The following is a 288,358-nucleotide window of genomic DNA, read 5'->3' as shown; positions in this document are numbered from 1 at the left end:
AGCTCAGCTGCAGAGGCATGTGCCCGCAGCTCCGTGAGGGAGGGAGGAGGCCACAGTTTTCCCTAACTGCAGTACGATCTAGAAAGCATCTCTCTTACTTTGCGGTAGGGAGCGAGTATCCTGACCAGGCCTGAGTCAATAACCAGGGCATATAATGACAACCTATTTATAGACATTCTTCCATACATTCAAATAGCAAACACTTCCAACTTTAAAGTAAAGGGTTAATATAGGTCTTGGGTTACCCACCTAAGAGAAAGCACCTTGAAAAAAAATTAATTTACCAACCAAAGGCACTCTTATTAAAACATGTATTTTACGTGTGGAATAGGAAGAATTTAGCACTCAGTTCTAAACTTTGACTATCCGAACACTCCCCGTGAGGATGGATGCGGGACAAACAAGCATCCATCAGTTAAAAATGATTTCCCATCACCTATCTCATGTTCGATTTAGACTCTTCTTGCTGTCTTTATTTATTCCTGTTATTTTCAATATCCTGTGTTTCAAATCTCAACTTCTTCACTCTTTGGCTGTGTGACCATGGGAAGTTGCTAGACCTCTCTGAGCTTCTGTTTCCTTATCTGTAAAATGAGGTAAGAATCCCTACTTTAGATACAGTACCGCCCACAAAAACTAGTTTGCAATATACCCGTGATAATGTGGGTTTCAAGCTCCCCTTTTCCTTTGCTCCTCCACCTCTCCTATTCCTGGTCTGTGCTGTATCTCATTCCTGAACAACTCCTCTAACTTCCAATGCATTGTTTTACTTCTGTCTCTCACCTCTAGTTTAAAAAAAAAAAAAAGGAAGAATAATCATGTGAATTATGGGCTGCAGACTCTGTGGCTGACAACTCAAGACTCTCCAGGGACATTTCTGAATGGGAATCAGGTCCATGGTGAACTCTAAAATCCACTAGATGACAGCATTTCACATTCAAATGGTAACTTTTTTCTACTTCACCACACAAAAGAATGGGGTCATAGGAATTTGGAGATCTAGAGTGAATTTTCTCTCATTGTTGCCTCTGTGCAATTTCATCCACAGGAAAGAGAGAAAGAAATAAAAGTCTTTGCCACTTCAATTTCATAATATTTTCTTGTCCTTTCCTCCCTGGTAATTTTAAAAGCTTAAATAATACAGGCAGATATAAGGCAAGATGAAACTTAAAAAAATTTTTTTTCTTTATTAATTTTTAGAGAGAGAGGAAGGGAGAGGAAGGGAGAGAGAGAAACATCAATGAGAGAGAACATCGATTGGCCGCCTTCTGCATGCCTCCCTTTGGGGATCTGACCCACAACCTGGGAATGTGCCCTGACCAGGAATCGAACTGGTGACCTTTTGGTGCATGGGTCGATTCTCAACCACTGAGCCACACCAGCTGGGCAATGAAACTATTTTTAAAATAAGTTTAATTTGGGGTAAAACTCCTGCTTTGTTTTCCTAGAGGGAATGGTTTCATAAATGGTAACTTTCAATATGCCTAAAATTTAAAAATCGTTCAGTGATGGACTTTGTGTCTCCATTTGATGTTATTTATATATTTGATTTCTAAGTGCTATGGCATTTCATTTTTTTCAATGTGTCCACTTAAAAACTAAAGTAATGTAATTATGTGGTCTTAGGTAGATGAACTACTTTCTAGTTATGACATTAAAGGAATAAACCATCAGGGAAATATTGCTACAAATATATTTTTAATGTACACATTAAAATGTCTCATTTATAAAATTAGGAAGCAAATAGCTATTGAGTAGAAAGTAACTTCAAAATATTGAGAATCAAAAGTTTACTATCCTTAATTTAAAAGTGAGAACACTCACAAATCAAGAACATATAAATGAACAAAGAAGTAAAATGAGTCAAAGACATAAACAAATATTTCATAATAAAAGAAAATGAAAATATGTACAACTCCAGAAACATAAATTAATACTGTGAGACAGTGTTTTCAGCTACTTTTAATTGACAGAATGGTTTCTTTTTTTAGTTGTCAACTTAATATTGGTAAAGATGCAGAAAACAGGAATGTTCATACACACCACTACTGGGAATGATATTAATTTTCTCTAACCCATAATTCTGCATCTAATAATTTACCTTGAGGAAAGAGTTGCATAAATTTAACTGCAGTGATATTTATTATAGTGTTCTTTTTTTTTATCCTCACCCGAGGATATTTTTCCATTTTTTGTACAGATAGAATGGGAGGGAGAGAGAGAAAGAGAGAGAGAGAGAGAGAGAGAGAGAGAAACATCGACATGAAGGGACACATCTAGTGGCTGCCACCCTCACTACCAACCAGGGCCGGGGACAAACTGCAACCGAAGTACGTGCCCTTAGCGGGAACCGAACCCGGGTCTCTCCGGACCGCAGGCCTACGCTCTAACCGCTGAGCCAAACTGGCCAGGGCTATTATAGTGTTCTTTAGAATAGTTAAGAAATGGAAACAACTTAATATATAATGTCAACCAATGGTCTTTGGCTCCAATTCAACACCAACAGAAATCCCTGATTTGGGGTGTGGTGAAGACAACTCTATTCAATGCAAAACAGCTCAATTGTGATACAGCAGGGCTCGTAAAATAGCACAGCCATGGCACAGCTCAAGTGTGACACAGCTGGCTATGAAAACTGTCCAGCTGTAGAACAGCCCTGGGGCCAGGCCCCTCTCCAGCTAGACAGTTCTCTGCTCCTTGACTCTGCTCCGTGCCAGTCTGCTTTGCACAGCACTGGTCTACTCCACTCTGCTCTGCTGAGACACATGTTGTGTTTCAGCTCAGCCAGGGATCAGCTCATCTAGGAAGGCAGGCTTCAGACTTTGGTGGAAAGGGAGAGTGCTCTCAGAGTGGAGATGGCTTAAATGGACAGGAGTCCCCACCCCTGGTCCCTGATTGGTTCATTCTCATGCAAATGAAGTCGTCAAATCCTCACAGTTTGATTGGTGAGAAAAGAGTCACTCTGATTGGCCAGAACTGTGCAGCTCCTACTGAATGGAGAAAGTCTCAGTCTTATTGGTTGAAATAGGATTCCAGGAACTCCTTTATAAGGGCTGGGTCAGATGGCAGTAACAGTGCAGGCAGGCAGTTCAGTGCAGAGGCAGGCAGCCCAGCACAGGCTTCTTCATGAAATATAGTTTGTGTGAGAGGCCCTGGTGCAGAAATGGCTACCAGAAGCCCTTTTTAGTAGCTGTCTTCTTTTTCCTCAGAGTTCATAATAACCAACTACCTAACTGAACTATGTATTTATACAAGGAAAACTAGGCAACCATTAAAAATGACATTATAGATTGTCTTAGTTAATGCTTTTTAGTTAAAATCCACTTAAATAAGTAAAGTGAATGGAAAATATCAAAAGGTCAAAACAAGCAAACTTATGAACACCTATGGAAAATAATTCAGCTGGTCACATGGGAGCTGAAGTGGAAATCAGGTACCAAGACTACTCAATTTTTCACCCACTGACACCCTGTCTCTCTCCACAGGGCTACTCTGTTCTGTTTCTATTTGTAGATCAGCTTACTTGGTCTATTCATAATAATTCTGCTCCCTCATACCGTCCCTTTGCAGGTAGCATATTATTATTATTATTATTATTATTATTATTAATTATTGCTCCTAGAGAAAGAGGAAGCGAGAGGTGGAGAGAGAGTGAAACATGAATCAGTTGCCTCCCACATGCCACCTGACTAGCGATCGAACCCGAAACCTGGGTATGTGTCCTGACAGGGAATTGAACCTGAGACCTTTCAGTGCATGGGACAATGCTCCAATCAATTGAGCCACACTGGCCAGGGTTTTAGTAGCATACTAGTTTGATTTCAACAGGTCCAGCCAACTTTACAAAGCTCTCCATCATGGTCTGACTGACGCAGTCTTTCCTGGACCAATTTTAAATTACTGGGAGAGAAAATCTGATTGACCAGATCAGGAGTGTGGGGGGTGAGGGGGTTGGGAACACTGCCAATGGAGTGAGTGAAGAGGTATTCAGAGGTGTGATCCCATGGCACCCAAGGTCACCCCTTCCGGTTCTACACTGTGGGGAGAGGTTATACTTGGCATATCTATTATGTAGAATATTTAATGGCATAAGAAAACATTCACACTGTACTATATGTGAAATAATATTGCACTAAATATAGTATGATTCCAATTTTGAAAAATAAATATGCATAGAAAAAATTACTAGAAGAATCTCTGGTGGTGGAACTATAGAATATTTTTACTTTCTTTATTGAGATTTCCATTTTCTAAATTTTCTGTAATAAACCAGTATGATGTAAATAAAAAGAAAAATATATACATTTTAATAAACAAAAATAAATGCAGGAAGGCATACACATTTTAACCAAACAACAACAACACAAAGAGCTTAGGATCCTAAATGAACCCTTATGGAAAGATAATCATCCATTTTAATGGGACACTATTTAAAACCTGGAAGACAATAATATCATGATGGTTATCTCAAGCAAGAAGTCATTTGTCCTAAAAAAAAAAAATCATTACTTCTGCTTTGGTGGATGTGGGCAGTGAACTTTTCAGAATATATTTAATATATAGGAAAATTATCAGTACTGGTAAGTGGGGTTATTTTAGACTTTTTAAAAGAACACTTTTAGGTTCACAGCCAAACTGAGGGAATGTACAGAGAGTTCTCATATACCCTCTGCCCCACACAAGTACAGCCTCTGCCACTATCAACATCCCCCATAGACTACATTTGCTGCAATTGATGAACCTACCTACACTGACAGGTCATCATCGCCCAAAGTCTCTAGTTTACATTAGGGTCACTCTTGGTTTTGTATATTCTGTAGGTTTGGACAAATGTCTAATGACATGTATCCTTCATCATAGTACCATACAGTGTAGTTTTACTGCCCTAAAAACTCTGTGTTCTTGGGGATGGGGAGAAGGGTGTCTAAGGGGGAAAAAGGAGAAACATCTGTAACAAAAATAAATTAATAAAAATTGAGAAAAAAAACCCAAACTCTGGGTTCCACCTATTCATCTTTCCTGCCCTGACTTCTCCACCCCAATTCCTGGCAACCACTGATTTTTTTGTTGTCTCCCAAGTTTTGCCTTCTCCAGATAGTCATATAGCTGGAATCATACATATGTAGCCTTTTAAGATTGGCTCCTTTCAATTAGTTAATATGCACTTAAACTTCCTCCATGTCTTTTCGGCTCATTTCTTTTTAGCGCTGAATAATATTCCTCTGTCTGGCTGGACCACAGTTGATCCATTCACCTACCGAAGGACACCTTGGCTGCTTCCAAGTTTTGGCAACTATGCATAAAGCTGCTGTAAACATCTGTGTGCAGGTTTTTGTGTGGGTGCAGTTTTCAAGTCATTCGGGTAAATACTAAGGAGTGTGGTTGTTGGATGGAATGACGAGTAATGTTTCGTTTCATAGGAAGCTGCCGAGCTGTCTTCCAAAGTGACTATGCCATTTTGCATGTCCATTGTGGTACGTTTTTAGAACTTTTCTATACTTTAACTCGTTAAAGTTACTAAACCAGAAAACACTGAGAAAATGTGTTCTTTTAAAAGAGGGGAATTTAAAAATGTCTTAGTAGTTGTGACAAGACTCTCTCTTAGGAACTAATTATATTATTGTTTAAAAACACGCTTTTCTCTCCAACTCTCTCACTTGTCCCTTTGCTCACAAGCCTGTGATCGCCCATACTACCCTGAAGATCAGCTTTGTAAGAGCTCCCAATGCACATTTCACAGCTTGCCAGCAAGAATGGCCTTACTTTATAAGAATGTTTACTTCAAAATGAATTTTTAAGAGATGCCAAAAGCTCCTCCTTCCACCCCATTCTTCCTAGAATATAAATATCCATTAAAGATTCGCTTCTCTGGGGTAAGGCCAAGTCCAGAAGCTAGCATTTAAAATGCAAACATCCCTAGGAGGGGAATGCATTTAACCATAAACACTTTAGTGTGAAAACTGTTATCAGGATATGCCATCTAGTCCCCTTGCAGGGCCCTGAGGGAGGAGAGAGCCTGATGGGTCTTTGAAAGAAAAGAGGCAGAGATTTGAAAGGTTGCCAGGCTGCCTCTAGGAAGAAACAGCTGGGATCAGCAGGAAGGCACTAGACACTTGGCAGGAAACTACACTGGGCAAGAGCCTGGGGAGGAAAGGTCAGAGGCAAAATAGCAAAGCATTGACTTAACTGTGGGTTGGCCCTGGCTGTTCTCAAGAAGTGCCCCTCTTCTTCCCGGTTCATCTCTGGAGTTTCTGACCACCTCACTTGATACAAATCCAGATCAGGTGGAAGCCTGGGGCACTGTCCTCACAGTGGGCTGGGGGTGGGGGGCTGGGTTAGGGTGGGATCACCAAGGGGCTTCTTGGCTTTCACTGTGGTGTCCCCGGCACAGGGCCAGTTATTCCTGCCAAGAGTTATAAATCAGCAGTTTCAACCTGTTGCTTGGAAGGTAGAGTCCACAGCTATTTTTCCCGTATGCAGTGTCTTTAGCACCCAGCTGGGCTCTTGGCTAATTAGGCTCCGAGGAGCCAGGGAAGGGCAGTTAATGACCATGTTTGCTGAAACTCATCACGCTGCTCGGATTTGCATCTGAGACTCCATGTTTAATATTTTGGTGCTTAGTCTAAGACTACAGTATTTAAAAGGCGAAAGATTTATACGATCTGAAGAGAAGGCGAGTATGAGAGACTACAGTATTTAAAATGTATTCCTCTCACTTGACCTGGATTTGCAGGAAATGCCTTGCAAGGCATATTGGGTGCAATGGGTGCACCAAGATGCTTGTCTTCAAGCAGTTTCCTATCTAGTAGGAGTGATTTAACAAATGTAGAATCAATTCACCAATGTGAGACTGTTTATAATAAATACTCACTAAGAGAGATACAAACAACCATGGAGGGAGGAATGGAAGAGATGGAGAGCGGGTCGGAAGTATAGAGAGGTATAGGAGGGCAAGGAAATCTCAGGTTTCGTGGAGGTGTCATTTTAGTGCGAGCTTGAAGAATGCAGAGACCGCTAGGAGGCATCGGAGAAAAGGGAGATGCCTGGAGGCCAGAATGGTGCAGGCAGAGGCCAGAAGAAAAGGATCATGTTCATTCTGGTAGTGTTAACGGTCTGTCTGCTGGGTAGGTCAGACCACTGTCTGCGGGAGGTGGTAGGAAGTCCATTCTGATAAGTAGGCAGTAGAGATAATGAAGTACAATTAACAAAAGGCTAAGGAGGTTGGAATTTATGCGGCAGCCAAGGAGAAGCCAAGAGTTAAAAGTAGCTCCAGTCATATTTCTGCTATTGTGTCAAACCTGGTTCAAATTTCAGCTCAGTTGGATGATCCAAATCTGTTGAGATCTTTGTTTCCAGAGATTCATTCATGAAATAGCCCTTGAATTTTCCCAAAGAGCCTCTTGTAAGTCCCCAGAGAAGCTTGAGATGATCCAGAGACTGTTCAGCTTGCCTTCCACTGGGAAAGTCATTTTTTTTTACAGAGCTCAGCTTGTATGTTGCTTAGCAATACTATGTACGGTACTTAGTAAAGTATAAAGGAAAGCAAGTGAATAGTGAACACAGTCAAGACAGTGGTTATATCTAAGGTGGAGGAAGGGGGGGGTCTTCCATTTGGGAGAATTATAGGGATTCTTTTTTTTTTAATCCTCACCCGAGGACATTTTTCCATTTTTTGTACAGATAGAGTGGGAGGGAGAGAGAAGAAGAGAGAGAGAGGGAAACATCGATGTGAAAGGGACACATCGAGTGGCTGCCACCCGCACGACCAACCAGGGCCGGGGACAAACTGCAACCGAGGTACATGCCCTTAGCAGGAACCGAACCCGGGTCTCTCCGGACCGCAGGCAGACGCTCCAACCTCTGAGCCAAACCGGCCAGGGCTAGGGATTCTTATAATACAAACTATCATCTTCTTAATCTAGATGTGAGTATATAGGTGTTAATTATTTTTAACTGTCAATAAGTGTTTCTCTACTCTCCATTGTACATATGATCCATATGATCTATAAAACACTTTTGAAGCACATGTGTAAAGAAGAGTTAGTCTTAAGAAGAAGACTTTTTTCCCCTCCAAACCTTGAGTTTGTTGCATGAAGACAGGGTAGGAAAAGCTGAGAGCAATCCTGTAAAAATAAGTATTTTGAGAAATCTCAGTGTTATTTTCTAAGAATGAGGCTGTTATCAGAAGCTTGAAGATATTAGAAAATATTAGAATGGTCACCACAGGAAATGAGATAGGGAGTTAACCAGAGGTGAAGATAAGGACTGCTAAGCGGCATTAAGTATCCGATGGTGTAGGATACAAAATTATGAAAACCAAGTAGACACTTTTTTACATTAGCATTTGGAACATAGATAACATTCGACTTTGCCTCTCTTGAGCTGTGATGAAAATATGTATCAACTATCAGAGGATTAGAATAGAGAATTTTCAGTTTACCTCACATTATTAGTTGGCCAAGTTAAAAGAGATCTAAGTCTAAGGAAAGAGGAGTTATTGGGGCATCTTTTTCATTTGGGATACTTTGGCCTGCAAGTATCAGAAAATTTAGGTAACAGCGAACTACTAGAAGGGATTTACTTTTCTCACATGAAAATCAGCCCAGCAGTAGGCAGTCACAGGCTTAGTTAGGAGTGGGGTCTCTGCATTCTCTCTGACTTCCCCTCCTGCTATTGTGTCTGCTTTCAAGGCCGGGAGACTGAGAAAGGGGAGAGAGCCAGCTGGCCAAGTTTATCTATTTTATTTTATTATTACTTTTTTTATCCTCACCTGAGGACATTTTTCCATTTTTTGTTCAGGTAGAGTGGGAGGGAAAGAGAGGAAGAGAGAATAAGAGAAACATCGATGTGAAGGGACACATCGAGTGGCTGCCACCCGCACAACCGACCAGGGCCGGGGACAAACTGCAACCGAGGTATGTGCCCCTAGCGGGAACCGAACCCGGGTCTCTCTGGACCACAGGCCGATGCTCTAACTGCTGAGCCAAACCGGCCAGGGCGAGTTTATCTCTTTTAATAAAAAAGTCATTTGCAGCCCTGGCCAGTTTGGCTCAGCGGTTAAAGCGTCGGCCTGCGGTCCGGAGAGACCCGGGTTCGGTTCCCGCTAAGGGCACGTACTTCGGTTGCAGTTTGTCCCCGGCCCTGGTTGGTTGTGCGGGTGGCAGCCACTCGATGTGTCCCTTTCATGTCGATGTTTCTCTCTCTCTCTCCCTTCCTCTCTCTCCCTCCCACTCTGTCTGTACAAAAAAATGGAAAAATATCCTCGGGTGAGGATAAAAAATAAAAAAGAAAAAAGAAAAAAAAAAAAGTCATTTGCAATAATCTTCCACATTTATCGTGCCGATGAGGGCCTGGTCACGAGTCTCCCCAGCTGCAGGCAGAGCCTTCCTGTGGCAGGGAGCAGGAAGAAGACCGTTGGAGAGGGTTTAGTGATCTTTAAAATGTTTTTATTGACTTTTTGGAGAGAGGGGAAGGGAGAGAGAGAGGTAGAAACATTGATGTGAGAGAGAAACATCCATCGGCTGCCCCCTGCAGCCCCTTACTGGGGATGACCCCACCACCCAGGCAAGTCCCAGTGCGCCTCTCCATCCACGGGGTGACGCGAAATCAGTCCATTGAGCTCTGCTGGTGAGGCCTCTTTAGGCGATTTAACAGTGTCAGCCCTAGGGGTCTACAGAACTGTCAGGAAACCGGGCAGGCTGTGGGGAGACAACATTCCAATATTCTTACAACCAAGTCCAGTAAAAGGCATTATCAGTTCAATCAGGGCCGGGCGCTTCTGGGCACTCCAGCGAGGGCAGAGCAAGGGAGAGAGTGGAAGACAGGGTCTGTGGCAGAGTTTGGGGGGATAGAGGAAATACAGAGGAAAGGCCATCTTCTAAACCAGATCATTTTGAGGGTCCCTCTGAGTGGACTGGGGAAATGTAGGAGTGAGACTCAGTCCTGGGAGACTGAAGGCTGCTAAGAGGAACTCGGTTGGAGGGGCCGCAGGGCATAGCTGACTAGCTCTGATCACAGTCTTTAAGCTTCTGCCCCAGAAGAGGAGGAAAGAAAAGCCATTCAAGTTAGAGATGCCCTGAGCATATCAGGACCAGCCAACTATCACCTGCCCTATCTGTCTTAGGGCACCTTAGTTCTTAGGCCCAGCCAGAGACCTTAGGTTGAAAAGTTTTACCTCCCCTACAGTTCAGAGGAGGAATAGGGCGAAGGGCCATACCAGCTGCATTAGTCTCTTTTACCGGAAATAAACTTCCTCTAGACTTCCTCAGAAGACTTCCACTTATGTCTCCTTGGCTAACTCTACCACATGGCCACCCCTAGATGCAAGAGGAGCAGAGACATAGCACATTTGAGTTTTAATATTTCTAGCAGGAGAAACAGCAAGGGAGAGGAGGTTGGGAATAGCTACTCAGAAAGCCAACCAATGGACTTGGCCACAGTGAAGTATCTCACGTCTACTCGCTGAAAACAACGCCTAGTATGGTACGAGTCTGAACATGCAGGGCCAGATCTTATGAAGGCTCTTTAAATAGGGCAATTGCGTATGCTATTAGGTAAAAATATCTAGATTCCCAGCCTCAGAAACTTAGCAGGTGATGAGCTCATTAGTTTTTATTTTGCTTGGGATATTGTGATATAATAACCCCTCCAAAAATAATTTGCAGCAATATTTTCTAAACACAAGAAGAATGGGCAGCCATAATAAATGATCAACCCCTCTGAGATATGGGAGAATGTCCCAGGGCTATTTGGGACCACTGCCCTTTGTTAGGCAGCGTAGGTTAGATGATGCCATGGTAATAAACTACGCCCCAAATCTATGTGGCTTAAAACAGCAAGGGTTTCTCGACGGCCAGCACGGGTTAGCCAGGGAGCTCTGCTAAGGAAACCAGGCCTTCGATGGGCCAGAAACAGTGGGGACTCACGTAGCACCCCTTCAGATGACCTGGCTGCATGCCACTTCTAGTCACATTTCACTGGCCAAAGCATGTCCAGGGGTAAGACTGCAAATATTTTGGATATTGTGCCCTGTCCCTGGTTCCAGAAAAGGAATAGACCGAGAACAACAGCACGAGGACAAAGACAAGGACAAGGGTTGTGACCAGACCGGAACCACATGCTTCACAAGGTTTCCGCTATGTATTTATTTATTTTATTGAAATAAAATTTACATTTTAACCATTTTAAAACACACAGTTGAATGGTGTTTAGTATGTTCACAAAGTTGTACGACCGTCACCTCTATCTAATTCCAGGACATTCCATCAACCCCAGGGGTTCTGCTGTGTCACTCCTGGGCTGCAGCTCGGCCCAGTCCCCGGCCACCACCAGTCTGCTCTGCTTCTATGAATTTGCCTCTTCTGGACACGGCATATATAGAATCACACGGTATTTGGCCTCTTGGGCCTGACTTCTTTCTCTCTCTCTTTTTTTTTTTTTTTAATCCTCATCCGAGGACATTTTTCCATTTTTTGTACAGACAGAGTGGGAGGGAGAGAGAGGAAGAGAGAGAGAGGGAAACATCGACGTGAAAGGGACACATCGAGTGGCTGCCACCCGCACGACCAACCAGGGCCGGGGACAAACTGCAACTGAAGTACATGCCCCTAGCGGGAACCGAACCCGGGTCTCTCCGGACCGCAGGCGGACGCTCTAACCGCTGAGCCAAACCGGCCAGGGCTTGACTTCTTTCTCTTAACATGATGTAGTCAAAGTTCATCCATGTTGTAACATGTATCAATACTTCATTCTGTTTTATCGGTGAATAATGTTCCATTGCATGCATATGTCACATTTGTTTATCCATTCATCTGTTGATGGACATTTGGGTTACTCCACTTTTTGCCTCTTGTAGGTAATGCTGCTATGAACAATTATAAACAAGTTTTTGTATGAACACATATGTTTTCCATTCTCTTGGGTATATAAGGAGTGGAATTATTCGATCATAGCGTAACTCCATGCTTAACTCTTTGAGGAACTGCCAGACTGTTTTTCGAAAAGTGGCTATACTATTTGAGATTCCCATGAGCAATGTCTGAAGGTTCCAAAGTCTCCATATCCTCATCAACACTTATTCTCTGTTTCTTTTCCTTAATCCTCAGCTGAGGATATGTTTTTCTTGATTTTAGAAAGAGAGAAACATTGATAGGTTGTCTCCCATACGTGCCCCGACCAGGATCAAACCCACAAACTGGGTATGTACCCTGACCAGAAATTGAGCCTGCAACCATTTTTGATGTATAAGACAACACTGCAATTAACTTTCTGTTTCTTTAATGATAGTTTTGTGGATGTCATGGTAGGTTTGATATGCATTTCATTTATGAATACTAATGTTGAATATCTTTTTATCTGTTTATAAGCCATTTGTAAATAATTTTGGAGAAACATCCATTTAGATTCTTTGTCCATTTTAAAAATGGGATTGTATACAGCAATGTGAATATAGTTAATGCCACTGAATTATACACTTAAAAACAGTGAGGTGATTAGTTATATGTTACATGTGTTTTTACCACAATTACAAATAATAAAAAAAAATGAAAAAAATAATTTGATGTACAATTGTTCCTTTCTTCTTTTCTTTCATTTTTTAAAAAACTATATGATGCAGATAAATTTGTGGGCTTATTAGTTCCCCATTTATACTAGACAGAATAATGACCCTCCAAAGATGTCACATCCTAATCCCTGGAACCTATGACTATGTTACTGTACATGACAAAGGGACTTTCTCAGATGTGATTAAGAATCTGGAGATGGGAAGACTATCTTGGGTTATCCAGTGGATCCCATGTAATCACAAGGTCCTTATAAGAGGAAGGAAGGAGGCTCAGGATGAGAGAAGAGACATGACGATAAAAGCAGGGGTTGAGGAAGTGATGTATTTTGAAGATGGAAAAAGGGCCACATACCAAGAAATGCAGGTGGCTTCTAGAATCTGGAAAAGGTAAGGGACTGAACTCTGCCCCGAAGCCTCCAGAAGGAACTCAGCTCTGCCAGCGCTTGCGTTATAGTCCTTAAGACCCATTTCTGACTTATTTCCAAAAAAATATAAGACAATACATTTGAGTTGTTTTAAGTCACTACGTTTGTGGTAACTTGCTACAGTAGCAACTGGAAACAAATTCACTCAGAAATGGACAATTTCATTTTGCAGATTGTTTAATCTGGGAGTTTGGCCTAAGAAAATGATGGTTAAACACCCAGGCTCTGGAGTCAGATGGCCTGTGTCAAAACTCTAGAGGGTGTCTCTATGAATTGGGTACATTACCTAACCTCCTTGGGTCTAAATTTACATATTTTGGAAAAATGGATTTATCTCACATGAATCTATTTAGGATTAAATGAGTTAATATATTTAAAGATGAAATGAGTTAATATAGGTAACATTCCTGGAACAGTATCTGATCCATAGTAAACAACACATTTTAGCGCATTCATATGATACATTGTTGCACATAGAGCTGGAAATGTGTTGAGAACTCTAGGTTTCTGTTTGAGGATTGCTGCTGAAACAATCATATTAACTACTTAAAAATCCAGAGAGTGGTCTTTTTCAGCACTCAGCCCAACAGACACTGCCCAAATGTGAAGTGTTCCAGTGCTCAGGGAAAGTCCCAGCACTCCCCAACAGCTGCACACACTCCCCCGGGAAGGAGTCTCTCTCTTGTTCCTCTTTCAGGGTCTCTGGAGAGATGATCAGAACATCTGTGCCATCTGACCTGAGTAGTTCTTTAAATCCAGTTTCATTTCTGTTTATGAAGGTTAAAATACTCCAGGCTATATTTAAAGCAGTTTCGAAACCAGCGTGGCTAACCCAGGGAAATTGCCTTTCCCGGTGACTACCTGCTTCTCCTGCCTAAACCGAAGCAAGTGTCAGATTTTTTGTTTTTAAGGAGCCCCAACTTTGAAAACACGGATCAAAGCTTTGTGAGTGGCAATGAACAACTTTTCTGTGTGTTCAAAGGCAGTATCTGGAGCTCTAACTAGAACAAGAGGAATGGATGGACCTGGTAACAGTGCTCCGGAACTGTATGGAGCAGGATCGTTTACCATCAACTGTACTGTTCTGGGGGGAAGGAGGGGTGGGGGTGGAGAAACCATTGCCCAATTCCAGGTCATGAAGATACATGCCTGTGTTTCCTTCTGAGAGTTTTACAGTGTTAGCCCTTCCACTTAGGTCTTTGATTCTTTCTGAATTAATTTGTATGTATGATAGAAGACAGAGGCTCCAAGTCATTCTTTTGCACGTGAACATCCAGTTTTCCCAGCACCACTTACTGAAAAGACTATTCTTTCCCCCTTTGAATTGTCTTGGCGCACTTATTGAAAATCAGTTGATCACTAATGCTAGAGTTTAAATCAATTGATTGTTAATGCAAGGATTAATTCTGGACTCTTAATTCGATTTCACTGAACTACATACTTAGCCTTAGGGCAGTATCACACCATCTTGATTTCTGTAGCTTTGTAGCAATTTTTGAAATTGTGAAGCACGAGTCCTTCCCATTTTGTTCTTTTTTCAAGATTGCCATGGTTATTTTGTGTCCCCTGTATTTCTATATGAATTTTAGGATCAGTTTGTCAATTTCTGCAAAATGAAGGTGGCTTAGATTTTGTTAAATCTGAATATAAATTTGGGGCATATTGTTATCTTAACACTCTTCCAGTCCATGAACACACCCTTGACTCCTTTGACAACCTTGAATTCTGAAGCAATCTCTCCAGTATATGTCTGCTTAGCAAGGGTCAGGCAGGTAACTGACATGTCTTCTCAGAGTTCTGACCAGTGAATAAGTTGGGTTTGGGGTATTTGCTATATACATGCACCTTTCTGGGCTGCTTTATTTTCTAGGATAGAGCATGGCACCCAGAGATCACGAAAAGATGTAGTTCAGTGATCACAAATGTTCTCTCTAGCCTCAGTCAGATGTCACTCAAATTCTTGGTGTTCATATGATAAGATATAGTGAGCTCACTTTTCATCTTTGGGGTAATGAATTCCCCACTTGAGTGGTCTGCTGTTCCTTTGAAGTATAAGCTACTCTACACGAGCCCACCTCCTCATTTGCCAAAGGGTTTCTTCAAGTCTAGAGCTAGAGAGGGGTGTTCTTGGAGGAAGGGCCAATGGTCCAGCAGAGGTAGTTTCAGTAACAACATCAGTCTTTGAGCATAGAAGAATTAGGAAGACATGACATGTCGTTTAATAGGAACTGGAAGATCAGCACTTTCAAACTGTGGCATATGGATCATTAGTGAGGCTGTGAAATCAATGTAGTGATTCACAACTGGTATTCTTAAAAAATAAAACAACAAATAGAACAAGGTCACTGGAAAAGGTAAGAGTATTTTCTGTTTCCTGAAACTGTGCAAACCAACCTCAATGCTTTTGTGAGGTTTTGGAGCTTCTGTGGCTGCTCCGCATTTGTTGTGCTAGCTGCCCACTTCTCCTCTGCAGAGATGAGCAGAAGAGGCTTAAGAATAAGGGTTGGGCTTGGGCGTTGCACTCTAGAAACAGCAAAGTATAAGGGGGTTGAACTGAGGAGACAATAATTTCAACAGCAGTGGGTATTCTGGAAGGGAACAGGAAGCCAGCTGAACTACCGTGACCTTTGGAAATGAAGAAGAAAATCCATTGTTCTTTGACCATGCAGACCGGAATAATGCAGTAGTGGATACCACGAAAAAATGAAAGGCATCCAAAGGACTTCTGCAGTGGAAATTATTTTTATTTTATTTAGGCTGCCATATTTTGAGGGTTTTTTTTGCTATAGAAGTTTTATCTTTATTCTAACAAATATCCATATATATGTATATAAATACAAAAATATGAAGGGAATGATAAACGCCCAACTGAGGAGAGTGGCATTTAGGCGAAGATGGTTCTATAAGGAGAAAGCAGGAGGCTTCGGCTACATTTGTAAATGTTTTCGTCTTAAATTCAGTAGTGAGTTAACAGGTGTTTATTATATTACTCTCTTTCTGTTTTTTTAAATGTCTGAATTATTTTGTTAAAATCTGTACTGAAATTGGATAAGAAAATAGGAGTCATAGATGGGGTAAATGATAAAAATGACTTAGATGTAAAAAAGTCTAAAACCCAATATATGAATGTGATAAATAGTCATATATGAAAGGCTACTGAACTGCACTAAGCTTGTTCCGGAACACCTTTTGCCTGTGGGATAATGATCAGAATAATTCGTCCCTGTGAAATTTCTTTGCAAAGGATGAAGGGTAAGAATTTGACCCTCCGGGAATAATGTGCTCTAAATTTGTAATGTCGCCTATTTCCTGGGGTACTTGATAAAGGGCTTCAGGCAAAGAAACTCTTTCAAAATAAAGATCAGGAAGCCACACAGAGCACCCAGGAGCACATTCAGGATTTTCAAGTGTTTTTATTCACTTACTGAAACTTAACACTTTTGCTGAGCACGTTTGCAGTGGGTCAAGGTTAAGTGAGGAAAAGAAATAATGTTGAACTCCCATTAAAAAGAAGGAAGGTTCTGATAAAGGCTTCAAACTGTTGTTTGACAGAAGCAGGAATATGAAGTACATTGTACGCTGAAGAGATGTTCTAGGTCCAGCAAATCCCCACCACCCTCTCTGCTGCCACGGAGAGCTCGGCTGAAAGAGAAAAGTATTTCTCCTGCACGTGGGGAAGAGGGAAGAACTGGGCACCTTGCCAATGGAGCGGGGCTGAGGGAGGCCCTGAGATTTTTAGTTGTGGTGTACCTGGGAGATCAACACGTACCCTTCCTGTCAAGACACTTCGAGGCCCAAGAATACAAATGCCACCTCTGGAAATGTATTGATTCCATCCCTGGCATTTATATTGGTGCCTTTGCATTATTTTTAAGCACAAGTATGTGTTAAAAAAACACAAAACCCGCATGTCCTCATCCCCTCCTTTCTTTTCGAAATCGCCCTTCCCCCCATTTCTCCTCTCCACGTCTATTTTGCCATCCATCCTCTCTGTTCTCTCTTTCTACGTTTCCCACTCTTTTGCTTTGTTCGCTCTGCTTTGAAAACGCTTGCGACAGGGAATGGAAAGAGGAGATTCGAAAGTGAAAATGAGATGCTGAGGAACAATGGGAAGACATGGAGTAAATCGACTCCACTCTCCCCAACCTGGAGACCACAACACAGTCTCCACTTCAGCAATTTGCACCTCTTTTGCTGCCTCTTTGATACATTTTCAAGGATATTTTTTCAAGTCAAGGCTGAATCTTCCAAAGCATTGAAGCACAAAGGAATCTACTTCCAACAGATAATCTGTATAAAACTTTCTAATTTGTATCAGAATATCCTTGAAATGTGTATAGTCACTTTACCAACATTTTGGCTGATTACGGCAAGATGCCCTGGTTGTGTAAAGTTAAACAGGGTGTTTTAAATATAATGTCATTACATAAACAACACGTTCTTTACTCTGATAAATAACTTCAGAATTGTTATTTTACATTGGCACTTAATTCCCAATCCCTCCCACTAAACCTTCCTTTATATCAATTCTAATTTTAATTTTTAAAGTAAACTCAGTAAATGATCATATATTCAATGCCAGAGAGCAAGACCAGTCTAATGAAGTAGTTATTAAAGGAGAAACATGCCCAGCCAGTGTGGCTCAGTGGATTGAGCGTTGTCCCGTGCACTAAGAGGTCACCAGTTCGATTCCCCATCAGGGCCCATGCCTGGGTTGTGGGCATGCAGAAGGCAGCTGATCAATTGCTCTCACATCAATGTTCCTATCTCCCTTCCTTTCTCTCTAAATCTCAATAGAAAGCACACACACACACTCACTCTCTCTCACACACACACACACACACATAAATAAAGGAGAAATATGAAGCCCTGACTAGTTTGGCTCAGCAGTTAGAGCATTGGCACCTGAGGATCAAAAGATCACGGGTTCAATTCTCAGTCAAGGGCACATACCTGGGTTGCAGGTTCAATCCTCAGCCCCAGTTGGGGTCAAGAGGAAGGCAATCAATTGATGTGTCTCTCATATTGATGTTGCTCCTCCCTCTCTCTCTCTCTCTCTCTCTCTCTCTCTCTCTCTCTCTCCCTCCCTCCCTTCCACTCTCTCTCTAAAAAAAAAAAAAAAAAAAAAAAAAATCAATTAAAAAATATTCTCTGGTGAGGATTAACCGAAAACACAAAAAGGAGGGACATGAGAAATATGTTAGAATGTCTCCTAAATGCATATCTTAAAGTGATCATCTTATTTATCTAACTCATTTTATCCAGCAGTGTGGTAAAACTTTGCTCAAAGTTGCACATGAGTTGGGGGGATCTCCACTCTGGGCTTCTGTACATCTAGCACTTTCTTCTGGAAACTATTCAGAAGGGCAACTCTCATCCCCACTCCACCCCATACTCTATTTGTCCTTTTCAGAGTGGCCGTCCCTTCTCTTGGACTGATTTCTGTGACAAGCCTCCAAACCCATCAGCTTCCAGAGCACCCTCTGCTTAGATCTGTCTGCCACTTACCACCTGTTTGAAGGTCCTAGGCTTCCCTTTGGAAAGATAAAATCTCTGCTGTGATCCTCCCGACCCTTCGCTGAGAGAACTAGCCCAGATGTTGAGACAGCTGGCAGAGTTCAGGAGCACTTCCATGTGGCTCTGCGTTCACATACGACGTTACATGCCTCCGCTGACAGTCTGTCACCTAAAACTCTCTCACTGAGATATTTAGATGGAACTTTTCCCTATCCCTCTTTGTAGGGGAGCAGACCATAAATAATTTAAAACTGTTATTCCACTTTTTATTACACTAGAGATCATCTGTAATTTTCTGGCATTTCATTTATGTCAGCAATTTACCCCAAATTGCGACATAAATGTGAAAACAGTTTTGATGAAACGCGGTATTAAAAATGAACGTTTCCTCCATCTTTCCGCATCTTTAGCTGTCACTTTATGAATGAGGACAGTCGCTCCTCAGGGAGCGTGGGAAGCTCCGCCCACTGAACTTTCTGTTCCGCCTCTTTCTACGCCTTCCCTTTCTGCACTGTTTACTCAAACCAGGGGCTCTGTATTCCAGTTACTGCCAGTGAGTGGTCCTCCTAGAACATTCTACCCCACAATATAGACTAGCTCCTGTGTTAATTACTAAGCACATCTCATTTTCTGGCTAGGCTAGATAGAGAGTAATTACTATTACCTTCTTCAGGGTTGTAGTAGTGGGCTACATTTATTCAAAAACAGCCAAAAACCAACCACGAAGATACACCCATCAATCCATGGCTTATTCTCTTCAGTTCAATTTAATTCACTTTGAATGGCTACCCACCACACCCGCAGCCCTGCGATGCCCACCGTGCCTGCAGCCCTGTGATGCCCACCATACTCGTAGCTCTGCGATGCCCAGTGCGCTCACGGCCCTGCGATGCCCACTGCTCGCGGCTCTGCCATGCCCACCATGCTCTTAGCTCTGCAATGCCCAGTGCTCTGAGAATGCCCACTTCATTCACAGCTCTTGGAAATACAAGGTGGATGCAATGGAAATGATGTTATTGACAAGGCCACTGAGCTATTCTCCTTCTAAATGGTTCTCCTCTGCCATTCCCTATGAATTACACAGGGAAGTTCATGCCCTGAAGCTAATTTTTCAGGCTAGGAAACAGAAGATACCATCTAAAAATGGGACAGCCTATTGGAGCACAGCAAGGCTGCAATGAGGGCTGAGCAGGCCTCTGGCTCTGTTTCGCCCTCAGCCCAGAGGGATGGTGGGTCTGAAGTGCACCACTGGTGTGGCTTACTGCTCCCGGAGCCCGTGCCCCAGAGACGTCTACCGGCTTGGGCTCCAAGTTCAAGCACAGCCAGAGTACCTTTCAGGGTAGCATTTCCAATGTTACTCAACCAGGTGACCTCTGAAATCACCCCAAACTCTCATGGTGACAATGACCCTTCACTGGCATGGAGATAGGTCTCTAAGGCTACTTCACACCTGTGAAGGCTCTAAAAGTCCTCCAGAGGCAGGGACGTTAGTATAAATTATGAAGATCCTGTCTGGACAGGGAGAGAGCTCGGAGCCTGCCCGAGGTTGTTTGCAGTGCCTCTGACGGTCTCAGGATATTAAATGTCAGTGACACTTTTGGCCATAAGCTGTTTGACACAAGGTCCACGGCCCCTGTCGAACGGCAGGCATGCAGCCACGTTATTGAAGATTACAAATTGGCAACAGAGATCAAATCTAGTTTGGAGCATGGTAAAATGCTCTCAGTCATTTTCTCGACAAATGTAACTTTGTGTGAATGATTTAGGAGGAGGTGATACTGTAGAGAAGGGAAGGTTCTTGCAACAGGAAGGAGCTGTGTCCTGCCCATGGGAAACCTTACTCCTGCTCTGGGGCGTCCGGTGGTTTTAGAAAAGCGGGGTGTTGATGCAGGGAGAGACTGACATATGGATAAAAGAATACAGTAGATAAAATGAAATAAGCAATCATCCTAGAAGCCTGACAGTGATAAAGCCCTTGTTCTTCCAAGCTGCCTGTAGCCACACAATGACTGCAGTGGGCTTAATCCAATCAGGAAGGTGGTGTCGGACGCTGCGTGTATTCATTTCTTTCCTTAATAGGTATTTACAGAGAGTTCGTTGTGCCAAGCAGATTCTAGACTCCAGAGATAACAAAATGGAAAAAAGGAAAATCTCTGATCTCATGGAGAGTGTTAAGTAAATTTGAATTCTTTCTGATCTTTGCACATTTTTATTTAGTATGTAGAGTGGGCCTGGGATGGACGAAAATACGATGCTGGCACAATTGATCAGTTTGTATCCACAGACTAATGGCATTTATCCACTCCCAGAATTACCTGCGGTACCATGGAAGGCTGCACATCTGGTTTTCAATACCTGAGAAAAGCGAGTTGCAAAACTATTTATGCAATGTGATCCCATTTTGTTAAAATATCCATGCACAGAAAACAGTAACAAAAGGCTGCTGTACACCCAAGGTTTAAAAGCCACTATGGGATCACGGAGGCATTTTATTTTCCTCTTTAGGCTTTTCTGTATTTTTCAAATTTTATATACTGAGATGTGTTTCACTTTTGTAACCAAAAAACACTTTGCAAACTGTATATTTTGCTAATTACTTTAAAAGTAACCTTTAAACACCTACAAGTAAGTTCAGGACTGTTCATTATTCCTTATCATTTCCCTGAAGTATCAGATACTTAAGTTTATTCCAATTTCCTGGTTCATGCACTGGAATCATAGGCAGAAATAGAACTCGATCCTAAAAATATTAGACCACATATTTTATTCAGTCAACTGTATTCTTCTTACGAGGGACATGGTGCTAGTTGCCTTGTATTTGTTTGGCCTCACCCAAAGCAGGGCTCTCAGGCAAGGATCTGGAGGTCAGGTGTTTATTTAGGAAGTGATCCCAGAAGCGTGGTGAGGGTTTAGGGAAGTGAGATGGTAAGAAAGGGAAAACAATCAAACTTGTAATAGAGAGTGTTCCCACTGCGGACACCTAGCACTCAGCTGTGCAAGACGGCTGAGAGACGATGAAGAACAGACCTTGCCATGGTCTCCCCCAAAGACAAGAAAGCTAAGAGATCGATGCCCTTATTGGTTGAGGGTTGCTTCTGAAGACATTCACTTCCTGGCACTTCCTGCCTGTCCCATGCATAGGACAAGCAATCTCTTATGGCCAAAGAAAACCCTAAAGTAGAGAGACCCAGGTCCCTGAGTAAGGATGCTGCAGACTGAAGCATCAGGGGACCTCTGGGAGTGCGGGAGGGGCACTGACAAAGTTTGATACACTTCTGTAGTAATCAGCTCTGGAATCGCAGTGGCTTAACGCGATTTAATTTTCCTTTCTGCGCACGGACACTCTGCGAGCCAGGCAGCTTTCCCGGGCAGCTTTCCCGTCCACCGGCCGTCTCGCCTCAGGGCCACGCTCACAGCGACACAGGCAGGGAAGAGGGAGGCTGTGGACAACGACACAGGGTGTTGGAGGGTGTCCGATCTGCAAATATTCCATCTCCCCAAACCCAGTTGTGTGGTCCGCACCTAACTGCACAGGACGCTGGGCAATGTGGTCCTCCCCTGTGCCCGGCGAGCATAAAGGAGGGCGGGGGCATCTTCTCGTCTCCTTGCCCGAACTCGTCAGAGTTCTCTAATATCTGGTGCTTCACGGATGCTCTACCTTTCCTTTTGAAAGTGAGCTTGAGTTCTGTATACAGGATACTGCAGATGCAGAGGATTCCGTGGGACAGCCCTTGCTGAGGAGCAAAGAGCAGCCAGGGACCAGCGCGGCAAGAGTCAGGAGGTCTGAGAGCAAGTCTGGGCCCGCTCCTGGCTACGTGCGATTTTCAACATCGGTCTCCTGACCTGAAAAATATTAAAGTAGTTACAATGTTGTATGAGTGCTTAAGCTAAGTGGATGATTATATACGTTTTAAAGAACTTTTTCCATGTATATATGTATATATTTGTATCTATATGTATATACTATATTTGTATATAAATATATATAATATATATACACACACACATATGATACATACACATAAAAAGCTGCATATCTATGACGGTGCTTTTACGTGTTAACATGAGTGAGCCATGGGATGCCCAGATTAAACTTTATTTCTGGGTGTGTCTGGGAGTGTGTTTCAGGATGAGATTAGCATTTGAATCGGTGGAGTCAGGAAGGAAGATTGCCTTCTGTGCGTTGGCCTCATCCAATTCACCATTCAAACAAAAAAGTAGAAGGGTATCTGCTCCTTTTGCTTCCTGCCCGCCTGCTGAGCTGGGACTTTGGCTCCTGCCCTTGGACTAGGACTTATACCGGCAGTGTTCCTGCTTCTCAGGCCTTGGGACAGGCTGGACCCGCGCCACCGGCCTCCCTGCCACCCAGCCTGCAGACAGCAGACCGCGAGGCTCCTCGGCCTCCGCAGCCACGTGAGCCAGCTCCTCCAATACGTCTCTTCGTGTGTGCGGCTCCCTCTGTCTCCTATTGGTTTCATTCCCCTGCAGAGCCCTGGTTAACGTAAGGCCACGTGGGGTTAGCACCAAGAAGACAACGCCCGCTCTTGAACATTCTGTGTTTGTCGAACTCCCCTTTCTGCGTCACATCTTTTTATTATCTTGCTCTTCCCCCAGAAGAGGGGTGTTCACTGCCGGCGCCCAGCCAGCCAGGCAGGTGCGTGCCATCAGAGGTGCGCGAATGGGGCAGCAGCTGGGGGTTAAATCCCCGTTCTGGGCAGACTGTGGGAGAAGAAACACAGGTCCTCTTGTGAAACCCAAGGAAAGCACAGCCCTGTAGTCAATCTGCTCTCACCCGCAAGGCCATACATTTCTCAGCTCTAATGTTTCTAGGGTGAGAGGGGCTTTGGCTATTTATTATACACCAGGGGCCAGTAATCCGCATACCGATTAAAAGGCTACATTTTCTAACTAACAAAACGGTGCACGGTGCCAAGTGACAGGGAAGCCCCCCCCCCCCCCCCCTTTTTAAACCACGGTTTGTACAGTGAAAACCGTCTGGTGCAGGACCTTAACTTCAGGAAACTCAGCTAAGAGAATTTGACATTATATCTAGAGTTTATTTCAGAAAAAAAATACTGGGTGATGACTTTCCTATCGAGTGTGTGACACAATGGCAATATTAAACAGTTTCAGTGACTTTTTCGTTCTTCGTTCCTTTCTTTGTTTGTTCTTCAGAAATGTATCGGATGGCAGTCATAGACCAGGATCTGTGATAGATGCCAGGTCGCCTCTTGGCTGCTTCTGTCCGGTCAGAGGAAGCCCATTGGGCCCACCCAGAGCCGCAGAACAGAGTCCATGGGTTGACTTGGATTCTTTCCGGAGCAGCAGTTGATGGAACAATGACCCAACTGACTCCTGTCTCCAAATATATTGTGTAAATAAAGCAATAACAGTGAAAAGTAGATTTGTCTTTTCTGCATCACAAGTGATTGAAATACCTCTAGCCATAATTTCCTGCAACAGAGTATAACAGGATACAGGATTTAATGAGGAATAAATAGCTAATATACATGTAGTATGTGCTAAGTGTTGTCCTAAGCATTTTATATATATTAACCCATTTAATCCCCCCAACAACACTATGAGGTAAACACTGTTATCATTCTCATTGCATGGAAATGGAAGCAGGTAAGCATTCATGGTTTTTCTCCTAGAGGAACCGCTGATCTTCTTGTCTGTGGTACTGTTGCCATTTCATGTAATTCTGTTAGAAATAGTACTGCATAAAGGAGAACCACTTTCCTCCCAAAGGATTGAGAGTTCAGAGTCTTCAAATTTGATCCAAAGTAGAGAGAGAACTCTACAGAGATCACACTGTTTGATACTCAGGAAGACTATTCATTCATTTCCCCATTCAGCAAATAGAATCACCCACCCCGGACTGGCATCAGGGATCTAAAAATGAATGAGCCTTCAGGAGCATGTAGGTCAGTAGAGAAAAAAAATGTGTAAACAAATACTTACCATGAGATGTGATAAAGCCTACAAATAAAATATGTAAATAATAGGATGGGGGTAGATTGGAGAGTTATTAATAATAATAACTTACACTTACTGATAATTTATTCTGGGTTAGGAGCTGGTCTAAGAGCTGAATGTTTAACTCTTTTAACTCCTACAATGTCCCTATGATGCAGGTCCCATTATTTTCCCCACTTAAGAGACAAGGAAAGTGAGGTACTGAGAGGTTAACTAGTGTGTCCAAGGCTTTTGGGAGAGGCAGTTCACTATGGACCCTGAGCATTCCTGGATGATCTTGCTAGTGTGCCAAGAATTCAAGGCCCTGCCTGCTCTTTACCTGGACTGTTTCCCAAGGCAATGTTTCCAGTGAGTAGCCTTGACAGATGAGGTAACATCTCCCCCTGGACAGGGAGAAGACTTTTTATTCAACTTATTTTAGAGGTGATGACTCCCTAAGTGTTCCTCTCCTGTAATGCAACCCAGTGCATGTGCAAGCATCCATAACAAGCCCTTTGCATTACCACCATGGGACATGCAGGACATGGGGAACCGTCATAAACTAGCATGAAGCTCAGTCTACTGCTTATGTAGTAACAGAGTCCCTCGTCTCTGACCCAGGAATCTCATGTCTTTTACCAGCATCTGTGATGCACTCACAGGCAAGCTTGATAGTGTGTGAGTAGGATAAATTCTCAAATCCCACATAGTCACACAGTCAGTGTTGAAACCTGAATTTGAACCTGAATAGTTTGGCTCAGAAGTCCACAGTCTTTTTTTTTATTATTTGTTTTTTCTTTTATTGATTTTTAGAGAGAGAGGAAGGGAGAGGGAGAGAGAGATAGAAACATCAATGAGAGAGAACATCGACTGGCCGCCTCCTGCATGCCCCCCACTGGGGATTTGGCCCACAACCTGGGCATGTGCCCTGACTGGGAATTGAACCGGTGATCTCTTGGTTCATGGGTCAACTCTCAACCTCTGAGCCACACCAGCTGGGCCAGAAGTCCACAGTCTTAAACACTACAAATACTGAATCAAAAATAGGTAACTTACTTTTCTTAGTACAGGAAACCAGGTTTTTAAAGAGGATTTTTAAAATTAAATTTTGAAAGACGAGAATATAACAGAAGATAAAGGAGAAAAGACATTCCAGGCAGTGAGAGCAAATTGTGCAGGGACTAGAAAGCATAGCTGTGCCCAGTGGAATTTTGCTGGGGAATGGGGCAAGAGATGAGGTTGAAAATGTAGGTAGAAGCCGGAGCAGGAATAATCGTGTGTGCCCATTTATCTTTTCTTATGACTTGAATGTTTGTGTTTCCCATTTATTACCCCTCCCACCCCCCATAAAATTTATACGTTGAATTCCAACCCCCAGTGTGATTGTATTAGGAGATGGAGTCATGAGGGGTGATTAGGTCATAAGAGTCAAGCCCTCCTGATGGGATCAGTGACCTTTTAAAAGAGACCCCAGAGTGCTCCTGGTCCTTTCTACCATGTGAGGACACAAAGACAAGACAGCCATTTATGAACCAAGGAGCAGGGTTCCCCAGATACCTAACCCACTGGTGCCTTGATCTTAGGCATCCACCTTCCAGAGTTTTGAGAAATAAGCCACCCAGCCTATGGTATCCTGTTATAGCCACCCAAATGGGCTAAGACACCTGTGGAAATCATTTTAAGGATTTTACGCAGAAAAATAACATGACCAGATTAGTAATTTCTGAAGATCCATCTAGAACGATGTGCAAATTAGAGGAGTCAAAGAGATTTTTTTAAAAAAAAAAGGCAATTAGAATAATCTAAGTGAGATGTGATGAGGGCTTGAACTTTGTAGCATGTACAGCTTAAGTGGCAATATTTTAATTTAATGCCAAATGATAGTAGTAATGAACTTGGAATGACTCCAGCCAGAATAGCTGTAGTTGTAGTTCCTGAGACTTGATCTTTTTACTTTATAAAAGAAGGAGAAAAGGTCCCCTGAATAAACTGATCTTGTTTCTGCCGATTCCAGATGGAAGAGACTAATGAGCACAAGCTGGATCTCCACGCACTGAGAAGAAACTAAACACCTACGATGCTAAGAGACAAGCTCTATCTTCTTTCTTCATTGTGGCAAAGAAAACTAAGAAAGCTAACAGGAAATTTCTGCCCAAAGCAGAGATTCTCAAACCTTTCTGAGCAGGGCCCACTTAGGCACAATAATATGCCTCTAAGCACACACCACTCACGTTTTTCTTTTTTTATAGGAAAAATTCTAATAACAATGGTCACTGGAGAAGCAAGTTTGGGATATTGGTGATGGTGTCGGGGTTATGGAATTATCTGCTTTGGCAATGGCATGTGAATAGTTTATTCTTGGTATCTGAAGTTCTTTACAATTACTTATGGGAAAAAATTGCAGTCCAAAACATCGTTAATGAAGATATGCATTGCTATACGTTGGCAGCTTTGCAAAACAAGTCCTGACCAAATAAATTAATAATAACAAGACTTAAGAAACTGTAATTAGTGGTTAAAAGCAACAATGCCAGGAACTAAAAAAATATAACTTGGACACCTAACATTCATTCATCCTTCCTCCTTCCAAAAAGAGCCCATAATTTGTTAAGGACTATATTCTCCTTGACACAGCCAAGAGTGTAGATTCTAGATCGTCTACATAAGTGAAATTCTCCATGCTGGTGATTGCGTTAGCCAAGGGGCAGGTGACAAACCTCTTCCTCTGAACACTGCGGAGCCAACGCAATGCCTGGAAATGCTTTCACTAACTGCAACCTTGAGAGGCGTTAGCCTGGGGACAAAACGGGTGCACACAGGGAGGAGAGGCAAGGCAGACCCAAAGAAACAGCGCTACAACTTAAACATCTTGTTATGTAGAGCAGTAAATGTCCTCATTGTTGAAGCCATTTGAGTCACCTGTCTGTTATTTATTACCAAAACCTTCCTGATACAATGACACATTGAGAGTGATCACACACTGACCACGAAACCCCCTGAGGGAGGCTTTACGACATGAAGAAGCACTGAAACCCCCTGAGGGAGGCTTTGCGACATGAAGAAGCACTGAGTGGGGGGTCTGGCTTTTCAGAAAAATTCTGGACTAGAGTCTTTAATAAAGTGGTAGAAATTACTGATAGTAGTTTGTGAAGACCAAGTTTTAGTAATCCTACTAACTCCTTTATTATGTTACTAAATATACCAAGGAGCCCTTTCAAATGTCTGTGAAATGAAGGTTTAAGAGCCAAAAGAAGAATGTCCATTTTGGGACCAGCTCTTTGCACAGGGTAGAGTTCAAAGAATATTTTAAAAAGCTCTGCCCTACAAATATCTGGTGACATCCCACCATGGTGGAAGGATGGTGGGTGAAGTTTCCTACAATATGAGTACTCCCAGTAATAGCTAAACTGCTATTTGTCGATACAAGCTGTAGATCAAACACACTGCTGACACTGTCAGGGGACAGTTAATTACAATTATGGTAATTTAGAAAAGGCTCTCATAAACTCATTTAGCTTAGACTGTACACACCAGTGAAAAGTTCTTTACTGTTCCTTTCCTGAGAGTTAAATGTAGATTTTCCCCCAGACACTGGTCTACATTCTTCTTTAAAAATTTGGACTGTCTCGCCCTGGCTGGTTTGGCTCAGCAGTTAAAGCCTTGGCCTGTGGTCCCAAGAGACCCGGGTTTGGTTCCCGCTAAGGACACGTACCTCGGTTGCAGTGTGTTCCCGGCCCTGCTTGGGTCGTGCTGGTGGCAGCCACTCGATCTGTCCGATGTTTCTCTCTCCCCCTCTCTCCCTCCCACCCTATCTGAACAAAAAAATGGAAAAATGTCCTCGGGTGAGGATAAAAAAAAAAAAATCGAACTGTCTCATCAAAGTCAATAATCTGTTCACTTTGGTTTTTTTAGAAATCAATAGGTAGCATTTTATTCTCTCTGAAGAGAGTCTGAAAATTTGCATACTTTTAATTGAAAGATATTTAGTCCTCATGTGTAATAAGGTGACAGTTGCCTAGAGAGAATCTGGGACTCTGGAAAGTTAGCTGTCTTGTGCCTTTTTCCTCTGACATGCTGCCTTCTCTGCATTTTAATTTAAAATGTTTGTGGAATGTACCAAAAACTTAGATGAGAAACCATCTTGTCTTGAGGAATTATATTAATCTGCCTTTTCCAGGTTACAAGGAATTAGAAACTTTTTTTTACTTCAGATGATGACTTGTCATAGAAAGAAAAGGAAGGAAGGAAGGAAGGAAGGAAGGAAGGAAGGAAGGAAGGAAGGAAGGAAGGAAGGAAAGAAGGAAGGAAGGAAGGAAGGAAGATAGGAAGAGATGAATCAGGAAAATACATCAGTGACTGAACAGCCACTACTCAAGAGAAAAAAAAAAACACAAAACAATGGCTTCTTATCAATGAGGACACAGTACCAGAATTAACAAGAGCTCTTGGGACCAGACATCTTTCTATGCCCTCAGAATTGGACATCTGTCACTTCTTACTCATGATTGTCACACTTGTGACTTTGTGTCTTTTAAATCTGGTTTGTCCATCTGCTGCCTCTGAAAGACAGTTATTTCATTGTCTTCTAGCCTGCATTGTTTCTGATGAGAAGTCAGTCATTCTTATTTTTGACATTTCATTTAAAAAGCTCTTTTCTCTTTTTTTCTTCAATTTTTATTGATTTATTTTTACTACAGATGTTTCTCCCTTCTCCCTCTAGACACCCTCCTGCCCATCCTGCTAAAAAGCTCTTTTCAATCTCAGTCTCAATTTCATAATTTCTATCAACCTGTGTTCAAGTTAACTAATGTTTTCTTTTGAAGATTCAAACTGCTATTAATGTCATCTAGTAACCTTTTTATTTTAAGCATTGCATTTTATAGTCCTAGATTTTTTTTTGTCTTTTTGTAGAATTCTTTCCTCTCTTCTTAAATAGCTCTATCCCTCACCTATTATATTAACCTTTTGTAAATTCTTAAACATATTTATAATAGTTGTTTTTAGATTCTTGATGCTAATTCTGGGTTGGGGTTGACTGCAGGTCTGCTTCTATTGACTGTTTCTCTTGGTTATTGGTCAGTGACTCCTGTTTGTATGAATGCCTCATATTTTTTAAAATTATGTCTAAGGTATGTGTATACAAGGGCAGTGAAGATTGAAGCATAATAATGTTTGGGTTTTATTTCTCAGAGAATTCAGGCCCTTCCCTTCTGTCTGACAGGGTGAAGAGATGATTATTTAGATTCCTTCTAGAGTCAAATTGAGCTGGGGCCGGGTTGACATTCTAATTATATTAAGATGACCTGTGATTAGATTGACCCTGAAATTCCCACACTACTGCTGTCTTTTTGAAATTATCAAAATTCGTGTTGATGAGATTTTGTTTTAAATGTTTTTCATTTGCTTTGGATTTAACTCCACAGAGTTAAATTCAAGCACTGTGGGAATGCAGGGGTCTTTTGAGATTTTGCTCTGCATTTTCCTTTCCTTCACTGATTATTTTTTGTGAGATCCCGAAAGTAGGGATGGGGATGTGAGAGTTGTTGGGCCAATTTATTTTTGCAGTGGGGACATTTCTATATGCCAGTTCACCTCTCTAGTCTCCATTACCACCTGAAGCTCAGAAGATTTCTCCTTAATGCAAAGTCTCTCTAGAACAGCCCGTACATACCTAGACCAGAAACTCTTCCCAGGGGTAGAGACTGTCCTGACTCTCTCTTTGCCAGTGAAGGGCTCATTTCTCTGAAATTCAGTTCACTAAAACTTCCTTTGTCCCTATCTTTGTTAGCCCCTTGGGAAAGTATGATTTTTATATGTCTGGGGTTTTTCTTGGTGTTACCATGTGAACAAAGGTCTTTTATGTCCTTCTGCATATTAACCTGAAGTGGATGTCAGAATCAAACATTCAAATTAAAAAAAATAAAATGATAAAATCACCAAAAGAACACATGGGATAATTTATTGTATAATTTAAAGAGGAGAAAGTCCTGTCACAGCAAGCTCCAAACCTCAGAATCTCAGAAGTCATAAGGAAAATGATTTAATCTCTTTCTTTCTCTCTCTGTAAATATATGTTATATATACATAGATAGAGATATATAGATCTATATATCTCTTCAACCTTCGTATAGTAAAATATACCAAAAACAAATGACACACTGAGAAATATTTGCAACACATAAGATATTGATTGTTTAAAAATGTATATTAAGATATTTTATAAATAAATAATAAAAAATGGAAAAGGCAGATAACATAACATAAAAATCATCATAAATAGAGTATCAACATGAAAAGATACTCATACTCACTGAAAATGAAGAAATACAAATTGGACTGAGAGATTCTTTTTGCTTCTCATCTTGACAAAGCTAGGTGCTAGCCCGGTCTGGGGAACCAGCACTCACACACACTGTGGATGGGGGTGAATTAGCACAGCATCTTTAGATTTGTTTGTTTCATGTTATCTTAGAGTGTTATCTGGTTATATCTAACAAAAATAGAAAATTAATATACCCTTTGACTCAGTAATTTCAGTTCTAGGAATTTATTCTGCAAATATGCTGAAAATGCACTTGAGGATATATGCAAAAGTGTAACCATTGCTGCATTGTTTACCAGAGTAAAAATGGAAAATAACTTTAATATCCATAACAGGAGGCTGGTTAAAAATTTATAGGATGTCATTTTAGTGGAATACTCCATAGCTAGAAGGAAATTAATAGAGCGGTGTGCTGATATAGAAAGATTATCAAGGTATATTGCCAGATGTAAAAGCCAAAATACAAAATAATATACATTGTGTCCCTATTTTAAATAAAAGGAGACTTACGGATGTGTGTCTGCAGAACAATGTTCAGAAGGTGTACAAGAAATTGTTCAGTGGGAGTAGGGGTCTGGAATGATAGGGAGTTTGGTTTTCATTTTAAACCATATAATTATGTGAATTTCTTCAAATCAAGGGCCATGGTATTTTTTATTAAATAAAAGTGGTAAGTTATCATTAGGCTGTAAAATAGGCACTTAGCAATGTTTATTAACTTATATGAATGTTGTATCACAGATCATGTCATATTCTCTTTGGAATATTCTTAAAGTCCATCACAGAGCCTTTCACATAGACAAGGCAGTGTTTAAATGGCTCAACAAATGAAACTGTGTGCTTATTGACAGTTTGTGTGAGATATGCCAGTTTGCACGATCTACTGATAACCTCAAAGTGCTGATACAATTTAACAAAACTTCCGTGGTCCACATAATGACTTTTGCTGACCTAAAGTGAGAGCTACTAGTCATAAAGACTTTGAAAAAACATAAATGAACTTTTGCTCTTCGGTGGGGCCGAGCTATCATTCCAGTAGAAAAAAGGGTCTCTTGTCTTATTGGAACTGTAACAGCATTTTGGAAAGCAAGGAACGCTGGCCTGGGAATCCAGAGTCACGGTTGTGTTGCCTTTGCTTTACTACTAGCTAGTATCTAACCTTACATGACTTCTATTCCTACCTGGGTCTTCTTTGGGAAATGTTGGCTGATGACAAAGGTTGTTTATCCCCTTAAAATCATGTGATTAAAAAAAAAAAAAAAAGACAACCCAAAACAAAAAAATGTGTGAGCAACACATTCCACATTTATGTTTTCTAAAGTTTCTCTTTTTGTGTAACAAGACTCACACAAATTCATTTTCCCAGAGAGGCCCCACCCAGTCTGTACACTTCGCTCCTGTAAGTCTGAGTCTGGGTTTTAATTATCCGTGGAAATCTTGGCTCTCTAAATTTTGCTTACTGTGATTTCTGGGGTATATGAGCCCAGAGGCATGCATTAAATACATGCTTCGCTTTTCCCATGTTATCTATGGATACATAGAGGTTTTAGAATCCGAATTCCAGCAAGAAGCTAGAATAATGCCCGAGTTCTTTCTCTTAACCTTCAGACAAGGTTCTAAAGTGATTCTGGGGAAAAGACATTCTATATCTGGGTTTCTGATGTTCCAGCAAATAACTGCTGAATGCTGCCAATTTGCCGCGCAACCCTATCGACAGGCCTGCCTGACGCACTGGGGTCTGCGCCGGGGACACAGTTAAGATGAACAGTGGTTCATTTCAGGGGTTCGTTTAGCTCTAAAACTAGAAAAATGAAAGACTGTGATTTATCAGCAGCTGAAACAGGACTGTTCTGGGACAGAGCCAATGGCCGTTCAATTAGGCAGAGACAAATCGCGGGAAAGGGGGATGGCGTTCTGCATCGAAGCACAGGCAGCATCTCCGTAGCGATGGCTGGTGCAAAGCAACTGCGGGTGGTGCAGCGCCGAGCCTGTGTGCCCAACCCCATCCCAGAGAGAAGCACTGAGGACAAAACCTGTGCAAACCAAGGCAGCTTCTCTGCCAGAGAAAACGAACTTGTAGCAACACTGCAGGATTAAATATATTTTAGGATAAACGTGCCACGGCTGGCTTCTTAAGGAACGGTTCTGAGTTTTTTCAGTTCTTTATTTATTTGCAATAAGTACCATTGAAAAAGCCACTCCATTCATCACACATGTCTTTATTAAGTCACCTTTCCTCTTTACTAGATCAATGATTTCCCAAAATGGGGTGTTGGAGACAATCTAATGGTGTGTGGAAGGAAAACCGAGAACGTCTAATTAAGTTTATTTTTCTTTCCTCCCATGAATTCTTCTCCCCCCTTTTTGTTTATTTTTTTACACTGTATCTAATATATTAGTAAATAGTAATATCTTATTAGTAGTGATATATTATTAGTAGTAATATATTAGTACATGGTCATATTCTATTAATTAATAATTATGCATTTAACAAAGAGTTTAGGCTCAATTATTTATTTACTTTTTTACAAGTAGAAGTATGATGCAGTAACAATTTTGGAAGCGACTACTTTAGAATCTAGGGACTAAATCATGGCTTCTGCAACTTGCTCCTACTCACTTAAAAAGTGACATTGAGTTGCAAGGAAATGCTGGCTATTTTGAAAATCCGGTATCTCCATCACCTTCTGCAATGTTATGAAATGCTTTTATTGAGGAACAGAACAAGAAACACCAAGTACGGAGTCCGAGGGGCATAGAAAGGGAGAGTCAATGCAAGTCAATGCAGTATAAACATTTAAAGAGGAAGAATGAGAATGATACAATTTACATTCTAGGTTATGTAGCTGTGTAATCATTTATAAAACTTTTTTGAAAGTATCCTCTTTCTGGATTGACGAGGTCCCCAGTTGTGGTCTTGACTTCCCTCCCTCTTCTCTCCACCGCTGTGGAGCAGGGTCAGCTGAATGCTCGCAAGCCTGCAGAGGCTGAGTCTGTGGACTGTTGAATTTGCAAATAGTTCGTCCAACCCACGGGGTATGCCTGGGCCTTCATTTATCTTACTTAGAAGTCATTTGACTTGTTTGTTGAACAGGGTGTTTTAATACTGAATTCTCCCTCGGGCTAGGTGGGGAAAATAAATGATGAACTGTGGAGCTGTGGAACACGCACAGCGTGTGGATGGCCGCGCAGCCGAGCCGGCTGTCTGCAGGGCATGATTTATGCTTCACTGTAAGAGCACAGTTAGGCCCCAGATATTCCCTCCATTGTGTGTCGAGGCACTGAGCTCCTCTCCAGTCTGATCCTCATTATTTTGACTGGTTCAATTTCCCAGGACAAGTTTTGACTCTCAGACTGGACTCCCCATTACTTGATACCCTCAGCTGTTACCTTCCTGCTCCCCATAACCTCTCCTCCATCACCCCCTGAGTCCAGGTGCGGCCTGGCGCTGCACACTGATTCACTAGTTCAAGGAAAGCTTCACATCCCATAAGAAAGCAAAACACATGCGTGCAAAACGAAACATATGTTTCCTTTAGAGAGTCTGAGCCAATGGAACTCCTGTCACTGCCTGGGGTGGAGACTGGGGGGCAAAGCTGGATGGTAACATAATCACAAAAGTCACTTGAAGCCAGGCACGATTCAACCAGCTCCAATGTGGGGCAGAACCCAGATATGTGACACCAACTACGCTTAGTACCAATGAGACTGGAAAGAAGTGTCCTTACGCTTTCCTTGGACGGTTAGCCAGCCGGGGCCAGATCATGCATTCCGTTTTTAAGTCCCACTATAATCCTTCTTGATAAATCTCCCTGCAGCCTTGCCATTTGGGTACAATAGACTGTTTGATGGTCCCAAGATGCAGTTATATTTCATTTCCAGTATATGGAATATTAATATTTTACCTGTTACGCGGATTCCTGGAGAGAGTGCCCTTTTCGGAATGCTAGGAACCCGTGCTCGGTTTGTAGGAGATATTTGAGTGACTTTAGGATCCATTGGGTTCTACTACACTAAAGTGCTCAGAACAGTGGCAGGGGCTGTGCACAGAGGGACCCTACAGTTTCCTTTTCCCACTCTTGGTCCTAATTTCATTTTACTAATTCTTCCCTATCTTCCTAATCAGTTTCCTCTACAATTTCCAGGGATGCTTTGCCACTGCAAAGGCAAGCCAGGGAACTCGCTTCAGAGAACAGAGCAAAGATCTGCACAACGGAAAAAACAACAACCCAAGACCAAGGATTGTGTGTGTATGTATGTACAGTCATCTCCACTCCCAGCTGTTGCTTAAACAGCGACACAGCTCATAGGCCTACAGATGATTCATTATTGTTGCCATTGGTGTTTCTACTTAGGGGACTGCCATGCATCACCCCAACTGGGGCAGCACGCCGCTCTGAGAGACAGTGCAGTGCAGTGGGAAGAACACGGGCTTTCTTGTTTATCCACCTCAGCTTGGAATTCCAGGCTCTGTTACTTACCAGTTGCTGGGCTTCTCTGAGCTTTCATTTGCTGATCCCTAACATGAGGGTAAAAGTCCCCGCCTTGCTAGGTTGCTGTAAGGATGTGTGCAGGGTGCCAGGCATAGCTCAGAAAATGAGCTATTCCAGTGTTCAGAGGCTTCCACTGTGCTGGGTACAAATGTAGTGAATCAGATGCATTTTCTTTCCGGGGGAGCGCAAAACAAGAAGGAAGAGCCGATACATTTTTGGATTAATGATTTCAGGGTCTAGAATATCTGAATATGAGATCTGCACCTTAGCCGTGTCCTTGAAACCTAAGATGTGCTGCACATTTTATGAACGTCATTCTTCCTATCCTCAGTTGTTGCCCATCGGAGACAGAAAGGTCTATGTACTGACAAATCAACAAAGTCCCGTGTCCTCAGCTACTGTTATAGTCCTTGCCAATGTTTCAAGCCACAAGAAGTAAAAAAAAAAAAAAAAAAAAAAAAAAAAGCCTCCCACACCTTGCCAAGGCTTATAAAAACTGTACAGTAATTGCAGAAAGTTTCCAAGCAAGGAATTTCTCCATAACCTAAATTATTTGTGAGTTTCTTTCTTTCTTTCTTTTTTTTTTTTTTTTAATAGAAAATGTGTTCCTTGCTGGAACCAATTCCCATGTTAGACGTCTGCCTTCATCACTCATTTTATTACCAGTCTAAACACAGACTGTTTCAATGGAGGCCATTTACAGCGCACAATAAAAAGGATTCATTACTCATTTTCCTCTTATTATCTTTCAATTGCTCTAGCGTGAGACAGTGCTTAGAGTGGACATTAGGCCCCAGTAGCCAGTACTTTACAGGAATGCAATTAATGATAATACTACTTAATGCCTTCAAACACCCAGACAAGGGGATGTTCTCCCAATCCCTTAGCCCGGGCTGCTTTTCATCACAGCTATTCCACTCATTCATTATACTTCACATTTTTCACAGGGAGCTCCCTCCCCCTCTTCTATTCGGTATGACGTCTCTCTCTTGGTCTGCAATCGTCACCGACCCCATTCAATTAACTTAAGCTACTATTTCTTTAAAAAATACACACAAAGCACCTACCACATGACTCTCATAATTAACTATATTTCTCTAGAAACAACCTGTCAACAACCACTCAAAAGCTAGTGGGAGATTGAATTCAAGCGCTGCACGCGAGTAATAAGTGTTTTTGGATGATGGTCAATGGTTAATGGTCCGAATAGATCACAGCCCCAATGATTCCCCGGGCATTTATCTCATGTATTATTACCTCCTCTCCAAGACACCGCCACCTTCCTCTGGATGGATCCCACTCTACTCACTACACCTTATTTTGATACTTGAATAGACTTTACTAAAATTGGAATTAATAGATTTCAGAAAAATGGGTTCTGACATACTGCGCTAGCTTTTATATTTCATGTTAATGTCACTTGGCTCATATATAAAAATATTTACTCTTTTGTTAATAATAATCATATGACCGCTTTCTCCGTGAAGCTCTAAACCATTTACAAATCCCTTGGTTCTTCTGGGTTTACTCTTGATACATTTCACTAAAATGTGGCGGGCTTATACAAACCGGAATTTGCCCCCTCCATTCACCGCTTACCATCTGCGGGACCCCGAGTAAGCCCTGTAAGCTCTACACTTCCGTCTCCTTGTTAGTAAAATGAGTACAGTAGTACTTAGTTCTTAAGGTTGCTAAGGGGAACAGAAAGGATAGTGCCCATAAAATACTTATTGCAGTGCCTGGAGTATATTAAATGCTCCATAAATATTAGCTATTATGTCTGCACTCGCTAGTTATTAGGTAGCAATTATGTGACGGGCACTTTTATGTGCTATCTTAATTAATCCTTACAAAATTCTGTATAGTTATCATTATTATCCCCCTGTCACCAATGGAAAAACTAGCGAAATAAAGTAAGTTGTTGATACGTTTCAAAACCGGCCTTGGAACCCAGGGCTGTCCACCTCCAGCACCTTGGAGGTGTGTGTTGGGTTTGGAAGGAATGGGATTCACGCCAGAAACATCCGGTCATTTTCCATCTCTCCTGTCTCAGGCTTCTCTCGTGGCCGCCGGGAGGCGAGCCCCTCCCACCGAGGCTGCTCTCGTGGCAGCCGGGAGGCGAGCCCCTCCCACGGACGGGTGGAGCTTTCCCACGGGCGCCGCACTGCCTGGAGCCGCCGAAGAGGTTCATCCACTCCAGCACTGTTTACTGGTGATCAGATCAAAGAACCTTGGTGCTACCTTCTCAGAAATACAGTCTCTGGTCTTGGGTAGCGTATTGTAGTACTAGAGGAAGGAAGGAATGGCTTAATGGCAGCAGGCTTGTAGTATAACGTTGATAGAAAGGATTGCCTGTGAGTTAAAAATAGGGCAAAAAAGTATTGTTCAGGTCAACTTCCATTGTATGACATAATTCTGTCTTTTCCTGACAGAAGCTGAGCTTCAGAAAATGTGGTGGGGATTTAAAATCACTTAAACAGCCATCTTAAACAAGATAGGTTTCCTGAGTCAAAAAAGTCAACCAAACTTTGATTTCTATCCTTGAATAAATTATTGCGGGTGTGATCGCTTAAAAAAATTCAAAATGTACACAAATGAGCATCAATTCATTTTTGAATAGAAGAGACATCTGGCAGCGTTTGGATTTAGAGCATCTCCTTTAGAATGATCACTGACTTAGGTCTAATTGTTTGAAAGCACTGTAGTTGGATCAGATGGATTTTTAGCTGCTTTAGGATCTTCTTTATTTCATAGTAAGTGGGAAGGGAAGAAAAAAATGGAAGGAAGCATGGAGAGTCTATTATAAAGCTCCAGGCCAGGTTTCTTCACATTATCTTATTTAATTCTCCCAAGTGCTAGAGTCTGCTGACATCCCTTTATTTTTATTTATTTATTTATTTAAAAAATCCTCACCCAAGGATATTTTTCCACTTATCTTCAGGTAGAGTGGGAAGTAAAGAAAGAGATTGAGAGAAACATTGACATGAGAGACAAATCGAATGGTCACCTCCCCCACGATCCCAACCAGGGCTGGGGACCGAGCCACAACCGAGGCACGTGCCCTTGACTGGAATCAAACCTACAACTCTTTGGTCCATGGGCTGAGGGTCCAACCACTGAGCCAAACTGGCCAGGGCTGCTGACATCCCTATTAGACCACTGCACTGGTCCCAGCAACATCATTCCCTATTCTGTCTTTGTTTCTCTAGTTAAGCTCACTGTTTAGAGCATGCCTTGCCCATATGGATTTGACATACATTTCTGTCTTCCCAGCAACAAAATAGATTCTTCTCAGATGGTCTGGCGCACCCTTCCTTCATCTGAACTGCTATTCCTGATTTACCTGCCTCCCTCCCCATCTCCCACACTTCCTTCCAATCTACCTCCCCTACGCAGGAGCTATCCTTGAAATCATGATCTGAAAGACACCGCCACAACTCAGTAGGATGGGATATACTCTCCCAGTTTTATAAATGAGAAACAGAAGCTCAGGTTTAAAAAAAAGAAAGAAAGAAAGAAAATGAAGGTCAAGGAAACTTAGTTAATCTTAAAGCTAGAATCTGAATTTTGACTAATTACTTGATTGACATACAAATACAAGCCTTTCTGATTCCCAAATTCACGGCGTTAAAACTATACCCCACAGAGCACAGAAAACAAGATATACTGGTTGAATACTCCATGATAATTCTGACCGAGGGTCTTCACCTCATCAACTCTTCCTGGATGCTTGGGTCATGGCAGGTGTGGAGAAAAGTAACTCATATGGACGCAATCCCACTCATGGTAATAACTATTATGAGTTACAGTTTAAGAAAGAAACACTTCTATTAGCAAATGTATAATGGACCAAAATATATTAGCAATAAAAAATAGAGGGAAGCCCTGGCCAGTTTGGCTCGGCAGTTAGAGCGTCAGCCCGAGGACCAAAGAGTCTCAGGTTTGATTCCAGTCAAGGGCATGTACTGCGGTTTGGTCCCCGGCTCTGGTTGGGGTCCTGTGGAAGGCAACCGATCAATGTGTCTCTCTCACAGTGATGTTTCTCTCTCTCTCTCTCTCTCCCTCCCACTTTGTCTGAAAAATGAGTGGAAAATAAAAAATCCTTGGGTGAGGAATAAAAAAAAAAAAAGAGGAAATAAAAAAAAAAATAGAGGGAATATGTCTTATCTTTAAATTTAAAAAGTACATTTTGAATATCTGAAAAAGAGAAATAATTAGTATCAATCTCTTTATTCACTATTATTGTTACCCCAACCATTAAATCCACATTTTTATTTTTAAGTTAATCAACTTAGGCCCTTAAATTGAGACAGTTCTCTAGACACTTTCATTCAACCAGTTATCCCCCTGAAAATGGGAGGCCTTGGGGTGGTAGTAGTGCTGCCAATAAATACCAGATAAGGATCAGAACGGAATGTGGCGGGCATGGTGTGAGGGGGAGGAGGACTGCTCAGCAGGCTGACTCTGGCCACTGTTGGGCATGTCATCATCCAGCCTTCTCTCCCACCTCCTTCCCTCAAGGACCGAGGAAGAAAGTGGGTGGGCACAGAAGCTCAGAAATGCCCAGGGCTTGCCATCAAGAAGACTCAAGTTCACCTGGTGATGTCTTTTACTAGCTGTGTGGCCTCGAGTGAATTACTGAACCCCACTCAGTCTTGGTTTCTTGCACTGCACAAATCTAGACAATAACCACCTCACAGGGTTCGAGGGAGAATTCAAGAAAGAAATGATCGTGAAAACTTCTAGCTTTCACAAATAGAAAAGGAAGAGAGTAGATGTGAAACATGTGTTTGCTTTCTTCTTTCCTTCTTTCCAAATCCAACAGCAGGAAAAACAAACGTTTTCTAATCCCCAAATGAAAACACATGCTTGAAAATCGCAAAGCCACCTCAGATCATGGAGATAGAAGCATAATACCAAGTCATGGCCAGCGCAGTATCTTTTAATAATATATTTTATGCCTAACTCAGCAAGGGAGTCTTGGCGAGTGGATCAATTTCTCTCTCTGACACTCCTACTGAAGGAAAATAGGTTAATAGATTTTCCCGAATGTAACCAGAATGTGATAATAAAACTGGACTGTTATGGAGCAACATAAAGACTAAAACCAGCGAGTCTTACCTACAAAATTCAGGATTTTCAACTTTATTCACTGAGTCATTTGATTAAGGTCCCTCTTTAAATATGACATGGATAGGCTTGCGCACTCGGCCCGTGGGTCCGTTTGCATGCAGTCTGCTGGTTATTTCAGGGAAGGCATCGGTTCTTTTCAGACACAAATCTCGTGGCCCCTCTTCATTTGCTCCCCTCCTGGAGCACCACGGCCTCCAGGTCTTCAGTTCTCTCTTTGTTTATGCTAATGTCATAAAGTGTTCCCAGGGAGTTCTGGCTAAACATAATATTAAATAGTCAGCAACATAATCCATTATTTTACCAGCGGGAATGGCTTGTTTACTTAATCTCTCATTTAAAAACAGCCATTTCTGGAAAGGCGTTTGTACCTTACTATTTTGACAGCATCAGGAAGCTCCATTGTTAATCAGAAGCATGTTAAATCAAAAAGACATACATAAAGGTGACAGCCAAGATTTGTCAGCTGGATTGGCTTTTACAACGTAAAGCTGTAAAAACATTTATAGGAGGAAAAACCATCTAGCTGCTCTGTAGGCACACACTGTGTGACAAAGCTCAACCCTGATGAATCTGCAGACAGAGTCGTGTGTGAATTGCCCAATTTCATTTTAATATGCTATTTTTATAGAACCGGAATACCAAGAAATTAAACACTAATGATGGGAAAGAATATTAAGAATTAATGAGTGTATAGGAAAGATAAAGAGTCATGGATTCTGAGTCACAAAATGTATTGGTTGATTTATTTTGACAGGTGCAGTTTAGTTTTAATGATTTCAAATAACACTTTGTGGTAGGATACTAAAAGTCCTGCTGTGTGTGTATGTGTGTGTATGGTAATAAAATCTTGTAATATGAGTTTCACTCTAAGTAAGTCATAGCGGCTAAATCTTCATTAAAAGTAAGTTGTTCTTAAGGTTCGTATGTCAATGAGGTGAAATTATGCAGGCCTTTTCTAATTTATGATTTTTTTTTTTTGGTTAATCCTCACCAGAGGATATTTTTCCATTGATTTTTAGATAAAGTGGAAGGGAGGAAGGGAGAGAGAGAGAGAGAGAGAGAGAGAGAGAGAAAGAGAAAGAGAGAGAAACATCCACGTGAGAGAGACACATCAGTTGGTTGCCTCCTGCACAATCCGGACCAGGGCTTGGAATTGAACCTGCAACCCGGGTATGTGCCCTTGACTGGAATCAAACCTGTGACCTTTCGGTCCACAGGCTGACTCTCTAACCGCTGAGTCAAACCAGCCAGGGCTATGGTTTGATTTTTTGAAGATTGTTATTTATCTCAAGTTCAAATAAAAATTTCTTTCTGAAGAGGACCCTGAGACTTTGCCTGCTGGACTGTAATTTAAGCTCCAGTGTCAAGTTGTTACATGACTTCAGTATGTCACTTTCCTTTCTGCCTCAGTTTCCCCAAGACACCAAATAGGGAGAGTCATTTCCTGGTGAGGGAATGAATTAGCATTTGTAAAGAACTTTAAGATCTCTCTGTGAAAGGACTCTCCACAAAGGAAAATCTTATGCCTTAGGAGATAAAAGGGCAAAGACCATAGATCTCAAACACTGTGGACATTCTTGAAGAATAAAAAAATAGCAGAGGAATATAATTTTCTTCAGAAAGACATATATCACCAGACAGACTATAATACAGTGATGAAAGATATATTAAAAGGGAGTCTGATGAAGCCTTCGGGGAATTAGGCGCCATGTCATTGGCATGATGACTGAGATTCATATTGTAAAAACTCTAAATCAAATACTACCTGGAATGGAACGAGATCAGTTCAATTAAAATCCAAAGGGAAGGTTTCTAATAATCCCCCCCAAACTTTTCCATGACTTCTGTTTACTTCAAGTCTCTAAAGCTTCTTCTACGTACTATCATTGATGCTTCATTATTCATTGAGGCAACCCTTTCCCTCCTTTCTCAGACCTGAAGGGCCAGGTAATTGAGGAATACAGGTTGAATTCATCTCTCCCTCCCCCCCCCCTCCTTGTCTCCATGACTGAGGTTTGGGGGAGAGGGGTAAACGGCAGTAGAGGGGTAAGAGAAACAAGGCATATATATGGTTGTCTAGGTAACTTCAGTTTACACGGAACTTCTGTCCCTTCACTTCACCTTGTGTTGAGAGTACTCCCCCGCAAAAAGACCTTGGCATTTTTATTAATACACATTCCATTTTGCAAAGAGAGCATCAAACTTTCACGAAGTATCAGGAAATAAAACGTTTCATTTTGTCAAGGAAAAAAATAGCTGAAGCCCGAGGGTTCTTTCTGAAGAAACTATCTTTCTGATAGTGTGGCTCCTGGGTGATAATTCCAGCTCGGATGGTGATTTTCTCCAGGATGTCCACCATCTCTGCATGGAGAATTGCACTGTGAGCCACTAGGGAGACGGGTCTCATGGGACGAGGTGGTCCTAGAAGTACCTCAGGTCTTGCATTATTTTGTAGTAGTACTGATCATTTTTTAACCATAGGATATTAGGAATTCTCAAATTGTAAGTCACTTAAATGAGAAGAAAGAAGTTTCTCTGGTACAAATCCCAAATGAGGATCATCATTTTGGAAACCGGAACTTCATGGCCAATTTAAGAGATAAGCTCAGAATGAACAGTCATTGTGAAAATGTAAGCGGAAGTGCCCACTACAGTGCTGGATACATAGTAAGAGCTTAAAACATCCCAGCCGACCCTTTTGCACAAAAGAAAACGTGTTGAGAATCACATATTGCTACTATATTATACGCAGAATAATTCAATAAGAATCTCTTAGCAATCTGGATATGAATCCAGGCTACAAGAGCTGGATGTTGTTATGCACTGAGTGCTTGTGTCCATCCCCCCAAATTTCCATGTTGAAATCCTACCCTCCAAAGTGATAGCACCTGGAGTTGGGGCCTTTGGGAAATGCTGAGGTCATGAGGGTAGAGCCCTATGAACGGGGTTCGCTCACTCTGCTCTCTGGGCCATGTGAGGGCACCAGACAAAGGAGACAATCGACAAGCCACAGAACGAGGTCTCATCAGATACTGGATCTGCTGGCACCTTGATCTCAGACTATCAGCCACCAGAACTATGAGCAATAAATGTTTAAGCTACCCAGTCTGTGGCGATTTTGTTATGGCAGCCTGAACTAAGATGTGAACCACAATTATTTTATTCAGGCTTGTTAAAAAATAATGTGTCACATTTTTTTCAGACCAACCATTGTGCCCTGTTACTCTATCTAAGCATTCGGGAGCTATTTCAATTTTCAATCTGCTTCTAAATACTAATTAATCATTAACCCCTCCCAAGAAGTTATAATTGAGACCAAGCATGTTTCAATAATCTGTAATTGCTATCTCTCCCATGGATGAAAATATAAACGCTCCTTTCCTCCAAAAGGAAAAGAGAAAAGAATCTAATAAATACGTACCTGATTTGATACTATTCAAAAATCAATTAAGAAATTGAAATGATGGATAATCATACTGTACAGCTAAGAGGTTGCATTCAACATTCATATTTTTAGAAAATTACCTTTTAAATATGGCAGTAATTATCGCATCATGAAGGAGACATTCCTTAAAAAAATGCTTTTGCAGTTGCACCTGAGGACTGGGGGAGAAAAACTGATGGTAGGAAAGTCACCCTTATTAAGGAAATGCATTTTGCCAAAGAAATGATAAGAATTTGTACAGATAAGAGCGGCTAAGGGTATAATGATTCTGGAGTTCAACTGGCTACATAAAAAGTGAAGTTACTTCCCATTTCAGCATCACCTGTAACTCTGACTTGTAACCTCAAAAATGATGAATACATGTAGCAGTCAATTTGCAACTCAGTGTGTTGAAACAATTTGGTAGTAATCCCTTTACATTTTTCCATTTAGATTTTATTCTTGTCTATATCAAGAATGAACCATGTGAGTTAGGCTCCTTCGTAGCACTCAGTTTTTTCATCTATAAGATAATGAGATTAAATGAGAGCAGTGTGTCTTAAACTTTAATGTGCATTTGAACCATCTGAAGGTCTTGGCTAAAATTCGGATTTGAGTTCAGGAGGTTCCTGGGGTGGGCCTGAGAGTCTACGCTTCTACCGAGCTCCAAAGTGATGCTGGTCCAAGAACAATGTTTTGGGTAATAATGATAATTTCATATGTGTTCTTTCATCTCTGTAAGATATTTCTTTAGATAACCCAAGGATTCCTTTTTCTCATTGTTACATTACTTGAATTGCTTGTTAGGTTTCACGTACTAGCTATCTTGCCTTCTCTCGGCACCCTGAAAAAGGTCCGGCACAGGTTTTACCTCTAATTGCTTATAGTGTGTCTTTGAAGTCGGCCTCAGATGCTGGTCGCAGTCGTGTGTTAATAAAAACTACAGGCTGGGAAAAGACTAAATTCACTCCCCGAAGTTTAAGACCACAGACCCTTTGAGGTCCATTGATACAATGACCTCACTCTCCAGTCACCTCCCCTTTAATGCCTTTTAAGGTTCTTTGAATGCTCAATTAACACCTCATTAAATGACAAATATTCACTGTGCTTCCTTTCATTTTCTTGGACCCGGTCATCACCTGCACATGAGGCAATTCTTAGAGCGTTTTCAGGTGAGGGCGTGTGGTCTGGATGCCAGGGGAGAGGCTGAGATTCAGGTTCTCAGCTCTGTCAATGAAACTGAGATATTTATCCTTAGGCATAACAGCAAGCAACAACGTTTAAGTGCCTTATTAAAGCACTGGGTTTATTTCTAGTTATCTGCTATAAAATACTTTAAGAGGCTTAGTTGTAAAGTACTGGCTTACTAACCTAAGTGTCTCCCCACTCCCACCCTAGCCGATCTCGGGCGAGTTACTCATTCTTTCTGGGCCTTGTTTCCTCTATCTGTAAAATAGGGGGGAGTTTTTATAAGACTGTTAAGAAGATTAAGTGAGTTGATGCCTGTCAAATATTTAGAAGTATATTTGGCACATCCTAAGTACAACATATATATTTGCCAACATTGCCCCTCAAGATCAAACTGTTAAATCTTATTTCGGATCATTTGCATTCATGTATCTCTTAAGTAAATACGTATTTCCTGCGTGCTGTATACAAACTATTATTTAGCGGTCATGGTAATCCCTAGTATTCATAAAGCCTTATAACTTATAAAATCATGGTAAATTATAAATATTAAAATTAAATATTATTTTAATTAATTAATTTTATTGTGTGTAGGCACTGTGGAAGACATAAAAATTGCATTACACCAATTCTGCCCTAAAAAAATGTACAGTTTTATGGGGGAGAAAGACATGTACTAAAATAAATGTAATATAAAGGAAGGTCCATTATTATTTATCACAGAGTTGGAAAATAACGTTCAATATTTCCTGTCCACTTCTCTATTGCAAAACAAAGAAAATACAAGTAGTTATATTACTGCTTCGGTTCCTCCATTTCACTTAACTCCCAAAGACTTAATTTTAATCTTCATGAAATCATTTTCTCAAAATAGAACTAGCATTATTGTTTTTCTGATCATAAAAGCAATATATGGAAAAGCACAGACTCTCAGGAAGATTAGGGAAGACAGAGGTAACAGTAATTGCCATCTGGAAGGGAACATGAAAAAGAGGGAGCTTTAATTTTTATTGTTTACTCTTTTGTATCCTTTAAATTTTGTACCATGTGTAAATGTTATCTATTAAAATAAATATTTTTAAATGAATAGATGCATGTTGAAATATACATCATATGATATATAAAGTTATAAAATAAAATTACTCATAATGCCACCATGAACTTAACATTTTGACATCTGTGTTTCCAGATGGCTTTGGGCATGCATACATGCATTTTTTTTTTTTTTTTTTACAAAAGTGAGATCATGATATATATATATTTAAAAACACTTTCTATGCCAATAAATATAAATCTACAACATAACTTTTAATATCTATGTTATGTTTTACCTTAGCTGTTGATTCAATCAACCAACCCTCTACAGAGTAGTATTTTCAACAATCTTGTGATGAACATCTTTGTACATATATAACTGTGTGATTATTATTTTTTTCTTAGAATATACCTTTAGAAGTGCAAGTGCTTCGCAAAGGATTTGTATGTAAAATTGAGATTTAAAATAAACGGATATGTGCCCTGGCCAATTTGGCTCATCAGTTAGAGCATTGGCCTGTGGACCAGAGAATCCTAGGTTCGATTCCGGCCAAGGGCACGTACCTCGGTTTCGGTTCATCCCCAGATCTGGTTGGGGTTGTGCGTGTGGCAAGCAATCGATGTGTCTCTCTCACAGAAATGTTTCTCTTTCTCTTTCTCTCCTTCCCACTCTGTCTGAAGATAAATGTAAAAAATATCCTCAGGTGAGGATTAAAAAAAAAGAAAAAGAAATAAACTGATATGAATACAGAAGCGATCCATTTCTCCCTAGTCCTCCCTCCATGGGAGACAGGTGCATTGTGGTTCATATGCAGGAGCAAAGGAGATGGAACCCCTGTTGCCCCCCAGAGCTGGAAGGGTAGGGACTGTTTACCTCTAGTATCTAAAGCCCGAAGAAAGCGGTGTGTTCAGTCTGTCCAAGGAACAGCTGACTGAGTCCCACACAAAGCAAGGAAAGGGCACCGACTGGTCAGAACAGAGAGGGAGGCGGGAGTGGGAAGCAAACAGACTGTGTGAGGACTTTAGATGGGACACTAGTGGAGTCTCCAGCAGGGAACAGTGTGACTTGATTTACTCTTCAAGAGCTTACCTGGAGACCAGGTGAGCCCAGTGGCTCGGACCAGGGAGGGTGGAAGAAGGTGGTCAAACACAGAACACATTTTGAAGGTGGGGCCAAAGCACTTGCAGCATCTATGGACTAGGACACCGCTGTGTGTCTATGGAAACAAAAGTAAAATGCATTAGGCAAAGCATGACAGTGTCAGAAATTGTAACTAAACTATGGTTGTCAGTGACATAGCAGTTTATGTATACACTGATTGATTTTTTAAAATCCATCTGTCTTTAGTGATCAATAATAAGACTGTGGTATGACAAAATAATAGGAAGAAATAGAGCAGAAAACTGGATGCAGATGGGTCAAGGGATGGCCAGTCACGGCAGTGATAACCCCGTCAGGCTCATGTCACTGAAGCTGGTTTTTTTCACCGTCTTCTGATTTCTGCCTGGTTCCTGGCGTGCCTTCTGCTGTAAAGGAGGCCATTGCGCAGAGTAATGTGAGCCCAGAACAGGTGCATATAAATGGGGGCAGTGGATCGTGTTTATGGTCTTAAAACAACTAGAGGAAAGCGACATTATGACGCATCTCTTATAACCACCTGTATTAGTCTGGGTGCTCCGGAGAAACAGAATCAACAGGGGGTGTGTGCATGCGTGTGTTTTAAGAAATTGGCTCACGCAGTTGTGGAAGTTTGGCAAGTCCAAAATCTACAGAGTAGCTGGCAGATTGGAGACCCTGGGCAGAGTTGCAGATCAAGTCCAGAGGTTTTCCCTTGCAGAACTCCCCCTTACTTGGGGGAGGCCAGACTTTTGTTCTGTTAAGGCCCTCAACTGGATAGATGAGGTTCACTCACATTATGGAGGGTAAGTTTACTCAAAATCCACTAACTTCAATGTTAAGTTCGTTGAAAACACACATTCACAGAAGCATCCAAAATAATGTTTGATCAAATATCTGGGCACCAGCCAAGTTAACACATAAAATTAACTATCACAGCCCCACGTACACTTTTGCAGCGAAAGAGAGAGTGTTGAAGGTATAAGGATAGCAATGCTGGTGGCATTTATTTGCGCCCTGATTGTACCCCCAAGCTGGTAGTTTAATGATACACATTTTTTTCCCTAAATGAATACATGAGCGTGTGTATTTCTCCCATGATAAACCACAAAATTCAACTCCTCCTTCTCCCCACCATGACTGCCTACGACCTTTGTATCTTTAAAATTCCTGGCCCAGGGCCCTTACACTGAATGTCAGGTAAAAGTGAAAGAATGCCACCAGAGAAAACAAAAACAAGCAAATGAAAGTTTACTTCTTATCCGCTACCTCTAGGAAAAACAGAAATCCATTTCACATTTTGGGTCGGTAGGAAGGCCCATATCTCCAAATTATTTGCTGTTGTGAAGAGCGCCAGTCAAGGTGGACAACTTGCTTTTAAAAGCAGCACAATTAGGGTTGTGTTGAGATAAAGTAGCCAGTGAACTAGCAAGTTCTCTCCCCAAGAGTCCAGGACTGAGGCACAAGATAGAATAACACCAACATTATTAATGGTTCCAATCTGCATCATTCTTTGAAGCAGGCAAAGTGCTTCAGCAGCTGGGCTATGAGAAAGATGTTAAGGTCTTAAGTCCCACTTCTAGAGCGCTCTAGTTTGAGAGTCATATCATCAATATGTTTTTAAAAGTACCGTCCACACTGCAGGCCCCAGCATCCACGAATTGTTATGCCGCTAACATTCAGTTTAGAAAAAGAGCTTTCTTATTAAAAGCATCAGCAGCTGATTTCTGGGGCTTCTACCCAGCAGGATGTCTCCTCTTGTCCCAGAATGACAAAACACAAAATAAATAAACCCAAAGAGAGCAAACAGTGGGTCTGTGGAGCATGTCAGTCTCTCAGAAGCTAGGTAAACAACCTTTGTTTTCAAAAAACCAAAATTCATATTGTCCCTTTTCTTCTAAGAAGCTAAAAAACGGAAAAAACTGTAATGATTTACAGTCTTTCCAAAAGTGTATGCATGGTAATATCACCCTCACCGTCGTTTTACAGAAGGGGAAAAGGGAGCCCTTCCCGCCATAGTTTACATTCAGATCAACGGCAAAACCAAGACCAGCCACTGAGCTGCTTCTGTGTATAAATGGCCATGGTAAGTGTCAGATCCAGGTTCCGATCTCTAAATATGTATTTTTTCACCACTAAAATTTTGTCAAAAGCTTTCTTTTAGTTGACAACTGGAATGAAGACAAAAACCTGGTATTTTTTTAAACTAGACAATATTGGTTCTTTCAACGTGATTTATGCTACTTAGAGTCAGGAGAAAAAGATAGATATATTTCTGTCTTGAAGAGTTTCCTGGCTTTACAGATTTCCTTTATTTCTTTTCTTTTCTTTTTCTTTTTTTTTTAGCAGCTAAAGGCACACCAACAAAAGACTCTCAAGAAATACCAGCCATACATAAAATTTTTGTACCTCTGTTCTTTCTAAGAGCTCAAAGCAGTTTGAAATAAGAGTACAAATGTGAAAGCAAATAGTGCCTACCACAATGCCTAGCATAAAACAGACAATAACTCACAAGGACGTGGATTATAGCATTGCCTTACAGCATGTCTGCTTCTGTGGTTTTCTTTGACTCATGGTTTGGGCTAGAAAACTTAGTTTATTATTAGGCAAAAAAAAAAAAAAAAGACAATTGAAGGACATATTTATTTTAGCACTGAAGTCAAAGCTTTGCACCAGTCACCAGGTATATTGTGTCTCCCTAAATTCTCTCAGTCCTATGAGGTAAGAAGTTAAGATGTCCATTTCACAGATGGTAAATCTGAGGCTCAGATGAACATACTTACTTGTAAAGAATCTCTTAAGGGACATCATTGGGATTTAAACCCATGTCTCTTTCTTCCTTCTACCTTTTTTTCACTACTTTGGGTTGCAGTGTTATTCTATGACTACCCATCTCATGCAAATTTTAAACAATTTGTCTAGAAACAGGCTATCAGTGGCATTGTCTACTTTTCAAATTTGGCATTAATATTTGTTAGACTTTTAGAGATTGAAAAAGTTTCACATAAATAATATAGCCTTGATATATACAAAGTCTTTGTTTCCAATGAAAAGGATATAATTAAAGCCTTTTACTATCATATGACTCAGTTGCTAGCCACATTCTTTTTTAAATTTTATTTTAAATATGTTTATATTGATTTTTAGAGAGAGAAGAAGGGAGAGATAGAAACATCGATGAGAGAAAAACATTGATTGGCTGCCTCCTGCACACCCCCAATGGAGATCCAGCCTGCAACTTGGGCATGTGCCCTGACCGAGAATCGAACCAGCAACCTCCTGGTCCATGAGTCGTTGCTCAACCACTGAGACACATCGGCTAGGCAACTAGCCACATTCTTGTTCTGAAATATTTCATTCATATTTTAAGAAATATGAAACTATTGAGTAATGGAACAAGGATAAAGATAATAGAAGGTAGCAAGGAAGAGAGCTTCTAATTTGGGAGTACTAGTATTCCTTACTTAATTTAGAGATTACAAATTAATAGCTTATACTGTTAAATATCGTCAAACTTCAGCGTAATTTATTCTTCCTCTGAAATGGAGCCAAGACAACCGCAGGACCTTTGTACTTGCAGAACCTTTGTACTTACTATTCCCTATGCTTGGGGTACTCCACTCCCCTCATTCAAGACTGTGCTCAAATGTCATTTTATTGGAGAGGTTTTTCTTGACCCTCCCATGTAAAATGTCACCCCCTTGACCTTCTTGTTGTTACTTTCTGTATTGTCCCCTGCTGTGCTCTTTTCCACATGACATGTGATATTTTCATGTTCTTATTGCTAAGCTCTCCTTGATGAAAATAAGTACCATGGAGCAAAGCTTTGTTTGGTTCACTGTATTTTCAGATCCTTGAACAGAGCACATAGTAAGTACTCAATAAATATTTGTTGAACGAATAAATGTAAACAGAAGTTTGATTTTATTTAATAGTTCATTTATTTTCTAAATCTAACTTCTAAAGTGTTTACCTCTTCAAGAAATTGTTCTGGGAAACCTTGGAAAATCCTTGAGTTTTTTCTTCACAAGGTATGAAATTAAAATATACTCTCCCAAGAATTCATCAACTGTATCTGTTTCAGAAGCATTTATGAGTGTAAAAATCAATCTTTAGATTGAAAAAAGAAAAAAATTATAGCGCTCCATTAAAAAGCTACTTATAGTGACTGATTTTAAAAAATAGAGGATTTAATTTTCAAAGAAACATTCAAGTACTCTGTTACTCAAAGGATGAATGATTTGATATGAACGTATTTCAGTTTATTTAAAACTAGAGCTTTTAAGTCACTCTCTGTAATAAAATAAAGGACCTAATTCTTTCTTTACCTCTGACATCTGTATTCCCAACACACTCTAAGAACAAAACAAAACACCCCAAAACTCTACATACAAAATCTAAAGGCAAGTCAGTATTTGTTTCCAGTAGATGGCACTGCAAATCAAGTCTTTATAAGTCTAACTATTACTTCTTTGATCACAATAATAGTTATTTATTGTGTAGTAATACCATCTAAAGCGACTTACACAGTAGAAACAAAAAGATTAGAGTTTTGAAGCTACAATAAAGCTGGTCTGTACATCATCCCAGCACTGACATTTCTTCTCTACAGATCACAGCTGGGTGTTTATGAAGGGAGCTGGTGTGTATAGCAAAAAATGTTTGCTTGCTTATACGTGAAACCCACTTTTTGATATTGGATTTGGGTTGCCAGTTTTAATTTGTTTAGTCTATTTGATGTTATAAGTCTAGTGAGACTCTACATCCATGCACAGTGCCAAATTTACTCTCATTTAGGCCCGTTAATATACAGAGGCAAAACTGTTCCAGGTCATAAACCACATCCTTGACCTGCGCTGGTTTTTTGGTGTGTGTGTGTGTGTGTGTGTGTGTGTTGGTTAATAAATACCCTTGGCCATAGAGACTGTAATGATTCCAGACAACTTCAGCTCCACAACAAAAAACATGACCCACGCATATTTTTTAGTGACAGTGGATCCGGATCTAGCTTTGCATATAAAGGAGTATGTATTTAAAATGTATTTTAGAACCACATAAAAGAGACATTACACATGCTATAGACTAGAATATATTAAATTCTATCATGTAGGTAAAAACACCTAGAAGAGTGTCTGGCACAAAAAAGTTCTAAATAAACCCTCCCAGGCTTTCTCCTGGTAGAACAAGGGGCCAGTCCTTGAGAGCCAGGCCCCGCTCTGCAACTATGCATGAGACCTCTGTCATGTCTCCTCCTTGACTCCAATGTCTTTGCCTCTCAAGAGGGCTGGAAGTGAGGCTGTAAGATCTAAAATATTCTGCTTAATATAAAATAAGATTCACAAGTGACATAAGCGATACCAGGCACCCTCAGGGACTGGTGTGACTTGTCAGGGTGTTCATCTCCGTGGAGAAAACACCCATCAGTCAAAACCGGCACTTCCACAAGTAACCCATCTCCACTCCTTAAAGGAATGTCATGGAGTCCAGACATCACGCTTTTTTTTTTTTTTTTTTTAACATGCGCTGGGCAGTGTTTTTTTTTCTCCTGTTGTCAAGGAAGCCTGCAACTCCAACTTGTACAAGATGCAACAGTGGGTTCCTAAAATGTCTAGAAATGTAGAAGGAAGAAGGGGGAGGAGTGGGAACCCAGAGAAGCATTAAGTGTGTGAGAAAGATGCACAGATGTTTTTGTTGTTGTTGTTTTTAAATATAAGAATATAAGAATAGTCCTTTTTGATATTTAGAGAGAGAGAGGGAGAAAGAATAACAATCGATCGGCTACTTCCTGCACACCCTCCACCAGGGATCAAGCCGGAAACTGGGGCATGTGCTCTGACCTGGGATGAACCGTAACCTTCTGGTTCAGAGGATGACTCATCACGACACTCATTTAGTCCTCTTGACCCATTTAGACAGCGATCTTGATTACCCCAGTCTTTCCTCAGATCGACTGTGATAGGTAATCTCACCTCAGCTCCAGACACTTTTATGGGCAGTTTAAACCCATACCGTAAATACAGAAACACAACAGTCATCTAATTGAGGCAGGAATATGACTTGACCAACAGCTTCACTGCAGGGCGGTAGGGCAGAGAAGGTCCTTATGCTCTTCCCTACAGATCAGTTTGCTTCATTTTCCCCTCTTTGTAACCCTGGAGTTTACACTCTGCTGCTTCAAATTGGCAGAGATGCGTTAGAATATTATGGAAAGCAATTTGTGGCCTTGGGGTGGGGTAGATTGATAAATACTCTTTAGTGTTTGAAAAGACCTTACAGAACATCTCGTCCCATCCCCTCACTTTATCCATGAGATAAGACTGGCTCAGAGAAGTCACTTGACCTACACAGAAATTAGCCATGAAGCACTGATACGGTCATCTGACTCCCAATATACAAGCTAAGTGCTTGAACTGGCAATAGGGGAGAGGGTGAAAAAAATAAGGTAGGGTTTTTGGATTTTACTCTTAGTGACCTTACAAAGGTGATGGGAAACACTATCTCACGTGGCCCAAGAGACAACACCTTTAGATTTCAAACCTCTAGTACAGCGATTTTCAACCCTTTTCATCTCATGGCACACATAAACTAATTATTAAAATTCTGTGGCACGCCAAAAAATATATTGTATTTTTTGTCAATCTGAAAAAAAAAAGGTATAATTTTTATTTATTAAAAAAATAATAATAATTACCTATGCTTTGCTCCAAAGTGACTTTTTAAAAAAAAAAAAAGTCACTGGCCAGTGTTCATTTGGTTGGAGCATGTCTGGTACTTACCAAAAGGTTATGGGTTCAATTCCTGGTTAGGGCACATACCTAGGTTGTAGGTTCCTTCCCTGGTCAGGGCTCTTATGGAAGGCAACCAATCGACGTTCTCTCTCACCTCTCTCTCTCTCTTCCCCTATCTCTAAAATCAATAAGCATATCCTCAGGTGAGGATTAAAAAATGAATAAAAATTAAAAATTAAAAATCAGGTCGTATACTTGCATATAACGATTTCTGGTATCAAGAATTAATCAGATATAACCTTATTATGTCACATAACCAATAAGATACAACTCTATTATGGGACCTATATATTAATGGTTCAAAACAGGGAATTCATACAAATGGCCACTGTTGTGTTGGCTGTTGTCATTTTTTATTTGACAGCTTAAGGGAAAAGAGGTCAGTGCTCCTGACTAAATGGTCAGTTATTACACATTTAAAAAATTCAGTTGAAAATCGCTGTTCTAGTAAAAAGAAGACTGCAAAAATTCTTCAAATATTTGGGGACTTTTGTGGGGGCTTCTGGGGAAGTTTTTTCCCCTTTCTGCTTTTGTGTTGAGCAAGTTCAGTCTAATATTTCATTAGAAATTTTCTATATGAAGAAAACATAATGGTTCATCTTCTTTAGGACATTGCCTTTTCTCAGTGGGGAATAATAGTTTAAACATGGAATAATTATGAGCAAGTTGACCAACATTTTTCTTAGTATGAAGATCATTGTACCAAGATTTAAGTAATCATATGTTTTTACTAAAAAATGAATAATATGCATATCATTTTTTTTACTCATCTGCAATATTTTTTGTAAAGTAATACTTAGGAACACACAGAATATGAGAAAGCTTTCAAGTTACTTTTTTATTCCTAATTTGTGCTGTTTCATCAGACAAATAGAAGTAGCAGCTCAATATTTTCCAACTAACAGATATAATTTTAGTATTTTATATAATTTAGTCTCAGTCATATGAATTAATTTCAAGGTCCCTTTGAAGGCATAACTTAGATGTGTAGGTGCATTGTAAAAGTGATGAAATTTATTGTTTAACTATAGTTTAGAAATGACATAACAGTTACAGTCAGTTGGTGTGATCAAAGGGTTATTTTTACCAAGATTTTCAAGTATAGAGAAATCTTGTGGTGTCAGTCATGAGATGTACACAGTCCTTCTTTTCTTTGAACATTCAGTTTTACCAGGGCTTTATCCTTGGCTAATAGTACTGGGTTTTTTTTCTTTACCGTTAATTGATTTAGGGTGGATTCTACATCTGGATACCCATATCCCCAAAGTGTCTGGTTCTGAAATAAAAAGGAGAGTTGGAAAGTATTGGAGTGGGATGAAGGGGGTGCTTTAATTGCCTCAGAGAGTCTTCTAACCAATTTCATTTGCCTCATTGGTGTCTTTGGAAAAAGAAAGCTAAGAAACGTTTAAGAAGTTAGGTGGAAAAAGCAATACAAATGCAGATGGTTGACAAACTTTCGTCATAGACAAAGTTGAGATTCTTTGTGATAACAATACAGTAACAGTGTACTCTGGCTTTATGATTTTATTTTATTTATTTATTTTATTATAGTAGGTACAAAAAATCCAACTTCTCCACACTTTTCTAGACACATAAACAAAGTTACACAGGGGTCAGAGTACCAAAAACATAAAGAGACTCAATTACTTTGGAGGAATCAGAACATAATGTATACACAGTCATCAAGTTAGGGATTAGTGTTCCTTTGCATTTGTTTTTTATTTTGATGAAATAACCTTCTGTGCATAATAATAACAACTTAAAACTTGTAAACAAACCTGAGGACAGCGCCATGGCTGCCTCTCTCTTAGCCACAGCTGGCGGAGAGGGAATATACTTTCTTTCTCTAAGTGGGAGCCGCCCGCCCGGAAGTTCTGCGGGAGAAGCTGGTGTGAGGAGCAATCCTCTGTCCCTTCAGAGGGTATTGAGAGTGGCCGCAAGGTCTGGATCGCACGTGGAAGAGGTACAGCCGGCGCCGCCTGCAGCGTCACAGTCACCACCATGGGCGCAGCATGGGTCGTGGGGCGGGAGCCCGGCTAGTCGAGGAGGATCCGCACTCAGAGCCCTTGAGCTGACCGTGCTCTCAGCGCTTTGGCAGTGTTTGAGCTGGTGACCCGGGCGAGGGGAAGGGTGGGTGGGTTGGATCTCCGGCTCTGTAAGTCCTCTTGGGAAGGGACAGTCCCCCGCCCCCTCCCTCCTCCTCCTCCCTCCGGGCCTGACTGCGTGTTGAAGGAGCCAGAAGAGGAGACTTGGACCTACGAGACCCAGGGCAGAGCCATGGAATCTCTGGAGTCCACATTCTGGTTTCCTCCAAGCCGCAGTGCGTCCATCAGACTCGCTTTGGAGCAGTCCCATGACATAGAGGGGGCATTTCGGGGACGCAGGTGCAGGGACAGGACGCGGTTGGTTTGAGGAGTCTCTGCCTTCAGTGGCCTTCAAATGAAAGAGTGCGGGGCACCAGCATGGTGTCTTCGAGAGAAGGGGACTGGGGAGTTGGAGGAGAGGCAGACTTGGGCTAGAATCTGAACTGTGTGAGTAGCTGGACTTTTCTAAGTTTCGAGGTGGCACCTCAGATGAAGGTGTGACAGGAAGACCTTTTATATATCGTAAAGTGCTCTCCAAGACGTAAGGAAATACTATTTCCCCAGTGCGCAGAGCCTCACTGCCCCAGACGCCCGCCCAGGTCCTCCGATCTCGGTCCACGTCTGTGCGGAGGATCCCCAGACTTCGTGGCTTGGCGAGAGCGGCTTCCGGGCACGTCCCTCCCGCGGCTCTTCTGGATCAGCTGGGAGACCTCGGGGAATGAACCCACATGGCAGGACTCCCGCTGGTCCTGTGTGCAGTCAGACTTTCTTGCTGATTCCATCCTTGGGTCCCTGCCCTGTCCTTGGCCCTTCCGAGCGTCCTGCTGTCCTCCATGGATCTCCCTTGCTGGAGTTCCCTGGTCCGCGAGGGTGTGCTACGGTGCCAGGTGGGGCGGGGGGAGCTGCAAACGCACCAGAGCCCCGGGACGTGTGGTTCTCGAACCTACAGGGCCTGGGGAGGAGTACGGCGGGAGGGGTCCTTAGGAACGAGGTTGGCACAGAATTGGGAGACCACAGGGAAATTTTATCCCCTGTGGCAACAGAAAATAAACCCTGAAGGAACGTGTCCGTTTTCTATTTCCCGGGGAAAGAAATGACAGCCCCGAACCAGCATCTTCTCGCTCTTCAGTACAGCGAAGCCCACCTTCGGAAGTTCTCGTTCTTGCCCACTCGGCGTCACCATCTTTTCCGAATTGAGGATATTTCGTTCATTCTCTGCCCAGCCATCGTGCCTTAGGCCCTGGGAGCTCCTCTTTGTCCTCTTCCCGTGTCCGGGGTAAGGAGCCCGCGGACCCACACACGCCCGCTGGACTCCCTGCTTTGCTCCTGGCTGCGCTGACTCTTATTCATTCCAACAGTCACCGAAGGCCATGACAACTCTGGCAGGATTCTTTTCCCGCCCTACAATAGCCAACCCAGGTCAGGTGTCCTCTTTGGGCACCCAGGCCAGGTACTGTCTTCGTGCACCCAGGCCTGGGCATTGCTCCAGGAGACGCGGTGGCGACCCTTGTTACCTGCGTTCTGCACAGCCCCGCAGACTGCAGCAGCAAGCTCACCCAAGCAGCCCCAACTTAATTTTCTTCCCTCTGGGACTTGTTTCCCTGGAAAACCTCTCCCGCCCCTCTCCAGCCATCCCAGTGGGGCCAGGAAATATTTCATTTCCATAGAAAAGGCTCAATTTAAGTGCAGGGTGGGGCGCAGTGGGCGGGGCAAAGGTGGCTTATAGAGCATAGAATTTCTCTCCAGTCCAAACGAGTCTTCTGTGGTTAAAGCGCAAATCTGTGTGTGCCCTTGGGCGACAGAGAGACTGCAAACCGAGAAAACAAAGTGTCCAGTGAGATGCGGAGTGTGCCCAGATTTCCCTTCAGATGGTTTGCGGAAAAGCCTGTGATGTGAACTTTCTGCAGATTGTGTATGGAGGGAGCTAAAGGAAAGGAGGAAGGGGAGAGGGCTGGGGAGGGGGACGTGTGAGCGTGAAATGTGTGTGTGTGTGTGTGTGTGGTGTGTGCCCAGGCACAAGGGCCGAGGAAGGAGTCGAGAACGTCCCGCAGGCTAATTGGTTTAAGACATTCTGCAAGCGCTGGAAAAGGTCGTTGAAGGAGTTCGCTGCACACACACAAAATAATAATCTTAAAAAAGAGTGCCGGGCATGCGCACAGAGAGGATGCCATATTGGAATGAGGCTGTAGTGGGAGTCGGAGGACCGAAGCGGGCGCGCGAGGGAGGCGGCGGGCGGGGAGCGAGAGAGGCAGAGCGAGCGGGAGCCAGGCAGAGCCTGCGAGTGAGGCCGGTGTCCTCGCCAGCGGTGCCTGGGGCCTTGGTCCACGCGGAGGAGAGGACGAACTTCACCAGGTAGGACACTGCGCGGGCCCCTGTCCCTGCGCCCAGCCCGCCCCTCCAGAAGACCTCTGGCCCGCAGGTTGAGTCCTCCGGTCAGTTTTCTTTTCTTCTTCTTCTTTTTCTCTCTCTCTTTTTTTTTTTAGCTTAGAAAAAAGGGAAGCTGGAGCCAGCCTGGGGAAGGGGACTGGAGGAGGGGTGTTGAGGGAGAGGAGCAAAAGAGAAAGGCAGGAGGAGAAAGCGATAGCACTTGAGCAGAGCCCCAAACTCCGCTCTGTGCTTCGGGTTGTCATTTTTGCTTCCTCTGTCCTGTTGACCCTCGTCCCTCGGCTTTGAAGAGCCCGGCCTTCCGGGAGTCGGTCAGTAGTTGCAAAGTACCCTCCTCGAGGGGTGCAAACAGTCCCCTCCCGCCGCCCACCTTCCTCGTTTGCGCTCCTTTTAGCGACGCAGCCGCCCTTGCTACTCAGCGCTCCCCTGTCTCCTCCTCTCTGGGGTCCCTTTCTTCTTCTTCTTCTTTTTTTTTTTTTTTGGTGTGTGTGTGTGTGTGTGTGTGTGTGTGTGTGTGTTGAGGGAGTAGGAGGAGATGGTGGGGTGAGGACTGGAGACCAACCATCCAGGGGGTGAAAAAATCGGCACACATTCGGAATCGCCCCTTTGGAAACATTTGCCTGCAGCCGAAATGAAATTGTCAGTAGTAGTTTCGGAGCGTGCTCCAGCGTGAATGATCTTTTTGTTCTTTTTTTTCTTCTTTCTTTAAAGTAATATCCTGTCACTTGGGGCTTTCCTGTTGTCTACTTTCATATGACCTCCTTTCAAAATTACTAATATAATCTGGCTTTGGAGTTATTTTTTAGTGTGTGTGTGTGTGTGTGTGTAAAATCCGCCAAAAAAACCCACACCTAAACTGTAGGAACTGCTACATATATTTATTGATTTTGACCCAAGTTGGCGGGGGATTAATTAAGCCAGGGAAGAGGGAGCCTTGGGAATGGGAAGTGGTGGATTCGCTGGTGGCCGGACACAGTCAAGAGCTGGGTCTGTACTTGTGTTTTCTTGGAAGAGCTACAACTGCGGGGAAGGAGTATTTAGAAACCCTGCCAGTTCCAATATGGCGGGCTAAGGTGGCTTTTAAAAACTGAAAATAAAGGTTTTGAAGTGGGAAAAAACCCGACTGGAGTTGCCATCCCTTAGTTTCGACTCTCTTTGGCTACTCCAAGAGTTGCTTTAGCGAATTAAATGGGAAAAAGGAGAGGAAATGAGCTGCCTTCATTTTTTCCGTGGTTAAAGTCTGCGTGTCCAGTCCATTGCTAGAGGGGAAAAGGGTGTCGCTGACTGGGACTGGGGCATTCAAGCACAGTGGCTGTGTGCTTCTGGATCAGTGTGCCTACCTGTGTGTGCAGTGGTGGTGGTGGTGCGGGGGGGCTACCAAAGAGACCCGCCCCGAATATGTGTGTGCGTACATCTTGGAACCAGACCCTGCCATAATTTGACGTGACAAACTGCTGACACGTGGTGCAAAATACATGAGGGGAGAAGGAATGATTTATTTCGGCATTTTCTGAGACAAGCTCTCGCGCTCGCTTTCTCTCTCTGTATGCTGGATCCTGTGCGGTAAAGAGCGGAGTAGGTGGATCGAGGAGGTGCTATTTAAAACGACTTATTGAGGGTCCAGGGTATTGGGTGCAATTGGGCTGCAGACGCCTGTGGGGTTTTGTGTGTGCGTGCTTGGGGGCGCGCTGCACTTAGCGGTGGCTCCTGCTACCCTTCGCGCTGCAGTGGGGTGGGAGGTGAGGGACCCGCGGTCTGGGCATGCGGAGGGTGAAAGTGGAGCGGCAGACGAGAGAGGACACTGGGACCTCCGCCAAAAAATTGTATAGGGTCGAGGTGAGGAGTTGCTTTGGAGTTGCGCTCTAAGGAAGGTGGGGGATGGGGAAAGCTTTCTCTTGAGAAAGTGTCTCTTGCCTAGGTCCGGCTCCTCGAGGGCTCGATTGGAGAGAGGCGTCCTCCCAGTTAGCGGTTGGGGCTGTTGCCTTGGGGTTTGAGTGGCAGTGAGGTCCCTGGGAAAGACTGCCATCTGGGGCTGGAGAGGGCCTGGGACTGGAGTTTGGGGGCAAAGTTGGAGCCTATAAAGGGAGCCCGAGGGTAAGCAAGCAAAACCGAGCTCGCTTGGCTGTGAACCGGGGTCCCCAACAGGGGTCGCCAGTGGCCAGGACGCAGCCGCCCAGAGGAGGTTGCGCGGCAGCGGCAGCGAGAGGGACCCGGGAGACCCGGGCCATGCGGCTGCCGCACAAGGTCCCCGAGACCTGGCGATGGCATGTCCAGGGGACCTTCCCTGGATTGATGAACCTGCCAAGTGCACCGAGATGTTTTTAAATCATGGTGTTGGCTAGGATTGTAGTTAACCCAGTAACGTGGTCTTTGGGCATTTGCAGGGTCCTATGGGGGTAATCTATAGGATCTTTTGGTCCTCCCCACTTAGACGCCGCGCTGTCTGAGAGGTCTGTCCCTCGCGGTGTCCCATGGGTGGGGGTCAGGGGTAAGCATTACTAGGTTTAGAGCCCCTGCAGCAGATTTTCCCTCTCACATGGGAAGCGAGGATGAGCTATGGGCGACACTTCAGTGAAGACGCCTTCCACCTCCCGGGGCCGAGCGCGCGGAGCGTCCCGGAGCTTCCAGCCTGCGCTGGCGGTGCGTCCTCTCGGGGACAGCTCTCTCGTGGGCTTCGCTGAAGTGGAAACCAGCCTAAAATGGCTCTGTGCTTGTAAACTGCAGTTTCAGACGGGAACCCCTCCCCTCCTCCTCCTGACGTCGCCGCTGACAAGCACACAATTCCCTCCAGCGCCTCGAAACCCGCGATTTTGCACCGAGCTTTGCGGTGGAAGCGAATATACAGCTGATTACAAAGAACATTCTACAGGATATTCGAAGGGCCCAAGTTTCCTTTCATTGTGGGGAGGACCTAGAGGGGTCCGGCCGACCACCGCCCTATATCCCGGGGCAGGGAGGAAGACTCGGGGCGCTCAGGCGGCCCAAGGCTGGGAACCTTTACGATAAAAAACGTTGGAAAGTGCCCTGGGGACGTGGAGGGTGGCCTTGCAGGAGCGATTGTCACCCCCCAGGGTCGCCTGTCATGGACGGCATTTGTGGTGTGGAGAGTACAGAGACGATGCCGGGAAGCCTGGTAAACGGTTCCCAAACTTCTGGAGACCAGCTTGCAGTTTCGCTTTCAGAATTTTCGGGATCTGTGGGTTTCTAGAGTTGGGTGGGATTCCGGGAAGGGCAAGGCGCCAAGAGCTGGCTGTGCGGATACTCATTCCCCTTTCCGCGCAGTAATCAGACTTCTCACCCACCCAGGCGTCCTCTGCTTTGCCTCCTCGGACACGACCGGGTGGGTGCGTTTGAATAGCTCGGGCTCTCGGCCCCGCCCACGCGCCCCGGCTCCGGAGACCACTGTCCCTGTGCTACGTTTCTTGGGCTCCAGCGGCGCTGCTGCAGTGAATCTGAGCCCACTGGTGGGAAACAGCTTTCGACAAGGGGAGACCTTACCTGAATCCGCATCCATCGCCGCTGCCCCCCACTTTCTCTCACCTCTCCACTTTTGCGCCATAGCCAAGGGACCTGGGGAGTCTGTTGGCGTGTCTACACCAAGCAAATAGATCCATGTTTTACCAGGTCGGAGAACACGCAGAAACAGGCTTAAATTCGGCCTCATTTCCTGGGGAGGCGGTTGGGGGTGGTGAGAGAGATTGAGCGGGGAACGTGGGGGAGGGAAGAGGCTTTGATGGTTAGAAGGAATCGTCGGCCAGGCTCTCCTTTGAGATAGGAGACCTGCTACTTTCTCCAGGCTAAGCATTAAATTTGCAAACACTCTACTTCCTCCTTTCCATAAATAAATACTCTCAGATATTTACCTTTGCTAGTTGCTGGGACCAAGCCGCCTGCCAGAAAAGGGATAAGGGGACACATGGACACACATCCATGCACACCAGAAACCCGCTAGTCCCCTACCAAAGTTTGTACTGTGCGCAGAACCGCTTCCGGGGCCGGTGTAACCATTGCCCAGTGGCAGGGCGATTCAGGGCCCCTACCCTAGAGAAGAGTGCCACCAACCACCGTTTTGAAACGTGTTGTTCTAGAAGTAACAGCTGAGACCTGCTGGGGTGGGAAATGACGAATTTCCCAGTTCCCCTTACCGGCACCTTGAACCTCAAATAGGCTATCCTGCTGGGACAAGAATTTCCATAATGATGGGAGCCCCTTGTGAGGGAGCTTTTCCTCTTTATGCTTTCTTGCAGAAATTATGGACTAATTTTTTTAAAAAACCCGTTTTGGTATAAACAGCTATCTTCATGATTCTTGACTTAATAAAAAGCAGCCAGCATAAATTCCTGAAGAAAGCGGAAAGCCTTAGTGATCTCAGATTGGCCTCTCCTCCATTCTCTCTCATCAAGACCTTCCTTTTCCGCTCTGGGAGTATTGAAGCACTCTATCAAATCCCATTTCTGCCAGTCTAGTTGGGTGGCATTTTCTACCTTTCTCTATATGCCAGTGTTCCCAAAGGACTTGCCCAACCGGAGAAGAAATGATGGAAACATTGAGCATTGCTCTGAGCAGTAACTGAATGAAGGTTCCATTTAATTGATACTGTGCTTTTGGGATTTAAGAAGCCTGTGCAATGAACATGCGCACTCTGCTGGGCCTACACTTAAACGTAAAAGTTTTTGTCAAGATATCAAAGTAAACGAATTCATTTTTAAAAAAATAATTTGGAAACAATAATAGTCTATAGTAGGATTTGAATGACCTCCAGTTCTTGTATTCTATGTATTTTGCTATTTTAAATATTTGGAGTTCACTTAGCAGTGTGGTGATCATAAAGAATTTGTAAGAGGTTCTTGTACCAAAATGAAATTAGAATCCATAACTCAAGACACATTTTGTGCTTTTTGTCATTGTTCTTACATCTATATCACCCTGGTAGCAACTGTCAACTGATGTCATGTCATTGCCGATAATGGGAGTCCCCAATATGGGGTGCGGTGAAGAAGGAAACTTTATCCAATGCCAAACAACTCAATTGTGATACAGTGGGGCTGTTGGTGGAACAGTTCAATTGTGATTCAGCAGGCTGTGAAAAAAGCTGGGCTGGGCTGCAAGGCAACCCTGGGGCCAGGCCCCTCTGGCTAGACAGCTCTGCTCTGCCCTCCTTCTTGTTTGTCTGGTTAGCTTTGCTCTGAGTCAGCAAAACATCTTTGGTGTTTCAGCTCAGCAGGAAAACACAGTCTTAGGGGGGAATGGAAAGTGCAATCCCAGAGCCAGAAGAGAACTGACTTATATAGAAAAAAGTCCTCTGCCCCATCTTAATGCAAATGAAGACTCCAAATTCTCTAAGTTTGATTGGTGCAAAAGGCACTGCCCCAATTGGTCAGAACAGAGCTGCTTTGATTGGTCAGCGGAGAAACTGATGGGGAATAGAGCTGTGTAGCAAGAGTGCATGGGGAAAAAAACCTCAGTCCTACTGATTGAAATAGGAGTCTAGGAACTCCTTTAACAGGTCTGGCTCTGATGGCAGAAACAGTGTAGGGGGTAGTTCAATGCAGGCTTCTCCTTGAAGTGCAGTTTTTTTGTGAGAGGTTCCTATGTAGAAATAGCTGTTTTTTAAAATTTGAGCCCAGTTAGCTACCAGGAGCCCTTTTTAATAGGTATCTTCTTTTTCAGGGTCCACACAACTTATTGTCTCCATTCCACAAATAAAATTAAAAAAAAAAAAAAAAAGGGAAATTATGCTTGTTACAACACACCAGAAAGTCAATCTGTGCATTCAGTGTAGTGATCCAGGATTTAACAACTCTATTTGGAAGGAAGATTCCTGATAGAGGTGGAGAGAAGACAGAATCAGCAGGCATGGCTTCTGGTTTCAAAGATGTTTCTGTCTAGCTGTGTGATGTAGGACCAGTTATGTCAGCTTTCCGAGCCTTGTCTTCCTTACCTATAAAAGTACAGTAATGCACTGGACTGGAAGATCACCGAAAGACCTCCGTGCTTCTGTTGGGGGAAAAATCTGTGATTCAGCACATCTATGCAGGCATGGCCAAGTGATTTATCTTTTGGACTCATGTCCACAAAGTGTAGTGAAAATACTACTGACCTTGGTTGACAGTGGCTCGAGATGATATTTGTGAAATAGTAGGTTGTAGTTCACTGTACAGAAGTGCTGTTATTGTTAAGTGACAAAAGCTTCACGTGGGGTCATGTTTTTATTACTGCTCTGGAAAAGGAGAGGCATAGAAAGACTGAGGCATACACAAATATAGCCTTCACAAATAACCCCAGTAATGGCATAGACTGGGTTAGGTCAGCATGTCTTTGAATCTAAGCCATAAACAATACCTGATTGAGTTTGCTCTAATAATTCCTAGGACTAGAAGGGACCATTCCATGTAGCCCTCTGTACCCCAGCATCCCCAATAGGATGAGCAAGTGGACCTCATTCACTAATATTTGTATTGTGGGTGAATGACTGCAACCTCCTGGTTACCCCACGAGTGAAAGAATCAGGTCTGACCTTCCATTTTCCATACCCCCTCTTTATGTTGGGCTACTAGGCAGTATTTCCTCTCTTTGGACAGTGTTCTGGGACAATTCATGAGAAAAATGCTCTTGTTGACTAAAATAAGTGTTGAGGTTAGTGTAAACAAGATGGTTATGGACAGGACTGTATAATGTAAATAAGGGAAGATAGTCAATTTAGAGCTTGTAGTATAACAAGGAATATTATATGATTTATATGAAGTAACTAAATAATATTCTTAAGGATTGGCTTTGAATAACCAGTTAAGCAGTGTTCTGATTAGAAGATGCCATCACCATACTCCTCATCTGGTTAGCCCAGTTAATTTCAAAGAATGATAATACTTTACCATATGTTGAGAGATAGGATCCCTTGTGTTATTGATAAGACGACACTCACTAATCAAAAAGTTTTACTCTCTTGTCACTTAGGTTTCCATTCTTGTGATAAGATAGATGTCTTTGACACTGATTAAAGAAAGAATCCATTGTGCTTTTTGGTTTCATTCTTTTTGATTTTATTAAAAACAAAAATGACACATTTAGGTAGATACAGTTCTTGTTAAAGCATTTGATGAATTCTGTGAAGTAGGGCAAATGATGTCATCAGTTGTAACTAAGAAAGAGGGATTTGGAGCTGGTGGGATATGGAAAGATGGAACAGATTTTTATCCTGTGATTTTCTTTTTTTTGCTTTGAAGTTTTATTGGCTAAGAAAAGATCTTATAAAGACTTATTAAAATATACCCTCTATACTTTCTCCTAAATTTGGCATATTGCTGCTGCTGCTGTTGTTTTTTATTTCATGAAAAACTGAAGTATGAACAGTAGCACTTTCAGGTAGAAAACAAGAGCCTGAAATTCCAAGTGCAAGTTTCTGCAGTCTCATTGTCAATATAATTTAAATAGGTGCTCATTTAAAAACTGGACACTTGGATCTGTTGGTCCAGGGGTTAAGGGTGGAATTAATTGGATTTGGAATTACCTGTTTACTTTGAAAAATGTTAAAGTAAAAATAATTGCTTATTTAAATATCTACCGCTTGCCAGTCACTCTTATTGCTTTGAAATCTATTTACTTGGTTGGAGTGTTACCACTCCCGTTTTATAGATGGGGAGAATGAGGCTTTAGAGAGCCTGAGTAACTCTTAGTCTTATATTGTCTGGAAACTGTAGGTACGGTGTAGTGGTCATTCACTGTGTGTGAGACACTGCCTGCCACAGTGAGTGCATTCTCTTATTTCATCCTTGTAGGAGAGTGCTGTTATCTTTATTTTACTGATAAGGAGATTGAGTCTTTAGTGGTGTAATGCAAGATCATACAAATAGCCCTGGCCAGTTTGGCTCAGCGGTTGAAGCGTGGGCCTGCAGACCAGAGAGTCCTCGGTTTGGTTCCCGCTAGGGTCATGTACCCCCCCCCAATAAAAGATCATACAAATAGGGGTTTTCTTCCTATTCAGTTTGAAGTGAAGGCCAGAGTGTTTTCTTCTTGCGTTTAGTTCAGATGGTACTGGGAGAACAGAGCTTTTAGAAAGTTTAAATCACTGTTTTTAAACTTTAGAAGTGAAAATACTCAGTGTCCCAGAGTTGGGATAGAAAGTTGTTCACTGTCATGTAAATTGACCATTAAAGATTTGGGAAGTGTTGAATTTCTGAAATTTCATCTTCATTAAAGAATAGTTGATTTTCATATAAATCAATTTCCCTTTCCCCCTCCTCCGCAAGATGCTGCCACATCTGAAAATAAGTTTTAATTATTCTCAAGTGTGGAAGAAGGGGAGAGTGGAAAAAACAAAAAGACACTATGGAAAGCTGGGGAAGAGAGCTAGGATTTTCTGTTCTAAAAAGTTTTGGCTGCTGATTAGCATAGTCTTTTAGATTCACCTTAAGGTTTTGGCCTTTTATTAGATTATTTTCTTCTCCTGTAGAAAACCATAGACAGACTCCCCCCAAGCTGCCCTCTGTGAGAGACCTAACTAAGCACTGTCTTGTGCCCCACTTTGGGGTCATCAGCTGGTTGTAGACTCCTTCTCTGGTGAAGCTTGAAGCTTGAAGCTGGCAAGTCAGGTGTTCTTAACTATATATGAGCAGAAATTCATTTCACGTCTTTAAAGCACTGGGAAAGAAGTCAGGTTTTGCCAAATCAAAGCGGCTGATTTTTTAAAAAGAGCAATTGGCTTTGGCATTATTTTAGGAAGAGCACTAAGTATGTGGCAAATAAACTACAGTCTGATGGTTTGAGTGAACCTTGGCTCAGAGCGTTTCATGTGACCGTGGCTAAGTCACTTTCCTTCAGACTTCAACCTTCTATTCTTTTTTTTTTTTTTTCCCCTAGGAAGAATGGCAGGATAGAATTCTTGCTGGGTACAAATGTATCTTAAAAACCTGCTTTGAAAGGTGAAAGACATGCAGCTTGGTGACAGACGCTATCTTTTTGTTAGAGAAAAAAATCTCTATGACTTGTGTAAGATACAAGTTGCGAGGAAGCATTTGTACTTGCTGTCATTTTTCTTTTTTCCCATCTCCACATTGGAAAGGATGGTTCCCTCTGGGTCCTTTTTTTTTTTTTTTTTTTAAAATGTTATATACTCAGTATTAGTCATTTTGTCTATTTACTAAGCAAAACCCTCACCAGGCATGCTTCAGAAAAGGGGATCTGTCATTTGATATAAATGGACTCCTCTTGGTGCATGGCGTAGGTTGGAGTTCTTCAATTAAAAAAGACAGAGATTCATAGAAGACTGCTCTAAACAGCCTCCTGTTGGTGCTCTGTCTGAAAGAGATGCATTGCTTCTCAGGCATTGTGGAGAGCTTGGAGAATGTTCCATAAAATGAGTGGAGACAGGGACAGGAAAGAACAAGGGGAATGGAGGAAAAAACATACCCAAAGACTTCGGTTGGATGCCTGAGGTGTTTGTGTTCATTTCTGCAGGGAAGAGACTGGATTTGCCTCTCTGAGGGCAGAGAGGTATGTAAGAGGCAGGTTGGAATGGAGATGCCTGGGAGGAAGAGAGGTAATCTGGAGATAATAGTTCACCTGCACAGGTGTGAACAGAAAGAGGCCAGGCCATGAGGACAGTGACAACTCCTGGGGACAAACATTTCCTTTTCCAGACAGTCTACTTGTTTTTAATAATTAACATCATTGTTGATATGAACTCACCCAGTTAAACTTCATCTGCTCTTTTTTTTTTTAATTTTTAATTTTTTATTTTTTATCCTCACCCGAGGATATTTTTCCATTTTTTGTACAGATAGAATGGGAGGGAGAGAGAGGAAGGGAGAGAGAGAGAAACATCGATGTGAAGGGACACATTGAGTGGCTGCCACCCGCACGACCAACCAGGGCCGGGGACAAACTGCAACCGAGGTACGTGCCCTTAGCGGGAACCGAACCCGGGTCTCTCCGGACCGCAGGCCGACGCTCTAACCGCTGAGCCAAACTGGCCAGGGCTCATCTTCTCTTAATCATACTTATTCTTCCATAATACATAGTCTTTTATTTGTCAATGACCGAGCAGCAGATGTGAAATCACTACTCTAACTTCTAGCTTTATGCTGAAGGCTGTAGGATGGATCCCACTTGGCTCATTGGCCTAAGGTTGATTTGCTGAGATTTCCACCAACTCACCAACCTGATTTGGGTCATGACCCCTTCAGCCCTCATCCTTGGTCCGTCTCCTTGGCAGTTCACAGCCTTCATTCTCCACTTGGTCCAATTAAGAGACTTTTAAAGTTCCAAGTGTGTACGAAGATGTGTGTTGGAGACACTTACCTCCCAGGGTTTGTTTTTGGGGGTGATTTTCCAGAAACTAATTTGATGGCAGGTGAAAGTCCACAGGAATGGGTGCTCGATTCAGGCAGTCCCTAGCGGGAGAGCTTTCCTGGCTGAGTGGAGGGGAGTGAGGAGGCTGTAAGTCAGGCCCAGAATGTTCTGAGAAGCATTAACATCCATGTGCTAATTACATAGGAAAAAAAAAAAAAAAAGCTCGGCAGAATGCAGCGGTGATGGTTCCTGGTGAAGCTGGTGTTTCTGAGGTGATTCGGGGCCTCACAGCTGGCGTAGCCAATCCCTTCTCTGTAGGTGAGGAGATGTCAACGGTTGAGTGCCCTGGTTGACATAAAAGCGATGGATGTGGGGCAACCTCAGTATTTCTCTGCTCGCCTGTCCCCCGCACTGTTCTCTATAGCATGAGTCCTGAAAAACAGCCCGCTCTGGAATCAGACAAGCCAGTCCTGGTTCTCCGGGCTGATGTGGTTGGCAGGCGGGAGAAGGGCTCTAGGGGGAGTCACAGAGTATTGGGAGCCTGGAGCTTTGGCTCTTGTCATTCGTTGTCTGTAAAAGGAACTTCATTCACTGTGCTTTCTTCCTCCCAGGCAGCTGTCAAGCACGGGATGCCCTTTCCGGCTCAGCCCTGCTGCTAGGAGCTGGGTGCTCTCTGCGGTTTATCTGATTAAGTCTTAGAGTAGCCAGCCGGGCCTTTTGGGCCTAACTCACTTTTTTTCGTGAAAGCTTCTGGGAGTCAGCTCAGATCATGTGAATATTTCCTTTTTCAAGTCTCTTCCATTTGAGTGGATGCTGTATTATTCCCTCTACTGTACACACTTAGTTTTGACAAAGAAGGTCCGTGAAAACCCAGATTCCCAGCAACATCTGAGTGGGAGGTGAGGCCTCACAAGGCTTTCAGAGCAGTCGCTGTGGTTTTCAGAGGAGAACAGTGTTGCTTGTGGTGGTTAAAAAAGGCCAAGAGCATATTCTGTAAGTGATGGTTTATTATAGTGTAAATGCAGGTCTTCTGACACCCCCTGCTGGGTTGGTTACATGTCCATGTTCTTGACTAACCACAGTAGATTAGGGTATTCTTACTGACCTTGCCTGAATGGCGGTTAGACGCCACTAGAGTAAACTTCTTTTGTGCAGTTAAGTGATAAAATTTGATTTATGCCCAGTTTGGTGGGTATATCTATGACCTAAACAACTACAAGGATTTAGTTAGGAATTTCAAAGCTTCATCCTTCTTTAAAGTAAACGAGTCATTCATAAATACATAAATAATATGCAGGTAAATAGTAAATTCATAAATGAACTTCCAAGATGGTGCACAGCTAATCTGCATGTGGATTGGGTTTTCTGTTTTGAGCACGGAACATGCAAAGCTCTTATTTTTCTCATACCCATTTTGAACGACTGATTTAGCTCATCTTCTACTCTTGAGTAATGCGTGCCGTTTGATTGGGAGGTTAAGAGGTGACAGTTAAACCATGAATTAGAAGACACAGCTTGTTACTGTGCGAACAGTAGGCTGCTGCCAGCCCTGGAATTCACCCCTTGACTGCGTATTATCCCCAACATATCTTATTTCCCAGTATTGAGGTATGAACCTGATTGTAAAAAATTAGCATTTCTTTATGCTGGGGCAGCAATTGTGTCAGATTTCAGTCTATTTAGAGTGAAAACCAATGAAGCCTGGTTGAAAAATGGCCCGTAAATTGCTGTCCTAATCAAGGTAAATCAAGCTCCGAGCATATGGGGGATGGCAAAATTCCATGAGCGTGCTGCCCCAAAGAATCAGTTCCTGTCTTTTATGATGGAATCAGGCAGGGCCTGTCTCTCAGACAGGCTGAGAGCTGGCTGGTAGGAGTGGGGAGGAGATGGGCTTAGTCAGGCATTATTAGCAAAGTGATCCGTCTGACAGGGTAAATAGAAATAGAAGGAAGCTCTCCTTGATAACAGCACTTGGCAGTTAACACTGCTTTTCATCTTCAAAGCCATTTACAAATATAGTTCTTCCAGATACTCTTGTGATCAGAGGCTGTTATTTGCATGTTGCTTTTTAAGAATATGGAAGAAATGATTTGTCAGAGATCAGACTTTGGTAAAAAATTTGGTTATGCACCCTTTGGGATCCTCTGAGAGTTTCCATTTTGAGTGAAATATTTTGAAAGGTTTTTAGCTGAGATTATGTGTCCTGTGCTCATTTTGAAACGCCTGGAGTGTGAAATGAGGCCGTTTTCTCAGGGGTTTAGACAGGCTAGATTTCCAAGGGCAGCTAGAGCACGTCTGGATTTTCATAAGCTTTTAGTTCCGACCATCACATTTTATTTTCTATTGAAGAATATTCCCTTTTTCGAGTTATGTTTAAAGAAAAAAAAAAAACCACACTCACACAACAACAAGCAACAGCAAACTTTTCCCTATTCCATAGTAGCAAGCTTGAAATTATGAGTATGTTATTAGGAAAACTGCAACTTTCTTGAGCTCCTGTAAGGCAGATCAGTTTGAAAGGTCTAGATAATTGGTTAACTTTGAAATAAATGCATTTCTTTTATCACTATATGTAAGGCTTACCAGAGTGAACTCTTCCAAGTACTAGACATTGGGGAGTTTGCCTTTCAGTGAAGGGTGATAGGTCGCTTTGTTAATACTAAGGTAGCTTTGTTATTATAGTATGAAGTTTTGCTGCTTCTGAGTTTGGATAATTTGTCACAAACTCTGGTTGCACAGTGAGAGTTTAACATTTATCATGTCTAGTAAAACAAATTCAAGGTGAAAATGTGGGTATATTAATCAGCACTGTCTTCAGGAAGGAAGAGTATTTATTGAGTCATAGGTGGAAATCGGAAGTTGGGGCTGGACACATCTTTATAGCTTTGGATTTAGGAGGGAGATCTTCTGTCTTAGAGTCCATTCTTGCTTAATCTCGTGGAAGAAACTGACTGCTTCTACTTAGGATGCTCAATTCTAAACCACTGACAGTAGGCAGATACCCCTAGCCCTTATATGTTGAAATATGGAAACATCTTTTTCTGTGTAATTGAGCAACCTTAGCGTAAAGACGTAGAGACACCTACCTTGGGGCTTCCCCTCGGATTGACGCAGCAGGTCTTTACATAGTAATCTGCAAGATGAGCTGCCTTCACCTCTGCTCAGAGATGCCAGTCAGCCTTTTAATTCCCCTCTCTTCAGTGTGAGAAATCAGACTTCTGAGGAAGGCAGCTAATATAAAAAGTAGAGACCAAAACTGTAAAGAGAGAAAAATAACTTTTTTTGGGGGAGAGAAAAAAAAAATCTAAAAAAAAGTTCAGTCATCTCCAGGATATAATAGAAGATTTTGCATTCATATAACAAGAATAAGATAGGATAGAAAAGGCAATGTTATGAGAATTAGAAAGAGCTTCTGGCACTCAATATTAGTTTCAGGTGTACAACACAGTGGTTAGACATTTAAATAATGTACTAAGTGGTCCCCCCAATACTTTAACTACCCACCTGGCACCATGTTTGTTATTACAATATTATCCTTTGTATTCCCAATGCTGTATTTACATGCCCATGACTATTCTCTAACTGCCTTTTTGTACTTCCTAATCCCTTCACCTTTTATTCCCAGCATCCGAACCCCACTTCCATCTAGTAACCATCAGTTTATTCTCTGCATCTATGAGTATGTTTCCATTTTGTTTGTCAGTTTACTTTTGTCTTTTAGAGTCCACATGTAAGTGAAATCATATGGTATTTTTCTTTCTCTGTCTGCTTTATTTTACTTTGCATAATAGCCTGTAGGCCTGTCCATCTTATCACAAATGGCAAGATTACATTCTTTTCATATGGCTGAGTAATAGTCCAGTTTATATGTGTACTGCATGGTCTTCATCCAGTCATCTATTGATGGACACCTAAGTTGCTTCTGTATCTTGGCTATTGTCAATAGTGCTGTCAATGTTTGCTTTATATATTTAGGTGTTCTTGTGTTGAGTATGTAAATGTGTACAAGGGTTATATCCTGTTATATCTATTTTTGTCTCATTTTATAACATTTGTCTTAATGTCTATTTTGCTTGATATAAGTATTGCTGTCCAAACTTATTTCTTGTTTCCACTTGCATGAACTATCTTTCCATCCCCTAGTTCTTTCTTTCTTTCTTTTTTTAATCTGAAAGCATATGTATGGGTCTTGTGTCCTTGTTCATTTAGCCACCTTATGTTTTTTTGTTTGGAGCATTTAATCAATTTACATTTTAAGTACATATTGATAGGTATATAGTTGTTGCCATTTTATTTATATATTTTATCCTTCTTTTTTCTCCTACTTAAAAAAGTCCCTTTAACATATCTTATAATACTGGTTTAGTGGTGATGAACTCCTATAGCTTTTTCTGGTCTGGAAAGCTCTTTTTCTGTCCTTTATTCTAAACGATAGCCTTATTGAGTAGAGTAATCTTGGTAATAGTTCCTTGCTTTTCATCACTTGGAATATTTCATGCCATTTCCTTTGACCTGCAAAGTTTCTGTTGAGAAATCAGCTGACATTCTTATGGAGCTCTCTTATAGCTAACTAACTGATTTTAAGATTCTCTTTTTGACTTTAATCATTAAAATTTTAATTATGCTGTGTCTTGGCATGAGTGTCTTTGAGCTCATCTTATTTGGGATTTTTTTTTTTCCTTTTGGCTTCCTGGATTTGTATGTCTGTTTCTTTCACCAGGTTAGGGAAGTTTTCTGTCATTATTTCTTCAAATAGGTTTTCAATTTCTTGCTCTCTCTCTTCTCCTTCTGATACCCCTATGATGTGAATGTTATACTTGATGTTGTCTCAGAGGTCTCTTAAACTATCCTCATTTTTAAAAATGTTTTTTTTTTCTTTTTACTCTTTCGATTGGATGTTTTTTCAGATCACAGATTTGATACTCTGCTTCATCTAATCTGGTGTTGATTTCATCAATGTATTCTTTATTTCAGTTATTCTATGCTTATTTCTCACTGGTTCTTTTTTATGGTTTTTCTCTATTTGAGTAAGTTCTCACTGATTTCATCTATTCTTCCCCTGAGTTCATTGAGCATCCTTGTCACCAGTGTCTTGAGTTCTGTATCTGGTAGCTTACTTCTTCCATTTCATTTAGTTTTTCTTGTGGAGTTTTGTCCTATTGTTTCATTTGGGACATATTTCTTTGTTTCCTCATTTTGGCTGCCTCTCTGTGTTTGTTTCTATGTGTTAGGTATGACTGTTGTGTCTCCCAGTCTTGGTAGGGTGGTCTTGTGTGGTAGGTATTCTGTGGGGCCCAGTGGTACAGTCTCCCTGGTCACCTGGGCTGAGTGCTCCAGGGTGCCCCTGGGTTGCATGTGCCCTCCTGTTGTAGTTGAACCTTGATTACTGTTAGCATATTATTGGGTGGGATTGATCCTCAGACTGACTGACTGTGAGGACTGGCCATGACTACAGTAGACAAGGTGTTTTGTAGGGGCTGACCCACTTGGGATTCACTTTAACAGGACTCTGTTGCCTGCCAAGTTCATTTTTTGGGTGTGATTTTTGTGGAGCTAATTGGGTGGTGCTCTGATGTGGTCTGAAGTCAGCCATCAGGTGTGTTGGGTTTAGAAGGCCTTTTTGTGGGGGTCTCTGGTGCATACTTAGGCCAGCTGCTGCCTCTTTGTGGCCATGGACCACCAAGTAGGAGCTACAAATCTGCGGTTGGTAGCTGCTGGTGCTGAGTTTGGAGGTACCTGGGAGGGGCTGTGCTGCCAACTGAGGCCAGTTGGCACTAGTGCCAGGGTTGAAGCTGCTTAGCAAGAAGTGCAAGGCATGCCAAGGCCAAACTTGTTTGGTGTTTGTAGACCTTTGAGAGATTTTAGGAAAGTCTGCAGTGCAGATGGAGGCTGGCTGCTTGTGTGGAATAGCTGCTGAAAGACGATCCGCTGGGCCTTGAGTTGGGTGGGCAGCATCTCAGGGTGGGATGAGCAGTGATGGAGACTTGGAAGGGAGGATGGCTCGGCAAAGGAACAATGGCACTGGCCTGGCATATCCGCCCACCAGCACTTCCTGGCTGTGGTGGGGGTGGCCTCAACAAAGGAACATGCTGTCCTGCCAGCCCTTGCCCTGTATCCACCCAGTTCCACCCAGATTCACCCAGTTCCACCCACTTCCGTTCCACCCAGTATGTCCCTGTCACTTTTTGAGCTACTGCCCCTTCTCTGGAGCTTAGAGAAAGTGTTTGTGAGTGAGCGAGTCTGTGTGTTGACACCTTAAGAGGATGCCTGTGTCTCCAGCAGCCCTCATTCTCACTCGGACAGAGTCCCTGCTGATTTTCACAGCCAGCTGTTTGGGGGCAGTCCTCTTCCCGGCTCTGATGTTCCAGGCTGGGAATCCTGTGTGGGGCTGGGACCCCTTGTTCAGGGAACCTCTGCAACGGAGATATCCCTCCTGATGCTTAACCACCAAAGGCGGGTGTGGGACAAACTTCTTTCATGTCTTCACCCCTCCTACCAGTCTCTACGTGGCTTCTTCTGTATTTCCTTAGTTATAGGACTTCTGTGGTTTAGTTATACTTACAAAAAGTTTTTTTTTCTCCCTTATTGATTTTAGAGAGAGAGGAAGTGAGAGGGAGAGAGAGAGAAACATTGATGAGAGAGAACATCAATTGACTGCCTCCTGCATGCCCCCCACGGGGGATTAGGCCCACAACCTGGGCATGTGCCCTGACCAGAAATCGAACCAACAACCTCTTGGTGCATGGGTCAATGCTCAACCACTGATCCACACTGGCTGGGCTAGTTGTAATTTTGATATGGTTGTGGGAACGGGTGAACACAGTGTTTAACCCACTCTGCCATCTTGACTGGAAGTCCTTAGAAAGTAGTGTTTGAAATTACATTGTAAAACTCTATAAAAGAGAAGAATAAGTTAAGGAAATATCCTAGATGGTAGATTTTAAAAAATGGTAGAAAATAAAAGAGAAAATTAAGGAGATTAAGGAAGTCTAACAATTGGGCGAATGAATATTAAGACGAAAGAACAGAAAACAGAGATGAGAAAATTAACAAAAAGTCAAGAAAATATCCTAGAACTGAAGAACAGTTGTCAATGTTGAAAGAATGTCAGTCTTGAAAGAAGTCACTCCGGGCTCCCAAGCCACAAGCAGATTGCCACTAGACACATCATTGTGGCATTTCGAGATATCACGAGATCCGGTAATTAGGATGGTATCAGACTTCTCAACAGTGGAAGCCAGGAGACAGTGGAGGGAAACCATCAAAATTCTGAGAGAGGATGTTTTTCAACTTAGAATTCTTTTTACCTACCTGAACTATTGGTTAAAATGTGAGAGTAGGTTAAAGACATTTTAACCATATAAAGTTTCATGTTTTCCACCGAAATCCTCTCTCAGGAATCCATCAGGGAATGTGCTCTGTGAAAAGGAGGAGAGAAAACAAGGTCTAGGCAGGCCCAGGACACAGAACAGGTGGGCTGTTGCAAAGAAAGAGGTGAGGCGAGATCTCAAAGTAGCATCTGTTTACCAGGCGCAGACGCAGTCCGTCTAGATCAGAGCAGAACAGAAGGCCTTGGTAGAAATTACTTCAAGATGACATTAATAAAACGCCTATATATCTCAGTTTATCTAGAGGAGAGTTAAGGCAGTTGATGGGAAAATTGGATTTGAATGGGTGATAAGTATGTAGAAAACTAAAGATGCGGGAAAAACCAAGACCATCATTAACTCCAGGGAAAAGTTGTGTGAGAAAGGAAAAGGCAATCCTAGCATGCTGCGTGGTCTTGCTGTGACACACCCTGAAATCCTTTAGGAGGACAAGGCGGTGAGGGAGGGACAGGGGTGGGAGTGAAAAATAGGTAGGTAGGTGGTGTGACCAGTAAGGTATTACCTGATAATGACACCACCTGAAAAGTTAACAAGTAAGGTGTTGTGCATAGATACGGAGATGAATGTCAGGATAGTCATCTACAGTGGGTGACATTGATTGCCTGTGGGAGCAGGACGTGGAGAGGGAGGGCACAGGCAGGAGATTGTGCTGTTGTGTGCGTGTGTGCGTGTGTGTGTGTGTGTGTGTGTGGGGGGGCTCTATGAGCCTTATAGAATATTTGGCTTTTAAAAGTATATGCAAATATAACATATAAAAAATAACCTGCCAGTCTGTTTTCACAGTAAAGCTAAGGAAAACCATCTGCTAGAAATGAGGGGCCTAATTCTTGGAGATTATGTAATCCATTCTCCTCTTGATATTTGAGAACAACGAGGCCTGGAAAAAATAATTTCTAGAGGTACTTTGGTCCATTAAGAGAATGGCTCCACCATGAATAACCAACATGATATATTCTTGGTACTGTAACTCATACTCAGCTTTTATGGAGAGAAGGCTGGTCTGGCTTTAGGCAGATGGTATATGGCAAAGCTTGATTTTGTAGAACAATAGAATTGAGATAACGGGCATTCTCTAAGGAAAACTAGAATGAAAAGCTATTTTATGAGTACTATTTAATGCAAAACTAGTTCTGGGCAAACCGACCTTTCTCTCCCCACATTTAAATGACTTTGCAGAAGTATTGTGTTTTCTAGTATAACTCTGATAGAGATCTTTTGGTAAAGAATAACTTTTTAGCTTTCTTAGCAACCTAGACAAAAATATTTTTCATAAAGCAGTTGTTCTCAGAGTATAGTCTTTGGATCAGCATTACCTGGCAACTTCTTAGAAATACAGATGATCAGACATCACCCTAACCCTACTGAATCAGAAACTCTGGGGGTGGAGCCCAGCAGGCTGAGTTTTGACAAGTCCTGCAGATAATTCTGCTACACCTTAAAGCTTGAGAATTGCCACAATAGTTGATGGTGTTATAGGCAATGCTGACCTCTTACTTCTTTAGGGGCTAAGCTCCCCTACAATGAAGGGGACCTCTTTTATCTCTCTATGGGCCTCATTCTCCAGTTTTAAGCACCTTGGTCAGCATTAAGGTGAACTAGTTTTTTTTTGTTTTTTTTTAACCAAAGACAGCACGTGGCATTATTGATAGTCTTTTGGATAAAAACTAAGTTGACCAGTAACAATCTAAGCATCAAAATTACAAGCTTATTACAAAGGAGCACAGTTCTTCTCGGGTGTATTGGTGGGGCTTTGGCATTGGGAGTGTATCAGGGACCCCAAGTAGAGAGGTGTAAGCACGGTAGAAGCTGATTTCTCTCTGACGTGTCATAGTCTGGAGCTGACTGCAGAAGCAAGCTCTCTTCTCTCATTTCAGTATTCGTGAGGCTTTCGTGATTCCTGGTGGTTCTGGGAGTAAATGCAAAGGCATGTCCCTTCCACTAAAGGGTGCGACCTTGTAGTTGAACACATTCATTCTGCAAACCTCCCACTGGACAGAATGTAGTGGTGTGGCCACAGCCAACTACAAGGACAGCCGAGCAGTGTTTATTTTGGTTAACTCCTTGCTGTAGACAAAGGAGAGCACAGATAATGGGGGTGGGAGAGGGGCATTTCATAGTTTCTGATGCACAGTAATTTCTGTCTGGTTCACAGCAGAATTCCTTGTGATGGTCATGTCGTAAGAGACTGGGTTACAAATGCATGCAAGATTATTGTCACCCCTTTATAAACCTACCTTAAATGACCTTAAGTTTAATGATTGCCCAACTAAGAGGGATACACGAACTGTAGTACCAGCTCCGATTTCACTGTCTTCTTGCAATTAAAGTTGGGTGCACTGAAAAATAGTCTTGTATGTGCAAAAATTTAATAGATGATAAAGACAGGATGTAAACCCAATAGAATAGGATTGCATTGTTAACTGGGGGGGGGGTGTCAGCTCATTGTTGCACCTCACAAAATATTTGAGCATAAATCCCCTCTGTGTTAAATGTAAATGTAAACCTTGAAACCCCAGAGAAGTTAGACTTCTGTTATCCTAGGGTGAGGGAGGACATTTTAGGAATATGTTTTGGAAGAAATAAAGGGAACTGATAGATTGGACTAAGTTAAAAAAAACAAAAACATAAAACTAACATTCCATATATCAAAAGAAACCACTAAAGGACAAACTGAGGAAAATATCTTTCAATAGTTTTGTGAGGTAAAATATGCAGAACTCTTAAATTATACAAAATGCCAACAGCGTTAAAATCTGGGAAGGAGGCCCGGCTGGTGTGGCTCAGTGGTTGAGCGTTGACCCAGGCACCAAGAAGTCGCCGGTTCGATTCCTGGTCAGGGCACATGCCCAGGTTGTGGGCCAAACCCCCAGTGGGGGGGGGGGGGCGTGCAGGAGGTGGCAAGTCAATGTTCTCTCTCATCGATGTTTCTATTTCCCTTCCTCTCTCTCTAAAATCAATACAGAAAAAGAAATTAAAAACACAAATAAAATGTGGGAAGGATGTGAACAGAGGTAGGATCACATGAAGATTATGTATTGTGATGGCATGATATTATTTTTTAAAAAGCTCATTATTATTTTTTCTTTTCTTTTTAAAATTGATGGTAGAGAGAGGGAGGGAGAAAGGGAGAGAGAGATACATCAATGAGAGAGTGAAACGTCGATTGGTTGCCTCTTGCATGTGCCCCTAGCCCAAAACCTGGGTATATGTCCTGATCAGGAGTTGAACCCGCCACCTTTTGGTACAAGGGACGACCCTCAAACCAGCTGAGCCACACTGGCCAGGGAGGGACACTATTTTTTGAATATCAAATTGGAAAAGGTGAAAGGAAACATTATTTGAGGCCAAGGAGGAGATTGGGTTCAGACGGATTCCGTCATCCACAGCTGGTCGCTCACTCGCTAAGTGAGGACAGCAGGCTGGATGGCATTTTTGCTACATGTAACATGAAGCTTAGCCATGTTCCTGTATTTGGCCTTATACTCTAACTTCTGGGATTCTACACAAAAGAAACATCCCAGATGTAATAGAATTTATGGCTGAGGCTTATCATTACAGCACTGTTTATGTTGGTGAAAAAGAAAAAAAAAACTTAATGGTCAGTAGTAGCAGAATGGTAAATAAATTACCTTATTCATATTATAACAAAAATCACCCAACCATTTCAAGTCATGTTGTCAAAGAATTTTAATGATGTGGGGAAATGCTTTCTATGTAATGTTAAATGAAAAACAAATTAAAATTCAAAATTCTATATGAACGCAAAAAATCCCACAGAGAAGCTATCAGGAGGAGTTACTATAGACATAAAAGTGATTTTTCTCTGGGTGTTAGAATTACTAGCGATTTCAATTTGTTCCTTTATAATTTTATTCGTTAAGAGTTCTACAGAGAGTGTGTATACCTTTTATGGAAAGGGAAAAAGTAAACATTGTTTAAAAAGTGAAAGTGTGACATGTCATTTGCCAAAATAAATTTAGCAGCCACCCGGGACAGTGCCTTGTCACTTGTCCTTATACAGAATAATGTGAGGTTTAACTCTGCCACTCATTCAGGTGGCTTTCTTTTTGGTTTTTATGTTGTTACCCTTGAGTTCTATTTAAAACGATTGCTTTGGCGCATTTAAATTGATGTCTTATTTTACAGTCCCCAGTTACCTTTTTATAGTGTCTGGTTAGAGGCAAATGGAGAGAGTTGAATCACTGAGGAGTCATAAAAATTTGAGCAAACTTCTTTCCCCTTTAATAGTGTCAGATAAGCCATTGATACTTGACATTAATAACATGCATGGATTTTTTTTTTTCCTTTACAGAAAAATATATTGCCTGATTATATTTTCAAGGTGGAATGATTTTCTTGACTTCACGGACGAATGAAAAAAGGAAATTATCTTAATATGATGCACATAATTTAACTCTTCAGAGATTTCTTCTTTGAAATTGTATTGATAGAACACAACAAGGCAGCACATTCAATAAAAATGTACTATGTTCGGAAGTTTGCTACGTGGAGTATTATGGGGAAACTGTGCAGTTTCTGAGGTTTAAAAATTTCTCTGTTCTTTTAAAGCAGCTTGGTATTATTAAATTAAAACTTGTAAGAGAGTCAATCATTAATGATTATTTAGGATGTGCTCCAAATTCAAAGAGTGAACTCCAGTTAACAGTGGCCTCGCTGTACGCAGCCACTAGCCCCATATGGCTTTTAAATTAAAATGAATTGAAATTGAAATCAAGATTTCCATTCACACTATCTACCTTTCAAGGGCTCAGAACCACGTGTGGCCCATGGTTATCAAATTGGACTGTGCAGGTATAGAAGATAATTCAAAACAGATAATAAGCCTCCAATAATTTCTGATTCATTTTAGAATATCCAGTGAGTGAGTGTTCTTTCTCACCCGTTTTCTTATTAACAAGGCTTTGTCTAGCTTATGCTAAAATAGTTTTCTTCTTTGAATACTCAAGTACCAGGAGGCAGGTGCTTATTGTATTTGGTTCAGATAAACAGATAATCTGAATGCAGAAAATGTGCAATTAATATTAAAAGCCCTGGTAGATTCATAGAATTTTAGATTTGAGAAGGGCCATTGATTGCATCTAATTGAGCCTTCTTATTTAGCTGATGCAAAGTTTGAGGAACAGAGAGGTTGAGTAGTTTGCTTAAGTCACACAGTGGCCTTGTTATTCCTTATTCTCCAAGTTCACTGTTCTTGTCACTGGGCCAAGACCACTTTTTAAAGATGGCTCAGTACTATAATTCTGTTGTTCAACAGCTTTAGAGACAAGAGCAGCCAATTATAGTAGAGTGAACTTTACACAAGGTCACAAAGTGTATTGTACAAAACAGGAAATGACCCTTTAAAAACCCAACCTTCTGAGCCTTCTGTTCATGTCTGCGGAAAAATGCTGCTTTCTTGAATAGACATTTTTACCTTCAGCCTTGAAATTACATGTATTTTAAGAATCAAAAGGAAATTTGCTTCCTTTTAAAAATAGCCTCTTTTTTGGGGGGAAGGGTTAAGGTAGTGCAATTAGGAAAAGGATTTGCTTTTTAAAATTCTGTTTTTATTTTGCAAAGCTTATAGATAATTGTCACCCATAAGATTTGTGCCCCCCCACTTCCCAATCCCACTGAAAGTAAATTTGTGACATAGTTTGTCATTCTTATAGTTAATATATTTTCTCCCAGAATTATTTATTTCCATAGGCACGGCATAGCTTCTGTGAGCTGCTGAGAGCTAACTGTGCAAGTGAAGTAATTTATTCTAGGAGCCTAACTACATGCTGTGAAAAGATTGCATTTTGTTAATATTGGGAGATTCTTGGGTTGTTTCCACCACGTCCTGTGGATTTTACCTTTCAAATACATAATGACCTGTTTTCTTCTTTTCTCTTTTGCTGTCTTCGTCTAGGCCTTCATCTGCATGTTGTTTTTAGTCTCTGTTTCCATTTGGTCTTGCCTCTGTCTGTCACCTGTCTGGCATGCAGCTACCAGAGTGATTTTTCTAGACCCAATCTGATCATTTCACTTCCTGGAATGAAATCCTGCCGTGTCTACTCCTGCCTGCAGAGTGAAGTGTGGGGTTGGGTCCTTGTTTTGGCAAACTGTTCTCTCCCTGGGTTCCGCCTGCCTCCCTATCCTCATCCTCAAGTCGTCGTTCACCTATCTCTTCTCAGGTCTTACCTGGCCATCCCCTAAAGGGTCATAACCCCTCTGCCTTGCTCACCTGTATCTCCTCTCTGTCTTTAGTTTTTCCTACAGCACTTACCGCCTCCTAACATACTGTATAATGTACCAATTTTCTGATTTATTGGCGCCTTCCCCAGTGGGGTTGAGCCCTGTGTCAGGGCCGTGTGTGCCGTGTGCTGGTGCCCAGTGTTCTGCCTCCTATGCCCTTTCTCCAGTTGCCTGTCCTCCTCCTCTCCAGGTCCTTGGTGATTCCTGAATTACTCCATGGAAAGCGGTGGGAGGAGGAGTTTTCCTGAGCGTGTCACCCTCTTTCTCTTTGTCCAGGCCATCTTGTAGTGCCCCTGAGGTCTGCAGAATGTGGTATCTCTGCCTCAATGCCGGAGTGATCTGTCAACTCACAGTCACATTTCTTGTCATTGGGCAGGGTGTGGGTTTCAGCCTTTGTGATCCTGGTGCTCCCACTGGATGCTTCTTGGTTGTTGGGTGTTTGGTTGGATGGCCATGTGCTTGTGTCGAGTGGTTTCTCTGCAGATCATCAACGATTGCTCCTTAAGAACCAGTGACAGTAGCAATAACCTGGGGATACTACTACCCTCCGTGAAATCCTGGCGTAGGCCACGGGCTTTCTGGTCACCTGGCCGCCTCTCCGCTGCGGTGTGCAGCCCCACAGGGAGGAAATCTCCAAAGGCACCGCTGTCTGCGAAGTCCTGTGTCTGTATCGTAATAGGATTGGTGAAGAAATGCTCTTAGGAGTATGTGGTTCTGCCCATTATCCTGTGGGTGATTTTGGCAAACTGATGTCCATGGGGTAAACTTAGCCAGCCTCAACACTCTAACGCCAGGTTGGCCAGTGTCCTACATTTTGAATGGTTTTAGGACCCATCTGTCCATTAAACGGGTTCCTATGTGTGTCGTTTCCATCAAAGCTTTCAGAAGCTAAATGTATCAAATGATTCACTAGTGATATAAGATAACTTCGAATTATTAAACACACACACACACACACACACACACCCAGTTTCTATTTAGGCTTAAATCATTCCTTTAATTTTGAAAAAACCTCAAAATATTTTTTAGGAAAGTAATCCAAAGAACGCCAAAATGTGGGGTGTGTGTGTGTGTGTGTGTGTGTGTGTGTGTGTGTGGTGTGTTTGTTGTGCTTCAGAGCATGGAGGGAGGGAAGGGGAGACAGTTGGGTGGAGGAGTATCTTGCTAACATTACCAGGGTAGATGGAGGTTGAAACATAGATTCTATTTATTGATGAAAAATGGGTCCATTTTAGTGGTGATAATAACTTGCAGAAAATTGATGGTTTTGCTCAACTGTGACCTTTGTTGTTGACCTTGTATAGACATGTACTATTTAGACTTGATTCTCAGTATCTTCCATTATTACTACATTGTATCCTGCACATTATAATGAAATAGTAGCAGCTCTGATGGGATGCCGTTATTTTTGGAGAGTTTAAAAATAAGTGAATCTGATCCTTTTTTCTTTGTTGGTTGCCCCTAGGTAATTTTTTCTGCAGGATGAATTAAGCGGAGATCCTTATTCCTTCGGAATGGAGAGCAGTTTGTCAGCGACCAGTATGCCAGACCCTTCATCTTCTCCCTTGGAGAAGCATCTGAGCTCAGCTAATGGTAATGGAGATCTTGATTCAGGTACGATTTTGGTTTCTAGTTCCATTTGGCCTATTGGTTTATTGACCGATATCTTTCTGGGGCAGCGTTTCTAGATCTCACATGCTGCCTCTCCCTAGGATTTGCTGTCATGTTGAAAAGCATATAGCAGCTTGAAAATTAGGCAAAATTTGGTACAAAATTAATATGAGCTCTATACTAGACAGAGCGGGCTAGGTGATAGGTGCCGGATCACTTAGAAGTCTCAATAACAAATAATGCTCATAATTACTCACACTGTGTGGTTCGGCCTGCCTGACAGTGCACCTGCGTCTCGGGGCTGCTTCAGGCTGGTTGTTACACAGGAAGCAGAACTCCAGAGTCTCGAATCAGTGATGAAATGCTCCAACTCTGGAGGGACAGGCCCCCTTTTTGCTCAGAGCCTCTTTTTTATATTTTATTTTTCCATCACAGTTCAGATTCAATACTATTTTGTATTAATTTCAGGTGTGCAGCACAGCGGTTAGACATTCATATACTGTACAAAGTGTTCCCCCCAGTATTTTTAAGTACCCACCGGGTGCCGCACACAGTTCAGTATTATTGACTGTATTTCCTACGCTGTACTTTACATCCCCGCGACTGTTTTGTAACTACCGATTGGTCGTTCTTAATCCCTTCCCCTCTTCACCCAGCACCCCCATGCTCAGAAAGCTCTTGGCCAAACCAGTCTAGGCAGGTGAGGAGATCAGATTCTCCAGCACGTGCCCAGGAGACAGGACAGCAGGATCTGCCCAGCTGTCTCTTCCCAAGACCCTCTCCACACCCCAGCACGACTTTCTGAAAAGTGCATAATGCGAAAGAAATGCAGGTCATGTGAATTGGTGGTAAAGTCTTTCTCCCTGTAAGAAGTCACAAAACAAACCAATTTTGAATTTTGATGGTTAAGCAATGGATGTGTAAATGCATCATTTTCTAAATACTTGCACAATAAAGAGTTTACTTTAGAAATATTTATTTATTTTAAAGGATTGCACTTTCCCATAACAGCAAATGAAATGAGGACAGCTTAGCTCTCAGAATCATAAACATTGTGATGGTGAATTAATGGACAAAAATGTTAATCATTAATTCAGTGGGAGATTTGACCTTTGTCCAAAGAAGGTATGAAGAATGTCTCCACATTCCAGTCAGTGATGGAACTGCAGATTGCTTGATGTCACTGAATCGACTAGCTTATGTTTCTCAAATGATATCTTTATCTGGAAACCCCTGAAAAAATTGCCTGAGAGATGTTAGTATCTGTTTCAAAATCAGCTCGTTCTTCTCCTTTCAGCTTCTGTCGGTATGAAGTAGGGGCAGGAGAAATTCTGAAGCAGAGCTGAATCTGTTTCTCCCAGTGGAAATGTGGAAGTTCCTTTTCTGAGAGAGCACGGTCACGTAGACCGCAGGTTCACCCTAGTTATCCCGCTTTTATTTAAACACAGGTATGCCTTTGTAACAGCCTCTGATGTGTGCTGACGAGGTACTTGCCACTTTGGGAGCCCCTCGTTTTCACCAGAGTTTCGTTGTACACACATCTGACGCCCACGACTGCGTCGTTTTCGCTGGCAAGTGTTCAACAGTCTAAACGACAATTGTGTGTTGACTTTTCATTTTCAGGAAGCGGCCGTAGATTCTGAAGCTTATTAATAATATGGTATCAGGAAAATTACTTGTCTTGACTTTCCTTGTGGGTGATCCCATGAATGGAGCGGTGTGAGCCCCAGAATCCCGTCATTGGCTGGGCTGCACCACATCCAACGCCCACGTCTTGGTTGGTTCATTGCTCTTGTGTGGTGGGAGCCTGAATCATCCATGAGGTTACGCTCTGGAATAGAACGTCATTCTAAATCGCTCTAAATCATCTTAATATGTTTCAGATATTGACGCTGACCCCCCCACCCGGCCCATGTGGCTAATGCGGCCTTTGTCCTTGAAATTTCCTTTTATATTTGTGTGGGGAGGAGACATTTATTTATTTATTATTGATTTTAGACAGAGGACGTGAGAGGGAGAGAGAGAAACATCGATGAGAGAGAATATCGATTGGCCACCTCCTGCATGCCCCCTACTGGGGATCGGGCCCACAACCTGGGCATGTGCCCTGACCGGGAATCAAACTGGCGACCTCTTGGTGCATGGGTCGATGCTCAACCACTGTGCCACACTGACCGGGCAGGAGACTTAGCTGGTGCCACAAAGACACTTTTCTAAAGAGGAAACCAGTTTAAAGCAGGATCTAAACCTTTGTAGAGAGCGGAGGCTGACTTCTAGAAACTCAGATCTCATTTTGGACATTTAGATTGTTCAAGGACATACTCAGGTAGGAGCCGTCTAGTAGTTTATTTTCCCAAGTAGTTCCCTTTTCATCCCTGTTACCACATAAAATATCTTCTGTCTGCCATCAGTGGTGTGGACATTTGGTTCAGGGACCAATTATGACATGCTTAGGGTTGGATGGTGCCTTGGTCTTTTTCCTGGAAGAATCGCAGATGAGGTTTTCTTATCAGACGAGCAAGAGAAGGCAAACAGAGCATTCTTCACCTGGTTGTAAGTGGACTCAAATGAGGGACCATAGGTACATGGCCCTGTGTTCATATGTGTTCCTACCAGGTACTCTCTTAAGTGCTTTACATATGTTGCATTGTTTAACTCTTCCACAGCACAGTGAAATAGCAGATGAAACTGGACGATCGGGAGAGTCACTTGGCTCGTGTATTCAAGCCAGGGTTTCATCTCAGGCATCCTGAGGGCTTGGAACCTCATGCTCTGAAACACTGAGCTGTGCCTACCCTTCAGCGCAGGGAGAAGTGACCCTGGATACATGTGTGTACAAACACACACACACACACACACACACACACACACTCACACACTCACACACACACACACACTCTTTATGAGATACAGCAACTGCTCAGATTCTTTCTTTTTTTTTTAATCCTCACCCAAGGACATTTTTGCATTTATCTTCAGATAGAGCAGGAGGGAGAGAGGGAGGAAGAGAGAGAGAAAAACATTGACGTGAAAGAGACACATTGAGTGGTTGCCACCCACATGACCCAACCCGGGCCAGGGACGAACTGCAACCGAGGCACGTGCCCTAAGCAGAAAACAAACCTGGACTCTGTGGTCTGTGGGAGATGCTCTAACCACTGAACGACCAGCCAGGGCTCAGATTCTTTCTTATCCTCTCCTCCACTCGTCTCCCATCTCCTCTCCCCAGGTGGTATAGGACACACAACTGTACCTCCCTGACCACACGTACGTGCCTACAGCTCTTGGACCAAATCATGGGGCCAAAGGATGGAAGTCCAACCCTGTTGCTTCCCATGTTTTGCTCCTGTGTCTTTGGTTCCTCTGTCCCCACGCCCAGCTGCTGAGATCCTTGCACTGATGATCTCTCCCTCTGAAATGGAAACTTCAGCTTCAAATAAGGACTCTGAGTTTCATTTACACTCTTCCCGTGTTCAGTTTTGCCTCTTTTCCTAAGGAAAGCTCAAACCGTTGGGGTCGATAACTGACACGGAGTCCCATGGATGAAGCAGCCCAGTGTAAAATGACCCCTCCTCCTGGGACACCTTTGGGATGAATTGAACTGAAGGCCTTTCCAGGGGACTGAATGGACAGGAACACACAGAAGGACGTGGACCAGAACTGGACCTCTGGAACTCTGGGCTTCTCCAATTGCAAGCCAAACATGGTGCTGACACAGTCAGAAATAGATTTCTGGGCAGATTGTTGTTCAGGACGGCTAACTGGGACTCCCTGATCTAGTCCACAAAGTGGTGTTGCACATTTACATTGGACGAGGCTGAGTAAAAAGAATTATTATGGAAACGTGGGCTTGACTTTTTTGGTGGGTCAAGGTATTAGGTTATAGGAACCAGAGTCCCACGGGCTCTTGTGTTCAGGAAGGACATGAATCAATATTCTTATGAGAGAAGTTCAGATCTCTGACTCTTCTTGCTGGAAAGGAAGTAGTTTCAGCTGACTCCGCTGTAGTCCCTTAAAAAATAACACCAGAACTCGCCTTCAGATAGTTGTTGCCTCTCCTAGCCAGGCGATTGGGTCATTTTTCCATGTTTTCTTTCTTTTCTGGAAGTCTGGGTAGCTAAGATAGCCAGGAAGATCTTTGTGTTCAAGTGACTGTCCCCTCCTCCCTGGTGAAGTCCTGCAGCCCTGAACTCCCATCTAGGTTTGGTGTCGGCCAGTCCCATCTGACTTTTATCCCAACGGGGTTTCTGTTTAACATACTCACAATGCAACTCTTTTTCAGACCTGCTGATGGTATGAATGGGCTATCAGCAGTTAAAATAACACAAATTTAATGTCTTGCTTTCTCTTTCCACATTAAAAAATATCTAGCACAAAGAAGGTGCTCTGTAAGATTTTGTTCGTTTTGAACCTACCAATTCTCCATTTTTTTTTTTTTTTAATTGGGTAGTGGTTACAGGCTTTAATATTCAGACCTGCAAAATTAGCCTTATTTCATATTGTAAAATTGTACAACCCAAGACTTGACTACTTAAAAAAAGGTGTGTGAGCCTTTTGTGCATTTCATTTTTCTCTGTAAAGTAGCTTGCACTCCAGCTTGTCGTAAGGTGTTCTCTCTCTGTTTACTATGAAAGATTCTGGTCGCATAAATGGCTTTCTGTGTTCTCAAGCTGGAGTGCCACTAATGAACGCGCCTGTTTTCTTTTAAATTGTGAAATTTTCTTAGTAGGTTTTCATGGTCTGTTTTCATTACATCATGGGGCAGTGCCTTCAACTGGTTCTTTTGCAGCAGAGGGAGATTGTCAGAGTTTCCTTGATAAAATGTTTATGGGTTTAAGAGGTTTATGAATCAGCGGTAAATATTTGCTCTGGCTTTATGAGACCTCCACTCATAAACATTGCGTGTGTTTATCTATTGCTCATTGAAATGTCTTTAGACAGTCCGCTGCTTAGGCCCAAACCGTGGAGGAAGTGTTAAATGACAGCTTTGAAAAGGCTGTATTGTGAGGAGCCCAGCATTTTGTATTGGATTTTACTGTTAAAACAGCACACTTAAAGTTACCAGTGCTGGGCTTAAAGGTTTTTTAATATTTTTAATCCCATTCTAGGTCTGACTTTTGGCCTGCTTATTAATGTGTGTGTGTGTGTGTTTTTTTTTTTTTGCATGAATAATTTTATACTTTATTTACTGTACTTTTAAAATCACCATTAAATAATGCTGGCCTCTATGTCCAGAGCTTTGGAATGTTGGAGCTGTAAGGATGTATATGAGTGCTACATGAAGCAATTACGATCTGTGTACACACTGAGGGGGACAAGTATACTAGGAACTGAAGTAAACTCAGTTGCAATTGTTGGAAAAACCCGCTCAGGGCCGAACAGAGATTACTGCAGAGTGGATCGCGGGGGTGGCCGGAGGCTGGAAGCTCAGCTGCAACTCACGTCAGTCCTGGGGCAGAACAGCAGGCTGGAAAAGTCTAGAGGCAGAATGGTCACTTCGCTCCTTAAATCCTCTTTTTCCAAACCACCCTCTAGGTACTTCCCTCAGGCAGGGTAAAGTGCTTTTTCTAGACAGCAGAGAGGAACAGCTTTCTTCAGCTCGGTTCTCAGTGACTTGGGGGCCACCACGGTACCTTTTCCTCTCTTGGTTGACTTGAACGAATCAGTGAATATCTGGGTGAACACGAAAGCACCCACTGCCTACTGTGTTGTGAGAAGAGATTGGAAACCTAGCTCGTAATGAACTAACATTTGGTGGAAACAAAGTCTGTGGTAAATGTTAATAGTCTGGATTAGAATTGATGAAGAATGAAGAGGTGCCAGGAATGGTCCCAGTTGAAGTTGAGAAACTGAGACTGTGCTCTCACTCGCACTACTGCTGCGAGGTGACAGAGTCACTTTGTCCTTCTCAGTCACGGTGCTGAGGCTCATCGAGACCTAATGAAGCTGCAGCTGGAGGTTCCTAACCTTGGTCTCGGATGTTTTTGATGCAAAGGAACTGATCGCTCTCTAAGAGATGCTGTTCCATTTTTGACAGCTGAAATTCTCAGAAAACCTTTACCCAGGAGCTCTCCCAGGATCCCCTGCCCTCACAGGCCCAGGCCCGAGATTTATGCCCATGTCTTTGCCCTGCTTTTCCTTCTTTACCCGCAGGTGTCAGAGGCTCTGATCATTTTGTTCTCTCCCAAGGAGGCTGCTGCCTCTAGCCCTGTGTCTGCTCTGTGTTTGATTTGGCTCTGCAATGTTCCAAGGCTCATCAACAGACAGAGGTCAGTCTTGGAGTCTCCAGGTGGAGAAGCAGGTGGTGATGGTTAATGGAGGTGTCTGATTAGTGATCTGGACAGAAGAAGGACACAGGAAGGTGCCTCATAGGAGTTCCGGCCTTGAAATCAGACAGCCTGCGTCGGATCACTGCTCTTTGGCTGGACAGTTGTGTGATGGTGGTGGCTCCAGTCTTCCTGGGCCCCCGTCATCTCTTCTGTGACATGGGGCTATAGTGTCCACCTGTTAGGGCTCTTGGAAGGAGTAAATGAGATGACAGATGGAAAGAAATCAGCAGAGAGCTGACACCCCAATACGGCATGGCTCTTATGACCTTGCTGTGTGGGTGTGTGGTCACTTTGTGGAACCAGAAGGTTGAGCTGAGGCTGGACAGGTAGGGTGCAAAGAAAAAGTGCAACAAGTTAGCTGTCTTCAGGTACTGCACCAGGTCACCTGAACACATACATCATGCTGCTGCAATGCCTCTGGTTAGTAGATCACAAAACAAACTCGGTCATTGATGTCCAGTACTGTTTGGGGCAAAAAAAATTGTGGGCAGAGCTGTTGGGGGTGACACCCAGATGTGTTTTCCAGAAAATGACTGCTCTCTCCTTGTGTTTGCCTTCCTGTGTCTTAGTGGCTGGAAACCACCTGGCGTCCTTCTTAGCTGGTGACCGCAGGACCTCCTGACTTTTTTCAGGGGACACATTTCTGATAAAAGGACATTAAGTCTCTGGGTGAAGCAGAATGTTGGGAGAGATGCAAGGGGAAGGTTTTCTCTTGAGATGGCTTTTTATTTTCTTGGACATTTGATTATAAACCACTCGATGGGAGTAAAATTTGAGGAGACAGTTTTAGGCAACTTTGATTCTGAAGACAAAATTGAAGGTTAACTGCCTTTCGACTTAGCATCTTCTGACTCTACACAAATTATCCTCTTCTATCATTTTCTGAGACTATGCAGAGTATCACAAGAAAATTGCTTTTCCAGCTTCTAATTGGAAACTCTTTAGTAGGAACAAGGAGTGATAGATAGCCTCCAAGAACAAGGCTTCCTTTCTTAGACCCTCCCGTTGCTGACCCCCCCAGCCCACCTGCCAGTATTTGTTCTTGGCCAGTGAAGTAGCCTCTTGCTAGTAGAAGATACACTTTTGAACATTATTGCAAGAAAAGAGAATCTCAGCATTTGAAGCTCTTACTTACCTGTATGTTTGGACAGCATGTTCTTTTTTAAAGATAGTCTTGCAAATCGGTTAAAATAATGTTTACAGCTGATTTTTTCTTTTCATTTGAAATTGTGACATAACATTTATATTACCTCTACTGCACTTTGAAAATTTTAATTTATTTATTGTTTTGAGAGAAACACTGATTTATTATTCTATTTATTTATGCATTCATCGGTTGATTCCTGGATGTTCCCTGACCGAAGATCTAACCCGCAACCTCGACATATTGGGACGATGCTCTACTGATGCTCAACTGAGCTACCCAGCCAGTGCCTGTACTGTACTTTAAAATGAGTTATTTGGTGTTATTCAACTATACAGAGTATATCTTACATATACAGTCTTGAATGTTTAGGGAATTACTTGATTTTCTTCAGAGTCAAAGTAGGGATCATTTTAAGATCCATGTGCATTTCTCCTTGATCCCTGTAAAGGAGAAACTCATGTCCTGTTGGTTTCTGCTGGTGTGCCTTGTCCTGAGAGCTCTGTCACGGCAGAGGGCAGGACAGAGGACCCTGAGCTGGGTCTCGCAGTTGGTCGGTTTCTGTCCTTAACTTTACCGAGTGGCCTCACACACTTGAACAATCCTTTGGGGCCTCAAATCCCTGCCCCCCGAAATGACATCAGTGCTTTCTAAAGTCCCGTATGGCACGAACAATCTGTGCTATTATTTCATAATCCCGAGCTGTAGTAAGTCGCCGGGGACAGAACTGCCAGTGCCGTGTATACATTACGGGGCTCACTCAGCACCCCATGGTTTTCTTCACCTGTTCTCCCACCTTCCCAAGGAATGGAGTGTCCACAGTGGCTGGTTCCAGACGGAGACACTGACATGCGGCAAATATACTCTGCCACCAATCTCATTTCATTTGCCCAAGAGCACTTACTATTACCCTTGGTCTTGCCAGGGCATCAAAGCAGAATTTCTTCAGTGTTTTCTTTCCTTAGTCATCTATCTCTCAAGTCAGCAAACTAAAGCTATGAAAGGAATTTGAGCCCTGGCTGGTTTGGCTCCGTGGTTAGAGCATCAGCCCACACACCGAAGGGTCACAGGTTTGATTCCCAGTCAAAGGCATGTACCTGGGTTGCAGGTTGGATCCCCGGCCCTGGTCATGGCACGTGCAGGAGGCAACCAATTGATGTATCTCTCTGACATTGATGCTTCTATCTCTCTCTCCCTTTCTCTCCTACTCTTCCCTCCCTCCCACTCTCTCTAAGAAGCAGTGGGGGAAAAATATCCTTGGGTGAGTATTAACCCCCCACCCCCAATAAAAAGATTTTGAAAATGTGCTCCAAAACCACTGAATTCCTTCGTCTCTTGCATTAAGGATTTTCTGGTCTTCGTTGGAGGCCAGCGCCTTTCCGGTCTTCACTCTAGTATTAATATTCTTGTGTTTTTTGTTTGTTCGGTTTTGGTGTTTCAGCAGAAGAAGGTTCGAGCTTGGAGGAAATCGGCTTTAGCTGGGGAGAGTACTTGGAAGAAACGGGTGCTAGTGCAGCCCCTCACACGTCGTTCAGACACGTGCGTACCGCCCTCCTCTCCGCTCTGCATTCGGGGTGGGAGGAGAAACGGCCGAGAGATGCCCAGCCCATGGGAAGAGAGGGAACGTGGGGGGAAGGGACATTCAGCCAGGATTTCTTAGAAGTAAAGAAGAGATAGGGCAGTTTGTATGCTTTTCACAGAGAGCTGCAGGTAGGGTTCGCCTAGCTCTGAGAGCTTGTCTCATCTAAGACACGGCTGGACCCAGGGCGGGTACTCAGCGGGTGAGAACCGGTGTGTACTTCTCACCTTGTCTATACCTCAGAAGACATGGCCTTTGCACACGGCCGGAGACAGGTAAGATCGTTTAGAATAAATAAAAGCCAGCAAACTATGTAGATATAATGTCTTCTTAGGAGATGTAATGGCTGTATATTTTTATTTCGGATTGATTTTTCAAAATAAATTTAATAAAAAAAATCTTTTTATTGATTTTAGAGAGAGGAAGGGAGAGGGAGAGAGAGGGGGAGAGAGAGACAGAAACATCAATAGGCTGCCTCCTGCACACCTCCTACTGGGGATTGAGCCAGAAACCTGGGCATGTGCCCTGACCAGCAAAAACTGGGCAACCTTTCAGTGTACCGGACAATGCTCAACCAACTGAGCCACACTGGTCAGGGCTGAATTGATGTTTTTATTTTTAAAGGAGACATGAAAGTTTTATAGTCTTTTGTGGGCAGATGAGTCAAATAAGAGGAAGTACCATATATATATATATATATATATATATATATCAACATTTAGATCAAGCTAAACAAAAAATATAGTTATTTTTTTAAAACGTTTTTTTCTTTATTGATTTTGGAGCGAGGAAAGGAGAGGGAGAGAGAGATAGAAACATCAATGAGAGAACATTGATGGGCCGCCTTCTGCATGCCCCCCACTGGGGATCATGCCCACAACCTGGGCATGTGCTTGGTACATGGGTCGATGCTCAACCACTGAGCCACACCAACCAGGCAAAAAAATCATTCTTAACAATGATTGTTTTTGAACAATGCAAATAGCTTGCCCAGCAGAGTGCAAGCCTTAGGAAATAAAAATATTGAGCTTTTATCAGATTTTGCTTCTATAGGAGATTTTAGCAGTATATTGTTAACAAGGAAAAGACTAAATTTCCAGGACCTAAGTTTTTTGGCATCACTATTGCTTTACTGGAAAGAAAAATTTAATTCTGAGACACTTTTTTTCCCACTGAGCTGCCCAGGGCGAAAATTTAGCCTGAATACGGTTAGCGTGTTGGGGCATTTTCTCAGCCTGTTCTTGCTTTTAGGTCTCTTGCTGAATTAGGAAGCCAGAACTTTGATTCTTTATTTTAATGCAGCATTTTATTCTTTTTGGAGGTAAAGTGCTCTTTTGAAAAGGAATTTAAGACCTTATTAAATTTGCATGACCTTATAAAAGTAGATCACATTTCTAATTCTCTCTTTACACTGACACTCGTAATGTTATAATTACTGTTATGAATGTAGTTGTGGCCAGTCAGTGAAAGCAAAAGGTAAATATTAAAGCACAGCAGAACTACAGCTCACCTGGCAAACAGTATGGGTACGATCCTGCAAAGCTCCTTACAGTTCTGGGATGACTTGCTTAGGTTCCTTGAGGCAGTTCAGGAAAAAGATATGGACAACTTTTTCCTTTTCTTCTTTACCGATAAATTATCAACATTTGTCCATACAGAGTAAATCCTGTTCTCTTTAATTCAGTCAGTTTGCCAACCTTTCTTTTATTTATTTTTAAAATACTTTTTTTTTTTTTTTTTAGAGAGAGAGACAAAGGGAGAGATGGAAACATTGATGTCAGAGAAAAACATCAATCGCTGCCCCCTGCACGCCCCCTACTGGGGGTTTGAGCCCTCAACCCCAGGATGTACCCTGACTAGGAATTGAACTGGGACCTCTCAGTCCACGGCACTGAGGCTCAATCCACGGAGCCACAGCGGTGGGCTCCCACCTTCCTTTTAATCACAATAGTTCAGGAAGCAGCATGTCCCCGGTGCCTGGTGTCAAGGAAAAGCAACACGGGCTCCAAGAATGAGCCATTTGTACTTCCATTGTCTCTTAAGCAGCTGCTACTGTAGACATCAGATGCTTTAGCCCTGGAATGCCCGCCTGGCTGGAGAGCTTTCTTTTGGGGAGGAGGGCTGGTAAATATTAATAAACTATAATCCTTCATTAATAAGATAGAAAATCCACCCACGGCTGTACTGCTCACAAAGTAGCCAACAGCCACCCAGAGCTTTGAGCACGTGGAAAGAGTGTCGTCCGAACTGGGAGGAACTGCGAGTGTAGAATGCACACCGGATTTTGGAGGCTCCGCTGGAAAAGAAGAATGTACAATATCTCATTAATCTGTTTTACATTGATGACATCTTGAAATGATGACATTTGGGATATGTTGGGTGAAATAAAATACATTATTAAAATTAATTTAATCTGTTTTATCTTTTGTTTAATGTGGTTACTAGGACATTCACATCATGTGGGTGGCTCGAATTATATTTCTCGTAGTGCTGTTGGAGGGCAACAGAAGTACTATTTTGAAGTTCTGTGTTTTGAACAGTTCTTGTAATCTTCTGGCTGTGTCTCATATAATAATGAGTTTCCTGTGTTTCTGGTTTCTTAAGGTTGAAATCAGCATTCAGAGCAACTTCCAGCCCGGGATGAAATTGGAAGTGGCCAATAAGAACAACCCGGACACGTACTGGGTGGCCACTGTTATCACCACCTGCGGGCAGCTGCTGCTTCTGCGCTACTGTGGTTATGGGGAGGACCGCCGGGCCGACTTCTGGTGTGATGTGGTGACAGCCGATCTGCACCCTGTGGGGTGGTGCACGCAGAACAACAAGGCCCTGATGCCCCCAGATGGTAAGCTTCCTGTGGCCCATGATTTGGAGCCTTTGGGTGTACAGGCCATCTTTATTCATGATGTTTGCAGGGAAAACCTTGCTGAGATTCCATAACTGGAATTTAGCAGAAAGTCTAGCATTTTAAAGGTTGCTTCCTGAGTTTCATTCGCTTGAGGGCGTCGGAGTGAGAGGGAACTTGGGTGCATTCTTGGATGTCAGAGCTGATCCTGACAGTTGAGCCCACCATGGCCTTTAGGAGACAAAAGCAAAAGCTCTGGAGCCTGATTTTGGAGGGAGGACAGAGGCTGGAGGGAGGCCGAGACTGAGGTCTTGTTCTCTGTTGGTGATGGATGATGTTGTGTTTCTTTTGCTGTAGAGATTTTGCACTTTGAACAATGCTGATAGAGCATCTGAAACAGGTCTCTCTAGGTTTAATCTGTCTTGGTAGGGGGAGACTCTCAGTGTGTGTTGCATGTAGAAAACCAAACATGAGGAGACATGACATTATTCTCGAGGCAATTGTCAAAGCTCGTGTAGATAAGATCCATTTGGTTGCTAGAAAACAGTAGCGATTTTACTCCCCCATGGACATGTGGCAACATCTGGAAGCGTTTTTGGCTGTGAGATGGGGAGGAGGGAGGAGCTCTTGGCATCCAATGGGAGGAGGCCAGGATACTGCTAAACATCCTACAGTGCAAAGGACCTCCCCTCCCCCAACAAAGAATTATTGGGTCCAAACTACCAATAGTTGAGAAATCCTGCTGTAATAGAATGGGGCAGCATATTACAGACACATTAAAGGAGCTCATATGATTCTGTCTGTGGAGAAAAACCGAGTCACCCAATATTTGAATCTCAACACCCTGTCCTCTGTGTTTCATTATATGATGATGGCAGCAGTTATCCGTGAAGACTTCTGAGGCTAATTCTCAAACGTGTGCAATGCCTTCTTAGTACCTGGCTGCCGCTTTTAACTTTGAGTGGATATTTTTATTTCAAAGGGACATGTGAAGTTTTAGAGCTGAATCCAGGGTTCATTGTGTCCACCGTATTCACAATTGCTTTCGCCTTTCAGAGCATTTGAATTTTATCTTTTTAAAATTCTGATATATTGTTTTTCTGATAAGTGGGAATGATCAGTGGTTTTTAATTAATTAATTAATTTACTTACTTATTTATTTATTTGTTTTCATCCTCACCCGAGGACATTTTTTTTCCATTTTTTGTTCAGATAGAGTGGGAGAGAGAGAGAGGAAAAGAGAGAAAGAGAGAAACATGACGTGAAAGGGACACATCGAGTGGCTGCCACCTGATCAGTGGTTTTTTACTTTTCTTTTTTATGCTTACTTGAGAGCCTGCTAACTGGTGGGGTCATAATAAATTCATGCAGTTTGAGTTGCATTAATGTCCATATGTAAGGATTGAAATCATTGCCTTGACCTTAGCTAACGCCTTGACCCTTTATTGTCTCAGAAGAAAGAGACAAAGGCCCTTCTTTCTTTCCTTCTTGCTTTGGGTCTTTGCACCTACCCCCTCCTGTGCCCAGAACCTCTTCCTCCTTCAGCTGGCAGCTTCTCTTATCACTTCTTCAGGCAGCTGTGGTCAAACTCAGTCTTTGTTCACAAGGTTTTGTGTGCTCTTAATGTTGATCATGTTTGCAACTGCACCCTCATTGATTTTTTTAAAAAAGGGGATATAATTCACATGCTATGCAGTTCACCTCTGTAAAGTTCAGTGATTTTTAGTATGCTCACCACTATCATTCTCTAATTCCAGAGCATTTCCATCACCCCCAAAAATAAACCCTGTACCCATTCACAGTCACTCTCCACTCTCCCTTCCCCCCAGGCCCTGGCAGCAGTCACCAATCACTGGTACACAGTCTGTTTCTATAGACTGTGTATTCTGGTCATGTCCAATACATGGATGGAATCGTATAGTATGTGGCCTTTTTACTCCGCATATTGTATTCAAAGCTCATCCATGCTGTAGTGTGTATCATGACTTTATTCCTTTGTATAGCTGTTTCAAATTCCATCACATGGATAGACCACATTTTGTTTGTCCATTCATCAATTGATACACATCTGGGTGCAACTATACTTGAATTGTGTGGTTCTTTGACCTGAAGACTTACCCCCCTCCTCTTCCATACTGGTTGTGTCTTTGTATACAGAAGTGGGAGCCTTCATTTCTCACTTCTCTGATGAGGGGTCCTTCTCAGGTGTGTGCTGGAGAATGGCTGTTCATGCATGAGGCTTTATTTTTCTCTTCTGTTCTAGTTCTGCAAGAGCAAATAGTTGGGTGAACACTACACTGTAATGCCTTTGGTAATGCTTGCTTCGCTTAGTCCCAGGCCCAGTCTTAATTGTGCCATAAATGATGTTTTAATCAATTTATTTTTACCCTTTTTACAAAGTTTTAAGTGTACAGTACAGTACTATTAACTATAAGCACAGTGTTTGTACAGTAGATCTCCAGAACTGTTCATCCTGCATAACTGAACCTTTATGCCCATCAAACAGTAACCCCTCATCACCCCTTTCCTGGTCCCCGGTCACCACCATTCTGCTCTCTGCTTGTGTGAGTCTGATAGCTTTAGTGCCTCAAATAAGTACAATCATGCAGTGTTTGTCCTTTTGTGACTGATTTATTTCACTTATCATAATGTCCTCAAGGTTCATCCCTGTGGTAGCAGGTGACAGGATTTCCTTTTTAAAGGCTGAATAATATTCCAGCTGGCTTTGAACTAAAACAGCCACTGAGGCGAGAAGATGTAACACACATTCTTTAATTTACCTGCGATTCCTGATCTGTCATAGAGTAAACTAGTCTTGATGGATGAATTCTGTTGATGGAGTATTGCAAAAATAGCAGTTCTATCCAGAACATTAGAGTAATTCTCGTTTGCCCAGCTGTATACACAAAGGCCACACAGATATGCTCACACACACTCAGGAGGGTACAGAAAGACATGCGTTCATTCCGGGATGCTGATACTCACTTGGGGTCACTGCGAGAGTGAGACACAGAAGGGGGCCGAGAGGCAGGGCCTCAGTCCTGGCTGCAGCCGGCCTCCCACCGTCCTTGCTTATGTCTGCATGACTCACTCTCCAAGTTTGACACTGTAGTAGCTAAATGCCCTTGGAAAGGATGTCAAATGGTTTCTCATTATAGATTATTTAGTAAATAGTTCTAGTGAGAAGTTCCAGGGTACTGAATTTTAACACTCAGAGCTAATGGGTTCACTTGGTAAACATCCCTGCTGCTGCTGGAGAAAGACGGCGTAGTTTATTAATCGATTCTTCTTTCTCACTTGGATGAAAAATGTGGCAGCAGTCACAGTTTCAGAAACACTGTCAAATTTGTATCCTACTGACTTCCTGCTATTAGGCCAGACACAGGCACACTTAAAATGACAAATTCAAAATGAAAAATGGGGAAACTCTGTAAAGAGGGAAACCACTAATGTGACAGGAAGATTGGAAGGCTTTTCACAGGGTAACAAGTTATGCTAATTTTGAGAATTTCTTTATTGCTTGTTTTAAAGAACTTAAAAAAAAATGTAGTAGGGAATCAATATGACTTGGAAATCTTTAGTGCCGAGAACAAAGTCAGGAAATAGCAGGTTCATGGGGCAAAAGGTTTTATTGATTCCTGTAGTACAGGATAGTTATTGCTTTGTAGCTAGACAGCACTTGTTCCTCTGGGAATCGCAGTCTATTTTTGAACAAGGATTCTTGTTTCTGTGGTTTTCCGTCTTGGAGAGCTAATGTCATTTGTAAATTCCGCAACTATACCTGGTTGATCTTTCTGGTGGTTAAACTTGAAAGGCATTGCGGAATATTAACACGAGTTCACTGATCCATGACACATGATGGTTTGGTTTCGAATGTTCTGTGGTGATAGATTTTTTACCGATCTCAGGAATCGTGGTGCGGGGTTGTTTAAAGGGAGTGTTACTGCACAGGGGGCCTGGCCCTGAGCGGGTCTCTCGAAGGTCAGCCAGTAATGTGTGGGTTCTTGACTTGATTTCACAGCGTGAGTTCAGGTGATCATGAGGGTACATTTATTAAAGAAGAGGACAGTGAAGCAAGGAAGAGCATAGAAGAAGCACCAGGAGAGCCCGGTTGGGGCTGCTGAGTTCACTGGAAGTCAGAGAAAAGGGGGCCTTGGAGACAGGTTCAGCGGGTTAGCCCAGGATGAGCTGCCGCTGCCCACTGCTCCCTGGTTTGCAAGTCTTGTGGGGACTCTTAGTAGGGGTGACAGGGAAGGTGCAGCTGTGCTCCCCTCCCGGGAGGGAGAGTGAGTGCTGGGTCCTTTGTCTTGAGGGTTTTTTTTGTTTGTTTTTTTTGGAGGAGGTTAATCCTCACCCAATTATATTTTTTTCCATTGGTTAAAAAATCTTTTTTTAATCTCCTACTTCATGCCCCCCACTGGGGATTGGGCCCACAACCTGGACGTGTGCCCTGACCAGGAATCGAACTGGTGACCCCTTGGTGTATGGGTTGACGCTCAACCACGGAGTCACACCAGCCAGGTTCCATTGATTTTTTTTTAGAGAAAATGAAAGGGGGGGGGGGCGGTGGAGAGAAAGAGAGAGAAAGAGACATTGACATTGATGTGAGAGAGAAACATCGATTGGTTGCCTCCTGCATGTGCCCTGAACAGGGCCGGGTATGTAACCTGCAACCCAGGAATGTGCTCTTGACCAGGAATTGAACCCGAGGCCCTTTGGTCTGACGGCTGACACTCTAACCACTGAGACACCCCAGCCAGGGCTGTCTTGAGGGTGTTTATTTGTCTCTTGTAGGTGGGAATTTTAACGGAGGTCTCGGGGAGGGTTTCAGCATAATCATCAGTTGTCCAGGTGTACCCTTTCAGGGTCATGGTCTCTACTGATTGGTCAGCACCAGGGCAGGAGGTCATTAGTCATTGCAGCTGGTCCAGGTGTCACCCACCTGGCTTTGCTGCTCTTCTGGGCCTGGGGCTGAAATGCAACTGAGGCCTCAATGTGATCTCTAGGGAGGTGAGCTCTGGTATCTGGCTGTAAATTGCTTGGCCAGTTTGTTCAGCTCTCTGCCTCAGTTTCTGAATTCTACTTGCTGAGGAATTTTCCTAGCTTCTTAGTATCCTGCCTCGAGAGGAGCATTGCAGTTGGAGCCAAGGATGGGGTTCTTATCTTGCCTCGGCCATTAGCCTCACTACGTGGGTGAGTCCCCTCTCAATTTTTTGCGTCTTTGAAATGAGGTTAGAGTATACTACAATCTCTCAAGAGCTTTGCAGTCTGACATGTCCTGGTTTGTGATCCTTGCCAAGGAAAGGAGGAGGGAGAAGGTGCTACTCTTTCTACTGTATGTGTGAGCAATGGAATTGGTTTTGGAATGATTAGTGTCTACGGAAATCCAGTCCAGGCATCTGTACGAAGCACAGAGGTAAAACTCCTAGGTGACTGTTGGGGATGATGGCGTTTCAGTGGATGGAGGGATGGACTAGGGAGGGGAATTACTGTGAGTACCTGGGTCTGCTCCACGAGCACAGCTTCACTCCCTGAGGACTGCAGACTCTGGTTTCACTGTGGAGCCCAGAGACCTGGCAGTCACCTTACCTGCGCGAGAGAGCGCAGCGGAAGTGGAGTTGAGTCCTTCGGTATATGATTGACATCTTCAAAACACGGCTGGACTGAGCAAGACGATGGCAGCGTGGGGTCATTTGGAGAGAAGGGAGAGGATTGCCTGTCGTGCTCAGACTAAGGTTGCAGCGCTTGAGATAATTTCAGGATGTTGGGGATTGTCCGGAGTTTTCTTTTTTTCCAATCCTCACCTGAGGACATTTTTGCATTCATCTTCAGATAGAGCGGGAGGGAGAGAAGGAGAAAGAGAGAGAGAGAGAAACATCAATGTGAGAGAGACACATCGAGTGGCTGCCACCCACGCGACCCCAACCAGGGCAGGGACAAACTGCATCCGAGGTACGTGCCCCTAGTGGGAACCGAACCCAGGACTCTCTGGTTCACAGGCCATTGCTCTAACCGCGGAGCCAAACCGGCCAGGGCCAGAGTTTTCTTATATCTTCTGAAATCATCGCATCAAAAGAGACTCATTTTATTACTTTCAATGATAGTTTTACCAAGCACGTAGCACTTTACTGTCTCATATTTACCTGCCTTGCTGCTTTAAATTAACTTAATCTTTGAATTAATATGGGCCATTAATATGTCATTATTACTTTAAGTGTTATGAGGAAGGAAACGGCACAGCAGCAGACAGAACGCTACTAACAAGGACATGTTTAGAGAGACCTGGGTTTCATGGCCAATTGGCCATTTGAAGAGCAGTGTTCCTGCTCCTGGGCTAATCGGTATTAATCTTTCCTATTAAAAGTATTAAGGAACATACTACATTAAAGCACCACTAAGTGCAGTGGAGGATTAGCTCTTATTAGAGTTGCAAAATGTAAAATGTTTTGGCTTAGTAAATCAATAAGGCTTGATTTATTCATAAGCACATGCAAAGCTCGCAAAGGGCAGCTGACAAATAATTATTGTTTATGGTGATAATGTAAGGAAGTCATTTAATCCAGCGATTGTTGCACTGTTACTTATCAAGAAGGAGCAGCAATACCGCTTGATATCCGGGGCTGGGGAGCTCTGGAGTTCTAGCAGGTAGGTACCTGCCGAGTCCCCGAAAGGAATGCTATTAGATGACAGGTAAATGCGTGTGATGATGCCCGTCCACAGAAAACTCGTCGGTGTGTACACTGAGACGTATTTATGTGTGCTTTCTACTGCTGCAGGGGAAGTATGGGAATTAGGTGCCTCAGGAGTCATGTCACTAATTTTTATTTCCCCCATTATGAAAATTCCTGTAATTTGAATTGCAAACTTCGTAGTCTTGCCAGAATGACTCTATTTACCATTCAAAGTTGAATAAAAATCACTGGAGTTAGTTATTGTATAACTTATTTGAATAAAGGGATGTTTATTCATGAAGCGTTAGGAGAAAGTGCGAATACAGCCTTATGTTGTGGGGGTAAATCCTGCCACGCTCTGAAGCCTGGTCCTAGCACTGTTTGGGGGGCTGCTGTCTTTCCGTAGTTTATTGTAGAGTACCGGATGCTGGCAGGTGTCCGCAGGACTGTAAAGTGATCGGATGGCAGGATGGACCAGCCCGTAACCATTGTCTAACTGAGGACTCCGAGGGGTAGAATTTGATTGTGTTATATGAGACTATTTATGTTTACAATTCATATTTTATTATTTAAGTGACATTTTAATAATGCTAATAAAACGGACACAATCACATTGTTTTCATTTGTGTATTAGTAAGAAAATTAAGTATGTATGCTAAAAGCTTAAAGAGCAAAATTAATCCTAAACGGAGTTGAAGGAAACACGAAGATAAACTCACTAATCATTAGATAATTTAATGTAAAGAGGAAAAACACATTGATGTATTTGATAAGTGTGACAGTAAATAAACTAAAAGTCATAGTAGATATATATTTTAAAAAGTGAGTATCCTACTGTGAAAAGGCCTTTTTAAACAATGGTGTGTGAAAGAAGGAGTATTCAGGTAGGAAAAGAGTAATCCTTTCTCTCTAGAACCTTAATGGCCCTTTAAGAACAGTACACATGGTTTTGAGTCCTATGTGATCAGGTGAGGAGCCTGTGTACAGATTCATCATGGTGCTGACCAGAGTGGACTTGGTTTGCAGATGTGTGGGTGAGTTTGTATGTGTCATGAGTGTGTGTGTGTGAGCATGTGTGTTTATATGCACATATGAGCATGTGTATGTATATCTGTGAACATGTATGTGTGTTTGTATGCATGGATGAGGATGTGTGTGTGCTTGTATGTGTGCATGAGACTGTGTGTGTGTGTGTGTGTTGATCTACCCAGTATTTTGAAATAATTTTGGTATTTACCATTGACAAATCACTTCACGTAAAAGTTTGGATTACTGTCATGGCTTGGTGCAGACATGTTGGACCTGCATTGCACAGGGCAGTCCTTAACGGAGCACCTGTCTCTTGAGGTGGCCATTTGTTTGCTCTCCAGACCTTCGGTTCCTTGTTTGGGCCTTCTGATCCGTTCAGGCCGTATGGGCATCTGGGCCAGTACCTCGGATGTCAGGCACAGAACAGGAGAGCCACGCAGGTCCTTGCGCAGGCTCTGAGCCTGTGACGTCAAGTTTCGGGGGGTCCGTCTTACCATGCCAGCTGGACCAGATATTGTTAAAGTTTCCTTCAGCTCAAAAATGTTCTAAATGTAAGAATTCAAAGAGCAATGAATGAGACTTCTGAAAGGTCTCTGAATAGCGACGTTTTATGAACAGAACCTTAAGAAAATATAAAGATTTTTTTTTTTTTTAGTTTGTGGAAGAAAACAAAGACCAAAAAAATGAAGGCAGACTTGGTCCTCATATAATCAAAAACCTTTGTCCAGGGGGTGATGTACAACTATTTGTTAATGAGTAAAAAATAGTCTTTTCTCTTATAAATCCCTGTTTGGTATTTGTATTTGTCCTTTGAAACGCAATATATACTACACACTATACATTTTCTTGCCCAGTGTTTAATGAATCATGAATTTTAGCGTGTTTCTTGACCTTCCAATTAAAATAGTCTGTCTCACCCACCAAATAGCTTTATTGTGTGCTTGCTGTGTGCCAAGCCACTAAGTTTAATCCTAGAACAACCCTGTCAACTGGCTGGTTTCACTCTGGTTTTATATTTGAAACAATGTGGCTTGGAAAGGGTCAGTAACTTGTCTCCAGGTCAGACAGCTTGAAGTAGGTTTTAAACTAAGGGCAGACTCCCCCCCCCCCCCCCCCCAGTTTTTAAATCAATGCTTTGAAAATAGAAGGGGTCAGTAAACATTTGTTTATTGATTTCATGTGTCAATAAGACTTCATTGTTCAGACCTGAAATAATCTGGAAACATACTACTAAGAAAAGTTATAGAATTGGCTCCTTGTGATTTTTAGGAAGAGGGTGGAAATCTACTTGTCCAGAATGTTTTTCATTTTGTCAGTTTTGGAGGCAAATAAATGGAAGAGATTCGGTCTGCAACTTCCTTGACAAACGGTAATCACGAGATTATGTAAAGTTATGTAAATCATATCAGATGCTATTTGGGTTTTTTTTTGCAGTACATGAAAACTGTAAGCACAAAGCAGCATGATAAGGTTTTCCTTTTTGGTGTTAGTCATAAATGAATTTATTTTCTCTTGTTTCTTAATCCAGCAGCATGTGTACTTCATTTACTTATTTCTTTTTATTTTTTGTTAATCCTCACCCGAGGATATTTTCTTCATTGGTTTTTAGATAGAGTGGAAGGAAGGGAAGGGGAGAGAGAGAAAGAGACACATCTGTCGGTTGCCTCCCGCATGTGCCCTGACTGGGGCCGGGGATCAAACCTGCAACCCAGGTATGTGCCCTTGACTGGGAATTGAACCCGAGACCCTTCTGTTCGAGGACTGATGCTCTAACTACTGAGCCACACTGGCCTGGGTGCCTGTGTATTTTAAATCAAACGTGTGTTTAATTCTGTGTGAAATGTGAGGGTGGGTGAGATCTGTGGGTTCTTGGCCTCTTGTCTTTTTCTTCCTCATGGTTCATCCTTCATCTCCTTAACTGTCAGAGCCCTAGCCTCATCTGTCTGCTCTCCTCTCTTCGGTTTCCACTTCTCCATTTAGAGATCCTGACCTGGGCTGCTCCCCACCTGGCCCAAATGATGATGGCTTGTGTATGCGGGGGCTCAGCTCCCATCCATCCCCAGTTCCTGCTCTGGGTGCATCCTTTAGTCCCCGGAATAGATGGCTCGCGTAGAGCCTGCGGGAGAAGCCTGGACTCACCTTTGCACAGCCGCGCCTTCCTTAGCACAGCTTGCTCTCTGGACCTCCGCTGTTGCCAGCCCTGACCCTACCTCATGGACCTCCCTTGTTTCCCTACCCTGAGTCAGGAGCCCTTAGTGCCATCTGTCCACTCTCCATCACGCCTCTGACTGCCCTCCAGCCTGTTGGGCTGGTGAGCTTCTCCTACTTCTCCTCCTGCTCTGGGCTCTTGAGCAAGGCTCTGACTTCTTGCTGCTGCTTCTTAAGTCTTCCAACATGGCTCCAGGTTTCAGGGCCATGCTGACCTTCCAGAACCCTGCTGACTTTCCAGGGCCATGCTGACCTTCCAGGGCCATGCTGACCTTCCAGAACCCTGCTGACCTTCCAGAACCCTGCTGACCTTCCAGGGCCCTGCTGACCTTCCAGGGCCGTGCCTGTATTCCAGGGCCCTGCTGACCTTCCAGGGCCATGCTGACCTTCCAGGGCCCTGCTGACCTTCCAGGGCCGTGCTGACCTTCCAGGGCCCTGCTGACCTTCCAGGGCCGTGCTGACCTTCCAGGGCCCTGCTGACCTTCCAGGGCCATGTTGACCTTCCAGGGCCATGCTGACCTTCCAGGGCCGTGCCTGTATTCCAGGGCCCTGCTGACCTTCCAGGGCCGTGCTGACCTTCCAGGGCCCTGCTGACCTTCCAGGGCCGTGCCTGTATTCCAGGGCCGTGCTGACCTTCCAGAACCCTGCTGACCTTCCAGGGCCATGTTGACTTTCCAGGGCCCTGCTGACCTTCCAGGGCCGTGCCCCCATCCAGGGCCCTGCTGACCTTCCAGGGCCGTGCTGACCTTCCAGGGCCCTGCTGACCTTCCAGGGCCCTGCTGACCTTCCAGGGCCGTACCCCCATCCAGGGCCCTGCTTTCTTTCTAAAGTCATGCTGACCTTCTAGGGCCATGCTTCTGTTCTATGCAGAATTTTCAATAGTGGCTGAGGAATATTTGACAATATTAAAATTAAACAATACATTTTACAATATAAATTCATACTCTCACACATGTATAGCTTAGATGTGACATCACACATGAAGCATGACATTGACTTTTCACATTGGCAGCAGGACAGATATTGAATGCTAGAACTGTGGATAGCTTCATTATTATAAACACATTTAATAAGATTAAAACTCAAAACACTAAATAGAATATTTAATTTTATTTAACTATTTTAGATTATTTGATAATTACTAGTTATAATTTGTAATTTTAAAAATTTTAGTAGATAATTTATAATATTTAAAGGATAAATCACATTTTTGAACACATAAAAATATAAAATTTTGATTTTTGCAATTTACATTTTTATTAAAAATACTAAAATTATACAGACCAGCTATAATTATATTTTATGTTTTAATCTCTTAGATGATTTCTGTGACTAGAATACAAATGATGTGAAAAATCTTTAATTTCTTAAAATTAAATACGTAGTTAATAATTTCTCAGAAATGAAGGCAAAGAAATTTTATGGAATAAATGTATAGAAATTTATGAATTATGTAAGTCTTTGTTACTCATCCCAACATTGCTAGCCTGTGAACAGAACACCCAGACACATGCCATCATAATTAAATGTGGTAATCTTTGGCATTTTCCCAACTTGCAGTCAGTCCCATATAAACAATAGCTTTTTACATACTTTCTGATTCTGTCATTATGAAGCTATATTTGTCAGTATTATAGGAGGATAGGACATGCTTTACTCCACTACCTGTTAGCTTCATCCATAACTTCAAAGTGTTTCCACATGTGGTATGTGAACCTACATTTGTACTCTTGCCCAGGTCCTGTACCTGTTATGGGTGGGCCTGTTCAAGATTTTCACAGTGGCCTGGCTGGTGTGGCTCAGTGGTTGAGTGTCGACCCATGCACCAAGAGGTTGCTGGTCCAATTCCCTGGACAGGGCACATGCCCAGGTTGTGGGCCTGATCCCCAGTGGGGGCATGCAGGAGGCAGCCAGTCGATGTTCTCTGTCATCATTGTTTCTCTCTCTGCCTCCTTCTCCCTTCCTCTCTCTCTAATGTCAAAGAAAAACAAATAAAGATTTTCACAGTGGGTTTCTCGTGTCCCCTGTGAACTGGACGTCTTTCCAAGGGTCATGGCCCAGGTCTACTTAGGGAGTTAGTTTCCAGATCCTCAAGTTCTGCCTCTTCCCCGAAATCGACGATCGGTGTTCTTTCTTGCCTCGTCAACCCTCCCTTCGCCCCCTGAGAGACGCGTGTCCCTGTGGTGCACACGAAGTATCGGTGTTTTCAGTGAAGCCTCATCTACTCAAGGCATCGTACTGCCCTTCCACTCCCTGCCTGTTCGTCTCGTGAGCAGATGGTTCTCACAGAAACGGTCAGATTTTCACAGAACCTCTATTACAGTATAGTGTTAGAGTTGTTCTGTTTCATTATTAGCTATTATTATTCACCTCTCATTGTGCTTAATTTATAAGTTAAACTTTATCAGAGGAATGTATGTACAGCCAAAACATAGTCTAGACAGGGTTTGGTATGATCTGTGGTTTCAGGCACCCTCTGGGGGTTTTGGAACACATCCTCCTGAGATAGGGGGACTGCTGTACCTTTCATGTTTAATCATCAGACTTCATAATGTTATTCTAGTTGTTTTGGTGAGGACTAAAAATAATTTTAATAATCTAAGCCAAAAGAACATTTTTATTTAATAGTCAGAGACATTTTTTAAAGTTTAACTGTATATTATATTTTTTACTTACATGTAGTTGGTGTACAACATCATATTAGTTTTAGGTTTGCAATATAGTGATTTGGCATTCCTATACCATATAATTTGGTCACCACACTACGTTTAGTAATCATCTGTCACTGTGCAAACTTGTTGCTGCAGAGAAGTAGGGTGGATGAGCAATAAGAGACTATAGGGGACACTAGGGTCGGGTGGTGGGAGAGCTGGGGGCAGCCCTGCACGCCTCTGAGCCCTCCTGCTGCCCCAGCTGTGCTTATCAACCCCGGGGGAGCCGATGTGCCACTGCAGCCTCCCCTAGCCCAGAGACAGGACCCCCAATTGTGTTACCCCCATAGCAGCCTCCCTGCTGTTCAGAGGAATCCCTGCTGCTGCTCCAGGAAGGCCAGAGTGACAACGCTGCTGGCTTAGCCTGACCTGAATGTCGGTCTCTCCATCCTGTGCCCAGTTCACCCAGCCGGCCCAAGACGCAGAGCCTGAGGGGGTGTGGGCCTCTGCAGACCACAGTCAGGATGGGTTGGTGTCCAAGGTCTTCCCTCTTCCTTTGTGTGAGTCAGTTTTCCGTGTGAAGCACTTTACCAGGCTGCCCGAGTCAACTACTGCCACACCCAATAAACCGGAAAGGTTTACGAGTGATCCCCATCCAAGATTTTCGTCAAACTAACATGAAAAATTATTATTAAACATATTTATATATATATAAAAAGCTTGGGAATAAAAAGATGCTACCTTAGGATATGAGGCTGAGGGGTGTGGAATGGGTCTCCAATTTTAGGGAGAAAAAGGAATGATACACCAGTTGACTGTAAAGTAGTGCTTATTCGTGTCTGTTTAAAGATGCATGTTGAAAGGGATCAGGTCATTCTACTGAATATATTTATGGGACTGAGAGAGGGGTTTCATTCAAAATGTCACATGTACAGTACATAGGAAGTGACATCCTTTGCAACTATTTAAACAAATGGAAACTTTTAGAGTGCCAAATGGAAAACATGTGAGGGGGCAACATTAATTTTTCAAAACTATTTGAAGGGAAGATGTGAACAAGAACATTGGAAGGATGGCGACATAGACAGCTATGTTAAATGAAAGGCCATTCGGAAAAGCTGATTAATCCTTCCTTTCCTGGGCATATATTTGGCTGTGACCATCTGGAAGGTATAGATTTGTCCAGAACAGTCGCTACCGGAGCCTTGCAGGTCTGTAAATATTTTGACTATGCCCCCATGTCCATCCTGGAGACAAGATGGGATGAGCGGTGACCTGCCCTAAAGCCATCTCTGGTCCCTCACCCTCCCTGACTCTGCACTTTTAAAGATGGTGCTTTTCCATAGCCCTGATGTTCACTCATTAAGATGATGTTTCTTAAAACTTAGGTGTTGAGAAGTTCTCAGAGCTTTGAAAGGATCTGTCATAATTGGGCTTTTATGGAGTTTATATTTAAGTTATTGGATTCCCTTGGTAATATACGTATGAGGCTTCCTCCAGGTTCTTGGCTGACGGGAAACCTAGAGCCCGCAGAAGGGAGAGCTTAGGATAAATGGGGAAGAACCTGCTCATGGATACCAGCAGCTGGTTTGGTCCATAAATGATACTACTGTTGCCATAGAGATGGAAAAATTTTATGTCAATCTATGAAGGATTATTTGTTGAGGTTACACTGTGTGCCCGATGTTTTTTTGGTGGGATTATATAGTCTGGTAATTACTAAGCATTTATATGAAACGCATTTGTAATGCAATCGGCTTTTGGCCCATGCCGTGCACTCTAATGAAGAACTGATTTTTGGAAATGGATGTTTTATGTGGCAGCTGCCAATGTACTTTCTTGTTGGTCATTTCTGCTTTGGCTGTTCTGTCTTGAAGACCTCAGTCTTGTCTTGCTACCAAGGATCCGAAGTTACTTTGAAATTTTAATCTCTGGAAACTTGGGTGATATCCCTCTTCTTGTCCAGGTGGGAACTTCTCTGAGACAGCACTTCTTTTGTGCTTTTTGAAATCTGTCTCTTTTGTGCTAAGCATTTTTCAAGGGTGGTTAGCCTGTGGTGGAATTTTACAAGAGCTGGAGGCTGACCTGATGGGTAATGGAAGTCTGACCACTAACTTCCATGAGGATCCCTCTGGTCTGCATCTGCTGGTTTTTATAGAAAACACATTGGAGTGTCTGTAGCTGACTCTGAGCAGTAACAGTACTCGCCAGGCCCTGACGACGGAGTGGAGGGCGTTGATCCGAGTCAGGTGGCCTGGTTGGTGGTTCTTCCGTGTCTCTCACTTAAGGTAACCTTGGAAAAAAGACACTTAACCGCTTTACATTTTATATCTTTAAAATGGCTAACTGATACCTGAGCTCGCTCCTCCAGGCAGTATAGTCAGCACCAAGTCTGATGGTGGATGAAAGCTCTCTAACCTGCAGAGCACCGCAAAGTGGGAAGAATGCTCAGCATCACATTGTCCTCCATTTTTACCCGGAAGAGGCCCTATTGGCCCTCGCTCCATAGGCGGGTACAGGGCAGGTGTGAATGAAGAGGTGCCTGTGTCTAGGGTGGGAGCCCAGAAATGCAGCTTCCAAGGGGCAGCAGAGGTTTCTCAGCTGGAAGCCCCTCGACCCCTGAGCTCAGTGCTCAGGCACGTCCCGTGACGTCCCCCCTCTCCCGACCTCAGAGAACTTTGGTTGTACCTTTTTACAGTTATTGTCTTGTGTTACAATTGTTTATGAATACACGATTGCACCCATTTGATTAAAAAAGTAAGGCTTTGTGAATATGTGTAACCAGAAATACCTATTTTGGATCCCAATACTATTTAATTACATGTGTGAACTTGGACTAAGCACCTCATTTTTAAATTTTGTGACCGTCAGCATGCCTATCTGTGACCTGGGCATAACAGCTGCCTTATCGGGCTGTTTTGTGTATTAAATGTGATTTGTATCAGCTCCACAGAGCAATGTTTAAAATGTAGATGAAAATGGAGAAATGCTGTCTTTTTATTTTATTTTTTTATTTTTCATTCTTCTGGCTAAGACTGGCCTTTACTCATTTTTAAATTTTACTTATTTACTATTTATTTCAAAAACTTTCTTTTTTTAAAGAGTTGAGGGGGGTGGGTACATCAATTGGTTGCTTCTCTCACGTACCCTGAACTGGGAACAAACTGGCAATTTAGGTACGTTCCCTGACCGGAAATTGAACCCTCAACCCTTTGGTGCATAGGACAGTACTCCAGCCAACTGAGCTACACCAGTCAGGGCAAAAACTTTACATTTGTAAGAGCAGTTTTAGGCTCACAGCAAAATTGAGAGGAAGGTGCAGAGGTTTCCCATATACCCCCTGCCCCCCCCCAAGCACATCTTCCCCCACTATCAACACCTTCCTTAGACTGTATATTTGTTACAATTGATGAACCTACATTGACAAGTCATCATCACCTGAAGTCCACAGTTTGCATTAGGGCTCACTCTTGGTGTTATACATCCTATGGGCTTGGACAAATATAAACCCAGTTCTATGGGTTTGGACATGTAGCCACCATTATAGTGTCCTACAGTGTCACTTCCCTGCCCTAAAGTTCTCTGCTCCCCCTTTCACCTCTCCTTCTCCCCCACCCACTGGCGACCACTGAGCTGTTTTCTGTCTCCGTAGTTTTGCCTTTTTTTTGCAAGATGTTACATAGTTGGAATCATAACACCATTTTACTTTTTATGCCTTGCATTTAGTTAAAGCTCAGTAGTTGTTCAGTGGTTAAGAACAAAGCCACTGAGTTAATTAAAAATAACAACAGCAAAGACTGACCAGTAGCAGTGCACGTGTGTTATTTACTCAAGAGCCTTTTAAATCTGACCGCACTCATGCACACCAGCCACACTCGGACGAGAGGCCGGCTGCATGCTGGGGGCATCGGTTAGGAGCAGGGGAAGAGGGCTGTTTGGCACGCACACCTTTTCCACAGATAAATAATGACTAACCGCCCAACTACAAGGGAGGAGATGGAAGCACTGGGAAAGGTTGATAGCAGCGCAAGAGCGATTTCATGCCATTTACTGTAGGAGCAAATAATCCTGTCAGTAGGTCTGGCGGGGTGCGGGGTTATTACACAGTGAGGTGTCAGCTATTATATGAGAAAGCGGAATAACTGATTTATACCACTCTCAATCCTCAGAAAGGTTTTACGTTTATTTTGTATCAACTAAGTAGGTGGCAACGGAAAAGGTTATGCTTAGAGGGATATGGTGGGAGAAATAAAAATTGTAAAGAACTGGGACTCTTTGACAGACAGGTGCTCTGTGGGTCAAATGTATTAATGAACTATTATTATAACTATGATAGAACTCTTCTCTATCCAGACTTCGATTATCAAACAGTTCTTATTCTGGCTCCTAAGCCAATACAGCCTTGAGGCATCGACCTGGCACACAAATAATAGATTTTAATGCTTTTTACATTTGAAAATGTACTGTGCTATGTTGGTCAGCCGACTGACACTTGGGGTAGGCACGTAGTCAGCGAGCAAGCAGGACAGTGCCGAGATGGAGCCTGTGGCGGGGACCTTGCTGGGATAGTGATCATGACTGAGAATCGGGCTGACCTGGAGTGTAGCCAGGTGGCTCCAAAGTTGAGGAAAACTCTGTGATAGTTTAGCTGTCTGTTAGATCAATTTTCTTTTTTTTTTTTAATCCTCACCCGAGGATATTTTTTCATTTTTTGTACAGATAGAGTGGGAAGGAGAGAGAGGAAGGGAGAGAGAGAGAGGGAAACATCGACGTGAAGGGACACATTGAGTGGCTGCCACCCGCATGACCAACCAGGGCCGGGGACAAACTGCAACCGAAGTACGTGCCCTTAGCGGAAACCGAACCCGGGTCTCTCCGGACCGCAGGCTGACGCTCTAACCGCTGAGCCAAACTGGCCAGGGCAGATCAATTTTCTAAGATGATATATTGAGGTTTTTTTCAGGTAGAGGGTGTATCCAGATGGGAAGCCAGGTCCTATGTTCCAGGCCTGAGGGCGCTACAGGACTGGCCAGAACAAGCAGGACCTGATTAGCGGGATGGGCAGGGTTGGGCACGGGGCTGGGAAACTTGGCAGCACCGATCAGGGTATGACCTCCCAACAGGGTAGACTGAGGCAAGAAAAGGAAGCTGTGAAATGGGGCCATGGTGATGCCTCTGGGGCCTTGAACAGATGACCTGAAAGAAACAAGTTTGGAGGGACAAGTGTATGTGTCCCGGGGTCCTGGGGCTGGGTAGCTTCTGGGCTGGTGATCGTCTTCTTACCTCTTTGAGAGGTGACTTCCACACAGGGGCCTCCTAACAACTGGGTGATCTCTGCCTTGGCAGCAGCAGTCCTTGAAACACAGCCGTCCCAGATTGACGGCTGGCAGGGGTGGGAATCAGCGGACTCAGCTTGAGGGGGTGGGGAAACAAAGGGTGAATACAAGAGGCAGAGATGGAAAGTAATTCTGAGTAGTGTTCTGTGGAGCCAATGAGTTGTTTCGCCTGCTTTGGACCCTGGGGGATGGTCCTGGGACCAAACCTGGGGCGGGTTTCTGGGTTTGCACTCTGGGGGTCACAGGGTTATATGATCAGTGCAGGGGATGGTGCTGAGGTCTCTGTCTCACTTGCCATTCCATGACATTTGGAAATTGAGCAGCAACACCTTTTATTGACTCAGTGTCATATGTTTCAGATGGTTTTCACATTGATGATCTGTTAGAAAAGAGGTCTGTGATTCTGTGGTGGTTGTGATTGCATGCAGGGGAGTTAGAGATGGATAGGGAGGGTCATAGGCATAAATTCTTGAGGCTTCAGAGTCAGAGGCAAAGCTGGGGATCAGAAAGGAAGGGAACGGGTGAGTGAGCACCCTGGACTAGGGATCTCAAGTGTCCAACGCCTTTTTTAAAAAAATTTTTATAGACTTTATTTTTTTGAGCCGTTTTAGGTTCAAAGCACAGGGAGTTCCCATATACTCCTTGCTCCCACATATGCACAGCCTCCCCCACTGTCAATATTCCTTCCAAGATGGTTACATTTGTTTCAGCTGATGAGCCTGCATTGACACATCATCATCACCTAAAGTCCACTGTTTACATTAGGGTCACTCTCGGTGATGTACATTCTGTGGGTCTGGAGAAATGTATAATGACATGTATCCTTCATTATTATATCACACAGAGTAGTTTCATGGCCCCCCAGATCCTCTGTGCTCCACCTGCTCACCCCCCCAACTCCTGGCAGCCACTGATCTGTTTATTGTCTCCGTAAGTTTAGCCTTTTCCAGAGTGTTACGAAGGTGGAACCAAACAGCGTGCCACCTTTTCAGACTGACTTCTTCAACTTAGTAAAATGCACTTAGGTTTCCTCCATGTCTTTTTGTGACTGTCCAGTGCTTTTTTCACTTCACTTCACTCACTTCACTTCATTCCATTTCACTTCACTTCACTCGACTTCACTTCACTTCACTTCACTTCACTTCACTTCACTTCACTTCACTTCACTTCACTTCACTTCACTTCACTTCACTTCAGTCATTTTCGTGGTTGTCTCATCTTCATCATGGTGATTATCCCATCACACACTAAAGGACCCTGAGGTCCAGATGCTGGAGCGGTAACCAGCTCCACTGCACTACCATGCATGAGAACGTGAATGTACCAAGGAACTCACATGCTCACAAGCAGAATGGGCCAAAAGAGCCTGTGGGTCGTGCTGGTTGCCTTCCTTGAAAAAAACTTTATGTCGACAATGGACATAGACAACAATACTGTGACGGGGGGTGGGATGGGAGCAGGGAGGAGGGAGTCAGAAAGAAACAGAAACATCTGTAACAAAAGTAAATAAATTAATTAATTAAAATAAAAAGTTTGTCGAGCATTTAAAAAATATTTGCCTCCTTTCCAATGGTTAGCACAGATCTAGTTACAAAAGCTTTGAAGATAGAATGATTACACAAAACGAGGTCCAACTGTTTTTATTTTTAAATGTTCTTAGGCTATGCTTTGAGAATTTATAGTAACCAACTACTAAAATTTCTACTTTATATTTCTAAAGAGGTTTAATCAAGGGAAGCGCTATAGAAATATAATAAGGGTTTTCATAATTGTTTTTCTGATTATCTTTTACTAATTGACAGAAATGTTTACTTACTAGTTGAGTAAACAATGCAAAATTTTTAAAAGCTCATAATGACATATTTATACGATGGTGACTAATAACTCCCCAAAGCCCATTGTGGATTATGGAAACAAGTTATAGCCATTAAAATAATCTGTAATTATTTTCTTCACATTAGGCAGTTATGTTAAGTCATTAGCATCTATTTAGCTTACTTCTTAGAAAATTATCTGATGAATATCTCTCGAGACCATCATAAAACAAAACAATTTCCATCTCCTACACTTTTAAACATAAACACAACAAACTCTTCAATAATCTCCAAAGAAAATAAAATTTATTTAAGACTTACTTTCTAGTTTCAATGTTTTATTGTCCTATCGTGATCAAGGGATGACTTGTATGCCTTATTTAGCATTATTTGGAGTAACATTTAATCACAGATTTGTTTTGTGAAATGAAGAAAGCAACACTCTTTTTACATTCATCAGCTGTACATTTAATGTGTAATTTGTTAGCCCATCAAAATTAATTTTAGATCTCTAATGTTCATAGAGCTTTATATTTATACGTCTGGTTAATGGTTCTTTCAGTTAAGTGTATGTATTTATGTATCTGCCCTTCTGGGCTGGATTTCTGTGAAGCATGTATGCAGGGAAGATGTTCACATAAATAACCAACCAGCAAATAAACGTCAATTACAAATTCTATTAACATAGCTGGCAGCAGTTCTTGAACAAATATTTAAGTACAGTATGTTTAGATTAAATTAAATTTTTTTGAAATGCTTGTCTGCTTAGTTTCCCAGTTTAATTCATCTTCCTCTTATCAAAAGACATCTTTTTACATTTCGCAGAGTATAGGCCTACTATGACTACCTAGAAATGTTAAAGTTATCATAAAGATTTTTAAGTTTTTAGAAACAAAGATGTTTTGTCATTTTTTTAGTTTTTTTCCTCCCCTAAATTTTATGGTACTGTTTCTTCTTCCTGGACCCTCTTTCTATTTTTCAACATTCTCTTTCCTGAGGGTTTATAGCTTACAGCTCACCTGAGGGCCTTCATTGTGCAGTTTATGTATTAGGATCCAATGTAAGCTGCTATCACAAGAAGATCCTACGAGACTGACATTAATTTAGAAGTTTATTGCTCATTCCTGAAACAGACCAGAGATTTTCGGTTCAGGGATGGTGGGTGATACCTCTATTCCTTTAGGATTTTTAGGTGCAGTGGGTTCTCTCCATTTTGCTCTGCACCGCTGAGTGTTTTCCACACCTGCATGGTAGAATCTTGGTTTTCCTTTTCATCCCTAGCATGAAAGAAAGGGTGTGGGGGACAGGGGAGAGAGACAGAGAGTGAGTACAGGGCCATCTGTTCATCTTCCCTGGGTCAGAGTTTAGCACCTGGCATATCATGCTGCAAGGGAACATGGGAAATACACTCTGTAAAAAATCTCACCTTCACCCAAAACTCCTAGGCGGCGGAAGCTTCTTGAACTAAAAGAAAGAAGGGTAGAAAACAGCAGAGTCTACTGCAACTCACTTAGCTAAGAAAAAAAAAAATTAGGATAACTATTTCATCTTGGGAGACATACCAAGGAAAACATACAAAAGTTTGAAATATAAAACCAAACAAATGACTTTTTATTTGCATTTTTTATACTCAGTCGAGTACCTTAGATTTCTGACTTGCAGTATTTGCTATTCATTTAACAGGATATATACTTTCCCCTCTATTAACTTTTTTTTTCATCTTCACCTGAAGATATTTTTCTATTTATCTTCAGATGGAGAGAGAAAGGAGAGAGAAAGGAGAGAGAAAGGAAGAAACATTGATGTGAGAGAGAGACACATAGACTGGTTGCCTCCCGCACAACCCCAACTAGGGCCAGGGATGAACCACAACCGAGGTACCTGCCCTTGACTGGAATCGAACCCACAGCTCATTGGTCTGAAGGCCAACACTCTAACCGCTGAGCCAAACGGGTCAGAGCTAATTTTTTTATTTTTAAATTTTTTTTTTAAAAAGCACAAGTTGATAAGTTGACATGTATACAATACTTTCAAGAGACAACTAGTTCTAAAAGGCTTATTTAAAAAATAAGCAGTGTTTTGCTCAATTTTGTAAAATACCCTCTTTCTGAAGGTGTTTTTAACTCTTCAAGATGAATATATGGGACCAAAGGAGCCCCTCACCGAAACACGGCACTGTACAATTTTAGAATGCTGGGGACAGAAAGATCCCACAGGTGTCTAGAAAGAAAATAAAACAGACTACAGACAAGGCTGTTGATTCAAGTATTTTGAATCAATTACTTTGCACAAAGGGATAAATGGGAAAGTGTTAGGATGTGTTTTCCATGCTATGTGTTGTCAAATGTTGGGCTCAAAATTCGGCCAGCAGCTCCTGCCAGTTTGGACTTTTTAGTCTTGAAGTGGGTCAGAATGAGGGAAGTTGGGGATGTGAAGATAACGGAGGTCAGGTGCTCAGTATCTTTATTTTTGCCTTAAACCTGGTATGAATTTAGTGCTCAGCTAGGCAGTGGGGAGGCACTCAGCATTTAAGTGCCAGGACCACTTCTTGGCACCAGAAGTAGAGTGGTGAACTTCACAGATGAAGTCTCTGCTCCGGTAAGAGTTGCATTCTAGTTGTTATGTGTCCCTGTGAGACACTAATGGAGGGTGTGTGCCATTTATGCAAGCGATAGAACACCACGTTCAGATGGTCAATCTGATGGGCGAGGGGAGAGTGGGAAGCCCAGACCCTTCCATGCCTTTGGTTCCTTGTTGATATTCTAACTGTTTTGGAGCTTAGGCTTGGCCATGAAATGAAGGATGGCCAACAGATATTTGGAATTACAAGTTTAAACTTTCCTTACTTTTGTAGGAGATAATGATCTATTTAGAGTGGTCTTGAAGGGGCTGGATGACTTTTTACAAAGGTCTTTTGAACCTACGGGCTCTGGCCTCTGGAATTTGCCTTTTGTAAGTTCACCCAGTTTTCATGGGCGGGCGGTGGGAGTCTCAGCTTTCCGTTCTCACCCTACAAGAGGCTAATACAGTTCTTCAGAGGACGTTTTATTGTTAGGAATAGTGCTTTTGTTTCTCATTTATATCAAAGTAACTTATGTATTGGGTCTTTAAAGCAGTTTTTTCATGGTGGTTTTGGATAAAACAAAGGAAATAGGGACATTAGTGATTACTTTTTAAAAATTGTAATTATGTAAATAAACATACATATTTTTTGATTTAGAGACTCATTCCTATATGATAAGTTAATCTTGCAGTCTCCCATTCCCATTCAGGAATATTCTAGAAGGATAGTCTAGTTTCCTCATTCCGTTCAACACAAGAGAGAAATTTGCTCAGGAAACCCTTATGTGTGTGCCCAACATATTGTAAGTATGTGAATACATGTGGTCTGTGTGTCAGATACCACAGTGGCCTTATCATCAACTCATACACATATGAGTTCTCTTTAGTTCCCCACCAGCTTGTCATGGTTGAAGTTCTTTTTGGAGAGCTTGGTGCCGCCACAGCGAGCACATGGTGAGTGGATTCCAATGAGACGGAGAGCTGTTTAAGAAGAGAGGTATAAGGACAGAAAAAGAATTAATGCCCAAACTCTTCCACTCCTCAACTCTAAATTGGCATGTTCAACTAAACCCTGGAGCTCTAGTAGTTATTTCCTGTAGTTGCAGTTTTCTTTCTTTTTAAAAAAGCCCCTCCCATTCGGTTTTTAAAACATTTTTATTATGGGAAATTCAGTCATATCCAAAAGTAGATAAGATATATAGAAAACCCTCAGATGCTCATTATCCAACTTCAATCATGATCGATTCAAGGGCAACCTTATTTAATGAATACTCTCACGCATGTCCTCAGCCTGTGTTGTTTTGAAGCAAGTTCTAGACATCATACCATTTCATCTGTAAATAATTTTCATACATGTCTCTAAAGGATAATTCTGCACATGCATAGATAGAATAATTGAGAAGCTGTGGTATTCAAAGGGAAGACTTTTTGTTTTTTGATGTTTAAAAAGTAGAACCAGCCCAGCTGATGTGTCTTAGTGGTTGAGTGTTGACCCATGCACCAAGAGGTCTCCAGTTCGATTCCTGGTCAGGGCACATGCCCAGGTTGTGGGCCAAATCCCCAGTGGGGGGCATGCAGGAGGCGGCCAGTCAATGTTCTCTCTCATTGATGTTTCTATCTCTCTTGTCCTCTCTCTCTTTCTAATATCAATAAAGAAAAACAACTTAAAAAATTAAAATAAAATTTAAAAGTAGAACCAAAAATTTATTTAAAAAATACTTTCCTAGTAGATACAAAATTCAGTATACCCCACCCAAAATTTCAGTGAATAAAAACTAAAATAGCAGGGCCCCCCCCAAACAAAACAAAACAAAACAAAACAAAACAAAATGCTGTTTTTATTATATTTTAAATGATGACTTAGTAACTGAGAATTTGTGTGTTTTTTTCTTGTTGGACCCAGAATGAACATTAGCTTTAAACAGTAGGTTTGAGTTGAACTGTCGTGGTGAAGGTGGCTTTGTGTAACTGCTTGGATGTTGAGTTGCCACACTTTGCATTTTCTAATGTCCACTTGGGTTAGCACTAATCTGTAGTGCACACAGTGGGAACATCTTAGCTCTGATGCTGGAGAGAGCCAGGGTATCAGTGAGCCCCGAAGTCCATTCATTGCCTTGGATGAGCTTCCAAATCCCAGAACGAATTAATTATGGTTAATATTAGGGTTACTATTTTAATTGCTTTTTCTTTAGAGAACTTGTAGGAGTAGAAAGCATGGAGCTGCCTTGTGGTGTTCAGAAGTTAGCTTTGAAGAAGGTGAATGTATTTCATCATACACACTTTGAAACACAGAGGGCTCAGTTACCTGCATGAGTTTTGTTTTTCCGCTAGAACAATTGTCAAAGAATTCTTATAGTTCTGTCCCAGTCACTTTGTTAAAAATATTATTATATAACTGACTGTGGGGCCTACACTATGTCTCATCCCAACTACCCTGCGTCTACAAGGAACCCACTTTAACCTGTAACCTCTATGTCCCGTCTGGATGTGTGGTAAACTACAGGGCATAACTGCTGTTGTCATCGGTGTCCGAGCCATCTGGGTAAGAGGAGCCTTACCTTAGCCACACTGCTCACCATGCTCCTGGGCCTTTCTGGGCCGGTGCTGAGCGCTCGCACACTGAGGCTATGAGAAAGAGGGGAGACATCATCATGAGAGAATCTCTGCAAGCATGGAGGCTTCTCAAAGGCTTATTCCTGGCTGGGAACAGCCACGAAACATGTTACATTAATGTAAGTTGGAGAATTATTCAGTGATTGTTCTGAATGATGATGTTTTCCTGCTTAAGGGCAACTGAGGTATGTCGGCATGCAGTTCCCTAACCGACACCAGTTTCTATACAATCTCTGATATCTGATGACTTGTAAGGATTTGGTCTAATTGATGGAGACTAAGAGATAAGGGGTCAAGATAATGAGCCTAACAACTTGAAATTAAAGCAGGTTTTAGAGCTCCAGTGAGAATCCTACCCTTGGTGCCTATCAAAAAGTAAATTTTTGGAAGAGATTTTATCCCAAACTCAAATTGTGGTTGCTTTGAAATAGGAGAAAATAAGTGCCTTACTGAACTCTTAGAAATTTTTCTGAAGCTAGGAACATCGCCATTTCTTTATTTACCCTGAAGAGATTTAACAAAGGATCACACTCCTTTGCATGGAATTGATTTGAGTGAGTCTGAAGCCAAAAGTCAATTTAGTCTTTAGAGAAAATTTAAAATTATGCAAATGTCCCTAAACTTGGAACAGCATAAATCAAACAATCCCTTGAATATCCTGTTGCTTGTGTGACTGAGGGACAAAATAATGGGTGAAGACGTGGAAGAGGCACGTAGGCAGGACGTGTTGGTCGGGGAATCGAATAGAGTGGAAAGTTAGATGTGAACATTTACAAATAAGTAATCCCAGCCTGGCCGGTGTGGCTCGGTTGATTGAGCATCTTCCCATGGACTTGAGAGGTTCCAGTTTGATTGCTGTTCAGGGCACAAGCCCAAGTTGCAGGCTTGGTCCCAGGTGAGCATGGGGGAGGGGGTCATGCAGGAGGCAGCTGATTGATGTATCTCTCTCACGTCGATGTTTCTATCTCTCTCTCCCCCTTCCTCTCTCTCTATATATATTAAAAAAAACCAATAAAAATATTTAAAAAAATTGCCCTGGCCGGTTTGGCTCAGCGGTTAGAGCGTCGGCCTGCGGTCCTGAGAGACCCGGGTTCGGTTCCCGCTAAGGGCGCGTACCTCGGTTGCAGTTTGTCCCCGGCCCTGGTTGGTCGTGCGGGTGGCAGCCACTCGATGTGTTCCTTTCGAATCGATGTTTCTCTCTCTCTCTCTTTCCTCTCTCTCCCTCCCACTCTACCTGGACAAAGGATGGAAAAATGTCCTCGGGTGAGGATAAAGAAAAAAAAATTAAAAAAAAAAAATTAAAAAAAATAAAAATAATTAATTTCAGTGAAGTTCCTGCATACCTCAATTATTTTTAAAGTATTGCAGAAAGGATTCTCTTGGGATAAAGGCCATCTTTGAGATGAATTCATTTTCCCACTTGTTGGATTTCCTCACTGGTTAGCCCTGAGCAGGACAAGCCAGGTTTTAAATTTTTTGATTTATTTTATTTTTATCATCATCGTTTGTGAGCTATTGTCCTTGCTGACCGAGGGAGGCAAAGGGAGAGATTGGTTTGGTACTGAGTATGTGTGGAGGACTCAGGTCTGCTTGCGTATGGAATCATGAAAGTATTAAAAACTTGAGTGGAAAATCCTAGAGTCAGTGGACAGTGATTGGCGTTTGCTTTGGTCTTAAACCTGGGAGATGTTGGAGGTCCAGCCTGGCAAGAGTTTGTTTTCCAGGAAGTGTTGCAAGATGGAACTTGAACTGAACACAGTTTTGTGAGCCTTGTCTGAAACCTGCTATCTTTCGTCCTCCTGTGTTCTCAGGATGGATACACGTAGGGACCCAACTCGGGGCTGAACAGGGGCATGGAGCTCTGATGGCCCTGGAGGCTGGACCTGGAAATAGAATAAAATAAAATGACGCCCTGGCAGAGAAACCCTTTCTCAGGGACAGCCTACTCTGAAAGGCAGTTGTACACAGATACCCACACAGTTGGGAGGACACTCGACAGTTTGCGTATCTAGTAGCTTTGCGATAAACTCGAATTTTAATGAGAAATAGAGAAGCTGTGTCTCTAAATCAGCTCACATATTACATCAATGTACATATGCAGCCATGGCACATGTTATCAATGAAAAGAAATGGACTGTTTTATCTTTTTCACGGGGCTAAACCTAATTAGATACCGGAAATACTCTAGAAATAAACATTGTGGACATTTGCCATAACAGCATTGCCTGTCTTGGTTCCTTAAGTATTTCTTATCGAACACCCTCTGTCTCCATTTCCCTTTCGCCCACTTTATCCTTAGACTTCAATTTTCTGTCCATCGTTTGCTAAAATTGCACGTGCAGGTCACCAGCAGCTCTCATGTTGCCAAAATGTACTGTTCTTTCCTGTGAACCTTCTCATTCATCTGCTGCATGTGTCAACTTGGTTGCTTCCTCCGTCTCCCAGCTTAACATTTTCAGTTCCAGATTCATCACCCTCGTGGTAGTTCTGATGTGCAATTTCCAGCTGCCCCTCACCTTCCTGCCTAATGGCACTGCCATTTTAGTGTGCTAATATAACACAAGACAAAATAAAACATAACATTCTCCAAAGTAGTTTTGAAGTATGGGGATATGGCTCTTCCATTAGGACCATAAACATTTATTTTTTCCCCGGCACAGTCTTATACCAGCCAGGCTGGTTTGGTTGGTATTGTTGTGGTCAGCTCTGGGCTTTTCCTAATTTGTGAAACTCCTGTAATGAGCCAAGAATTGCTCTTGCATTCAGATAGAATTCTAGCTAATTGTAGTGTAAAGAAACTAGTGAGGAGAAAAGTAGAAAATAATTATAGGAAGGAAAATAGGCTTTTGAGACTCCATGAATGTATTTTGCACTTTTAGAAAAAATGTCTTTGAGGCAATATTTTATTTATAAATTATTTAGGATTTTACAACTGTTGGAATTGAGTGAGTTAAGATGGGTTGAAGTATTAAGTACTTTACTCTGTATATATATGTTTGCCTGATATTTTAAATTAGCAGGTGAAACACTCTTTAAGAAGTATTTGTCTCTTTTTTTTTTGGTGACTGAGAGTTAGTCTATTGGAAAAGCCTTGGTTTTTCACCACAGCATAAAGCATTATATTCAAGAATGTTTTGAGGACAGATGGAGTAACTCAAACAATTGGGTTAGAGGATGTGACATAGACTCACTGGCCAGTTGCTTTCAGGTTTAATCCTTTGATGCTTTATAGTACAAATAATGTTTTTGCATGATATGCAAAAAAGTGTCATTTCCGATTTGGATCAGATTTTAGCTCATTTATAAGCAAAAGTTCTGCACAACAGCTGCATGGATTCCTTTCTAAGTTAATGTGAAATGTTTTATGCAGTGTGTGTGTGTGTGTGTGTGTGTGTTCCTGAATATGCTTTCAAGGCTGTTACTGTTTTGAGAAACAGAAGACAGTATTTGAAGTTCGAATTGTGGTGGGCGGCAGATTCTTCATAGCATCCAGGGAGTGTGCGCTTACTCCAAAAGCCCGTGGCGGTTGGGGTCACCAGTAATGAGGTTCTACAGATTTTACCACTGAGCCATGCTTATGTTTTATGTCTCCTAAGGCTGTGTGACATAGTTGGATTGGAAGACATTGGGTCACGGTTTTATTTTTTAAAAACTGTAAAACATGTATAACATAAAATTTGCCATTTTAGTCATTTTTAAGCGCACAATTCAACGGCATTAACAACTACCATCCATCACCAGAACTTTTTCATCTTTCTGCACTGGAATTCTGTCCCTGTTAAACACTAACTCCTCATTCTCCCCAACCCTGCAAGCAACATTCTACTTTTTGAGTTTGAATTTGAGGACTCCAGGTAAGAATCGCTTTCTCCTAAACTTTGCCTAAATCTCCAAATAGATTCTCTTTTCTTTTCTTTCTCTTTTTTTGTGTGTGTTGTTAATCCTTACCTGAGGATATTTTTCCAATGATTGTTTTAGAGAGAGTGGAAAAGAGGGAGGGAGGGAGGAAGGGAGGGAGGGAGAGAGAGAGAAACATTGATGAGAGAGACACATCGATTGGTTGCCTCCTGCAGGACTAGGGTCAGGGATCAAATCTGCAAACCAGGTACGTGCCCTTGCCCGGGAATCAAACTTGTGACCCTTTGGTCTGGGGGCCCATGCTCTAACCAATGAGAAAACCAGCCAGGGCTTTTCTTTTGGTGAATTACGGTGTTTCCTCAGTTCTTCCATAGCTTTGGTCTGGTTAGAGGAACACTTTCATTCTAGTTCAGGTCTTTATTTGTGTTTATTTCCTTGGTATACGCTCCGGTGGCTGGCTCTAGATTTTGCTTGTTGTATTCCTGGCACTTCCTAGACGGTCTGCGATGTGGTGCAGGGCTCTCAGCAGGGTGGTGAGCAGATCAAACTGAACTCTGCAAGGCGACCCAGAAGCACTTGAGTTACAATTTCAGAGGATGGAAAATGGTAAGAAAAGAGGACAGCGCTTTTTGAGCTAAGTTGCATCAGTGTAATTGTATTCACAAAGAGCCATGGAAATCCTTTTATCCTGCCAATGATAGAATAATGCTTTAACTTAAAGTTGTTATTGGTTATGGGTCATGCTTTTCATTAGCAGCTCAGTTTTATGGTCTGAGACTGACGGGGAACCCTTAGGAAGATGCTGTTCTATTCCCAGTTAGGGGATTTCAGTGGTGCTTCTGCGTTACTCTACGATTTCATTTTGGTATAGTAAAAGCAGGGAAGTAATTCCAAACAGAAGTTTTATTAGCTGTGAGAGGGAGCTAATGAAAAATGCAGCTACTTTGAAACTGTGAAGCTGCACAGAGCAAGACCAATTGTGTGTTTAAGGGTCAGGTTTCTGGCTGTGGTTTGATTTTGTTATTGTGGAGAGTTGGGGGCGAGGTCCCTCGGCTTTTCCAGTGCATGTCTGATCCTGGTTTTCCTTGCCAGGTGTATGTGGCCACACATTGCAGGGCCAGCTGTGAAATACACTTGTTTTTTTCTCATTATACATCATTATGTTGATCCCATAGTCAGCAGTTAAAGGTATTGTCGCCTGAAGTAAACTGTGTGCTTTTGGGATTTGTGGATAAAATAATAGTATAATACACCCAAAGTTTCTACTCTCCCCTTTGTTGGGACCACTAACAAAGTACATTTCTAGATATGAGGTTTCCTCAAATAAGGTGTAAAGAGTCCTGTAGATCAGTGCTTTTCCCAGGTTCTATTTCATTTCTTGTCTCACACCTCATTTCTCTCCTTCAGGTGTTTCCACAATGTCAGTGCGTCATGTTGTCAGTCTTAGAGAAAGGGAAAGAGAGAAAAAGGGAAGGAAGGAAGGAGTGAAAGAAGGGAGGGAGAAAGAGAGGGAGGAAGGGACTGGACATATCTGTTTCTCCTATTGCACTGAGGAGAAGGTTAGTTACTGTGGAGGAGTTTCTAGCCGTGGAAGGGGCAATATTTAAACAGCATTTAGTTTGCCAGGTCCCTCTCAGAAGCGATGTTCAGAACATTAGACAGCGAGCCTTTCAGTACACTTTAATCCCGGGGATCTTCTAAACCACTCACTTTGGAAGCATATATTTAAAGGCTGTTTTTCTAAATGACTGGAATGGTCAGAGTTTTCACCTGTTCAAATGGATAGTGAGGATTCTTTTCCTATTTAAAAACTAACCCGCTTCCAGACTCTTGGTTAAACAGTGTGTCAGAATTACTTACATGTGCTGCAGCTTGATGGAAGGTAGGGAGAACATCTTAGCATATGGGAGATTTATTAGATACAGCTCACAATATAATTTTTACTTCTATATAGTAACATAGTTTATAATGAAGATTTGATAGCCTGAAGTAGTTGTGTCAGAATATGAGTGCAAAAGAAGTCACAGAGAAATATTAACTGACAAGGATTTTAAGAAGAATCTTTAAGGTTCTTGATATACAATATCTTGTCATCTGCAAATAACCATAGTTTTAACTCCTCCTTTCCAATTTGGATACCTTTTATTTCTTCTTCTTGTCTGGTCACTGTGGCTAAGACTTCCATTACTATGTTGAATACGAGTGGTGAAAGTGGACATCCCTGTCCTATTACCATCTTAAGGGAAACACTTTTAGTTTTTGCCCATTAAGTATGATGTTGGCTGAGTGTTTGTCATATATTTATATTGAGGTATGTTCCCTCTATTCCCACTTTGCTGAGAGTTTTTATCATAAATGGGTGCTGGATTTTACCAAATAACTTTTCTGCATCTATAGATATGATCATGTGATTTCTATCCTATATTTTGTTTATGTATGTCTCACATTTATTGATTTGCAGATATAGTACCAACCTTGTATTACCAGAATAAATCCCTCTTGATTATTTTATTGAGGATTTTAACATCTATGTTCATCAGGGATATTGGCCTATAATTTTCTTTCTTTGTAGTATCTGTATCTGGCCTCATAAAATGAGCTGGTGAGTCTTCTCTCATGAATTTTTTGGAAAAAGATTAAGGAATGATAGGTGTTAGTTCTTCTTTGAATGTTTAATAAAATTCATCTGTGAACCTATTTGGTCCAAGACTTTCATTTGTTGGGACTTGTTTGATTACTGCTTTAAGTTCATTGTGTGTTTTTTTTTTAAATTATTTATTTATTTATTTATTTATTTATTTATTTATTTATTTATTTATGTTTTTAAAAGAGAGGAAGGGAGAGAGATGGAAACATCAATGTGATTTAAAAACATCTATCAACTGCCTCCTGAGCGCCCTCTACTGGGGATCGAGCCCGCAACCGGGACATGTGCCCCGACTGGGGATCGAACTGGGACGTCTCAGTCCATGGGACAACACTCATCCACTGAGCCACACTGGCCAGGCTAATTTCATGAGTTTTAATTTGTCTATTCAGATTCTCTGATTCAGTTTTTGAAGATTGTATGTTTGTAGGAATTTATCCATTTTGTCCCAATTGTACAATTTGTTGGCATATAGTTGTTTGTAATATTTTCCTAAGATTTTTAAATATTTTTTTGATGTCAGTTTTTACTTCTCTTTCATTTCTGATTTCATTTATTTGGGTCTTCTCGCTCTCTCTTTTATTTTCTTTTTTGGATGAGTTAAAGTTTTGTGAATCTTGTTTATCATTTCAAGGAACCAATTCTTGGTTCCATTGATCTTTCAAAATTTTTTTTTTTAGTTTCTATGTCATTTATTTCTGCTCTGATCTTTATTATTTTCTCTCTTACTCATTGGGCTTTATTTGTTGTTCCTTTTATAGTTCCTTTAAGTATAAAGTTTGATTGTTTATTTGAGATTTTTCTTGTTTCACGAGGTAGGTCTGTAATGCTATGAATTTCCCTCTTAGGACACACTTTCACTGTGTCCCTCAGATTTTGAGTTGTTATGTTCTTATTTTTATTTGTTTCAAGGTATCCTTTGATGTTTTCTTTTATATCATTGTTAACCCATATATTGTTTAATAATATGTTATTTACCCTCTATGTCTTTCTGTATTTTTCTTTATTGTTTTCTTGTGATTGGTTTCTAGTTTAATATATTATAGTCAGAGAAGATGCTTGCTATGATTTCAGTTTTCTTAAATTTATTGAGACTTGTTTTGTGGCCTAACATGTGGTCTGTCTTTGAGAATGCTCCATGTGCACTTGAAAAGAATGTGTATTCTGCTGCTTTGGCAGTGAAATGCTCTGAAGATATAAATTAATCTGATCTAGTGTGTCATTTAAGGACACTGTTTACTAGTTGTTTTTCTCTCTGGAATTTCTAACCATTAATGTCAATGATGTGTTACAATCCCCTATTATGACTGTATTACTGTTGACCTCTCCCTTTATGTTCATCAAGATTTGATTTATATATTTAGATACTCATATGTTGGGTGTATAAATATTTACAAGGTTTAAATTCTCTTGTTGGATTGCTCCCTTTATCATTATGTAGTAATCTTCTTTGTCTCTTATTGTAACTTTGTTTTAAAGTCTGTTTTGAGAAAGACAAGTATTGCTACCTCATTTTTTTTTTTCATTTTCATTTGCGTGAAATATCTTTTTCCATCCCTTTACTTTTAGTCTGTTTGTATCTTTCATTCTGAAGTGTGTCTCTTATAGACAACATACATATAGGTCTTGATTTTTTATCTGTTCTGCTTTCCTATATCTTTTGATTGGAGCATTTAATCTAGTTACATTTAAAGTGATTATTGATTAGTACATTTTAATAGTCATTTTATTCTTTCAAGTATGTTTTTCCTCCTCCTCCTCCTCCTCCTCCTCCTCCTCCTCCTCCTCCTCCTCCTCCTCTTCCTTCTTCTAGAAGATCCTTTAACGTTTCTTAAAATACTCCTTTGGTGTAACACATTCCTTTAGCTTTTTTCTTGTCTGGGAAGCTCTTTATTTCTCTTTCAATTTTAAATGATAGCCTTGCTGGATAAAATAGTCTTGGTTGTAGGTTCTTGCTTTTCATCACTTTAAATATTTCATTTGAATTTCTTCTGGCCTGAAATCAGCTGATGGTCTTATGGGAGCTCCATTGTAGTAACTGTCTTTCTCTTGCTGCTTTTAATATTCTCTCTTTGCCATTTTAGTTATGTTGTGTCTTGGTCTGTGCCTCTTTCGGTTTATCTTGTTTGGGATAGTCTGTGCTTCCTGGACGTGTGATGTTTTTTCCCCTTTAACCAGGTTAAGGAATTTCTCAGTCATTATTTCTTCAAATAGATTTTTGACCTCTTGTTCTCTCTTTTCTCCTTCTGGTTACCCCTATGATGCAGATGTTTTCATGCTCCATGTTGTCCCACAGATATCTTAAACTATCCTTGTTTTTTTTTTAAATTCTTTTTTGTTTTTGCTGGTCTGTTTGGGTGTTTTCTGCTGCCTTCTCTTCCAGATTGCTGATTCAATTCCCAGCTTCATCCAACCTACTGTTTATTTTTTACAGTGTATTCTTGATGTCGGATATTCTATTCTTAATTTCTGACTGATTTTTTATGGTTTTTATGTCCTGTCTATGCTGTTGTAGTTCTCATCAAGTTCCTTGAGCATCCTTTTAAATCATTTTTTTGAATGCTGTATCTGATAAATTGCTTGCCTCCGATTCATTTAGCTCCTTTGCTGGAGATTTCTCCTGTTCTTTCATTTGGGGCATTTTTTTTTGTCTCCGCATTTTTTTTCTGTCTCTTTGTTTTTATATTAAGTAGATCTGCTGTGATTCCCAGTCTTGGTAAAGTGGCCTTATGTAGTAGGTGTCCTGTAGGACCCTGTGGCGCAGTCTCCTTGATCACCCAAGCTAGGTGCTCCTGGAATGTTCCTGTGTAGTTTATGTGGGCCCTCCTATTGTAATTGAGTTTTCATTGCTATTGGCCTGTTGGAGTGTGGGGTAGATCTGCAGGCGGCAGTTTTTCTTGATTAGATAATTACGGCGATTTGCGATTAACAGGTCCTACTCACAGGGTAAAGCACCTCCTGGGGTGACCCTGGGCTGTATTTGTATGACTAATGGATGAAAGGATATGTGATGTATGTTTTTAAGGCCACTGGGTAATGAAAGCATCTTACATGCTTTCTTCACATGGGACAAAAGAGATTAATTAATGTTTGGTCATATGATGTGAAGTGCTTTGATGCAAATTTATGGTGGGGTTATGCTGAAGAGAATATGTCTTACAAAGGGAGTCTCCACATAGCAGTCATGGAACTCACTGGGCTAGTTATTTTTTAAAAAATAATGAGAAATGTTATAAAGTTAGCTGAAGGTATCAATTTATCTTTCATGTTGTTCAAAAGCAGAATCTTGAGAAGTAGGCTGCTGCACAGTTGTGAGAGAGATAAAAGAGAGAGAGCTCCTCTGGCTAAAAAGCCTTCACAAAGTATTCTTAGGGCAGAAAACGAAGAGATTTCTAGGTGCTGTGGGCCATCCCTGGGGCCACAGAGGGTCTTAGGGAATCTTGTCACTTCCCTGAGTACCTGAGAGACACATCTTCAGGGGCTTCTCAGATTCTTAAACAGGTTGGCAGCTTCAGTGGTTCTAAATTATGACTCTGTTTCTTGGACCTTTCTCCTTAATGGGCGGGGGGCTTTGTTTCCTCTCCTAGAATCTGGGTGGGCTCGTGACTGTTTGAACCAATAAAGTACAGCCAATGGGACAGATGACACAGGACTTCTAAAGCTGACTGATAAGTAGCAATGCAGCTACCACTGTATTAGCTGGAACACCAGCCCTTGGAACCCCAAGCCATCATGGAACAAGTATGCCTCTCATGCTATGAGGATGCCAGGCCACATCTAGGTGCTCTGGTCTGCATTCCTAGTCTTCCATTTGTCTTAGCTGGGCGCCAGACACAGGAATGAATGAACCTTCAGATGACCCCAGCCGGCTATGAGGTCAGCCCCAGCCTTAGAGTCTCCCAGTCAGGGCCCAGGTTATCGTGCAGCAGAGACAAACCAGCTCTCTATGCCTGTCAGAATAACAGCAGTGAAGTTTAGATGCCTGTGAGCCAAATGTACATTCAGGAGAAGGTTGAGTTTGGGGAGAAATGAAAGATGAGGCAAGCTCTCAAGTTTTCCAAGGCCATGACCATTTGGATCTTTTGTGGTAAATGTGCATGACTATAAACAAAGTTAAGCCCAGGTTCAAAGCATCAGAGAAGGCATCCTGTTCTCTTATTTGGGAGAAATGGATAGGAGCTTTGAGGGCTGCGAGTGTGATCTCTTCATAGTCATCTTGTTCTTATCAACAAAATGTTTTTTTTAAGAAACAAATACGTTGTATGCAGAAAAATGCTTTTCTCTTTTAAGATTAAAAGAAGGGATAGCCTGAGAAAATGAGTTCTGTTTGGGACAGTTAGGATTTTAGCATTTACTTAATCAAAGTAGAAGTCGGTTTGTTCAGAATCCTCCCATAAGAGAGTCACATGCATAGAATTTAAGTGTAAATTTTAGTGTAAACCACACACAAAAGTTATGCAAAAATTAACTCAAAACAAAAGGCCTAAATGTAAACAGTACAGTTATAAAATTTTTAGAAGAGAACACAGGAAAAAATATTTATGACCTGAGGTTTGTAGACATAAGCCCAAAAAGCAGATTGAACAAAGTTAAAATCTTATTGTGTAAATGACACTGTTGAAAGAATAAAAAAACAAGCTACAGACTTGGAGAAAATATTAAAAATTACATATCTGAGAAAGGACTTACATTCAGAATCAAAAGGACTCTCAAAATTCAGCAGGGAGAAAACAAATAGTCTAATTAGAAAATAGGCCAAAAATCTCAAAAAACACATTTTACTAAACAGACATTGAATGGCAGATAAGCATCTGAGAAGCTGTTCAGTATCTAGTTAGCTATTAGAGAGATGAAAATTAAAACCACTGTGAGATATTCCTACACTCATATTAGAATGACTAAAATAAAAAAAATTACTGACAACATAAAGTGTTGGCAAGGATATGGAGCAACTGGAACGCTCATACGTTGCTAATGGGAATGCAAAATGGGAAAGTCATTCTGGAAAACAGTGTGGCAGTTTCCTATATGTTTAAACATATACTTCCCATGACCTAGTAGTTGTACTCCTAGAGAAATGAAAATTTATGTTCATGTAATATCTGTGTACAAATGTTTGTAGCTCATGATTGCCCCAAACTGGAAACAACCCAGATGTCTTTAAACAAGTGAATGAATAAACAAACTGCTCCATCCATATAATGGGGTGTTGCTCAGAGATACAATAGAATAGACTATTGATTGATACATGCAGTCACCTGGAAGAACTTGAGAGGAATTTGGCTTGGTTAAAAAGTACTAGTCTCAAAGGTTATGTACTATTTGGTTGCATTTGTGTGTCATTGTTTATAAGGCAAAACTGTAGTGGTGGAGAACATCACTATATGTGCCAGAGGTCTGGTAGAGGGAAGGTGTGCCTATAAAGGGGTAAAGGAAAAAACTTTTGGGGGGATGATGTTACTGTTCTGTATCCTGATTGTGGTGGTGGTAATGTGGATCTATACCTGTGTTAAAATTCATAGAACTGTGTACCCCTAAAAGGTAAATTTTATAATAGAAAAAAATTAAAGAAGCAACCCTCAACACTTCTTTTATTAATGTAAGACAAGGCAATATGGTTTCTCCTGGCAGCCAGCAAACAAATGAGAGAAGTGAAGAAGGGCACTGGTTGGCAAAACTCCCTGATGGAAGGATCACAGGGTGGTAACTCTTCTCTTCATGGTAGTTACCAGGGCATAGTGACCTCTCCAAGAATGTCTATCTATCATCTATCTATCTATCTATCTATCTATCTATCTATCTATCTATCTATCTATCTATCTATCTATCATCTATCTATCATCTATCTATCTATCTATCTATCTATCTATCTATCTATCTATCATCTATCTATCATCTATCTATCTATCTATCTATCTATCTATCTATCTATCTATCATCTATCTATCATCTATCTATCTATCTATCTATCTATCATCTATCTATCTATCTATCTATCTATCTATCTATCTATCTATCTATCATCTATCTATCTATCTATCATAAATATGTTTTTATTGATTTTTTTTTTTTTATAGAGAAAAGAAGGGAGAGAGAGATAGAAACATCCATGTGAGAGAGAAACATGGACTGCCTGTCTCCTACATGCCCCCTGCTGGGGATCAAGACTGCAACCTGGGCATTTGCCCTGACCAAGAATCAAACCTGGACCTCTCAGGCCATGGGACGACACTCAATCCACTGAGCCACTCTGGCCGGGCAAGCCTATCATCTTTTTAATGTTGACTTCCTGAAATATTACCCAAGGAAATGCATGGAAAAATTAGAATGCCACCTTCTATCTCCACACACCCACAAAGGGAATTTGATTTGGTTTTAAGGACAAAATTGGTAGAGAAAGAGAGATTGCTTTGAGATCAGGAAACCAAAGCTTGACTTCAAGGGATTCCAAAGAACCAGAGATTTCAAATTTTTATTTTTCAGCGTACTTGGTAGAGATTTAACTGCATGATTCAAAATCAAGGTTAATCAGTGTCATACAATTAAGTTACTATGTACTGCTTAGAAAATTAAAGGGTAAATTCGATAGTCTTGTGTGATTTGAAGAACTATTTATTTTGAGACAATGCAATTGGTTATCATTGGTATTCATACTCCTACCAATATTTACATGAACTGTCAGAAGTGTTCTGGGTCTTCCCAACACTGAGCTGATTGCAGATAGAATTCAGAACTGAAGCTATTGAACAGGAGTTGTCAGTCGGTGATTCTGAAGGGTGCTGTTGGCAGCTTGGGAACATTTGGCAGTTAGTGGGAGTTATTGATGGGAAAGTGCTGCTGGCATTTCATGGGCAGAAGTAAAGATGCCACATGATCTGCAGATCACTGGGCAGTCCTGTACAATGAAGATTTGCACCTGTGATGTTGAAGTGTTCTGCTAGACATAAAGGTGAGACATCTATGTGTAATTAATAGAACCTAGAACCTAATTCCAGCTATGAGGCATTTTTGTATAGTTTATGTAGTTTTAAAATAGTCTGAATTTTTCAGGAATTTTTTTTCCCACTGTAACCAGTAGCATGTGTCCTTGTCAACACTTAATTTTTGCCCTTCAGAGAGATGTGAAATGCTATCTTTTCATGGTTTTTATCTGTATTTCCGTGATTGCTAGTGTCATTTCTCTTCATGTATTTATTGGCCATTAGAGTTTCCTTTGAGAGGTTACTCTGCCACCATTTTAACATAGTCTGTTTATCAGACCTTTCCACGACTATTCATGTTTCTTTGGTATCTCTATTCCAAATTGTTCTTGTATATTTCTTCTAGGATTTCTAAAGTGTTCAATCAAGGTCTTTTTTTTAAATTAATTAATTTATTTTTGTTACAGATGTTTCTCCTTTTACCCCCACTGATTGCCCTCTTCCTCCGCTCCCTGCCCTGTCCTCAGCTTTGTTGTCCACGTCCATTGTTCATGCACACATGCATATGAGTTCTGTGGTTTATCTCCCCCCACCACCGCCTCTTCTGCGGATTGGCATTCTTATATACCAATGATGAACTCACAGAAAGAGAAACTGAAAAAATCCCATTTACCATCACGGCAAAAAAATTAAGATACCTCGAAATAAACTTAACCAAAAAAATAACGGACCTCTCTCAGAAAACTACAGATCACTGAAAAAAGAAATGGAGGAAGATATAAAAAATTGGAAGCACATCCTTGTTCATGGATCGGAAGAATTAACATCATTAAAATGTCCATACTACCCAAAGCAATCTATAGATTCAGTGCAATCTCCATCAAACTATTAATGACATACTTCACAGAAATAGAACAAATACTTCAAAAGTTCATATTGAACCAAAAAAGACCCCAAATAGCCACAGTAATCTTGAAAAAGAAGAACAAAGTAGGAGGGATCACATTATCAGATTTCAGGTTATACTACAAAGCCACTGTAATCAAAACAGCCTGGTACTGGCACAAGAACAGGCATACAGACCAGTGGAACACAACAGAGAACCCAGAAATGGACCCAAGGCAATATGCTCAATTAATATTTGATAAAGGTGGCAAGAGCACACAATGGAGTAAAGACAGCCTCTTTAATAAATGGTGTTGGGAAAATTGGACAGCTACATGCAAAAAAATGAAACTAGACCATCAACTTACACCCTACGCAAGAATAAACTCAAAACGGATAAAAGACTTAATTGTGACTCATGAATCCATAAAAATCCAAGCAAGGTCTTTAATCCATCTGCAGTTGATGCCTGTGTAGGGTTGGGGGTTGTTCTGTCATTTCTGTGATGATGACCAGTTTTCTCATGACTGTACATTGAATATTTCTTCTCTCCCTGATGATGTGCAGTGCTTTCTCTGTCATAGTTTCTCTCTACGCATAGTTTTTCCCTATGCATGTCTGAGTCTTTCCCTATGCAGCTTCTTCTGTTCGGTGGTCTGCTTCTGTTTCCCTGCAGGATGGCTGCAGCATTCATGAAGTCCTTCACCTCGGGCTCCGTCCTTTTCCTCCTCACAGTTATCTCAGGCAGCATTTTCTCAGGCCTATGTCACACGATTACAGGCTTGCCAGGCCTCCTGAGGGCTGGCTTTGGGACCGCCGAGAGGGATAGAGGGTGGGCAGAGCTCAGGGCTGACGGCTTTCAGCTGGAAGCGTGCTCCTGTAGTACCGTGTGAGTCACAACGGGAGCCCCGATGTGAAAATGTTTGGGAACTGCAGGTCCTAGCTATCCATGATCCTTTGCCGTGCCACAGAAAGTTACAGCCAGGTTTGTCGTGTTTCCTGAAATGCCCCCTGGAATTTTGATTGGAGTTGCAGAGAATTTATTATTAATTGGGGAGTTGAAATCATTATGATATTGAACTCAGTTTGCATTTTAAAATGCATTGCAAATGTAGTAGTTTGTGTTTTGATTGTCTAAGACTCAGTCCCAAGTATTACAAACATCCAGATAAATCATAAAGTCCTACCCAGAAGTAGTTCCTTCTCATCTTTGGAAATGGACAAATCAGGCCAAAAAGTATTCAAAGTAGAATATTGTGGTTACCCTAAGAAATATAGAGATTCTGGTGTTCAACAGATAACCCAAAGGGAAAGAAAGGACCATATTCTACATGTCCGTTAACTTGAAGATTTCGCAAATATCTTCTCCATTGTCCACCTTAAGATTGGACGTTTTATTCCCGAAATTGTTTTACCCTCATTACTATCATGCTCATAGATGCTTCAGTGAAACTTTGGGTAACCCACTCCTCTTAAAAGGAGAGAGACACATGTTCTCTTTCAAACCAGAGCTTCCTTTCCCTTCCCTCCTAGAAAGATTGTTAATTTGTTTTATATATGAGTAATCCTGTAATAGAACTTGCCATACTATTAATTAAAAAGAACACATGCTGGGTCCTCAGGGAAATCAGTGATGGAGAAAAACATTCAGTGAAATTTTAAATAAGCATGCCTTTTAGGAGACTTATTTCATTTTTGTTGTTGTTGACAAACAGGAACTGAGGAGCTTGGCAGGTCGGCTCGGCTGACAGTGGGAGCTGCCGACTCCAACAGTAGGGCAGTTCGCATTACAGAGTCTCGATGAATGACTGCCTGAACTGGGGCGCCAGTGGCTGCAGCCCTCTGGCTCGTGGGTTTGTCCCACTTACACCTCGGGGCGAGCTATTCGAGAATACTTACAAAAACCATTTGAGGTCCTCTGAGGAAGAACTAAAGGAAAAAGTGAGTCATTAATTAATTGTTAAGAGTCAGCAGCTGCACACTTAGACATCTAGTTTGATAGGAAAGGAAAACAAGTTCAGTGAATTTAAATTGCCTGCATGTATGACAGCACATTAAAGTAATGAGGGCAATTCATCTTGCCAACTTGGAGTTGTCAGGCTTTGATTTCTCTCTCTCTCTCTCTGTGTCTCTCTCAGTACCTAGTTTAATTCCTGCAGCTTACATAATACAAAAAGATAGAACAACAACAGTAAACAAAGCAAAACTTCAGAGCATATTATAACCAGACCCTTGGGATTTCTTGAGACCCAGAAACAAGTTTCCTTTCATGAGGAATGTTTGCTTTTCTCAAGTCAAGGTCAAATACAGATCATATTTACTTATTGTATGGTTTGCGTTCTCTTGTTGACAGCATTGGGTAACAGTCTTCGATTTTGTACTTTGGATTTACCTCACCTGAATGAGAACAAATAATGTGTTTGCAGAGAGGAAATAATGGCCGCTAGAGTTTGTATAGTTCCCAGCTCTGCAATCTTACCCTAGGACTACTGTGTGTGAGCTTGATGATTTGGGTTTAGTGAGATCTTTGCAAGCAGTCTTGTTTTTTCTTCACATGTTGTTTGCTTTGCTTCAGAATCCTGTGGCACAGTTTTCTTGAATGGTTCAACATAAAGAAGTCAATAAACATGATATGCCACATTAACAGAATTAAAGATAAAAATCTTTTGATCATCTCAATAGATTCAGAAAAAGCACTTGACAAAATAGAATATCCTTTCATGATATAAATGCCCAACAAATTGAATATAGAAGGAACCTACTTTGACCTTATGAAAGACTATGTGACACACACACAGCCAACATCATACTCAATGGTATGAGGTTGAAAGCTTTTCCTCTGAGATCCAGAACCAGACAAAGGTGCCTTCTCTCCCCACTCTTATTCCACCTAGTACTGGCAATCCTAACCAGAGCAATCAGTCAGGTAAGAAAAAGAAATAAAAAGCATCCAAGGAAGGAAGGAGTTAAAGTGTCTTTATTTGTAGATTACATGATCTCATATAGAGAAAAGCCTAAAGATTTCACCAGAAATCTGCTAGAACTAATCAACACATTTAGTAATTTGCAATATATAAATTCAACATACAGAAATCAGGTGTGTTTCTATACAATAGCAAAACATCCAAAAGAGAAATAAAACAATTCCATTCACAATAACATCAAAACCAATAAAGTACTTAGTAATAAATGTAACCAAGAAAGTGAAAGAGCTGTACACTGAAAACTATTAGGCTTTGATGATAGAAATGGAAAAAGACACAAACAAATGGAAAAATATCCCATGTTCATGGATTAGAAGATTGAATATTTTTAAATGTCCCTATTACCCAAAGCCATGTACAGATTCAATGAGACACCTTGTATAAGAATGTTTTTCTGTGCGCGTTGTTAAAGGAACCCACCATGAGTACTCTGCCTCCTGTTTCTCCTCTGATTTGTCTTCTAAGATTCATCTTTCTGACTCTGCTTCAGTTGGTTTAGTGTCTTCACCACTCCAAAAATATGCCAAGTTCATTTACACCCCAGGGCCTTTATACAGACTCTACCTTTTGCCTGGAACACCCGTATCCCAAATAATTGCGCTATTGACTCTCACTTCCTTTAAGTCTCTGTAAAATGTCACCTTTTCAATGAATTCTTCCTCCCAGTGTATACATATAATCTAGCTCACCCTTGCAGACTGATTCCTTCTTTACCATTTGTCATGGTCTGACATTCAGTGTATTTGCCAGCTGACTGTTCCTCTCCCTCAATCTAAAATGTAAGGGCACGAAGACGAGAACTTTTTCTTGGTCACTGCAGTGCCCTGCACGTCTAGGCTGAGTATTTACTGAGGGAAAGATCGACTAGATATTCTTGGATTGATAGATCATATTATGGCTCCAGACATATTTAACAGAGTCATTGTCTTAAACTTCTGCTAATAAAAAGTAAATATTATTTAATACATTCAAACCACGAAACTCATGACTGAGCCAGAGTGCCTGCCTAAAACCTGAGAAGTTTGCCCATTGGCTGTCCTGGGAATTTAGGCATTTCTCAATGGGTGAAAAAAAAAAGTCAAATTTTTTACATGTGTAGAGATGCACGTACAATACATAAAGAGATATATATCTGTGGTTTTGAAATACCAAGAGTGGGTGATTTGGAAAAAAAAGAAAAGTCTAAAAGGGCTTCTTTGGGGCATGATAATGAAATAAAGAGACACACTGTTCTCTAGGCAGAGTAGACCAGTTTGAGAACAGGCCAGATCTTTCTGACAGGATGCAGCCTGGTCCCCATGGACTTGCTAATGCTGGGTGTGTCTTCCAGGTGGTAGCCAGAATTTGACAGTCAGACTACCTATAACAGGACCAGTAGGCACTGATGTTGAACTAATTCTTATCTATTCCATAATCCTTCTAAGTCTCATAAAAACAAAAAGCAAAAACTCTTTTCTGAAAATGGTGCATATTTTGGTAATATTTGCGAATCTCTTGGATTTTCTCCCAGTTGTGGTCAGGCCAGTACGGCTTCGTGCTGTCCTTTGACTTGTTGAACCTCGGGAGTTCATGCCCAAAGCAAGTGTTTTTCATCCAGAGGTACATTTTGTCTGCGATCTCATTTTCGCCAGGGGCCTTCATGCTTTTTCTTGTTAATTTAATAGAATTTGAAACCCGATCTTTGATGGAATTTTGATATACCAAGTCGTGTTTTTCTTACGCAGCTTCATTTCTCCAAGGTTCTGACTCTGATCTTTCATATTCTCTTCTGTGGACAGCGTCAGCTTGGCCATTAAAATAGGATACTACTTATAATGTACATTTTTGTTTTGGTTTCTAGCAATGGAGGCTCCTGACTCTAACCAGAAAGTCTGTTGGTTTAAACTTGCCAGCGTGGGCTGTGCGGCAGCCCCGCTCCGAGTCTGCCTGGCTCCCCAGCCGAGCTCGGCACAGAGGCTGTGGAGTGTCTGCTTCCAGAGGACTGGGGAGTGAATGCTCCCTTTTCTGTGCTTTCCAAGCGCAAGGCTGCTCTTCTGAGGAAAAGGCTTCTAGTAACTGCCGTTCCTTCCCATCAATTTCTCAGCTCCTCTGATTTGTTGTTGTGGTTCATCTTCACCCGAGGATATATTTCCCATTGATTTTTAGAGAGAGTGGAAGGAGGGAGGGAGGAAGAGAGAGGCAGAGAGAAAGAGAGAGAAACATGGATGTGAGAGAGACACATTGACCAGTTGCCTCCTTCACTCGCCCCGGCCAGGGCCAAGGATGAACATGCAAACCAGGTACGTGCCCTTGATCGGGAATCGAACCCAAGACCCTTTGGTGCGCGGGCTAATGCTCCAGCCACGGAGCCACACCAGGCAGGGCTCATCTCCTTTGATTCTGAAATGGTTAACTTTTTGGAAAAGCAACATCTGTATTCATAAGAATTGGCAGTACTCTGTGCTAAATGGCTATATATTAGGATGAAGATTTAAAAATTGTGTATTTTTATATTGTGTAAGAACAATATCTTCTAGAGCTATAGTTTTCAAGGCAGAACTGGGAGGGTTTTAGAATTATGTATGAGACGTATGCCCTTTCAGACAGCCAATCCTTCAAATGTATAATGTATCTAGAACAAGGAACACGTAAACCCTCCGATACAGATACACCAAACCAGGTCATAATTATTAGAATATAAATGTTTAATAATATGAGAATGGAAAACATTAGAGGAGAGCATAATAACTGTTTTTCTTTTTCTTTTCTTTTCAAAGGAAAAGAAAAAATTCTGTTTGATCTCAAAGCCTAGAATTGAGACCAACAGGTAGAAGTTACTGGGAGTCAAATTTGGGGAAATACAAGGAAGAACTCTTCAGTGGTTAACAGGAATAAAAGGATTAATTTCCAGTTAACTCTAATTGTTGAAATGGAGGTTAGATTATCAGATGTAGACATCAAATGGATGGTCAATCTGGTAAATTGACTTGTAGACTTTTTGAGTGGGACTCAGTATATATACACACACACACACACACTCACACACACACACTCACACACTCATGACACAAATATTTTACAAAACAGCACCCACCCCATAGAAGAATCATTATATTCTGTTATGAGCTTATTTGTGTCCCCTCAAAAATCCCTATGTTGAAATCCAGAACCTTGCACAGTCACACCCAGAGTAATGTTTGACAAATGTCTGGCCATCCTGGGTGCCAGTCCAGTTGGCACATACAGTGAACTGTCACAGTGCAGCATGACATTTTACCGATTCTTCTGCATTGTTGGTGTCTGATTTTTATACATTGTTTAGGGAAAAGGCTCTTGACTTTTCAAAGAGCTCTAATCCCAGAAAGGCTGGGATAATAAACCCACAGTTTACCCCAAGAGTGCTTGAGATATAAATCCCAGAGATGATATAATCATTACGGGTAGTGTTTGTTCATTCCTAAGAAGGTTATCTTATGTGGTTTGTATAGTTGCCTAAAAGGTCAACATTAGAAGCTTGCCATTGAGTAACAAGGACACAAGGGAGGCTTGTTGCTGTTAATGTTTGTGGATTTTCTTTCATCATAAGTAAATAGGTTAGTAGATGAAGTTACTTTGTAGCTGAGCAAGTGGAAACTGCTGAAACTGCTCAGTGTTACTATATTTTGATTAGCCCTTTGTGACTGGCCTTTCATTTGAGGACTTGTCCCTATTTTTTTCTGTTGTAGGTTAGTTTGGACTTAAGAATGAAACCTAATGGACGCACAGTGATTCCACATTAGGCTTTTACTAAATGTTTGGACACATGAATATTTGAATCTATGTAATAATTTCCGTGGGTTCATTTGAATTTTTCATTACTTTTTTTAAAAAAGGACAAAAGTAATAAAAATGAAATCAGTAAGTAAGTGTATAATGTAGAAAGTGAAAGTTGGTCTCCCTCTTCTTCATCAAACTTCTCAGAATGAGCTGCTGAAAGATGTGCATTTTTCTAGGTACGATTCTATTGTTCTAAAGATATTCTCATGCAAACATTTTAAATTAGAAACTTAAGTGAGGAAACTGTGGCCTTACCACACACATTATCCCGAGACTTCGTTTCACTCAGGTGAATCCTGGCCGTCGACACGCAGGCACCGGACTGAGCTGCGTGGGCAGGATGGGTGGGTCGCATCCTTTATTTAATCAACGTCAAATATTTGCTCTGTGTTTCTCTATCATCTGCGGTGTTGTAATGAGAATAGTTGTATCAAACTCTGCATTTAGAATTCATTTTCTTTTTTTTAAAATTTTTTATTAATTTATTTTTGTTACAGATGTTTCTCCTTTTTTTTCCCCATTGACATCCTCCTCCCCATCCTCTCCACCCCGTCCCTGGCTTTGTTGTCCATGTCCGTCAGTTATGCGTACATGCATATAAGTTCTGTAGTTTATCTCTTCGCTCCCCCCATAGAATTCATTTTCTTAATGACTTCTAAACAGTGCAATTCTGAGCCTTGCAGGGAGGTGGTGGTGAATGGTTCACATGAGGGTAATTCTTTGGGGTAGACTGGCTTCAGGTTTGTTTGGGAACAGAATTCAGTGTTTTGTTTAGTTAGTCCTCCAGAGGTGGGCAGAGCACTCTGCATTCTCCCATTTCAGCCACTGGACATAGCCAAACACGGGAACATTTCCCAAATTTCGGAAAGTCTAGGCAGCTTTCCATCTTATCGTGGGAATGCTTTCTGTCTTCTCCTGAAGTTAGGTTTTATAGCCCGTTTACCTGGCAAATAATTAAAATCCCCATCTCAGGGCTTCATAATTAGCCATGGGGAAAAAAATAACCCCAGCCTCACTTTCTGCTCTGTGAGGTTCAGTAAATATCATTTTGATACGTTGACAGCCCCTCATGGAGACAGTTACCAGCTAGAAACTCAACAGACCATTAAACTGACAACAGGAGCATCAAAGCAGTTCCAATCTACTCATTCACTAATTACCAATGGGTTTATGTATGTATAGCTGAAGTGCCTGAGTCTGTGAAACACAAGGCTGTTTTGGCTTGTTGTCTAGTATGTAGGATCCCAGGACAAACTTTCTGGGTTCCTGTGCTCTTTCTTAATCTGTTTGACTTCCAGCTTCAACCATTCTGCTCATCATAATCTTTGCTGCTCCATTGTCCTTTATATCTGATAAAAATATGCATAATAATAGTCTCCTGGATTTCTTAAGGACTTTGGTACCCTTGTCCAGGAATAGGTTGACTGGTTTGGACGGTGACCGTGGCTCCTTTGGACCACCAGAGCCCCATGTTTGTGGTTAAGACTTCAGTGGACTGAAAGAAATGGTTTGCTTATGGTTTATGCCTTAAGGATAGTCCAACTTTTGTAAGTAGTTTTAATAAACAAACTCTGGGCCAGGGAAACGAAAAGATTTTAGCTAATGATTGCTATAGTGAAAAGAAGTAATTTGAATGAGTTACAAATGAGCCTTTCAGAAGTTGTTGTACAGCTTTTCTTCAACTGTCCGCTCACTCCAGCACCTACATAAATCCTCGTTTAGAGGCATTAAAAAGTGCTGTGACAAGTGTAGTTTCCGCGGACAAATTTAGCTCATGTATTTTATCTGCATAATCTGATTGTAATTTATATATCTTCAGCCTAGATAAAGCAAAGCCATTTCTTCTTACCAAATTTTTCTTGTTGTCAACATGATGTGAGTGGGATATTGACTTTAACTGAAGGGTGGTGATTAATCATCACGGCAGAGAGATGGTTTATTGCTCTGCGTAGCTGAGTGACTGCTGGTAGAACTGTGAGTCAATCAAGATAGACCCAGGTGGGTTAGTCGCTCCTGGATGATGTGATAGATTTATTAGCCAAATTCTCTTTTAAAAATCACTTTACATTCTTAGCAGGTGGATTTGCAAACAGAAAAATTACGAGCTGCCGTCAATGGAAGAATCTGTTAGTTTGCAAAGTAGAGTGCAGCCAACTGGATGTCACAGGAAAAGACAAACGACCAAGAAATAGCCACTGGAAGTGTTATCTCAAGATTCACTGAGTTAAATGCAAGGAAGGCAATTATATTCTTAGTAATTCAGATATTTGATAGACTAAGAAGAAGGGCTTCATCCCGTGTATAACTGGGTAGATAATGTCGTGGGATGTTATTAATTTTTAAGTTGGAGTGAAATAGTGCTGTTGTTTTCCCCGGAGAAAACTCTGCCAGCTTCGTAAGGCCATGCCAGGGTTCATTTATATTTTTTCACATCCTTACCACTTTATTTTCTTGTAAATCATTCTTACATTTTAGATCTTCCTTCTGGGATCGCTTTCCTTTTGCGAAGTGTATCCTTTGGAATTTCCTATGCTGTTGTGGATAAACTCACTTTTTCTTTGTCTCGGATGTCTTCATTTCTTTCATACGATTGAAAGGTGTTTCTGCTGTGTGCATAATGCTGGATGGACAGGCATTTTGCAGCAGCACGCTGACAATATAATCCCATTCTCTTTGGCTGTAACTGTTGCTGAAAATCACTTGCCAGACTGATTGTCGTTCCTTTGAAAGATTGTCAGTTTTTTCTCTTTGGTCCCTTATAAGATTCTGTTTGTTTCAGGTGTCTGTAATTTCACTATAAGCTTTCTAAATATAGATTTATTTTTATTAATTCTTATTGAGTTTCTTTGGGCTTATTGAGGTTGTGGGTCATTGATTGTTATCAGTTCTGATTTGTCATCAAATCCTCTGATATCAGCTCTTCCTTATTCTTTTCTTTTTAGCATTTTAGCCAGACTTACCACAGACCTTATCCATCATGTTTCTTTTTTCCCCTCCTATTTTTATCTTTTTGTCTGTGCTGCATTTTGTATAATTTCTTTGGATTCTTCTTCTAGTACATGTTTTCTCTTCAGCTTTTATAATCTGCTGTTAACCTGGCACTGGACTTTTAAATAAAATTATTATACTTTTAACATAAAATTTCTGATTTTTTCCACTTTTCTTGCTCATTTTGTTGTTCCTTACACAATTCAAATATCTTATTTTAGTCCTGTAAACATATTAAGTATATTTTATTATACAAAACTCTGAAATCGGTGTTTTTTTTTTTTCCTATCTCTTTATTCTGTCTTTTGCTAATGGTCCTTGTATATCTTGTATCTTTCTTGTATGTTTTGCCTGTTTCCTGATGGGTCAGTAGAAGCAGTACTGGTGCTGCCTTTAAAATTATTGTGAGGGTAACCAGGTGAGTGCATGTCACACTTGGAATGTTGACTAGTTCATAGCAAACTCTTAATGTGTTACCTGTTGTAACAATAAAGAATAATAACAATGATCCCTATTTAGTAATTATTAATAGTGAAATTTTTTTTATTAGAACTTAATCTGTAATGTTTCTTCAAATGCTGGGTTGAAGATGGAGTCTTCCAAAAAAGATTTGTGTTTACTTCTATCAGGCACCTGTGGGCAAATAACCCACTTCAATTAAATTTTCAGTGTCTATCATGTATACCTGCAACTAATATAAAATAAGACTGGATGCCAACTATAATTGAAAAATAAAAAAATAAATTTCAAAAATAATTTAAAAATAATAATAATAATTTTTTTCAACTTGAGGGGATTTTCACTACTGGGTCATCTGGGCTGGTTTGTGATTAAGATTCTCAGGGTGCCCTGGTTGGTGTGGTGCAGTTGGTTGGAGCATCATCCCATATGCTGAAAGGTTGTGGTTTTGATTCCTGGTCAAGGCACATACCTAAGTTGCAGGTTCTATCCCTGGTTGGGGCACATATGAAAGGCAACCAATCAATGTTCTCTGTCACATTGATGTTTCTCTCTCTCTCTTTCTCTCTCTCTGTCTCTACCCCACCTCCATCCCCTTCCCCTCTCTGTAAAAATCAATAAGCATGTCCTCTGGTGAGGATTAAAAAAAAATTTCTTAGGATGTTTCCTTACCCACCCACTCACATATCCCAACACGGTCAGGCCATGATTCTGCTAACGATCGCTTTCTTGCAGGCCCTGGGACAAGCTGGTTATTTCTTGTTCTTCATTCCACTTAGTTGCTTTTTTAAATTAAATTTATTGGGGTGACATTGGTTAATAAGATCACATAGATTTCAGGTGTACCTCTCCATGATCCATGATCTGTATATTGCATTGTGTGCCCACCACTCAAAGTCAAATCATCTTCCATCACCACACATTTGGCCCTCTTCACCCTTTACCACCCACCGCATTCCCTCTGGTAACCAGCACACTGTTGTCTGTGTGTACTGTGACTTTCAGCTTTGTATCCCACATAGGAGTGAAATCATATGGTTCTTCGCTTTTTATGACTGACTTATTTTGCTTAGCATAATATTCCCAAGGTCCATCCATGTTGCAAATGGCAGTATTTCATCTTCTCTTATGGCTAAATAGTATTCCATAGTATATATGTATCACATCTTCTTTGTCTAGTCATTTATCAAAGGACCCTTTGGTTGTCTCCATGTTGTGGCCACCGTGAATAATGCTGCCATGAACATAGGGTACATATATCTTTGCGACTAGATGTTTTTGAGTTTTTCAAGTAGCTACCTAGAAGAGGGATTGCTGGATCATATAGTAACCCTACTGATACTTTTTTGAGGAATCTCCAGACTGTTTTCGTAGTGGCTTTACCAGTTTACATTCCCACCAATAGTGAATGAGGGTTCCCTTTTCTCCTCAACCTCTCCAACACATGTTATTATCTGTCTTGTTGATAGTAGCCATTCTAACAGGTGGTGTCTCATTGTAGTCCTAATAGCTAGTGAAGTTGAACATCTTTTCATATATCTGTTAGCTATTTGTATGTCTTATTGGGAGAGGTGTCTTTTCAGGTCCTCTGTCCATTTTTTAATTGGGTTGTTTGTTTGGTGTTGAGTTGTGTGAGTTCTTTATGGAAGTGTGTGTCTTGGGGAGTCTTCTATTAGACTCTGCATCGTAGGTGGGCCTCGGGCTTGCTCTCCCTTTACGTGGTACCATGATGTGATGTTGTTACTCAAAAGCCCACTTCCAGTGGGTTGGACCAGTGCCCTCAGAGCAAACGGTGGCTTCTGCCCTAACCTTTGCCCACTTATATTCTTTTCAGGTTCTGAGTATTATTTCCTTTTCACCAGCTTGTTAATACATTTAACTCATGCTTTTAATAAGTAGATTTTTAGTTGTTTTCAGCACAACAGTCAGGTTATTTTTTCGAAAACTTCGTAAACAGATGTTTGTAACTATTTTTTTTTTAGTGTGTGAATGAAATGCAGCCCTAGGGTATGCTATATTCACTATCCATTATTAATTAGAGTGCTTTGGAATGAGGAGGTAGGGCTGGCAATTTCAGTTATTGTCCCCCCCATACCCAATAAAAATTCCACGTGCACTTTTAACTTTCACCAGGGCCACAGCCCTGCTAGTGACAGTGCAGCAGTGGGGAGCGTCGCTCAAGATGCCCCAAAGCGGTCACAGCGTGACTCTTTTCCTTCCTTGCTATTATCTCTCCTCCTTTTCCTGCTTTGGGGATTTCACTTCCTGGATCTTGTACTTATTGTTACCTGTTCCTCACTATTATCGGCACGTGTTAGTAGCGGGTTATTCTTAGTTGTAGTAGTGCTTACTTTAAAGCATTCTAAATGGAATGAATCATAAGCTTTTGCTGAGCCGCCCTTCTCCAAGCCTCTAACACCTGCTTCTTCTGGGGGCCTGCAGCAGGAGCCAGCAGGTGTGTCCTGAGAGGCCAGGCGTAGACTGGGGCCACCTGGCATCTGTTGCAGCCTCTCCGTTCAGCGTGGTCCCCAGGAGCAGCCACGAGCAACACCTGAACAAATAGCGTGGCTGTGTTCCAGCAAAAGTCACGGATGGTCACGGACATTTGAGATCCTTATAATTTTCACATGTCATGAACTATTGATTTTTTCAAACATTTAGGTGCGTAAAGATCATTCTTAAATTGTGGGTGGTGAGAACACAGGCGATGGGAAGGATTTGGCCTGGGAACTGGGGTTGCCCAGCGGGATGTCTGTAACATCAGATCTTGGCCTTGACTTTGTCATGGACACCTGTATTTTTAGTGGCTTCTTGTTGACCCCCCATTGATTATAATTTGCACCTTCATAACATTAAGATATAGGTATATTTTCATAAATATTTCAGTGACCTTCATGAAAGTACCCATTTTAATCAACTTACATGGACTTTCTAAGTCATTTGGGCAATGAATCCATTTTAAGTTGGTCTGTAATACTTACCATTTAGTAAATACATGAAATAATATCAAATGTGTATAATGCCAAAGGCTCATCTCTTTCAAACTCTACTTGGAATCCTCTGTTTCAATAATTGGCCGCCCTTATTGAGGGTTCTTTTTAGCTTCTCCACATCTTCTCTCCTGAATTGATTTTGACATGAATTATGAAATTAAAATGTTCTTAATGACAGATGGCACTTATATGATATTAAGGCATAGTTAAATACTCTTCAATATATAATGTATTTGTAGAATCTTAGGGGTTGGCCGGGCAAGCCATTTGTCAGTTATGTGGCTGTTACTCAGAATGTGTTTCGGGAGTTCTGGAATGGATTGTATTGAAGTGCTTTTAGAACAAAACCGCATTGTAAGTTGGAGACTTGCTGTTCTCTGATCCTAAGAAAATCAAGTCTGTTAACGAGGGATTTGCTTGGGCTCATTTTGCTCACCGGCTCCTAGCAGCGGAAGAGCCGATTCTGGAGCCCCTCCTCCTCCGTGGAAAGAATCTGCCTGTGGCAATCAGGGTCTGTCTGGGACTCCCAGCACCTCCTGTTAGGCGAAGCAGGAGCCTCAGTAACATGCAGGAAAGAGAAGAATGTAACAATTTTGATTTTCTACATTCTCATGTAATCTTATTCAGACAAGATAGGTTCCCGTTCAGCTATTTCTGGGGCTATGTTTATTTAACAGCTTGTAAAATCACCCTAAGATGATGGCACTAAAAATACTCTCTTTCCCCTTTTTATTCCTACGGAAATATTCTCAAAGAATTGTTAACTCAGAATGGTTATAAAAAAAAGTCATTATTCCCAGATTAATCCCATTTGGGACTGGTTTTAAATCTGAGCAGTATATTGTGTTCAGGTTATTGAAATACCAGATAAGGTGACAAAAATCACCAAGAGCTTGTGATTTTTTTGACAAGTCAATCCCAGGTTGTGGTGAGAGTTAATGTTTAAATAAGCTACTGTTCTATTATACATCCCCCTCTTTTAAAATCTCACGTTAGGCTATGCTCCCCTGTTGGAAGGCAAACTGGTTGTAGAATGAGCAGGAAGTGTGTTCCTTTCTGCTTACCTGGCGTAAATGGTTTGCCCCACATTAGCTGATGAATTGCTGCTTCTAAGGCTGACACAATAGTTTTTGTTTTATTAAACAACTATAAATCTCATCTAATACAGTCATAGTGATAATAGGGAGAAAACTGTAAGTTGATACCTGTTATATTTCGTTGCTTAGAAATAATTGTTGCTAGTAAAATTTCATTTTTTTCCAAACATAATTCGATCTCATATCATTGACAGAAGAAAATTGAAGAAATTTGTCCAGGCTCTGTTTACAGATGAGTTCTTAAAAAAGAACTGCCACATGCAAGAATCCAAATGCAATCTGTTTATGTAACAAAGCAGGCAGAATTTAGAGTAAGCGCTCAAAACGAATCACTGACAGCCACGGGAGCAGCACCTTCTTTTACATACTCTGAGCCTTTTGCAAAATTTTTTTCATGTAGCATTTTTGGTTGGTTGGTTTGTTTTAAGAATCACAGAGGAAAAAACCTTAGGGACTTATCTGAGATTTCCTGTACAGTTACTAAGGATCATAAGACAGAGAGGAAGAGGGGAAGAAAAAGGGGGGAGTCAGATATACACTAAAATATACCTTCTTCCATTACTACTGTTGCCGCACACCAAATGCCGCTATTGTTTCAGGCACTGTGACTGCTCAGAAGAGAAGGCATAGCTGATTTTTGTTCTTTCTGAACAGTCTTCCTTTAATAACAGAACCATGGTTTTGAATCATGATTCCAGCACTTTGGAATGTTCAATTAACTGCTTTTCTTAGACTTTCTCATAGCAACAAAAATCAAGCCAGCTAATTGCCTATGTATCTCTGTATTTGGAATAATCATCGAAACTGCAGTTTGTCATGTTCAGGAACTTCACCCGGGTTACACCAAGGGTCAAGGTTCAAAGTCACGGTCCGCTTCAGAGCTGTGAACTCCTGCTCAGCTACTTAGCCCATGGATAACTAATGGACCATAATTAATTCCCACAGCAGTCCTGCCAATGGGAATACTGTAACTGAAGTCATATTAAAAGTTTGAAGAGGGATTCAAACGATAAGAGCCGAGTTTATTACTGAAATATTTCACCTGCATGAGTAGAAGAGAGAGGGTGTCTGGAGTCCTTACTAGTGGACAAGTAACTATCTGGACGGAGATTTAAGGGCTTTGGAGGGGGAGATAGGCTGAAGCTGCAATCCGGAAGATTTAGGTTAGAAATAAGAAGGTACGTCCTGACATGGAGAAATGGAAGCCAGTCACAAAGGTAAGCATGCGACTACCTTCCCAGAAGTCTTGTTTGGTTCTTGGACAGATATACATTCCCCCACTTGGAGCTCTCTCCCTGGGGCCCTGTTGAGGCTCCTGCAAACCTCTAGTGCTCCCTCACCAGCTCCCTGGGGCCAGTGGAGGTGTAGTGCGCATAGCGACACCAGGTTGGCTCTTGAGGTTCCCACTCTTGGCTTGATGAAATAATTCTAAATCAGTAAATTTTTTCTTTGCTACTATAGTTTAAAAAAAAATTGTTATTATTTTTTAATCCTCACCTGAGGATATTTTTACATTTATCTTCAGACAGAGTGGGAGGGAGAGAGAAAAAAAAAGAGAGAGAGAAACATCATCAACTGGTTGCCACCTGCACGACCCCAACTGGGAGCGGGGACTAACCACAACCGAGGTACATGCCCTTGGCCGGAATCGAGCCCGGGACTGTTTGGTCTGTAGGCCGATGCTCTAACCGCTTAGCCAAACCAGCCAGGGTGATACTGTAGTTTTATTCCCCTCTCATGAGGCAGCTTCAGAAGGGTGAGGACTCTTAATGAGGAAGAGGGAGACATGGCTGACCTGAGAGTTAACTTTTGGGGAGCCAAGTTCAAGAAATACCATAGAGCAACGCTAGGTGTTTGAGATATAGCAATGGAAGAAGCAGAGACCCTGCTGTCTTGGACCTTGAAGTTCTGGTGGAAGGAAGGGAGATAGACCAAAAAATGTGTATTTGTTTGGTCACAGAAATAAGTGCTCTGGAGAAAAAGAAGGCCAGGTAACAGGGCTGGGAATAACATTGGTTGGTTGCACAAGAGATCATATTTTATGTGGGGTAGGACGTCCCCTGACTAAGTGACATCTGGACAGAGGCCTGAATGAAGGGAAGAGCCAGGCCTTGGATATAACTGGGGGAACAGTGTCCTGAGCAGAGGAAACACTAAGTGCAAACGTCCTTAGGCAGGAGCATGCTTGATGTATTAGAGGGCACGTGGAGGCCAGTAGGGGTGGGGGGTCAGGGCTGTAGGGAAGAGGGGTCAAGGCTGTGGCCCACAGGACCCTGTAGGTTATGGTGAAGACTTTGGCTTTCCCTCGCCAGAGGGTTTTGAGCAGCAGAGTAACTTAGTCATAACCTGTGCTCTAAATGGATCATTCTGGCTGCTCTGCAGAGAGGCAAAGTCTACGGGAAGATTGTAGCAATAATCCAGGAAAGCAATAATGGTCGCATGGAGCTCAGTGGTAGTTGTGGATTTGGTTAAAAAAAGAGTAGTTGGATTCTGGATGTATTTGAATGTTAGTTGATAGGTTTGCCGAGGGATGTAAAGTGTGTGTGTGTGTGTGTGTGTGTGTGTGTGTGTGTGTGTGTGTGTTGGGGGTGGGTAGAAGAAAGCAAGTCAGAGCCAGGATTGACTACAGCTTTTGGCCTGAGCAACTGGAGACAGAGTTATTAGTGTTGGGGAATTCTGGGAGAGGAACCCGTGGGGGTGAGATTAAGTTTGTGTGTAGACATGTCAAGTTGAGATGTTGGTGGAAATATCAAGGTGGAAGTCATCTGTATGAGTTTAGAGAGCCTTTCCTGGCTAGAGGCATAATTAGATGTCAGCATACAATTGGTATTTGAAGCCAAGAGACTGGGTGAAATCAGTTAGGGGATTAGTGTAGGTAGAGAGGATTCCTAGGACTGTGTTCTGGGACCCTCCAATATTTAGAAGTTGAAAAGAAGAGAAGGAACAGCAGAGGAAAGTAAGAAGTGATGTCCACTGAGGTCAGTGACACCGCGTGGGGTAAGCTAAGAGAGCTTGATGGCCCAGAAGCTGTCTGAGCCAGACAGTATCATGGACTGAGTGGCTTATAAACAGCAGCAGTTCAGTCCTCACAGTTCGGGAGGCCGGAAGTTTGCCATCAGGCTCAAACCAGCATGGTTGGGTTCTAGTGAAGGTTGTCTTCCGGGTTGCAAACTGCCGACTTCCTGTTGTGTCCTCACAGGTCGGAGTGCATGGGACAGCTCTGTGGACCTCTTAATAAGGCCACTAATCCCGTCACGAGGGCTCCACCTTCATGACCTAAGCCTCTCCCAAGAGACCCACCTCTGTGGACCATTACACTGGGGTTAGGATTTTAACATAAGGAATTTAGGGAGACATGAACATTTAATTCATCACCCTAAGTGAAGAATGTTTGAAGAAGGAGAGAGGGATCTGTTTGAAGAAGGAGACAGTAATCAACATAGTGAATGCTGTTTGTTATGTCAAATAAGTATCTGATTGGGAATGGACTATTGGATTTGGCAATGTAGAAGTCATGAGTGATCTTACCCTTCTACTTACTTAATCCTGTCCACTGTCTTCTATCTGCAAGTCTGGCCCCACCTGGTTCATGGCACTTGCCCAGCTTGATTCCAAATAATTGTTCCATGGCCTCTGTTGTGGCCTTTGGCCTTGGATTTGACAGAGAAATTGATCTGTGAATTTTGCCACATGGAGTTCTTAGAGCAGAAAATTCCTAAGAGAAGACACGTGTGAAGGAGTGAGGTTATAGGTTCAGATTATTCTCCAGTTTGCAGACCTGCAATTTAGATATCATCCCACCCTGTCATTCTGAGTTGCTAGTGACTGCTGTAATTTAGACATGCAAAATGTGTTCTGATTTTTTTTTTTTTAAACTTACAAGTCACTAACAAATTTTCACTCAAATGTTTTAAAAAATTTAAAGGTCAAGAAAGGGGTCCTAATAGACTGTAGTGATGGAAAAGATTTAAATTCACAATAACTGGATAATAAATCCTGTTCTGGGGGGGTCTCCATTTTGCCAAGAAATTCTGTTTTTGGGTAATTCAGAAAGAGAATCGTAGGATTTTTACAGGACTGTTTTTGGAGAAGCGAGTTTGTGTTTCATTAGTATTTACGGACACGGCAGGTTTAAAGTGCCGAACCACACCTGGGACCACGTGCTGTACGTTCAGGCATGACGTTCGATCAGCAGTTTGTTCATTGCCTGCAGAATGACTGCAAGATGCTGGTGCTTATGGACCTGGCTGATGTAGAATTTTCTTGAACTTCACTCTAATAAGAGGGATGTTATTGCATATCATAAATATGTCAAATCTCAAGTGGGATGTTTACAGAGAAAAATCCATTTTGTTTCTCGAGTTATTGTTCATATTCCGTGTGATCGCCATTCAGTGAGATGTACTTAAAGATGCCTTTCACTATGGTGATTAGCATATTAATCAGATCTGTATCTGTTAAGAAAGTAATCAGCTAAGTCGTTTTGCAAAGTATCACTCTTAAAGTTTCATTCTAAAGCAAGTAACATTTCATGAGGTGTAGCTCTTGGGACCAACAGGATTTTTTCTTTTAAATTTTTCAAAATTTGCTTACCTTACAATATAAATCTTTAAAAGTAGACAAGAAGTAGATTTGAGAAATCTGACATAGAGTCTGAGGTTTTGTTGAGTAATTGGGTGTATGTCCTAGATTTCTGAAATAATTTGTTGTGTCTGTTTTATTACCTTAATTATACAATCCGTATGTTTGCAGATACACTCTTTAGTGTCTCTGTTACCAACGGTCTAAGTGTGTCTGAGTCTCTTAGAGTTCCTATTTGTTGAATGAGGATGAGAATAAACAGTGCCTTGGTTTTCGGGAAGCACTAGCTGAGGTGGTGTGTGTGGGAGTGCTTGGCTCAGTGTTGAGTACATCACGAACACTCAATAGATTTTTTTCCTTCTAATCAGAATTGTGGTGTCTAATACATGTTGGGCTAGGGGGAGGCTGATAAGTTACTTCACTTTTGAAAGCCATGTGGAACATTTATTGGGTCCTCTGTGCTAGGCACTAAGATAAACAATGGTGATAAGACAGAGCATATTGTCCTTAAGGAATTTACAGTCTAGGGTTTAGGTTCACAGCAAGATTAAGAAGAAGGTACAGAGAGTCCCTGTACACCCCCCGTCCCCACACAGGCAAGCCTCCTGCATCATCAACAGCCCCTCCAGCGCGGTACATTTGTTCCAGTGGATGACCCTATACCGACTCGTCATTGCACAAAGTCCATAGTTTTTATTAGGTTTCGCTCTTAGTGTTGTACATTCTGTGAGCTTGGATAAATGTCTAATGACATGTATCCATCATTGTGGTATCATACAGAGTAGTTTCATAGTTTCACTGCCCTAAAAATGCTCTGTGTTCTGCCTGTTTGTCTCTCCTTCCCAGCAATGCCCTGGCAACCACCTTTTACTGTCTCCATAGTTTTGCCTTTTCTAGAACATCATAGAGTGGAATCTTACAGTATATAGCTTCTTTCAGTTGTAACTTGCATTTAATGTCCTTCTGTGTTTTTTTGTGCCTTGATAACTCATTTATTTTTAGTGCTGAATAATATTTCATTGTCTGGGTGTGACACAATTTGTTTATACATTGTCCTGAAGGACATCTTGCTTGCTTCTAGATTTGGCAATTATGAGTAAAGCTGTGCTTGTAAACACGTGTGCAGGTTTATGTGTAGACATAAATTTTCAACTCCTCTGAGTAAATACTGAGGAGCACAATTTCTGATTGTATGGTAAGAGAATGTTTAGTTTTGTAAGAAACTACCAAACTGTCCTCCAAAGTGGATGTACCATTTTTTATTCTTACCAGCTGTAATGAGAGTTCATTTTTAAATATGTTTATTGATTTTGTTTTTAGAGAGAGAGGAATGGAGAGAGAGATAGAAACTTGATGTGAGAGAGAAACATCGATCAGCTGCCTTCTGCATGCCCCCTACAAGGGATCAAGCCCGAAACCCGGGCATGTCCCCTGACTGGGAATTGAACCGGGACTTCTCAGTCCATGGGGCGATGCTCAATCCACTGAGCCACACAGGCCAGGCATGAGGGTTTTTATTGCTCCACATCCCTGCCAAAATTTTGGTGGTGTTGGTGTTCTGTATTTTGGCCATTCTAACAGGTGTGAACTGGTATCTCACTGCTGTTTTACTATGCTTTTCTCTGATGACATATGATGAGATGCATTTTGTCACATGCTATTTGCCATCTATGTATCTTTTTGGTGAGCAGTCTGTTAAGGTGTTTGACCCTCTTTAAAAGCAGGTTTTTGTTTTTTTCATTTTGTTGAGTTTTAAGAGTTCTTTGTATATTTTGGGTAACAGTCTTTTATCAGATGTGTCTTTTGCAAATACTTTTTCTCATTCTTTTTACATCATCTTTCACAGAGTAGAAGTATCTAATTTTAATGAAGTTCACCTTATCAATTATTTTTTTCGTAGATCATGCCTTTGGTGTTGTAGTTTAAAAGGCATCACCATACCCAGGGTTGTTCTAGCTTTTCTTCTGCGTTATCTTTTAGGAGTATTATATTTTTGCCTTTTACATTTAGGTCTGTGATCCATTTTGAGTTATTTTTTTCAGAAGGATAAATTTTGTGTAAAACCTTTGTGTAGGTTCTTTTTTTGCCTGTGGATGTCTAGTTTCCAGAACCGTTTGTTGAAAAAACGATCTTTGCTTATTGTATTGCCTTTGCTCCTTTGTCAAAGACCAGTTTGCAGCCTATCTCTATATGTAGTCTGTTTCTGGGCTCTCTATTCTGTTCCACTGATCTGTTTGTCTGTTCTCTCGCCAACACCACACTGTCCTGATTATGTAGCTTTATAGTAAATCTGGAAGTTAGGTAGTGTCAGTTCACCCACTTTGTTCTTCTTCAGTATTGTATTGGCTATTCTGGATATTTTGCTTCTCTATATAAACGTTAGAATCAGCTTGTCAATACCCACCAAATAACTTGCTGGGATTTTGATTGCGCTGAATCTATAGATCAATATGGAAGAAATGACAACTTGACAATATTGAGTCTCAATATTCATGAACATGGAATATCTCTCTAATTCTTCTTTGATTTTTGTCATATTATCTTTTGTTCTGGGAATGTCAATCTCTTTTGTTTTTGTGTCTTTCAACTGATTAGATAAGGCCCACCCACACTGAGAGGGAGGGCAATCTTCTTTATCACAGACTACCAATGTAAATGTAAATCTCATCCAAAAACACCAGGATAGTGTTTGACTAAAATCTGGCACTGTGACCCAGCCAAGTTGACACATAGAATAAACCATCACAGACAGTAATGTGAAAATTTTTGAAAAGTAAGCTGATTCATGCAATTAGATATATATAAAGGTCATGTTAATGTACATTTTATGCAAACTTGTTTCTTTCTTTCTAAAACATGCACCTAAGGGGAGCATTGGGAAAAATTTGAATGGAAGTCATTTTACAGCAGCAATGAAATTAACTTTACAGAAAGAAGTCTCAAGTGTGTGTGTGAGAGAGACACCTATGAGAATAAAGTCGTTAAAAAGCCAAGTGTCTTATTCCATTGAACTTAGAGCCCTGAACCTTTGTGATATGTCAATTCAGTCTTGACATTTTTGCTTCAGTTTGAGCTAATAAAAGGTCTGTTCAAAACTTTTCCTGGTGGAGAATAAAGTGGCAGACTCTTTAGAAAGTTATTTTTTTAAAAACAGGAAAATATTTAAAGCAATAGCAGAAATGTCTATAAAGTGAGATATTACCAGCTAGAGAAGAATTGGAGAAAATGTGCAAGAATGAGAGAAATTCCACATTCTATTGGGTAAAAATCTCTTACCAGTGAACAATAATAGGTTGTAAATTTCTTCTAATAGTTTTAGAGGCTGTTTATCTTCTAAGATAGTATGCAGAGTAATGTGAGTTGTGCCTTGAGAATACCATAAATAGTTGATATTTGTATGGCTTTTGTTTTGTAATTCTTGGGTGTTTTAGTGCTAAGAGGTTCTGGGGAGCTTCAGAGAAAGCAAGTGATTTCTTAGGGATAAGATATGGATGTGTAGTACCTTGTATTTCTTGGATGTCTGGGTGATGCTTTTGTCTGAAATGAACAGTAAATGGGTTCATATTATGTACTCACTCAGGAGAACTCTGAGAAGTATTCAATGTCTGCCCTACCACATAAGACATTTAAGGCTATCTCAACTAAAGGGACAGATCTCTGGCTTTTTAAAATGTAAGCTGAAACTAAAACCTTAAGTAACAACTTACATCATACACATAATAAAATAAGGCAAATAAGAGAAAAAACAAAAAGAAATGGCAGTTCATTTGTGAATGTTGATAGTGTGCTATTGAGTTGAATCATATTTTATTGAAAGGGCTTTGTAATATCTTTAGTAACAGTGGTTCTTCATCTGAATTCAATGACTTCTATTTCAACAAAAGATTAGTGAAACATACAATTTATAAAACCATCTAATCTGTTAGTCCTTCCTTCGTGTGTCAAAAATGTAGTAAACACCTACTGTGTTCAGTCGCTATAGGTATTGTGTACACAGAGTAACACAATGGATGTGGATTCCTAACATCATGGAGTGGACAGTCAGGTGGGGACAGTCGTTCGACAGAGGAATACAAACATGTACTTGTAAAGTGTGTTAAACTTATGAAGGGAAAGAAGTTGAGAGTCCAGGAGAGAATACAGCTGATCCTAGAAGTCAGGGGAGATCAGGAAAGAAGTCAAGGGAGAGGTGAGGAGGAATTGACTGGGGAAGGACTGGGGAGAGTGTTTTTATGCAGAAGCAAGGGGATGTGCAAAGCCCTAATGGGGCCCGTTAGAAGAAGAGTTGAGAGAAAACCAGTGTAGAAGGCACAGGGAAGACTAGTGGAGAGGGACCCAGCTATGCAGGACATTGAGTGAGGCTGAAGAGTTTGAAATCTATTCTAAGATTCAGGGACTAAGTGACATGATCTCATGTCTTCTTTTAAAATGTTCCTACTGAGTATCATATATGAAGTTAAGAGCTTTGCTATGGTTAACAAAGAATTAATATCTCATATATAAAGAGCTCCCATAAATCAACATTTAAAAAAAGGATATCCATATAGAACAAGGGATATGAATAGTAAGCTCCCTGAAAAGAAATCTGAATTGTCATAATGTCATAATTCCGAACCTCACTGATAATCAGGCGGTTGAATCTGTGATTCTGAGGCTCAGAAAAGAGGTCTGGTTTGTAGAGAGAAATAAGCAGTTGTTGGCAGTGATGTGATTGAAGCCATGTGAATGGAAGGTTGTCCATGGAAAGACTACAGTGCAAGAGGAAAGGAGAGCCAGCCCTGGACCAGTTTCTCAGTAATGCTGAGTCATCAGAAGTCGAGTAGGGGAGGCCCACAGAGGACACTGTGAAGGGAGGAAGTGGTCAGTTGTGTCAACTATCAAAATAAGGCTTGAGAAGTCATTGGTGTGGGGATGTGCAGCTCTTTGGAGACAAGTGTAATTCAGTGGTTTGATAGTTGAGAAGGAAGTTGATGGGGTTGAATGTTGGGTGGAGAGAGAAGACTTTGTTTAAGTTTAGTTTTGGAGGGGAGCAAAGAAATAAGGTATTAACTTGTCAGAAAAGAGTGCTCATGAAGTCTGGCCGGTGTAGCTCAGTGGTTGAGCGTCAACCCGTGCACCAAGAGGTCACTGGTTCGATTCCCAATCAGGGCACGTGCCCAGGTTGTGGGTCCCCCCCATGGGGAACATGCAGGAGGCAGCCAGTCGATGGTCTCTCTCACCGATGTTTCTATCTCTCACTTCCTCTCATCTCCTCTCTCTCTAAAATCAATAAAGGAAAAAAAAATTAAAAAAACAAAACAGAGTGTTTGAGGAGAATGTTTAAAAAAGATGGTGGTTCTGGAACTGTAGGGTTTTTTCTTTCTTTTTCTTTTTTTTAATCTTCACCTGAGGATATTTTTTCATTTTTTGTTCAGATAGAGTGGGAGGAAGAGAGAGAGAGAGAGAGAGAGAGAGAAACATCGACGTGAAAGGGACACATCAAGTGGCTGCCACCCGCACAACCAACCAGGGCCAGGGACAAACTGCAACCAAGATACGTGCCCCCAGCGGGAACCGAACCCGGGTCTCTCTGGACCGCAGGCCGACGCTCCAACCACTGAGCCAAACCGGCCAGGGCTTTTTTTTATGCTGCAGTTGTAAGTTGCTCTACTTTCCCAGGGGTACAGACGGGGAGGCACAATGAGGCAGGAAGGGGGATGGTGGGATAGCAGAGGGTGGGAAAGTCGCTGGACCTGGGTAACCGGATTGGGAGCGGGTGCTTTTTAAGGAAGGAGAACAGTCATAGAGGCAGGGTAGTAGCACCTTCAGGCACGCGCGACTTCACCTCTAGCTTGTCCCTGATGGGGACACTCCTTCCTGCCACTCCCCTGGATGACACTGGATGCCATTCTGAGGAGCAGGCAAAACAATAATATGCAAGTTCCAAAAACCCCCTTCAGCAATGCATTACTGCAAACAGGTATTTACTGAAGTATTTGCCTTATTTAAATAGGCATAGTAAAATGCAGTAAGAACTTATTAGAATAAATTTATTTTTCAGTAAGCTGCGACGAGTGTGAATGTAAGAATAAGTTACTGATGAAAGTAAAGTTGTAAAGCAACTGCTTAAGCCAGATTGGAATATAAGTGTGAAGAAATCCGGTTTGAATTCTGAGCTTTATGATTACTGTCTCAACAGGGCTATTTTTCTTGTTGCTGTGTGCTTTTGTGTGTAACATCAAGAAAAGAAGTTTGATTGGGATGTGGAAGAAATGTAGACGGCAGGAACTATAGTATGCTCTGTAACATCAATTAAAAATAAGTATAGAGTCCTGGCTGGTTTGGCTCAGCAGATAGAGCATTGGCCTGCGGACCAATGAGTCGCAGGTTTGATTCCGGTCAAGGGCACGTTCCTTGGTTGCAGTTTGTCCCCGGCCCTGGTTAGGGTTGTGCGGGAGGCAGCCACTCGATGTGTCCCTTTCACGTCGATGTTTCTCTCTCCTTCCCACTCTAAAAAAAAAAGTATAGATAGCTGTGTGTGTCAAGATTCATATTGATATAAGCATTGTGCATCATCTACTCAATATTGATCTAGTTCTCATAAAAAACGTGAATCAGTGTCTGTGGAATAATGATCTTTGTGCACCGTGTATCCTATTGTGTTAAGATATTGTTGCCAAGCTTAGCCAGAGAGATGGCATTTTACTACTGTATAATAATGGGTGATCAATGTTATAATGTGAAGAAACAGGAATAGAAGCTAAAAGTGAATTGGATTTTCATAACAGTTTACAGTAGGAATTATTTTCCACAGGTAGATGTTTTTTGGTACGGTACTAGTTTGTCTGTGGTTCAGGATGAGACCATGATGGCAGCGTTAGCATTACTATCCAAATTAGGGAAGGAACGTGAAGAGACCAGAAGGCTAAAAAGTGCCATCATCTACTGGAAGGAATTTTTACTCTAATTATATTTTTTCAAGTTAGTAAAATGTTAATTGTGGTTTTTATATCCATGGCCATCATTTTGTATCCACGGACTGATGTACAAGGTTATTTAAAAGCTAAATTTGGATTGCAGGAAATTACTGCATCACAACGACAATATCAATTTGAGATGTTCCATATATGTTCTTCTAAAAGAAAAGTTAGCGTGTTATATAAGTATTTGAATGCTTTAAAGAAGAAGTGATTAGTTGCTTTATCGAAGAACATTTCACTTTTTACAAGGGTTGATTGATCCTGCACACCTGCTTGATAACTGCTAAGACATTTATATTTATTTTCCCATTTAATCCTTACAACTGCCCAATGGGGAGTCCCCATTAAAAGTCACATAAGACCTCATAATCATGTGTAGAATGTTAAATAGCAAAGGTCTTTCTATGTAAGGGTTTGCATAAATACTGTCCAAGGTTTTAATGATTATGGCATACATTTAAATGGTTTAATTATGTAGACTATTCTGAGGTTCATTCCACTTATCTTTCCTGTTTTAAACTAATGTTACCACTGTGAGAAGTCTGTTTGTTTCCAGCAATTCTTAGATAACGCCTTTGTTAAATCCAGTTCTTTAGAGCAAAATAATGATACTGCTTTATGTAATTACACAAGTATATTTATACAGCTGAAAGGGTCCTGAAAGTTGAAATGAAACTTCCCCAAGTGCTAAGGCATATGTGTGTCTGTGTATGTGTAATTTTCATAACATTCTTCACAAGTTCCGTCTTTATCTAGATTGTATTTATTATTCAGGACAGGGATCCCTATATCTACATGCTTGAGCCCTAGGAGTAGGTAACGGGGTTCATTGCACATAGTAGGAGCTTATCATTCCTGTTGAATCCTTTCATGATGTATCCTTCTATTAGTAGGAGCAATTTAATTCCAACCCTCTGAAAAATTAGTGTAGGTTCTCTTTTAAAAATCTCTAAGGGAAGGAACTCTGTAGTCCTGTATTCTTAATAGTTAAGTGTAAGTACTTCTATTTATAATTTTTCAAAAAATTATCTTTATTTTTGAAAGTCTTACAGATGTCCTTCCTTTTCCCCCCTATTGATACCACCCCCGGCTTCACTGCTGTATTAATCTAAGATTCACTGTTGCCTCCTCTTTTCTTTGGCAAAGTCAGTGTTAAAAAATGTTTTTCTGGTAAGTCAAAGCCTCACATGTCTTTGTAAAGGCCCAGCTCCCTTCTGAGCTGAGCACTCTTATTTATCTCTTCATCCTCCAGAGACCCCATTAAAGTGATAGTAAGGGAATTAAAAAATACATAGCCCAATAATAAAAAAAGAATTGAAGAGGGACCGGCACAGAAAACAAAATTCAAAGTGTTTCCGGCAGCTAGAAACCTGAGGAAGTCTTGGTGACGTAATATGTTGTGTGGCTGCCACAGAGGGGGTCCCTCAAAGGTTCAGGACTTTGAATGCCGGGAGGGTGGGAGTCCCACATGGGGCTGAAAACCACGGGGTCTAATGGGATGCCTGTAGTCCAAACACTTCCTGGCTCTAGTTCACCCCAATCACCCCACCCCACCCCACCGCATTGGTACAGCCCATGTTTATATGTGGTTTACATATGGTTGTATTTTATGGACACACGAGTCTTTTAAAAATCCTTATAGCATCCTATAAGCAAACTGTTGTAAACACCATTATGCTGATGAGGATAGAGTGTAAGAGAACTGAATCAATCACTCACCATCCCATGACCAGGCATGGCAGAGCCACCATGGAGCCCGGGTCCTCCCCACACCATGGCTGTGCTCTCTCCTCACCCTTGTGGTGTCCTTGTGTAATAACGCGGTTCCTCCCGTTTTTTGAGCTAAGAATCACGCCTTTGAAGTACCTACACAGTCTGCGCACCACTTGAGTCTGGAACCCTTCAGAAAGGCTCTGTGTTGGATGTAGCAGGCAGCACCCAGCCCACAGGTGATGTGCAGGTCAGGATCACTGTGGGGGGATGAGGATGGGGCGTGCTGATCACCTGTTGCTGGTTTTGCGAACCCTGTGGGGCCCTGGAAAGCTCAGGGCCTTTTGAGTGCGTATCTGACGGAGGCTTTGGAGATCTGTAGCTTGGGAGATAGGCCAAGAAGTTACATTTTTCTCTGGTCTTGGGTTCTCAGAGCATGTAGAGTATTGGCCTTGAAGCTCTGATCATTCTTTTTTCAAAAGGTATCTGTGATACACAGAGCTGCTGGCCCTGTTTTGGGCTCTGTCACTTGTGTTTAATTATCTGCAGTAGCTTCTCCCTTGGTTTCTCTGCCGTTACTCTCTTGTTGCCATTCAAGACTTTTTTTTTAATCGGCCAGATTCATTTTATGCAGAGATTTCCTATTTATTAATCATCTTTGTTGACATTCTTGGCTGTCCATAATTTTATTCTACCACCTAACGTTATTTCCCAGCGTTTTGTGCTCAGACCGGGCTGGATCTGGCTGGGGACGGCACTGTCTTCTCATTTCCTCCCTCACTCCCTCACTCATTCTCTGTGCCCGTCCCTTCCTCTTCTCTACCGCTATCCTTTTAGACAATTTAGTTTTATTTTCCCTCCTGGGAAACTTTCTCTGATTCTTCTATCCCTCACTGATCTCTTTCTTCTTGGAACCAACTGAATTATATACTTTACAATATCTTTGTTGTTCACAGAAGTTTCTAAATAGGTTGTAAGACTTCAAAACCTCCAATTTTTTCTCCTTCATGCCCAGCAAAATCTAAGCACCTGGTGGATAGGAAGTCACCCATTGTTGATAGATTTGTTGTGATTTTAGTAACTAAGAAGGTGCTTAAAATTAAGGGAAGTATTGAAATAACACACATAGATGGTAGAGTGCTTTGCTTTTAAATGTATTTGATACTCAAGTGGTATTTACAGGTGTTTTTTTCTCCTTTGTCTCACCAGCAATCAAAGAAAAGTATGCAGACTGGACAGAGTTTCTCATTCATGATTTGACTGGTTCCCGGACAGCACCTGCTAACCTCCTGGAAGGTGTATGTATTATTGTTTACAGCTATTCTATGTCTGAAACATCACAGTAACGTGACCTCAAACCTTTGCATATATCCTTCCGCAGGTACATGCATACACACAGGGATCTATACTCAAAGAACCTAACTTCCTGTTTTTTCCCTAAGTTAGTTAGGTACTGATTCTAATGGCATTGAAACATCTTATTCTGTGGTACAATCAATACATGGGGAATTGGCTGCTATGTGAACACGTTTTAAAATAATACTTTCAAAACAACTCACTATCCTGTATGTTTATGCCTCTATGCTATATTAGTGAATGTAAATAAAGTCCTGTAGAATAACTGTTTTGTGTAGGTGAAACTAAGTATATATAAGCTCTAGTATAGTCTCGGAGTATAGTGGTAAGTGGTTCCATTAACTATTCTATTATGGGCACATGACTCCAAGATTTAAATGCATATGTTATGTAATAATTCAATTAACCTTATCTTATAAATGCAAGACGATGAATAACTAACCATATTTAAATGTGATTAAGGTAATTTCAGGTACTGAAAAAAAGTTTAATCTGAAATCTTGATGGTTCATTTGAAAATAATTTTATGATGAAACCTTTTACTTTTACTATATATAATAGAACAGGAAGAGAAATGTATTGTGTTATAAATAATTATTGTTACCAAATCTGTTTGAAGGATGCCCCTGAATAAGGGGAAACATGATGAATAACAAGGAATACAGTGTGGATTTTGGCAATATCATATTCTCTTAACCTTAACTATAAGTTTCCCTCGTCTCATAAAAGATACTGATATTTGGAACAACACTGTCTAATATATTGAGTTACTGGGTTTGGTTCTGTGAAGATTTTGCCTGGTCTATTTGTTTATCTTAATAGTTACTAATTTAATTGTCTGGTTAACAAAGCAAAATGATGGTTATTCACCCTTTTATAAGGACAAATTGTCTTACTCTTATAGATTTTTTTAAACATATTTGCCTCCAAGGCTGACTGAACAAACACCCTTTTCATATGCTAACATGTGCTAAGAAGGTTGCTTAGATAGGAAAGTAATTATATATATTCTCTAAATCAACTATCTGGTTAAATGTAGAAATAACTTTACATGATATTCTAATTGAGTATATATCATTAATGTGTATTGAACATGTCATCTACACACATTCATGCTTTATGCACATAATCAATGTATGAGCAGATCTTGATATTACAGTGGTGGCTGTTGTAAGATACATGTCTATTGAGTCCTGGTATAAACTTAGAGTACCATGTTTGATATATCTGTCACTAGAAAAGTAGACATTCTGCTACCTCACCTTTCTAGCTCAAGGCAAATTTGGGTATAACTCTTCTTAAGAGCATACTCATTTCTAACAAATGTGATTTTATCTGGGAAGGGTGATTTGTTTGGTGAGAACTTAGCACAAACTGTTATTTCCTATTGACTTGTGATTTTTTTGTTGTTGGATAGAGTTGGGTAAATGTGTGTGGGAGGAGAGGGAAGGGGAGGGGGCGAGGGCTGTGGAAAGGATGGGGGCGGAGGGAAACACCAGACTGTTTGCCAATAGCTTGGATGATGGTGTGAAAAAATATTATCTTCTGCTGTCATCTGTTTCCATGAGAACCTTAAAATAAAGTTTAAAATAAGGAGTTTTGCTTCTGTTTAAACAGCCTCTGCGAGGGAAAGGCCCTATAGACCTCATTACAGTTGATTCCTTAATAGAACTTCAGGATTCTCAGAACCCTTTTCAGTACTGGATAGTTAGTGTGATTGAAAATGTTGGAGGAAGATTACGCCTTCGCTATGTGGGATTGGAGGACACTGAATCCTATGACCAGTGGTTGTTTTACTTGGATTACAGACTTCGACCAGTTGGTTGGTGTCAAGAGAATAAATACAGAATGGACCCACCTTCAGGTAAGGGTTGGGGCTTTTGCTGTTGTGAATTATTTGAGAAAAAAAAATGTATTATTTTTTCTGGTTGTGTCTTTGGAAAATGTATGAGCTCTGTGGTATCTTGTACGTCTGAGTATGTGAATATTAAACATTCTAACTTAAGAATACTTTCTATAGAGAATAAAACTCAATTAATAGTGTTCTACAAGAAGAAAGTCGTGTTGGAGGCTGTGGAGAAGTTGATCTAATTTTTTTGGAATCACTGGTTCAAAAACTGAAAGACAGAAGATTGGGATTTGATTATATTCTCCGTTTTCTTCTGGGAATTTTGATAGTCTTGCAAGGAGCTTTCCAAATCTCCATCTGTCCGTCCATCCATCCATCCATCCATCCATCCATCCATCCATCCATCCATCCATCTATCCATCCATCCACTCATCCATTGATCTATCTGTCTGAATACCCCAACCAAATGTTTATAATTGTATACTCTGTTCTGACCTGGAAATAATGAAGAGAAAAAAAATCACCATGTGTTTTTCCTGATACAGTTTATCAAATATTTTAATTAGCTTTGAATGCACTGCCAAGTGACTTTCTCTAGACTTAATTGAATAGAATAGTACATTATGCTTTCTGACATACCTAACTGGGTAGTAATCTCAGTGTTTACAAATAATAATTCTTGAATGTTTGCCATGTGACAGGTGATTTTACATCTGCTATGTTGCTTATTTTGATTCCAAAAATGTGCTACATGCTTGTTGTGACTATTTCCTTTTACAACAGAGACCATTGAGACTGGGTTTAAGCTACTTGTCCAAGGTCACCCAGCTTGTAGTGGGGATGCACTGTAATTAAATCGCAGGTCCCTTGCCCCTTACTGACCTCACCAAATGTTGGATGGGTAACCTTGGAACAAATTGTTGGATTCTCATGGAATTAAGAATGCCAAGAAAGAAATAGGCATTTCTTCTAGAAATGCTGATCTTCATTCTGGTGAATTTTGCAGGTACACTGGAAGCAAAGACCTGGCTCTTTGCTATATTGAAGTTGCCAGAGATTTTCCTCCCGTATTAGTTGTCACTGGTAGACTTGAGCAAATGAAGCTGAGGAGTTCCATTTCCTTTTTCTGTCACTCAGGGGCTTAAATTGAAAAAAAATTCCTGGTTCTATATCTCATGAGTTTGCATTTGTGTTGAATCTGACAGGCGTATAGACATGTAACATGGTATTTTATGAGTGTTATTGTTGTCAGCGTTTTGAGAAGCAGCCAAGAAATCCATTGATACCCTGAGTAATTTCGGACTTTGATGACAAACAAAGGGCTTGTCGGCTTCTGAGGAGAGATCTAAGCTCCCGTTTGCCTTGGGAGTCATAACGCTGCAGGAGAAATTTACTTTGTGTGGAGAGCGGGGTGTATAAATCTGAGCTTGGTATCTAATTGCTTTATAAATTTTAGAGGAAAAATATATTTGCCAGTGTAAAAATTTATAGCAAAGCAGAGGATTAGTAGTAGCTTCTCCGAATCTCCGAAACGCTCCTCTCCCGTGAAATCGTGGGATTTGTACTCTAAGCGAGAATGGAAAGTGTCAAGGTAGAAACTTAGGAAAGATTTGCCTATGAGACAGCTCGCCTCTTCTACATAATTTGATGTCTTTGTAAGATAAGAATAAATTGTGTTTATTTGCCTTAGTAATTTTCTGTACAGGAGTTACCCTTTTCACAGGAGAGTTTGTATGAGTCCTTAAGACTTTGGGAAAGGCATTCCTTATCAAGAAGTTGTTTTCCCAGCATTTAAGTTGTCAGCAAGAAAGGTTATGTATGCAAAAAAGAAAACAAAAGGCAAAAGGACACTCAAAATGTGACTTTTAGTTCTTCAAATGCAGTAGTTACAAGATGAAAACTGGATTCTGTTACCTTCTTCAGCAGAACCGTACCCCCGGGAGGCAGTTATGTCCCATGTCTTACACGTGGGATCAGACCCCATCTTCTGGATTTGTGGAAATTCATTTCAAGGCCCTGGGTGACTTGTAAAACTTATATGGTAGCTCTGTTTCCTTAACTGAAATATAGATGGGAATAAAATTTCAGACTTGCATAGAAAGTAATAGACTACCTTTTAAAAAATTCCCAACACCCTTAAATAAATGAAAAGTGACCAGCGTTAACTGGTGGTGAGCAGTCGAGTTGGGAAGGGGGTGGGGGAGGGGAGGTATCCTTTGAGATAAGCCCTGGCGAGTTCTCCCTGCTCTCGATGCCCTCTTTGCTGTGCACCCACTACCACCACCACCACTGCTAAAAATAAACATCGCTTTTCCTTTAGTTTCACTTATTCTTTCTACTTTTTAAAAGGCACAATATTCCTCAACTGCTCAGAGCAAGTAGAGGTAATACAAATAGGTAATAGAAGTAGCTAGGAAGATAGTCTTCAAAATTTGAGGAAGAGGTGCTGGGTTTTACACTGTCCCAGTGAGAGACCTATAGTCACCGTGCCTGTTTTTCCTGCCCCGAATCAGAGGCGATAGCTTGGGGTGGGAAGACAGAAAGAGGGAAAGAAGCCACCCCACTTCACTCACACACATGACTGTCACTCAGTGCACGGCTGTCACTCAATGCACGGCTGTCACTCACAAACATGGCTGTCACTCAGTGCATGGCTGTCACTCACACAGCTCTCACTCACACATGCTGTCAAGGTGTCATGCAGGTGCCAAAGGAGTAGGCAGAATCCAGCCTCTGTGAACAAAGGGTAAAGGAAGAGAAAATGGTAAAATGCAAACAGTCATGGAAGGGGCGGTAGCTGCCTAAGGTCCGCGGTGGTTCAGCCTGTACCAGGAGAGGACTGGCAGTCCTGGAAGGGCCTTTTCTCCCAGCCGAACGGAAGGCAAACTGTGGAGCTTCTCCAGCCTTGTACCCACAACACGCTCCACTCATTTTTTTCCAGCCATTGGTCCTCTGTTCCATGGCCTTAAGCATGTCCCCTTTTGGAGTGCTGTTGGTGTGGCCCACACCTTCACTTCATTCAGACCATGAGAGGATTTTACCACTCACTCTGACTGCCAGTTGGTGCCTTCTACACTGCTATCTCCCCATATCTGGCACATAGTAAGTGCTCAGGAAATATTTGACTGATATGAATTGACCGAATAAAATGTCAGGTTTTATCTATAGGGAATAAAGGAACCAGCCAAGTCCACCTTCTAGGGGCCAAAATAATTGACAGGCCTTTGGAAAGGAATTTGGAGGGGAGGGCTCAGAGTGAAGAGCCCCCCTCCCCCCAATGATGAGGGCTATGTTAGGGGAGCTCTTGAAAACAGGATAGGAGCAAGTAGTGGTGCTCTTTGTTGATGTGATCTCTTGTTTACGTCCTAAGACATATGAGATGCACAGGAACATGGTCTGTGAGGACCATGAAAGTCTGTTCTTTTAAAAGGGTCCACATGAGATTCAAGCTAGAGAAACCTGGCAAAGTAGAAAGAACATGGACTTGGAGTCAGGATCCAAGTTAGCTTTTCCTTTTGCTTCTGTCGCTAGCTACAGGGCCCCTGGGCAAGTGACTCTATTTCTTTGAGCCTCAGTTTCCTTATCTGCAAAATGGGGATAAGTATATGTCTGTTGTCCTGCTGAGTGTTATAGGTACCCTAAGTGACTGGCATTTTCTAGGTATTCTACCTGCAACCAGGGAATTGTGGTTCTATTTGGTTCTTTAAGAAATTTAAATCAATGAGATCAGGTCATTTGGGGACCCCACATGTTTTCATATTTTTTTCTTCAAAATCTTTATGTGAACCTTTAGAAACTTTTTTCTTTCTTATTTTAGATAGATCTTGGAGTCAGCAAGTTTCTGCATCTAAGTTAAATCTTTCCTGTCTGAACTTTTTCTTAGTCCAAAAAGAGCTGTTGTTTTCTGTATTAGTCAACCCTGGCTGCCATAACAAAATACCATAGACTGGTGGCTTAAACAACACAAATGATTTTCTCCTAGTTCTGGAGAATGGAAGTCAAAGATTAGGGTGTTAGCACGGTTAGGTCTGGTGAGGGCTCTCTTCCTGACTGTAGACTGCCTCCTCCTTGCTCTGTTCTCTCTTGGCTTCTTTGTGTGTTTGTACAGGGAAGGTAGGGGAGAAAGAGAGATAATATGACTGGTCCCTTGTTTTAAAGGGCTTTAATCCCATTATGGAGCCCCACTCTTATGACCTCATCTATCCCAATTTTCTCCCAAAGGCCCCATCTCCAAATACCATCACATTGGTTAGGATTTCAACACATCGATTTTGAGAGGACATAGACATTTAGTCCATAACACTTCCCAGTGTGTTCCCATAACACAACCCTGGATTATTCTTCCCTCACTGGTCAGAACCAGGTGGAGAAGGAAGGAGGGGAGGTTTTAGGGTATGTGAAAGAAAGGCATCACCCCTCAAGGCCTTCATTCCTCTGAGGCTGTGAGGTGACAATTCTGTGCCTACCGGCCTCCTGCAGCACTTACTGCGAATCAGCCTGCCGAACGCAAAGGGAGCTCACCTCATTCCCACGTAGTCTTCTAGTTAAAGATGAATCAGAACAGATTTTAATTGCTTATGACTTCCCCACAAACAGAAACTGACATGATACACTCTATTAAATTACCTGCACCACGATCATTTTAAGAAAATGTTTTATGTTCTTTTAATGGTGCGATTTATTGTCCATAAACTTGTCAGTGTAACCACGTGCCTCTTGGCTAATGAAAGGCACACGTGGAATATTGTTCTCTGCTTATTGAAACCACTAGGTGTTTAGCTTTTGCAGGTGGTTGAGCATACTGACAGCACTGAAGTTGATTTTCACCCTTTGAGAGAACAAGTGTGCCTTCCATGGGGTTAAATTCTATGTTAGGATTCACTGTCCTCAGAAAGAAGACAAAGAATACGGTTGTAGGACAGAGACTGAAATCGTGCAGAACTTGCGTGTTTTTGTCCAGGCGGTCTGCTATAACAGACCGCCACAGATTATGTAGCTCATAAGCAACACTTATTTCTCCCAGTCCTGGAGGTTGGAAGGCCAAGAACAAGTAACTGGGAGATCTGGTGTCTGGTAAGGCCCTGTTCCCTGGTTCATGGTTGGCTATCTTCTCTTTGTGTCCTCACATCATAGAAGGGGTTAGGGAGCTCTCTGTTTTGTTTTGTTTTGTTTTTTGTTGTTGTTATTGTCATTTTTTAATAAGGGCACTAATCCCACCATGAGGGCTCCACCTTCCTGACCTGATACCTTCCAAAGGCTCCATCTCTGAGTAGCATTACTTTGGAGGTTAAGATTTCAACATAGGGATTTGGGGGTGGGTGCAAGCATTCAGTTCATTGCACTGGGTTTCTTGTTATGTTTGTCTCTGGTTTGGTGGGAGAGACACGGCATCAGGCGACTGAGGGCTCTCAGCTTTCTGGGTGACTTGGTGAGTGTCTGGGCATCATCTCCCTCAGTTCTGGTACTTGAGCTGTAACCCAGGCCATTTTGGGTTTTCATTGTTCCAACACTGAGTCATTTTTTTTAACCATTCTTCTTTTACCCTCTTCTCTGTCTTTCTCCCCCACCCTCAGAGACCCCAGTGATAGACTGTAGGAGCTCAGAGCATCAACGCAGTTGGCCTCTTCCACCCTTTTTCACACCCTTTTTGTGTGCAGACTTTTCCTTTGGTCTTGTCTTTGGAAATCGCCATCCTTTCCTGTAATTTGCTTCTCCTTTTACTACCTGACTAAGTGGAACTCCCTATCTGTTCGCTTTCCGATCCCTGGAAAAGCAAACTTGTTCTTGTCTCCTCAGGAGGTCCAGGCTTTTGCTCGTTGGGAACCTGTGTGCCCTACTGAATGGTTGCACATAGTGTCTTCTGGCCTTTGTCCTCCAGAGACCTCAGAATTGCTCCCTCTTCACTGAGATTTTGATGGCCATGCACTTGAGCTGAACCACTGGCGCCCTCCAAGGGATCCTTCCACCTCTCATGGGACTATTTATGGGTCTCTGTGACCTCCTCACTTTTCCTCCTTTGTGGGACCCTGTGCTAAGCAATTTCTCACACAACAACCCCTTCTCACCTGGGAGGTTGGAGGAATCATTACTGATTCTCTCTAGAGGTATTATGGGGGCCCCACTGTGTTCCCCCAAATATGTTAGATACTCCTAAGAAGAATCGCATTCTATTTTTGTTCTGACATAGAAATGCCAAATTGGGGGGGGGGGGAATTCTCAGAGGTAGAAGACTATAAATGAAATGTTAAAAAGGATTCTAAATGATATACACAACGGAGCCTCGTTAGTCATTAACACCCTTTGTGTGCCTCTGTGTACCTGACAGGGCGTAGATGACTTGGCTGGTTCTGACAGCATCTTTGCCTACCATGATCATGGTCATCTGCAAAGACTAAATAAACTGCTAAGGGGCTTCACGCTCAAGGTGCATTCAGAAGCAATGAACATCAAAATATATGGCTCCATGCTAAAATTCAGACATGCAAGAAATTAAAAATATAGCCCCAGAGGTTTAATGTTGCCTTTTAACTGTACTTAGATTCATATTCACATCCTAACTGTCTGTCTGAGGTAGCCGGGGTTGATATAGGGAAGATATAAACATATCTACTTCAAGTGAGTGCTTCTGCAAATCTTGTTTTGATAAGGTCTTAAATCTGTTGAGATCAGATCATAAAATTCCCCCGCAGTTTCAGCAATCGCTGAACAACAAACGGGCCCAACCAATTTTTTTCTTTTAAATTTTGCATTCAGACAGTGTAACCTCCTTCCGTAGATCCCCCCCCCCCCCCCCCGGCCTGGGGAGGACGGGCAGCATGTGGTGTGTTAGCAACATTTCAAGTGTAAATATTAAACTTGGTTGGTAAATTTTAATTTACCTTTTAATAATTTTCTGACTTACACAGACTATTTTTAGCATATGAGAGCTTGGAGATTTAGTGAAAAATATGCTGTAATAACTGAAAATGCCAGGCAAGAGTCGTTTCTAGTTTAGCCATTTATCAGATAATAAGTTCTTCATCAGTGGATATTACTTCCCAGGTAATATACGGAATTTGGGGCAGCGGATGACTGAAAATGTTGCTAATGTGATTTACACCATTAAATTACTTACAGAACGCCAACAGAATGCGGCAAATGTTCCCTGAAGAAGAGCCCTATTAAGTTTATTCTTCATTTCTGAAAGCAGAATCCCACGTTGCTATTTAACTTTAGAAAATCCCTGTAGCAGGTGGCCTTTTATGGCGGGCAGGGTGTGAATTCTTACGGTTGCTGAGCGTACCGGCTTATTATGAAATCCTGGGAAGATTAAATTCAAGAAAGACCTACCCAGTAGAACATTTTAGTTCTTTAACTCTTCTATGGTTTGCTGTTGATACAGAAATCTATCCTTTGAAGATGGCCTCTGAATGGGAATATGCTCTGGAAAAATCCCTTATTGATGCTGCAAAGTTTCCTCTTCCAATGGAAGTATTTAAGGTAAGAATAAACGGGGTAAAGAGTTTCCTGTATCAAATCATTCCCCACAATGTAAAAAGCTAGTTTCTTGGCCAGTTTCCAGGTGACATGTTTAAAATGTTATCTGTTTCGTTTTGCTGTGTTTTGTAATCTTCACAAAGACTCCTATTACAAGACATGAATTCAAGGTTTTTGTTTTTGTTTTTGTTTTTTTGTCACTGTTTTTCTTCATAATGTATTACTGTAGCAATCTCATTTTCACTTACTCCTTACCAAAGAAACAAGAGAAAACAGAGCCAGTCTCTTTTTGGTATTCGTTTGGTAAAAATACTAGAAACTGATGCTTGTCTTGATGGCTCAGTTTCCTGAGTGGCTTGAGAACCTTGTCTGAGCACCTGTTGGACGGCAGACCTGCTTCTGGGCGCTAAGAGAATGTGAAGGGAAGGTACCGCGACAGACATGGAGAGTCAGGCCCTCAGCGCTTTTGAAATCACGCGTGAGGCTCATGTGAAGCAGAATATTGAGTTCTGGGCAGGAATGGTCTTTTCAGGTCAGAGGAAATCATAAAACAAACAAGCTCTTCTTATTTGGAACTTGAATACATGGGGACGCCGTGCCGTGTTCTCCGCTCGGACACTACGTGGGGTGGTAGAGCCCCGACATCAGCCTGCTTCTCAGTGCCGAGAGTGCGCATTTCTGCGGTGCGGGCGTTTCGTGTGGAAAATGAAATTAAAAGGTGTTGTGGGTACCACACGCAGCAAGAGTTCGAGGCCCGGGCTGGCACCCTGAATCTTATTTATCCCGAAGTCCTCGCTCAGGGTTTTAACCCGTCACGGCAGATCCCGAGAAGGTGCTCAGCACCTTTCCTGTTGGTGTCGTGAGACTCGCGAAGACTTCTTTTGAAACGAATTATGTAATTGTGTTCTACGGTTTAATTGAGTGATGACCTTCACAGTCTTTTGAGCCCACTGTACTGGAGGAACAGTATACATATGATGTTGTTAGCAATAGTGATCACTGACAATGAACCTTATCTTGGGCTTTTTTCCTTTTTGCTGACTGACCAAACACTTATTTCTCTCTCCTTCCCACTTTCCCTCCTCCCTTCCTCCCTTTTCTGATAATATCCTCCCCCTGCAGAAGATGATCATAATAAAGGAAAACAGCATTTACTCTTTGTCTAACCTTTCTGGCTTCCCTGCCTCGTCTCAACCCAGCCGACCCTCAGGACTCCCTTGACCTCCATGGCTGATATCCACTCTCTTTGCAGTGGCCTTAGGACCATTTTAAATGTGCTAATCTGATCCTGACCCTCATCCTTGAAAAAAACAGATTTTATTTGGTAACACAGTGTACAGATGTGAGAAGTTTAAAGAGCAGTGTAATGAAAACACAGACACCCACCCTCCAGCATCTCTCAGGAGGTGGCGGGTGCCTGGGAGCCGGCTCCTGCCCCTCCCCCACCCTCTCTGCTGGCTCCCCCAGGTCACCTCACCCCACCTTTTGTGTTCATCATTCCCTTGCTTCCCTTTGTAGTGTTACCACCCGTGTATGTTTTCCTAAGTGTGATATTATTTACTTTTGACAAAATAGGAAGCAAGCCCAACGCTAACTGTTTCAGGAGAGGTCGCTTTCCTGCCCTTTGGAGGAAAAGGCGGCTGGACCGTGTCTGGGTCATCAGCTGGCTTCACTGTTTTTACCTCAGAGTGTAGAAGAGGTACAGTCATGAGCTGATCTTAAGAAAAATAGGTCTCTTACTCCGGTCATCTGCCAAAGTTGTAGCATGAACTCCAGGTTCTGTTTGAGAATACGGACAGGAGTCAGCTGGCTTATGTTTTCTGCTTTTATGTCTTACCCCAGTTCCAGGAACAGGCCCCGCACTGCTGTGCAGTGGAATGAACGTTCTCGTCCACTCCGGGGAGCTGGGCCCGGAGCTGGGACCCGGGGCTCGTTTAGTGTGTGGTCAGAACGAACCAGATGGTAATAGTCTTGGTCAGTCTGGCGCTCGATCTGCAGGTTCCAAAGTCGATAAAACCTGCCAAGCCATCCTAGTGATGTCGCCTGCAGCATTTCTTCTCACTTCGAGGAGTGGCGCTGTCCTGCCTCCCTGGTGGTTTGCTTGGGTACAGAATTCTAGGTTAGAACGTGGATGGATTCCTCTCATTTTTTTCTTTCCTGCTCTGGAATCTTGTATTCTCTTCCTCCACTGCTCTGAGATTTCACAGTGGGCATCGAGCGTCCTCCAGAACGCTGGTTACTTCTCGTGTCCGCCACTCATGCCTTTGATTTTGGGGTATTTTTTCTACAAACAACGTCTTCCACCTCTTTTCCGTCTTTTACTTTCTTTATCTGTGACTAGGTGGGTATGGGACTTCTCAACTGGCTTTAAACATTTTGTTCCCCAGGTCAGTTTTCTCTTTCCGCGTGTGTCCTCCGCCGTCAGAAGTTCTCTCGCCTTATCTGCGCCGGCGTGTTTCAGGAGCACGTCCGGCGTGTTTTCTCTGAACGCTCTCGTAGCCGCCCGTCCTCCCGACATGGGAGCATGCGTTTATGTGGTTGGAATGATTGGTTGAAGTTTTCCCCCCGGAATGATTTGTTTTGTCCACTTTGCTCTGGCTTTCTGTCGTTCTTGGTGGAAGCTTTCCTCAGATCCCTGCAAATCCCTGCCTGTCTGCTCTTGGGTAAGAGGGGGATTAGAGAGCTGTGGGCCGGCTAGTCACTGAAGGTCACCTTAGAGGGCTACTTTGTGTGGCGGTGTTTCTTCTTTTAATTGACTTTTCAGGGGGAGATTTTCAACGTCCGGCCTGGGGTTCGAGGTCCGGCTGCCAGTGTCCTGAGTGGAGAAGAGGGCCCGGGATTTCTGCACTGAGTGTGCACATGCTGAACCCACAGGCCAGGGACCGTCTGCTTCATCCTCTCCAGAGGAGGTGGGGAGGTCAGTGGCCTTACAGAGTGGGGTCGGGAAGGGTCCCCAGGGGCCCAGCTGCTTCCCAGAGAGTTCCCAGACTTCTTATTTAGTCACTCCTAGTTACAGACATATTTGGGGTTACGGGCTTCTGAGGAGTCTGCAGTCTCCACTTTTCTGCTGATGGCTTGGGACCTGGCTGTGTTGAACATGTTGAGAGTTACTTCTTGTTCATTTACACTGTAGTTTCCGTACCTTCGTTGTTGTTGAGTGGGTCTGTATCCTTTTCTAATCTCTTCGTTGTAGTTTTGGTTAGAGTTTAGGAAAAGGTGAAATCATTGTGGAATTTTAGTCTGCCTGCTTACCCTGGCACGCCCATTTGGAAAGTCCTGCAGTTTGGACTGTAGGGTGAAGCTCCTTCCTGCTCCCCAGGGGCACTGAGACTGGCGTGACTCACGTGCTGCCCTCCACCACGGTCTTCTTTTTTCTTTTTTACCTTTTTGTTAATCCTCGCCTGGGGGTATTTTTTCATTCATTTTTAGATAGAGAGAAAGGGAGGGGGGTGGGGCAGAGAGAGAGAGAGAGAGAGACATCGATATGAGAGAGACACATCGATTGGTTGCCTCACACACAAGCCCGACCAGGACCAGGGTTCAAACCTGTAACCCAGGTACAGGTTTAATGGATAAGTACATTTTTAATTAAAAATATACTAGGATTGTTAATGTGTATGCCTTTTGAGTCTTAGTATTCATAGTTGGAAATAAGTCTGTACATCCAATTAATCTACATTAGCTTAAAATGTTTTAATGCAGGGAGTTCAATACACATGTCCATTCAAGACTTAGTTTATTTATTTGGTAAATATTTGCTGACCCAAGACCCTTTGGTCTGCAGGCTGACACTCTAACCACTGAGCCAAACCGGCCAGAGCCTGACAGTTTTCTGTTGCTAGTTTGTTCTGTGTCCGCCCTGGTGGGCTGGGCTGCCCACACACTGGCCTTTGTCTGTTCTTCTGATGCCCTTTGTACCTGTACTGTTCTTCCTGTTAAATCCCTACTCATCCTGCAACTGCAAATGTAAATTCTCTAAGAGTTCTTCCTGGACCCCTGGCCTCAGGCCCCATCCGAGTTGAGAGGGAGCTCCCCGGGGTGCCCTCTGCTGTGCCGCACCCCCCAGGGTGTGCTTGTACTTAGTCCCTTGTGTAATATCCATCTCCTTTTGCCCAACTTCGAAGCTCTAAGAAGGTAAGGGCCATATCTTTTTTGTTCATTGTTGAATCATTAAACCGAACATAACTGCTTGGCTGCAGTAGTATTACTCAGCAAATATTTGCCAAATAAATGAACTAACTCTTGAATGGACATGTGTATTGAACTCCTTGAATTAAAACATTTTAAGCTAATGTAGATTAATTGGATGTGCAGACTTATTTCCAACTATGAATACTAAGACTCAAAAGGCATACACATTAACAATCCTAGTATATTTTTAATTAAAAATGTACTTATTCATTAAACATTTATTGAACAGATACTGCTCTGCAAGACTGATGACCGGACTCCACGGTCTAATAGCCTGTTTACATATTCCAAGACACAGTTACTTTCTTTCCTTACTTTACAGTCTTTCTATTAGAATTTAGAACAATCTGTTGATGGAGTACCTGAGAACTATCGCCATAATCAGTATTTTGTTCATAATTGATAGTGCTATCACGAAGACTTGGTACTTAATAAATAAAAAATTGGTTGTATTGAAAATTATTATTTTTTTTAAAGCATGTGAGGTACTTTTATAAGTACTTTCTCTTATTTCCATTTGATGGAAAAGAAATGAGCAGCTTTACTTTTAAAACTTACTTTATATGGACTAAACATTTTGTTGTGGGATCATGGACTAAACATTTTGTTGTGGGATCATGGACTAAACATTTCGTTTTGGGATCATGGACTAAACATTTCGTTTTGGGATCATGGACTAAACATTTTGTTTTGGGATCATGAGAACAATCACCGGATTGATTTCCCAAGGCTGTTATAATAATTGCCACAAACTGCATGAGTTAAAACAAAGGAAATTTATTCTGTCATAGTTTTGGAGGTGAGAAGTCAAAATGAAGGTGTCGGGAGGGCCCTGCTTCCCCTGAAGGCTGAGGGGGAGACTCTCCCCTGCGTCTGTCCTGGCTTCTGGTGGTCACCTGCAGTCCCCAGCATCTCTGGGGTGTGACTACTAACTCTAAGCTCTGCCTTTATGTTCTAATGGCCTCTGTGTGTCTGCCCAAATTTACCTGTACTGTGTGGACACCAGTCATTTGATTCGGGCCCATAGTAATGCAGTAGGACCACAGTTTAACTTGACTACATCTGCAAAGACCCATTTGGGTCACACTCCTGGTTTTGGGTGGCTATGAATTGTTTTTTACTCAGATAAAGCAGCAGGGAGAGAGATGGCTATGAATTTTTAGGGGATACCATTCAACCCAGTGCAACCATTTTTCATGTATGTGCAGTAGTTTAAAAAAACCATAACATAGTATTCTCTACTGAGTTATTCTACTTACACAGCTAATTAAGTTCAGAGAAATTGCATTGGGGGCATAGGACGAGGTTCAAACTATCTTAGCAGTTTTTCACTTCATAAAAACTAGAGAAATTTTCTGTCACTCTCAAAGTGTTTAGAAGTTTCACCAAGCAGTGTTAGCCAGGGTGCAAAAATAGAACTTACTTATATTTTTTTCTCTATTACTACTGTTTGAGCGTCACTGTTCTCAGCATGCAAACTTATTTTTATTGCTTTCATTTTGGTGAAAGGTATGTATGTTTGGTTTCATCCGAGAATCATCCCAGATCAATGATTTTCAACCAGAGTGCCGCAAGAATTTGTATTTTACTTAAAAAAATTTTTTTATCCTCATCTGAGGACATTTTTGCATTTATCTTCAGATAAAGTGGGAGAGAGAGAGAGGAAAGAAGAGAGAGAGAGAGAGAGAGAGAAACATCCACGTGAGAGAGACACATCGACTGGTCGCCACCCACATGACCCCATCTGGGGTGGGGACAAACTGCAACCGAGGTACACGCCCTTAGCGGAACCGAACCAGGGACTTTTTGTTCTGCGGGCTGACGCTCTAACTGCTGAGCCAAACTGGCCAGGGCTTACATTTTTTTTTTTTTTTTTTATGAGTTTATTTGAGCCAAATGGATGTCATATGCCGGGAATCAAGATCTCAAATGCTCCTTGCAAGAAGGCTTAAAACATGCAATACCTGACTATTTAGTCAGGGGCACTGACCTCTTTCCCTTAGACTGTCAAATAAAAAAACAATCAATGCAATAGCCATTCGGTGTGAATGAACCAAAACTTATACCTTTTTTTTTTTTTGGTCAGATCAGCAAAAAATATATTTTTTGGTGTTCTGCAGAATTTTTGTGATTAGTTTATGTTGCCATGAGATGGAAAAGGTTGAAAGTCGCTAGTCTAGATGCATGTTGTTACAGAAAATTGCCAGTGTTCCACGGTTCTGCGACAAAAGTCAAAGTTAATACAAGCACATTTAACGGACAGAGATGAGCAGTGTTTCAAAGCAGTTCTTTCAAATTATTTTTACACTTTAGATTAAATGGTGTTTTGATGGAATGGATCTCATTGTGCTGCGGTGTTTGTCATTTTGTGGACGGTGTTCACCTGTCTGCATTGGCATCTGTGTATCCATGTAAATGCAATCTGATAGTTAATATCCAGAATTCCCCTTCTATCATGGACTCCAACAGTAATGGTGTCAAAGAAAGCTCAAAATCATTAGTATTTCTGCTGTTTTCACCTGTGACTTGAGAGAACACTTTGGCATTTGGAGACCACATTTTATTGGAGATTCTGACTTCTCTTATTAGGAAAATGCAGATAATCTTCTAAATGTACCTTTAGTTGAAAGATAAGTAATTAATGAAATGGGCACCAAAAAGACTGAAGGGCATAAAAAGTACATTTTATTGAAAAATAATGAAGTCAATATTTTTCCCTGAAAGCCTGCCTCATCATTATTTTCTTGCCTGCTTCATCATTAAGAGACCTAATGAATTGCTAAAACAACTCATATATTAATACTAATTTACTCTTGAAAAACAATAAGTATATAGAGGTGACTGCACCACACGTCAGCATGGTCTCTCCCTGACCATCTTTTTTTACTTCTGTGTAACCTTTGCAAGACCTCATTTGATTGATTATGACACACATGTCCCCCTGTCAAAGTGCAATGCCCCAGTTTCAAAAAAAAAAAAGCTTTTACGTTTGTCTTCATAAAGAACTGCTAGGATGGATTGCTCTGAGTTTATTCCTATCATAAAAAGGAGGGTGTCTGGGGGGGGGGGCATCTGTAACAAAAATTAATTAATTAATTTTTAAAATATAAGGTGACTAACAGGGCTAATGCAGTGTTTTTGCCAGTGACTCTGGTACTGTTTTGGGTTTCTGATTCACTAAGTATTCACTAAGATACAATGCATGGGTTGTGGGGAACTTAGTCAAGTTTTTAAAATAGGGCCAAGGGAGACTCAAAATGAAGAGTCTAGCTGTAATTAATGTAATATTTCGTGAGTCAGACATTCATAAGGCTTCTGTAATTACTGTTACTTTTTATTCCCTGCCGTTCTTGTAAATTGTAATCTGCATTTGTGACCCCACTTGTTAGCAAATGTTACATTTATAGAAGTTTCACTGACAGCTTGTATACACATCTAAAAGATCTACAAATGTGAAACAGCAGTTCCCAATTTGCCAGTTCATTAAAATAAAGTATTTTCCCTTAGAGGAAGACAGATACGTGGCCTGGGGAAACAGGCTCTCCAGCTTGCTTCCCTCACAACCACACCTTGAATTCCAAGGAAAGAACATTATTTGGAAGGCCATTAAAATCCATTATTATCCATAAAAGAAATGAGATTGTGTGAAGTATTTAAAAAATAGACTACTTTATAGAGCAATTTTAGGTTAACAGCAAAATTGGGGGGGGGGATTTCCCACATACCCCCCACCCCCACACATGCACAGCCTCCCTCACTATCAACACCCCCCATTAGAATTGAATCTTTGTTAGAATTGAGGAACCTCCATTGGCATGTTTCACCCAGAGTCCATAGTTGACACTGGGGTCACTCTTGGTGCTGTACATTCTATGGGTTTGGACAAATGTCCAATGACACGTACCCACCATTAAGTATCACACAGAGTAGTTCCACTGCCCTAGAAATGCTCCATGCTTCACCTCTTCATCCTCTGCTCCTCCTATTGTTTGATCTTTCACCTGCCATTTTATAAAAGTTTAAAATCTCCGTGTGTTTGAAATTCCAAGTAAGCTCTATAGAGATTTGCAGTAGGGCGAAGGGTAACGAATTGAGGTCGGAGGCCCGGAACCTCGGCCGTCTCCTCGAAGCCTCTCGCTCACACACCTCTCTGTCCGGGTCCCCAGGTGTACCCCGGGCTGGGGACTTCAGCAGGACTCCTAGGATTCAGGTGTGGTTACACTCACAGTTATAGTTTACCACAGCAAAAGGATGTAAGCAAAGTCAGCAAGGGGAAGCCACGGAGGGTGATCTCTGAAATCCAGAGTCCTCTCCTCGTTGTGTCCCACAGTTGACTCTGAATTCCTGTCTTAATTCCCTGCGACAGCACATGCTAAGTGCTGTCTGCCAGGGACATTCATTAGAGAAGCAGTGCCCAGGCTTTTTACTGGGAGCTGGCCACGTCGGCCCCCTCCACCTCGCGTGTCCCCACATTCCGGACTCCCACAGGAAACTTGGGGTGTTAGTAGAAACAGTCTCGGCACAGTGAGCCACTCTCACACCGAGGAAAGATGTCCTATCAGTGGAGGGCACTGTTCATCAGCCGATTCCCAATGTCAGCCCAGGGCTAACACTGCCCGGCCCAGACCGCCCTCTCTCTGCCGCTGCCTTTGTTTTAGAACTTCCCCGGCTTCTCATCATTACTTCCCTGCCCTGCGTTCTTCAGAGAGCAGCCAGAACGATTCTTTTGAAATAAAATTCAGATCACGGCATTCTTTCATAGGTAACCCCCCGGTAGCACCTCACCCACTCAGGGTTTGCCGCCCGGGGTCCCGCGTGGCGCAGCTCGCTGCCTGCGCTCTGAGCCCACCCGCAGCTCCAGGCCCTCACGTGCTCTGCGTCTCTCCGGCTTCCTGTCGTCCCGCCAACACTCAGGTGCCCCGCAGGCCTTGAAGTAATGCTGTCGGCCTGGCAAGTGACTCCCCTAGTGATTCCATGGCTTCTTTCCTCCCTTTCTTCAGGTCTCCGCTTAAAACAGAGAAATAGGGCTCTCTACCACTGTCTTCCTATCATTATCCCTGCTGCATTTTTTTAAACAGTCAGGTATTGCATTCTATCTATCTATCTATCTATCTATCTATCTATCTATCTATCTATCTATGTAGAATATGTTTTGACTGATTTCAGGTAGAGGAAGGGAGAGGGAGAGCGAGCGAGAGAGAAACATCTATCGATTGCCTCCTGCACGCCCTCTACTGGGGCTTGAGCCCGAAACCCGGGCACGTGCCCTGACTGGGAAGCAAAAGGAAACCTCCTGGTGCACGGGACGATGTTCAACCAACTGAGGCACTCCGGCCGGGCCCCTGATGTACTTTTCTAACAGCATTTATCCCCAGGCATGTTTTGTATTAATTTGCTTTCTTTCTTTGTGGCATCTGATGTGTCTCCCTCGCTGCAGCGTAAGCTCTGTAAGAACAGGAGGTTTGTCTCTATGAGAGCTTCATCCCCAGTGCCCTGGACAGTGCACAGTAGGCACTCAATAACTATTCTTGAGTGGAGTAGAAGACACAAGCGCAAAGATCAACTTGGAAGGAGACCAACTCTGGAGAGGTTGTCAGTGTCACCTCCGTGAAGTAAATCTGTGCATAGTTGTGTGCCTGTGTATAGAGAAGGAAGAGAGGGCTCGGTTCTCACAGCCCATGGATGCACTGCTAAGCTGGCGTTTTCAGAATTAGCGAAAAGTCCCCCAGATCAGTTTGCGGCTATGAAGAGGAAATAGTGGAGAGCACTAAGAAGAATGTTCGCGTTGAATTGAAATTAAGAGAACATCTCAGCCTTAAAAAAGTCCCACGTTTTCTGAGATCCCATGGCTCCTGAACTTGCCATGTCCATCATGTTTGCTTCTTGCTGAAAATGATCCCGGAGTAGACTTAACGTTGTCTCACCTGCGCTGTGTGTCAGGCTGTTTTCTTTCCAAAGTGTCTGGCCCCTGCGCTGTCTCTGGGTCTTTACGGTAATGCACTGTAAGGTGCTGCGGTGTATGTATTATTTCCTCATATGTAATGGAGGCACAGTGAGCTTGAGGAATGAGAACGCTTCCGTTCCGTGGTCGAGCTGGCTCTGAATGACTGGTTCTCCTTCTGGTCGAGCTGGTTTCTCACTCTGTTGCGTTGCCTTTGCTACTGTCACACCCACGTTCCTCGGGTGTGTGTGACTGTGAGTAGATGAGATGTGGTGTGGCAGGGACAACCCGCTGCTTCCAGGTTGTTTCCGTTTTCTTGGAAGCTCAGGAGAGATGTGTTTTTCGATGGGGTGCATCTCTCCAGGATGCTTGCTTTGACCCATTCTGTTATTGCCTCCCGGACCAATTCCCGGCCATCATGGATGTTAAGGGGAGCCAAGGTCACGGCGGCTGAGTGTTTTTTAACCTTCAGATTACAAGGGTTCCCGTCTAGAACTTGGATTAACCACCCAGCTCTCTGTGTCGCTCCCACAGCCCAGTTTCTGTTGTCTCCGACCTAGGTAGCTGTTAAATGGATCCAGAATTATGTATACATACCGGATGCTAGTTAAAAGGTGCCTTTGAAATCTAAATAAAGGGCCTTCAGTAATGGCAAAGCAGTGAGTGAACCGTGAGTTTGGTCGGGTCTCCAGCCACACCTGTCATACTTCGCTCACTGCATCTCACTTTCCCGTAGCTTAGTGCTCCAGTAACAGGGGAGGGGCAGCTGAGAGAAGGTAACTGGTAAATAAAAGGCGCTGCATGCGGCCACTCTTGTTTTTGTGTTTTTTCAGACACATGCAATCTTAAATAAAGAAGGGCATTCCATGCACATATTTCTTCTCTGTTAAATGTTCTGGCGGTGCTGGTAATACACTGAAGATCCCACCTCTTGTTATTTCCTCCGTTCTTTTCAGCTTTGAGTTATGTACCTGTCAGTGTGATTGTAGATTTAACCCTTAGGGGGAGGATCTTTTCTGTATTTCAGCATCTGAGACCTCGGTGAAAGGCCACAGAAAGAATATCAAGTGTGGCAAAGAGAGAAAACCTTTCCTTTCTTATTCCATCTGGTACAGCCAAAGGGGTAAGAATGGATGCGAGCCGTTCTGTCAGGATAGATTGTGATGTTGCGGTTTCCATGGTGACCAATTTTCTTTTCTCTTGCTCAGCAGCTAAATAGGGCAACAATAAAAAACTCAGGGCTAAGTTTGGCCTTCAGGTGGGGTACTTAGATTCTCTCAGATTGGTAGGCACAGAACTTAATTTTTTTTGGCCTGATATTCCCTGTCCCACCTGGCAAGGTGTCTGACACCAAATAATTCAGCAAAAAAGGTTTGTATGGCACGTGGTTGCTATTTCCTTCTCATTGAGTTAGACCCAAATGGTTCTTTTATTTATTTATTAAAATTTATTTTTCTTTATTGATTTTAGAGAGGGAGGGAGAGAGAGAGAAACATGGATGAGAGAGAACACTGGTTGGCTGCCTCCTGCAGGCGCCCCCTGGGGACTGGGTCCATAGTCTAAGCATGCACCCTGACCAGGAATCGAACCCGCCACCTCTTGGTGCATGGGTCGATGCTCAACCACTGAGCCACACTGGCTGGGCCCAAATGGTTCCTTTAAAGAAAGGCTGTCTTAAGCAGTGAGTCATCTTGTCCTCAGACTGATGGCTTGCCCCCTGTGAGCCTTCTGGGTTTCCCACCCAGTGGCCAGTGCTGACTGCCTCACTCGGGGTCCCTCACCGCACACCTGCGCCCGAAAGCACAGGCTGCGCAAAGCTCGTCCTTGGCCTTCTCATTTCTTTAAAGCCTTGGAGAGGTTTGTGAAACAGAGTCTCTCTAGGATGTAAATCCCAGAGAAGTGGAGTTCATGCAGTGTCTGTCCTTCGCCACAGAAAGCAAGCCCAGGGAGAGCGTGTGTGGCTATTCGTCGTCTATTCTGGGTTCTTGAATCGAAACACAGGAATGACATAACTAAAAAAGCACCATGGGGGCCATCTCGTTTTTATAAGTATTGGAGAAAATCTTGTAAGACACATATAAAGAGGGCAGCGTTGGTCAAACAATAAACGTAACTATAAAAATCGCAGGCCTCAGATCACGGAGTTCGCGCGAGCAGTTGCTGGGGCGCGGGGCCGGGGCACCGCTGCCTGCCATCTGCTAGACAGAGGCTTGCTGGTAATTCCGGACAGGGAGAGTGCGCGAATGCAGTCCGCGTTTGGTTATCTCCTCTGCGAGTTATCGTTCCCGAGTGGCTTCTGTTTGCCACTGATTATTCTGGCCCTCGCCAGCTCCTGCAATTCCAGGGAAGGTGAGATAATATTAGCATGAACTTAATGTCATTGGTGTTGGGATACCGGGAGGAGGCATACATCTCTAATTTAGAAAACAAACATTTCAAAAAGATTGTCCTGCCATTAATTTTTTTTCAGATTTTCCATGCTCCTCTCTATTAGTGAGAATAATTAACCTAGATTATAATTCATTCTTCTATGGAAGATGTGATGCTAAACGTGACTTGTTTGGAGGCGGTCTTGTTTCTCCAGGAACGTGCATGGATCCTTTGTGGGTTAGGTCATCCTCGAATCTCCACGGTGCCTTTTGTGAACTGGCCGTTGCAAATCGCAGTATCTCACGTAGGAAACTGATGTAAAGAGAACTTTAAGTCCTTTAGGTCTTCAGAGGTTTATGATCTAATGAAAAATGAGCACCATGTGTGACAGGGGCCCAGCACACCAGGGCGTCTGTGTTACTGAACCCCACCTTCAACGTGCTCCCTCCAGCCCTGAGAAAGGTACCCTGAGGGGGTGTACTGTGGATGGAGATGAAGGTGGGGGAATCCTACAGTCCTGTGTCTGCTCTCTTCACGTCCTCTGACAGCCCACCTTCTCTGAGTTTCCTTATCCTGATGGCATAAAAGTCAAGGGGACATTAACATCTGCCTCCAGTGTCTTCTCCAGCCTCATTTATAACCGTAAGGACCGACAAACAAACCCTAAAAACTTTCGCAGGACTAGAGAGTGTTCCAAGTTTAACATTATGTGAAGGAATGAATACATTTAGAATAGTAGAAACCTGGCTTAAAGCTAGTTCATATTTTAAAAGATGTCACTCTTGCAGTTGGCTAGTAAGACATCTAGATCCCAACAGAAATAACTTTCCCCCTTAGCATCTTAATTGCCCTGAAAGTAAGTACACGCTTACATGGCACATATGCCTTCAGTTTGCAAAAGAACTTGGGAAATTGAGTCACTTCAGCTGTGATTTTTATATGAATTGGTCCACTCACGAGACCGCAGTTATTCTGAGTCCCAGTGATCCTGGGAGAATGCAGATTCATCATTGAGGAGCCGGAGCAAGGCATGGCTGCTGCCTTCTAAGTCCTGTTCTTGTGTCATGGAACATACACTAACCCTTTTAGACACCAGGAGAGCGCACAGGCGCACAGTGAAAAACGCACACAAAGCCCTGGATACTTCTTGTGAAGTCCCACATTGTTCTCCAGTGAACCGTATTTTGGTTGTACTGAAGACAGCTTCTGATTCGTGGGCACTAGCAGGATGAGAAGCTGTGCTAGGCACTCTCCATAGGTCGTCTCATTGTCCTCACAGACCCGGCCAGTAGGCATTGTTAGTCTTCCTGTGCACTTGAGGGACTCAAGGCTTAGAGGAGTTAACCTGTTGTCCTACCTCACAGAGAGCCTGTGGGGGAACCAGGACCCAAATGCAGAGCTATCTGAGTCCTACGATCAAGGTTTGTTTCCTGCTGGCCTTTGTAGAGGTTTAGAAGTAAACTTGAATCGTTAAGCCAAATGTTATTGTAACAAAGAACCAGGAGGTGAATCCCGAGAGCACTGTGCTGCCCACCAAGAGTCATGCGTGCACTGGAAGGTGCTGAGTGACTGATGGTTCAGCTGCTTTTGGTAGATGCTCTGTTGGAGTTTTGAACATGTGGTCCCGAGCGGGGTTGACTTTGCCTTTTAGGGGACATTGGAAAAGTCTAGAGGCATTTTAATGACCATACTGGAGGGTGTTACTGACATCTAGTGGGTAGAGCTCAGAGATATGGCTAAACATCTTACAGTGCACCAGACAGACCCCAGCGTAGAATTAACTGGCTTCCAAATGCCACCACTGCCAAGGTGGAGAAACTCTGCTCTAGAGGATGAATACTTTGCTCCCCGGAAACAGACCAGTTAAAGTGATGGCAGCCAGGATTGGAGGGAGACGCTTGAGACCTTACCTGCTCTTAGATCTGTGCCAGGCTGGCTGGCAACTGGGCACTTTCCACTCTGGAGTCTTCCCCACCTGTGGCAGAACCTGGTGGGGAGGGGTGCCAGCTCCCTGTGTCCCGGGAGCTGCTGTCGGGGAAGGTGAAAACACAGCCAGTCTTCTCTGTGGGGAAGTTTGCTCATCACCAGCTCTTCCTTCTTTCTCTGAAAGGTGCTCTCTCCCTGAGTTCAGGTGGTTCATTGGTCATATTTCCATGACAGCAGGTGAGTGGCGTTTAGGACTCGCAGCAGAAGCAGTGCCCAGTAATGATTTTGTCAACCACAGCCTGTCAGTGGGCTGAGAGGCTGGGAGGGAAGGTGGCCTACGGAGCGTCCACCATGCTTTCTTCAGCCAGCGGCACTCAGTCTGCCGAGAGCGTTGCTGTGGAAACAGGAGAGGATGCCCTCACTTATTGGGAGAGAGTTAACTAAGCGTGAGCAAAGACAGTGTAATCACTGTGGACCTACACACACAGAATCAGCCTTGGTTTTTTTTCGTAGTGGTGCCATAAATAAGGTGGGATTTCTTGCCACTTACAAATGCTTTTATGGTGCTAAATGTTAATCAATGGAAAGCATTCTTATTGCCCCTCTTTTTTTTTTTAAACATCCTAGTGTATCAGTTTTTGGACTTCCTGTGAAATAGGCCTCCTGTAATCATCCATTATAAATCTTGTGGTTCAGTCGAAACATATAGTACTACATTTCCTCATTACTATTTTTTAACTTGATTTAATGCATGACTAGTAGATAAAACTGCTATTTACAGCTGTAAGTAAAAAATGGAAATGCTTATGAGTGTTCAGCTTACGGAGTTTTTATTACATTTTTGTTATAAATATTTCATTGGCTAAATTTAATTCAGTACAGTGGAATTGAAATGTAATAATGCTGTTGACTTAATAAATGCTGACATCCTAATGTCCAGCGTCAGATGAAACAAATATGAGAGGAATTTTCTAATGAACATACGAGCACTAAATCACGGGTAAAACAAAAAGGAACAATATGATGAATGGCACTGGGCCTATTTTGAGTATGACATGTTGATATAAGTAAAGGAATTAAAGCCTAGTTCATTATATATCAATCGGAATGTAGTACTAATTAAAACCTTCCTTGAACTTCACTGAAGCCTATTCTTAGAAATTATGCAAATTAATTGAGGCCTGAAAGATGCATATTGCATTGTTTGAGTCCCTGTGGACCAAAACTGGCATGTTGGAACAGACAAAAGTATATACTGTGCAGTATTTTCATGTAAGTATGATACAGTAAATGAGTTTAAAAAGTGTGGTGGGGGGCTGAGCTGCATGTCTATTTGTTGCTCATTACATTTTGTAACAACATAAGCAGAAAGGAAGAACCAAAGAATTAAAGACTGAGGCTCAGGTGGCCACCACCAAAGGAAATTTCCTGTAGCTGTTGATTGTGAGACTCGGCTTAAGACTTTGGTTTTTGCACAGGGAGTGAATGAGTCACTGCTCTTCTTCAAGTTAAAATCCTCGCCAAGTGCATTTTAATTGTGTAGTGTTAATTAGTCTGAACTCATTCTCCCCTGTGCCACGTTCTTCATGTTTTTATTTCGCGTGAGGTGTGCTTATCTAACGAAGCCGGGGTGACAGGAAGCACCGGCTGTTCGGGAGTCTGTGATAGCCACACACTAAGTTCTAGCGGCAACCTACCGTCCTGCAAGCCCCGAAGGTGGATGCGGAGAGGGGGGTTACGTCCTAGGCGTGTGGGAGAGAGGAGAATCTAAAATGATCGGCTGTTCTTTCTTCCTTCCTGTCTTCTCTTTCTTCTGTCCCTCAGTTAGCCACACTCTTCACCTCCTCTGTAGACTAAGGCTCGTAGTGCTTCGTCTCTTTCATGAAGAACTTCAGTGTTCGCCCCAACGCTCTGTCGCGCTGCTGGCACAGTTTGGGTGGTGGGTCACTCACGAAGAGCCCGTCGAGGCAGCTCTGCACAGCAGTGTCTCTGTAACAGCTATGTTGGAGTCTTGCAGAACCAGTTAGTGCCTTTTTCGAGGCGTGGTAACCCCTCCAAAGGCAGAGCTCCATCGGAGGCTGATGCTCGGAGCGGGAGGTGACCAGTACCTGGGAGTGCTCTGAGGTGGTCTCCTCTGCTTGACCGCTGTTGCACAGGTGAAATAAGGTGCAAAGTGAGCCAAGACGGCCCAATACACTGCAGCTTGTCCAGATGTCCTCTCCAGCATTACACTTCATGGTTGTCACTCCTTAGTCATTCTCTAACTCGATTTCCAGCTGGTCGTGTCAGGAGCCACCTCATCCGCACTCCTCTTCATTCGCACACATTCGTGCTTAACACACAGTATGTACAATACTGTGGACAGGCCGGAATCTGCGTGGACTTTGCAGCCAGGAACGTTGGCTAGAGTAACCGCATTTATCAGATTAACCTGTCTGGGTTAATATTGAAAACGATATGAGAAAATAAATATTGACAAAGGATAGCTTCAAAAGCACCACAGGCGTAATGCTGCACACATTTCTTCAGTCTTCATTGCTCGGGGGACACACGGAAGCAGTCAGTAAAAATTATTCACGCACTGCCCATGAAGATGGGGACTATCTATAAACATTTCGGGGGCAAGTTTAGTGTCAGAATTCTCTCCAACACATTTTTTTTTTCCATAAGCCATTGAGAAGTTATGCATTAACCTCAAATAGTGGAGGTTTTAGTAAATGATCAGTGTGCGTAGCCATCGCTTTTAACTTGGTGATATCTGTCTTTGGAATAAAATATTTGGAGGTTGTAAGGGTTTCATTTGTTTGTTTACTAATTAATAAAAAAACATAAAAGATCTTGTGGGGTGTTTGCCTCTAAGCGTGTTCTGTAACCTGCCAGCTAATCATGGACCCAGAGTCAGACCCCTCGGGGTTAGTCCTGGCTCCTCTTCTTAGCTCTGTGTCCTTGCTTAGGTAACTTAGCTTCTCTGTGTCCTTATTTCTTCACTGTGAGATGGCTACTGCCCAGTAGTCTGCTGTGAGAAGAAAATGATACTGTAAGAAAAGAGCTTACTGTTTGCAATATTATCGTTTCTACCTGCTTGATATACACCCGACCAAGCTATGCTCAGAGCAGAGTCACTGGATCTTAGTAGGAGAGTGTGAAAGGTACTGGGGTTCAGGAAAGAATAAAGCTGATGAAACCTGAGTGGAAAACAGAAGTTGATGTACCCATAATCTCCTTTACATTGTCATTTGACTGAAAATAAGGATCCCTGAAGAGTGATTTTTAAGGTAGGCTGGTAAGACCATCCTTCAAGAAAATAAATGGTATTTTATTTCTGATCAATATAAAATGACTTCAGGACAAAAATAAAATGCGTAGTGATGAATGTAGGTGGGCAAAACATTTCCAGCGTTTCTTAAATAAAAGGATTTTTTCTACAGGCAATTCAACTGGACTCCAGAATGTTTAAATAAACAGTGTTTCTTGAATGTGACAGGCCTTTTTGTAAATGTGCTGAGGATTTAGTAATCCCTTCTGATTTCACGAATAACATCATTCTTGATCCAGTCATTGTGAGGTGTGAATGATTCTCTAGAGCTTTTGCAAAGGCTAGAACGTATCTTTCAAACCACAGTGAGTTTTCCATTATCTCTCAGTAGATAATTGGTTTTGTGAATCATATCCAGAGGCCAGGAGCTCTCTCCGCTTAACACAGAGAATGATTAGCAGGTGTTTGTGTAGGTGAATGCATATACTCCAGCTGCATTAACAGCCCAAAGCTAATGGTCTGGGGTGATGAAATTTGTGTTTCATTGAGAATATCTGAACCTTTTCTCTCATACGCTAATATGGAGATACACACACACACACACAGCTCAGAAGATCTGGGTATCGGCCTATTAGAAATTCACTGCTTTTAAATTCTTTGCTTATCATAAAATACTATATATTTTTAGGAGTGTCTAAATGACTTTGTTTGCCTTTTAGATCAGACTCAAAACCCTCAGTCAGTATTTAAGTCCCAGCCTCCCTGACCAAATTTACTCTGCCACCTTCCCAGAGTCTTGATCATTCGAAGTCACGTGCTTTTCCTAAGATTCACTCCTATAAACCCTGGGACTACCATCAGCAGAGTGATAATAACTTTTATTTGCAGCAAGTAAAAATATTTGTTCTGAAATTTCTTCTAAGCCCGGAGCTTCCACAGCTGTTCTTTGTTCCTTCTTCTTTGATAAATGTCGTGTTTTTGGTGTGTGTGTTCTGGGCACCATCCAGCAGCCTGCTGAGTGATACCTCAGCGGCTTCTAATGAATCCTTACCGAGTGAATGACAGAACATAGAACGGGAGTAGATGTCAGTCATCTGGTTTTTGATGTTTCTTCAGCTTAACTCAACAAATAATTAGTAGGCTCTTTCTTGGATGAACTGCATAACATAAATGAGAGAGTTCGGCATTGACTGGACAGTATTGCAGTACTACATGGCTACCTGTCATGTTTGCTTAAAATCTCCAATGGCCAGAGGATTCAGTGGCAAGCCTGTTTAGAAAATACAATCTTGTCTCTGTAGTAAAACGTTTCTGACATCATTGTTCATGAGTAACATAAGCGTGAAAATAGCAGCTATGGTCAAACTTATCATCATTATGTGTTTTTGCTCCTAAATTTAAAAAGATTCCATTATGTTGACTTACCTTTGAAACTGGTGGGATTTCTACATAGTCATAGTAGGATTTTTCTTTCTTTGCTTTTGTTCTTTTTAAAGGTTGATTAAAAAGTGGCCCTAAGAAAGTAGAACTTAGGGCTGGGGATACAGGAATGTATTTTATAGCTTCCAAGATAATTTCTGAAATTTGGAGTTCAAATTTAATAGGATATTATAGATAGATACGAATATTTGAGACCAGAAATAAATACCTATGTTTGGATGCAGCTACCTCTCAAAATGTCTGGCTTCTTTTTCCAGTATATTAAACAAACAGGTTTAAGAGTTTTTACATAATGTTGAACTAAAATAGATGTATTTCCACAAGAAGTTTGTGTGCTTGCAACTGAAACCTAGTAGAAATCATTTAAGATGTCGGAAGTCTGAGCCATGATTGACAAGGGAAAACTGTATCTAAACCTTTGTTCATTGAGCATTATTTTTTAATTATTTAGAAGTATTTTATATTTATTTATTTATGTTATCCTCACCTGAGGACATTTTTGCATTTATCTTTAGAGAGAGAGGGAGGGAGAGAGAAAGGGAGGGGGGGAGAGAGAGAGAAACATTGATGTGAGAGAGACACATCAACTGGTCACCACCTACACAACCCCAACCGGGGCCAGGGATGAACCACAACCAAGGTACATGCCCTTAGCGGGAACCGAACGCAGGACTCTCTGGTCCGCGGGCTGATGCTCCAACCCCTGAGTCAAACCAGCTGGAGCTAATTATTTAGAAGTATTTTAATGTCATCAGGACAACATATTGTCAACAATATCTTCACTGTTTAAAAATATTAATGTCATTAATATTTTATTTTCATCCCACATATGGCCATGTGAGATTTGAGCGGGAAGGGTATTTTTTGTGTAGGAGCAGAGAGGGAGAGACAGGCAGTTGTTGACATAATTCGCTCCAGGAAAGAAGCAGGAGAGTGTGTGATCCCCTCGTAACCTAGAGGTACCATTTGATGCAGAATACGCCGAGATCATTAACGATAAGCATTTAGAATATAGTCCGCGGCCCTGAAAGGAGGTTACCTAAGGAACAAATGACTATCTTAAGCCTTTATGCTTTGTTTCTAAAGAAAGGCAGCCATGACCTGGCCCCACTAGACAACTTTGAATAAAATATAGCAACAGCTAAAGGACAGCTGTTGGTGGAGTGTCCCTGGGAGCCACAGAGTTTTCAACACAGCATTGGGAGCTGTGATTGAAAGACCTTTCCGTAGGGCGTGGGGCGTAGATGTAAGATAGGCATAGACTTGGCTAGAGACTTCCAGTCAGTGGCCAAGGTCAAACCGAGAGCCTGGGATATAGAGAGTGTATGGGGCTCATAGGTCAACCCTTCTTCGAAAGCTGGCTCTACTGAGAGAGCAAAGGTAGGAACAAGAATACGGGTCATAAAATGGGCACACAAGCTGAAATCAAGAGGCGATTAAGACGGCGGGCGGGAAGCTCGGGAGCCCAGAATGCTGTGGGACACCACGTCAGGGAAACGCAGAGGAGAAGCGGACAAGAGAACGGGTGAGAGATGGAAACTGCAAGCAGAGCTCTCTCTGGTGGTGGAGGCAACTAGGAAAAAGTGACAAGTTTTCCATTATCGGAGAACCGCATCTTCAGAAAGTTTAGCCCTGTAGTTGTGAGCAAGGAGAGGGAACTTCTGCTGCAGCAGAGAGGGAAACAGGAACTTCTGTGAAAATACTACATTCACCCGGCAATTTATTAGAGTCAGAAATGTGTCATTAGGGCATGAGGGCATGTCTGTGTTGTCCAAAAGTACACTGATGACTGCTTACACTTGTTGAGTCTATTCAGACAGGAGTTTTATTGCTTTTTAATTTTATTTTTTTTTTTTTTTTTTTTTTTTTTTATCTTCAAATTTAAATTTATTAAGACATTCAGCTATGTCTGTCCGTCTACATCCAAATTTGCTACTAAAAATAAAATAAAGTCACATCCCACATTAGGAATACCGAGTCTGAAAAACACTTTTTGAGCCAAGCCTATTGTATAAATAAATGACTAGTTTCTTTTCATATCAAAATTCCCATAAAAAATTACATTCCCCCCTCCCCAGTTCTACCTGTAGCCATGATGAATGTAAAAATTTAAATATGACACATCCTTGTCAAAGAAAAGGTGCAAAGTCTATTAACAGTTTTAAAAGTGGCATTTGCAGAGTGTGATCATACCGTTATGTACTCATTCCCAAAGTGCAAATATTGCCATAATTTAACACTGTTCTGATTCAGTTGCAAGAATTAAACATTACACAGGATTGAAAAGTATACCAGGGCCTTTATCAGTGCCCTAAAGCCCTTCCCACTTTGGTCTCCCACACTAATGTGGACTCCAAAGTGTTCATTAGAGGTTTAGTTTACTTCACACAGCCAACACAGTATACAATATATTAACAAAAGTTTCATATACACAAAGTAGCGAAGACTCCATCAGAAAGTTCAAGAGTCTCGGAGTACGTGAATGTACCTGCAAGGCCCAAGTGCCCGCCCCCCCCTCCCCTAAAGCACATACAAAATATGAGCATGTTTCAATCTCTGGATACAATCGACGCCTTTATATCTTTGATTTCAATCAGTGCTGTACAAAACTCAATAATCACCAGACTGAGTTCCAATCAGCTGAGGGAAACGGGGCTGGAGAAACACTTGTTGAGTCTATTCAGACAGGAGTTTTATTTTTTTTTAATTTTATTTTTTTTTTTTTTTTTTTTTTTTTTTTTTTTTTTTTTTTTTTTTTTTTTTTTTTTTTTTTTTTTTTTTATCTTCTAATTTTAGAATAATTTCTCTTTCCAAAAGTTAAAAGATTTTATGTTTGAAAGAGAAAAATATTTATCCGCTAAATCCACTAATGTACCTCAATTCCCATTGATAGTGAGATACTGGGAGTCATTGATGTCTGATAGGAACATTAACTTTTAGCGTTTTAATTCAGATGTCAGTCACTTTCAGTGTATTGCTTTTGTCTCAACAGCAGTGGTTTCTGGCTTTGCCTTGCATTATGGCTGATGTGTACTAATATGCACTAAACTCTTTACACTGTTTCTTTTTAAATTCCTTTTTCTGGACCCAGCTTCTCCAACCACCTTTAAAAATAAATACTTGCCTGGCTGGTGTGGCTCAGTGGATTGAGCATTGTACCATGGACTGAGGTCTCGACTTCCAGTCAGGGCACATGCCTGGGTTGCAGGCTCAATCCCCAGTAGGGGGCGTGCAGGAGGCAGCTGATGAATGTCTCTCTCTCCTCGATGTTTCTATCTCTCTCTCTCCCTTCCTCTCTCTCTAAAAAATCAATAAAAACATTTAAAATAAACAATACAAATAAACATAAATGCTCTCTCTTTAGTATAAAATTATCTCCTGCACCTAAGAATGTTTCCCTGGGCTTTTCCTTAGGCATAAAACTTAAAGAGTGATGACTATACATTCTTAAGGAATTGATAAATAGGTTTAGAATGGGCTGGTTCTCTCAGGAAGCTTCTGTCATGTGAGTCATTGCACATTGACCACATCCCTTCTCATTCTGGATGTGGCACTGTTTGCTTCAGCCACACCCAGCACTTACTTTGCATCCATTGGGTACGGAGACCTTTGCAGGCTGCTGTGGTGACGTGAGAAATGCGAGAGGGTCCTTGTGGTTCTGCAGGTGGTTATATTCTGCACCTTCTTTGGGAAAGCAGTGGAGTGGTGGAGAATTGTGTGAGCAATTCTTTTTCTCTCATCTTGTGTCGTACACGACTGCATTGGCCAACTTTTGCCCAGCAGGGCTCTGTACAATCATCAGCATTGGGTGTAGAATGCATCATTGAATTAATTACAGAGGCACTTTAGATTTGCAGATAAAAGAAAGTAGTAGATCCCCAGGTATTTTTGTACTTCTCACCCAATTGATATATTTAGAAATAGAAGGATTTATTTGCAGCTATTATTTCTTGAGCGGCAGTCTGCAAATACATTTATTTAGCCACTACTGTTTATACAGACTGAGTTATACGGCGACCTCCATCTCAGCAAGATAAATCCTGGTACCCGGAGTCCAGTCAGCTTCCTCTATTGCAGAGTAGCTGAAGTGGATACTGAAATTCGTTTTCTTGAGAAGGCAGGAAAGCTCTCCCTCGAACATTTGGGCTGCTGTGAGCGGGTTATAAAACTGTCAGCTGGGCGTGCTGCTCATCTTTATCGAGCAGGAGTCAGGTTCCGATGGTCTGCAGGACTGTTTTGGACCCTCGTGTGCACACATCTGCAAGATCATCGGCTCGCCACCAATAACTGATAAGCTGTGTGCTCTTAGACACAGGACACAGAGGCAAGCTATATCACCCACAAGGTACTCAATGAAGCCCTGTGAAGTGAACCCAGTGGCAAGAGTCCACCTTTTCTGAAGATGCCCCTGCTGTGTTCCAGGCGACTGACTGCCTCTGTTATTCTGCTGTGCTCCGTTTACAGTGCTGAAGAAGACCAAAGCTGTGCCATGTGCATTTTTTTGCTTCACGTAAATGTAAGCCTGGCCACAAAGTCTTGTTCCCGCTCTCTTGGAAAAGCAATTCAGCTTGCAGAAACTAATCAAGTCTTCAGTATCTTGCAATAATTTGACATTTGAAACAGGGAGGGTTACATTATTTCAATCCAATTTCGGTTGCCCAATAAAATGTGCAAGGACAGCATCCAGACAGTTTCCGGGTTAATTTACAATCCTAGCACATTCAGTGTTTGTACCCTTTTCCCTGCAGGATCATGCGGATTTGCGAAGCCATTTCTTCACAGTTGGGATGAAGCTAGAAACAGTGAATATGAGTGAGCCCTTTCATATCTGTCCTGCATCAGTGACCAAGGTGAGTTTCTCTCCTTTGCTCTTCACCTCAACCTCCAGTGTAGATCAAATAAGTCCTTCTGCTCAAAGCTGACCAGATGAAATATGCTTGCACACGGATGTGCTACAACACCAAGCAAATATAAGGTGGCTGCCTTCTCTCCCATCCTGTTGGAAACTCTCGTTTTATCACTGGTAGCAGGAGAGTGAGTCTGATCAGACATCCCCTCGTGTAATGGTTGGGGTGAGTTTCACTTGTCTTCTGATGATACAGTATGTGGACATGCATGTCCGTGAGTGACTTGGAGGAAAGTTTAGATGCATGGCTGTGAACTTGCTCATCCTGCATGGATGGTAGTTAATATGATCGATCTATTTATATTCAAAAATTACCTAAAACCGGTGAAAAGCAAATTTCCATCGCCAGGGTTTCTGCAATTCTACTTCCTTTTAATCATCTGCCTTCATTGGCTGAAGGAAAAGTCATGCGTCTGAGATTTGCAGATTTAAAATGGAATTCCTTTTTCATGTGAAGGCATTTTATTATAGTCTGATAGACTTTTAAGATTATGATTTTCTTTCTCCATCAAAGAACCCTCAGTGAAATCAGCTATGGTAACATCTAAAGTATGTGTTTCTACCTTAAGTATCTCTTAACAAACTTAGCACTCTTAAGCCAATGTCTGTTTTAATTAATGGCCTTTCGAGCATTTTCTGGGGAAGATAATTAACAGTTCCAAAGTCAATCCCACGGGCTCCAACCCAGGTCTCATGATGCCCACTAAAGAGATGTTTCATGTTCTAATTTCCTAGGGGCATACTGTTTCAGTCCCAGCAAATGGCTTTGCAGATAAATCCCAACCAGCTTTGCTAATTGTTAGCTGAATAAACTTTTTTATATTTTAAGAACCTTAGTTTTTATATCTGTCCAGGAGGTATCATACTGTCCACGTCAGGTCATCCAGAGAAGTGAGGAAGGACACATGAAGTGCCTGGCACAGTGCTTAGCACACGTGAATACCCAGTAAAATATTAACTGCATTCATTCAAGCCTTTGGTCCCATTTATGGGCATTATATCAACATAGTTACCTTCCTAGAAAAAAGTATTCCACAGGCATCTGGGGATCCAAGGGACCTGCTGAGTCATCTTACCCTTGTTCGCGGATGAAATAGAAACCTGATTGTTTTATAACTGAATTTTAAGTCTGTTTCTTACAAAGTGTTTTGGTGGTTAATGGAAGATAGACATCACCAGTTTTAGCAAGGGCTGACCCTCCAACTGGGATCAAAAGCCCAATGAACCATTCAGCACACTTGATTCTCAACATAGCCACTGAAGAGAAAACGGAAGCGTGTTGTTTCCCTTTAAAGCCATGCACATTGCTGTGCTTTCCGTGGGCTCGCTGTGCACGCGCAACGTTTGAAATGAAAATACTATTGTGTGAAGAGGATGATCAAGGTAGACCGCAGTGGATTGTCACGGCAGTGGGTTGGGCTATCAGTCATTTTAAGCTAAAAGGAACGCTTTCATGATCCAACAGGATACTCTGATTTTACATTTATCACCATCTTTCGTTTATGTTCCTATTTGGAAACATTACTGACGGCTGATCCGACTGTGTTTGGTTCCTACGGAGAAATGGTCTATCTTGAAATTTGTGATCTGAGAGGAAGAGAGAAGAAATTTGTATTTTGATTTTGAAGTATTTGAAAAACTTGATTGTTTGTCTCCTGTGGGCTTTTGTATTTCATTATAGTAGGCAGCTCAAAGAAAGGACTACTTTGTGCTTTTTTTCCCTGAGAGTCTTGATCAATGAAGTACTTTCCCAGAGAAACTCACATAATGAATATGAAGAAATCAATTGGGTCTGTTTATTCTCTCTCCTTATTCCAAGAATGTATTTGACCTTGGAAGTAAAAATAAAGGTGTTTCTTTGATCTCAGTTCACATGGCAGAATGCCTCAGCTGTATTTGGGGTGTGATCAGAAGTGTCCCCAATAACTCCTGTAGCTGTCACATGTCGAAGGACCCAAAGCAAGTTGGAGCAGGACTTTTCAACCAGAGAACAAGAATGTGAAATGTATGATTTCCAGATGTGTGGTCCTAGAATATGATCCTTTTGATGTCACAGATTTCTAAATTTTATACAGTTAAAGATACTAACCCCCCCCCCAAAAAAAAACACATCAATTCCATTTTAATTTCCTTTTTCTAAAAGAGACTGGATTTGTTCATGCAGTGACAAGTGTTTCAGAGTTACTTGAGTCATGATTTTTTAAAAACTCATAATTTGGTAAAATTTGAGAAATACAGTGGTGACAATGTATTACAGAATATGGAAAATGGTGATGATAATGAAATGTCTTTTTTTCCCCCTTGAAATATTTTTTTCTTTCATGAACATAAATTATTTTCTATAACTGCTAAGATCATTTATTTAAAGAATAACCACATCGGAGAAGGCAATATCGACTTAGGCTTTGAGTGGTAGTCTCGGGGTTGAAATGCACACTGTCATGTTTATACATCATCCATTAAACACCTTTTCATTTGCAGCCACTTTCGGGGTGCTTCACTGTGTATTCTGGTTGGTGCCCATTTGTAGAAAACCGAAGAGTGATATCTTGTTGAAACCGACCAGAATTCCCCTTTGCTGGAGCAGTGGGTGATACAGTGATGCCAGCTGTTCATTTATCTGGACATACACCGGCTTGTTTGAATCCACGAAGCTGTGGCATCAGCTTCGCTTGGCATTTATCTATTTATTTATTTTAAAAGCCAAACAGAGATGCAGATCTGCTTAGCCCGTCGGGGGTAGATTTTTATGTTTTTGTGCCTTTAAACATGTAACGTTGGGATGTGACATACTATTTATAATTGGTTCCAGCCTAAATGTCTTTATCTTGTTGGGTAGACTTCCAGTGGCAGTAGTTTGGTTTCTACAGTAAAACAGTTTGTTCCTTAAATAAGTCTTATTGGGACTTGGGGGTAGGAGGATATTTTCTCTGATTTTTAAGACACATTTTCATTTTTATATTTATATTTCCTACTCTTTGTACCAAAGATAAAATACTTAAGTCATTCTTCTCATATGCTCCTCCTTCCCTTATTGGCCATGTGTTGTGTATCACGTGGACTTGGAGGAGCACCTCCCCAGGTTCAAGACTCATCTACATATAACAGTATCAGAATAATCTCCATGTAGAAGGTATTCGTAAGTAAATATGTTTCTCTTAACACTGGAAATTATTCTAGAACATTAAGTTTGAGAATATAACGCACTGTGTGGTTATTCCTCATCATAATGAAATTTTCATTTTTATTTTCCTTGGGACTTTTCTTGATGGCACAACTGTTGAAGAAATAAATAAACTGTGTTAAAGCAGGTAGTTGGATAAGCATGTAGCAGGTCCAGTATTAAATGCCCATCCTGGAGCAGCACAGTGGGATTATGCTTTTGATGTTCCAAAACAGTGAGATATTTACAGATGATGGTGGTGATGACAATACCATCTATTATGTGAAATATAGTGCACTGTTCAGAGCAAAGGATACTGGAGTTAGAAGACTTGGCTCTGTTTTGTTTTCTGCTAGCTCTGGGCTGCACAGTCTGGTTAACGGCTCCAGGCTTTAGTCGAGACCTGTGTGTTGATCAGATGGACCAATGTTTCTGAATCATTTAGCATTTCTCTGAAGTAATAAGTAAACAAATACAGTATGTTACATATTAAATGAAAAGGAGAAAAATGCATCAGGGAAGGGACTAATGGAGTGTTGGCGGAGGAAGAGAAGATGTGGTTTTAAATAGGGTTGTCAGGGAAGGCCTCCCCAGGAAAGTGATGTTTGATCCTTTGCAAAGCTCAGGCAGCAGAACTCCAACTATTTACTGGATTAATGGCAAGAAGAACCGAAGTGAGTTTACTCTCCTGCTTATCTTTGAACTAGATAGCTTCTAGAAAATATTTTGTAAATGAAGAGGCCAGGAATTATAGCTTAGGAGGAGTGTCAAGGTCTCCTAAGAAACACTGGCGGATTTCTGTTGAGTTGGGAAAGTGCTGTTTTTTTCTCTGGTCTGTTTTACATACTTGGTACTTTAAATCCACCATGCTTTTCACTGTTGGGGCTCACTTGATTTATGCACCCTTCTTTTTTTCATCAGCATGCCTTGTTCCCATTTCTTCATGGACTTCTTTTTCCCCTTATAGTCAGTGGTGATTATCCAGTTCCTGTGTACAAAGCATTTTCTCTGCATGGTGGGAGTACCCTGATAAGGAGCAAAGAGGCCACAGCCCTCAAAGCGCTTGGGCTCTGCAGGGGAGACAGATGTGGTATCAGTCCACAGGGGGAAAGCATGAGGCCGTTCAGTACAGAAATATAGCCTGAGGATTCGGGGACGCAGAGCAGGGCCCTTTATTCCAAGTGAGTGGCTGGGAAAACCTCCCAGCAGCATTGACTCTCAGGATGGGCCTTTAAAATGCACTGTGGGAAAAGGAGAAACATCTGTAACAAAAATTAATTAATATACAAAGTTTATTACTTTTATGTTTTAAACTGAGATGTAATTGACACATATCTCTTGGTTTTAGGTGTACAACATAATGATTTGATATATGTATACATTGCAAAATGATCATCACAAGTTGTTTTTGTATTGCTGGATTTTAAATAATTCTTTGTAATTTGGGATAACAGCCCTTTATCAGTATGTTTTTTGCAGGTATTTTCTCCAAGTCGGTGGTTTGTCTTCTCATTCTTTTTATATCTTTTTAACAAAGAAAGAAATTAAAGAGAATTAGCAACTTATAAAAAAAATAAATGTATGAGCTCTGAAAAAAAAAAAGCACTGTGATTTGATAGACTGACATTGGAGTGGGGTATTAGACTCTGAGAATGCTTTTCTCTTGGGCCAGAGTCTGGGGCATTTGGGCGGATCGAAGATGAGTTACACATTACCCTACACGAGACCAGATCCTCCAGGCCAGACGTTGGAGGTTCTCCAGTGACCTGCCGTGAGGACTTGTGTCTCTGCTGTGGACATGGAGAAACCAATTAGGCCTCTCAGTGCCCGCCGTGGCTTTCCCCTAGGCCGGGGTCTGTCTGTCTGTCTGCCTGCAGCAGTTTGTTTATCTTTCAGCTACGGCTGTTGGTTTACGTTTCATTCCCTGTCTCCTCCATATTCTATTTACTCATTTACTTTTCATTAGTATGACCACAGTGATCAACTCTTAATTTTTAGCAACTGGATCAGTTTAGTAATACACATTGAAATGCCAGCGTGTGGTCAAACCATTGTGATGAAAGACATTGATTGCGTTTGGAAGCTGTGCCAATGTTTCATTACTAGTCTCACATGCAGTCCCGAGGAGCTAAACGTTGGCTGTATTGGTTTTCTCTTTCAGGTTTTTAACAATCATTTTTTTCAAGTGACTATTGACGACCTAAGACCAGAACCTAGTAAGCTCTCCACGCTGTGCCATGCGGATTCTTTGGGGATTTTACCAGTACAGTGGTGCCTTAAAAATGGAGTCAATCTCACGCCTCCCAAAGGTTTGTATCCTGTGAAAATTTGCAGGGTTTGGGTGACTCAGGAGGGTGTCGAATCATCACTGAAGTGATGCTTTTGTCTAGCTGGAGAAATGTATATCGTAAACGATTTAGAAGGAGTGTAAAGAGTGCGTGTTTCACGGTCAGCCTGACTTGGGGGTCGGTGCAGCTCCCTGCCCTGGCGCGGCGTGTGGCCGCCAGCTCGTCCGTCCACCTCTGTAAAGTGTAGTTCCCGTCAGTGACTGAATGGCTGGTGGCCGTGCTGCTCTTGCATAGTAGAGGGTACAGTGTTGCTAAGAGATTGAGGTTAAAAACCGGAGAGTGTCCATGACGTGGCTTTGAAGATGCGATCAAATGCCAATGAAGCATTTCCTTACGGTTTTATTGACAATAAATCAGATTATCCCCAGAGCCCAGTTGCTCCCAGATATCCAACAATTTGATGCTATAATACATTAATATAAGTAAGTTCGGAAGCAGGTGGCACTGAAATAATTTTTACGCTGGGATCCATGCACCACGCTGTGAGTTTGGTAACGTACCTTGCTGTCCTTCATTGGTCTAAGGCGTTTTCAAGGAAGAACGCAGCAAGGCTGAAGGCGAGAAGATGGGGAGGACATGAAGGGAACAGAAGAGAAAATCAGAAGAGATTAGAAAAGTAAACGTATGGGGGAATTTTAACGATAACCACAAGCAACAGGGGTTTTATGCTGATCTTTTCAGCTCACCAGGGGCTGGTTTACATGTAGTATTTACCATATTGGGAGGCCACGGACATCCCAGTGGAGGAGGTGCTTTTGAATATTTCCATTTCATGTTGATGCTTCACTTGTAGAGACTGCAGTGATGAAATGTGGTCTAATTAGAGGATGGTGAACTTCTACACAACACTGTTTACCCTGTTTTAAGTGCTTGACTCATTTAATCCCCCAAATGAGGATTGCCCTATCTGAGGAAATGTAGTCACAGAGAGTTCATGTCACCTGCCAAAGGCCATGCACAGAAAGTCCCAGGGCAGGAGTCTGGCCCCTGGTCCTGTTCCCGTAGTGGTGAGGACTCCAATCGGAGGCCAGGCTTTTGCTTCCATTTTGGTAAAACGCGCTGTAGCGAAATCCCTGCAAAGCGAGACACCCCTGGTATCCCCAGGCACTTTGCAGAATCAAAGAAATGACGAAAGTCTGAGTAATTTTATAATCCCTTAAAGTGACTCTACAGGTGTATATCATACAAACTATACTGGTGGTAGATAAGAGAAGTCCTTTCCTGCTGTGGACGTGTGGCACTAGGTCACTCAGGGTTTGAAAGCCTCGTGGGCCACCGTTGTCGCCTCCTAGCTGCCCTGATCAAATGCGTGTGCACTGGGTTTTATGTCATTGAGGAAAGACGTTCTCTACGTGTCTAAAATGCTCCCTAGTTGGACATTGTTCATTTCTAGGTAGTAATAAGAATTTTTTAAAAAATTGGTTGGATATTTTTTTACACAATGAAAAAAAAAGGAGAAGTATTAATACATGCATTTTGGCTGCTTGATTATTTCATTATGGGAGATGTTTGATGTTTACCAGTATTGTTAGAGTTTTTAAGTTCACTTCTTATGAAATGTAACTCTTAAAAAGTATTTTTTAGAAAAGAGACATAGCTTGACTATTTACTAGGAAAATATGTGTGCTTATTTAGATAATTGCATTTCATGACATTAAGAAAATTGTTTTACATTAGTGTACTGAACTCTTAAAATGTGCAATGAAATGACTATACAAATGTATTTAGAATATTAAATGTTTAATACCTAACATTTAGTCACAATTATTATTTTTTCTGTCACCCAAGTATTTGTGATATATGGTGAAATGAAACTCTTCATGCAGTTTTCAAAACTATTTATTCCCCTATTGAAAATGAAGCATACCTTTTGCAAAATCACACAAAAAAGAAACTTTCTTCATGAATATTATATTATTTGTAGAATATTGACTATAGTGGTTAGTGCCTTCCAATAAGAAAATCTCATTAATAAGCCTTTTTATTTTTTAACACTTAAAGCATTCAAGAAGTGATCAATGTCATTATTCAAGGGTCTATTGGTAATCTATAGGGGTTATGTTTTGGCCACAGGACTGTTATCTTGAAATAGTACAGATTTTACAAATAAACCAGTAAGAAAAACACCAAGAACTTAGAGGAAAAGGTTTCCAAATATCAACAGATAGTTCATAGTTAAAAGAAACACAAGAACTCTTATGCAAACTCATAAAAAGAGAAATGTGAGTTAAAATCATATAGAGATGGCATGCATTTATAAGATGAAGTAGAAATTCAAAAGAGAACAAAAGAAATTCAGTTTTGATGAGAGTGTGGAGGAACTAGAGTTCCCAGATTTGCTGGTGAGTGTGCAGGTAAGTGCAAAATGTATCCAGGGCACTTTGGCAGATTTTACTAAAATTATAGATACATTTTACCGATGGACTCAGCAGTTTTATTCCTGGAAATTTCTCCTGATGATACTCTATACAGATAATATGCATAAAAGTTTGTTCTTTTCAGCATGATGTGTAATAGCAAAACACTGGAAAAAGCCCAAGTGCCTGACTGTGAGGGTTAAATAGGTCTTAGATATCCATATAATGAAAACTGTGCATTAAAAAGAATGGGAAGGAGGGAAGGGTTTGGGAAGAGATAAACCAAAGAACTTATATGCATGTGTACATAACCAGTGGATACTGACAATAGTGGGGTGAAGGCAGGGGGGAGGCGAGCAGGGAGAAGGGAAAAAAAAAGGGAGACACCTGTAATACTTTCAATGATAAAATAAAATAAAAGAATGAAGAAATCTCTGTGTGCTGATATGGGAAGCGCTCCACGTACACTGTGAGCGATAAAGATCAGAACGTTATAGTATGACGTCTTTTTTGTTAGAAAAGAGGTAACTGAGAATATTTGTTTGCTCTTGTTTCTGTCAAGAAACTAATAAAAATGGGAGTTCTGTATGGAGGTGATGAAGGACAGATGGGAGTGAGACTCTGAACACAATACTTTAAAAATATTTTTACTTCTTTCTTTTTCACCTAAAGTTATGTAATATCTATTAAAAATAAGCATACTATTTAAAGTAAAGGGTTTTTTGTTGTTGTTGTTGTTGATAATCCTCACTTGAGGGTATTTATCCTTTATTTTTTTAGAGAGAGTGGGAGGGAGGAGGGGGAAAGAGAGAAAGAGAGAGAGAGAGACATTGAGGTGAGAGAGACACATCAATTTGTTGCCTCCCATACGTGCCCGGACTGGGCAAGGCTCAAACCTGCAACCCAGGTACACACCCTTGACCAGGAATTGAGCCTGTGACACTTTGGTTTGAGGGCCAACACTCTAACCACTGAGCAGCACTGGCCAGGGTGAAAGTAGAGGGTTTTTATAACTAAAAGGGATCTTAAAGACGATCTCATCAGCTCTAATCATTTTATGTGTGGGGAAATTGAGGCTCAGTTGTGTTAAATTTTTCAAGTTCTGAGACAGAACTTGGCTTAGAACCCCAGTTCTAAGGTCCCAAATCTAGTGCTTTTTAAATAATAACCAAATCCACCCTTGACTGCCGTTGTCTCTCACTGGGGTCTTCATAAAAGCCGTGCTCGGGAATTTGGGGGCGTTTGGCGTTCCCACATAGGATTAGCTGATGTCAGTGGGCCCTTACTTCCATGACTGCAGCGGTCTGCGTGTCGGACCAGGCGGGGAATTTCAGTTCTCAGGTATACTTTTCCAAGTGTTTGCAGATATAACAAAGTTGTGGCTTCATTTATTGGGCTCCTTCACCATTTTGTGAGAGTGGACGATGTTTATTTTTGTAATTAAAGTGACTTACAGTTCAGAGGAGGTGGTGGTGATTTCCCTAATGGTGATTTGATGGTTTTCTTTTGAGGTAATTTATTAAGATGTCTCATGTGTCACATCAGGGCTGGGAATCATGCTGCTCTTTGCTTTATTAACGTATGAATGTACTTTATCCTTACTTACACTGTTTATACGCTGTCTTTAAAATGTTTGTTATTTTTAACTTAAATTCTGAGCTTTATAAAGAGAGTATGTTGGATTTATTCTGCATGCTGAGAAGTGTTTAGATGTTTTTTTGTGTGTATGCTTCCCACGGGTGTAGAACATTGTTTAGATTTCTGTTAGAACCGTAAACACTGCTTACAGTTACGAGTTGCCCAGTAGCAAAAGGATACCCCCCCCCCCCCTCCATTTATTCCCCAGTCAGCGGGAAGAAGCTGATGATAAAATAAAAGACATCTAGTGGGCCCTGGCCATGTGGCTCAGTTGGTTGGAGCGTCATTCTGTATACCAGAAGGTTGCGGGTCTAATTCCTAGTCAGGGCCCATCCCTAGGTTGTGGGTTTGATCCTCACTTGGGGTGCATATGTATGGGAGGCAACAAATCAATGTTTCTCTCTTACATCTCTCCCCCCACTCTCTGAAATCAGTGAACATATCCTTAGGTATGGATTAAAAAAAAAAGAAAAGACATCTGGTGGTCTAGGAGATGTGCAGAAGTAATAGTTCCTTACTTACAATGTTTTAACGTTATTCCTATTTTTTTTTTTTTTAAAGTCTGTCCTTCAGGCTTTGGAGACAAGCGGTCTAAGAGTAGGTACCACTTGTCCAGTGCTGCTCTGTGAGAGCAAATGCTTCCCTGGTAAGCCAAGGACAGAGCCTTGGAGGTTTCACCCCATTAGTTTAAACCCAGTAAACAACAATTCAATATTATAGGCACTAAAAGTGATCAAACAAGTAAATAAATCCACCAAGCAAAAATGTGTATAGGGTATCTACCATGACTTGCTATTTTAAAATCATTTCACTAGCCTCCACGACATTTAACATCAAAGATTAGCCATAGAATTAGTGGAGAAAACATCCCACTCAGGGATCTTCGTAGAAAATGTTTCGCCTTGAATTTAGGTTGTAAACCGTCTGAGTGAAGGCTGAAGTCAGTGGTTTACTGTAGCACTTCGTCTCTACTAGCTGCCATCTTAATAGGTGCGTGAACTGTAAACACAATTTAGGAAGTAAGGGTGCATTTTAATTATTATTAAGGTACAAAGTAGCGAACCCAAATTGGTATGCTCTTTTCCTAGACACTGGTGAACTCAGTCCATTTTTAGTTTCTTTATTTCCTATGTAGTGAAGAGGACAGAAAATAAACTCACACTTGTCTCATGGGCCTTGCCACCATGATTGAACAGCTGTAACATTTTGCCATATTTGATTCAGATTTTTAAAAACCGAAATAAAGCATTATAGATATAATTGAAGACGGAGTCATCCTCGACTCCCTCTTTCTGACGCCCCGTGTCTAACGCATCGGGAATCCTGTCGCATCTGCAGGGCCCACTCATGCCTCCTCACCACCGCCTGGTCCAGGTCTCCTTGATCTCACCGGGTTCTTGCAGTTCATTCTCAACCCAACTGTCAGGCCAGTCTTATTAAAATGTAAATCACACTGGTCCCTCTTCTGTCTGCTCAGACCTCACTCCGTGACAAAGTCCCAGTTATGACAACAGCCCACCAGTTCCCTGGCTGGCCCCATCCCCTAAGACACTCCCCAGTCAACTCCGTCACACCGGTGTCCTTGCCCCTCCTGGATCATGGCACACGTCCCCTCCATAGGACAGCGGTGCTCCCTGTGCCCTCTGCTCGGCACATGCTTCCCCTTCCTGGGTCCTGACTCCAGTGTCGCATTTTGAGGTGGTCTGTTTGGCTTCCCTACTTAATACCAATGGCAAGTTGCCATCCACTTTTTCTTCCTTTCTCAAATTGTCTTGGTTATTTTTGTGTATGAATTTTACAATCAGTGTGTATGGCTCTAAAAAAGAACCCCATTGGATTTTAATTAGCATTGCCTTGGATTAATAGGTTAATTTAGGGAAATTGACATTTAATTATATTATCTTTTTATAACTTGCACTCTTTTGCCAGAACGTTGCGGTTGCGGTTGCTGGTCCCTCCGCCTGGCACGGCCTCCCCGCAGCCAGCACACGGTTCCCTCCACAGCTCCTCTCCCTCCCAGCTCTCCCTCAGCCTTCCTTGAGGAAGCCCCCCGTGCCTCTTGTCCACTTGCTCTCCACAGCACTGTGATCCTCTGTTGTTTATGTTTGTGCACTCTCTGTCTCCTCTCTCTGAAATGTAAGCTCTGCGAAGTACGGGTGTTGGTCGGTTTTGTTCACTTCCGTCTCCCTGGCGCTGGAACCCTGCTCGGCGCAGAGCGTGCACCTACTAGTACTGCTAAGCGAGCGCATGTGTAAGTGAACAAATGGCTCGGCTGGAGAAGTAGACACCCCTTCAACATTTTGATACCTTGCCAAATCGGCATCTGCAGTGGTTTTTCACGATGATACCAACCAGGAATGCATACAAGTATCTGCTTCCCAGTAGTCATTACAGTGGTGGATTCATATTCTTGCTTTTCATTTTGCCAGTCAGGGAGATGGCAAACATGATATTCTTTGGCTGTTTTTTTTTTAAAATTAATATTAAGACTGTGCAATTTTGTTTTTCATATCCACTCAACATAGAAGAGCAGCTCATACACCTGTGGTCTCTTTTATTAGAGGGAAATATTTTCTGTAACCCTCGCCTCCTCTCCATCCCAAGTCTCTGGCAGGAGGCCTAACCATCACGACTATCTCAGGGTTGTCCTGACTCACTTGCTGGTGCTGAGGAGACCTGCCTTCCTGTGGGAACTGGGTCCCACGAGGAGTCTAGTAGCACACCAGAAGTGACAGGACGGCTGTCTGCATGGGTGAACTGGTGCCCTGATTACCTTTTAAAGTAGGGCAAAGATGCTACGCTTTCAGATAGCTTTTATTATTGAAATAACTCATGATCATTAGTAAAGTTTGGAAAATGCAAAGAGGTAGAAGAAAAAAAGTATCCAATAGTCCCACCACCCCAATAATGAATTTGCTATTTACTGTTAAGTCTTTGTTACATTGCCTTTGGTCTTTTTCTTGTCATATTTTAATATAAATTAGATAATTCTGAATATGCTTATACCAATCTTTTCACCTAAAACCATAGCAATCATTTTCCATGACTTTTAAAAAAACAAACTGTGTACAGTTTCATGTCTGCATGACTTCCCATGGGTTTGAATAAGTTTCATATCATTTCCTATATTAGGATGCAAAGTTCTCCAGTGTTATCAATAATAGTGCCATTGTATCTTAATGTATAACACTTTTTTGTTTTTGAGGGTTGCTTTCATGGCATAAATTGCTAGAAATGAAATTGTGTCAAAGTCCATGAACATTTTTACTGCCATGCTGTTTTCTGAGAGAATTGTCTACTTGCATGGCCAATGGTAATGTTTGCAAGTAGAGCTGTTTTACGTCGCTTAATGTGTGTCATATAGAAATGGGTCATTGACCTGTTCCCTTTTGGACCTGTAACGGTTAGAACTTCATTCAGAATAAACACTAATAAAAGCTGAAATGACTCCAGTGGTTGTGGTTCAACAGCCTCTTATGGCAGCTTGCTGCCAATTTTAATAGCCCAAGGGGTTTTGATTTCCCTTCACTTTCCTTTCCCCTCTGCTATTTCCCTCTCTCGCAGGTTTAAAACGTGTTTTCCCGGCTGCCGTTAAGCCTTAGTACTTCTTGTTCTGTCTTTGTTGATTAATGAGTATAATTGACCCCTGTTGTCTCTATTACACAAGCCACAGCAATTTGTTTTTATGTAGCAGTTATTTTCTGAGCTGTCACAAAACTGCCTTACAAAGAGAGCTCATTATCAACCTGAAGGAAAAGAACTCTAAGCGACGGAGCGAATAAAAGTCCCTCAGAGACGGAGGAGGAGGAGAAGTCTTGGCTATTCAAATGTTCAGGGAAACTTAGGTGCAGAATAATTCGTTGTTGATCACGGACTCAGCAAGGCTTGGTTATCTCTTGAGTTTATTGGATTAAAAATGGCTCCCCATAGAGCCGTGAAGACTGAATGTGGAGGATTGAATGTTTGCCCACGAAACCACGGAGCATGGCATTTTATGGAGTGGGCTGGGCCACTGCAGGTTGGTGATGATGGGCATGATTATAGAAAACCCCGATAAATGTCTGTAGAAATCAAGGTGACTTCTAAGTTCCAAAGTTTTATCTGAACAGATATTGACCATAAATAACACCTCAATTTCCTGTTATCTCAGAACATAGTTTACTCTTCATTTCTATACCTTCTTTTCTGATTATTTTCCTGTCTCTTTGATCCTGATGAGATTTCCCCCTCACTGAATGACCTGAGGAAGTAGCAGAGGTCTAAGGAAGAGGTATGGACAGAGGTGATCTTGACTTTCACAGAGTCAATTGGCCACACCCCAAAACAAATAAGGGCCGCCTGTTGCAGGGGGGCATTTTGCCTTCAGCTTTTCCGTTGTGAGCTTGTGTAGGGAACGTCTTGTCACGTGACCTCCGTTTGTCAACCTTGTCATGCTTTTCTCCCAGAAGAAAAGGACATTAACCACGGAGGGAAGGCGGCAGCAGTCAACTACCAGGGCTGGTGGCTGGGAATCATGGAATGCAGCCTCTAAGGGAGACGTTCAAGATCTCCTCTTTATTTTGTGAATTAGTCAGTAATTTGTGAATTGCATGGAAGGTTTCATTTACTTACTTTTACCTTGGTCCATCTAGTTCCTAGAAGAACTGGACCTAAAACCAGTTTTTCCTCGGGTTCGGTACTGTTAGGGAACTTCTCACCAGTTTGAGGTGTCTTTTGGCGAATTCTCCCATTCTTATTATACATTAATGTGAATGCTTGGTCCAAACAGTTCCAGACAGACTGCGCCTCTTGAAGGGGCAGATTATAGTAAAGGCACAGAAAATTGCATCACCTTGTCTAAGGCATGCTTTGTTTTGCGTGTGAATATTCAGAGAAAGTTGGTTCGGTCCCTTCCGGAAAGCTGTGATGTGAGAGCCTCTGGCTGGAGGGTCAGCTCTGCAGAGAGCCGTGGGGGGAAGGGCAGCTGGCAAACATGCAGGGCCTCGTCAGAACCAGCTGGAAAGAGTACATAGCATCTCAAAACTCTGAGACTTCTTATCTCCTTGTTGGGAAGCAATGAGGAGTGGTTGGTCTTTGTACAACAAGAGGGATATCTTACGAGGAAGGGGTGACCTCTGCCACTGATGGGCAGCAGAGCATGGGGAGGTCAGGGCAGCCCCGGGCCAGAGGAGGGTGCCTTCCTTCTTGGTTAATCCCCCCTATCTTCAGAAAAGTTGGGTACATTGAGCTTCCTTAATGAGAACAATATTATTTTGTACTTGTGAGAACAGATGGTGGCAGGAGGCAACTGGTATCTTGAGTTTCATTAGTAAAGAATTTACAGAGTCCCGCTGCACCTGTGGGATTTGGTAACTGAAATCTGTATGTTAAGTGACTTTGCAGGTATACATTTATGACCATATGGGGGGAAAAGAAATTTCCCCAATTTCTTTTGCATCAAAAATATACTGACGTGTATTTTGCATATACTTAAACCAGCAAAGAGAGAACACTACACGAAGAGTCACTTGGTGCAGTTTCCGTGAATCCTAATTGCTACTGTATTTTTATTTCCATCACCACCCTTTTCTCACAGGAACTGTAAATACTCATATTAAGATGTATTTTCTTATCTAGGTTAAGCCATACACCCAATGCCGTTCTTATTTTATGATTTAGAACTGTTTTCTTCTCTCACCTTCTCCCATGTCTTGTCATGGTGATTATGATGGATTTATATTTTATAATTGCACCCTTCCCCTCAAAATGAAATGAATACATGAAGGAAAAAAAATCATTTTGGTAAGATTTGTATTTAATTAAATTTAGTATATATGAATAGTTGTTTCTCTAACCTCTCCCTCAGTATCATATATTCTTCCCCAAAGCAGGTCTACCCACCATCATGAACTGATGTGGGTAAATTCCACCGTGTTATGATAATAACGGTACCTTACCTGTATGTAGTACTTCACATTTTTCAAAGTATTTTATTCAACCCTCATAAAATCCAGTATGCTGTCAGGCTTAAGAAAGGGCTTCACCTTTTGGGGGCCTATCCTTGCACCCTTTCTATTCATTAGTGACACCATGAAGCTGTTGGTTTGAGGTGTAGCTCGGTTAACGCGGTTATGTCGGTGTTTTGTCCTGCACAGGTTACTCTGGCCAGGACTTTGACTGGGCAGATTATCACAAGCAGCACGGAACTGAAGAAGCACCTCCTTTCTGCTTCAAAAATGTAAGATGCTTGTTTCTTGTTACTTCTATCATAGATGTTGCTCACTGTAAATCGTTATCAATTGTTTTCTGTTCATTGAGCATGATTAGAGTGCTGCTGTGATCCACGGGATCCTAACATTCCATACGTTTTGAAAAGTCCTCCTTCCAGCTTGTACATTAGAGTAATTCTGGGCTGTAGTAACAAATTGATTACTGAATGTATAATAGCTCGAACATGCTATGCATTTATTTCTCATTGAGGGAAGGGTCCAGGATGTTCCTGATTACCAGGTGGTTCTCCTTGTAGTGAACCTTGGGCTAGATATGTTTTGGTTTCATCCCCTGAGTCTGGTGAACAGATAGGGAGAGCAATCCGGCAGAAGACAGCCCCAGTTGTCAGACTGTAGCTGGTATGGACACATGCTACTCTGTGCACTTTCCATTGGTGAGAACCAGTCAGTCAGCAAGGCTGGGATATGTTCCCAGGCATGTTCCGCTACTGTAGAGAAAGGAGGACAAGCTTGGGTGGACAGCCAGCCACCTGGGCCACCAATAGCACTGCTATGGAGTGTGATATTAATAAGCCCATCAATAGGAGATTCTCTGTACCTGAAGAATATTAACGTTTGATCTTACATTTTTTGTCTTGGATTATTTTAGTAGGATGCTAGTCCAACAATTTTGTACTTTGCTTACTTTAAGTCCCAGCCTTGTTCAAATAGAACTTTTTGGCACAGTAATAGGATTTTTGTGACAAATAAAATAGCAGTGCCTCTGTGTGTGTGTGTGTGTGTGTGTGTGTGTGTGTATGTTCATACATATGTGTACTTGCTTAGTTATAGGAGTTGGTTGTATTAAGTAGTTTATAAATTATTCATTTAAACTTTATCAACCCTAGGAACTATGAAAAGGGCTGTAGATTATTATCTCTGATTTAAAAGTGAGGCATAAATGTAGAGTCTAGTGTGTGGAACACGCATTAGTGATGGAAGTTACTTCCTCATACTGAGGAAGAAGACATAGTCCTGGGGACTGCAGTCCACAGTGCAGAGTGCTCCCAAATTAAAGATTTGTTTTCTAGACATGAGCACCTACTGCTGCTGACTCATTGTGACTCCACCTATACTTTGTTCTGCAGGGTAACAGAAAACGAGAACTGAGAGGAGGAAAGGGTTGACTTAATAGAGAGAAACTCAATACTGAGCATCAGTCAAAAAAGGATTTCGGAGAATTAATTAGGTTGATTACCGGGTCAACTTGTACTCCTAAATACAGAAACAAATCAGTGGCAGAGTGGAAACCAAAGCTCTGCCGATGATTACGTGAACTCTGCCTGGACGGCATTGCCTTTGCACAAAGCGAGTTCTGTAGCTTTGAGCGCACCGCACGGAGAGTGTTCAGGCAGTGTGAAGGGACGGCTGTGTCGTCATGCCACCGTGAGGACCCCAGCCGGTTAGCCCCCAAGGCCCATGAAGTCCAGTGCAGCCTTATTACATTTTTTACCAGGTTGTCGTCACTTGTGACAAAATCTACTGACCTTCTGGCCTTTTATTTAGGATCATGGAAATCCTTCGGCACATCCCCAAACTCCTGTACTTTTGAGCTTTCTACCTGACAAGAAGAAAAATCCTTCTCTGATTCTTTAGCGTTGGGAGGAAAATCCTCACATCTCCCCTAGTTCTGTATTTTAGGAGTTCTTTCTTCTGTGACAACATAGTTCCGCCGAGGCTTCCTTTTAGCTGTCCTCGGCTCCCATTCCGCCAGCTATTGTCCAAATGCATTTTTTAAGAGTGGAGCAAGCAGCCACATCCCCGGTGGCCTCCGAGCGTTTAGGATGTAGCTACCCAGATTGAGTCTGTTCTAGGAAATATGCTGTCGTGTTCATTAGGGATGCACTCGTTACAAATGCGCGCCCCCTTTGTTTCTGGCTCCTCGTTTATTTAATCAACAGGATTGTTATCTGCCTGTTGACGTATGCATTCCATTACTGGTCCTTTGTTGAATTTTATTAGCTTGTTACAGTGCTCTTTAATGGAATGCTTATTATGAGTTCATTTTTTAATCACACATCTTGAGTATACCAGAGGAGAGGTAGTTTGGAAATGGATGCGTGGACGACATTTCCCTGAGGATGTTTAACAATCACAGGCAGTTCTGAAATGGATTGACACAGCCAAATGCTTAGTAAAATACAGTCACAGGTAACAGTTTTGCCATTGATCCTTTATAACTTACCCTCGAGCAGTGAGTTGAAACTAAAGTAGGTTACGTGGTTGTAGCTTTCCCTTATGAAGTAAGATAAAATGCATTTTCCCTCACTTAGAGACTTTTCAGGCAGCCTATCGAGTTTTATTATCACAAAGCAGCTCAATATATAATATGGGTGGCTGCGTGAGGATGACTTGCAGGGAAATAGCCCACCTAGAGTAGCTTTGATCACTATTTCCAAGGAAACATAAAGGAAAGAGGCAAATTGGTCTCTTAACACATATTGGATAATTTTGTTCTATTTACATAAAGATAGACTTTTGTTTCAATTTAACACATAGAAAAAGACATGTAAATGTGAGTTACTTTGGTTTCCTGCCATGAGTAACAAAGAGATGTAATCTGTTACTTATCGAAACTTGTTTATCTCTGTTTATATATTTGAAAATAGATATATTTATGTAGTATTGTAATGTCCAGTTAAAATTTATAGAAGTGGGTAATTTTGGAAAATTTTATATTGTATTGATTCAGAAGGGCGTTTTGCTTCTAACAATGGCTAAGCTCATACTGAATTGATCCTCCCAAAGGTAGCAACCAAACACTGGCAGAATAAAAACAGCTGCTGAAGGATATGGAGAATGAACAAAAGCAGGCAGATTCTGGGGGGAGCAGGTGTTTAGAAGAATGGGAGACTATGGGTGATCATCCTAAAATTTTCAGATGAGTGGCCTGAGGTCAGCCACAGTTGAGAACATATAAGACGACTCAAACAGTGATGTAAATTTATAATCTTTCTGACCTTATGAACACAGTGATAGAGTTTGGGCAACCACAGCTTCTGGAAAGGGAGAGAAGTCAGAGCCAGGGGAGAGCCAGGAGAAAGAACCACAAATTCTGTGTATAAGTCCCTGAACTATGTATTTGTTGGGACAACTCCAAGCAGCCTAGTAGCTAAGGATGAAAGAACTGAACTAAGATTTGAGCTGCTTCTCAAGAGACAAGGGTATATAGTTTGAGTCCAACCAAGTTAACTGCTTGCTAAAACAGAAAAATCAACATTCTTAGGAGCACTGTAACACAATCTGGAGTTTCTATGACATACCATTGAAGACATCTAGATTCCAATCCAGAGTTGCTCACCATATAAAGAAATGCAAAAATCCGACCCATTCTCAGTGGAAGAGATAGCCAGCAGAGACCAAACCCAGTACGACTCAGATGTTGGTAGCAGACAAGTATTTTTAAGCCCCTGTTACACTGAGCTCAGCAACGGAAGGCACCAGTTCCCAAAGTGGTCGTAAGGCCATCTCCTTCAGCATCACCTGGGGACTCGTTAGAAATGGCCTCACCTCAAAAACACGGAATCACAAACTTTGGAATGAGACCTAGCAGTCTATGCTTTTAAAAGGCTTTCCAAGTGATTCTGATATACTCTCAAGTTTTAGAAACGCCGATGTGAAGGAAAGTATTCTCCTAATGACCGAAGAGAGAAAGAAGTGCCGGGACAGAAGCAGAAGTATAAAAAAGAGAAATTCTAAAACTGACACACAGTATCTGAAATAAGCAAATTCATTGCAAGGGCTTAATAGCAGACTAGAGATGAGCGAGGAAAGAGTTTATAAATTTGAAGATAGAAATCATTCTATAAAAAGAACAGAATTAGCCCTGGCCGGTTTGGCTCAGCGGTTAGAGCGTCGGCCTGCGGTCCTGAGAGACCCGGGTTCGGTTCCCGCTAAGGGCGTGTACCTCGGTTGCGGTTTGTCCCCGGCCCTGGTCGGTTGTGCGGGTGGCAGCCACTCGATGTGTTCCTTTCACATTGATGTTTCTCTCTCTCTCTCTTCCTCTCTCTCCCACTCTACCTGAACAAAAAATGGAAAAATGTCCTCGGGTGAGGATAAAAAAAAAAAAAAAAAAAAAAAGAACAGAATTAAAAAAAAAAAGACTGCCCCTGGCCAGTTTTTCTCAGTGGTTAGAGCATTGGCCCACAGACCAGTGAGTCGCGGGTTCAGTTCCAATCAAGGGCACAAACCTTGGTTGCGGTTCATCCCTGGCCCTGGTCGGGTCATGTGGGAGGCAGCCATTTGATGTAGCTCTATCACATCGTTGTTTCTCTCTGTTTCTCTGTCTCTCCTCATCTCTCACACTCTATCTAATGATAAATGGAAAAATATTCTTGGGTGAGGAATAATAAAAAAAAAGATTGGCAGCGGTTTTGGAGCAAGATGAAGAGAATCTCGAGAGTCTGAGGGACAATCTCACATGTAACTAGAGACCCAGAAGAAGAGGGCACAGATTGTTTGGAAGGAAAACATATATTATGAAATAATGGTCCCAAATTAACCAAAGTAGCTAAAAGATCTAAATTTACAGGCTCAGGAATGTCAGTGAACCCCAAGTAGCATACATACAATGAAACCCAACATAGTTAAATTGCTGATAACCAAACAGAGAGAGAAAAATCTTGAAGACATCCAGAGAAAAATTATACATTTCAAATAGAGGAATAATAGTTTGAGTAACAAACTTCTCATCAGAAACAACAGAAATAAAAAAACAGTGAACCAACTTTTTTAGAGTACTAAAAGAAAAAGACTGTAATTCTGCATGCAGTAAAAATGTACTTCAAGAATGAAGGTAAAAACAGACACTTCACCAAAGGAGATATACTACTGACAAACATGGAAAACTGCTCATGATCATTAGTCACAGGGAAAATGCAAGTTAACACCACAGTGAGATGCCACTAAACTTACCTATTAGAATGGCTAAAATTTGAAAAAATGGCCATGTCAATTGGTGAGAATGTTTAGCGACTGGGACTATATATTGCTGATGGGAATGCAAGATGATATACTGGAAAATTATTTAGCAGTTTTTTAGAAATATACATTTACCATATGGTCCAGCAATCCTGTGTCTAGAGAAATGAAAACAGTGTTACAGGCTGAATTATGTCCCTGCAAAATTTATACTTTAAAGTTCTAACTCCCAGGACCTCAGAATGTGACTGTATTTGGAGTTGGAGTCTTTAAAGAGATAATTAAGGTAAAATGAGGTCACATGGGTGGACCCTAATCTACTAGGACTGGTGTCCTTATAAGCAGAGGAGACTGAAGCACACACCACAAGCATGGAGGAGAGAACCTGTGAAGACACGGGGAGAAGATGGCCTTAACCAGCCGAGGAGACCGGCCTCCGGAGACCAACGCTGCTGACCCCTGATCTCAGACTCCCAGCCTCCAGAGCTCTGAGACAGTAAATTTCTGTTGTTGAAGCCACCTGACCTGTGGTATTTTGTTATGGCAGCCAGAGCTGACTAATATATTTATGTTCACAGAAAAAGTTGTGCTTAAATGTTTATAATGGCTTTATTCACAATCATCAAAAATTGTAAACAACTCAAATGTCTTTCAACTGGTAAATGGATGGACAAACTGTGGTGTATCTACATAAACTACTCAGCAGTAAGACAATAAACTACTGACTCGTGTAATAGTGTGAATGGTACTCAAATGCATTTGCTTAGTGAAAGAAGCCAGACTCAAAGGCTACATAGTATATAATTTCGTTTATAGGACATTATGGAAAAGGCAGAATTATGGAACAGAAAACATATCAGTGGTCCAGGAATTGGGAGCTGGGGGGAACTGGTTTCCGAAAGGCAGCTACAGGGGTTCTGGAGGTGAAGGGACTGTCCTCTATCTTGACTGTGGCTGTGGCCATATGACTGCATGCATTCATCCAACAGCCTCGTAGAACAGTGACAAAACAGAGTAAAATTTCCTATATGTAAATTTTAAAAATGTGAATTTAAAAAGTAAATAAAAATGAGCAAAAAGCAGAAAAGCAAAATAAAGGTAATTTCAGGTAAAGGAAAACTCGGGGAGTTCATCACCAGCACACCTGCACTGGAAGACATGCTGAAGGACACTCTTTAGGCTGAAGGAAGATGATCTCAGGAGAGGGACTCAATCTCTCTCCTTTAACACCCTCAAATGTGCCTAAGTCTGATGTTGGTGAGGAATATAGGGAGGTAGAAAAAAATTATTTGTATCCCATTGATGCTGCAGGAGTAAGGATGCATAAGGGAGGGGAAAGAGGTAATGTATTCATTCTCTCACTCATTCTGCACATGTTATTAGGCACCTGCTGTGTGCCAAGCAGAGTTCTAATTTCTGGAAGGCATGGTTCTTTCCTCATAAGTGGCAGGAAAGACAGATATGTGAACAGTCTGTTGGTCTTATAAATAAGGTCTGTCTGTGCATGTGTGTGCGTGCGTGTATGTGTGTGTGCGTGCGTGTATGTGTGTGTGTGCGTGCGTGTGCACGGCTGCTTCATCAGCTGTGGTGTCCACTGGCTCAGTGTCAGTTCTGTCTTGCAGACATCCTTCAGCCGGGGTTTCACAAAGAACATGAAGCTTGAAGCCGTGAACCCCAGGAATCCAGGAGAACTCTGTGTGGCCTCCGTCGTGAGGGTGAAGGGGAGGTTGCTGTGGCTTCACCTGGAAGGTACGCCTGCTTTGTGATCATTCTGGAGAATTCAGGATCCCTCCAGAATTGGCAGAGTGCGGAAGACTCCAGCACTTCTCAGAAATGCCTTTTTGTGTTCCTTTTATTTAAACATATCTTAAATTATTCAGTGTTCTCAAATAAGTGAAACTAATCAAATACAAATTCGTACAGAGGCTCTCATTTTAATTTAATAATTTCATAAAATGAGATGCTGGAGTGATAATTATGTTTGGAACACAGTGGTTTTTTACATCTATGATTATAAAAGCTAATGTCACAATTAAATTAATATGAGTCACTAAAACTGGTATTTGAAGTCTTGGTTATTATGAGGATAGAATTGTATATTTTAATGTGAATGATACCCTTTACTTTGATTTCTTTCACAGATGTTTCATTTTTCCTTAAAACAGTAACTAGAGATGATTTTCTCCCCAAATATACAGGGGTGGGCAAAAGTAGGTTTATAGTTATAATGCAAATAAATAATACAATAATTAATAAATAATACAAGAATATATGTTTTGCATACTTACAACTGTAAATCTGCTTTTGCCCACCCCTGTATAATAAACAGGATTTAGGATTGTTTGTTTAATGGTGTTTAAACCGTTCTTTCTAGCTACATTTTATTTACAGTTATACAGATCATTCACAGAACAATATACTTTGTGAGCAGCACCTTGATCCGATTTTGGATTTAAATAGAAAACAATATTTTCTAGATGTTATATGTTCAATGAGAAAGCATTGAAATGAATTTGATCTCCAAGATTTTTCCATCTTTCTGTGATTTAAAATACTTTGGGTATTTTTTGTTTGTTTTTCAATTTCATAGCACTCAATAGTTATTTCAAGTTTATATGGAAAAAACAGTAAGACTAGATATGAATAATAAAATTATATAGCTCTCCTGGTCTGTATTTAAAATCTTTTAACGTGCTCATACTACTATTAAACTAAAAAGGTTAGAGGGTTATAGAATTGCTGCTAATATTTTTATTCTTATTTCATCAGTAAGCAAGTCTAAACAGCACTGAAAATTTTTAGGTAGGCCCACCATCTCTCTGGTGTTATAGTTCAGGAGACTGGGAAGGGTAGAGGGCAGTGATTTTAGCCGAACGTCATAGGTGTTATTAATTCCCAGAAAGTAGTTTAAAACATAACCATGGAATGTTTTAAGATTTCCACTTTGAAATAAGAGGAAATTCTCAAAAAGTTGATTGCTCAAGTGGATTTTCAAGTAGAATGGCCTCTGGTTGGAGTTAGCCAAAACGTAGACACAGGCGTCACAGTGGTATTTCTGCAGCTACAGGAAAGAACGTGACCTTGTTTTCATTGCTCTCTGTAAAGTTGAGTCGACTGCTCTTGGAAACACAGGAACTCTTGGGTGATTTTAAATCTCTTCGTTGAACATGTTACCTAGTGCTATGCTAGGCCATATTACAAGATTGGAGTCTTGTTTGCATTATTAATTTGGAAACAAAAATGGTCAAGTTCAGAGCCCATGTGTCACCATCATTATTAAGCACGTTTTGGTTCAAATTCTTCGGCAGTCATAATTGGTTTAGCAGTTTGTCCTCCCAGAGTGCTGCACAGCTGCTAACCGCCCAATGCACACAGCAGTGAGAGCATCCTGATTTTTATAGGTGGAGAAACCAGCTCAGGCATCGGGATGTGCCTGGGGTTCCATTTCCTTGCTCTCGGCATCTTCTTTGTTTAATTCACTAGACCCCACAGCTTCCCAGTTCTTAACACAATGACGAGTCATGTTTAGAGTCTGTTTAACATTTTTGACAGTCTCTTCTCCTTATTGCTGTTTTTCTTTGGATATAAATTACTGGATTTATAGCAAAAAAGTATAAGTCAGTTTATGGCAACTATTTTGCTTATTCTCCAGAGTGCTTTCATTCTGTAGTCAGTTAGTTAGCTTTGGGAAGCAGATCAGACAGTAAGTTGTGCAGTCCTGGCCGGCGTTGCTCAGCGGTTAGAGTATCTGCTCGAGGTCAAGGGCACATATCTGGTTGTAGGTTCTGTCCCCAGCTCTGGTTGGGGCATGTGCAGGAGGCAACCAATCAGTATGTCTCTCTCATATGCATGTTTCTCTCTCTCTCCCTTCCTCCCTCCCTTCTACTCTCTCTAAAAATCAATGGAAAAAAATCCTTGGCTGAAGATTAACAAAAGAAAAAAAAGAAAATACATTGTCCATTTTCCCCAGACATTACACATTTAAAGAAAAAAGTTTAAACAATCTGTTGACTATTATTTACCTGAAATTATTGGTCAGAAATTATTCATTCATCTCATTGAATACAGTAGAATTCCCCTTAATCTTCCTGCACTGTCTTAAATTTTGTCTTGTTTTGTTTTATTTTTGGCTCTTACTGAACATTTATCATTTAATGTAACAGCAAGCTTGCTGGCACTTATTTCTCATTATTTCATTTTTATGTAATAGTGTTTTCTTTCCTCAGTCCTGGGGACAAAATATTAGATTCAATATGGTCACTTTGTGGCTGTTAGAGTACTTTCATGATGATGGTGATTCTCATTATAGACCATTTACTTGACACTTTGAATTTATAAAGTACTTCATAACAATTTATCAGTTATATTTGTGCATTCAATTGATTTGAAGTATTTTTAACACATGGCTAATTGGCCACTTGTAGGTCATTAAAATGGTGATTTTTATTTAATATTTCACTTCTCTTGAAGTCAGATAGTTCTTTAAGTGTCTATAAAGGAGCTGATATTGAAGAGAAGCAATGAATAAAATACCTGAGATGAGTGTAACATTATTTTAGGTGCATATTTGGAGAGAATTGCAAGCACTCACAAGCCACTGACAGTGGACAAGGGCACTTTATGATGATGGGCTCTGTGTTTTGGGAAGGACATTGTCATGCTTTCTTGTATGATAATGCTCTGCTCCAGGTGACCCAGTGCACAATTATGAGCATTACCTATACAATAGAATGTAAATTGCCTTCCGTTTTAATGCCGCCCGCAGGGCAGCCGCACACACTGGCTCACACGCTTGTTGTTGCTTTCTCACAATCCAGTCACTGCACATGCATTTCAGGTCTTCTTCTGGGACTCAGGGTGTGGGTGCTCTGTTCACCCTCACAGCATGTTAACGCGCTGAGGGGTTCACCTCTTTGCATGGCCTTCTTGGTTTCCCTTGTCCCCATTATTGTTAACATGATTTCCACATTCCTGAATATGAAGTATTTTAGCCTTTTAGCTGAGGCAGAAAGGCCTCTTGCGTCATAAAAGTTGTGATGACTAGCAGGCTTCATTTTCATAAGTTATTTAGCTCTTCTGGTTGTTGCCACCGCAGTAATTTTTGTAGAGAGCTCCAGAACATGAGCACCGAAACCTGGCTTTGAAATCGGGAGCACTGTTGTGGGTGAGAACCGACAGGGGCTCCCGGCGAGAAGGCTGTCTGGAGGGTTTGTTGCCCAGTGCGTTCAGTTACAGTTTGTAAAACGGTGTATAAACTCCAGTCTGTGAATCCATGTGATGATAGCTTTGGACAGAAGCTTTTGAGAGTCCAGAAATCGCATCCTTCCTCGTGAACTTCAATTCCACATTGACAAGCACAGAACACGCAGGGCTGGGTTCGAATGTGGTCCCTGGTGTCTGCAGGTGCCCGCCACCGTGAGCAGTGGGAGGGCCCTTGAAGCCTGTGTGCTTCACGTGGATTTCAGAGCAGGTATTTAGACAGGATGCAGTGACAATTCAAGGACGGATTTGCCCTCTCCTCTTCCCCATTTAAGAAATGCGTACTCGCCCAGCTGGTGTGGCTCAGTGGATTGAGCGTCATCCCGTGGACTGAGAGCTCCCTCTTCTACTGTATTCCTGGTCGGGGCACATGCCGGGGTTGTGGGCTTGATCCCCATGGGGGCATGCAGGAGGCAACCAGTCGATGTTTCTCTCTCACATCGATGTTTCTCTTTCTCTCTCCCTTCCTCTCTCTCTTGAAAACAAAAAGAAAAGAAAAGCATACTCTTTGGAATTGTGCAATGCTAGTTTTTTTTTTTTTATTACTCTGATTGTTTTTTCAGCTTCTTGGCGGCGGGGAGATAGGCCTTGGCAGGTGATCCTCTGTGGCTTTCCTTTGCTCCACTTGTTTTTAGTCTTAGGCGTCAGTGAAGGTCAGAACGCCGCCCAGCATCTTGCAGGACACTTCCCTGACCAGGCCAGGCTTTCAGAGCCATGTCCTCGCCCACTCCACCCACAACTAACAGTGTCCTCACCCGGCTTCCAACTATGTCCTTAGGACTGACGTCAGCAAGGTACGGGCCTCCTACTTTCGGAGCATGGATTTCACAGAATCCCGTTTTTGCCCCTGTTTTCAGCTGTCTCCTGGTGTTTCTGACTCTAAATTGCTTGACAGCTTTTCTGGAGGGCAGACCTCTAGTCAGCTGCCTGCGTGGAGGTGTGACCGGCTATGCAGAACCGTCGGGGGATGCAGAGTCCAACTGTGTCTCAGAGACTCTCAACCAGGCTTTTCTCAGCTCAGCCCCTCCCATCTCTTGCCTCCACTCCACTGTCCGTCTAGGGTCCGGCAGCCTGAATTGACCGGCTTCTTGCCATCCTTGTCCTCTGTACTTTGTAGACTCTCAACTCTGTGATGAATGAATAAATAAATGAATGATTAAGTGTGGTTAATGGAGTTTTGTGCCTGAGCCCCTTGTGGCAAAAATTAATTCCATGTCAGACATAGGGAGGAGCACCAAAGCCAGGGTGGATACGGAAAATTATTTTGATAGAGGTCCCAGGTTGTTCCCATACAGGTTCCTGGAAAGTGACATCTACTCCGGGCCAGGTGATCTTGTTAGAACCGAGGGATGCTGGCATCCCAGCATGGTCCCCGGTCTCAGAACATCGTTTTTACATGTGTGGTGAGACAGACCCCTTTGAGATGCTAATGAAAGCTGTGGACACTCAGAAAAATGTACTTGCATGTGTATTTGATGTTTGATACATTTTCAGACGGTTCGTGGCCCCTCCAAACAGTTTTTGGATGGACCTCCTTGTAATTCGTGGGCCCCAGGTTCAAACCCTCAGAGGAGAGATTCTCAGGCGACATGAGCAGATTTTAGGTCTGTGCTGTCCAACGAGTAGCTTCTAGTTACACGTGGCTATTTCATTTTAAATGAAGGAAAGTTAGGTTGCAGTTTCAGTTCCTCAGGTGCTCTCTGCGGTCAAGTGCTCAGTACTCATGTGGGGCTTGTGGCCACTGTCTCGGATAGCACAGATACGGAACATGGCCACCCGCACAGAAAGTTCTTTTGAACAGCACTGTTCTAGACGCTCAAATGAGTCAAAGGTAAACCCTCAGGCCTGTTGAGACCCAGAACTCAGATTTTTGGGAAAGTGAAGGAAGCAAAATGCAATTTACTTAATAGCTCAAGGCTAGGTGGAAGATTTCAGCATCTCATAGGGAGATGAGGTATTTTTAGGACCCATAGAACCTAGACACGGGAGGTATAGTCCATTCTGCATTGGCATCAGTCAAGAAAGCACAACAAGGCCCTGGCAGTGTGGCTCAGTTCATGGGCGTCATCCCATTCATGGACAGGTTGCTGGTTCAACTCCTGGTCAGGGCAGATATCCAGGTTTCTGGCCTGAATCCAGGTGGGGGACGTGCAGAAGGTCGATGTTTTGCTCTCACATTGATGTTTTGCACACACACTCTCTCTCTTTCCCTTCTTCTCTCTGTAAATAATCAATAAAATATTTTTTGGAAAAGAAAGCACAATAGGAGTTTCAAGCAAGAAGGGACTGTAGCAGGAAATCAGGTGCCTGTAACATCATGGAGAGGGCTGGAGGACAGAAGTCATGAGGCCGACAATGGACTATTTTTTTTATCCCCACTCAAAGACATTTTTGCATTTATCTTCATATAGAGCAGGAGGGAGAGAGGGAGCAAGAGAAAGAGAAACATAGACGTGAGAGAGACACATTGAGTGGTTGCCACCCACATGACCCCAACTGGGACCGGAGACAAACTGCAACCAAGGTACGTGCCCCTTAGCAGGGACCGAATCCAGGACTCTCTGGTCCCCGGGCCAATGCTCTAACCACCGAGCCAAACCAGCAGGGTGACAATGGACTGTTTTGAGGCCACGTGGAATCCCATGGGCAGGAAGCTTCTAGCGATGGCCTGCCAGTGCTGTAGTCCCTCTCATAACCTCCGAGCTTGTCGGAAACACTGAACTGCTGTGGCAGCCTCCAGAGACCACTGGAGCTTATGCATAGAATGGACACACCAGGTCCAGCGGCTAACACCCCACGGCCTTGCTTGCCAGCAGTAATAACAGCAGGAAGGGCGCCCCTGCCTCATTCCGCCCTTCGAAGCTCACCTGAGTAGATGTCAGCGGGGGAACCTGTTTTGAACTCAGTGCACTACGGTGTGAGCGAGTCAGGGAGCTTAATGTTTCTGATCTCCATCCGCTGCAGGCAGAGAAGAAGGTGGGACTTGGTGCTGAGAGCCGATTAGCCATAACCAGCATTCCCTCTTTCTGCTTAATCATAAAGGAAAACTTTGCTTTGTGGAAATCAAATACACAAGATCTTAGATTACATAATGAAATGATGGAGGCTTATTCTTTTTAGTGAGTTAGCTGATAAACAGTAATTTTCCTTTTTAACATTAAGTAACAAAACAAGATGTGCCTTGTTAGCTTGGCTCATATGTTGGGCGCATCAGTGGACAAATGGGAGGCATTTTCCATAATGACTTACACCCCTGATATTGGCAGGTATTATGCCCTTTGCAACACTAGTAATTCCTTTTTCTATCTCCATTGTCCTCTCACATTTAGTTTTCTCTTCCCCTTGTGAAGGAAGTTAATATACATTTTTCATCTCTTGCTGTGGTTGTTTTTTGTTTTTTATTGAGGATGTGTTCTTTTTACGTAAGTTCTTCCTGGGCAACCATTTGTACCTCTCCATCTCTGGGGTTTCCTCTCTGCAGCATTTGACTTACACTGATCCCTGGGTCCAAGGTTCCCCTCTGTCTTTTCCGGAATACTGGCTGGGCCGCTTTCTCTTCCCTACGGACTTTTCCTACATGAGGTTCTTGGTTCACATTTGTTCTGAATTCTTCAAAGTCCTCTTCTTCCCTGGTGCCCATACAAGCTCACCTTTCTCTGCCTTCACTTAGTCCCCACTCTCAGCAAACACATTCGCAACTCCCACGTTCGTCCACCTGCAAATCACCTCCCTGTGCACGGCGGCATTTCCAACCAGACGTCACTGCGTCACCCCGGCACTTGCTCTTCTCCCGTTTTTGGTCAGACCTAATGGCACCGTGATTTCCCCCAACTTAGAAAACACCAGATCATCCAGGTTAGAAACTGTAGAATAATGTATCTGTTTGCGCGCCCACAGCTCCTCTGGCCAGGCAGTCACGTCAGGAGCCCAAGGCCCCCTTCGCCCCTCGGTCTCTTCTCACTGCCGCACCCCAGTTTAGGTCGTCATCCCTTATGCGTAGGGGTTCAGTAGTCTCTTAACTGCTTTCTCTACTGCCTTCATGGGGCGCTAAGAGCTGGCTTTGTAAAATACAGTTCTTGCCTTCCCTCTAACATGCACGGAGCCTCTTTCTCATGGAGCTGAGACGCAGGTTCCGGCATCCAGCAGCCCCTCCCCACGTAATCACCTGCTTCCTAGGTGTGACCATGAGTACTGTTTGGGTTTAACATCTCTTTTCTTATTTGTACAGCTCTGTAAAAATGTATATACTAATAGGTTCTAGGATGGTGGTGGAGATGAGCTGGGAGAATTGGTGTCTGTAAAGTGCTCCGAGTTGTTTGGTCCGTAATAGACGAGTAAGTGGAGTAAGAGCAAAGACAAAGGCAGTGCGTCCTTATTGCGGTGCTGCCTCCCTGCACAGAGCTTGTGCTCCATCCGAATGGCCACGCGGTGTCTGCGAACATCCTGGCGCCGGCCCTGGCACGGGGAGCCACTGCCCGGGCTGTGCCCGGCCCCGCCTGGCACACAGCAGTGTTTGCACACGTTCCTGTGCATTCAGCGCACTCAGCGCTCACTCAGTAGACAGAAGGGATAAATGAAACCTGTGTTCCTGACTGAGAAAGTGATTTAGGACACGGCAGCCCCTTAAGAACTGTTTGGCAAACCAAATTTTGAAATGGTGAGAGATCTTGGCCAGTTTTTTCAGATGCTTGGTTCAGTACCAGGAAGCCACCTTTCATATTACAATCAACAGGAGTCCTCCTGAAATGCAGATTCCCAAGGAGACCGCAGACCCAGTGCCTCTGAGTCCCAGTAGCAGGGCCTGGGGATCTGCATTTTAAAGCCCCCTCCCCAGGCGAGCCATATGCACCCGGAGTCTGTAAAGGACCCCAGGAGATCATGCGGGCAGAGTGTGGCGTGGTTCAGAAACGTGTGAGTCAAGCTCTTCTGGGTAGGAGACCAGGTGCAGAAAAGTGCCCCTTAAGCCTTCCTATAATTTGTGAAAAAGTCAGGTGGTTTAATAAGCATTTTGCTAGACTTGCAAAAATGAAACAAAGGAAAATGCAAATGTGAAAATAATTGCATTTCTAGTCAGTGTGGGTGGTTTTTCAGTCTTTAAAAAGAGGTATGGCCGGTATGAGGCCTTTTTGGAGGAGCTGCTTCAGCAGATCAGGATCCGGGAGCGAGGTTTGCTGCACCGTCAGAGAAGGTGGGAGCTGCGTGTGGGAGCTGCGTGTGGGAGTGGGCCTGAATCACTCCCAGACCTGCTTTGTCCCACAAGCTGACGCAGTTGGACGGTTTCTCGGTGGCCAGCAGCGGAACTGGCTCTGCCTGCTGCAGCAAAGTGGGAATTGGGGAGGAAGGCTTTTTGAAGGAGGCTCCAGAAGGCTTTGCAGCAGGAACCAAAGCAAAGTTTGGGCTTTCAAGCTGCTGTTGTGATGAATGTGACTTCTGACAGACCACGTTCTCGCTCAACAGGTCTGAGCCCAACATCATCTCCCTGCAGAGAGAAAGGGTAGATCTGGCTTCCTCCCTTTCTGCGGAAGGCGGCTATGGCTAGCTGATAATGGAATTCTACAGAGGAATATGGGGCCCAAAGAGGAATAAGGCATGCTAGATAGACCAGAAACAACAAACAGTGAGGGAGAGGGAGAGGAAGAATGATCTGCCCACCTCAGGTGCTTTCTAAGGCTCTGGAACTGGACTGCGTGGGTTCCAATCTCGGATCCGCCACTTGCTAGCTTGTTTGACTTTTTTCTCTGCCTTGATTTACTCATCTATAAGATGGGGATGAACACAGTCTCTGTCTGTTAGGGTTGTGGTGAGGAGTGAATACTTGGAAAAGTGTCTGGCCTAGAGTAGATGCTGTAAGTATTTGCAATCCTGTGAGTGTGTAAGTCTCTCTCCACACACACATTTAATCCCAGTTTCTGTGGATTTCCTTTAGGATCGTCTGTTTTCTATCACATCTGGATCTGGCCAGCCATAATTTTGCTCCTCCCTTTATTCCTTGGGAATTTAGCTCCGGAGCTGACGAAAGGACACTCTGAAGTGCTGCTCCTGGACGGGCAGCCGCCAACGAGAGAAGCGCAGGGACGGCCCGCGGAGTTGCCAGCAGCCAGCTCTTGCTTGTTCGCAATAACCAACCAACTCTTCATTCATCCAGTGCTTCATCTCTTAATCACACACTGAAACCATCACGATTTGGCATGACCTTTAACTGTTAGTGAGGGTCCTGAACAAGGTCAATTTGATTCCTTACATACCTCTGTCTTTCTTCCCATCCCAGCTTTTAACTGAGGTGGAGGGGTCGTTCCAGTTCCACTACTGGAGTCAGCGAAAATCAGTCACCTTTCTCATGGTTGGCTTGTAGTCTCTTCCCTCACTCCCCCTTGCCACCAGGCCCCGGTGGCATCTGCTCCTCCTGTGCTCGCCCTTGCTCGTTCTCCTCCACAGTTTGCTGGGAATGACGCAGTTACGTAGTGTTAGGAGGGTGATAGGGTCGTGTTTCTAAGATTTCAGTGTCATCACAAGCCACCTCTTTTTTTCCTCCTGATATTCTGAATAGAACAGGTCACATTTTGTTGCAGTGCCCAGAGTCACCTGCTGGATTAGATGGTGATGCAGTCTCCGTAACTAGAAGGGCAAGTGGAACTTTGTAGAAGTGGATGGTATCCGCCGGTCGGAGGACACGGTCTCGGAATACAGCAAATCCCTGTACTATTTTAAGATTCCAAAGCGATCTTACAAATTTATATGCTTGTACATTTGCTTTGTGAGTATGGAAAGTCTCTCTCTCCTCTTAACAGTGAAATAATTCGTAGTGTAGCTTTATTCCCTTTTAAGGTATCGTGTCCTTCATTAATCTGACCTCTGTGGCAAGACTGTATTCATGTATGAGACTCTGCCTTTCTTCTCTGAATATCTTGTGTTGTGTTGTGTTGTTGTTATTATTGTGGTGATAATGAAGTTGTCACTATAAAATAAGTAATTCATTCACAAGGGCCCCAGTACATCAAAGTATCTTTGGCTAGGCCCTCTCTCCCACCCCTGTTCTCCAGTCTACAGCCTATAGCTACTCAGTTCTTTTCCCTGCAGACACCCACCATGTTAGTATTTTGCTTTTCCTTCCAGATTTATTTAATGCACATACAAATATATATTATTTTCCTCTTTTTAAACAGATGGTAGCATACTATATATACAGTGTTCTGCACCCTGCTGAACACTGTGTATTCAATTATACATACACGTTTTTACATATAAGTATATAAAGAGGTTTCTTGTACTTTTTTTTTTTTTCCTCACCCGAGGATATTTTTCCATTTTTTGTACAGATAGAGTGGGAAGGAGAGAGAGAGGAAGGGAGAGAGAGAGAAACATCGACGTGAAGGGACACATCGAGTGGCTGCCACCCGCACGACCAACCAGGGCCGGGGACAAACTGCAACCGAAGTCTTGTACTTTTTTATAGTGACAGAATATTCTATCTTATGGATGTGCAATAATTTATTTAAGTTTTTCCCCATAGATGGAGATTTAGGCTTCCTGGCAGTTTTGAGATGAAGGGTCTGGATGAGAATGAATAAATAGAATCCATGTTAACTTGATACAGCAGAAATAAAGTCAGAGATTGAGCATGGTCTTATGTCATTTATAAGAGGACTTTCTGTGAAATGATAAAAATATTGCAATGGTCCTTAGTGAAATACCTAGCTTTGCATAGATAGTTTGGCAATCCTAGAATAATCAAGAAAAGAGCATTGTATACATTTTAATGGATTCTTTTGTAAGCGACTAAGTCTCTAATCATGGAAAATAAGGGGTTATGTTCTAGAAGACTATTCTGAGTCCAGCCAGATGTATCCATATTCATATGGTTGATAAAGAAAAATAAAGAACTGGTACCCATCATTCAGAACAGAACTAGAAAAGTTTCGGGGTCAGGAAAACTTTCCTGATGGATAAAGAACCCACTTTTCCATTAGTTCTTGTTTAACATATGCCTTGATGGGCTACATTTGGGGGCGGAAGGAAAGCAGGACCGTAACTTTTTTGAGGACATGGTAGCTGACACATTGTAGCTCATAAATATTTGCTTAATTGAATGGAAAGCATGATCAAAGAAGTTTAAAGTGCTGTAAAGACAGCCTTAGAAATGTATTAATGTATACATTGTTACAGATTGTATATATTAAAGCACTAATATGATGTGATGTTTAAACTCACAGAACATTGGAAGACAAAAGTCATACTTCAGGAAGGAATAAGCTGTAAAGTTCAGTTTATGCTGCTTTTTGAAGTACTGCTTTGACCATGAAAATGTTATTTGTACCGAAACATAAATCTGGAAATAGAAATGTATCTAGTAGATGAGTTCAGCCTGGTTAGCAAAATTGTTGAGTAGCTAAGACACACATGCTATTTTTGTGAATCAGAAATGAGAGCATCATCCCCTGTGTAATGGGGAAACAGCCCAAAGACCCCTTCATTGCACCCTTTGGAGAATCGCGTGCCCTTGGCGACAAGAAAGCTCACTCCCATGTTTGAAGCTACTCGGAGAGTTTCTTTACCTTTTCCTTGTTTTGGATGTCTTCTTATTTACTTGGTGATTTCTTTATCAAATAGATTAAATATTGATTGTGTTGACGTTAAACCAGATATTTCTCCATCACAACGGGTTTATTCGGGAACAACATAGAATTACAATTCGGGATATGTGGTCTGATGGCCGGAAGCTCAGAAACACAGGCGAGAAACAGCCTTTGATGGAGTTGGGCGGGGTTGTTGTAAAGGAAGAGTCCATTGGGGGCTGCTGCAAGGTCAAGTATGGTGACTTCTCATTGGCTGAGCCGTTACTGGGCAAGAAAAAATCTTCCTCCTGCTGAGATAGTGAAGTAGCACTGCCTGTGGGAGCTGCAGGTGCCTGTCTTCCTCTTGGGATCAGCAGTGAGTGCACACTGAGTGCCAGGTGCACGAGAGCTCTCTCTTCTAACCTCATTTTAAATGCAGTTTGTTTGCCTGGCCAGGTAGCTCAGCTGGTTATAGCATCACCCGGGTACACCAAGGTTGCAGGTTTCATCCCGGTCAGGGCACATAGAAGAATCAACCAGTGGATTTATAAATGAGTGGAACAACAAGTCTCTCTCTCTCTGAAATCAGTTTAAACCGTTTAGGTGCGGTTTCTGTTTATTAATGTTCACCGCTGAGTCACAGGAGACAAATGATTTCTATTCATTCGACCGTGTTGAGAAGTAATCCCTATAAACATGCTTGCATTTGTTTAGCTTACATAAATCTTGCATTAGAGGAGAATTAAGCAAAAAGTACGTTAAGATTGATAACGACCGTGACTGCTTTCTCCGAGGACAAAGCAGAAGTTCGAAGTAACTGATGGCGATGCTAACACGTGTGTCTGAGAATCGGCGCTCACCGGGCAGCACCTGTGCCCACATGCACGTTCGGCTTCTTCAGGCACTTTATATGCACCTGTCTTTTGGTCGAACACTAAATTGGGGAGCTGTGTTTATCCAGCAGCACTGTCTGTTTTCGCAACAGCTACTTTGGGATGAGAATTGGGAGGTTGGAAGCCAATGCAGCTGTCGCTGACATCCGGGTGGAAATGACTGGGGCCATTTTGTATTTGGCTTTATGAAGTAACGTGTGTGAGGCGTTATGATCAGAAGTTCATCGGGGGTCGTGTGATGACCTGGATGTGTGAGGGACTCTACTGTGTTCTTTTCATCCTGCTTCTCAGTGAGGAAACGAAAGCAGAGCAAGATTAAGTGGCCAGAGTCCATTAGTCGCTCTATTAATAGAGCCCTTATCTTTTCATTCTTGGTTCCAGAGTTATCTTCTCTCAAAGTGTTTTTTGTTCAAAGGACTATTATTGATGCAGAGTAGAATGTTCTTCTTTTCACTGGTTTTCTGGGCTTCGGTTTTATTCTCTCAGTAGCTAGAGCTCTTTGAAACTTGAGCTCGTACGACATCCAGATCTCTTCTCTTTTTCAGAGGCTCAGCTGTGAGGCTGGTACATCACAGGACACTGTTGTGATTATGAAACAGGACGTAGGCAGATCCTCACTAAAAAGACAATGCTACATTAATGACTTGTGTGTGACACGGCAAAGTCTGCAGGCCACAAGCTGAGTTAAAAAAAATCAACTCCAGCCCTGGCCAGTTTGGCTCAGCGGTTAGAGCGTCAGCCTGCGATCCAGAGAGACCCGGGTTCGGTTCCCGCTAAGGGCACGTACTTCGGTTGTAGTTTGTCCCGGGCCCTGGTTGGGTTGTGCGGGTGGCAGCCACTCGATGTGTCCCTTTCTCATCGATGTTTCTCTCTCTCTCCCTCCCACTCTGTCTGAATAAAAAAAAAATAAAAAAAAAAAAAACAAAAAAAATAAAATAAAATAAATTTAAAAAATCAACTCCAGTCAATCTTATAAGGGCACAGATTCCCTACAGAAACTGTTGCCTGCGTTCACTGCTCGTAATTGGTGTTACAGAGTCTTACAGGTTCTTTTGAATGGTCATGTTTAACTTTCATTAGTTACAGTTTGGCTTTTATTGGTGTTGGGTACAGAATGTTGGCTTGTTGGCTTAAACGTGTGCCCTGCGGCCCCCACCCCACAGGTCCTTCATTTCAAAGCTATCCTTGGGAAAGGCAGAAACTTGTTCCCCTTTCTAGCTTTTCTGGCTCCGATGCAACTTGTTTCTAGGTCACGTCCTCCTCCCATTTCCAGTGGGAAGTATCTGTCTCTTCAGACCCCCACTTTATTTGGACCCCATGTACTCTTGCTATTTTATATTTTAGGCATTTGTATCTATCCTAAGGCTCTTGTCAGTTTTGTGTTTAATATCCAGGAGAATGCTTGCCTCACTCTCGGGAATGCTCAGTTTTTTCCTTTCTTCTTCAGTGTCTTTTTTGGTAAAACCTGTTTGTATCTGTCGTCTTGACATTTCAATGCAGGTCTGCACACTCCTGCTCCAGAGTTTATTGTTGACGTTGAATCCATGGACATCTTCCCAGTGGGCTGGTGTGAGGCAAATTCTTACCCTTTGACCACACCACACAAAACAGTCTGTAAGTACCGCCTGGTTTGGAGCCAAGATGGATTAACCTCTGGGTTGGCATGAATAAATGGGCAGTTTTGTAAAGAGAGTATAGCTAAGTTGTAAAAGCAGAAAGTGTTTTAGATTTTCCACAGAACATCGATATTTTTATTTGATCTCATTTATCCCTTAAGTGTCTGCATGAGGTGAACATTTCACAGGTTGAGAAACTTAAGTCACCGTGACGAGACGATCGCAGGTCACAGAGAGGCGAAGATAAAATATCTGGAATCTTCACTCTGTTTTGTATACAATTCATTATTTTGATTCAAAGTTAAACTAAATACTATATGTTTGTATTATTATATCTGAGAAAGGACTGCTTTTTCTCATGAGTTTTACCCCCAAAAGAGTCCTAATTGGTTCCAGTAATTTAGTGACATAGTATAAACACTTAACTACCCTCAGCATGAACTAACCGGTGAGATTCATCTGTGCTTTGAAAAGAGCATTTGTCACATCCTTCCAACCACAAAAATACCAACTTAAAACGATATTAATGGGGGGAAAGAAACAATATTAGTGGTTAAACAAGCCAGCAGCACACACACTTAAATATATACAACAGTGTGTTTTAAAATACGTTTTATAGGTCATTATCTTGAAAAGGTACCATTTAAAAATCTTCAAACCTAATATATCTTGGCACTAAATATTCTATCATAGGTGTGTCAAAAATATTATTTGATACTATAGGTACTTAAAGATAAGGGGTTTTGCCCTGGCCAGTTTGGCTCAGCGGTTAGAGTGTTGGCTCACAGACAAAAGAGTTGGTTTGATTCCCGTCAAGGGCACGTACCTCAGTTGCAGTTCGATCCCTGGCCCCGGTCAGAGTCGTGTGGGAGGCAACCACTCTCCTCTCATCAGTGTCTCTGTCTCTCTCTCTCTCTCTCTCCACCTCCCCCCACCCCTCTCTCCCTCCCTCAGACTCTATCTGAAAATCAATGGAAAAATGTCCTCGGTGAGGATTTAAAAAAAAAGATAAGGGGTTTTAATTTTTATGAAATAAATTATCCTTCTCATATTTTTAATATTACATGCTAGCTATACATCTTTCTAGCAGTATACCAGAAAGTGTACTATATGTACACTCAATGTGCTATATGGATCACTTACGTAGAATCTCAGAACATTGCTATGCAGAAAGTTCCATCTCACGGGTGGCCTTTTATTTCCTGATGTCAACAGATTTTGAAGGGAACCAAGACTCCTCCTATTCAAGGAGTATGGTGGGACATTGTGTGAATAAAGAAGGTAACTCAGGTTGTAGACAAAGGTAAATTTAAGGGATTCTTCCCTCCTGGATAACATACTACTCAAAGGGTCTGATCCAATCAGAGTAATATCTTTTCCTCATTTAAAAATATTTCTAAAATTTCCATGGCCAGTGTGGCTTGGTTGGAGCGTCATCCAGTAACAACAAAAGGTCCAGTGGGTTCAATTCCAGTCAGAGCACATACCCAGGTTGCAGGTTCAATCCCCAGTCAGGGCTCATATGGAAGGCAACTGATAGATGTTTCTCTCTCACATCAATGTTTCTCTCTCTCTCTCTCTCTCTCTCTCTCTCTCTCTCTCTCTCTCTCCCCCCTCTCTCTCCCTTTCCCCTTCCCCACCCCAAGTCAATAGAAACATATCCTCATGTGAGAATTGAAAAATATTTTTTAAAATATTTCTAAAATTTTGAGCTCAGGACAGTTATTCCAATCTCAAGGCATTCCTTTTTTATTTTTCCCTCTAAGTGTAAAACTGACAGCTTTCAAAGTTTTGTTGGGATTTATCTATGCTTATGTTGGAACATTCAGGAATATCTGTGCCAAAATTAATAGATGCCAGAAGCTCTGGTCTGCCTTTGTCTCTAATCAATTATAAATAGGAACGGGAAATTTTTGTTTCAAAAAAATTATTATTGACTGATTTATGTTAATATTTGATAGACACATTTGCCAGGTACTGATCCTCCTTTCAATAATAAAATGTTTTCATTTAAAAACATGCCTCTAATCCTAATTTGGGAGTAGCTGTTCTGGTAACATTATTTGACTTATCACACTTTCTTTGGGGAAAAAAGTCATCTGGATAATCGTGTTTACAACAATTTATCTTACCAGGCATGTTCATGTGAGGTACGATATGTGTGCTATTTTTCCTTCGTATTAAAATCACATTTTAAAATGAAGTACTGTGTAGTGATAAGATTAAATGTACTAAATCCTATTTAGACCTCATTTCTGATAAGTCCAAGTCTATTTTACGCAAGAAGAAATTAAGATAAATTTGTGGCATGAATGAAATAACTTTTCACTATTTAAATTGTTGCTTTAAAACTGACAGTTTTACATAAGCCATTTTTTAAAATGCTTTTGCCCAACTACCTAACCAAGCTGATTCTTTTTTTGGGGGGTGGGGGGCTGTTTTACAGCGCAAAAGAAGAGAAAGATTGCAGTTGTGCAACCAGAAAAACAGTAAGTTTTTGTTTGTTTAGTTTTCAAAAACGAAGTGATAAACGATGGAGTGTCTTGGTAGAAGATGGGAAGCATTGTTGTTCTGAGAGTCGGTGAACACGTAGCACAGCGCTGGCGATGTCGGGGAAACATACCTACTGTGATGGTGCACCTGCCCATTTGGTGCAGGGTGCAGGGCGTGCTTCTGAAGGAACTTCTACTCCAGATTTAACTTCTCACTTTGATTCCTCCTCAGCACACCTGAAGGACACCCCAGTTGCACCCATTACTAGTAATGGCTCTCTGTGACTGTGGTTCTTAACGCCGGGGGGGCCTCACAGCGCCACCCAGCGTGCTCCCGTCACAAGTCCTGGCCTGGCAGAGCCTTCAGGGTGCTGCTCAGTTTGGCTGCTTCCCAGCTGGGCGAACTTTTGCGAGTTGCTTTAATTCTGTGCATCTCACTGCCCTCGTTTGTAAAAAGACCTATTTCTCGGGGTTTCTAGGACCGTTAAATCAGATTCTGTGTGTAAAATGTGTAGGCCCTACATTGTTGAATACATACAAATTATCTCACGTTTCAGTTGTAATTTTTTTGAGGAAAGAGGGTGTTTGGGCAGCGTGTGTAGATGCCAGTAGTATGTTTTTGGAAACTTGTAACTGTGGGTAACATTTTTATATATTGGAAAATGTATAAAATATACTAAAATACACATCCTTTGCCAAGCCTTTCTGTTTTCTTAATATACTGATGGAAATGGAACTGAAAACAGCATTTTTCATTTACCCAAGTTTAAGTTTCAATAAAATGAAATTGAGTAATAACTGCATTGCTACTGGAATGTGCGGAACAGTTTGTGGGTGTCTCGTGCACATTCATCTCTGACCAGTGTATCAGGTTAATAATCTGACTCCAATTTTATCTGAATAACACTGAAATAGAGAATAAGTCATAAAATAATAGTTTCATCATTGAATCCAAATTTGTATTCCTGACTCTTAAATCTGCAGTCTGTGGATCAGCGGGTTTCACCCTTTCTTTTCATCAGTCACGCAGACTGCTCGTCAAACCCAGATTGCTGGGCTCCCCTCTCCAAAATTTCTGACTCAGTGTGTTTCACAAGTTCCTAGGCGACACTGATCTGCCAGTTCAGACTCCTCTACTTTGAGAACCAGTGCCATAGATGACCCAGATAATATCTCTCCTATTGGTTTATTTTGAATTTATGGAGCTTTTCAAGTGTGGTTTCTACCCAGCCAACTTGGATGCTCCTGTGAAACCCACTCTGCCTTTTTCCCCCTTAGGCTACATCTTTTTGTACTTACTCAGCGACTTTTTACTGAACTATAACATAGACGTCTGTCCTACAATAAGCCTACTTCACATTTTAGGAATAATCAGCGGATAGGTTTTCTTTGAAGGCCTTGTTTTCAGTGTGGCCATGACCTCCACGAGCCCAATCACCTGAAATCCAAGGTCAGCAGAAAGTGGTTTCCAATTAGACATTAAAGCTAAATCTGACTTTAATTTAGAGTCGATGTAAGTGGAAGTTTCTTCATGTCTAAAATATAATTAAGGACATTATTACAATTCTATAACAAAAGGCCAGCCCAGGAGGGACCTAGAACTTCACTGATCAGTGATGACCACTTGAGGGTCAGGTGTCTTAGGGTTATTACAACAATTTGAGAACATCCTGTCTAAATGATTTTCTCATGTGTTCTTACTGATGTTGCTGCCAGTTGCATGCATTCTATCTTATTGGACTCTTAGCTTAGATTTCTTTAACAGTCGCTTCGAGTTGTGAAACGACTTTGGAATGTAATGGTTCCTTCTACAGTGTGCATGTGACCCATGAGAGTTTTATTTTCTTTATCAACAGATTGACATCCACAGTGCCTGTTGAGAAAATACCTCATGACCTTTGTTTATTCCCTCACCTGGAAACCACAGGTAAATGAGTCCATTTAGGGCTCTCTGTCACTTCCCCATTTGTCGTTATGAGTGGAGACATGCACATCTCTTTAGGTCAACTTGAGAGTATCTCAGCTTCGTGCCTCTTCTCTCTCACTCTGTTGCTACTTATTAACAGATACCTACTCTTAAAAAAAAGTTTTTTCTAAGCCGAATTTTTTGTGCTGCTTCTTTTCTGCTTCTTGGTCAGTAGCTCTAGACAGTTCTCTTAGAGTGCAGGAAAAGGGTCCATGTGCTGATCAGAAGTTACAGTCTAATTAAGGCTGTGTATCATAGAAAATCATGTGGGAAGAGAAAGGGTTGAAAGGAATCATTACTGGGCATTCCTTTTTGATACATTATGCCAGTTCCACTGTATTTTTACAGTAGCACTTAATACTTAAGTCCCTGCAGTCTTTTGAATTGTTCCTTAAAACCCTCTGTGTTTGAATAACTTGGTTGTGAATGTTACATATATTTTTAACTCATAAAGTTCTGTGTCTTACAGTAATAGTTGAAAATGCACATGTGAATTACCCTTTGACCGCAAATCTGATTGTAGACATGTTGTACATTAAGTAATAAATTTGATTAAGAGTTCTATTTGTGCCCTGGCTGGTTTGGCTCAGCGGTTAGAGTGTCGGCCTGTGGACCAGAGAGTCCTGGGTTCGGTTCCCGCTACGGGCATGTACCTCGGTTGCGGTTTGGCCCCGGTCCCGGCCCCGGCTGGGGTCGCGTGGGTGGCAGCCACTTGATGTGTCTCTCTCACGTCAATGTTTCTCTCTCTCTTCCCCCCTCTTTTTCTCCTGCTCTATCTGAAGATAAATGCAAAAATGTCCTCTGGTGAGGATAAAAAAAAAAGTTTTATTTGCTAGTCAAAATTAAACCTGCTCTGAATTCTGGGATTAAAACCTACATGCTGTGGAAAAATTCTGCTAGAAGTTATCTTTGTCATAAAGAGAGCAGTTTTATGAGTAGACTTACTAAAAAAAAATTTTTTTTCTAAAGTTCTGGGCACAGTAATCCTACAAAAAATTTCCATGTAAATGCAATTGTGGACTTAATTATTTTGCCTGTTGTACAGAATTCAAACTTCAGAATGGTTTTAAAAGAACTGTGTCTGCTACTCTTTCAGAGTCTGTAATTGTTATTTTACTCCCCCTTCTTACCTGTTGGATTTTAGTTGAAGTTCCATGAGAACAAAACTTCTTGGACTGTTAAATTATCATCTTCATTATAACAGTTTTTGTACAGAAATACCACTGTGAGTGTCGCTTAGCTTGGGGGGGGGGGGGGCATGAGTCCTTAGCTGAAAGGGAAGCTGCATTCTGTGTTTCCAGGCATCAAGAAACATGAGCGCGATTACTGTATCATTTAGTCATTCTCCTTCCCCCATGGCAGCTCCAGATACAACTAGACCAACCACTTGCTCAGGTCACTTTCTAAGTTGAAAGAATAAGGAGGGAAATGCAAGTTTACTCCCCTGTAGGGAACATTTCATACCCATCATACTGGCAAAGTGAAGAAGCCCTATCACCTGGGGCTGTGCTGGCCTGGGTGTGGGAGACCAGGAGCCCCCACAGAGCTCATTCCAGCGTCGGTTCGGGGAGTCACTGGGGGAACAATCTGGCCATGTCTGGTAAAACTAAAGATATGCAGACTCCATGGCTGAGCAGGCCCACTCCTTGTTCTATGCTTGGAAGACTCTCTCTGGTCAATACGCAGGAGTAGATTTTTATAGTTGTATTTATTAAAACACTGTTGGTAACATTGAGAAGGTGGAGGCAACTTAATGTGCATCAGGAAGTGAATGGAAAAGTCAGTGGTCATATATTCCTACAATGGAACAATATAGAGAAGTAAAAAGTGAATGAATGTTCTGGATAACCATTTCCCAACTTGGGTGGGTCTCGGAAACTTCATGTTGAACCAACAAAATGTTGCTGAAAACCATTTATGGAATGGAAGTCTAAAAATAGATATTGTTTGTCGTCACACATGCAGAATGTACAGACTTGCATGGGAAGATAAATACCAGTGCAGGGTAGCGGTTACCTCTGGGAGGAGTTTCTGGGCTGGGACACACAAGCTGTGCAACGTGATTTTTTTTTTTTTCTTAAGCCTCTTCCTGATACCTTAGTTATCATTGTCTTAGTTTTTGCATTTTTGTGTGTCTTAAATACTGCATAATAAACAGAAAGTTTCTTATATGGTAGAAAAAGAATCAGGATTTCTGAAATAGTCTTGTGTCCATAAAACATTCTGGTACTAAGACACATCATGCCTCTGGGTAGATACTAAGACACATCATGCCTCTGGGTAGCTCTTGTTGGTTCCTAAAGCATCAGCTGTGTTGCTCTTCCCGCAGGTACTGTCAACGGGAAGTACTGCTGTCCTCAGCTGTTCATCAACCACAGGTGTTTCTCAGGCCCTTACCTAAACAAGGGGAGAATCGCAGAGCTACCTCAGTCGGTGGGCCCGGGCAAATGTGTGCTGGTTCTTAAAGAGGTAAAGTACATCCACAGTCGCATTTGGCTTATTTCCACAGGGTGTTTAAGGGGTCGGCGCACTTTCTGAAGGAGATAATAGAAATGTGAATCAATTCAGGCGACATTTACCAAGCACCAGCCTTCCCAGGCCTGTGGGCCGGAAGCTGGCCATACGAAGATGGACAACGGTGTTTCTGCCCATGAAAGACCACAGTGTAGTGGGAGGGATGGTCGTCCTGAGACAGGGAAACATTGCACTAGGTTTGAATAGAGCTTCAGGAAGACAGAGGAGGGGTCAGGTATGTGTGGAGCGAGAGTTCAGAGCTGGAGTGTGGAGGTTTCCCTGAAGAGGTAAGTAGGCCTTGAAGGGCCAAAGGAAGGGCTTCCTGCAATGGTCACTCCTCAGCTGGGTGGACTGGCATCTTTCCCCTCCCCCATGGTACCTAGTACAGCACCTGCCCGTTCGTAGGAGGTTCATGGAGAGTGCTTCCGTGGGCTCCGGGCACCTGCGCGAGGCAGAGCCCAGGCTGCTCCTCACTTGGATGTTGTTATTTCCCATGTCTCCTCCTGCCTTTGGGGAGCAATCTGCTCCTGGAGGTGAAGCCTAATTGCAGGGATGGAGGTTTACCTGGTACATTTTATAGCTGAGCCCCAGACAGTGTTTGGAGACAGACGGGAATTTTGGAGCCATTTCCAAACTGGGCTCGAATTCTGCGTTCTTCACCCACATCATCGCTTTCTCTTAAGAAAAAGGACACCACACATATCTTCTCTATTGCTGCTGTCCCGTGATGAATGTGGTTTCATCCCTTGGGCACAACCATTCCCTTACCCATTGAACAGATGTTTGGTAGGCATCTTTGAGGTGCCAGGCAGTGCGTGAAGTCGTCTGCCCGCGCCTTATTAGGGGCTCGTGTACCCGTCGGGGAGATGGCACGATTCTGAGCTTGATGTGCAGAAGGGCGAGTTCACAGTAGAGACAGAGCCATCTGGGAGCACGGGAGGAAGTCGCAAATGCACGCCCAGTGAGCCTCGCCCTGGCTTAGACACGGTACACAGAACCTCGAGCGTACAATGTGGATCCGGCCGAACAGGTGGAAGTTCAGGTGCTGCCTGGGAAAAGAGGGTGGTCGTGTGTGGCTGGAGGAGAGGATAGGTTTTCAGAGTGGGGTAATTCACAGGTATAAAAGAGTGTTATATTTAGAAAAACAGATCCCCTCATTCAGGGAGAGCTCTGAAAGGCTGTGTCATGTGGGTAAACTGTAGGTCCATGGGTTAATTCCAGCCCTCTGCGTTGGCCCAGACTGTAGATTTCTGCAGATGTTAGACTCGATCAAAGCACTCAAGCCAGGATTACCTGTCAGAACATAAATTAAGACCCCTTGATTGAGAATTGGCTCTTCAGACTGAGTGCCTTCCTGCTGCAGAGGTGGTCTGCCTGGAGGTGCCCCTTCTCAATGGGAGTGATCAGAACGGAACATGGGAGCTGCTAAGTGCAGTGACACACCGGTATCTTTAGAGCTGCCTGCAAACCCTTCGCACCACACATCCCAGTTATCAAAATGAGCTCTTCTGTCACCTGCCGGCTCTGTTGACAAACAAGATGACCTGAGGTTCCGTCTCTCCTTAGCAGTTGGTTATTTTGCTTTAACTACATGATTTTTTTAAGTCAAAGGTAGTTATCCCTCATCAGTTCTCCGATAGGTGCCAGCAGCCAGATTTAAAAGCCAGGCCAGAGCAGTTTTCTGATGACAAAACTAGTTTTCTGCTGATGTTCAGAAAATGCATGAGGCAGGAAGGGGGTTGGGGGGAAACCAACCCTTCAGTTCTGGGAGTGCAAGAAAAATGTTCGTTCCGCCAAGCCAATATTTATGCTAATGCTCTCCCTTCAGCACCAGAACCTCTGTGTGGTTTCAGATTTCATTTTGCTTCGAGAGAATGCAGTAATTGGAGCAAAGACAGAGTGCGGTTGCTCTTTCAGGCCATCGGCGGTGTTAGCGGTTACAGGTTTTCATATCTTTGGAACATGCGGAGCGATAGTGCCTTCTCTCCAGCTGGCCTGCTGGAAGGGGCACTGTGCGTGGTTTGGATGCAGAGCGGAGACTGAAACGCAGGCCGAGGAGAAGGGGCCTGAGTTCTGAGAGCCCCGTGTCCTTCAGGGGAGGGAGTTTCTAGCAGACGTGAGTGTCGTCATTCACCTCTGGTCCATGAGCTGCTGAGCCTTGGACTTGAGTGAGGTTTTGTGGACGAAAAGCTGTTATTGGCTCAGTCCCAGGCATGCAGGTGACCGCTAAGGAACTGGAGCCAGAACCAGCAGATGCCCAGCCCAGTTCGGCCATCCCACGTAAGGAACCACAGAACAAGCAGGCCCCGGGGCTGGGGCCGGGGGGAGCCTGTCAATGCCCCCTCGGGGCCTGGGGCAGTTTGATGGGACCCCGGGACAGTAAGTGGGGAAGCTATCATAAATCAAACCCACATGCTCAGTGTGAGCATTGTCACCCAGGACTGTCCTTTTCTTTCCTTTTTCTTTTTCTATTTATTTATTTATTTATTTATTTATTTTTTATCTTCACCCGAGGCCATTTTTCCATTTTTTTGTTCAGGTAGAGTGGGAGGGAGAGAGAGGAAGAGAGAGAAAGAGAGAGAGAGAGAGAGAGAAACATCGACGTGAAAGGGACACATCGAGTGGCTGCCACCTGCATGACCAACCAGGGCCGAGGACAGACTGCAACCAAGGTACGTGCCCTTAGCGGGAACCGAACCCTGGGCCTCTCTGGACCGCAGGCCGATGCTCCAACTGCTGAACCAAACCGGCCAGGGCGGGGACTGTTCTTTTCTATCCCAAATGCTTCCACCTGCACACCTGGCCCCGTAATGCCAAGGTCTCCTGAATATACACGTAGACCACCGGACTAGGGGGGCCCTCGGCAGACTTACCGAGGTTTTGTATGACAAGCCTGCCACGCCCCAGAGATGGTTCACATCATTCTTGTTCGGGAAATTTCTGCTTTGTGCTTTCTGTGCAGTCTCTTTAGTCACCAGGTCTGTGATACTTACTTCCTAGCCAGAGAAAGGAGGTGGGTGTTGTGTGCTTGTGTCCACGTGGGAAAGAGACATTAGATGGGTGAGCCGGACTAAGTACAATAGGCAAAGGGAGAGTGGAACATGGAATAATGTATCGACTCGTGTCGTTGTGTCCTGCTGTGAAAAGTCCACCTTCTGGGGGACACGTGATGAAATGGGAGAACAGCGACCGAGCCGACTGGCAGCAGTGACTGAAAACACCAGGCTCCGGAAGAATTGGCGAGACTAACCCCGGTGGGTTACAGAGCCTGGGGAAGCAGCCATGGTTCTTCTTAAATGTTATTTGGTTTTTTATTTAAAGCCAGTATGTAACCTCTATTGTAGCAAAAAAAGAGAAACTTGTCATTTCCAGGGAGCGTCTCCAGGAGTCCTTTTCCCGCCGTGCCCGCCCCCGTGCAGGTGTGGAGCTGGGGGCCGTGTGGAATGTGCCAGCTGGGCTGCAGGAATGGCTGGTCTTATGCGCTGCTGTTTGCCGGTGCGGGTCAGTCATTTAAGGGGTGAAAATGCATCGAGAGAAAGCCGACACGGTGTGCACTTTTCATGCAGATATAGCACCCAATGTTCTCACTTCTCTCTTCTTCCTGATGCTTCGGAGAAAGAATCGAACACTCAGGGAACTTTCTGAAGTGCTGGCCCTCCCTGGCATATTCCTTCTACCAACATAACCTCTGCCCCCCTTGGGGGAGAGTGCCAGAGGCGCCGGCTGGAAACCTGTACACCGAACCTACATCAGGATCAGTCTGCATGTAATGGGACAGAGCGACAGATAAAACAGTGAGACTAGATGGAGCTTCTGCCGAGGCGGGGATGTTGTTCCCGATGAGTACAGTGCAGGTGCACAGGGTGCACCCACCTCACCCCACCCACCTGCCTATCTATCCGTCTGTCTTTCTGCCATCCGTCCGTCCATCCATCCATCCATCTATATCTATCAATCTGTCTTTCTTTTATTCTATTATGCAACCATCCATCCATCCATCCATCATCTATGAATCATTTATTCTCTCTCTCTTTTCTAGAAGAATCACTTTGGTACTCTTCATTATAGCTTAGTTAAGGGGTGCAATAGTTTAGACATGACCAATTAAGAGAATAGGTTGTGATCAGTTGAACTGGACAGAAAGTGGCTGCAGAGGTGATTAGAGCCATGAGCAGTGGCCTGGGGTAGCTAACTGGGCTTCACTAGTGTGCATAAGAACCTCTATTGCATGAAATTTTTATCTCCCTCAATCTGCTTCTGTGGCTTCAGGAAGTATGGAAGTAATGAGGTGGGGACCGCACAGTGCCACTGTGGTCCATCTATGTTTCTTTTCATACATCCACAATCTTTGTAGGGTCTTCTGGACCCCAAGGTGTTGAGCGTCCGCCACTTCAGATACCCTTCCAGCCCTGGGAACACAGCAATGAAGGAGACATCTTTATCCATCCATTCATTTCTCTGAGTCCTGAGCAATTTATGAGTCATAACCATGTACCAGGTGGGCACTGTGCTAGAAGCTGAGCCAGGGTTATGGTGAGCAAGAGATGTGGGCCCTTTTTCGGTGAGTTGGCAGGACGCTGCAGACAGGAGGGAGCCTCGTCTTCCTTTCTTGCCCCTAGATCTGCCTCTTTGTAACAAGCCCACGTGGGTAGAAACACCCCGGCAGAATCTGCCCGGTAACGTTGGAGTAACACCCTATAGCCCTGTGTTGTCCAGGGTCAGCGGCGGCAGTAGCTGTGGTGGCTTCTAAACTGGAGCCCAGTGCTGCTGGCTGCTTCCACAGTAGGTCAGAGGAAGGAAGGGATGACTATTAGAGGGCGCCCCCCCCCCCCCGTACCCTTGGTTTGGCTTCCAGTCTTTCTTTCTCTGGGCTTCGTGTGCTCTGTATGGCTCAGGACCCAGAGTCACAGCCCCCCCACCCCTTCTTTTTTCCTGGCAAGTAGGAATGGAGGAAATTTGCCTAACACGATCATCTCTGCTAATCTCTGACTTTAGGTTTCTACATGAAGTATGATGAGCAGAGGCCAGTCAGGGGAAGCATGATTTGCAAACATCACAGCAGAAGGTTGAAATACTGAGCATCGAGTCTGCCTCAAAAAAAGAGTGTGCAGACGCGCCACTGCTGAGGGTTCAGGCCCACAATGGCTCCCGGGTGCCACACCCACTCCCCTCCCCTGCACTGACATGTGAAATAGGGTGCTGGGCCGGGGGTCCAGAGGGATTCTGTGGTTCCACGGGCTGCAGCCCTGTTTGCTCGCCCGCCGACCCTCAGAACCCTTGGAAGTCACTGGCCTACCCTTCCCTGCCCTCCCCTCCCTGCCCTCCCCTCCCTGCCCTCCCCTCCCCTGCCCTGCCCTCTCCTCCCCTCCCCTCCCCTCCAGGGCTCTAGCCTCCTCTTCCCTCTCCTCTCCTGCTCTGCCTTCCCCTTCCTTCTTTCCCTTCCCCTCCCTTCCCCTCCCCTGCCCTCAACCAGAGGTGATGGACTGCAAATAGTGATGTGAGTGCCCCAGACAAGGAAAGTGACCACCCCCCCAAAACCTCGTAGTCTTGGAAGTTTTTAGTGGGACCTGGAAGTTTGGAAATTGGCTTCAGTTGTTGCTTATAGTTTATATTTACACCGCATTAAGCTATTTCCTTCTTGTTGACCCATTAGGCTGTTTCCCTCAATCTCTTGGTTTTGATTATAGTGTTTATTTCCCATATTTAGGGAGTTGGCGATGACTTGACTTTCCCCTTTATTATGTATCTGGAGCATTTGTGAAAAGCAAAGCCGCCTTAACTATATATTCATGATAATATAGTGAAAATTGGACAGATTTTACTTTCCAAGGCACCCTTGTGTTTACTGTTATGACTGAGAATGGTGTTGCGGCAGCAGGACACACAGCTCAGAGCAAGGACTACACTCTCCAGGTATCAGTGGACAGAGGGAAAAATCTTGCCCAGTTGACATCCAGTGAAGTCAGTCAGCAAAATCGAAGATGTGGACATGCCTCTTGATGATATTCTCTGGCGTTTTTGTTGCTGCTCTTTTACGTTTATGCTGAACACTAACTCATTAAGAACAATGCACCAAGCTCGTGGGGGTGTGAACTCGAACACACACATCATCTGTGATGCAGACACTGAAGGACACTAGGCTGTGGGGAGGCCAGCAAAGCAAAAGTGCAAGTACTTGTGGTTGCCTGGTCTTTGTTATTTGCCGGTGAAGAAGGTGAGCTGCCGTTATCGACCTTCTCGGCGTACCACAGGATGCGTTTGCACAGAGAACATCAGCAGCAGACGCTGTCTCCTAGGCCACCAACGCAGAGATCATATGGGATCAAACAAATCCATGGAGTGAATTGGTCATTGATATTTAGGTGTATTTTATCTAATTTCAGAGCCCACATTGAAATTCAATAAAATATGTATGTATGGAGCACCTGCCTTGGCCAGGTATGGTTCCAGCTACTGTGAATATAGCAGCAAACAAAATCAAGCCCCTGATTTCTTGGTGCTTGTGTTCTGGTGGGAGTGGGCCTTAAACACAGACACCAGTACATTTTGGATACAGGGAGGGTTCCCTGGTGAGCTGGATATGAACCACAAGAGAAACTGAATTCACGGAGGCTGTCTGGTCTCTTCTCAGGGGGGCGCTCACCCCATCATGGGTCCTCGTCATTCCCTGAAGTCCTCGCCTCCTAATCCCATCACATGGTAGGCTAGGGGTTTTCACACACAAATTTGTGGGGGAGGGGAACACAATTCAATTCCTAGCAGAAGAGAAAACCGAAGTTAAAAAGCATGTTTTGAAAGTAGGTCCAATGTATAGAGTATTTTGCTGATGACGGACCATGAGTTCAGAGGGCACAATGGATGGGTGTCAGGACCCGGGAAGGGCTTGAGATTGGGTCAGACTAGGAGAATCCAGAGCCACGTGGGAATTGTTTTCTGGGTAGAAGAAATGTTCTAGAAGTGATGGGTTTCTGGTGACAGAGGTGATTCAGGATATAGGGCATGAGGGATTCTCCTTTTGGTCTTCCAGGAGGAGGTAGGAAATTCCTGAAAAGTATAGCCTCCTTTGGGGAGTAGTCTTACCAAAATTGAAGTGATCAAGGGGCGAGTTCATGGGTGCAAGGGAAAAGGGGTCCGCCTACCAGGGACACTCGGAGGGAGGCCTTCTCTCCGGGGAGAGTTGTCCAGCATGGCCTAGGGGAGGTCAGCCTTGTGTTAGGAATCTAAGTAAAGGTAGAGGTCAGTTTGGGCCAAAGCAGTAGAGTTCTCCACTTGGTAAAATGTTAGATTATTGCTGTTGTTATTTAAGTTTTTGTTACTAATAACAAAAGGAGAGAGGAACTTAACGGTTATCGTTAGATAATCTTTTGTTGTGTGTATTAGATGTAGTGGAAACAGAAGGAAAACACCCAATTTTCAGGGTAAATAACTTGAAAAGGCTACTTACCTCGCCCATTTCCTGCTTTTCTCTGGCTTTGTCAGAAGGTTGTGTTCGTAGTGTGGACAAGAGGAGACTGTCCCGGTTCCTGCCTCTCAGGAGCGCACCCTCCTGGTTTCCAGGGTTTGGGGGCGTCTACGCGGGTTGATGGGGTGTAGACCTCTGGAGCAGAGGATGGGCGTGACAGAACTCTAGGAGAAGCAGTACAACTGCGTAATTCTTCTGAGCCCCAAAGTCCTTTAGCCAAGGAGGCAGGTTGTAATTAACATTCTCTTTTTAAATCTGGCTCCAACACTAAAAACTCGGTCAGTCTGCTCTGCAGCTCACCGGACCTCCCATTGTGTGGATAACGCCAGGTGTGGAAGTCTGAATTTTTCCTCATTTTATTCCTTTTGAAATTTTTCGCATTCATGGGTGAAAGCCTATTGATAAAGTGCTGATTAAGTAAAACATTTTATTATTTTACTTAAAAAAAAGGATTCATAAAATTAGCTCTATTACTTCTGATTTTGAAGTTGAAAAGAAGAACCACTTTAGGCCATGAGGGCTTTTGCTGGTCCTGATTTTTGTCAAAAGCGAATTATTATAACCATGGTCCTTGGACAGACTGCAAAGCACAAAGGTCTGTCGGAACAGGGACCACATGAAGGAGGGCTCCTTTCCTCCCAGAACCTTTTCCGACCCCTCGAGAGAAAGAAGACTGTCCTTCATGTGTCCTTGTGGGCCAGCCTGTCTGCAAAAGTCTTCCCCCGAGAGACCTCTCCCCTGGGCACTGGAAGTCAACACATTACAAACCTTCAACGTCTTCCTGTGAAATCAGCTGAACCGAGCTGCAGGAGCCATATTTGCATTCTGAAGAATGTTCTAATGTCAACACTCAAAGATTTAACTTCTCTGTGTTAAGTAGGGTCTTCTGCACTTTCAACATAGTTATCACTTTAAGGACAGGATACAATTGAGGTTGGAAATTATCTCTCAGTTACTTTGGGTTTTTTGGGAAGAAGTCTTCAGGAGAGCAAGTATGACAGGAAATCATGGAATAACAATTTCATAAAGTGAACAGAAAAGGAATCCCACTGATTCAGTACTGTTCTGAGTGCCGACATGGGGCATGGCAGCGGAGGAGTGGGAGCAGGAGGCCAGCGTTTATGAGTAGCTCCCGTGTAACAGACACTGTTGCAGCGTCCGCTCCTTCCCTAGCTCGTAGCACTTACGCTCTTCTCTCCTCTTTGTCTCTTCCTCCCTCTGGTTACCCCTCCCCTCCTCCTCATACCCTGACCCACTCACCACTTTCTGAACCAACTGGTGTCTGATGGAGCAGAGGGAGGAGAGCGAGGAGGCCTTGCTGGACTGGGCGTGGAGGGCGCTGCCGGCGTGCTCAGGTCCAGAAACACGGCCGTGCTCACTGGATTTCATGTTAGGTCCTCTTTCCAAAGCATTTTTGTGTCCGTGGCTCTAGAGGGGACGCTAGATTTGGGTAGGTTGAGAATTGAAGATTAATCATTTGAAAGTATAAATTTTTTTTCTGAGATGTTTGGTTCTGAAAAGGGAGCAGTCGTAAGAAAGTCAAGGAGGACTTCCGGTCCAGATGGCGGCGTAAGGTAAAGGCGGTCTCACCTCCTCCCACAACCACATCGAAATTACAACTAAACTACAACACAACCATCATTCTGAACTTCCTGAAATCGAGCTGAATGGAAGTCCTACAACTAGAAATTAAAGAAGCAGCCACATCGAGACTGGTAGGAGGGGTGGAGATGCAATGGGATGGTCCCACACTAACATGTGGTGGATAAAAATCAGGAGGAACACCTCAGCTGTGAAGGTCCTCCCCGAAGAGCAAGGGGTCCCAGTCCCACACCAGGCACCCCAGCTTAAGGTCTAGTGCCAGAAGGAGAAGTCCCCTTAATTCCTGACTGTAAAATCCAGCGAGAATTGAGGCTGAGACTGCTGGAGCCCCAGGCAGCTCCTCTTAAAGGGCCTGCGTACAGACTTACTCGAACTTGCTCCCTCTGGGCTCCAGCATGGGGGAGGCAGCTTGAAAGGCACCAGAGACATAGGGGGAAGAACTGAGTTGTTTGGCCTGGGGCAAGAGCTGGAGGGACAGCTTTTTGTCAGACAGACGTGCTGGCAGAGGCATTTATTCCTTTGGTGAGCCCTTCCCCCACAGGGGCCATATCTGGGACTCCACTCTCTGGCTCACAAGGTTTGCCCCACCCTGGGATTCCCTAAGGCCCTGCCCCACCCAGCTTTCAGATGTACCCAAGCTGTTTCCAGTGGCTTTACCATAGGATTGGCCTATCTTGGCTCCTGCTTTGGATTTTCCTAAAACCTCTCAAACAAGCAGCATCGGGCCTCAGTGAGCCCCATACCTCTTGCTCAGTGGCCCCAGGCCCAGCACTGGCAGCAGCCAGCCTTGCGTCACCACTTGGCTTTGCCTGGGCACCTCCAAGACCAACACAAAAAGTAGCCATCTGCTTATCACTTTGTAGTTTATGCCTGATGGCCCTGGGTAGAACACAGGCAGTGGCTGACCTTGGCCTGTGCCTCCAGGGAGGCCCCAGAGCCAGCACACCCAGTGGACAGCTTCAGACCATGTCAAAGCACCACAACCCAACCACTTCCACAAACAACACACTCAAGGAGTAGAGTCAGTGGGTACCAGAGCCCTGCCGAAGTAAGTCTTGCTGTGTGTGGTGAGCCCCTGCACAGCTGATTCTCCAAGGTAGTCAGAGGTTGGTGTTCAGTGGACACAGCCAGTCCTTGCTGCTGGTCAGCCTGAGTAAATCCTTCCCCTTGATGTGCCAAGAGCAATCAAGACTCAATTACAACGGAAGAGTGTATAGTTCATACGGGGGCATGCACCTCAAGTGCCCAGCAGGGGTGATCAGGGAGGCTGTGCCACTGGACCTTACAAACACCTACTACAGTAGGCCACCCTACCAAGCCTAGGAGACATAGAAGCTCTACCTAATACATAAAGACAAACTCAGGGAGGCAGCCAAAATGAGGAGACAAAGAAACATGTCCCAAATGAAAGAACAGAAAAAAAAAACTCTAGGAAAAGAACTAAACAAATGGAGATAAGCGATCTAACAGATGCAAAGTTCAAAACACTGGTTACAAGGATGCTCAAGGAAATTAGTGAGGACCTTAAGAGCATAATAAGAGACCAGTCAGAAATGAAGGATGCACTAACTGAAATAAAGAATAATTTACAGGGTATCAACTGTAGAGTAGGTGAAGCTGAGAATCAAACCATTGATTTGAAATACAAGGAAGCAAAAGTACCGAATCAGAACAGCAAAAAGAAAAAATAATCAAAAAAAATGAGGACAGTGTAAGGAGTCTCTGAGACAACTTCAAGCATACTAACATTTGCATCACAGGGGTGCCAGAAGGAGGAGAGAGAGAGAGCAAGAATTGAAAACCTATTGAAAAAAATAATAACAAAAAATTTCCCTAAATTGGTGAAGGAAACAGACATACAAGTCCAAGGAAGCACAGAAAGTCCCAAACAAGATGAACCCAAAGAAGCCCAATCAAGACAAATCATCATCAAAATGCAAATGTAACCAAAGAAAGAATCTTAAAAGCAGCAAAAGAAAAATGGTTAGCTACCTACAAGGGAGCTCCCATAAGACTGTCAGCTGATTTCTCAAAAGAAACTTTGCAGGCCAGAAGGGAGTGGCAAGAAATATTCAAAATGATGAAAAGCAAGGACCTACAACCAAGATTACTCTATCCTGCAAAGCTGCCATTTAGAATCGATGGCCATATAAAGAGTTGCCCAGACAAGAAAAAGCTAAAGGAGTTCACTACCACCAAACCAGTATTATATGAAATGTTGAAGGATCTTCTTGAAGAAGAAGATAAAAGATATGAACAATAAAATGGCAATAAATACATGTCGATCAACAAAACAATTGAATCTACAAATCAAATGAACAAGCAGAACAGAAACAGACTTAGAGATACAGAGAACATTTTGTTGGTTGCCAGATGGGAGGGGGGTTGGGGAACGAGTGGAAAAAATGAAGGGTTTAAGAAGTACAAATTGGTTTTTAGAATGACTGACCTCAGAAGGGGGGCAGGAAGAGATAAACCAAAAAACTTCAGTGCATATATGCATAACCAATGGACACAGACAATAGTGTGGGGAAAGCAGGAGGGGGGTAGGAGTGGGGATTAGGTAGGTCAATGGGGAGGAAATAGGGGAACATCTGTAATATTTTCAACAATACAGATAAATTAAAAACGTAAATAAAATTTTTTTAAAAAGTCAAGGACTTTTCGAGGAAAGTTATTCTGCAAAGATGTAAGACAAACATCAGTATGAGCCAATGGGGATAGAGAGGCCCAAAGCACAGGAGGTTCTATTTTATGGGTTGACGAGTTTGTTTTATGCATTGATATTGAGAAGAGCACTGCCCCCCTGGCCAGTTTGGCTCAGTGGTTCAGCGTCGGCCTGCGGACCAGAGTCCCGGGTTCGGTTCCCACTAGGGGCACGTACCACACACACACAAAAAGAAGAGCACTAGCTTTAAATATTTTGTAATGCCAAATTGTTACCTCCTTTATTTCTCGTAAAATCCCTGTTGTAGAAAAGGAAAATCATTTCCTCTAGTTTCTTCAATTCAGTGGCTGGGGCCTGCAACTTGAACTGACCAAAGACAGGTTAACTGGAGAAAGGGTTTGTTTTGAATACACGCAGGCATCACAGAAAAGAAGTGAAAGACGTTTGCATGCCATTGTAACAAAAAGGCAATCAATATGGAGCGGTAATAAGGCAAAGGAAAAGGGGTTTGGGCTTCCAGGGGTGGTATTGCGGGAAGGTGGCTATGCAGGAGAAGCTAGTGGAAGGGAGGGTTTTCTTAGTAAGGTTCGTCTGTGCAGTCATCTCTGCACCATTGTTCTTTCTCCAGTGACAAGGCTTGTTCTCTATCTGGTATGGGAGAGAGGAGACAGATGCCTTCCCTAAGGGAAATTGATGCCCAGCTTCTAGGCAGAAAGGGGGAGGGCAGAGGTTTCCTCTTGTGTCTGCTGTTTCTCATTTGCCTTCACTGCAAAATAATGAGTGTGGAGGTGGCATATTTTGAAGGGGCGTGTTCTGAGCCAGATAAGTGGCAGTGCCCCCATTATACAGAGGAAGAAATGTATCAAGCATTGTACCGAAGGATTCACAGATTCTAAGGGATGGGACTGGGACTGCATCCGGGATCTGTCCAGTTACAAAGGTTACTGCCTTCCTGCTGGATGACACATGGGGGCTTCTGTACAGAAGTACATTCTCCACAAACACTTCAAGCGGCACGTGAGGCATTGCTCTCGCATGAACTGTGTCCTGTCAGTTCACCGGAGGCAGGCTCCCGCTCCGCTTCCCGGTCCAGAGCGCCACGAGCTGTAATCCAGTGTTTTACACGGTGCAGTCATTCAGTCTAACTCTGGGTAGTCGTAACGGCTGTCAGCGTAGTCATCGACGGCGACGTAACAATACACGGAGACACCACGTACGCAAAAGTTATTCCGCTCACAGTTCCACAGTTTTACAGGGAGCTTGTTGAATTCAGAGACGAATGCTGTGGCATTGGGAAAAGTCACGGGAACTTTATGCAACATCGTATGCTCTTTACGATTTAATTTCTGCCTGTTTCCAGACTGCATTGAAGTCTGGAAGGCATTTTCTTTCCACAGCCACAAAATGCATTTTGATATGCAGCAAATAACATGTAGCTCTGGGGTGTTCTCAGTGAGGCACAATGAAAAGAATCGGCTGAAATCTCACTGCCTGTTGATAAACGTCATTTCAGCCAGTTCTAATTGGATTTATTTTAAACTCGGTCTCTGTAAAATGTACTGACAGAAAACAATAAAATCAGATGATTATTCTCATGCAGAACGCATAAATACAGTGGAGCTGCTCATGCCGCCTTCCTTTCAGCACTTTGGCTGAACCTCCTTTTCTTGACTGGGAGTCACAGTCCCTGGGAACATAGCAAACTCCTACCCAGGGGAAGGACGGTTGCCACGCTGACTGCATAGCATAAAATGTTTTAAGGTCAAATCCTCGGTTTTAATATGAGAAAGCTGGATTGTTTACTGGGATTCAATCAGGGTACAAAGCACACCAGTGACATTCTGGAACACATCAGATACATGAAAACTGAAACACAAAAATTCTTCTAGCATACCTGCGTCCCCTTCCTTCCCCTTGATACTGCGCTAGTCTCCTCCGAAAACACAGCAGGTGTCTTGTCAATGATGCCAGTGTCCCATCCCCGTGAGGTGTTTTTATTGCTCTTTCGATGGTGTTTTGGTACGAGACACGAGACGTGAGCTCAGTGCCTGGCGTGTTTCTCTCCTGGACTGGGAGAGACTTCCAGAGCCGCAGGCACTGTGTCCGGTTTCTGTGCGTGTGCTCCTGGGGTCCAGCACAGGCCATGTCCTGACACGAGCGCTTCGTGGCACTGGACCACAGGTCTCAGGTTCCTTTGTACCCTGCGTCGCACCTTCACATTCTTTCAGTTCTCTATTCAGATAACAGCAACTCATGAACATGCTGGAACGTATTTGCTTCTGGAAAGGTGAGGGCCCTGAGGGATGTAAATTCCTTGTTCTTTTCACGTGAGAAGTGCATGAAGGTGAACAGGGACGTGTCATCTCCCCAGACCAGGCAGTTGGGGCTTTGGAAGGGACGTGCCTTGTCCTGCTGGGTTGTCACAGTAGGCGGTGGCAACATGCTTATTTTCTTGGACTTGGGGCTTGGGAGTGAATGGGTAATTTAAGGAAATAGGATATTGGCTGGTGTTAGACTTCTAGACTTCCTTTTGAACCACTGCCCTCTGCGAGAATTGTCCTAGTATGAAATGTCCATAGATTGGGACAGCCCCAGGTGAGTTTCACGTCATTGTTACCCTCCTCACAGGTATTTGAAGTCTGTCCAGAGTGTTGGCATAAACCTATTATCTCCATCTTATCGATGCCTTTTGAAATTTATTTCTAAGACTAAAATGAAATTCTCAGTAGCCAGTCTCCTGAAGAGTGATCCTGTTGAGGAATGATCAGTGGCTCTCTGGAAGCCATAGGCCTGGGTCGGTAGGAGCCGAACCAGGCCGTGGAGGACAGGGCGTTGAGGACATCCCTCAGTCACAGGGTCACCAGGAGTCAGAGTCACCTCCGTGACACGTAACACACACACAGGAAGAAATGGTTCCGTTTTTCCGCAACCAGAAATGTCAGTGAGTTGGCCGTCCCTTCTGGAGAGCAGAGGGACTGGGTCTTACGGCCCTTTCTCTCCCGTTGCTGGCGAGGCTGCAGCAGGTGCTGCCCACCTTCTCCACAGCCCTTCCTCTGGCGGAGAGCTGCAGCAGGGGCTTCTCTGCCAGCAGCGTGGTGCGCAAAGCGTCCCTGTGATGACAGGAGTGACTCCAGCTGAAGTTCATTGCGGTTCTTTTTCCCCCCACAGGTTCTTAGCATGATAATCAATGCGGCTTACAAGCCTGGGAGGGTACTGAGGGAGTTACAGCTGGTGGAGGATCCGCACTGGAACTTTCAGGAGGAGACGCTGAAGGCAAAGTAAGTGTTTTCGGTTCTGGGAAACAAGGGTTCTTGTGATACTTGGCCTGCTCCTTTGAAACTTGTTCCTTTAAAAAAAAAAAAAATTATTGATTGATTTATAGGAAAGGAGCAAAAGAAACAGAATTTTTTGGTTTCACTTATCTGTGCATTCATTGGTTGCTGCTTATATGTGCCCTGACCAGAGATTCAACTCGCAAACTCAGCGTATCAGGACGATGCTGTGACCAACTGAGCCACCCAGCCAGGGCCAGGAACTTGTTCCTCTTTTGGACATAGCCCAGAGCAATGGCAGCAAAGGGAAGGGCTGCCACGCCCCGGTTCTGCGTGGTGCATACATGCAGATGCTTGGCTTTGTGCTCCACAGAGTGTCCTTGACCTTAGGATTCCTGAAGCGAACCAGAGAGCTGCTCAGCTAATACTCACTGTGCTCAACATTCAGAATCAAAACCTATGGTGTTCAGGTCCAATAGATGATTTGATCAAAAGGGGAAACACTTATAAAAGGGAGGATATCCCTTATCGATATTATACGTTATTTGTTAGCAACTCTTAATACTTGATACTGTGAAGAGTTTAATTAAGCCAGATCCAAGCATTCTTTACTCTGAGAGTTGATAGTTTTAAAAGATAAAAAGAACCAAGACCTCTGTTTGGCTTTGGCGGGTGGGCTGTGGTGACATGCAGTTGTTGCTCATGTGTCCCTTTATTTGGAAGTAGGATAATTGGAAAGGTGCTTTTTCTGCTTCGCTTCACGTCTCTTGGGCTCTGAAACTGAGAGCACAAATGGGATCATTAGGTTTGGACTCATTTAAGAAGCAGATAGAAAAAGATCCATTTCTCCAGATACATTTGTGTTTAATAATTGCTTGGGTGTGCAGAGAGGGCTTTTCATATTCAATGATACTTTTCAAATAGAATAGATCTCGCTGGTCAGTTTCTTGTATATGTGCCCTAACATACCATTTAAATGTAACATTTGAGGAATGATACTGTTGGAAAGAGCGACCCACTTTTCAAGGCTAGCATGTATAGAAGCCCTCCTTTAAAGAAAGTACCCACCGTATTCATCCTGAAAGTCAAAGGATGTTAATAATATGTATGAGCAGTAACTTCTTACCCTATAGTTCACTTACCCTGGTACTAAGGAGAGAAGTTGAGATGCTGCATTGTTTGTCAACATTTTTTTGTCAGTTACCCACTCAGCATTTTCTCATGTCTTTCTTGAGCATCTCTGTAATTTAAACTCAGTAAAGTCACTGATACTCTGCCAAGTCTCGAAATTTAAAGGGAATATATGCAAATAAGAAGGTCCGATCGGATGACGTGGCGAGTCCATGAAAGGTGGCTCCGTACCTCACCCTGCCCCCCTTTCCCAAGAGGTATTTAAATGAGCTTCCCACGTAGCCCAGAAGAAAGTAAAACAAGTTGTTGTTTTTTCCAGTGTAATATTCCACATGTTAAACACTTTGCTATAAGGTCAGTTTATCACAGTAGTGGTGGCAGAAAACCTGAGCAAGTAATTTTACAGAAACCTTGTTAATTCTTATTTTAACATCCAATCCATCCAAAATACACCAAGTGGATATGGAAATAGTACAAGTCAAAACAAAACAAAACAAAACAAAACCCTTAAATCCCACTAAAATCTCCCCTTCCTAAATAAGCCAGAAACGTGCTCCAGGTACCAGAACGACAGGGAGCTTTCATTTCGCAGTGTTTGCTCTCAGTTTCACGTCACCAAGCCGATCGGAGCCCTTACTAAATCCAGCCTGACACCCTCAGAACAGGCGCGGTGGGACCGGGATCTGTTGGAGAGGCAGCAGAGCCCTGTTGTATCAGACGTGACAGCGCGTTCCCGAGCCAGCTCACACACAGCCGCTGAGGAGGGCACGCGTGGCTGCCTGGGTCCAAGGGCGGGGTCCCCGCGGCCGCTAGAGCAGCGGGCACACTGACAGTCGGCCTGAGCCTGTCTGACACTGCGTGTTGAGTCACCTCTTTCCTCCTGATGTGAAAACAATAACTTTTTAGGCCCTGACAACGTTGCCGTTCCTTTGGTGCACATGGGAGGAGAGAGAGCTGCCGTCTGCCCTTGGAGCTGAGAGGCTGACGTGGTTTCTGTCGTGAATTAGTGAACTCAGCAAGGGAGACCTGCGCTGGAGGCACTCGGCCGTCTCGGTTGTGATCACGGAATTGGGAGGTCGCGGTGTTTTCCGAAGGACAGGCCTCGGAGCCTCCGCGGGGCTTTAGGACTGCTGTCACAGCTTCTGGGGTTGCCAAGGGTCAAGGCCCACCTACTCGAGAGGATGGAGGCGCCGTTGGAAAGGGTTGACCTGTACATAGAAGGAAAACAAACCCTGTCACCTGCAGCTGTTCCTCGGTGTTTTTTTGTTTTTTTTCTGTTTATCCAACAACCATACCTTCATAGTGAAACAAATCCCGGTACTCTCTGAGCACTGTGTAAGGAGTCTATCATGCTAGGAGTCTTCAACACATATCGAAAGGCCAAACTGGAGTGGCTGTCGTCAAAGGAAGAATGGATTCTGATGTAGTTCGTTGCAGCTGTGCCGGGAGAGAAAATCCCTTCTTTCTGATGGATTTAAGTGTGCTACATTGACCTAAATTATTTTGAATTTCAGGCGGAGGTACTTAGGCTATACCTCAGTGGGGATAAAAAAAATTCCAACTCTGTGTATTTAGAGACATTTAAATATGTTTTCCAACATGTTATAGAATCTTGGGGGGCGGGAAACCTTTTCTTTGAATGGCTTTTGTGATCATCTTTATAAAAGCCAGATGGAGGCTTAATAGTCTTTCCCAGTCACTTCGTAGTTATTCAGAATATTTGAAGAAGAGATATCCTGACACAGCTTTGCGTGAATTCAACGGCATGATCAGCGAGGCAGAAGCGAGGAGGTAGTCAGATCTTTACTTGTAGGTGAGTCATTCTCAGCTTCACGGAGAAGACATTTTGGTTTCTTGTTTTTCATAGCAGTGACTAATTTTGTGTTTTTATCTATTTTGCTTTGTTGGGCCTTTTATTCGTGCCCGTATTTTACGAACAGTAATGTAATATTGGGCAATAAGGAGATTTATGACAAAGGGTTCCCACACTGAGAGACTTCGCTGAAAAACGTTTTGTTTCTTCATTCGTTAACTTTGATCTTGCTCAGACTTATGCAATTTGCTCTCCTAAACATGTATACTGTACGCATCACAGGAAGCAGTCAGATGAATCAACATGTGAAGAGAAGACTGGATTTCTGCGTGTGTACTTCAGTTCATCAGATTACAGCATGGTGTTTCTGGTTCCAACACAGATCTGGTCTTCCTAAAATAAACACACACCCATTTCCTGCACAGAGTTCTCATGACTTGAAATGTAGGGATCAAGAAGGAAGAGAGAAATTTCTGAGGAGTGGCATTATCGTGAGACTGAAAACCAGTGAGTGAACCAGCACATTGACCCTGCTTCAAACGATGTGACCAGTGGGGTTTGGAAGGAAATCAGAGCCTAGCTCGGAGTTGCTAATGAGAGGAGTGGTTTTCTCCCAGCTTGTGAAGCTTCCTTATCTCTGCCGAGTTATCACCTTCTTCCCTTTTAATCCTTCCTTTACTGAGGATGTGGATTCTGCTTGACAGCCTAGACCCTTGTCCTCAACTCCTCGTGTGACCTACCAGGACTTGGGAGAAAGGTCCTGATGTGAGTCATTTTGAAGATGGATGATATGACTTAAGCCAGACTGAAGTCATCCCACTTGGACCTCGCTGAGGGTTCTGAGGATCGTCAGGCCAGTGTCGGTCTCATGACTCCGTATTTCTTTTGGCTCGAAATTCATTTTGATGTTCCTCAACTCTTCACTGAAGGCGAAGAGACCATCTTTCCCAGCACTCTTGTTCCTCCACCTTCAGTCCTCCCTGCCCCGCCGTGTGCACTCCCACGTGGGGACAAGTCCCTCTTGGGGGCTGGAAAGATGTTAGAAGGCCACTCGCACTTCCTATTGATGTCAAGGAGGAGGAACGTTTCTCTACCCTCGTATGTTAGTACCTGGGAGTTTGCAAATTAAACAGAGACAGGTTTGCAGTAAAAAAGGTGTTTTACTTACAGGTGCAGAGTCTATACAGGCAAGCGTGCTCCGTGCTCAGAGGAGCGGTTAGGATTTGGAATGGTCACCTACCTTATACCTACCTTAGTTGGGGGACAGGGAGGATGGAGAAGAGGCTTCTAGGGCAGCAGTTCTCAACCTGTGGGTTGTGACCCCTTTGGGGGTCGAACAACCCTTTCACAGGGTCGCCTAAGACCATTGAAAAACGCATATTTCTGATGGTCTTAGGAACCGAGACACCGCTCCTCTGTCCGTCTCCAGGAGGGTCCGCCCACATGCAGATACGCCCACATACATCACGAGGAGCTGTATTAAAGGGTCGCGGCATTAGGAAGGTTGAGAACCACTGCTCTAGGGGAAGAAGAGATGGGTTTCTTTAGGAAAGACAAATGGTGTTTTAGGAGAACAAATGGGAGATCAGAAAATGTGTGACAATGTTTGTTTATGCAGTGCGAGCCTTCTTTCTGTCTTGGCTGTGAAACTCCCCTGAGGGGGTTTGTGGTAGATGGACTCTTGTCTCTCTGCTGTGATTGGAAGCTACCTCAAGGAGCGGATTTATGGTGGTCCTCATTTCTCAGAAGTTTCTGCTTTTAACCAGATAATGAAAGCCCCAAAGCAGCTTCTTCCTGCATCTGCAGGGTTGCACGTGTCTGCGTCTTAAAATAATCTTGACGTCAGCTCTGGGGTTCTGACTGGATCCCCACATTGGCGGCCAGGGAGAACGTCCCTCCTCTGTCTGTGTTTCCTGACTGCTGAGCTGTTTCAGGGTGTGCGTCTTCTGCTTGTTTCCTTCCTGCCTGCCTTCTGAGATTGTCCGCCCTGCCAGGGCCTTCGCTGCTGTGTACTCTCTCATTTGTCTCTTTCAAAATTTTCCTCCCCCTCAAAACGTGTAATAGTTGCTTTAAAAATCTTATTTTCGTGTTTACAGTAGCCTTGCTGGGCATGTAATAAAGAACATGGCTCAGTGTCTTTCTGTCCAGGCTCACAATGAGCGGATAAAGAGAAAGGCGTTACCCCATGCTTTTGAACTGTCCTCACATATCCATAATCTTGTGAGATTATGTCCCTGGAATATGGCTTCTAGGCCCTTTGTGGGAAGCTACAAAACAGATTCTTATTTTCACCTGTGGTAAAATAAAGAATTATGGGGTGAGAGGACTGAGGTGTCCCTGCTTCACCTGGGTGTCTTCAGAGCTGCCCAAGCTCCAGCTGCCCGCCCACACCTGTGCCTGTCAGGTGGGGCTACTGACACCTGTCCATTCATTCTGTCGTGGAGGGTTGTGCACATGGTGCAGGGTCCTTGAGAAAACAGAAAGACAGCAGTACACACACTCAGTCTCTTAAACCCGCCACCATGGGGCAGAATCTCAGCGCTGCCTTTGCTGTGTGCTTTGGTAGGCCAGTACCTTTGTGTTTCGGATGTCTTTGTAAATAGCAGTTGTTTGAACAAGTGCCCTAATTTGTTGACCGACTCCAAAACAAGCCAGACGATTGATTCAGCCTGGACTTGGATGTTCCAAACCGCTTTTCTTCCACATTTGTGATAACAATGGAAAATTATTTCGGTACTAATAACACTCAGAAATATGCATTTGACGAAAAATAAACATTAAGCTTTTTTAGTCATTGTATAAAATGAGTTTTATTTTTGTTATTTTTGTAAATGGTTATTTTGAAACATTCTCAGAATTATAGAAATATTGCAAGAACAGAATAAAGGGACTATTCTTTCTTCAGATCAATTTGGAAGGAACCTATTAGGTTGATGCCCAATCTCCCCAGTACAAACGGGCACCTGGCTCACCCTGCCTTCAGCATGCTTGTTTATTTGATCAGGCCCTGGCATGGCACCAGACCCCTATCACTTTGTCCTCCCCTCCCCAACTCGGGAGCCAGCACACAGTGCCAGGCCTTTGCACCACCCAGGCCGGGTTCCCCCGGGTGCAGACGTCCTCCTCGCCCTGCAATGCTCAGGATTCTGCGCAGAACACTGCTGTGTGCCCGCACCTCACCTGCCTCAGGTGTGGCTCCTTCCACCTGGGGTTTAATTAAGGAGGACCCTTGGAACCAACACCTGTTGGGAGAGAGAGGAAGGAAACAGACTGGGTAGAGGGAAGCATCAGCTGTAGTCCGTGGGCAGCTGTGGTGTTAGGATGGCTCTCCACGGCTGTCCCAGGTTGGGCCCAGGTGACCAGGCATTTTTGTCCCTGCCATAATTAGTCATTGCCTGGGTGCTGTCCCTGGGGAAGGGAGAAGGCAAGGCAGCTTCTGTAGCTGGGGCATACCCGCAGGGGCAGCCTCTGGAGTTTCCCTACCAACAGCACTGCTTGAACCGGGACAGCAAGTCCTTCGGGAAGGGAGGTCCCAGCAACACTCACAGTGTCCACACCATGAGCCAGGACATGGCGGGTGCCCCCTACCTCCTCCAGCCCCTCCTTACCTTACCACCACCGCTCTGGCTTTTAGACAGAATGTTTCCAGAAAGGCAGGAAAGAGGAGAAGAGTCCATTACTTTTAAACCATACTAAGTGAAATAGGCCAGTCAGAGAGAGACAAATACCATAGGGTCTCACCAATATGTGGACTCTAATGAACAAAATAAACATGAGCAAAATAGAAGCAGAGGCATAGAGGCATGAAACAGTCTGCCAGCTGTCAGAAGGGAGGTGGGAGGGGGAGACTGGGTGAAATACGGTGGAGGGAGTAGCTAAAGGACATATATGCATAACCCGTGGACACAGACAACAGCGCGGTCATGGCCAGAGGAAGAGGGGGGACTAGAGAGAGGTGAGCAAAGGGGGGAATGGGGACATTTGTGATAGTGCCAATAATAAAAATAAAGTTAAAAAAAATCCATACCATAATTCTATTTTCATAAATTTAGATCGTCTTGTCCCAATTGTGAAGGGATTTTTACGGAAACACTTTCTTCACGGAATCATCCTACTTTAGAAGGGGAGGGAAAGGGCCGTCCTCGTCCCGTTGCCCACGCGTGGTTTCCTTTCTCCTCACTCCCCTCTGCCGGGTTTCCGGGAGCGTCTGCTTGGGAACCGGAGGTCTGGGAACAGAAGTATCTGTCTTTGGCCTCTACTTCCATGGTTTGAATTTTGACCTGATTGTCACAGTCCTGCCTTTTCACCTTCTGTTACTTTACTATTTTTGAAGGGACTTTAAGAACGTTGACAGTGAGCTCTTTAGAAGAGAGAGCCCGGGAACACCAAAATTGTGGTGGGAAAACACAAGGGAAAAATGTAGAGCAAAACCTTATTTTTATTCTGCGCTTCCACCCACATTACCGCTATGCCGTGTTCACAGCGTTGTTCTGTGTTGAGGAAACACAGAAGCGGTGAGTAAGAAGCACCCACAGGGAGGCGGGCGGCCCCTCTGCCGGGCCCACAGAATCCTGGAGAGGTCCACAGTGGGAGAGACTGTGAGGCTTAGAGCATGAGCTTGTCTTTGAAGACTTGCTTTTTGGTTCTTATGACACGGAAAGTCAAGCTTGGCCTCCAGAGACGGAAGAATAGGGACAGAGGAACAGGGAACCGACACACAGGCCAGATTGTCCAAGTTAGAATTTAATTTTGTTGTTGTTGATACTTAAAAAAAAAAAAAATTTTTTTAGGGAGGAACTAGTTAACTAGTCTTCAGAAGAACAGAATAAACACCAAGTTGAATTAAATTCAGGAGCCGTTTGTTACTCTGATTATTTCCATCGCCGCGTTGTTAGTGACCCAGACCTAGGTTTTGCACTGAATGTTTTATGCACAAATTACAAAGGTGATGATCTCCTGTGTTACACTCCAGTTTGCACGAGTTGCCTCTTGTCCCTGTGGCGTGTGTGATGGATCGTTGGGGACCTGAACATCCGTGTGCAGGCTGGCCAAGAGCTTACACGGTCCCTCACTCATGGGTAGTGCCAGCCTTTTGGGGGGTCTGTGCCCTGCAGTTGGTTAGCTTTCCACACACTGCACGTGTCCTCTGCCAGAGCCACCCCCACATGCTCTTTCTCTGGAGAAGAATTTCGTGTTCAGGATGTCAGTTTGAAAATAAGGGTGCACACCAGCAGCATAGTTTATCAGGTCCCACTATTGTGATGTGTGTCGTGTCAGTGGGCTCTGAGTTTAGTGGATGCGAACGCAAAACAAAGACCTGTGATCTGCTGCCAACTGAAAGTGTATACTCATTTTATACCAACGAGTTTTAAAGAATAGATTGAAAAGTGATTCAGACCTATTTCCAGATGCTCATCTTTTCAGCCAGGCATTATTTATGTCATTATTCACCATAAATGTTTGGGTGAAGCCTGTAGGACTTTTAAAAAAAAATATGCTTCTATTGATTTTTTTAGAGCGAGAGGAAGGGAGAGGGAGGAAGAGAGAGAGATGGAAATATCCATGAGAGAGAAATATCCATCAGCCACCTCGAGCATGCCCCCCACGGGGGATCAAGCCCACAACCCGGGCATGTGCCCTGACCAGAAATCGAAGCAGCGACCTCTTGGTGCCTGGGAGGTCAATCCACTGAGCCACGCAGGCCAGGCCGCAGGACTCATGTTAAAACCAGAATCCAACCTGCTTTCCAGAAGATCTGGTTTCTAGTATTGTGTTGATGACTTCACTGCATATGGTTTTTCTTGGGCAGGAGAAAGTTTTTTTCTCAAAACTGATGAGCAGCAAAATGACAATATCTAGATTCCAGAAGCATCTGGAATTGGTGTGGATTACGTATGCCACAGTGGGAACACGCTACATGGAAACCTTTATTGTGGTGATTCTCTTAGCAGCATGGTCACATATAATGTAGCATTTCTTAAAAACAGTTTTGTGAGAACATAGAGAATAATAAAAACAGATGACGTGGAAATCACTCAGAGCCTGCTTTATTGTTACAAAATAAAACGTACTCTGGGATACACTGTGCGGAATAGGTCTGAATAACTCTGTGCTCTTCCGTCGCTCTTCCTTCCTTCCTTCTAGGTACAGAGGCAAAACATACAGGGCCGTGGCCAAGATTGTACGAACCTCTGACCAAGTAGCGGACTTCTGTAGACGGGTTTGTGCCAAGCTGGAGTGCTGTCCAAATTTGTTCAGTCCTGTGCTGGTTTCTGAAAACTGCCCAGAAAACTGCTCCATTCACACCAAAACCAAATACAGTGAGTACAAATAGTAAACAGCACACTGGTCCGCGGGCCTGAACTGTGGGGTCATGTAGTTGGTGTTTGTGGTTTTCAAAATAACCTTTTGAGTTGTTTTCCCTAGTAATTACTATGTGCAAATTCTCTAAGATTTTCTATGGCAGATCTGTTTTCTAAGTTGGTGTAAGGAAGGGGCGGGGTGATGAAAGTTGGGGCGCCTTGTCATTGGTAGGCTTTGGCAGAGAAGAAATGAGGATAAATGTGCTGTTGTGAGTGTCAGTGGATTGGCTGATCCTGAAAACCATATGCTGAAGGAAAGGCATAGTAAAATGGATTATTGGTCATGGCTGGTAACCAGAATTACTTCTTGGTTTTTAGCACTGAGGAATTATAACAAGTCTTTCCTTGCCCTTCGTTACATGGGGCACCCTCCCTGTCACAATCTGTTCCTCCCCTGTTGATATGACTTTCCTCAGACCCTCTTGAGGGGAGCAGTTTGAGGCTACAAAGCACTCTCTACTGTCTTGCTCCTCTCTCTGCTTCTCCACCACGAGAGTTACACCGCGGCCACCCACCTTTGCTGGGGCCTCTCCATCTCCCGTCACATTGGCGACCTCTGCCTTCTCTGGTTGGCCTCCTGGGGCCCTGTGTGTCTCAGGCACCAGCCTCTCCCGACGCCCGCACCGTGGATAGCGCGAGAACACTCTGATCCCGGCTGCTGCTCGTTCTGCAGCTCCCCTCGGTCAGCTCGAAGCCAAGGGGTGTCTGCATCCCCGTCGCAGGGACCTGGAGGTTTGCTCCGCCAGCCCACGTTCCGCCAGCGGCGAGGGTTTTGCCAGGCCCCACAAGCATCGCCGGTGCTCTGTGGTCCCAACCAGATGGGATTTGTCGGCTTGTGTGTGGGAACGAGGAACCTGAGCATACCTGAAACACTTCAGAATGTGAATGTCCTTCTGTGCTATATATACATCCCCACTTCCTTCTGCGCACACGGTCACTCGAGGAGGAATCGCAGAAATCTCCTCCCCCCTCTCGCCCTGCTTTCTGTCCACCCGTGGACACGTGTGTACCCTTTAAAGAAAGCTTTCGCCCTGGCCGGTTTGGCTCAGCGGTTAGAGCGTTGGCCTGAGGTCCGGAGAGTCCCGGGTTCGGTTCCCGCTAAGGGCATGTACCTCGGTTGCAGTTTGTCCCCGGCCCTGGTTGGTCGTGTGGGTGGCAGCCACTGGATGTGTCCCTTTCACGTCGATGTTTCTCTCTCTCTCTCTCCCTCCCACTCTATCTGAACAAAATATAAAAAGGTGTCCTCGGGTGAGGATTAAAAAAAATAAAATAAAAAAATAATAATAAAAAAAAAGAAAGAAAGCTTTCAATTCTCTCTCTCCTTGCAGCCTATTATTATGGAAAGAGGAAGAAGATCATTAAGCCCCCGATTGGGGAGAGCAGCATTGAAAGTGGACACCCTAAACCAGCCAGGCGCAGGAAACGGCGAAAATCCATTTTTGTGCAAAAGAAACGGAGGTCCTCTACTGTGGACTTTGCAGCCGGCTCGGGGGAGGTCTGTCCTACCCACAGCAGCGCCCAGCACCCCACGGGGGCACAGGGCCCTGGCGGGCGGTGTGCTGGCCCCACGGTGAAGGCCAGTGGGAGATTGATGCTGAGTGGTTGCAAACAGGAGATACCAGAACCCTTCTCGTTGATGAAAGCCAGATTTAACACGGACAGCTGCTCTGGCGGGGAAGGGCTGCCACTGGGCCCTGGCTGGGACCCCCAGATGGGTCCTCAGAGGCTTCCCCAGTGGTTGTCACAGGACCACCGGGCGGGAAAAGATCTAGGGTTAGAGCCCAGCCCCTTGCATTCACGAAGGCTCCTTTCACCCAACCCCCGCATTTCCCTCCTTCATAGGAGAGTGAGGAAGAGGATGCAGATGCCATGGACGACGACACCGGCAGCGAGGAAACTGGCTCTGAGCTGCGGGATGACCAGACAGACACCTCCTCGGCCGAGGTCCCCTCCGCCAGGCCCCGGAGGGCCGTGACCCTGAGGAGCAGCTCGGAGCCTGAGCGCCGGCCGCCTGTGGAGAGGACGCGACGGGGCCGCAGAGCGCAGGCCGCCTCCTGTGCCGAGGGCGGCGACAAGGGCCCGGCAGCCAGCCAGCGCAAGGACACGGCGGAGGTACAGCGCGTGGGCCCGGAACTGGCTTGTCTGGGCAGGGTGTTGACCAAGCAGAGCATTATATATAGCTCATGGCCTAGATTTTGGCACATCTGTTTAAAATACTAAAGACAAGAGTGGCTGCTCCAGCCTAGTGCTAAGTCAAGGGCAAAGGCTTGGTGATTTCACATCTTGACCAAGTGGGTCAGTGAACATCGGATTGGAGTTCTGAGGGGAGTAGTAGTATCTCTTTTTCTAGAAGGTTTTAAAGCCACAAAGGATTCTTTCAGGAGCACAGACGGAAGTCCCCAAGGTCCCATTGAACACTAGACTTTCCCTTTATAGGGTACTCTGTGGATAGTAAATAGTAAAATAGTAAATCCGCCTATCGGGTCTCCCCTAAAGCCACGGTACTAGATGATCAGCTGACAGGTCATTGGCACCATCGTCCCCAGAGTAGATGGGGGACTAGCGCGCTCTCTTGTGTACATTTGCAGAAGCCCCTTCTTCACTCTCTTCAGTCAGCAGGCCCAGGATTTCCTGAACGTGGGATTCAACTGCTCTCACTCTGCCTTTAGGAAATATTTTACCTCTAAAGGCACACAGATCATTCGAGGCAAAGTCATAACCACATGAGTTGCCAAGGAAGTCGCTAGAAACCAAAGTCTCTGTGGCTTGTCCTGGCTCCTTAGACTTTAGGGGGAGTCCCCTTTTGTGGTCCCAGAAGTTTTAGCGAGAATCCCACCAACCATGCAGTGATAGATGACCTCCTGCTTCCCTGGTCTCTGCAGGAAGTAAAGCAAGAGGAGGAGGAGAGACTCATTCTGGAAAGCAACCCGTTGGAGTGGACAGTGACCGACGTGGTGAGGTTCATTAAACTGACGGACTGTGCCCCCTTGGCCAAAATATTTCAGGAACAGGTACGGCGCTTCTGTGGTATAGTTGCTGTTTTTATTATGAGACTCTGCATCTCAGTTAAACGTTCTGTTTTAGCTGGCTTCCTAAGACACAGCTTTGACAGAGGAGGGAGTGCTTCTTCTTTACTTCTGTGGGTGGGGGCGGAAGTCTGGGGTCCTCGGGTGGTCTGCACCAACACCTTCTTGGGGGACTGGGTGGCCAAGTGGAGATGGAAGTCTCGGCTCTCCGCTGGACTGTCTCAAATACCCCGCGTCTTGGGGTGGAGGACCTGGTGCCACCTGGCCAGGCTAGAAGTCAGGGCCCCTCTCTTCGCCGCTGCTAGCGTGGTTGGGGTGGGCCACTTTGTCCTGCAGTGGAGGAGTCGTCGCCTGAAAGGTTTTTATCTCTCGAGGCTACCCATTCCCCATTCCTGCGGCTAGAGGGAGCACACCTCTCTTGGGCCTCTTGTCATCTGTGCCCACTGGCATTTCTGGGTCCCCAGCTTCTTTAGCAATAAGCCTTGGGTACAGGAGGCAAACACACAAAACCCTGAGCGCTTGCCACCATGTCATATCCTGGGAACCATAGTCCCAGCTGGTCTGCCTTCTCTCTACCTTCAAATTCCTCTTAAGTCTGTTTTATATATAACATCCAGGGCTTCTAGGGAAAAATATGCCGACCTAGTCTTCCCAAAAGTTGTTTCTGTACATTTGTTTTCTATCATGCTGCTTTCATCGCTATTTTCATCTTTCTTCCCTTTGGCTTTGTAAACTATTTTAAAGTCTGTGGTATATTAGGTGGGTATTGTGCTAATGATAGGTAAATACAAAAACAGTTGATACAATCTATATCTTAAAAGAATTTTAAGTGTAGTAGATGGAATGACTATAACTAGCTAAAATATAAGACATGCCATGATGATCCATAAAAAAGGATGGTTTTTATTTCCATTTTTCCTCAAATTAATATGGAAACAAATTGCTACTCTCTAAACACATGCCACCTTGCAGACTTTCACTAGCCTCATATAAGAAGTTCAAGTTTAAGCCTGTGATGTGTGCTCTGCTGGGTTTGCTTAATTTGTTGAAATTTCTTGCATTGTGCCACAATGTAAATCTCTCTCTCATAAGACCCTGTGTTTTTGTAAAGTTTCCCATATAATAAATTTAAAATATGAGTATCCATTCTTTTATTAGATTACACAAACCGATAGTCTAGAAAAAGGGTAATGCAAACAATAAATCAGGAAGAACAAAGAAAGGCCTCTGACTTCCCATGCTCCCAGTCAATTTCAGATTTCCCCCCAAGTTCACCATAATGCAGTAGTGAATTGTGAAAAGCAAATAAACATGGTCCCCAGCTCCTCCCAGGGGAGAGTAGTTCTTCATTCAGAGGTCTCCAGCTGACTACTAGAATCCTATGTAGACAGCCAATAAGGGCACCCTGAGTGGATGAACTGTGGTGGGAGGGGCAAGGTTGCCTCCTGGCCATCTGACTGCATTTTCTCTCTGGGTCACACTTAAAAGCAGACAGATAGGAAAAACCTTCGTTAGACGTAAGGAACCTGGGTAAGAGCGTGTCTCCTCATTTAAAACACACCAACAGAAAAGAGAGAGAATTATAAGACATGTAAGGACTTAGGTGGTTTGGGGCATGCTGATGAGCTACGTCTCTGTCTTGAGAATGAAAATGCAGCAGAACTTTGAAATCTTGGCGAAAGCTTTGCGTTCAAGTACGTGGCAAGTGCCGATGACACAGTTTAACGTGTGCATCCGTTCATTCACGTGCACACTCCGCACATGCTGATGAAGTGTGTTACGGGCCTCGGTGGTCAAAAGGCAGATGTGGAAGGTGGCATTCTCTGCTAGTCTCCAGTATTGTTTTTGTTTTGTTTTAGACCCAAACACCCTGTTTTAACCAAGGAATATGTTTCCATTGATTCTATCTCAGAACAGAAGACGGACTCTCTCCCACCTAGATGCCAGGTTATCCCTAGGAGCTCAAGACCACTTGCACTGGGAAAGGTTAACAGGCTTGTGTGTCGAATCCTTTCACAAGTTTCTCGTAATAAGCAAGTGAAAACAAAGCTGATTTGGGAAAAAGGCTGAAATACTGCTTCTGTTAAGTCGTCTTCAAGTTAGTACATCTAGGCCTCGTGTGTAACGGTATCTCACACAGTTCGCAGGAGTGGGGTTCCCAGGAGTGGGGTTCCCAGCAGGCTGCCTCTTCTACAATCAGGCAGTGGGCGGGCCCTCCCTCAGCTGCTCTTCTCGCATCGCTTACAGGCTTGGCCCTGCGTACCTGCTTATTTCTCATGGAGAGAGAAAAACAGGCAGACTTTAATTGATAATAGCCTTCTTCCTATTTAGTTTTACATTTCACATTAGGCCACTTTGCCTGTTGCAATAGAAGGTCGTTGCCCCGCTGTGCTACCTGAAGTACACGGGCACTTGAGTCCTTTTTTGTTCAATCAGACCTTTAATTACTCATTTTTACTAATTTGCTCCATCATCTTTGAGCCCAAATGCCACAGCCGTGATTGGGTGAGGCCTCCAGTGGGTCACTCCGGGCGCTGTAAGAGTTTTTAGATGAACTGGAAGGGGCCTGGGATCTGTCTTCACCAGCGTGTGAAAAAAATCACAGGGCCTGGGATGGTAATAGCTGTGTGAGTTCGCTCCTCTGGATGTGGTAAATTCAGAGATTATCATAATCACCAGGAGTGTTTATAGAAATTATAAACTTCCCATTCCTGGAATACATGCCTTATAATTCTGAAACATTACAGCAGCTGCTCAAAAAAATCTATATCATTTCATGCTGTAGTACATAATAAAGAAAAACCCCACACTTGTAACTCAGCAAACTCGCAAATAAAAATTTGCCTATTTGTTCCCCTTTGATGAATCAGAGACATAGAATAATCAAAGTACCCAGATTGGTGATTCATTTTAAGAAACAGATTCGGGATAGTTGACAAGTTTCCTTTACATTTAGGTTATTCCCTCCTCCTCCCACTTCAGTAGACCGGAATGTCCCCGCTCAGGGACTGCCAAGTCCCGCACTGACCTCCAGATCAAACCGAGTCAATTTTGCCATGTGCTAAGCATAACTTCCATATTGCGTATTTTATTATGTTTCATTTCCTAAAAATTAGGAGTGCGTTTGTGGTAATTCTATGTCGACCATGAGAAGTGATTTGCCAGCAGTTCTGAATTATGTGAAAGCATGTTTGTAGAAATTAAGTTAAATGTGAGGTTTGTTACTACAAAATTATTGGCGGGGGGGGAGGCTTTTTCAAACCAGAGCTGAAGCTACATGTGAGAACAACTGTGAGGTGGGGTTCCTCCCTGCCTCCTGACCCCTTGCAGGGTGTGTGTGTTATTTTCCCCAGTTCTGCTTCCATTCACCCACCTCCCCTCCCCTCCGCTGCGGGGCCTGGAGTGGTTGTGGGTCCCATGCAGTCTGAAACAGGAGGGGTAGCTGGGGAACAGACACATTGGTCCATCCCATCTGATATCACTGAGGCACCACCATTGTCCCTCCACAGGGGACAAGCCGATGGTCGGGTCACCAAATCCAGTGCCTTCCAACAGGCAGCGTGACAGGGGCCCGGAGGTGGCTCAGTGCGGACAAGCTGCACGCTGGTTAACCCCTCCTGCTCCAGATACTAGCCCGGTGCTGTCGGTTCTTCCCAGATACACAGCTGCTGTGAAGGACCCCTGCACTGAATCAGATAGCTTAGCCTCCATCCACCCCCGCCCCATAATCTTCATCTTCCTGCAAACAGGAGTGTCTGCAGACAAAATTCAGCTGTTTCTCCCTGTTCTGTCACTGTGAGACCTATGAAACACATTTAACTGCTCTTAAGAGGGAGGTTCAAAGATGTGGACTCAATTCCATCCATGCCAGTTGCCCACATTCAAAATGCAGGCCACGGGGTAGGGACTTTCCCCCATGTCCCAACTCGGCCTCAAAACTGAGGTGACTTGTAAACCTCAGGCACACCCCCTTGATATGCGCTGGCCATAAATGCTATTCTGAATTTGGCGTTTCCTGTGCTCTCGCCTGACTTTCTCTTTACACAGCGTGCCCTTCTACTACTGGTGTAGGGGTTCCCTTTTCGATACCCTTGTGTGTCAACAACATTGTCAGGCCTTGACTTTTGTGGGTATACAGTTATATTGTATTGTGGGCCTAATTTGCATTTCACTGATTCTTGATGAGGGAATTATTACCTTAATGATTCCTGGATTCCTTAATAATTATCTTAATAATTCCTGTTATTCCCGTAGGTCTCAGTTTAGTTATCACCTAATCTCTGTAGCCTTTCTTGACTCCTGTGAGATTCGTTCAGTTGCCCATCCCGTGTGAACCTGGAGCTCTGTGCCCACACATTAATCTTTCTGGATAATGGTCTGTTTATTTGTCTGCCTCCCTTGATATTCTTGGAGTCTCCTGGAAAGGGGGGATCTTTGTTTTGTTCAATATGCTATCCCCAGAGACTATCAGAGTGTGCCTGGCACTTAGTAGATGCTCAGTAAATGCTTGTTGAGTGAGTGACATCCTTTCTTACATGTGGTCTGCACATGGCAGTCATCTTCACTGAAATTGTCTGTAGAGGGTTATAATTATATTTTGGGGCTGATTTTTAATTGCAATTGATTTTCTATATCCAAGGATCGTCATCATGACTACTAAGTGTAGATGTTAAAAGCTGAGCTACAATTTTCCTTCCAAAGTTGAGTATCAGAAAATAATGATTCTAGTTCCAATGCTGTCTCTAACTAGGTAGCTTTTTGGCATTAATTTCCATCTTTAAGAAAAACGTTCATCTCCTAAAGTATGTTCAGGTCTATTTTGTCCTGTTCTGTTGATTTCACTGAAGCTAATGGGTAAGCCTCCTGCGCATAGTTTTATAAGATTAGTCTTTCCAAGGCTAACATTCATACACATTTTGGCTTTCTGCTATAGATATTTTCAAGACAGCTAAAGAAACCATTGTTTAAGAAATAAGCACCTAGTCTGGACGGTGTGGCTCAGTGGTTGAGCGTCGACCCATACACCAAGGGGTTGCCGGTTCTACTCCCGGCCAGGACATATGTCCAGGTTGTAGGCCCAATCCCCAGTGGGAGGCATGCAGGAGGCAGCCAGTCGATGTTCTCTCTCATTGATGTTTCCATCTCTCTCTCCCTCTCACTTCCTCTCTCTCTAAAAAATCAATAAAGGAGAAGAAAAAGAAATTTTTAAAGAAAGAAATAAGCACCTATGTGAAATTCACTGATACATGATGTCTGAGATTCATGCTTATACGACTGTTAAGTCTGTGGCAGCCCCAGGTGGCAGAAATTCTGGGATGCTGCCTCTCGCTTATGCCCTCATTCCACCACTGCTGTTCGTCGTGACCTTGGGCCCACAGTCTCCTAGAGTCTCGGGTATTCCCTCCGGAATGGGAAGAGTGTCCTGGTGAATGGAAAGAGGGGTTATGGTTACACTGTTACCCAGCCAAACAACAGCTACATAAATAAACCCGGTTATTATAGAACCGATCTGGTGGAAGGGCAACAATAGCCAGTGGTGTGGTCCTGAAGTTTGGAGAGCGCCCTGTGCCCTCCCCCCTGCTGCCTTCGTGATTGCACAGTCGTTTAAGGAATGTCGTCACTGTGGGGCCCCTGAGGATAGACGGAGAAGGACTAAATGAGACAGAATGACAGGCAGCACTTCCTTCTAGGTGATGTAGGTGTGTGTGCGTCTAAACACCTCTATTTTCCTCTATGGAAAATGGTGCTGTGTAGTTGGGGTGTTTTCGTAGCATCTTCTTACCCATTCTGATGGTGAAATGGTAACCTTGGCAGGGAAAAGAGCTTTTGCTTTTAGTACAGAGCCCCTTTCTAGTGCTCAGATTAAGTCAGAGCAGAGCGTAGAAGGACTGGGCCTGGGATGCGGGGTGAGGGGTGCAGGGTGCTGTCCCCGCGAGGGGTGATGAGCTTGGGAAGGAGGAATTCCTGCAGCAGCTCCCTTGTTGCAGCTCTCCATCCCTAAGCCTGGGCGTGTGAATTTCCCAGTGGCCAAAAGGTGTGTTTTTTTTAGCAAAAAGAATGTGTTAATCAAAATATGAGACAGCCATCAAGCCAAGTTGCTCTCTCCGGAAGCTCTCCAGAATGGGAGGACACCAGAGCAGCCCCTCACGCCCTTGGCTTGCCCTTAGCCCCAGGGTGCAGGTGCTGCGCGCACTGTCTCAGCTCTAACCTGGCTTTGTTTCCCAACAGGACATTGACGGCCAGGCGCTCCTGCTGCTGACTCTCCCGACGGTGCAGGAGTGCATGGAGCTGAAGCTGGGGCCCGCCATCAAGTTATGCCATCAGATTGAGAGAGTGAAAGTGGCTTTCTATGCCCAGTATGCCAACTGACTCGACGCCCGGGGGAAGTGGCCCATTGTCTTGGTGATACAGCGTCTCGGGAAGGTTTCAGAACTGGAACTTTTATTTTCCCCGGATACATGAAATGGTTCGCATACAGTCACCGGAAAGCACGCAGCGTGAAGGACTTCCTTCACCCACCAGCCTGTCTCGTAGTTCCATGTTTTACAAACACGCACCAGGACCACAGCAGTGGCCTCTGAAGAGAGTAAAGTTCTGTGTCAGACCCTGCAGGATATGAAGAGCTTCTTTGTGCATCCAGGTCTCGCCTTCCTTCCACCCCAAACCAGGCAGCTTCCTCGGAACAAGGTCCTAAACCAAGGCTCACGTTCCTTTGAAAACACCTTAAGGTGCAGCTGATGTCTCTTCAGTGTGACCGAGGAGTTGCCTGGCGGGGACTTTTTGCTCTTCTCCTTCTCAGGCGCATTTACAGATCTGCTTTCACACCGATACACGCGTGGCTGCGGCTGCGTGGCGGGCACCGCAGTTTGACCTTGCTGGCAACTCATTTCTCAAACACGACTGTAGGCGACGTTTCGGGAGACAGTTATGAAAAGATGGGCTAGACCTGCGTGGCTGTCGGAGGTGCCTTTTGGGGGATGTGGGGAGGGAAGGCAGGTGGGGGCTGTTGCAGTGAGACAGTCTGCCTTCGGTAATGGACACCCAGAGAGGACTTCTCTCTGCAGTTCCTTTATGGAATCTCAAGTGTCTTTAACGTTCTCATTTCATTGGGACTTCATCGGGGGGGGACTCCTTTCGTCTCTTGGGAAATGTTGTCTGTTGCAGGAAAAGCTTAATTTCAGAGAGCAGGAGTGGGAAGGGATTTGAGAGACGCTATTTACAAACCAGCTCCATCCCCTGAGAAGATTCCCTCTGAACGCCACTCCCATGTGGTTCACCCCTGCACGCGGGTTTGCGGCGGGCCAGCGCATGCCACAGGGTGCACCCTGCACCTGGAGTCAGCCCCGTGTGATCGTGGGGGACCTTGAGTCACTCTGCACCTCATTCCTGCAAAGCGATAGGTTGGGACACTTACGACTGGAGCCGTGAGCACATGCTCCCCTGTCCCCATCCTGTTCCTGCTAAGGGAAGAGTCCAGACTGGCCGAAATGGGGAAAAGAAAATAAATGAAAAAGAAGGGTGTCACCATAGCTTTTAACTCTGCATTCCTGCAGCTCGCTCTGGCTTTGAGGTTCTTCTGACATTTCTTGGGCAATTTTCATCAAATCCGTGAAGAAAGATCTGCGGCTCTGGGAATTGGCTGGTTTTCGTACCGGACACTTCATGGGTGTGGCCCTGAGTGATCCAGTATGTGAGTTCAGACCCAAATGGACGTTTCTATCCTGTCACGGTAGTTGCCCAAACACCTTTGAAACTTATGCAAAGAAACCAAACCTGCACATTGTTCAGGAGCCAACACGAAAGGCAGAGGCTACTCACCCTTCTGTTACTTTTTTACTGTGATTACCTTGATCTTTTCACTCTGATCAGAGTCAACAATTCCAATAACACCATGGGGGGTGGGGGGCGTTGATTAGCAGCTCATCCTTCTACAATTTAAGGCAGGATGGTGGGAAAGTGGGATTACCAGTGCTAACCTGTGTTAACATTCTGCCACTGTTCCAGATGAAAATGGAAAACAAGTATCTCGCAGCTGAGACACTTTCATCTCCCAGTAGCTGATTTCTACAGTCCAGATTGACACGTGTGGCAGACACATTTGCCTGGGGACCGCTGGTGGAGGCACCGCCGCAGGGAGGGACATGCCCGCGGTGACTCGCGCTTGGCATGCCGTCCATTCTCTCCCCTAAGCGCACGTTCTGACCCCTCTCTGCTTCCCACCCCTGCTTTCTCAGCCACATGCTTTTGGCCTTAAATGCTCAGTCGTGTGGAGTCCAGCTCTGTCCAGCCATTGGAAAGGGTGTCCATTTCCAGACCTTGGCATTCTCCCTGCGCTGACTCGTGTATGATCTTTCACTGTGGCCTTTTCAAGCTGAGCTCGGTCTGCTGCATTCGACACGGGAACGAAGGAACGTGGCGGCAACAACGTACCAATGAGCTTTCAGAGCGAGTGTCACCTTCTGGTGCCCTTTCAAAGGACGGCACAGAGGAGGAGGTGCTACGCTGATGTAGACCTTTTGGGTTGGGGGGTCTCTGGAGCCGCCCAGAGGAGCTGGAAGGTTCCTGCCAGGCAGCCCGGACATGACCTGGCCCCCACTGCTGGGGAAGCTTCTTGCTCCCTGCAGGGCCAGGTGCCCAAACCTCACCCTGTCCTCAGTCTGTCTCTGTGCTTCACTGTGTGTGTGTGTGCAGAGGACATGGCTGCCGCCAGAGGCAACAGGCCTGCTCGGGGCCAGCACCTTGAAGGTCGTCTCGTGACATCTCCCGGCCCTTCTGAGAGCCAAGATACATTTTAGGACCAAGAAGATACTTGTCCTCCAAGTGTTGCCAACGTCCTCCTGAACTTGGCTTCTTTGGGGATTTCTGTGATGGTGGGTATCACTTCACACCAGTAGCAATTGGGCTACAGAATTGTAAGGTGGTGTTCATTTGTCTGTACCAGTCACCACCTCTCACCAGCTTCTGTCTTAGAAATAGGGCAATTCCCAGAACATTGTACTGTATTGTTACTGTGTCTCTTAGGGTAGGAAATAATGATGTTACCCCTGTAACCACCCCCTCCCCCGAATACCACCACAGCCCCTAAACCAAAACCTCCGATGAGCGCCCCTCCCTTCCCGTCTTCAGTCTTCAGATACTGTGATCTCTCCTCTGTTTGGGACCAAAGTCCTGTCCTCTATGTAGCTGGATCCTGCATACACCATGCCGCTCATTACCTCTTGGAACGGCCGAGAAGCGCATTTTCCTCTCCTGGCCAAGCTGACACTTGACAATCTGGACACGTGTATAACTTGAGAAGCAGAAATGCCACCTCATCTTTAACAATAAAAGTCCATCACTCGACCCCACTCGCAAACAAATGGAGCTTGTCTCAGCCCCTAACTTCTTGACTTCGTTTGCACTGTGTTGGGAAAATACTCTCCACAAAAATATAAGCATAAAAACCTAAAAAGAGCAGGGTATGACTGGCATAACAGAACTTAGGCGCTTTGAAAAAATGAAAACAGGCAAAGACCAGTTTCCTTCACCATAGAGCTGTGTAGCATGGAGAATTCATCCATTACTTTTAAAATTAGGTTCATTTGATCAAAGTTTGACTGGCACACGGTGTTTGAGCTGTACAGCTGTTAGGTTGCTTTACCTTATTTGATCATATTTGAAAGATGATTTCCTGTGTTTGCTTTGATTTGTTCCTTGATAAATTAAAATGACTCAAACATTGAACACTGCCACCTCTGACCCTTACTACAATCTCTAGAAGGTTGATTTTGATCAGCCTTTGAAGACTGGTCTCAGTTTCCTAATTTGTCTCATAGAATTTTGAGTGTTGTATCAGGCAAGCTCTGAGATTTTCCTTTTATCTTATACCAAACACCCCTTTCTGAGAGCTGTTGTCCCTTCGTTTCGAAGCACTAGGGGTTTTCATACTTCTTTTGTAGAACACCCATTTATATTTATTTCTGTATATAGAACTATAAAAACAACAGTGTTAAAATCTTTGTTGTGGTTGAACATCATTGTTGCTTTTTGGTTAAGATGGTGAACCTAGGCTCCAAGTACTCTACTCTGTCCTTAGAAAGTTGTGATCGCGTGTGCAATGATTTGAAGGGAAAAATAGTAAATTAAGGTATCTGTTGTTTTTAAGGATGAACTTGTTGGAGAGAGATGCATACTTGCCATGTCTCTTTCGTGCAATAACTAAATAGCAACTGTTAAAATGTAATGATTCTCTTATTTATTCACTGTTCTTTTCTGTTCAAGAGATTCCTAGAAATTGCTTTACTCTCTTTAACTTGGTTGAATTTTTAAGTTGATTGATTCTTATAGCTTTTATCACTAGAGTTGGTTTACAAGTATCCAAAACATCACGCGATAACATCGGATAGGACTATTTTGTCCCACGTCACTTACCTAAAAATTGTACTTGCTGACACCTGGTGCTGCATTGGGTTTTGGCCAAAAGCATCTCTAGTTTAGATGCTAAATAACAAACCAGGTCCTGAACTGCAGACGGTCCATCTTACTGCTTTTGTTTCAAATGGCCAGGATTTGGTACCAGTGAGTACGTAGATCTTGTCACATAACTAATCAGGCTGGTGCCTCCTATCAGCCAAAGAGATGCATTGAAGAAAAAGTAAAGTTTTGGGACAAGCTGATTATGATGGGACAAAATTTTTTATATGACAGAAAAAAATAAAATCATCTCACTTGTTCAAAATGGGAGCTAGCATGATATCTGGGAGCATAAACCGTCCCTAGTTGTGAATGTGGAAAGTCCTTTTACTGTTTTGCATTCCAGTTTGAACAGTTTGTGTTAAAATTTGATTCATTTATCTTGTGTATGTTTTGGTGCATAAAAGGGAAAATTGGGGGTTTTACTTTTGAGATGTGCAGGACAAAGGGCATGTTGTTGGTTTGTTGTAAGATTGTATTCTGTATATATGTTTTCATGTAAATAAATGAAAATCTATATCAGAGTTATATTTTAATTTTTATTCTAAATGAAAAAAAAACACCCTTTTTACTTGAAAAAAATCGTAAGCCACATTGTTAATAAAGTAAAAATAAATTCTATGGTAGTGTTTGTGTCTTTGTTTGGAAAGTTATTGTTTTTTAGGATTTGCATTAGAATGAATTATTTTTTATTTTTCTTGCCCCAAATCCTATGTTACCTTTCAGGGTCACCTGCTAGCTCTGGAATACTTTATTTAAGGAAACTGTGTTTACTCTTTTTATTAAAACAGTGCTCTATATCTCGAGTGATCACCTCTAGCTTCTCTATTGTCAATGATTTCACTTGTTCTGTGAGTACCTGGTGCATTAGTAGGAATATTACTTTACGTCTATGAGAACCATAATAACCATATTTGCACTTATTACACTGTTGGATGAGGCAGAGGTCCCTTTGCCGCCCGGCCAGCGTGGGGGCGCTCAGAGGCAAATTGTGCTCCTTTCCCCTCTGCCATACACTCAGGGAGCGTCACCCGGAGACGTGGGTCAGGTCAAAGGGGGTGGAGGCCGCCCAATTTCTCCCCCCAATGGCAGACATTCTCACGCCTCTTACTAGACTTTTGCCCTGCTGATAAGTTCTGCATATAGGAATTTTTGCTTCATTTTTAATTATGGAAGCTTTTTCTCTTAGTAAAATTTTAGTAACAAAAAGAAAGTCCCAAAACACAGACAAAAGTGGGAAGTATATTGTTCATTTTCTCAAAATCTACTAGAAGCAAATCGATCACGGGTAATATGGCTGAGTAGGTATGACATTCTACTTCTGTTTGTAATGAAGATCTTTTGATGACAAAGACATTTCAAGGCTGAATGTGACCTCTGAACGCTTTTCCAGCATTTACCTTGCCTGAACACCACAGAACAGCTTCAACCAATGCAGGTGCTTTGCGAAATGACAGTATTCTCAAGATGTGTCCCCGCTTGTCACCACTTCCGGGATACCGAGACAGGCGTCAGCACAGCCTGGGCTGGGCATTACAAACCCCGGTCTGGGGGGTTAATATTCCTGTAAGGACACCTTGGGACTAAGGATCCTGGGATGGTTCCCTGGTGTTGGCCTACAAGTGAACCAGAAGGGAATTCCAGAACATCCTTTTCCCAGGATGAAACAGGTCGGAAGGCTGGAAATGTCATGGACACATATGTAAAACAGGGAGGGCTACTCTCTTTCAGAATATAGTTTCCGGGGGCATTTGACGTACCCTCTTGGGAAAAAACTGAGGGCGTCTGTTCCCAGCGTCTGATGGTGGATGTCCTGGAGGGTGAGTGCATCTGAGTGGCGCAGGGACTGGCGGTGCTGAGTCAGCGAATGCAGGTCCCCAGATGGGCTGCGCATCCAGGGTCCCCGCCCGCAGCTGCTCTGTGGCCAGCCCAGGTGAGGGCCGGCTCCTGCACACCATCTCCCGCGGCCGTGAGGCGGCCACGAGCACTCGGTGCCCGCTGCACTGGGCCCATCAAAGCTTTAATTCCTCCCCTCGTTTCTGGGCCCAGATGAAACACTGAGCTGTGCCACGTGGCTACTTTAGGTGACAGAACTCGGAGGTGTCAGGAAATTCCTGTCACAGGCAAACTCGGATCAAGGATGTAGCCAGCAAGTAAACTCCCCTGCCCTCCTCCCCTAGCTGGGCCTTCCCCCGGAGGGTGGAGTGTCCAGTCTGCCCCGGACCTCCCCCAGGTCTGACAGCTCCCCGTGCCCTGGTGAAATCACAGCCAGCTCTAATGAACCACCTCGCGCCGAGTGCCCCTTCCAGGCCTGCCTTCCCTCAGCCTGGGAGTCCACCACCAAAGAATCCACTTGCAGGCTTGTTCTCTAGGGAACTAGCCCGAGACCAGAGGCAGCCAACCTTGTGCTTGCACGTGCGAGGTGTAAATAATGATGACAAAGTATCCGAGTGAAACCCAGCCTGGACACCTACCAGCCTGGTGTCGCTGGGACTGCTCGCGACGTGAATCCTTTCCGAATGTTAGACATGGGCTGGAAATTCAAACTTAAGTGTTCTTTCTGGTTATTGAAGTATCATATGTGTGCATTACAGAAAATTTGGAAAATAAAGGGTAGTTATTAAGCCGACTCGTTACGTCATCATGTCCAACTGCCACTTTTATCATGTTTCCGTGCATATTTGTAACCCAGAATTGAAACCACGCTTTACTTGTCCTTTCTCATACCGTTGGATCTTTACGTTCTCAGTTTGTCCGCTATTTCGAAGACTGCTGCCGTGAAGATTTTCATGCAGTTCTTGTGCACACATGCTGCGGTGTCCTAAGGATGCCTCTGGAAGTGGACTCGCAGGCCACGCACTAGGCCCCTTTCGGCCGCACTGGGCACACCAGGGGCATCCGAGGCAAGGGGTGCAGTTTGCCCCCCTGCCAGGCAAGTGTGGAAGTTCCCCTTATACATCTTCCCCCACACTTGGCAGAGTTTTACATTGTTGTCAGTCTGATACGTGTGGAAATGGTAACTAAGATAGTTCTCTAATCACTAGTAAAGTGTACCACATTTTCATACACTTTTTAGCCATTGATGTTTTCTTTTGTAAATGGCCTGCTCATAACCTATACAGATCCTCATTCTCTCTCCCTCCCTTCCGTCTTTCTCTGACGTAAAAGGGTTTTTAAACTTTAACTTCTTGACATTAATTCCGTATCAGTTGCTTGTGTTGCAAATTTGTTTCTCTCCGTTGTTTTTGTCCTGCTACTTTATTTTGTCCTTTATAATTCAGAAAGGTTTTGATTTTACCTTATTTTAATATATTATTCTCTTCCTTTATAATTATTGCTTCTATTTTCTTGTTTAAGAAAATTCTTCTACTCTAAAGACATTAAGATGGTCTCATATTTTTTTTTTCCATGTTAGTAAGTTTTACTTTTTCCAGTCTCTCTAGAATATATACATATTGGGTTGGTATTTTCAGTGTGACCCTCCTGCTGAGTGAGAGTCATCCCTGCTTCACATGCTCCCTGGCGCTTTAATTACTGCCAATCTGATGGGTACGGAAACGGTGTGGTCCTGTGTGGAGTGAGGCAGTTAAATTGTCCTACTCTGAGCACCAGGAAGCTGTTGTTTCCCTGCTGACCTGCCAATCACTCCACCTGTGTCACATTTCACCTTCACCTGTATGTGTGGGTTTGTGTCGGCTCTGTCATCTGTTTCATTGTTCTGTTTGTCTATCCCTATGCCATTACCACACTAAGTGTTGTGGCGTCATAATAACCCTTGATACTGGTAAAGGGAAATCTCCCCATGTTATTCTTCTTCAAAATTGTCTTGGCTATTTTTGACCGATTGTTCTTCATTGTGAATTTTAGGCACAACTTGTTGAATTCCATAGAAAACTCTTTTAGGATAATGGTTGGAAATGCATTAAATTTATGGGAAAATTTGGAAAGCATTGGCTTCTTTGATCTGGTTGAATCTTTTTATCCAGAAGATGGTGTAAGTCTGTCTTTATTCATGTCTTTTATAACTCCTTCAATAAGGTTATGATTTTGTTCTCCATAGAAGCCTTATACATATTTTGTCAAATATATTCCCTATACATTTTATAGTTTTTTTGGCTACCTTTTTTTTTTTTTAATAACATTTGTTCCCTATTTCTAGGAACTCTATTAATTTGATCTTCTAACATTCCATCCAGAATCTTCAGTGAACTCAACTGAAAGGAATTTCCACCCTGAATCTTTTGCTCTTTTTAAATTTTTAGCATTAAATGACTTTTATGGTTTTGGAATTTTGGTTTGCTTTGAGTGGGAAGTATTTATTTTTTTTATCCTCTCCTGCTTATTGAATTTCTGGTTTTGCGTGTTCTATCCATCTCCATTGACCAACTGAACAGAACCAGGCCTTACGTTGTTGGGGAGGGAGCATTCCCGGCCCATGGAGATACTGGGGCAAATGCTTATCTAAGCATTGAGCTGAGGGTCGGCTTGCTTCACTTTCCCGTGGTTAAACTCTGTCTTCCTCCCCTGCATTCCCATGCCCATGGCACAAGTGTCAGCCTCGCTCTGCAGTTGGAGAAGGCCCCCACACACCTTGGCTCCCAGCCCTGAGCTGGCTCCCACCCCATCTCTCGTGGAGCACTTCTCTCTGTAAGAGCAGCACATCCGATGGCAACGGTTTGGGTCCTGCTTCAGAACCCAGCGAGCCTGTGGCCTGAGCCCTAACTCACTACTTTGTGTTTCTGTGCCTTTTCTGGTCCCCGGAGATGTTCACCTCCTCTGAGTTCAGCCATGCCTCACTGATTTTATTTACTTTATCTGTCACTGTTCTGTGTTTAGAACAGAGGAGACGTGTCCAGGCACACAGAGCCATCCTGATGAAAAGTCTCTCGGGTATTACCTTTCTTTTAAAAACAATTCTTCCAAGCCGCAGGTGGTATTGGAGCATGTGCTGAAGACGAATTATTTGCATTATTTGGGTTATTTAGGAATGAGATTTTTCGCCCATATGAAAGTTCATATTGGCGTGGGGTTCATTTAAGTTACAATTCCCCAAATGCTCAGCTAGTTGACATTTCTAAATGTCTCTTCTGCATAGTTTAACTCCTAGTAAAACCTCATGGTTTGAAAAAAAAAAAAAAACTGCTTTGCATATTATCCCCTCTGACTTCTTGTCATAAATCCCTAGCCGAGCTGTGTGGAGTTGGAGCCGTGTAAATGTGACAGTACCGCATTTTGCTCTGCGTATTGCTCTGGTCAATACAGTACACTGATCATGCTCACACTGACCACAGCTTCAGCAGCGGTCCACGCTCTCCCTTCTGTCGGCATGATGACTAAGTATCAACGCTGTCGAAACACAGACATTTGTGCTACATACCACTTGTCGACTGGCTCGCTGGAAACAGGGCATCCTTAATATGTAAATAGGCTAACCGGTGCCGTCCCAATAATCCACACGGGTGCCCTGAAATAGAAACATTTTGTGAGACACTTCAGCTTATGTGGAGCTAATTCCTCTTATGAGAAACCTAAGACAACGTGAATTCATCTAACCAAGTGTCTCAGACCCGCTAAGCAGATGTGCGCTGCTAAGTCCATCGGGAAAAGCACTGTGCTCGCTGCTCTCGGGAAAGGGCAGAAGCCAGCGGCAGGGAGGGGGCCACGCGCTGACATCGCTGGCAAAGGGAACAGGAGCTGATGTGTGTACAACGCGAGTTCAGCCTGTAACTAGGAGAGAAGTGATGGTTGTGCTTTTCAGATCCCCGTACAAGATCCCAGCCCTGTTACTGGCCTCAGAGCGGGGCCGAAGTTTAAATGTCCCAGGGATCACCCAGGAAATGTGGGAGTGCATCGAGCTGGCGGGGTGGTGGGAAAAGGGAGAGGACTCAGCTTCCTGAGAAGGGGCTTGTCCTCCAGGCGGCCATCAGTCAGTCTGGGCCAGTCGTTGCCTTATCTTCTCATTTTCCAAGGGGAACCAGGAATCTAAATGTTTAGGTGAAATCTCCAAATTATTAAATGCTGTCAAGAAACTAAAACATTTTAAAGATGATGATGGCTAAGGCACATGTCGACAGCTGGATGCGGTGTCATGAATGCAGGACCTCTGTCTTGCTCATTCTGCAAAGACCTTGATGGGGAGGCGGCCACCCAGGGACACATCCGATCATAAACGTGAGCCATTTACGGAGGAGATCTGCGATCACTTTTTTTCAAGGCAGTCAAATTTTGATTTGTTTTGACAGTAATTAAAACACATGAGAATCAATTCTTACTCAGTCAAAGGCTTATTCATAACTGCTCAAAGTCAAAACAGAAGTGCTATTTTACTAGGTGAGGATATATGTGTACATGTATGCTTTTGCTTTGGGGCAAGAGTCCCTGGCTCAGGTACAGGTTGGTATCCCCGTATCGGTCCAGGAGAAAGAAGGCGCTGCATTATCAGGCTATGGAAGTCTCACTTTCAGACTTGTTCTGCTCCCAACTTTATGACCTGCATCAGGTAAATTAACCTCCCTACTTTCCCATTTCTTCACCTGTAAAATGGGAAATAGAATCCTATAATGATTTACACCCAGGGTGTACTAAGTTCTGTGCTAAGAATGTACATAATTTACCTGATGTAAGACTTACAGTTTCACTGGGACTAAGCATAATTAGATACCATTTGATAGATAAGACTAAGGTTCACAGAGATTAAACAGCTCACTTTTGGAAGGCAGATCTCAGATTTCAAACCTCCACAAAATGAGTGTGAATACACTTAGAACAACATCTAAAGTGCTATTCAAAACTATGATAGTATGTGCCAGCTTCTACAAAGGTGCCAACACAAAAATGTAGTTGCAAGCTAGAGATGAGCATCCACTATGCATTAGGTGTAATGGGATAAATATAATAGAATAATGTGTAGGTCTTGCTTGTGTTCGGAAATTCACAATTAGAAGACAGGAGCACAGTGGGTCTCAGAGGTCTTTACTTCGGGCCAGATCCTTGGAGAATTCAGATGTGAACTTTACGTTCCAGCAGTCCTTGGCTAATGAACAAAGGTTGTTTGTTCTCTTATCTCTTAAGTGGTTTTCTGGTATTTAAAATGTTATATTTTTCTAACGATAAGGTAGCCTGGACCACAACATCTGGTAATAAGTTGTAAAAACATGGCATTTTTGTTGTTCTGGGTTTAGAAATAGCAGATAAGTTAGTTCTGTAATGTTTCTATTCCTCTTAAAATGTGCATTTTCTTTAAGGCTAAAGGACAAGAAAGTCGCCTTGAAAACCGTTTTTTACAATGTATACGAATCATTTCCTCATTCAATTAGCATGTTCCCCTACTCTGTGCCAGGCATTAGGCTAGCACCAGAATAAAGAGATTCCTTCAATACAGTGGTTTGTTTGAGTCTCTAGTCTAGTGGGGGACAAACATGTGACACGCAGAGGTTCTATGAGCAGTGGGTGGGGTCTCTGGGGTCAGGCTGACTAGATCTGAATCTCTATTCTGTAACTTGGGCAAGTGACTTAACATCTGTGTGCTCCTGCTTCATTATTTGCAAACGTGAGCTAGTGACTTCTAGGTCATTCAGTAAATGAGATAACCCACTCTGAGAAATATCCCCTCAGGGGTTCATGGTTATGGACACCAGCCTACACATGCACACACGTTCATGGAAGCATTGTGCATAAAGCCCCAACCAGCCCATCATTAATTAGGAGAACAGATAGAGCAACTGGGACATATTCCTACAACAGGATGCCACAGAAGCATGACAATGGATCGGTGACATCTACAGCTGTATGCAAAAGCATGAACACATATTTAAAAAATAATATTGAGTGAAATAAGCTACACACACACAAATAGATGCTTTATGTTCTGCTTCTATAAAAATTCAGAAACAGGCAAAGTCATGAAAATTAAACCATATATTTATCTGGATGCATGATTAAGGGCAAAACTATAAAGAGCAAGGGAATCAGTACCACAAAATCAGTATCTGATGGTCAGGAAGGGGTGGGAGTCTCCGAGAAAGGAAGAGCGGAGTGACCAAGAGCTCTTGTGAGATTTCTGGGCATTTGGGTGGGATCTGCCCTGAAGGTTAGGGTCAGGTTAGGGAGAACAGAGGAACCCCCCCAGGCCAGGGCAGTGAAGAGCCTTGTTGAGGTGCAGAGAAATGCAAGGGACATGGGAAAATTGGGGCTGAGGAGGAGAGGGAGGGCACATGATCAAAAGTTTGGGAAGTATATTTTCTTTCAGGGAGAAAAGGATACAAAAAGATAGTTCAGAACGAAGTATTTTGTGCCTTAGAAATGCCAGGATTGAGTTTGGCTGGGAGGACAGGAGGGAATCCTTGCTCTCGTTTCAGCCACCGCAGACAACTGACTCCTGAGGACTGTGCCCCAGCCCCTCAGACCGCGGTGCAGTGTTAACTCAGTAACTAGCTATGTTGATGCTGAATATTTCTGTCTGGAATCTGTCATTTACAATGTCATCTTCTCTGACAAGCTAACGGCCTCTCCTCAGAGCAAGCTGTGCAAATCCCATTAGCAACACTAATCACATTTAAGCAAGAGGCTCCTGTGTTTCGCTTTGAACATTCTACCCTCTCATGTGACTTAGCATCTGACGAGAAACAACTGTGAAAACACAGCCGTCCTTCCACGGGGACAGGTCCTCTGAAAGATGCAAAAGCAAGTGCTCTAGTTGGGCCTCTGGTGGCGAGATCACCCCACAGGGGATAATGTTTGGGTTTGTTTGTTTCGGTTTGGGGGAAAAATAACCTTTGGATGCGAATATCAAATGTGCACGGGGAAAGGGCTGGAGGGAGTAGCAGCAGCCAGTAACACAGTCGTTCATTCTGTGAAACATTAACCCTAATCACAAGAGCAGGATGTGACTGCTCCACTTGATCATCTCTAGTTGGTTTTCTCCAAGATGTGTGGCCACAGTATCCAATTCCAGGGAAGTAGAACAAAAACGTGTACTAATAAAACATCAAAAATGCACTATGTATTTACCTGTGCCAGGCATGACCCCGTCAGGTCACCCTGTCTGATTTCAATTGCCTTCCTCACTTTTCATCTTTCTCTTTCCTGCGCTCCTCCCTGGCTCGGATCCCTGTGCACTGTGCTATAACCTGTACGTACTTATTCTGTCTTCCCACTGGAACGCGAGCTCCTGGAGGACGGGACGTTCTGTTGCTTGTTCTCTTCTGCTATGTCTTTAGAATCCAGTACAGAGTAGGTGCTCAGTTAGTATTTGTTGAATAAATAAATGAGCCGAGA

The 288,358-nt window shown here is 42.9% G+C and overlaps 1 protein-coding gene across 1 annotated transcript; it reads left to right on the top strand.

Moving 5' to 3' along the window:
• The first annotated feature begins 58,316 nt into the window (after positions 1 to 58,316).
• SFMBT2 (Scm like with four mbt domains 2) lies at positions 58,317 to 275,590 on the top strand. Its single transcript, XM_036276008.1, has 21 exons — positions 58,317 to 58,401; positions 83,815 to 83,963; positions 92,878 to 92,972; positions 95,617 to 95,857; positions 163,827 to 163,915; positions 165,591 to 165,837; positions 173,204 to 173,301; positions 197,171 to 197,272; positions 202,653 to 202,800; positions 212,969 to 213,051; positions 219,625 to 219,751; positions 234,207 to 234,320; positions 236,769 to 236,811; positions 238,671 to 238,741; positions 241,110 to 241,249; positions 256,195 to 256,304; positions 265,387 to 265,562; positions 266,933 to 267,099; positions 267,447 to 267,716; positions 268,487 to 268,615; positions 274,859 to 275,590. The coding sequence occupies exons 2-21, from the start codon at positions 83,864 to 83,866 to the stop codon at positions 274,997 to 274,999; spliced, it is 2,691 nt and encodes an 896-aa protein (XP_036131901.1). The 5' UTR covers positions 58,317 to 58,401; positions 83,815 to 83,863; the 3' UTR covers positions 275,000 to 275,590.
• Positions 275,591 to 288,358: the final 12,768 nt, after the last annotated feature.

Source organism: Molossus molossus, unplaced genomic scaffold (assembly GCF_014108415.1).
Source record: "Molossus molossus isolate mMolMol1 unplaced genomic scaffold, mMolMol1.p scaffold_m16_p_1, whole genome shotgun sequence".
NCBI lineage: Eukaryota > Metazoa > Chordata > Mammalia > Chiroptera > Molossidae > Molossus > Molossus molossus.
This window is presented reverse-complemented; position numbering and strand designations above follow the sequence as displayed.

Excerpts from the sequence above, each read along its gene's own strand:
- SFMBT2 (XM_036276008.1), top strand. The coding sequence starts at position 83,864 with ATGGAGAGCAGTTTGTCAGCGACCAGTATGCCAGACCCTTCATCTTCT. Across the intron at positions 236,812-238,670 it reads GTTGTGCAACCAGAAAAACA|ATTGACATCCACAGTGCCTG; the intron begins GTAAGTTTTTGT and ends CTTTATCAACAG. Across the intron at positions 265,563-266,932 it reads TCACACCAAAACCAAATACA|CCTATTATTATGGAAAGAGG; the intron begins GTGAGTACAAAT and ends CTCTCCTTGCAG.